Here is a 216,227-nt window from a genome sequence, read left to right on the forward strand (position 1 = left end):
CATCTTTAATCATAAAATGTTCCTTTCTTTATTACTCAACCCAATTCTTTTCAAAGAATCTCTCAGGGCTATCTGTTAATTAAATAGGCTAGTTGCTTAGCTTTCATCCCAAATCTAAATTTCTTAACCCCCAAACCAACATTGCAGTTGTTACTCATTAACCCCTTTTATCCTGGAGAAAAGTCCTTATGACACAGAGAAGTATTCCATCATTTGGCTTCTTCTGAGCCTCCTGTCTTTCTAATTCTGCTCTTTGGTGAACATCTAAAAACTTCAACTTTTAAATTCCCCACACTCCTTTCTTTTTAAAGGGCTCTTTACTAGAGGACTTTCCGTTCTGCAAATCTTCCCTCTGAGGTTCAACAGAAGCCAAGTATAATGGTAAGAATATTTGTTTTAATGGTGGGAGAAACTACAGTTGGAATGATGAATGGGTTGGGTTGGGACGCCCAAGGAAAGATAACCTCATCTGGAATTATCTTGATGGCACTGAACCGACAGGGGAGAAGTGATGATTTTATAGTATTTGAAAAATGAGGTTTTTGTGTTAGTTATCTTGCTTATTTTATTACCATTTCCAAAAGGAACCACCTCAGTGGCAGGTTCTGTAGAACACTACTTCATGGTACAGCATACCCTGCCCAGAAGCAATGGCTCCATTTATTCCTCACCTGCTTAAAACATTTCCAGCATGGTTTATCTGAAGCCTTGGGCAATCACTCAGATTCAACATGGATCAGAATTCTTTTAATACTGGGGTACCAAGATCCCTCCCCTATGTAGAATATATATAGTTTGTGTGCCCCAAGCAAAACTAGTCCTTTGCATTATGTCTTTCTAAGAATGCATCTGAAAATATGTGGCTTTTATGTAATCTTTTCTTTGGAAGTATCCCCACTAATCAGTAAGGGAAAGAACCCATAAGTAAATTATTTTAAGGGTTTTTTCTCATGGGTAACAGAAGACAAATATTTTAAAGAAATGAATAAGCTGAGGACTAGAAAACCTGGTGGGAAGTAAAAACACAATTCACCTTCTCATAACCTGCTGCAAATAGCTACCAAGTCTCCCATGGAAAATGTTTTCTGCCATTAGAATTCCAGTTCCCATGGCACAAAAAAGCATTGGAATTTAAATATTTGTGAACTATGTTTGCTATGGATACAACAGCTCAGGGGTTAGGAATGTGTCCTGATTTTTTTTGTCCAAGGATTTCATGAATATAAGGATTCTCTTCAATCAAGTTTGACTTCTTCCGGGTACATGACATTTGCTCATGTCATTTTCTTGGCAGTAATACAGAAATGATTTGTCATTGCTTTCTTCCAATACAATTTCTTTAACTTCCTAATCTGGACTATAGGTCTAGATTTCCTGGTGGTCTCCTGTTTAAGTACAGTATTAAGCCTACATACATAGAGCAAACAGTTGTTGATCATGAGAGATTACAATTGGAACCTCCAACTTCCAAGACAAATGCTGAAATATCAATGGATTTTCATTTCACCAGAGGAACGCAGTATCCTTTAAAGGGGCAGTTCAGATACTTGACCAAGAGTCATTAGTGTGCAGAAAGGTTCTGCTCCTAAACTCTTCAGACTCAGACAAAACACTATCCAATTTTTTTGTCATCTAAATGGATTGTTAGAGGATTTTTCACCCCTGATGTTCTGGCTCTGGTTTTTCAAATCCTTTTTTAAAGCTGGGAATGAACATTAGAGTAGCTATCAAGGGCCCGTCCTCCAGAAAGTAGGCTGGACCAAGACAGCAATTACACATATTAATTTGGCATTCACTTTTGTAAAAAGTCAGTAGGCAGTCGGACATTCCAATCTGCTGAGGATAGTCAAACAGTCCTGCAGATTCAACCCTGCCAAAATAGTCTGGGAACAGGTTATTTGTTCATCATGGAGATGCTGCAAGAATTTGAATTTAACCAAGCTTTAAGATCAGCATCAGAGGCTAATTTGGTCTTTCTTTAAGGTCAGCTAGATCAATGTTTCTCAACCTCAGAAGCTTTAAGATGAGTGGACTTTAACTCTCAGAAATCCCCAGCTAGCATTCTTTCATAATGCAGGGCCTACAGTCAACTGTTTCAAAAGTCATGTTTTTTTTTTTAAGTAGACTGTCTCAATACTTAATGTATTAGTTGGAAGAATTATATTTTAGAATCTGTGAATTATCTTACTGCACTTCATTTTGTGCATGTAGTTTACCATTTTGAGTGGAGCTGATCCAGTAAGGTAATCTACAAGCAAAGCAATCATCCATGTTTTTAAAAATATCCTCCCAGAAGGGTACAGATAAAACTGGCAGTTTTCATGAAACCTTTCTACAATGAATTCTCAAATGGATGAGCTTCCACTATGTGTTTTTGGGCACTAGGCACATGGTGAAGGTGGAGTCAGATTCCAGAACTGGGCTAGAACATATGGTTCCTCTCCAGAAATGTATTTCCAGCCAACGACAGCTGATGAGATCAGAGAGGTAAGCAAGCAACATCCAGCCAGGTGTTCTGTTGTTTTGATGTTCTCTATGACTGATTATTCTCTACCTGTTCTCTACCTTTTTTACTTGTTCTCTACTATTCCCTATATCCCATTGTTCTCTATATATAACAATATACTCTCTATTGTGCCAGCTACACCTTATGGAAATTCTTAAACAGCCTAGAGAAAGTATTGGATTACATAAGAGTCATGGTGGCACAGTGGTTAGAACGCCGTATTGCATGCTAACTCTGCATTCCACTGCCAGGAGTTCAATCCTGACCAACTCAAAGTTGACTCAGCCTTCCATTCTTCTGAGGTTGGTAAAATGAGGACCCAGAGTTCTGGGGGCAATATGCTGACTCTGCAAACCGGTTGGAGAGGGCTGCAAAGCTCTATGAAGCAGTATAAAAGTCTAAGTGCTGTTGCTATTGCTACTCTAAATGTGCAAACGTGTGATTAACATCTTTGCAGATCTTGGCTCAGGCCAGGCAGAAAAGCAAGAAAGTGAAAGTGGTTGGTGGTGGACACTCCCCATCGGACATTGCCTGCACAGAGGATTTCATGATCCAGATGGGAAGGATGAATAAGATCCTTGAGGTAAAAGGGCTATGGCACTGGGTCAGGTTCATGATTCATCTCACTTGGCTTCAGAATCCCATAGGCTTCCTTTCTTTTATGAAAGAGGCTGCCAAACCAATAAGACTAAAGACTGCTAGGAATCGTGTAAAGAGCTCCTAAACCAGGAGTGTCAAACTCGTGTTGTCATGGTGTCGTCACATGATGTATCGTGACTTTTTTCCTCTTTGCTAAAGTGGGCGTAGGTGTGGCCAGTGCATGATGCAACCAGCCCACGGGTTGTGAGTTTGACAGCCCCGTCCTAGATGTTGGTAAAGGAGTGGAAAGTAGTTCTGGCTAGGTTCACATATGATGAATGAATGAATGAATGAATGAATGAATGAATGAATGAATGAATGAATGAATGAATGGATGGATGGATGGATGAATGAATGAATGAATGAATGCTTCATTGGCCAAGTGTGATTAGACACACAAGGAATTTGTCTTTGGTGCATATGCTCTCAGTGTACATAAAAAGAAAAGATACATTTGTCAAGAATCATAAGGTACAACACTTAATAATAGTCATAGGGTACAAATAAGCAATCAAATCATACTAGGAAACAGTCAATATATCTTGCCAAACCATACTTTGCTTTCATTAAGGCTGATCATCAAAGATCCAATAAGTTAAAATTGTCATATCACGTTAATCTATAAATCACATTTAAAGTTCACAGTGCTAAATCTGTATGGTTATTCAATGAGTTTTTGTGTTTCGACTTTGGCTCTGTATTTAAAACTCATGCTCATTTTGAAAATAATTATAAAGAAACAAGCACAGCAGCCCTTTATAACTTATTACAGGATGAATATTAAAAAAAAAAAACTTCTATGCAGGCTTGAAAAAGATGCTGCTGCTTTAGAATCAAATATTTAGTGCAATACTTGTGGGACGTCTGATGCATTTCTTCCAAATTATGCTTGGCCTGTGCACATACATGATAAGTCCTGATCGAATATTTCCCCCAGGACCGCTTCTTTGATTAACACGACAATATATTATCTCTTGCAGGTGGACAAAGAGAAGAAGCAAGTGACAGTAGAGGCAGGGATTTTGCTTTCTCATCTGAACGTAGAGCTGAACAAACATGGCTTAGCTCTACCGATGTAAGTAAACCTTCACTGAGACGGTAGGCATATTGCTCGCTGAAAAAAACAAAATGTTAAAAAGTTATGATATTTATGTAGTTACTTACTAAGCACATCTACATTATATCAAAGGAATCAAAATATCTTTACAATCCCCAAGGCATGTCACAACTTTTGAGTACCCATAATGTTTGGAAATTGAAAGTTGAAAAAATTGACACGCCCTATAAAACCCCCAGATAGTTGTGATGCATCTAAGGACAAATATTATCACTAGTCTATAAAATGTGGCCAGATGTGTGATGAAATTCTGAATGGCAAATTGAATCAAACCATTTTGGGAAGGGGAGAGGACCTTTTTTTAGAATGCTGTATCTAGTGAAGGTTTCTATGGCCAGGTTTCAACTCACCTAAATTAGTCAAATACATTACAAATTTGCTTCTATGGCGGCGCAGAATGATTTTAGCACAGGAGCTCAGGTGCAGTTAACTCCAAAGACCTTATAATTGCATACAGAGGGAATCCTTCACCCCATTGCCCTTTTTCGGAGTGGCAAATGAATTCTTTTAAAGTGAAGTGGAAAACTAAATAAGCTTATAGGAGCATATGCAAATTCACTTGTGTGCAGTGACACATAGATGGAAAAAACTATCAGCATAGAAGGAGACTGACTTGTTTTTCCCCACAGCCAAGGTTATCCAAGAGTAATAACCAGTGCATGGACCTCCAGAACTGTTTCCCCCCCCCCCTCAAATGGGAAGTTCCTGGATTTTAGAGGAATCACAGAAGGATTCCTGGGGTGGAGGTAGTTCCCCTGCCAGTTGAGCTCACACAAGAATAAATTTTCAGTTTCACAAGGGTCAGAAATCCATGCACCCCTGATTACGTATATTCTTGCCAGGATATACCGAATCCAAGGAATCACTCCAGGATCAAAATTACAAATCTGCATCCAACATCCCTTCATAGTCAGTGTTCCATTTCTATGGCTTGACAGGCTGTGTCGTATGTTCAAAACTCATTGGGGCATGTTTTGAAGTCAGAGCAGGTGCAGTTAACTAGGTTTTTTGTATCAGTGTCACATTGGTTAATATCATCGTCTCAACAGTTACCTTTGGAATGGATCACGGCTAAATCTCTCCCTTTTCTGTGTTTCGGGATGCAGTTTAGGAGCTGTGTCGGATGTGGCAGCTGCTGGAGTCATTGGAACTGGCACTCACAACACTGGCTTCAGCCATGGCATCTTGGCCACTCAGGTAAGACCTTAGTGGGTTGTAACTAGCAGGGTGTAAACATTTCCTAGCCATTGTGTCATACGAGCAAGTTATTAGAATGCTAATTATGTCAGTTTTTATTCCCCAGTGGGAGAAAATAAATGAGAATAATGTAGAATTACATTGAAGTCCCTTTGTATGCAAGGCACCACAGCAGAGTAGTTATTCAAAAGGCAATTCCTGCCTAAAGTTCAGAAGCAAAGTACTTCTATATTACTGCCCCAAGTGCTGCAGACCATGAGGTCACTGATTTGAGTTGGAAGAGAGTTTTCCTTGCTCATTAGGTATCCGGCAAATAGTAACGTACTGATCACACAGTGTTCTTGCTCCCTCCACTCTCCTCACCTCTCACTCTAGATTACCTTGGAAGGAATTATTTATGCCCAGAACTTTTCCTTCATGTCCCAAAGCTGTGACAGACTTTCCTTAGACTTTGCTAACATACTTGGCAGTGATGGGATTCAAATTTTTTTACTACCGGTTCTGTGGGCATGGCTTGGTGGGCATGGCAGGGGAAGGATACTGTAAAATCTCCAGTCAGAAGTGGTATTTGCTGGTTCTCAAAATGTCCACTACAGGTTCTCCAGAACTGGTCAGAACCTGCTGAATACCACCTCTAATGCTTGGTCTCTGATCAGACTATATTTGACTTCCAACTCAGAAATAGTGCAAGAATCTTCCCAAGCTGGCAACTCGTAAAGAGTAATTCATTTATTTTATTTTGTATTTATTTATTTGATTTGTCAATCGCTTGCAAGATAATAGGTATAAGTATAAACATGAGTAAGAATATAGTATGGATAAATGGGGACAATAGGACAGGGATGGTAGGCACGATTGTGCACTTATGCACATCCTTTACAGACCTTGTAGACTCACATGGAGATCTGATCCAAAAGTTGCGATGGTAGGGCGGAGGCAATTCTTTTAATGAATTTCTCCATCTTCATGCTTCCAAAAATAGAATGTATTTATTTATTATGGCCAACATAGCCAACAAATTTGTCCCAAGAGACATTGTTTTTACATTATTTCTTTTTTAAAATAATAGAAGAGGGGAAAGTCCCTATAAAGTTGGTAATATGACAAGAGGAAAGAAAATAAACCAGATGGTAGTTTGACAGATAGTAAGATTTTAAAAAGCTTTTTCTCGATTGAGGTGGTAGAAAATGCATTAAAACAATAAGGCCTTTTAAAAGCCATTTGTCCTGCTTCTAAATGCTTGCAGTGAATGTTTGCATATCTAAATTGGCACAGAGCTGACATATTGTATGGCGTTTTGCAGATCTTCCCCCACATTAATCAAAATGAACCAATAACATACGGAAGAAGGCAGGCTCAACCAAGGACATTCATTTATTTATCTATCTATCTATCTATCTATCTATCTATCTACTCTATCTATCTATCTATTTATTTATTTATTTATTTGATTTGTCAATTGTTTACAAGATAATAAGTATAAGTGTATACATAGTTATGAATACATGAAATGGGTACATATAAGAAAAATAAAAGAAAAATAAAAGAAACAATAGGACAGGGACGGTAGGCACGTTGGTGCGCTTATGCACGCCCCTAGAGACCTCTTAGGAAAGGGTGAGGTCAATAGTAGACAGTCTAAGGTTAAAGTTTTTGGGGTTTGGGAAGAAACTACAGAGTCGGGTAGAGTATTCCAGACATTGACCACTCTGTTGCTGAAGTCGTATTTCCTGCAATCAAGTTTGGTGCGGTTAACCTTGAGTTTGTATCTATTGTGTGCTCTTGTGTTGTTATGGTTGAAGCTGAAGTATTCATTGACAGGTTGACATTGCAATGTATGATTTTATATACTGCTTAAATCAGACATCTCAGTATTGTTTCTGTTGAAAAATAATAAAACGAGTGAGGAGCAAAGGGGCTGCCTCTTGAACTCCAGGAGTCCATTGTCTGTGAGGTTTGAGAGCTCAGTTTAGTTATTTTTTCCCCTGGTTCAGCTGCCATTTATTTGCAGCTGAAGCAGAGATGGAATTTTCCTCAAACATGTTGTCCTGATGCCTGTTTTCTCCATGGCTCATCCCATCCCCTCTACTCAAATAGACCTTGCAACCCTGTGCTGTCCAGACAGTTTGGAGTTAATGGGATTTGGGATAGTTAGTTACGAATTGTGAGCCATTCCTTTAAGGGAACAGCTCACAATTCCTAACTAACTATCCCAAATCCCATTAACTCTAAACTGTCTGGACAGCACAAACCCTACATTTCAGCAATCTGTTCCTGAACTTATCTGCCCCTCTTCTCTACTTCAATCAAAGTAGCATCCTACAAACAGTGGTTATGGTAACTGAGAAAAATGCCTGGCATTGTGAGAGGGCCAGCATAATCACCAAAGCAGTTCACGGAGGCCATAAAGTGCAGCAAAGGAAAGAGAACTTAGGGGCTTCAAAGCAATTCCCGTTAGCCATTTATTCTGATTTTATAGGAGGCAAATGCTTATCACATGCTGCATTGACCATCTCATTGCTTAATGTCTTTTTTGAGTGGAATGTAGGCAATTTTTGTAACTCCAGGATCTCTAGTGGATCAGGGGAAGTGGTATGATCAAAATGCTGCTGCTGCTGGTGGTCTTTGTTTTTGCACTCTCGTACTGATCAGCTTTGGCCTGCTTTGGAGGGATTGGAGACAGATTGAAACAGTGGAAATTGCACCGACAAAATCACACTTGGCCAATAAAGAATTCTATTCTATTCTATTCTATTCTATTCTATTCTATTCTATTCTATTCTATTCTATTCTATTCTATTCTATTCTATTCTATATAAAAGTACCCTAAATGGGGGGGAGGCTTTATTCGCAAAGACAAAGGTGCTGTCCTAGGGGGTTGACTGACATTTTTATTTCCCATAAGTCTTTTGAGAATGGCACTACGAGAGGCCAAGCTTTGCCCTGTTCCCAGAGTTATGCCCTTTGAGGCGAGCAGACTCAGGAAACAAGAATGAGTTGGATGAGAAGCAACCTAGAGCTAAGGAAAAAAATTCTTGACAGTGAGGACAATCGGCCAATGGAAAAGCTTGCCTTCAAAAGTTATGGGTGCTCCATCACTGGAGGCTTTTAAGAAGAGATTGGACAGACATTTTTCTGAAATGGGGTAAGGTCTCCTGCTTGAGCAGTGGGATTAGACTAGAAAACCTCCTAGAAGTCCTTCCAACTCTCTGATATTCTATGTTCTGTGAAGATCTTTATTGCAAGTGGAATGTAGCAAGATAAATCTTGAAAGCCTGCTAATCCAACTCAATTTATACCTAGCATGACTAGGGCACTCTTGAGTTTCTTTCTCAAATGTCCTCTCCTGGACTTGGGAAGCTTAACAAGGGTCCTGCTTCCTCCTGTGACAGATGCGCTCTCTTTACATTCCCAGGGTCTGTTAGCCATTTCATCATACCAAGGGATGTTTTAGAAATAAATAACCAGCCACAAAAGTAACGGAGCAATCAGAGTACCGGGGCCATTTCAGCAACCTTTTTTTCTCTCTTTCTCTCTGTATCTCTCACACAGACCAAATTTGAAGGCAAAAGCACACGGTTTGGGGCTAGGGAATCACATGCCGTCTATGGGCAGTGATCTGCCTATTCTTTGCAAGGTAGCAAGTAAAATGCTTTATTAAATCAGTGCAAATGTTTGATGACATCAGTATGGCTGGCACTGATGGGCATCAATTTCCCAAAGTGTTCCAAATAAGTCTTGTCCCCTACATGACCCTGTTTTAGCTTGAGGTAGCTGGGATTGAGGCGGGGATGTTCTTCCATGCTATTTCATTGAAAATTGTCAAGGCCTTACCCTGCAATGGGGTGGTAGGAAAGAGAAAGAGAAAGTCTACTTTTGGGGGGGGGGGGGAGCAGAGATCCAGGTGGCACAGAGCAGATTAAATTCCACCATGAAGCAGCTACGCTATGGGTCCTGCTTGGGGACATTTAAGGAGATGCATCCCCAGCATCTCAGTATCTGTTGTCCAGACCTTGCGAAATTGATTTGAATCAATCAGAAATCAAGTTGGGCTGGAAACGTTATTTTCAAAGTCAAGAGGCAGGTTTGCTGAGCTATGGTCTACTTGAGTCCCTGTCCTAAGTAGGTTGTGCCTGTGCTGTTAAATTAGGGCAGCTGATGTAGATAAAAACATCATTCTCTGTCATAAAAATTCCCAATATCCTCCATCATGGTCAGTGAAAACTATTTTGCACCCTCATTGCCCCATGGGAGATTACTTGAGAGGCTAGTGCTAGGGAGGGAAGGACTTAATATCTACTCCCTATTTCTATAATGCTCATCCACTCTGCTAAAAAAAAAAAATCCACTCTAAAGCCCATGCAGTAAAGGAGAAAACGTGTCTCTAGATAGATGTGAGATGCATTGTGGAATCCTTTCCTGAAAAGGCAACCTCTGTTCACTTTGGCCTGCAGTTGTGGCAAGGGAGGAGGAAATATCAACCAAGATTATAAATATTTTACTGGATTATGAAGAATGTCATAATCCAGTAAAAGCAAATGAACCTATTATGGATTAGCAATAGCACTTAGAGTTATATACCACTTTACAGTGCTTTACTGTCCTCTGTAATGGTTTACAGAGTCAGCATATTGCCCCCAACAGTTTGAGTCCTCATTTTATGCACCTCAGAAGGATGGAAGGATGAGTCAATCTTGAGCCTGGTGAGATTTGAACTGCCAAATTTCAGGCAGCCTGCAGTCAACAGAAGTAGCCTGCACTGCACTCTAACCACTGCACCACCGTGGCTGTATTAAGGAATAGCTTTAATAGAGCCTCAGGTCTCAGGAAATGGCCTTCGTTTGGTCTCTTGTGCAGTGCCTGCCAAGCAAATGTATGTCCCCTGTTATTCCTTTGTATCTGGCCTGTCTTCTTGTCTAAGCAGATTTTATTATGGTTCTTATTATTATTGATTCTTTTCATTTAAAAAAACTGGGAAGGTAGCAGGCTGCAAAGCAAAATGTATCTTGTTTTTCCAGTACCAAGAGGATAGTCTTAGAGTCCAGAACTATTCTTCTAAAGTAAAGTGGGTAATGGCAATGTGTTTTGTTTAGGTTTGTGTTCATCTGTCTCCCCCCCCAAAAAAAAAAAAGTACAAAGGCTAAATGAAGAGCTTGAGGTCATCCTGGAGTGGGAGATACAAGGGTGTGGTAGGAGTTACTTTTAATTTGTTTTAAGGGGTGTTTTGTGATTGTTCATTCTCATCACGTAGCCATTTTCTAACAAGATGTCAAAATTCCAAATATGCCTACCAACCCAAAAGTTTAGGAACCTCTAATAATTAAGCACAGTTGCTAGGATATATACAAATACATTTCAAGTACAGGTAATCCTCAACCAAAATATCATTTAATTAGCAACCACTCAAAGTTACAATGGCACTGAAAAAAAAAGTGACATGACCAGTTCAAGGCCATGTGGCCGGGAGATAAACAGTTGTCTGCCACATCTATCCATCTCTGCCCCCTGCCTTTTATCCCCAGTGCGAGGGTGGGGCTTCACCAGCAGTGGTGGCTCTTCCTTCCCAAGGATCGGCCCATGGATTTCCACTGCTCTCCTCTCCTCTGCCTTCTGCGCAGTCAGGCCTTGGACCCAGCTGTTCCACTTCTTCTTCATCAGCCACCTCCGGACATGTTGAGTCTCCATCTGAGGGAGGACGGATGGCCCAGGCTCCACCTCTGTTTCTCTCTCTGCCATCTCCATTCCCTCTTCTCCCTCGGAACTCCCAGGTTACCCTGATGCTGACCTTGACTCCCATGCCTCCTCCTACTCTGATTCGGCTGTTGAAGTGGCTGGCGGCTGACAGGCCACACCACATAGCATTCCATGATCACATGATCAGAATTGTTACCCTTGGCAACCGTAATGTATTTGTGACAGCTGTAGCATCCCAGGGTCATCATATGAGAGCTATTTATGACCTTCCCAACTGGCTTCCCTCAAGCAACATCAACAGGGGGAAGCTGGATTCACTTAACAACCACATGAGTCATAAAAGCCTGTAGTGATTTGCTTAACAACGGTAGTCATAAAGAAGAAGTTCGTAAAATTGGCTGCAACTCACTTAACGATTGCCCTGCTTACCAGCAGAAATTCTGGTCCTAATTGTGGTCACAAGCCAAGGACTTGCAAATGTGCATACAAACCTAGATAATATAAAGGCTCGTTTGCACTAATTCATGAATATTGTCATAACATTGCTGAATAGGACGTTCTTTGCTGCCTATCTTACATACTGTGTAAGTGTGAGGATTTGTAGCTGTGAAATGGGGTGGGGTGGAGCTAAGATAAACCCCAGAGCGTTGATTCCTTTCTCCAATTATCTGTAGTTCATTAATAGCAATTTGTGGCAACTCGTAAAACAAATTGTTCTCCCTGGTTCACACATGGTGGCTAGCAAGATTACCTACCTTTGAATGTGGCTAATAATTTTTCTCCCACAAAAATCTGTGAATTGTGAGACACAACAAGGGAAGGATGTAGAAAAGAAAGAGAGGGAAGGCTAATAAGAGAGGGCGGGTAATCAATTGGGAGACAAGAGAGATGACAAAATGGCCTTTTGAGAACCAAGAAGACCAGCTGACAGAAACAGTTCTGAGGGGGAAACAAAGGGGGAAATCTTAGGAAGTGGGGAGACGGTGAAACAAAGACCAATACATTATATGCCTAAAAGACAGCCTGTACTATGAGAGGTTGAGGAAGGAAGACATGCTTGAGAAATCTTGGCTCCATTTCTCTTTCTGCCTCTGAACATCATTTTCCTGCCTGAAAACTTCTGAAGGAGGTTTTACAGTGACCAAGTTTTTCTTCTGATGCAAGTGCTTATAAATAAGTGCATGTTGACATACAGAAAACTTATCATAACCAACTGGGAGTGTGAACGAAAATAAATGTGTAATAGGAATATTTAGGTAACCAGGCACAAAAGAGCACAGGGTTTTTACAACTTTAACAGTGGTTCAGGCACAGAATCAGGAATTTCTGCAGCTGCAATGAAAAGAAACAAAGTAAACTCCAAAATAGAGTCTCAAAACACAGAACGCAGAATCCAAACTTCAGTTGGAAGAAAGCAATGTTAGCACAAGCAATATAATAATGCACACCAACTCAAAGTAACCTAACTTTCAAATACCCATGAATGAATCCTGATCTTGGTAAGCATGGCACGACAGATGCAAAAAAAGGCATGGTTTGGAGAAAGTAGATGAACAAAGCAATAGCAATAGCACTTGGACTTATATACCACTTCACAGTGCTTTACATCCTCCTCTAAGCAGTTTACAGAGTCAGGATATTTCCCCCAACAATCTGGGTCCTCATTTTACTGACCTTGGAAGGATGGAAGGCTGAGTCAACCTTGAGCTGGTCAGCATCAAACTCCTCACTATGGGCAAAATTAGCCTGCAATACTGCACCACCACAGATCAATATCACGACATGATATTGGAAGATGAGTGGTAGGAGATGCAGGGTAGAAAATTGGAAATTCCCATTATAAATTAGATTATACCATCCACTGCCAGAGGATATAGCATTGGTCAGAGTTTGTGCTCAGTCGTTGCTTGTTTAAGCACAGTTATTTAAACTAGCTTTGTTTGCCTGGTTCACATGGCACACTAAGTCTAAATGCTAGCTTATAACAAGAATGGCAGGGTTCAAATGGCAAACTATGTCAAAACTAAGCAATAGTTTAGCATGAGGTCTATTCTGTCTGTATGCATACATGTATACATGAGTGCAAGGGAGGAAGACAGGAAATGTGAAGCAGTCCTCAAGTTCACAGTAGGATGTAGCCCAGACCCACTAGATTAGTGAATGATGTAGAACTGTGCAGAGAGCAGATTTTGAAAGCAATGATATTGGCCCATATCGTGGCCTCTCTTGCTTGCTAGAATGGAAGTCCATCTTCGCTATTGTATATAGTCAAAGCCGTAAATGGCTACCTAGGATAGCAGCAGAGTCTCAGCTGCAAAGTTTTCAGAATGATAGACAGGTTTGTTTCAATTGATTTTAGTGTGATTTCCCTAGAGCTTGTTTCTTCCTCTGAACCACTTTGACCTCAGAAGATTGCCTAGAGATTGAAAAAAAGAAAAAGACCTAGCATAACAGCACCATGCAAAAGGCCTCAGACTCTTAATTTTGTCTACTTCCCGTCCCTTGTTTTTTTCTTTCCCCTGGGAAGTCATTTTTAGCAAGTGAGATTGTAGGGAAGGCAAACCAGAGGATTGATGAAATTTACTTTGTAGAGCCACTGGAGACCCAGAGGGTAGCCTGAATTTCAGCCCACTGGTGCCCTCTGCTGGAGAAAGTTTCATGAGAGGGGGAAAAACTGGGCTAGGTTGGGAAAAATGGATGGCTGGGATGCTTTCATCACGCACCGTGTGAAGAATTGGGGTCTCAAAAACATTGTCCATCAGTTTCTTACATCATCATCATCTAGCATCTTCCAGCTATGGGACTCATCCAGCTCTAGAAGCATGCTAATTATGAATAATCTTAGGGGATGGTACCTTAAGATCTTGACTTTCTGGCAACTGTAAACTCAATGAAACAATAAAACCAATGATACAACAGTGCAACAGACCAAGGACATTCCCCACATCTTGGCAGTAGATCAAAGGTCATGTCTCAGAACTGCAGGTGCTCATATTGTTGAAACAGATGTTCCTGAAACTGAACAAAACCTGAAATCAGGAGCATCCATGCTGGAGCCAAAATAAGCCAAGTGGATGGTTATGACCATGCAATTAAAGCTCTGGCCTCTTTTACATATTTTTGCACATACACTGTGCATAAAAATCAGTAGGTTTTTGATCTTACAGTCAATGCCACCACCTTGACTTAATTTTTTTTTACTGTCTCCTAAAGATGACTCTGTCTGAATCAATACTTGAAAAATCCCATTGGAAACAAAACATCAAATGAATATTAAAACTGAATTATCAGTTCAAAGTAAATCTTCCTGGTGCTTGTTAGATACTTTCAATTTAGAGTTTAAATTAGTCAGTTATGAGTGATGGAATTTTCCTTTCTCTTTTCTCAAAGATACAACGCTATGAATCTTCAACATTGTTTGTGTTTCAAATTCTGTTGAGCACCATTCTTTCTCTCTTTTTTGCTTCTTTTTATTTCTTAGATCAATCATATGAGTGATTTGACCCAGTCAGGGATCTTATGATAAATGAAGCTGATGTTATCTTTTTACAACTAATCAGATTTTACTGAACCAAAATAAGTTAAGAAAGTAGATATTTTTACAAACAGATTTACAAAGTAATTCTATTTTATAACACGAGAAATCACAAACAACTGACAACAACTTTGGCTAACTTTTGGCTCCCTTCTTATGGAGTTAATTTATGGTTCAGTGTATCATGAGACTCCAGTAAATGGGTTTGTTCAATTAAAATTGTTCAGATAACCATGGGTAAGCTTAGCAAGCAAGCAAGCACAGCCATTGCTAAAAATATGAGCAGTTTGGACTTCGATGTAATAAAATAATTTTATGGTAAAATTAGCCTGGAGTTGAACTGTAATGACTCTAATGTGGCATCCTGTTTAAAATATCTCAAAAGTACCCTCATGATAATCAGAATGGAGGCTGGTGACATACAAATAAGCAAGATTTTTTAAAACTGAATCAAATAGTTGAACATCAAGTAAAGATGCGTATGAATTCCAGCAATTTAAAGTCTCCCTCATTTATCTGTGAGAAATAATTACACCAAAAGCTCACAGATGAATGCCTGTGCACTGAATCTGTGCACTGAATCAGGATGGATTTATGAATCTAGAGCCTGCTTTGTTTGTTCCTTTTCTTGCTCCTGTATCCTAAATGCAGATTGCTCTAAAAAGGCTATCCTGGCCACCCCTCTTCCCAAAGTGATTCTGGGTATCCAACAAATGTTAAGAAAAAAACAGTATAAGTGTTAAAAACCCACAACTCATAACCTAAACAGAAAAAGAAGCTAGTACTGGAGCTGAAGACAACTATTTTACGAGAAATCCCATCATGCAATATGATGATAGCAACACCAAGATAAGGTTCAAGGGCAGTAAAATAGCCTTTCCTCAAAATCTCTTGGATTCCCAAAGATTTATGGGAATTGATGTCCAACGAACCTGAAAGTCATCAAGCTGGAGAAAGCTGTAGTAGAAGTTATGTTGCTTCAGATTGACTCAAGGCAATGCTTTCCAATGGGATGAGTGTATATACTACATTCAGTTGTTTGTCTACAGTTAGCCTTGCATAAGTGCAATGGCACCAACAGCATATAAGGATGGCATTAGCAACTAGGCGGCTAGGTTTGTTTAGTGCACCAAATCTTAAATCAGGCCAAGAAAACATAGCATCTATGCTTGTATCACACGTTGTACTGAAAACAACCAACCGTATTATGCTTTCACTTGATCGAAGAGTTTATCATGTTGATTAATCTTGTTGAATGATTTATCCTGTTGGTCTACCAGTTGGCCAGGTTGACATATATTACTTCTTTCATGGTGGATGCATGCAAGTAACTTAAAGTAAAAGAGAAGTCTTCAAATGTACTGTGATAGGTGAGTTGATAACCCAGATTCAACCAGATCCTTTGCTTTCCTCCTGGCAGGTGGTAGCCATGACACTGTTGACAGCTTCAGGGGAAATCCTGGAGTGCTCTGAAACTGTGAATCCTGAAGTCTTCCAAGCGGCCTGTGTACATCTGGGTTGTTTGGGCATCATTCTCACAATCACTTTCCAATGTGTCTCAGAATTCTACCTGCAAGAAACCACCTTCCCTTCTACACTCAAGGAGGTAAGCTCAGATGCTGCATTTGGGAAGTGCAATTTAAGACCATTTTGAGAGGTGCATGAAGTGTCTCTGTGGCCAAATTGCCATTTGATATTTTAATGTCTCAGAAGAATCAAAGCTGCTAGAAAAATTCTACCAGCATGCAGCAGTACTTAGTTAACAAAGTATTCTTTTTCAATTCGCAGCAGTCTCAATTAATCTAATTTGTTAGGAAATCTTCTAAACTGAGGATCCTACGTAGGAAGATTAAGTTTCTTTTCAGAGAGTATCTGGTCTTTGAAATTTGCTTCTTAGTAACTAAAATTTGTGTGCATTCCCCAGGTGTATCAAAATTTTTATCTCTTCTTTTCCCACTGATAAGAAAGAACAATATATATTCAACATATTTATACTTGGAAAATGCCACACGTCCATGTTATCTTCCATAAAACAAATTTCTGACAGACTTTGGTTACAATACAAATGTACCCTTCTAAGAATGCTTTATTTTATATCAAGATTCTTGTCTTGTTTGCTTCTAAGATAAATGGGAGCTGTTCACTTTCCATTTATTTATTCAACCTATATGCTGAATATATATTAAGAGAAGATGGATTGGAAGAACATGAGCATGGATTTAATATTGGAGGAAGAAACATCAATAACTTGCAATACGCTGATGACGCTAAACATGTAGCTCAAAATGCAAGCTCTAGTAATAAAAGTTAAGGAGCAAAGTGAAAAATGGGACTAAAATTAAATATATAGAAAACCAAACTAATGACAACAGGTAGAACAACTTATTGATAACACCTAGCACTTATATACTGCTCCATAGTTTTTTACAGCTCTCTCTAAGCAGTTTACAGAGTCAAAATATTGCCCCCAACAAGCTGGCTCCCCATTTTACCAACCTCAGGAGGATGGAAGGTGGAGTCAACCTTGAGCCAGTCAAGATTGACACCTGACAGTAGGCAGAGTCAGCATGCAATTCATTACTTAGAATTGACAATCAAGATATCAGAGTGTTGGATAGCTTCTGCCTTTCAGGATTAACCATCAAGCAGTCAAGAAATAAGCCATAGATTATGACTTGGCAGGGCAGCCATGAAAGCCATGATAAAGATATTTAAATGCCATAATGTATCTATAACTACAATGATCAAAATCATATTAGGCATGGTATTCCTGTGATAATCTATGGAAGCAAACATTGGAATTTGAAGAAGCAAGATAGGAAGAATATTGACATTTTTGAATTATGGCATTGGAGGAGACTCCTGAGAATATTGTGGACAGCCAAGAAAACCAACAAATGAATCATCAGACAAATCAGTCCAGAGTTCTCCACACTATAAAAAAGATGTTGAGACTCTATAAAAAGTGCAGAGAAGAGCAACCAAGATGATTAAAGGATAGGAGGCTAAAACATACAATGAATGGTTGCAAGTACTCGGCATGGCTAATCTAGTGAAGGGAAGAACCAGGGGAGACATGATAGTAGTGTTCCAATATTTGAGGGGCTGTCATAGAGAAGAAGGTCAAGCTATTTTCCAAGGCACCCAAAAGCCAAACAAGGAATAATGGATGGAAACTGATCAAGGAGAGAATCAACCTGGAAATAAGGAGAAATTTTCTGACAGTGAGAGCAATCAACCAATGAAACAGCTTGCCTGGGGAAGTTGTGGGAGCTTCATCACTGGAGGCTTTCAAGAAGAGATTGGACTGCCATCTGTCAGAAATGGTGTAAGGTCTTCTGTTTGGTGGGGGGTTGGACGAGAAGACCTACAAGCTCCCTTCCAACTCGGTTAATCTGTTAAATGACCAGGCTCAAATTATCTTATTTTGGTCTCTATCTCTGTGACCTACAAATAACTTACAGCAGCCTTTTGTAGGCAGATGGGCTGCTTTCCAAATTCCCAGCCCACATTGTCAAAAGGGACTGTGCTGTCCCTACCCATCTGGAGGGGGACAGCAGGGAAAGGTGCAGATGAGAACAATATTGCCTCATAACTTTGCTCAATTCATGCCATAATTTTCCTCGGAGGAGAAATGACAACTTTTGAATGTCTTTCATTTAAAAGTTGAGTATGGTATGCAAAATTATTCAAGGAGTAGAGAAAATAAATAGAAACATATTCTTCTCTGTTTAAAGTGAGATAGTCCAATTTATCTGACTTGTGGAAAGTTGTTTTAGATGCAGCACACAGCTAGCTTTCCTACGCTAGCTTTTAAGGGCTTTTGTTCCAAGCATGATGCTATTACAGTTGCAGACGGCCTAGTGTTCATGCACTTTTCATTACTTAAATTTTATTGGCAGCGTGACTATCATGTTTTAATCCATATTTGACCCAGATAACTTGTATTTAGTGACAATTGATACATGATGGCAATAAAGATAATGAAAATATGTAGAAATAGCTAAGAAGAGCTGGAAGGTGGTGAAGACACTCACCTCCCATTTGGAAGGTTGAAAATTCAATCCTAGACAGTGACACGTGTATCTCTATCAGGGCTCATATCTGCTCTGAATTCCACTTAGGTGTAAGGAAGGGCATCTGGCCAGTAAACACTCAGCTCCATTCAGATGCCCCAACTCCATCCTGATAAAGGGGATTACAGGGTCATAAAAAGAAGAAAAAACTAGGATGAGTCCTCTGAATACCAAGCACAGATGACCAACTGCAAGAAAAGTCTACTACATTCATATCCACTTTTAAGGATGACTTAATGGGTCTTTGGTGTGACCATCAAGATTTTCTCATATACTTTTTTTCAAGAAATATAGAGACCATGAGTTGACAGTTTTACTGAAACTGGTAGCATACAAGAAATAGGGGTTGATGGACCAATTTTTCAAACAATTCATTTTTTCCCTCTTCCCCTCATTGGCTTTTTTGTTGTTGTAGTTTTGAAATACTTAATGCCTTACAAACATCTATATCTATCTCTCTGTCTCTATACCTACAGCTACAGTTATCAGCTATCTATCTATCTATCTATCTATCTATCTATCTATCTATCTATCTATCTATCTATCTATCATCTAACTATCTGTCATCTATCTATCATCTATCTATCTAATTTAGATACCACCCATCTCACTCTCAAAAGAACTATAATTCCCATAATTCACAACCAGCCCAGCAATCAACCATGTTAGATGTTTAGGAACCACAGTATTATCTAATAAATCTGGCAAACGCCAAGTCTTTGAAAGGTGGTCATGTTAGTACTTCAATAAATGAATGTATGATGGTTCAGTTGCAATTAACTACAGTCATAGAATTAAACCTTCTGAACAACTGAATCACTGAATACCTGATACTGACAAAGGCAGGACCATTAATAAGGGGAACTTGTTAGCTTCCTATTTTGATTATAGGCTTCCAGAGGCACTAGGCTGGACACTGGAAATGGGATGCTAAGAAGACTTTCTAATTCACCAAGGACAAGTTGGATAAAAAGCAGCCCTTCTTATTTTAAAACAGGGGTGCAGATGTCCAGATTTAGAAGACCTAAATCTGAGCCCATAATTTTATGAGTGACCTGGATTAGGCATTACGTCACTGAGAAATACTGACCTTTGATGCAGAAGAAAGTGGTTTCACGTCTTCATGTAATACCAGAATCAGAGTGGCCTCTTTCTCTTCTCTTCTTTGACTGGTTTTCAGCAGTTCCATAAATATGCTTCAATGTTACATTGTTTATCCTCAAAGCATTTCCTTTTCCCTGAAGCAGCTGGAGAGAGTAAAATTAAGAGAAAGATTCCCCCTCCCCAACTTTTTTCCTTTTCTTTGTGCCATGATTTTCTTGTGCCATGATATATATCTCATTTTTCTATTTTACACATGGGCTTCCAGATTAGGTTGTACAAACAGATGCTCTTTTTACATGAATTATTGAGCTTCTGTGGCTACTCACCTTCTTTGTTTCTCTCCATTCTTGTCCAATATATTTTACTCCTTCTTCAGTTCCTGCATGTTAATTTGTTTCTTAGTTCCCAAGGCCTCGTAGGCATGGGTTTCAATGAGAGGGAATACAAAATCAGTGGTTACTTTATTCTTTCATTTTGAGTATTTTCTTTCCTGGATTTCAACAGAAATCTATAGTGAGCTACCATTCATTTTCAAATGGAAGGCAACCTTTCCATTTTAAGAAGACTAAGAGCTGGTGAAAACATAATGGTAAACGAAATTCCTTGGGTACAGAAAGGAACTGAGAAAACTCAACCTATTCTTTAGCAATGATTGGCAGTTAGAGAAGATGGCAGGGTTTCCTGATCTTGAAAATTATTTCAAAGGCTCCTCCAGGGTTGAGAAAGGTGTCAGCGTTCCAACTAACAAACTCCAACCCAATAAACTCAGAGACAAGCAACTTCTCCAAGTTACATTTTATTAGAGTTGTCATATTGGCATATCTAATTGGAGAGTTCTGGGTTTTCCCTTGGTGATTGAACTTTCAAAACTCCATCTCCCTGCACCCATCAGTCCATCACATGGCCCAATCACCATCCATCCCAACTGAAGACTTTCCTCAAACCACTCCTCCTCCAGGTGCAGGATGACTTGTCCTTGACTGAGAATAAGAATGTTGTTTTGACTAACTACCTCCACTCTATGAAATCCCCCCTCCCAATTTCCCATGCACTGGAATGTGGCAGCATGGAAGCTTCTGAGGCTAATATGGCTTCCAAAGTTGACAGGCTTCTTCCCCTCAGGAAAGAATCAGGTCCTAGAAAAGAGAACGACAAGGTGGGGGGGGAAGCCTCAGAGGGTTAATCTATTTTGCAACAATCAAATTAATCACCTCTCTCCCCCCGCCCACCCCAAGAGGACCCTTTGGCTTTTCTGGGATGTAATGCAGTCCTCAGTTGTGTCAGTTTTGCTGCTAGTTTGTTTATTTATTAGATTTTTTTATCCAGTCTTTATTATTTTATAAATAAAATACATAATAGAATTAGAATTAGAATTCTTTTATTGGCCAAGTGTGGTTGGAGACACAAGGAATTTGTCTTGGTGCAAATGCTCTCTGTATACATAAAAGAAAAGATACATTCATCAAGAATCACAAGGTACAACACTTAATAATAGTCATAGGGTACAATAAGCAATCGAATCATACTAAGAAACAGTCAATATAGATCGTAAGGATACAAGCGACAAAGTTACAGTTATACAGTCACAAGTGGGAGGGGATGGGTGATAAGGAGTGATGAGAAGATTAATAGTAATAGTAATGCAGACTTTGTAAATAGTTGGACAGGGTTGAGGGAATTATTTGTTAAGCAGAGTGATGGCTTTCGGGGAAAAACTGTTCTTGTGTCTAGTTGTTCTGCTGTGCAGTGCTCTATAGCGTCATTTTGAGGGAAGGAGTTGAAAGAGTTTATGTCCGGGATGTGAGGGGTCTGTAAATATTTTCACAGCCCTCTTTTTGACTCGTGCAGTGTACAGGTCCTCAATTGAAGGCAGGTGGGTAGTAATTGTTTTTTCTGCAGTCCTAATTATCCTCTGAAGTCTGTGTCTGTCCTGTTACGCCTTCCTCCTTCTATTTTCCCCAACAACTTACTGTTGTGAGTAAAAATTGAGAGGGTATTTATGCATCCCTCCTTGAGGTTCAAGAGGAAAGGTGAGAAATAATTAATTCATAATTTTACTCTTGAGCATGAATTATTTAGCATGTCACCCAGGTGGCACACCAAACTAGACACTTGAGCAATATCACCCAATTTAAAGATGTGTCCATTCAGCTCTCAATTTGGACATCTTGTAGGTTCTTGACAACCTAGAAAATCACCTGAAGAAATCTGAGTATTTCCGCTTCCTTTGGTTCCCTCACAGTGAAAATGTGAGCATCATCTACCAAGATCATACCAACAAGGTGGGTATATTCTACCATGATGAAGTAATTTGCCATTAAGTTTATTTGAGAATAAACTAGTTGAAGTAATTTGCCATTAAGTTTATTTGAGAAAGAAAACTAGGAAGGCAGGAATTAAGAACATTCCACTTGCTATGGGGTGACTTGAGTCTTGCTCATTTCAACAGGACTTCCAACAGAGGGTACCCATTATCTTTTTTTGTTTCATTCAACCTTCCTGTTAGGTAAATCATAATAATTGTCATCACTTTATAGACCAAAAAGTTACATCTAATCTCAATACAAATAAGCCTTTACAAGGCTAATCCCCATCAATGCTCCCAGACTATCTCACAAGTGCCAGCTGAGAGAGGCTGGTCTGTCCTACTAAAATTAAATGATTAAAGCACTGGACTTGGACCAGAGAGACCCAACCATGAAATTCACTGTGTGAGTTTGGATCAGACACTTGGTCTCTCAGACCAAAGGACCTTACAAGGTGGTGGGTGTTGGCATAAATTGAAGGCAGGACCCCATATAAGACCCTGTATGAGCTCTGAAAAATAAAAGATGCAATCAGTCAGTGCAATCAATCAATTCCATGTTGTTCCATGCTCATGTTTATGATGAACTTAGCATTAATTGGTTCTCACAATAACATGGGCTTAAAAGCCAGATCCCCAGCCTTCTGACAATTTCATAAAAATCCAGTACTCTTGTTTTGCAGCCTCCCTCTTCCTCAGCAAATTGGTTTTGGGATTATGCCATTGGATATTATTTGTTGGAGTTCCTTCTTTGGATCAGGTTAGTTTCTACATCTCTTTAAAAAAAAATCACCTGGTGGATGGAAGGACTACATTTGTCTTGTTTGTATCTCATCACTTTTGGCTTCCAGTGAGGTTTTCTATACAGGTCAGCTTGGGGTGGGTCACTTCACAAATTTATCCACCCCTTTTCTAAGCCTTCAAAAATGAATTGAAATATATCAACTTTTTTATTCCTGGAAGTCAAGGGATTTCATCCACACTATGAATCAAGCAAGATTACTCATAGACAGACATATGCAGAATCTCCTACTACAGTTGTAAATCTCACACTTTATTCTAGTAGTGTGATAGCTGAACTTAGGCTGTCCTCTGGTGGGCAGAAGATGAAAGCACCTTTGTGAAGTTGCTGAATTGATGGAAAAAAGAAATTGCCCCACCCATAATGGATGGGCTCAAAAGTGCACCATTGGGAGACTTGAAAGAACAGATGAGGGATGGATTGCAATGGAGTTGAAAACAACTTGATGGTACATAATCCATCCATCCATCCATAAATAGTTGAAAAGTACATTCTCATTTGCATGGTGTTCACAAGTTGAGATAGTATTCTTGGCAACTGAACTGTACTTTAATTTTCAGTTTAGACCACAGCCCAAACGTTTCCTCATGGTTTCTCGTCAAATCAAACCAGATCTGGCCTTGCATAGGTTTTACAAAATCAGCCAAGATTGACTAGAGATTACTCTGTAATTGTGCTATTCTATTGAAATCAGTGGCCCAATAAATATGAGGAGTGATAGCAAGGTTTCTTTGCCTGCTAGAATGTAGCCCTGGAAATAATGAATAACAAAGTTGATTATAAGCCCAGTACTTTATTTGTAGAATGCTATTTAGTTTTCAATGTTTCTAGCCTTGTACTTAAATAAGAGGGAGACCATAGAAGAAATGCTAACAGCTCTAGACATATGTTGCCACTCCCACATGGCTTCCTTTTCATCCTTTGTGTAAGCTACAAAAGGACTCCGTGCTATGCTAGTGAATAATTTCTGTGACATGAACAGCTTGCTTAGATGCAACAATAGGGAAGACTTTTATTGCCCATGCAGCCAAAGTCTTGCGCTACAAAGCTCTCTTTCATGACTTCCACATTGACTCCCCACCACCACAACCACCGTCCTGGTTGCTTCTGCAAAGTAGAAATGAGGGAAGTGGGATTTCAGAAGCTTAAGATATTTTTCAGTCTAGCCCTAGCATGTTTGACTAGGAGCATTCAACTTGGCCACGGCAGCAGAGAATTATGGGCAAAGCAATCCCACCACATCTGGATGATATCAGATTGGGGAAGGGTGGTCACAGAGTTGTAATCAAAGATTTGGAAGGTGGCATACTGGGAAAGATTTTCTTTCCTGACAGCCAGGAGAGAAATCCCAACTCCCCATGCTGTCGGGGGAATTCTGGGAGTTGAAGTCCACGCATCTTGCCAAATTTGAGATTCACTGCTGTGGCTATACCATCTGAAGGCTTTGACATGCAGAGCAGGTGTTCCGGCACTAAGCTAGTCTTTCTCAGCTTCTTGTTTCTCCTTCTCCTTCAGTACATTCCTGCCCTTCTTGGTATCTTGGATCAACCACTTCTTCTTTTGGCTCCTCTTCACTGGCAAAGTGGAAAATGTGAACTTGAGCTACAAAATCTTCAACTATGAATGCCGATTCAAGCAGCATGTGCAAGATTGGGCCATTCCCATGTAAGTCAAATGGGACTCTCTCTCCCTCCCTCTCTTTCTCTGGTAGAAACAATGGATTCCACAATATCTGGAGGATATTTGACATTTAACATGCAGACGTCTACCATTAAAAGTTAAATCTATTTTACTGTGTGTTGGTGATCCTATACTCACAGAATTGTTTGAGATCGAGAGTCAGATTGGTGTAGTGGTGAAGAGGCTGACTTAGAAAAGAGACTATGAGTTCTAGGCTTATACATATAGGATAATATAGGCATACTACACAGACACACAGACACACCACACACACACACACACACACACAAACATCTAGGATAATATATGTAGTAATAACTTCACAGTTCAATGAACTTAAAGGTTGAAGAAGAAAACGAAACAGGTCTCTGAGATCAGAGAGGCACTGTCAATCATAAATATTGCTTATAGTTCCATAAAAGGAAAACGTCACCATAAAATCATTGTCTTAAGTGAACTGAACGGAACTTAACTTAACTGAAGTTCCAATGCAGCAAGTTGAAGAACTGAAACCAGACCAAAGTAGGCTGGATGATGTCCAAAGCATTTGAGGAATTAGAAACAGAAAACAAGTGAAATAAGATTTGTCATGCCCCTGGCTGAAGACTTACCCTTAGCTGAGAAAAAGGCCATTAGAGGACCCATCCTTAGCACCTCTGATGAGATGACATCAGGATCCACTGTTTCTCACCCTTGTCATTCAGATCTGGACCCAGACACTCAATCCGTTCCATGTATAACATCAGAATTCAGGCTGTTTGCTGAAACAAGACCTTGCTGTGAAGCTTGTCTGGCATGATGATCACTGAATTCCCTTTGAATTCAGACTGTATTTATTACTACACCTTTGCCCATTGGATGTATAACCTTGCAATTGCTAATTGATTCCATTCTGGTATCATTTTCAAACACAGAAGATTGTCACTTAAAGGCAGACACTGAATTTAAAGCCCACCTCCAGGCAGTTTTTATAATTGTATTTTGTCTTTCCTTCAAGGATTTAGGCTGAAATAATAAGGTGATTCCTTGCTCCCTTTACATTTACTGATAGCTTAGCTAAATTGAATTACTAATTTCAGGTCTCTGTACACAGAGTTACAGATGAATAGATCTTGTTCTTCTGTGGTCTATTTTGCCTTTGATGTAATTAAAAATAATGGTTTGTGTTTGAAGAAAAGATGCTTGAAGAGTGCTACCATCTCCTCCATGGCCTTATTCTCTGAAAATTAAAAGTCCCAATTTCCTTCAATCTCTCTTCATATGTTTTTTTCTTTCTTTCAGGTCCCTTGATCACATTTGTTCTTCCCTGAATCTAACAAGTTTTGATCATAAAAGATTGTTGCCCAGAATGGGACATAGTTCCCAAGATCTGGACAGAATAAAATGGAACTCTTTTTTGCCCTTGATTTGAAAACTTTAGTTTTATGGCCTATGCTTCTATGACCTAAAACTATATTTCTCTTTCTGGCCATAACTGACTCATATTCAATCTGCAATCAACTACTATCAAGTACTATTCTTTTCATCTTTGTTATTAGCAAGCCCAGTAATCATGTATCTGTATTTGATTATTTTTTTCTTCCTAAAGAGAATAGCATTTGTCTTTATTAAAGTTAATTCAATTAGTTTCAATTTCCCAACTTTTTAAAAAAGGTTTCAAAATGAGGGATTTTGAGAATGCCTTTCTTTATTTAGCTTTCATTTATTTACTGCACACTTCCAGGTATGAGGTTGGTCCACAACAACAGCAAATGGTTTCTCTCTTATATCAGCCCTATGAAGTAAGACCAGATCAAGTAACTGACTCTACAAAATGACTTGAACTCTGTTTTATTGAGATTGAATATAGCAACAGAATTTTGCAAGTGTGTCTCTGTTTTCCTTTCCTTCCTATTTATATATGAGGAGTTTGAGTCTCTTCCTCATTCTCTCCCCCCCTTCCTGTGTTTAATGCATCCTTCAGCAGTACTTGTTAGCCTAACAACTTCTGGATTCTTTCTCCAAGGTCACCTCCATGACTCCATACAAGTCATGTGAAGGCATGGATAATGATGGAAAGATAATACTGTCCATTATGAAATACGGTCTGATTTAACTAGTGAGTCTTTTTTTTTTTTTAGTGAGAAAACAAAAGATGCTCTTCTGGAGTTAAAAGGGATATTGGAGTCGAATCCCAAAATGGTAGCCCACTACCCAGTAGAAGTGCGCTTCACCCAAGGGGATGACTTCCTCCTGAGCCCCTGTTTCCAGAGGAATAGCTGTTACATCAACATTATTATGTACAGGTGAGAAGGGGGGAGGCATAACTGGAGAAGGCAAGCTAAGTGACTGGAGGCCTGTGTTTCTTTCAGTACCAATGAAAACTAAAGTGAAACTTAATTCACCCTAAGCCAAAAAAACATGTAAGATTTGTGGTTCAAACGGGATGAATGAATGACACCTCTACACCTTCCATTCAAGTTTAATGGCAGTCTCTAGCAGAACACCTGTTTTCTTTCCCAGAATCTCCCATCTATGATGTTAGTCTGACACAGAGAGAGCTTCTGAGGGAACAAAGGTAGCTCCCTTCCCAACCAATAGCCATTATTTCCAGAAGTTCCCTCCCTGGGATGCTCAAGATGCTCCATTGGGTGTCCCTGGGGGCATGGCAACATCAGAAAAGCACCCTGAAGAACCAGCACTCCTGCTGTGAGTTACTGTTTGCCAGCTTAAATCAGAGTTTATAATATATAAACTCTGCTACCTCCCTATATATATATTTTGAAACTGAGTCTCAGCTGCAAAGAAGTAGTGATACATTCTGACCCAACACTTAACCTATTATGTTCAGAAGATTGACATTCAATATGGTCACTTTCAGTACCACATATCAGTTGTCTGGAACAATGCTTTTTAGATGGCTTTCTGAAGTAGTGGTGTTTGTTGGTGAGATTAATTATTACTGGTCAATTTATGCAGTACCCTCCTGTAGAAGTGCTGGAATGATCCTGGAGAGAGAAAGAAGAACATATTTCTATTCCTCAACACCCCACTTCCAACAAAGACTTATTTTAGAATAGCCAATGGTGCCTTTCAGATTTACTGAAAATGCAACTACAAGAATTTCCAGCCAACCAGGGATTTTGTAGACCTAAAGTTGAAAACATATCTGGAGGGGCCCAGGCTAAAGATCATTGTACTAGCTTACTGCACATATGACAATTCAGAAAGTTAGACTGAATAACCAGAAACATCTGGTGACTGGGAAGATCGGAAGCTCTTCAAGAAGTCCTACCCCCACAATGATCTTATCATGCCTCTACTAGTACTAAAGATGTCTTCTGTATTTGCAATCATGCTGGCAGCAATCCAGCACCATGTTACAAAATGTGCATGACCTCTCTCCTCACCACTACTTTTGAACCAGCGTTTTACATCCCCCTTCCCTGTTTCACAGATAGCTGAAAGCAAAATCACCCAGTGTTTGTTGCATGTGCACTTTCTGTGACTTACTGCCTACTTGCCTGAGCTAACAACCTTCCCCCTCATGCTTGGCTTTGTGTGACAAAAGAAAGAAAAATTGTTTAACCATGCGAGCTTGCAGAATCTTGACTTGTTGGAAAGGAGCCAGATTAAAACAAAAGCCATTCCCTCCTTTAGTGCTGAAATAGCACTAAGCTCTTGGGTATGTAAATCAAACAAATGAGCTGAAGTTGCTCCTTGTGAGCTAAACACCAGTCTAAATGTATCTGAAATCCCCATGATGAGGGCAGTATGAAGAATCCACATTTAAGATGCCTTCAGGATGACTTTAAATGGGGGTGATGTGAATAGTCACGATGTGGCAAAGCAGAAGATTCCCTCTGTCATGAGCCACACAAATATGTTCTTTAAGGGAGAGTCATTCAATCCTTGTTCTCACTTTCTGCTGCTGCTTCTTTCTCAAGGCCCTACGGGAAAGATGTTCCACGCCTTAACTACTGGCTTGCCTATGAAGGAGTCATGAAGAAGTTTGGAGGGAGACCACACTGGGCAAAGGTAATAGGTTAAATCCTTTTCTTTTAGTAAACACAGACACTTTCCTCCTTCCAGAGTCAGATCATTTTTGCACATAAAAAAATACAAAATGAAAATAATGCAGTCTTTTATCCATTAGGGAGACAACCTTGACCTGATACAACTATTTTCTATGTGCTATCCCATAGTTGGGTACCATACTAAGATTGACTGCTTGCTCCATCATTGTTCATAAGAGTTGGCATTGAACCCAACAGTATCACAGGGCTTTGTTAGACTTCCCACCAGAAATCTCTGTTGTGATTTCACAACAGAGCTTTCATATGCTCAGCTCTAAGGGTCTCCATGGATGGAGATCTGCAAAATGGCAGGTGTGTTGTGATTGAAGCCCCACCTCTTTTGTATAATACATGAAAAACAAGTGGGGCTTTGATCATAGCATCATACTCACCATCCTACAGATTTTAAAACAGGCCCCCAACTTAGAATAATTGCTTTATTGCAGAAGAAGTCATATACGTGAAGAAGACACAGAATTCAGAAGTTCCAAGGTTTAAATTCAAAATCTTTTCTTCTACCTTTTTAAGGCAATAGAGTTGTGACAATTTTTTTCTCAGCCTTGAAATAGGAAGGCTAAGATACTTGCTCAGGGCTATGTAACAATTTTACCTGTCTATATAGCATTGTCAGTCCCTACCACAACTGCTTCCACTCTTATAGATTTGGAGATTTTAAAAGTAAAATGAATATGTAAATTAGTTGATCTAAAAAAAAAAAAGAGCAAACTGCTTTGAAATTTCAAGGCCATACAATTTCAAGATTCTCTTGCCCAAGCTAGGCTAAAATGCTATTGATCTTTAAATAAAAATGTGCACAGAAAGACTACAATATCGCTATGATTTTCCAGCCCTTGTATTGTATGTACCAATACTGTAAGTGACACAGTCAGTCTAAAGTGAGACTTGAAATAAATAAAAATGCTGATCAAAGCTCCACCCATGTTTTCCATGTTGTATTGCATGCTATCACCTAGACTTTTTCACTATCTCTCATATGAATGTATCTGATATCACTGAGAACTTCTGCCTCTTGGCTTATCTTAGAAGGATATAGATTTAGGCTTCAAATCAAGAAAAAATTTCTAATGATAACAGCTGTTCAGCATTAGAACATACTGTCTAAAGAGGTGGTGGACTTTCCCACCTGTTTGAAGGATCCTGCACCATGGAGTAGGTTACCTTCCATTTCTTAAAATATATATTTGTTATTATTTCTCATGTGCATGTATTCAGTGTGTCCAATTGAAAACTATACAAACTCACAATTGTTATCTAATATCTTGCTTTAAAATACTCAAAGATATAAACTTTGAAAGCAGGCACTGAGCTGAAGATACCAATCTTTTTATTTCTCAAGAATGCCTCTGGGATTTATTTCCAACAATACATTGGAAATATAAATTATGTTTCAGATCATGAGAGTTTCTTAGGCTTTAAAAGAGTTTAAAAAATGAAATCAGGTAGGGCAGAAGTATGGCAGATGTCAGTGAGGTATTGGTAGATCCTCTAAGTGTCCCTAGGAGTTAATTTAGAAACTCAGAGATTACAACCAATTCATGCTAAATGCTTTAAACAGACTGCAGGAAGACCGATTGATAGATGTATACATAGACAGAGTGATGTATTTTACAATATCATCCATCTGTAATTACTATCAGGAATTATTGAAGGATGCCTACGCAAAATTTTGGGTTGCAACTTGCAGCACCCATAGCCAATATAACCACATTCTGAGGATAAACAGGTGAATTATTTCTGTGTAGGTGTTGTGATCCTATGCTTGTTGACACCATTTTCAAGACCGGTATCATAAAATGTATTTTCTGTCCCCAGGCTCATACATGCACCCGGAAGGATTTTGAGAAGATGTACCCAGGGTTTCAGAAGTTCTGCTGCATTCGGGAGAAACTAGACCCCAGGGGAATGTTTCTGAATACTTACCTGGAGAGAGTCTTCTATTGAAGGATAAAGTAGAGGAGGTACTCGTCACATGGACAAGCCTCTTACGAAGGAGTTCTCCATTGGTTATTCTTGTTGGATGGATAAATACTTATTTGCTGGGATCTGATGCCAAACCAAGCTGCTAAGCGCACATTGCTTTTATATTGCCTATAGGTGTGTTAAATGTGTTGAGTAAATAGAGAAAAAAGTAACAGAGGGGGGAACATTTTTGCATCAATGAAAATACAGTCCACGGTTCCATCCTTTTCTTAAGAGAGATACAATAAAGAGTAGGACAATGATTGCCTTTTCCCAATTCTTTATTCAAAATGATTTTGTGACCCTCTGGGCAATTCCATACTGCTGCTGCTGCTTCCATTCCATTCCCCAATCCTTACAAAGAAAGAATTACATGATTTGCAGCTGTCTTCAAACTAGCCAGTTTTGGTAATGCTATTATCATCACCCTTCTCCTTTCAGATGCCAACCATGTTATACCTATCAAACTAGCCAATTATATGGCTGCAATGAAAATGAGGTAACAACTGAGACAAAAACCAATTGTTTGGGGTTTAGAAGGTATTCCATATTGGTAGATGTTGGGGTTTAGAGCTTTGATCTTATAAAGGAGTGTTGCTATTATTTCATAAGTGAAGGAAGTTTACCCCTTATGTACATGCATAATTTATTAGAACAGGGATCTTCTGTCTTTCTGTATATATTAGATTTCTATTCTAAAATAAAATCCAGATGGGTCCACAGTCAAAATCAAAAGTTTCCCACCTGTTTCTTAGATGGCATTAGATTGTTTAATTATTCCCCTTTCTGTCTTTCTAGGGTTTAGATTATCTCTTTTTTCTTCTTTGTTCTTACGTTTGCCAGTTTTGGAGCTCTGACTCCTCCCCTCCAGTCTGTCCCTAATTTTAAGCATTTTGGTGATAATATGGGAATGGGTTTTCAGGAGTGATGTACATTTCCTTAATGATAATTTAAATGTGCACTGTAAATGGAATAGGGTTGGTGGTAGAGTGCTAGATAAAGGATGGATAATTTTTGAATGTAAAAGGACGGTGGACTGAGAACTGTATGCCAGTGAATATGACTAGAATTGGTAGAGGAGCTCAGAATTTGTACAGTCTCCTCATCCAATCTATAATGTACCCATTATCACCACTCTGTATGCACAAATCTTCACCCACAGTCAGGCTCCACAGTATGAACCTGGAGGTCACTTCAGAAAGTTGCTTGCACTTTCAACACAAAAGTGCAAACCCTTTTTATATGCAACCTGGTTTAAATCCAGCATTTGTTTTTCCGTCTGTTTCATGGTTTAGCGAACACCTTGCTTTGCTTTTCTCCAGCTGGGCTCTACGTAGCTGATGGCTATTGGCATAATCAACATTTCTATCCAGGGATACCACATACAGCACGGAAAGAAGAAAGTTAATCCATCTGGCAAAATCCCCTGTAGACAGAGGTGAAGAGCTGACTCATGAGTAACAGCAAACAAATGTTGGACTCCAAGGATGTAGAAAACCTCCTGCAGACAGGATCAATGGCTGAAAACAAAAAGGCCTCTTTTAGCATGTAAGAGAAAAATCCTCAAACATAAAATATTCAAATTAAAAGAGAAAAATGGGATAGGCAGCAGTAGTTAAGAGGCTTGATATCCTCCTTCACAGCAGCAGACTCACTGGGCCTCCTGGCTAGCAAACAGGCAACTGACAATTCCCCACTTGTGAAGATTCTGGCAACTTCCTTTCTTCCCCTAAGGAATTCCAACAGGAACCAGCTCTACTTAGGCCTGACAAATTAGCAGGTCCCAACAAGGCAGCTTAGACAGGCGAAAAATTCATTTTTATAATCCTTGTAAATAATAAGGGAATTTTCAGCACTTCCTCTGCAGGATTTATTCTCTTTGTCATTGTTCTGATATCTGTCTTAATCTTCTTTTCCAAACCTGACATCTGCCCTTTAGGCCAGGGGTGTCCAACCTTGGCAACTTTAAGACTTGTGGACTTCAACTCCCAGAATTCCTCAGCCAGCAAAGCTGGCTGAGGAATTCTGGGAGTTGAAGTCCACAAGTCTTAAAGTTGCCAAGGTTGGACACCCCTGCTTTAGGCAGAGCAGACTGTGAGCTTAGCCAGTCCTGAGCTTGCAGGCACTTACAATCGAGATCCGTGACTTATTTACAAGGAATCCGACGTTTTAACTTTCAACTGAAGTCCTGCTGAGGATGTCACCTAGCCTGGGGACAAGACGTTCAGAAGCTAAACCGCAAGCTTGGAGAACAAACCGCCACCACTATCTACCACCAGTGGTGGTATGCTACTGGTTCGGCCAAACCGGTAGTAAAAAAAAAAAGCCTCCCATGACCAGCTGAGAGGAGGGGGGAAAAAAGCCCCAATCAGCTGAGAGGAGAAAGAAGAGAAAAGCACAGGATTGGCCCTCCCATCCACCCTTGCGCTTTTCTCTCCTTTATCCTCTCAGCCGATTGGTGCTGCAGGCCTCAGCTGGTGTGGGGAATGTTAGGGGTGCACGCAGGCACATGCCATCACCAAAACGGTAGTGGAACAGGTAGGATCCCACCGCTGTCTATTACCCAAGCTACAAATACTTCCTGTCATTTCTAATCTGCTTTTTCCCTTCACCACAATTCACTTTCCCACCTTCTGTGGTCTCCATGTCAATAGTACTCCCTCCAGCTCACCAAATAGCTGGCAGGCTATGGATGTCATGGTTTTTATCATGCGCGAAATCAGACAACCCACCAAGCATGCTTTCTAAACCTTCTCATCGGTACTAGTAGAATTTGCTGGAGCATCTGAGGCAAGTGTGTAATAATGTAATTTGCAGAAGAACTGGAAGGTGGTGGCAACATTCATTGAACGTCTACATTGGTCCTACCATATGTATCCACATTATGCACATTACCTGCAACGTTTCCATACTGTTTACTAAGGGAAACCTTTTTTTAAAAAAATCTAAAGTTCTCAAAGTTCCATCAGAGGTTACAGAAACAAAGTAAGGCCATATCATCTTTCCAAAATATAAATAAAATGCAATGTTTGATTCTGTCTTGCACTAAACTGAATTGTCATTTTTTGATTTCTTTTGAGCCAACTCAGATGCCTGAAAACTTTTCTTGAACTGCCTATAACCTAGTAAAGGGTGGTTCATAAGAAATGTTTTATCAATATTTGCTTTCTATTCTGTTATCACTTTGTCAATATTTGATTCATTTGAATGAGCAAACTTCTTAATCCTCAAAATGTGCACTATTTTATTTACCTTACCCCAAGGAATGTAAACAGATGATTTTTGAAGGTGTTTAGTTACATGGGGACAAGCATTTTCCAGTAGTTCCCCATCAGTTCCAAAATTATATGTAGTAGTCTTCAAGAACTTCCCATAGAACCTTGAAGGCTGGATTTTGCGACAGTAATATTTAGGAGAAAGCACCCTTCAAACTAAATTTCTCCTGCTATGTTTGGCCTTTCTGAAAATAGAAATATTTATTACATATATCTTGTCTTTAAGGTGGTGAACATATCCAATACACCTGTCTCTTCCTATTTTCCTAACAACAACCCTGTGAGGTAGGTTGGGATGAGAGAGAGTGACTGGCCCAAAGTTACCCAATCAGCTTTCATGCAAGAACTCATGGTCTCCTGCTTTCTAGCCTGGTCCCTTAACCATTAGACCAAACTGGCGCTATTGGTCTTCTTCTGATGGCTACATTAGTTCCCCTTTCTATGATCCCTCTTCCTCTTCTGTGGAAGAGCAGGCTGATTATAAAAATTGCAGGCACCCATATGGCCTTCCTCGCATATGAGTTTTTCCACCAGCATCAGAATAGAAGAGTTGCCAATAAAGCCACAATGTTGAAACAGTATTTAACATAGTAATATAATAATAATAATAGCAATAGAATAGAATATAGGATAGAGTAAAAATGAAAGCACTCAGTGTCAGGCCTGTCCCAGTTTGGACACTTAGGAAAGAAAGACCCTTGACTCCATTTGTTGAGAAAGGTATACTTTTACTAAAGCCAAATGGTTATAGTATAGGAAAAGCCAGATCTGAAGATTCCCATGCAAAGCCACTATTTTTCCCTTCTCCCGAGCCTTACCCCTTGGTCATCTTGCTATTATCCAATAAAGTTCCAATTAATTGTTCTGGTAACAGTTCTACATTTGGTACCTCTTTGGTGGGCATTTGCTTTCCATTACCATGCCAGTGTCCTTGGATCATTCAACCATTGTTGGCATTCTGGTTCCTGTCACACGCAGGCTGCCATCAAAGCAAAGTAGGGCTGAGGCTGTATGATAGCAAATCTGACACTGACATATAGATGTGTAAATTTTACTTTTCACTTTTCACAAAACGTATCTTGTTTTTTCCACCAAAATAAAACATCTCCCAACCCTTCTAGGGAAATCTAAAAAAATTACTTGTCCACGGCTTTTGTGGCTCTTTTGAATCTGGGTCGGTCTATTTGGGTATAGTTTTTTTTTAAGTGACAAGCTAATGCCTTTTCCCATTCCATATTGTAGATTTAAAAAAAAATCAAATCATTGCTATAGTTTAGTTATTGAACAGGTGCTGCTAGGTACTGCACACTGGATTACATTAAACAGTCAGCATCATAACCATTATTGATGAATTGGTACATTATATTCCTGGTCTATTTGACCTTCCCCATTTTATATCCAAGTTAATTAGCATATTCCAGTGCACTGTGAACATTGTCACATTACAGAATGTTTTTTCAAACAGTACCAGAAACGCAAGATTGGTCTCCTTCCAAGAAATTTTCAAACCCCATGCTAATAATGGCAGACTTGAAGAGGTGACAATTATTTATTTAATATACACTCTGCCTTTCTGCTTATATACATTAAATACTTACTCATCTTATACAAACATTTGTACATGATAGACAGAAAGAAAAGAGTATGCTTACATTTGGCACATGTCATGATAGTTATTTAGCTATTATTATTTAGTATGATTCAACCATATATACCAATTTTAAATATTCCCCCATGTTTCAAATTTTTTTTTTAATTCTGCATTAAGATGCATTATTTTAGTTTCTAAATACCTTCAGCTGCAAATTGTTTACTCAGTTATCTGTAAATTTCACTGAGTACAAAGATATCCGCTAATTGATTCACTGTGGAAATGGAGTCATGATAAATCTGTCAACTATCTACTTGATTCTTAATCCTTGTCCAAACACCAACTTTGAGAAAGAGGCATTTTACTTAACAATAATTGAACAAGCACTTTTTCATTTGGGAGAATAAATCAGTAGTGATGCTGAGGTTCTCTTTTCTTCAGCTTCTTGCTCTGCATCAGATACATAGCTGGATGATGGAACTTCCCAGGGTTGACTTTCAAACAGTGGTGATGCTGGAAGGTGTTGGGAGATTAAATAATTAAGCTTAGCATTAAGAAAATTCCTACCTTTATCTTATACATTGCATTTAAGAACATACTATCAGACCAGAGACTTATCTAGTCGAGCCTCCTGTTTCTTGCAAGGATCAATCATTTTAGGAATGCAAATCTAAGCAAATTCTCTTCTGTCATCTACAGCAGCTGTCTCCAATCTTTCTGGCTTTGTGGATCATCAGGGGGGCAGGGGATGGCACCGCACGAGCGGCATGCAGGAGCAGGCAGCTCCATTTGCACAAGTGGTGGGCACACATGCACACTGCTCACACAAATGGAGCCATGTGTGCTTGCTCACCTGCCGACTGCGTGCATAAGTGGAGCTGTGCATGTGCACACCCTCACCCACTGCCTCCACAGCCCGCTTCTGAATGGGCCACGGGACGGTGGTGGGCCATGGCACGAGAGTTGGGGACCGCTGGTCTACAGCATTCATATTAAAGAGATCTCCAAATGGGCTCTCCCTAAAGTTCAAATCAAGGCACAAACATTAAAGGAGGCAACACCTCTATTTCTTCAACCATCCACCCCATATTTATTTTAAACGAACAACACTGACTTGGTGAACTTCTGTGAGTTCGGGTAAAGGCTTTCTTTCCTTTCTCACTCAGTTTTGGGACGGGCCCTCGAGCAGGTGCAGGACGTATTTCAGCATTCCACTGAGCACTCTGAGCAAACAGTTTAGCTGTTGATTTAGTCAGAGGGTAGCTGTTTGGCTGATGCAGAGCCCAGTTTGGGCGAACTGTCACTTCTGCCTGTGAGTCAAGTTCTGCTGAGAGAGACATCTAGGAAACAAAGTGGATAAATATGAAATTTGGAACAGAGCAAGTGATGACCTTTCTGGTAACATAACGTGAAAATGAAGCTTTGACTTCCATGGTTTTAGTGATAAAATTGAAAAAGATAGATGAACTCCAAGAGGTACCTTGCACTGAGCCTAGATTTGGCTGTTGATTGTCAAGTATTTTCTGCTAAGGGATGTGGATTAGTGTATAGCATGGTAAATAATGCTAATTGCTAAAATGCTCTTGAGGGTAGTAAACTCTGGAGCATGAAGAGCCATAATTATGCCAAAATGTTCTCCAAAAAATTAATACGGAATTCTGAAAATCTCAGCTTTTATGATCCTGGGCCTCATTAGTCATCCATTCCTAAACGTAGTGATAGCAAAATCATGAATTGCATGTTGTAATGTCACAATGCAAGCTCTATCTTTTTGTTCTTGTAAGTTACATGCAATGTGCGGAACTTGGGTTGTGATGTGCATTTCATCATTTGCTTCCCTTTGACCCTATAGATATCCTTGATGAACTAGTGGACCCTAAAGGCGTGTTTAGTTTTAAGGGAGTTAAAAATGAGAAAGTAAAGCTAGCAGTAGAAAGGTATAGTTTCAGCCGCATTATCCAGAATCTTCCTATGTCCAAGCTGCTGGATCTCCATAATTCCTCAAGCCCTCTTACAGTACCCACCTTTCCCCAGCTAATACGCTATAATCAATTAATCCATGGATTTTCCCCACGCTTAACAGGAAGGAGGGAGGATAGACAAAAAGGCAAGAGAAAGAAACAATGAGAGGAAACAATTATCTCAGTGGCCGTTTATATACAGTATATATCCTAGATGTTTGTAGATACCTGTATTTTTTTAATGTTTTTACTCTTTATTGTTTTTAATCGTATCAATTGTTTTGTAATTTTAGAATTGTAAGCTGCCCAGAATCACGTGGTTGAGTTGGGCGGCTATAGAAATGGAATGAATGAATGAATTTCTTATTGTGAGATATAATGAAGCTATAAAAAATCTTTAAATGAATAATCTTACAAATACATTACAAATATCTGGGGAAAATGGGTGGGGATTTCCCCCCATATGATAAAAACAGTTTGATCACAACATGATAGGTAGTATGAAGAATCTTGAAATGGTGTTTTACAGAAGTTTGGATAAACTCTAGATTCATGTAAGAGAGACTTTTTTTTTTTTTTACTTTTGTCTTTGCTGATATAAATCCAGTTTGTTCTAATCAGTTCAAAATCAGGATTTTAGTTCAACCCTAACCCTAACCCTACATTTCCAGTTTAATTGGAAATTAATAGTTTTTGCATTTTCAGAATAGGCCTCCATAATTCTTTATATCTACGGGTCTCTGGCTATTACTGTATTTTGGCCTTGGGTTCAGGTTTCCCCTAATTGTTCATTTATTATTTATTTCTTACTTCTATAATAGTAATGTTGATGAACAAGTGTTACAAATAATAACATCTTCATAAATGTAGCTATCTCCTTTCTTTGAACCAAAAACAATTTGGAACAAAAAAAATCCTCGAACTATTAAAGTACACTTCTGACTCTACAACATTAACTTTTACATATTAAAGCAAATTAAAGTTTTGGAAGTCTCTAACTTATCCTAAATATCCTGGTGTACCTGTGGATTCTTTTCAAACCCTTGCACTTCACTACCAGGAGCAGACAAACAGATCACTGAAGCTCTGTTTTAATTTATTGTGCTGTCTGAATTGGGATCCTTGGCTTGTTTCCTCTCCATATTAAGAAACAAAACTCAAACTATGGCTCACAGCACCAGGGCCTTAATTCAGATATCATAAAAAGATCATGAAATAAATGTCCATGTTCTGTTCATCTGTCCCTTTTTGGCCAGAAAAGCATGTGATCCAAATGTCCACTCATCTGTCTCATTCATGCTACCACAGAATTGTTTCACAAATGGTTGGTTTGGGCTCCTGCAGTGCTATTGGCTCCAACAAGCAGGGGGGTTAGACTGAAAACGCCATTAAGTCCAAACTTTGGATAGGTTATAAAATGCTGCATTTATCTATGCAGCCTGCATGTTACCCATCGTGATGAAAATGTGACAGTCACTGATTCTTTGCGAGAATCCTACCTTGAGACATCCGCAGGAAGCCATTCATCTTTATATGGCAGGGCATTCTAATATGGCCTGTGATTTCAGACCTGAAATTTGAAGTGATACTTTGCAATACTATTTATTAACCCCAATGATAGCTAGTGCTTAGTAATGCAAAACAAAAAAGCACATTAATCAACAAGACTTACGATTTCCAGTCAGAAGGAGACATACTTTAGGATTGCAGTCTTAATTTATTTATCTAATATCTTCTCTAGCACTTATTATAAAGAGATTGTGGCAGATAAAGCTTGCCTGGCAACAGTTTTTAAGTCTGGAAAGGCTAATGGCAGCATTTCCCATTTCCGCAGCATTTGGTTGAAAAAGCTAGACTTAGAGACAATTTGTGAATGACAGAGATTAATTTGCAATATGACTGGCAGGTAGCAATTGAAAGAGCAGCAGATGGGCATGCTGGAGCTTAAAATGTCAAAGATTCTGATGCTGCATGACAGGATAGGATGGTTGGCAGAATGGGAACCTGCTCCTGCCTCTCTGCCCCCAGAAACAGAGATAGCGCAGAATGAACAATGGAAAGCAAATGCTCCAATGGGCTTCATATACCTGATTCCCACAATCTGGTGTTCTTGATAATTCACTGTTAGGATGCTAAAGGAGGAGGAAGTAGAAGTAGAACACATTAATTCACAAAGCCTTGGTAAGGCTCCTCAGAGCAAGGAAAATAGTAAGACAGTAGAAGGTGTTTTTTGGAACTTAGTATTTTGTATTATTTGATAAGGTTAATGTTGGACTTGAGCAAGCACATATTGGGGATTTCATTCCAGCATTAAATCAAAAATCATCACTGAATTGCTAAATGAATACAGAATAACTACAGAACTCACTCTTCAAATATGTACAAATGACAACATTGTTATGATAGATGGCTCAACAAAAACAGGAACCAAAATTTTAAATATATCTACACTGGAATTTATTTCATGGTGGACAACTTGGAACCATGCAGGTATCCATGTTTTCAGCTTTAAGTTATAAGAAGCTACACTAATAATCATAACAATAGTAGTAGAAGTAATGATGAAAAGCCAGGAAAGGTGAAGATCCATCTTGGAAATACTTTTCCAAGAAATTCAAGATTAAATCTTTAATAGAATAATTTTAGGTCTCATCTTAGATCAATTAGAAATATCTCATTGGTTCCAATATCTTCAAATATATAATTCAAAACAATTACCTAAATCAAGATGTAACATTCAGAAACCTAATCAAAAACTAACAACACAAAATTCAGAAGCCCTATTGGACTTATTTAGAAGGTATTACTGGAATATGACACTGAACAAGTGCAGTATCTAACAGAAAGGGTGAAAGTGTAATGCCCAGAGGTACCCCACCGACCAAGAGGCTTGGACTCAAGTTCTCCTCTCTTGTCAACACTGACTGAACCCAAAAACAGAGAAAGCAGGACACTACTTCAGCACTATTCTGCAGGCAGACCAGAGTAATACTGTACTATGGCTGATAACACTGAAAGAGATCACTAAGAATCTTGGTCCCAGTTCCTTTAGAAGTCATTAACAAACACAACTATTGCTATCCCTCTACTATGCCTGGGTCTGAAATATGACTGAAAGGTGTTCAGATAATCAGGACCCTCTGTAGTCACAATCCACCACTTTTCTCAACAAACTTCTCTAAAATGGAAAAAGTTAGAGCCTGAATAAAAATTCTTTGAAGACCTCTTGAGGAAGTGGTGCATCACTGCCCTCTTCAAGACAGCAGTGACAAGACCTCCTCAGTGAATCCATGACTACAGCATGGATCCAATCATCCATCACCTCCCACAGTGTACACCAACTAAGAGGGGCAGAGATCTAAAAAAAAAAAAAAAAAGAGGTAGCTAAGTTAGCACCTGAGGATACTGTTCACCTCCTCAGGACCTATACGTTCAAAGCTGTCTTCGTTAAACACACCAGACATTGCTTCTGTCATCTCAAAAGGTCAGAATCTAGCTCCGAGTCATCCTTCTATTCCCCACCAGTCAGCTAGAACTGAAGAAGCTTCTTGGGTAAGAAGCAAAACACTTTCAAGGAAAAAAACTAAGAAACTCCAGTTGTCTTTTGAAAACCATCTTTGAGACAACGTGACCTGGATTATTGAAAATCTCCATAGATATTCATCTTTTAGGAATTTAGTGCAATGAATGTGAACATAGGTTGGAATCAGATTCTCTTGAATACTACCCTATTATGCATAAAATAAAAAAGGTAATCTATCTATTAGGATATTAGTTTTCTATTGGCAGTGCACTGCTGTTCCCATATTGGTAAAGTATCATTAATGAAACGGGGGGATCACAACTTAATTACACTGTCCAGCAGAACATATAACTTACATGGCTTTACTCTGCACAGTGATATCTGCCTATGTCTTTAAAAGCTGATCCTGAGGATACCTCCTGTGAGCCCTACTCTGCAAAAAATAGGGCCTGTCTTGCCAGCAGTGATAACAATTTATATGCAAAGATTAAATAGCAGCTTTGAGGTCTGATTGTTAAATTATGGGCTGCTATACTCAAACAGCAATGAAATGCAGTGGGGCACAAATAAAGGGGCATTGGGAAAGCTGCCAATAGCCGAGGGTTGGACTCTTCACTGAGTCTGTTTCTTGGCGTACACAGTCAACCAATCACAATACTTGCCAGAGACTTTGCTTTTCTGAGTTTGTACGTTCCATTGCCTGGTTTCCTCTTTTTCTGAAAGGCTGACTGACTGAGGTCTGGGGTGAGACCTCCTCCTTTTCTTCTACTGCAAGAGTGGAGAAAATGGATATATTAAAAAATGCTATAATGGTTTCTTAAGACAGACAAGAGTTGTATTTGTGGATCAAATGATACCCGGACCTGCAATGAGACTAGTTAGGACAAAAGCACTTGCTCTGAAAGACAAAAGCCTCATCTCAGTGAAATTGAGAAAGCATGCACACAGCTTGCACAATGCACGAGGGCTTAAAAGCAGATATGCAGATGGTTCAGGATTCTAGAATTTTAAAGATCAGTTGTAATCCATAACCTGGAGTTGGCTTGTTTTGAAAGTGCTACTATCTGTTGGCTGCAAAATGATTTCTTATTTTGCTCATTCTGAAAATATCAAACAATTAAATATCAGAAAATCTTGGTGAGACTTGGGGTATTCAAGGCCTTGCTGCATCATAAGATTCTTAGCAATGCTCAGTGTCAGAGACATGAAGATAGATCTAGCACAACGGGATTATATACTCAATGCTTGGAGTTGCTCTATGTATATCTGAAGATGACAACACAACTCTTCTATGACTTTCTCAGAATTCTGGTAGAGCCCAGGCTTAGCCAAAACATCTGACCACCACAAGAACTCCTGCTCATATTTTACTGACTGAAATTAGAGTTCTACTGGGGTGTGCCATTAATCTTGAAAGGAGATACATGAGGTAGTAGCGAATGAAAGGTTTGGCTTTTGAGGATAAATAGAATCTTTTGACCAGGTCCTGCTGGTGCAGATGGCAATGTAACATAAAACATAACATTGGTTTTGTTGCCAGAGAAAGACAGACATAGATGAAAATTACTGTAGGAGAAAGGTGTCTTACGCCTGCCTTGCCTGCTCAATGGGATCAAAGTTATCCAAATAGTTGAAACGAATTATATCTGTTGGATGCTTATCTGATGAACGCCAAGGCGGGAGATCTCTCTTTCCTTTGTTTATCTTTCTTCTTAACAGAGATGCTGATTCGAGGACTGACAACAAAGTCTGCTTTATTTCTGGGACTTCTTTTGTTATTGGCTGAACATCAGCCACCACAAAGTCATTTTTTAGTGGGGTCTAAAGAAAGGAAAATGTAAGCAAAGTAAACCCAAAGCTGTTATAGATAGTCCATACTATGCTGAGTCTCTCCTCTAATGTCCCCCATAGTATTTCTATTTATTGCTTGAAAAGAGTAGTGCACTGGTAGTAATGCACTGATTCATCATAACTCACAGTCTCTCCGAGTCTGTTACAGAGACTGAAGGCACAAAAGAACTGGAAAAAATGGCTGTTTATTAAACAATGAACAATCCAAGATTATCCCTCCTTAACTAAAGATGAAAACAAAATCTTTTCCCCTATATTTTCTTGTCAGGTACCAAAATTTTGATGCACATTAATTCTGATCGCGTAAATTTTCTTTAGAGATCATGACCAGCCATGACAAATATATTTATGTGAAATTGTTTTTAGGTTTTAAAGCCAAACAAGTCGATGACCATCATTATATCTTGCAGGAATAAATTCCATCCATTCTTTAAGAAATGAGTATGCCCAGAATCTCTGGCTATTGAACTTAATTGGATAATTTCAAATTATGCACTAGAAATATAACTGAGTTGTATTAAACCTGCTCCAGCTTTTTCAACATCATCTGAGAACGGTTTTTTCCAACACTATATAAATTTGTTGGGGAATACAGATGGAGCCATCTCTACACAAACAATGTGCTCTATCATCAAAACACAGGCCTTCCTTTAACATTAACATTACTATGCCTTTATATATGTAAACACTGAGCACCAGCTCAGATAGCCACACATGAATTTTCAGGAGATTATACATTTTGTGAGACAGTTCAGAATTTCAGAACAGCATCTAGTAGAATCTTATAAAACTGTTTTGCTTCAATATGGAATTATAAGCCTGAATGTTTCCCATGTTTACTAAAACACCCTTGCATATGGAAATTTTAAACATCCAATATATAATAAAAACATTCAGATTTATTACCCAAAATACTGAATTTCCAAAGGCTCCGCAAATACCTTAGGTTTGGTGACTTGAAATTTTTCTACTGTCTTAATATAGTGTTTCTTCCAGATTCCTTGCTCAAATGGAATTGAAGAGAAATCGATGTACCATTCAAAACGCAGACATTTTGGCATCCAGAGTTGGTCAAGCTGGGTTAAGTAGTTCCAGTGCCAATTTACCTGAAAGTGCCAAAAACATCTTCACTGTGTTTCAAAGGACTATGTCATAGCAAAAACCCATGAGATATGGAGCATATCCTCCAAGTACAAAACACATTTTGACAATTTGAAAACATAATGCTATTTTAACTCAAACTGATAATTCCAAGGAAGTGTTCATTTGAATATATATTCTTTGATACAACCTAGGCTCTGAACTTTTGAAGTATATGTCAGTGCTACATTTCATAAATGTTTATCTTCTAATTTGCAGTATGTGGTTAGATGTATTTCCTGCAATTATTTTGGCCAATGCTGCTGTAAGAAGAAACTTATAGAATAACTGCATCAATAAGAAAAAAGAATTATTATGTTATTAAATTGCTTTGATTTACATACTGCAAAGCAGTACAAAGCACTGCATAAGTCATTGGTCTGGCTGAACAAATACTGCATGTTTTCGCAAGCAATGATCTCCAGAGTTTTCCCCAGCCTTAATCACTCAATCTCTTTTAAGAGACCCTGGAAGTTTCTGTACATAAAGCAGGTGTTTTATAAAAGAGTTAAGAGTCCTCCCAGTCACCAATAAAGGCTATTTTATAATCCAATCTGATTTGCTTTACATATATTAAACTAAAATTGGCATGACCCTAAGCTAGCAATTAGCAGTATTCTGGCCAGTCATTACTAGAATTATATCAATCCCAAAGACTTTAGGATAGGGAAGACCATAATTCTAGCCCATTGTTATTTATTCTGACATAAAATGGGTCTCCAAGGTCACAACTGAAACATATATTTTGAGAATCCTTTAACCGGGCTTGCCAGAAACTAGATTCACAAAGTTTAGAACCTAAATTAGGTATGGTGATGAGCCTAAACAATGAGTTGGAAATTCATCAATGCCAATGTGACTCTAAACTGATCTTGCAGTTATGTTCACGTGTTGTAAAAATTGCTAGCTGGAAAAGACTCAGATAATTAATCTACTTCCCATGTACCCATCAAGGCATATAGGAGTTGATCAGTCTTAGTGTGAAAACTACACAAATGAAATTAATTAGCATTTCCTTACTCAGCTCATTCTGTTGTCAGAGATTTACCAGTAGGAAATATTTCCTAAACTATAATTAATACCTATTAAGTAGGAGATTTCTTTGTGCCTTTTACGAAGCAGCATAGGTAACTATTTGTTTTGCCTCAGCTCCTTTGAAAATGTGAAATCTGTTAACATAATCCCCTTAGCTTTCCCTTCTCTAGGCTAAACCTACCCAGTGAGTTCAGCTTTGTATCTCTCCGCTGCATCCTTTCCAACATGCTGAGTTTTACCTGGGCACATCGGGAGAGACTTCGAGGATCCAGGAAAGAAAAGATGTACAAAGTTAACACTCGGGGAAGCTGGGTGGTGAAATCCAGTGCTTCAATTGGCACTCGATCCTGCAGCAGTTTGAAACAGAATTTCAGCTGTGAAAGGGAACAGTGCTCCAAGAAGTCTGTCAGGACTCTTCGCCTTTGACTGTCTGTCCACTTGTCAAACTGTGGGGAAAGAACAGAGTTGTGATTTTCATGACCTCTGGGGGAGCCATTTACAAGTGACTTTCCCTCATTATAGTTTACAAGCGGTAAACTGCAAAGCCAATTATGAACTTAAGCTAATTTCAAAAGTGAAGGAGATCTCTGCACCTTTCCTTGTTGCAAAGCACACGAATGTCTGCCAAGAATTCATTCAGACCACATTTTGCCTTTAGAAGGATTATATAGGTACTTGTGGACAGTTCATAAGCATAATTTAAAAAAGAATGCATTTTGCTTTGTCCTCAACACGGGACACCATTAAAAAGTAGACTGCACTTTTTATTAAAATCAGCAACACAGAATCATAAGAGTTGAAAGGAATTATCAAGCCCCTGCTAGAACACATTCAACTAAAGAAAGCCCAGCATTTCCCTCCATAATTGATTCCACATTCAAACTGCTCTTACTATTAAAATATTCTTAACATTCAATCAGAATATGCCTTCCTATAACAAGAGCATTATTCTGCATTCTGTCTTTTGATGGAGAACAGGCAATCTTTTTTAAGACACTCCTTCAGGTACTGATATGATGATGATAACTTTCCTCAATTGCTTTGATTGTAACATATTTTATGTACATTATTGTAAGTTGCTAAAGTAATGTATGGGTAGCTATATAAAAGGAGGGTGTCAACTCCGAATCGAATCTGGCTGAAGCCGTCTTGTGCTGCTTCACAGTTGCCATGCACTATGGGAGGAGGATGCGGGAGAAATAGCTAGAACGTCTCGTAGACGAAGAGCTCTCCCATGGGAACCAAGGTCATCCCAATAGGTGACAGTGGGAGGAGGAGCAGAAGTGATTGAGGGAGCCCACCACCTGCTTTGATTGGAGAATGTGACATGTGACACCTGGGGAGGGAAACTTTTACTCTTTTAATTACATGGCAACCAGAGTTGTTTTTCAACTGTGCCAACATGATGTGTCCAATAAACATGTTCTCTGAGGAATGTTCCTGCCTTGGAGTTCTGATTTCTTTGGATGTATTACTTGGAATGCTGACAGGAGGGAGGGAGGGAGGGAGGGAGGGAGGGAGGGAGGGAGGGAGGGAGGGAGGGAAGGAAGGAAGGAAGGAAGGAAGGAAGGAAGGAAGGAAGGAAGGAAGGAAGGAAGGAAGGAAGGAAGGGACACCGAGAGATACTAAAGTTTTCTACTGGATCACTGGCCACCTAGTTCAAACTCTGTTCCTAAAAGAAGAAAGTCTGAGAATTTCATAAAAGTGGCATGATATAATAAACTTTTATATATTGAATACACACTGGAAAACATATATTTTTGAAGACCTAGAATACATTGTTTATGTATAGTATAAGGAATAAATAACCTCTAAATCAGCCTTCCCAAATGAATGTCTTTCAGACAATTCCTGTAATTGAAGAATTATAGAACTATGGAAGTAAAAATCTTTTACACTATGAGTGTACCATTTCGGAAATACTCTTAGATAAATGTTATGCTCTTTTTAAAACAATTCATACATTATGTTCTATGGTAAAAAAAATGCTGATTGTAAGGGTTTCGGAGTACTCTTACATTTCCCAGCAACGTCTAGGTATTGTACAATAAATATTGAAGCCTGTGAGATTGACAGAACAATTGAAATAAAAGATGATTACCCATTTCCCCAACAAGTTTCTTCTTTCTTCAAATACCTGTAAAAAAATAAAACTAATTTTAAAATTACCTTTTCTAAGATTCGGTAAGAAATGACTCATTATATTATTAGAAACAATTAAGTAAATGAAGCTGTCAGAGGAACATGATAAAAGAGGCAATTCTAATTTAAGAAATGATCAGAATCCTATCTGCATCAGAAGACCTTGGGCAATACAATTTTCAGTTCAATACAATGATTGAAAAACATCACATTATTTAGTGATGGGAATCCGGGACCTCCTGATTGCTTTTGTAACCCCAAGACACACAGGAAGACACAAGAGTCCCAGGTAAGGAGTGCTGGCATGCCACAGAGGGCCGGAGAGCTTGGGGAGAACCAGTGCTAGCCAAAAGTAAATTGAGGGAGGGCTGACATAGGCTGTGCATGGGTGGGAGGTTGTTGTGGTGGGAAAATGAGTAATTCAGGTTATGGTTATCCCAAAGATACTTTTTCAAAAAGCAACTGGACTTTCTTGCTTTTATTTGAAGACATTTCACTTCTCATCCAAAAAGTTGAAACGTCTTCAAAGAAGTCCAGTTGCCTCTTGAAAAAGAACATTTGGGGAAAAAACGAGGGAGTGTCTTGTAACTTTCCCTGCTGGTTTCCTCACTGCGTTTGCCTGTGGGAAGCCAGCAGTAAGGTTTGCAAATGGTGATCATGTGACCACGGCTCTCTGCAATGTTGTGAGGTTGCCGGGCAATGACAATTTATAGTCTCAATGTATGTGAAGGATATCAACTTTGGAAAGTGTGAAGTATTGCTATAACGTGAACTATCTGGGTTCTATCTAATGCAATTCTCCAGGCAGAATAAGGGTTTATTAGAATCACACAAGAATGATCTTAATACTGTTGAGCAACCAGGTTGATTAGGGGACTGGAGACTAAAACATACAAAGAACAGTTACAGGAACTGGGCTTGGCTAGTCTAGTGAAGAGAAGGACCAGGGGACACATGATAGCAGTCTTCCAATATCCACAGAGAGGAAGGGGTTAAGCTATTTTCTAACACACCTGTAGGCCAGACAAGGAATAATGGATGGAAACTGAACAAGGAGAGATTTAATAAGGAGAAACTTTCTAACAGTGAGAACAATCAACCAATGGAACACCTTGCCCTCAGAAGTTGTGGGAGCATCATCACTTGAGACTTTCAAGAAGAGATTGGACTGCCATTTGTCACAAATGGTGTAGGGTCTCCTGCATAGGCAGAGGGTTGGACTAGATGACCTACAAGGTCCCTTCCAACTCTGATTATCTGTTATACTTGTTAAGAAAGCGGACAAGGACACAAATGATTCATAATTTCCTAAAGTTCCTAAAACTTACCTTATCATTCATGAGCTGATGATTCAGTGGGGTCCAGGTACTCATCTTTGTTTGCATCTTGGGACCATTCAGGTTTTTGGGAGGTCCAAATGCCATGTCCTTTTACATAGAAAAGGAGCCAAAATAATTAAAAATGCCAATAATGATATTTGGAAGTATTTAGCAAATGTAGATTTCAGTTCACATTTCATAATGATAAAAGCTGTTTAAAGTGGGAGATGATAGACCCTTATTAGTTGGAGGTGTTTAGTCACAGGCTGATGCTGTAGAATTCCTGCACTGGATAGGGAACTTAGATGATCTCCAAGTTGCTTTCTAGCTCAATTATTATAAATGAACATCCCTCAATCTGTACTCCTTAGATGTTGGAATTATACTTGCCAGAATTCTAAGTTAGCATGTTGGTTGGGAATTCTGTAAGTTGCAGTCAGAAGTGCAACACAACTAAAAAGTGATAAGTTGGGCAAGGCTGAGCCAAATGGATGTGCAACAGTGATCTTGTGTCTTAATTATATCACAATTCTACTGGTGCAATGAACTTAATGTAGGTCTAATCTGATATAATGTTACGTTAGTTTCAAATACATTATGCTATTAACGTTAATGGCTCATGGTGAAAAACCTTCACAGATTACCAGTCGTTTTCTTTGGCAATTTCAGTAACTGGTATGTTATATGTATACAATTTAGCTAAATCCAATCCAAAATAACAGCCTCTGTAGTTCCTGCAATGGGCTTTGGCCTATGAACCACTAGTGAAATTAAGGATATTTTAAGTATACTAATTATATGTGACATAAATATTTGTTTAAATGACCCAAATTACCCAAAGAAAACTAAAGCTCATATTTGGCATATAACATAAGCTACTGGATAGGACTCTTGGCTCATCTAGTCCAGCAGTCTGTCCTCACAGTAAGCAACCAACTACACAAAGAAGCCGGCTAGAACCCAGCTAGATTTGGGGGGGTGTCCTTGTCTTCTCTTAGCTATTCCAACATTTCCAAATATTCCTCCTAAGATTTTTGTTACATGACCTTATCATTCTGCTTGTTGTCTTCAGGTCATTCTCACTTACAAATATTTCTACTACACTACTCTAAAGCACATTTTTTTGGAAATGCAAGAAATCAATGATATTTATTACAAAATCAAAAACATAAGATTGTTGGACCGTAATTCCTAGAAACATAAAAATATCCATGTTACAAATTGCAATCAAATTAGTTATAATTGAGCTGGAATGCTACAGTTTTTGTAAGATAGCCTTGATATATGCTTGTGTTCTGCTCACGAGTAGTAGGGTTGTGCAAAATCTTAGAAAGATGTGAATTGCAGCACATATTTTTTTCAAATTATGAAAGCAGCCACAATTTTTCTCCTGGCTAATATAGCTGCTTCATAAGTAGTTTGCAGATGCCTCTATGTAAGGCTGTTTTAACAATTCAAAATTGTACTTCTATGTATTGTGATGTATCTGTTTTGAAGGATTAGCATTTAAAGAATGGAACAACAAGATATATCTACAGTATTTTTAAGTTGTGTCACTTTACAGTACCAAAAAGACTGGAATCTGAAGTCCCAATAAACCTCACAGAAAGGCAAGGAGCCAAAGTAAGCTGTTCACAGACATAATTTAATTATATTTAAGAAAGATTAATTACTGTAATGCTTGTATCATATTAACTAAAGTCATTAGACTGATTTTTTTGTATTGTGCTAATCCTGGTTTAACTCAGCAGAAATGCTAAACTGGGGCTTTCAAGATACACAGGGTTTACAAGTAAGAGTCTGTATTTTAAATGGTTGAATAAATCAGTGTATTTAATTTAAGGCGGTAAAATTCATCAATTAATATGTAATCATGGGATTGATTCCATCTTTGTTTTCATACATATTTTTATTAGTCTATGATTTCAAAATATGATGAAGCCATAAACTTTAAAGTCAATTTTTTTTGTTTTCTCTATAAAATCCATTAGGAAAAGAAAAAACAGAAACGAAGTATGAGCTTTCTAGTTGGGAGAACCAGAGTTTACTATAAGCTATATTTTAACTTAACTGGAGAGCATACATTTTTTACAGCAGGTGAAATCAAGAATGTAAGAAAAATATTGAAACTTATATAAAACAAAAGAAACAGAAATGTTGCATCAAAGATTTATAACTAATTCTGAATTAGGAAAGTAGAGAAAGCAACCTATTGTAGCATCTTCTTGCAAACATTCTGCCCAAAACAACAATTTTGTGATTTGATTTATAGTTCATACCCTGTTATTTTAGCCTCAGTGTTTGCATTTCACTTCTAATTGATAGAGCAGTTTGATCTTAAAATGAGTACAATCCACTTGCAATTATTTCTTTGTACACAGGAAAAGGTTTTGATATACTTGGAATTACTCAATTTTTTCAGAAGTACTTTGAGGTTTTGAAACTCGGATAAGTATATGCTTCTCTTAATTATTATTTAGCACTCATAGTGAATGATGTTATTTTTTTTACTATGGCTTTCTGAATAAACCACAGAGACTGAGCTCATGCACCATTCTAAGCTGCCTCAAACTATATTAAGTATTGACATGATAAATAAACAAGTCATTCTCAATTCCTATTAAAATTATGTTATTTAGGGCTCCCTTATGTTATTAGGAATATCTGTATATGTTCAAGACATTCATTTAGACAAGGCTGATTTTATGGTCAGATGTTATTTTATGTATTATTGATACTTTTGAAATTTAAATCTCTATGTTCTTTAATATATAAATTTAGGGTTTTTATAAAAGAAACCGTTTAGATTAGATGTCACTGGGTTCTAACAACACTAATGAAGTAATAAAGACTTGAAAGGATTGGTAGTATCTACAATATTTGTTTACCTTACATAAGAGTCCCTAAAGACTTTTCAAATATAGTTAATTCAAATGTATCCCACCTTGTGTATACTGTACATAAAGCATGATTTAAACAGACTTTCCTTCTAAATTTGGTCCATGATATATTTTTTTTCCTCATGTTCAGTTGTGTTCAATTCTCAGAGACTACCTTCCTTCCAGTTTTCTTGGCAAGGTTTTTCAGAATTGGTTAGGGTTCCTCCTTTCTAAGGTTGAAAGTCAGACACTGGCTCAAAGATACCCAGTAGGCTTTTTGCCTAAGGAGTAACTAGAACTCCCAGTCTCCCAGTTTCTAGCCTGGTATCTTAACCGTTACACCAAAAGTCTCTCGCATAATAAATACAACTGGTAATTTTATATTTTACAGGATTATTCTACTCTTTCGATCTTTATGTCATTTCATGAAACCTTCTACATTATTCAATGATTTTTTTCCTGATCCAGAAATTAAGAATTACAAAAAATTGTTATGATTTACAGTATAAGGAAATGTGGGTTTAATCTTTCATATTTCCAGTGGAAGAAAGGAACTTTGCTTATTTATAAAATCAGTGACTTTATAGAAAGTTAAAGGAAGTTTTCTTTCTGGAAAGAAATAACTTAAATTCAATTCACTTCTGGACTTAACTTCAGAATTAAGTTAATTACGCTAATATAAGGAACTTGTTTTAAAACAGCATTTAATATTATTGTATATATTGCAGAATATATATGGAAAGAAAGGTACTGATTCCTTCATTAATGGAAAATATATATTGAGGGAGAATCTTGAAACACTTGATCAACATGTTTTCTGAGCATTCATTAATATAACTATTACTGCTGTTTTTGTACTGCTGATTTTTCTTTAGTGAGAATATTTGACGTTATAACCTTATGGGAAACCAGATTGTTGGGGGCAATATGCTGACTCTGTAAACCACTTAGAGAGGGTTGTAAAGCACTGTGAAGAGGTATATAAGTCTAAGTGCTATTATGTTATTTAAGCTTTCAGAACCTAATGTGGGAAAGCTAAAGATGGCTGTATCTCATATTAACATGACTAAATGAAGCAGTCCCTTCAAATCTGCTCCAACAGGTTCCTCAACCCAGAGAAGCAGTTTGAAGCATGTCTGAGAGAAATCCATTCCACTAGTAGATGTCACAGACAAATATGCTCTTTCTTATGGAGTATCCAAGTATTACTTTGTTGCTTGTATCCTTAAGATTTATATTGACTGTTTCCTAGTATGCTTTGATTGCTTATTGTATCCTATGACTATCATAAAGTGTTGTACCTTATGATTCTTGACGAATGTATCATTTCTTTTATGTACACTAACAGTATTTGCACCAAGACAAATTCCTTGTGTGTCCAACCACACTTGGCCAATAAAGAATTCTATTCTATTCTAAGCTCTTAATCTAAACAAAAGTTCTTTCTTTTGAGAGGTTATAACTTTGGCTTTGAAACTGAAGATTGGGCTCATGCCCAATTCATCAGCACCATGTGAGGCCTACCTGTTGCCAGTTTTCTTTTGACAATAAAAGTGGCCTTGAAAGTTGACAGCAGGGATGTTCTGGTCCTGGTTTCTGACCTCCTATGTCAGGTCTCTGAAAACAAGTAAAAACAAGTTTTAAAAGATCTATTAATTTAGATATATTGTCATTATTTGTTGAAGTTGGTTTTTGTATTTATCCCTCCATAGGGATTCCAACAAAGAAAAAAGAAAAATTACATCTCATTGCAATCATATACTTGATGTCAACAATGATATGCTAGCATAATTAACAATAGTAAAAATAGCATTGTTATACAAGATACTACTTGTATAACAATTGTTATACACTACTATAGATTAGAAACATAATTTCTCAAATAAAAGTGGAAAACATTTTCTAGATGACATCTAATACATTTAGATTATTTCCAAATAAAATGTACTTTTTGCTCTAAAAATATTATTTGTGTTCTTTACCAATTGGAAGATATAATAACACAAAATAATTAAAACTCTGTGCTTACAATCTTTTGTTACTTAATGCGTATTGTACTGAATTTAAATTTGAGGAAGAGTTAGATAATTCTAGTATATGAGTTTGTATATATAAAATTCCTACCCAATTTTGTTTTACACTAAAAAAAAATGGAGGATATACTGCAGTGTACAGACTCTTTTTTCAATATTAGTGATATATGGTTAAGGCTACTATTTAAAATAACCTGATATTGCTAATACTAATAATGAAGATTTCTTTTAAATAGTGACTACCCGAACACCGATCTATATCAATATTTATAAATGTGTTTCAGACATAATTATCCTACTCTCCATTTTCTACTCCATCTTTTTTTAGGAACTTGGAGCATTATATTTCAATCCACCTGCCCACTGACACTGTCAAATAGATAAAGATGTAAGACAGAGGCCTTCCAAGATCACAACTTTTGAATCCAAGCTCCTAATCTAATTACTTCTTTCTATTCAATATTTCACATTTCTTTGCAGCATGTCCAAAGCAGCTTACAAAGAAAAAGTAATAATATAATTTCTTATACATATTTTCACAGCATAAAAACAAGCATTGTAACAATCACCTTTTAATCAAAGGGTATAATTTCAAGTAAAGTAGGAAAAAAGTGTAGCAGCATTGAATTAAAAATTGTTATCATATATGTCAAGATGTGTAGAGGGAACTGTGCTTCTGTGGGGTCCTTGGTGCTCTGGTAAGTTTGTTTTCTTGCAGACATTTCATTACCAAACTAAGCAACATGACTTATCCCATAAGGACCCAAGGCTCAACTCTTTGAGTCAGAAATATTCTCTTCTAACAGCACCACAATTTGGATGGTTGGCTTGCCACCACCCAAGCTCTCACCTGTTCTGTTTGAATCTTTAACGCTTCAGCAACGCCATTAACGATGGCGAGGGCGAGAAGGCCATTAAGGACGTGGTTGTCTTCTTCCACAACTCCCCCACCATTCACACTCCACACAACGGCCTAGTCTCTTGTTCAGCACTCCTTCCTCCACCGCCGCCGCCGCCGCAGCCTGCGAGTTGATTCTCTTCGCCATAGAAACCGTTGCCTAGTTGCAGAGGCCCATCCGAAGCGCAGTGTCCTCCCCCCCCTTCTTTTGTTCTACCTAGTAACCAAGCAAGAGTGGTGGCAGGGATCGGGATTTAATTGGCTACCCTCCCCGCATTCAAGACTCGTGAGGGGGCGGGGCAGAGTGTGAGGAGAAAAGGCGCGGCGGCGGCGGCGGCCGTTGAGGAAGTTGTTCGCCGGCATATTGTACTCTACTCGGTGGACTTGGAGTGGCGGAGGCACCTGAAGGAGGAGGAAAAGGTGCTGGAGGCAGGTACAGTAAACGGTGGCGGAGAAAAGGGACGGGGGTCTTTCATCCTCTTCCTCGTTCCTCAGCCGGTAGAAAAGGAGGAATCCTTAATGTTCTCCCAAAAAGAGGCGTGAACGTTCCGCTTTCTTCTTCTTTTGTGTGGAGACCGATTTCTCTCGCCCCCTAGTAGCTGCCCCTCCCTCCCAAGCCGTTTCTGTTGGTCTACGGTGCCGAACATCCTCCGTCTCGGCAACCAAGGGCGGGTTGCCTTCTCTTGCTCGCTCCTTAGGACAATAAAAACGCGATCTCAGCCTCTCCTTGCGCGGCCGAGGAGGTTGGAGTTAAAAGAGCTGCAGGTATCTCCCTCTTTCTCTGCCCCTTCTCTGTCTCTGTCTCTCCCATATTCTCTCATATCTTCAGGTCAAAGTGGGCTTGGCACTGAAAGACGAGACAAATGGAGTACATGCCTGATTATGCTCTATCTTTGCAGACGGGAGGATTATTGGAGACTTTCAGTCTTTGTTTTCCCCAGTCATTTTTGCCCCCCCCCCCCATATGAGGGAGCAGTTACATACATCATGAAATAATCGTTATTGCTTATGTGACCAATAATTTTCTTAAAGCTTTTTACATCTGACTGAACCTAGGCCACCAAAGTAGCTGTCCAAAAAAAAACAAAAAAAAAAACAAAACACCAAATGTGTGAAATAAGATTTTTAAAGTGATATTTAATTAAAGGTCAAATATTTTAACTGAGCTTGCCTGTACAGAGAACCTCATTCTGGGTGTGTGTGAGGGGGAAGCAATTAAAGAAAACACAATTCTTTTTGATTTACTATCTTGCCTCGCATATATAAGGAAGAATGTGCAGAATTATTTTCACCAAGGATGTGTTTTGCAGCAGCTAGAAGTAATCCTGGGTCAGAGTTGATTTAGAATAACCTTTTCAGGTGGAAAATAACTTTCCATTGAGAAATTGATATTCCAAATTATCAGTAGTGCACAAAGAAAAACAATGAGTTGCACGAACAAATGCAAAAATCCCTTTGCTTTTACTCTTTCGCTAGAAGAAAGACAGGTGGGGAATACCTGAAGAAACCTTTTCTGTGGATTGCCTTTCAGTCTTACTGGTGCTGGAAAAGAAATTGTAGAGAGGATCCTCTGATCCCACAAAACAATTTTCCTATTCTTATGATATCTTAACACTGCAGAGATGCTTCCTTCATTGTCCCCATCATAATTCTAGCAGCAAATATATTTTACATAATCACTTTTGTACTGCTTTAATTTCTCCCCAGTAATGATAGAAGCAAGTGTGTGCTTCATAGGAAAACTAAAATATTAAATATGCAAAGAAAATGAGATAGATTAGTGTTTTCATGCAGAAGGAGAAAATTACGAGTTAAATTTTACCGACTGCCCTACAAGGCATTGATTGAGTACTAAGGAACATGTATGGGAAAGTTTTCCATTTCAGTACATAATAGCAGAGAGTGAATTCCTTTTTTTAGTTTATGAAATAATCCTTTGGAAGATATTGTAGGAGAACTCTCTAAGCAAAGATTATTTAATGTGAATTATTATTTTTATTCCAATGATGCAATAAAAGGTTCCCAAATCACTACTTTGTAAACTTTTGGCAGTTGTGGACACTTAAATAAATATTTGGAAATAGATTCCTAATTAAACAAACACCTTCTCTATTTTCATCTGCAAAATGAAGACCAATATTTTGATTAATAATATATATGATTATAGTTACATTTGTGTATGCTTCCCTGTCCTCCCTGTTTAAAAGCTATTTTAAGCTAAATTTTCAACCAAAAAAAATCCCCAAATTAAGTTTGCCTTTTCACTTTTAGATTATTTTGTATATAATATTAGCCATAATATTAATTTTTAGCACAAACATAATGGAATGATCTTCTGTAGAAATCTCTTGAGTACTAAGATGGTAGGGATAAGTTGATCTTTACTCTATGTCCTTTATTAAGATAATCATCTATGTATTTCTATTCATATTTTTTTATTATGTGAGATCACAGTTGCAGTCAGCATCCACTTACAGACTCACAGTCAGTAACTCGAGATCTATTTGCTGTTGTCAGTTTTGTGAATTCTGCTGTTTGTATTGCTACTTTTATCACCTGTAAGCTTCAGTAAACCTTTTTTCAGCCACTGATTCATTTTCATGAACATGCTGAACTTGCAAAGAATCTAGGAGGTAGGTACTGAGATGGTTAGCAGACATTGGTTTAGGCTCTTGACTAGCACTGAGGATGGTGGAAAGCTGTAGTTAACAATCTGGTAGACTTCTGCAAACCACTGATTATTTGACAGGACCACGATATGGGAACCATTTAACTATTTTTTTAGTGCTTTAAGAGATTATGCTTTATTTTGTGCTTCTGCTTTCTTTTAGAAACAAGATAGTAGCCATAAGAATAGAACAAACCTGAATAAACAGAGTTGGAAGGGTCTTCTAGTTCAATCCCCTGGTCAAGCAAGGAATCCTATACTGTTTCAGACAAACGGCTACCCAATCTCTTCTTAAAAACCTCCAATGATGGAGCACTCACAACTTCTGGAGGCAAACTGTTCCCCTGATTAACTCTTTTCAACCTGGGAAAATTTCTCCTTAGTTCTAAATTTCTCCTTGATAAGTTTTCATCCATTGTTGTCCTGCCTTCAGGTGCTTTGGAGAATAGGTTGACACTCTTTTTTGTAACTCTTACATATTGAAAGACTGTTATCATGTCAGCCCTAGTTCTTCTTTTAACTAGACTAGACATGCCCAGTTCCTGCAACTGTTCTTCATGTGTATTATCTCCAGTCCCTGAATCATCTTTGTTGCTCTTCTCTGCACTCTTTTTAGAGTTTGAATATCTTTTTGGTAATATGGTGATCAAAATTGGACTCAATATTCCATGTATGGTCTTACCAAAGCTTTTTAAAGCAGTACTAACACTTCATATGATCCTGATTCTATCCCTCTTGTTGATACAGCCTAGGATAGATTAGTTTGACAATTAAGGAATATGATTTCTCTTTCCTGCTTGTCACTGAATTGTTTTTTCACACTTAAATTGCCACTAAAATAATTTTTAAAGTGGCCATACATAACAAAAGCAGCTTTGTTACAGAAAAATGAATATAAATAATAGCAAATTACAGAAATTTAATTCTAACATTTGTGGCCTAAATACCTTATATTAAATATGTTTAGAAAATAAAGAAGTTTTAACAGCAGATTAAAATTTGCATCTGCCTCTTTTATTTACTGAGATTAAGACTCAGCATACTGTTATACGGTTGATATAGATTTGTTTGAGTGTGCCAACTGCCATCTTTTTAAGCTAGATCTGTTTTCTAGGCAGAAACTATTTCCTTTGGAGTAAAGAACCTTCATAAGTAAAACTGAGTTTTTAATGGAATGGTAAAAGTAAATGCAACTAGAAAGTGAAGACTAAAGTTACCTTCCTCTTTTGTTAACTATGATTTCTTGGATGTTTCTGTGATTGGTAGAAGGCAGATTGGTACATTATCTTGAATACATTCACAAAAAATAATGCAACAGTTTTTACCTATATATAAAACTTTATATTATGCTTGTTATTAATGGCTAGTGGCCATAATGGTAAATATTACCTGCTATTCCAGATTCATTTTGCTCTTAAATACCACTTTCTGTGAAGAAATGTTGGAAGTAAGAACATTCTTGGCTTCTCTGAGTCATAAAATAGTAGATTAAATAATCCCTTTTTGCATCATATGTGAATTATTATATTACCATATCAGGCTGACTATAGGAAATGAGGTTCTAATCATAGATTCCATTCCTTATCTGCAGTCTGAAAAATGCTAAAACCATTATGAGAGGATATTTGTCATTCTTAAATTTTTATAACTGTATTAGTAAAAACGTGTTGTTCTTTACAGATAATTCCTTTATGTAACAGAGTCTCTGTTTAAAGAGAAGTCCAATACAAGTCAGCTTAGATATAAGGATTCCTAAAAAAAAGGAAAGACTATCTAACCTTGCCAATAAGTATTTAATAACAGAACAACATTCTAAACTGGCGTAATAATCCTTCACCATACATACCTTTACTAATACTAATTTTCTGTTTAAACAATACTAAGTATGTTTGAACATGAATCTCACCTGAACTTAATCATTGGTTTTTATTGCTATAGTTAAAGCATTATAGTTTTTTAAATATTCATTTTTATCTGATTAGGTATGAAAGTTATAAAATAAGAAAATTAGAAATTAATATAGAGGTTCTATGTCCTGAACCTTCTACTAATAAATTATTTTTTGGATGATCATTAATTTTAATTATCTGCAAGGCCCAATGTATTTCTCTGAAAAAAAGATGTCTTAGTTTACTACCAAAATATATTAAAGAGAGAAGATTCTCTTATTTCAGTGAATCTGAAATAAACTTCTTGCTTTAATGATAAATTATTACCAGTAGTGGAAAACATCCATCTATCTATCTATCTATCTATCTATCTATCTATCTATCTATCTATCTATCTATCTATCTATCAGATTGAGGTACTGCACATCCTACTCTCAAATCCTAGTTTTTCTGCCAGGTATAGTAAATAACTATATTTTTGCCATATCATTTTATAAACTCTTATTTGCTTTATCTTAAACGGAAAAAAAAACTATTAACTATGATAAACAAAATTACCATAGCACATCATCCTATATCCAAAGTTATGTAAGAAAAATGCAGATATAAGAACTAACGTTTAATCTGGCATCTGGTTTCTTGTAAGTGACTTACTAAATAGTTTTTGAAAATGCAGTGAGGCTCAAAAAGAAAAGTATCCTTTGCTTCTTAAGCAGTTTTTCATTTAAAATCTCACATATCCAATAGTGCAGAATTTGCAGAAAGTATTCTCTCTGTGTGTATTAGGATTCCTATAATAAAGCTGAATTATGAGGAATTCAGGACAGGTAAGTATTGTATCACATATTAAATTATGGTATTTAATGCCATATGATAAAGATAGTTTCATAAAAACAAATAATACATTCTTATCATTTAATTATGTTTCATGTTTCTCCTGTCTTCAAAATTCTATGTTTAGTACTTTCATTGTGTTTCTTCCACTTTTAGATTTGCTTTCGAAGGAGGAAATTGTTACTATGTGTGGATAATCCACAGATTAATCTACAGACAAGGAAACATGAAACATAACTAAATCAGGGTGAGATGCTACAGGTTCTGCGTGGTTCTAAAGAACCGATAGTTCTGAAAAGCAGCAGACACCGAACCAGTTCTGTGTTTGCTGCTGTTTGGCCCACCCACCCGCCCAGGTTCTTACCTGTCCTTTATTTCCTGCTTTTTCAACCTCAGCTGCTTTGTGCGGCACTGCTGAGGTTGAAAAAGCAGGAAAAAAGAGGCTTTTCAAATGCTGCGCACCCACGCACAGCGCTTTTTAGCTGTCCGGGAGGCACAGCTTAAAGTTTTTTTACACACGCAAAACATAGTCACCGAACCGGTAGTAACACCGGTTGAATCCCACCCCTGGACTAAATGATGAGAATATGGTGTTTGATTATATAAAGGTATCTTGGTCGTGTTTTGTAGAATTCATGCTGATTTGTTCTAACCTACAAATTTTGCTGGGATTGAATTATTCAATTGGCATATTGTTTGATCTTCTCTGCAGTAGGCTCTGTTTCAGTTATTCTATAGCCTCTGCAATTTCTTTACTCTCCAGGTTGTATTTCATACAAACAGTAGTTTTGCTTTTCTTATTACAGATAGTCCTTGAGTTATGACCATAATGGAGTCTGCCCACCACTGTCATAACTTCTGATGGTCATAAAGTGGGTCAGTCATATGACCAATCCAATTTTATGACCTTTTTTCTGTGGTCCTTAAGCAAATCATTGCATTTGTTAAGCAATGTTGTAGTTGTTAGGTGAATGCTGCTGTAGTTAAGCAAACCAATGGTTTGTTATGGATGCGGTTTGCCAAAAGCAGAAGTAAATGTTGGTTTTTTGGCTAACTCATAATAAAACTTGGTTACATGACCATGGAATGCTGCAAAGGGCTGTAAATGGTGTTCAGTTGAGGAGCACCCTAAGTTACAGTCATGTGACTATGGAGGGGAACGACCAGTGTTGGGATTCACAGTTTTTTACTACCGGTTCTGAGGGCATGGCTTGGTGGGCATGACAGGGAAAGGATACTGTAAAATCTCCAGTCAGAGATGGTATTTGCCGGGTAAGTGATAATTATAAGTCAAGGACTAGCTGTTTTCTACTTTCCTTGTCTTAAATTTTTCAAATTGCTCAAAGCTATGCACATTTTCTTTATCCAGATTTAAGTGCATTTTCCATTTAGCTTTTCTTTTCTTAATTATTGCTTCATATTTAAGTCTCCATTCTTCTCTGTTTACATTAGATATACTAGCATATATCAGCTGGTTCATTTGGGTCACAATTTAAACAGCTTCATTAATATTTTTATTGTTTCAGCCAAAGTCTTCAAAGTTAAATTGATTCAATTTTGCCAAAAATATTCTTTTGGCTTCTTTCATTTGGTCTTTGAATTCTCAACTATGTCTTGATTAGCTGATAGTATTTGCACTTCTTTAGCACTTTAGCAGTTTTTTCTCCTTGTTCTTCATTGAAATCAATAATCTCTTTACTTTCTACTGTATGTCGCTCACTCTGCAAATTGGTATTATTCATAGTTCTGAATAAATTGAATTCATTTTTCAATTGCTTCCAGTTCAGTATTGATAAAGAATTTGTGTTTCAGAATTACACATTTTTGGTCCATAAACTATTATTAATTACTAAATGAAAATGTATTTTTTTTCCAAAACTGGTACATTCACTTTTGAATTCTACATTTTAATTGTTCCAATTGGTAGAAACATTCCATAATTGACTAGTTTTATTCCTTTGACCAAATTCTTTGTTTTTGATTGCCTTTCAGTAGTCTGTTAGCTTCACATTTAGTTGCCTAGCATGGGGAATTGAACCTTATATCTCACTTGTCAATGAATACCTAGGAGCCACAGCATCCAATGTGACTTTTGCTAATCTGGACAACAGTTGATCCAGCATGAAATTCATATTATGTATTCTCACAGCATTGAATGGGGAATTTTGGGACAGATTTAGTCTGGTTCTTCAGCTGATATGGTTGCACCTGTTCAGCATAGTCCTTGACATCACTAAAGCACCAAGCCCTTCCACTGTAATGAAGTACTATTCCTTTGGAGGGGATTTTATTTATTATTGGTCTCATAGTCAACCCAATGTTTAGACTGGATTTGGTATTTTTATTGAGTGCTTCCCAAAGACCTTGAATAGACAAATGTTTGATAGTGTTAGAGATATTGTACTGTTGCAAGTAATGCATCTTTCATATATTTGGCATACATCTAATAAGCAATGAAGTATTTTATTTATTACATTTCTATCTCCTATTTATTTAGAAGTTTATGGTAGCATACACAGGAACCTCTATTTATTTATTTGTATCCTACCTTCATTATTTTTACAAATAACTCAATGTGGCAAACATATTGATCACATCCTATTTTCCCCACAAAAACAACACTGAGGTGGGTTGGGTTGAAAGAGAGAGACAAATCCAAGGTCATTCATCTGGCTTTCATGGCTAAGGCAGAAGTTGAAATCTCTTACTTCTAACCTAGTACCTTAACCAGTTAGACATGCAACTAGCTCTTCTCCACGCTGCTACGAGAGTCCAGGAATGGGTAAGACTCCTCCCTCTGACATCATTGAGCTGAGTCTGCCAAAGTATAAAAGCCAGCCCCTGCTGCTGGGCCCCCAGCTTTTTGACTCAGCTCCTTGAGCGTCAAGAGCAGTCACATGGTCCAATCAAGGTGACATCTGGTTGCCAGGTAACATCTCTCCTCTCTCTCTGGGCAGATGTGAGAATGTCCTTGGTTCTCAAGACAAAGTATTTTGTTTTGGCTACAAAACCCCAGCTATCTCTATTCCCCTCTCGCTATCCATCAGCTCCAATGTGGCAACACTGAAGTGGCAAAATGGCTTCAGTCAGGTCAGCTTCAGGGTTGACATAGATTAAGCTACAAAAGAATGCGCCAAAGCCATTCTGTGTGCTCCATGGTCAGAACTTGAGCCTATGTCTTTTTAATCTATGTACAGTATTACTTTGAATTTTAATAAGGTATTTATGTTCTTATTCTTAGATTATTTGATAGAAGAAAAAAGGCTGTCAACATGGAGTCTGTTTGGGAATGCGGTTAGTCAATAAGTTATGATGATACAGTACAACTTGTATGGTGGTATAGAAGAAGAAAAACAAGACAAAGTATTTTATTAGTGTTTTGGAAATAAAAGTATTCTACTGGACTATGCTAAAATCTATTAGTGTGAAGAGTTATTCAGTCTCTGAAGAACTTTAAGATAAAAAGTTGAAATATCCAGCAATGCCTGATAAATAATTTGGAGACCCTCATGACTGTTGCAGAAGAATGGCTGTAATTTGGATGATCCATTATCTTTGGCTTTTGGCAGTTCTAGCAAGATGCAGTGGTGGCCACAGCCTATTCTCTTGTGAACCCATAATCCTGAGGATGTGCCAAGATCTTCCGTACAATACCACATTTATGCCTAACCTTTTGAATCATTATGATCAACAAACAGCAGCTCTAGCAATGGAAGTAAGTATTTACATTCAAAATATAAATCAAGATCTTCACAGTTGTTCAGAATTATTAACATAGAACAATTAAATGTATTTACTACTTTTTTGCTATTTGGGGGTATTTGCAAAGAATGAAACCTTCATGAAGGATCATCACATAAGATTATAGGTTCTCTGGATCCAGAGGTTTTTATTATTATATTAAATTGCTTTTTATATTATGAATTATGATAATTCTTTAAAATGAAAATATATAATGAGGGTAAAAGTGGCTGTCATGGATTAGTGCAATAACCGTGGATCTTGAACCAACTTTATTTACTTTCGGTAAACTGCTCATTCAACATTCTGAAAGAATATATTATCATCTACTCTTCTAAGATATGGATTTTTTTTTGAGCTTTGCAGTATAGAAACTTTGGGGGAAATGTGCCTGAAGAATATGTATTCTCCTTCCATGCTTAGTCTCTTATTTGTAAAACAAAATTTTTAATCCATCTTAAAAACGAAGTGCCATTATGAAATTGAGATTTTACAAGAGGAAAGTACTAGGATTTGGCACAATAGCATTGTCATTTCATATCAACCAGTCAGTATTGCCTGATGTTAAAATGGTACGGTACTATCCACACTCCCTTTAAAGAACTTTGTCAACCCCATATCAGTATCCCTTTAATTCTTTTGCATTTTCTCCTGGGCTTGTGTTTTCTGCAGGCTCAGAAAAAAGATGCAGCCCTGCTAAGGAGGTACTGATAGGTATGGAATGTATACCCTCATTTATTCTGAAGCAGCTTTTTTACTTTTTATTGAAGTATTGATCAAATGTATATTTTGAATCCAAAGCAATCTACATATATTATTCCAGTACAGATTGAAATTTGATTGCTTGTTATGTCTTGCAATTTAGATAGATTTTCCCCCCAAAGGTTCAGATTTATTTGAAACTTTTTAAATCAAATTCCTTAAGCTTTGACTGATAAACATTTACATATGTTGAAAGGGTTGCAGTTTATTTTCCATCTTGTCCATTTTTATAGCTTTGTGAACTTTAACTTTTAATGATTGTTTGAGGCTGTAAAAGGCATCTCATTGCTTTTTGAAAGATAAGATGCTTTGTGATTCCTTTATATAAAACATTAGGGCTGCATTTGTATTAATCCATTTGAGCTATCCAGTTTGTATAAACAGGCTAGGAGCTGTCCATTGGCAGTTAGTACTGTGAACTGTTAATTTACCCCCTCTCCAAAAAGTTACATCTAAACCAGGGTGGGCAATTAATTTTCTCAAGGGGCCACATGGAAAACTGAGACTGTGTGGAGGGCCACTGCTACCACACTGCCCCTCCGCCTGCCGCTGGCCTACTTCCTCCTGCCGCTGGGCCAGACAAGGATAGCTGGATGTGGCCTATGGACCATAAAATGCCCAACTCTGATTTAAGCATATTGCCTTTATTAGGAATGTGTGTTAATCTGTTATATAGTTGCTTTGCTTCTGTTGCTGCTTGAGTTTTGTGGTATTTTTATTGTTTCTGGAACAGTTGGTTCCCTCCTCAATCATTTCTCATGGTTTTTTATTGTCTTATGCTATTATCAGCTTCCTGAACTCGATGCCCTTGAGATACTTTGTTATTCCACCTTCCAGTTCCCTCAGCAGGCTGAATGGAAGATAGTAAATAAAATATGAAGATTTTATTTCAATAATATATATTTTGAAACAATTTTATATTTAAATGTTGGCTTTGTTTAGACTCAATGAGTTAAATGTCTTAGTATTAGAATGAATTCAAAATGTAAAAAAAAAAAGTCCCTGTGGATTGTATTTTGCTAGTTGTTGCCAATTCTAGAAGATGGTGTGTGTCAAGGCCATTGAGCCAGTGCAGTCTGAAGATATTTTCATGGTCAAGTGGCCAGCATGATGTCATGGAACACTGTTACCTTCCCACCAAAGTGGTACCTATTCATCTACTCGCATTTGCATGCTTTCAGACTGCTAGATTGGCAGGAGCTGAAGTGAGGAGGGAAGCTGACATCATCATGTGCTGCTCGGAGCTTGAACCTGGGCTGCCGGCTTTCCAGACGCCCAATTCAAAATGTAGGAGAACTGGATAAGAATATAATTCTTTTATTGAAAATCATGAGAAATGTGCGCTGCTATTTTAAGTAATCCACCAGAGTCCTCCACAAATACCCGCCAAAAGTACTATATTTTTTCAGTTCAAGCTCACTGCAAAAAATCATTTTGTGATTCTCAGAAATAATGCTGCTGAATTTCAACAGCAAACAATTAAGAAATGGAGAAATACTTTTCTATTGCTTTTCTTTTAAGTTTTACATATGCATCCAGAATGTCCCTAAATCCCAAAACTTTCCCTGTTACAATGGAAATGTGAAAATGTGGGAGTTTTAGTGGAGCGCTGTTAAATTATCTGGAACCACAGTGAAAATCTTTAATATTATGATAAAAGTCTCATTTACATTTTTCCTTATTTATTAATCTCTTTAAAGCCCCAACATATGAGTTATTGGAATGGCAGAAAAAAGTAGTTATCCAGACCTAAGTGTTAAATGTTGCCATAGATTTCAGGTGCAGCTTTGCTATTTCATAGCATGCAGACCTGTTCAATGAAGATGTAGGATTTTCAAATTATTATTCCAGCATAAGTCCCTGATAAATCAGAGTAAAATGATTTGTGTGTGTATTTGCCACAATTGCCTATTTCATGGTGCCTCTCCTGTATAACTCTGGGTATATTAGCAAGACCCTTTTTCTTTGATAACTGTTCCTATGGTTACCAGCCTTTTGTGGTGTGACAAAGGTTAGTGTTCTGATTCTCATGAGCCAAATTATACCCTTTGACTCTACCCTTTTCATACTTCAGACTAAGCTTGCCCTGTGGTAGGCTTGAAATCCTATGAATGTAGTGTTCCCATGGTAATATGTATGGAACACTGAAAGGAGGGGGCAGATTGTGAATAGAACATGCAAACCTTATTAATTTGAATGTAAATAAAGGAGGAAGATTTTATGGTTTTAAGGTTCAGTAATTGGTTAGTAGAAAAGAACTTTTTCCAGTTATAAACTTGTTTATGTTTTCTGTTTCTTGATTTGGATGAAATTAAATTGTTCATGTCATGATCAATAGTAAAATAAGTGTTAAACTGAGTTTATGTTTAGTTCCTCATTTTACAAAGAAGCTTCCAACTGAAGTTCAGAATATTCAAGTGCAGTTAAAAGGAGGGAGGAGAGAAATTTTGCTAGTCTAAACATAAGCGCTTACCATACATTCAAGAGGAATTATCTATAAGAAAATTGAATTTATATTTTGTACATTATATAATTGATTATGAGCTAAAGAAATGTGGGAGGTTGTATTTTCTGGACTCGATATTTTGACAATTACTCTCTTAGAGGAAGGGTAAAGGAAGTAGACTATCATGCTACTGGAATTCAGAATATGAATGTTCCCTCTAATCTTTTTAAAATAAATATAAACATAGGCAAGAATTCTATTAAAATGCAATTCATTTTTATTAAAAAAGCAGAAAAGGTACATAAACTCTATCTTGACACTGATTATAATGGAGCATACTAATTAAAAATTTAAAGAGGAAAAACTATTTGAATAAAGCTCCCTTTGCCCTCTTTTGCTGCTAGATGCCTTTATATATACACTTTCTTCACATGATTTTTAATTTCAAGCTAAAAAAATGTATTATTAAAACATTCCTTCTTTTTCTCTCCCTTATCTTCTAATATTTCATATTGTTGATCCTCTCCCAGCATTAAACTGCAAGCTTTTGTCGGCCTATATTGCTTCTGTAAGGATTCTGTACTGTAATAATTTCTGAAATTTTAGTTCATAATATATTGCTTTTGGCTTCAAGTTAAAATCTGGTCATTTAATTTAATCTTTTTTCTAAATCCTGCATTTAAAGTATTGAAGGAATAAGAGACTGATAAAATGACTTTCTGCATATAGGTAATTGCTTATTCAGAATTTGCATTACTCTAATAATATACGTTCACTGGGAATATTGGCTGTCATTGGGAGTGCTGACAACTTGTCTTCCAGTGCTTCTTATGTCTAGACATTGTATAATAATATTGGAATATGAAATTGAGATGCTGCCTCGTATCTAATTTGCACCTTTCCTCCAAATAATTCCAAATACCATACATGTTATTACATCCTCAAAAATTCTGAATCGACCAAACTAAGAGGGAATTATTTGTTCAAGCACCACCAAGTAGATTTTTTTTGCTAGTCATTTCAGTCAATATTCTACCCCATTATCAGTACAATATTTTTTGTCTATGTCTGCAGCCAATTATATATGTTTTTCAAGCAATATTCAACTATTATTGCCTTAATTTCCTTTTACTTTTCCCTATCTCTTTTCTCTGTTCTCTACGTAAAAATATGATAATGGGCTGAATACGCTATCTAAACATTTAATATATGACTGTTTTCTTAACCTGAACATGCATTCCGGTTTAATGCATATATTACATTGCCAAAGAAGGGTAGACTCCTTTGTATATTAAAATTATTTTATACCTAGAGTCCAATATTTAAATGTTCAATATTTTAGGTATAACATTTGAGGTAATTTTGACTGAATATACAGCACTGAATAGTTTGGGAGTATAAATCCAGTAGTGCCCAAAATGTAAGAAGTACACACACACACACACACACCAACAAGAAGAGGTTTATGTCTGAGTGTGTAGCATTTTCTTGTCTGGTTAGTATGCTTTATCAATATATCTCATGAAAGCCTATTATATTACTTATGTATTATGAAGCAGATCAACAGTAGGCATTATGGAATTGATTAAGTTATAAATAACTATTGTATAATTTATTGTATAATCGTTTGGGAGAGGGTGTTTCATGCTCTTGGCAGATGGGCATCGTTCAGTTTTATATCACAAGTTACATAGAGTTATATTAGTCAGAAATAGCACAGTAAAAAACAGCTAATGTTCTCAAACTTTTTTTAGAACTTTCCTGCTTTTTTTTGTCTGATATATATATATTATTTTACCTGTTTTCCCAAAACTGTAAGGATTCTGAAAAAACATAGTACACAATATAGAATTTGGCTGTTGAAATATTGGCCCAGAGCCACTTACTTTTACTTCTTTTTTATAGCCATTTCATCCTATGGTAAACCTTGATTGTTCCCGAGACTTTCGACCATTCCTATGTGCTCTCTATGCTCCCGTTTGCATGGAGTATGGTAGAGTTACCCTTCCATGTCGCAGAATTTGTCAACGAGCATACAGTGAATGTTCAAAGCTCATGGAGATGTTTGGTGTGTCTTGGCCAGAAGACATGGAATGCAACAGGTGAGTGAATTCTCAGGATTTGTATTTATTAAAATTAGTTAAAATTACTATTACATTAAAATCACCTGTATAATGTTTTTTCAAGCTGTATTTTCAGACAACATGTCATACACCTCTTGGGGATGAGACCAGTCCTGAGCTCCCTGCTCTTTTGTATAATCTATATTTTCATACTTGAAAAGTTTTACATTAGTTTTTAATCAATCATGGAGTTAGAAAAATGGCTTTGCCATGTTTTACAGCCCATCCTAAGCACAGTTTCTTTTAAAAACTTATCACAAGCTCTGGTGAATGCTTTTGGAGGACACTGCCAGCTTGCCTTTGTTAAAACTGAAAGCAGCTTCTACATAGGGGTACCACTTGCATAGAAGGTGTTTCTGGCTTTGTAAGTGACAGATAGAAGTCAACTTGAAACCAATTACACTGGCCTTTATTTCAATGAAAAGAAACAAGTAACTTCCACAGTACAAATCTCTGAGGGAAATCATACCTACAGGCTATTGCAGTCCAGTTGGTAGATTCCAGAATTAAAGTCTGAAAAAATATGGGGTAGAATATTTAGTAGAGTTGAAAGATGTTGAATAAGTACTAAGATAAAACTGAAAAAGGATGCAATAAATTCTGAATGAAAAATGGAGCAGAAGAATAGGAATACATCTGTGTTATTTATATGCTTAATCAGGAAAAGTATATCTTAGTTAGATATAAGTGGATAAGCAGTGATATATTAATATTTCAGATATTTTATATATTATGCTGACTTTTAATAACAATGTGTTGGCTAAAGGACCTTGTGATGCAGATTGTATAAGGCAAGGACTCCAGATTTGTTTTTGAAACGTTTGTGCTCTAAAATTGATTGAAGACAGTAAAAACTGCAATAGTCATGGCAAATTCCAAAGCCATACCTGGCCACAAAAATATACACACAAAGCAGTAGCCTTTTTCTTTTATTCATTAAATATTTTAAGATGGTTGGTTGGTTGTTTTTCTTGATTAGCTACAAAAATCTTTTAGATTATTTACCGAATAAAAGCAGTTGATTAAATATCATATTTAACATGAAATCAGGCAAATCTTCAGCAATGAGCCTCTGAAAAGCAGCTGGTACTCATAGTTGGATATATGAAATTTATTAAACTAAAATTTATATAAGAATTTGATTTCTATCCATAGAATCCTATAATTTAATTTAATTTTCTCTTAGACTATTCCTTCAAATCAATTCTTTTTTAAAGAACCAGAACAGGCAGAAATGCTTGCTTATATTTAAAATTATTACAAGTCCTTTGGTCTTGCTGTTCTAGGTTCCCAGACTGTGATGAGCCTTACCCTCGTCCCATTGACCTCAATGTAGTTGGGGAACCAACAGAAAAAGCAGCAGTGGAAGTGCAAAGAGACTATGGTTTTTGGTGCCCTCGAGAACTGAAAATAGACCCCGATCTGGGCTACACATTCCTGCGGGTACGGGACTGTTCCCCTCCTTGTCCAAATATGTACTTTAGACAAGAAGAACTTTCTTTCGCACGATACTTCATTGGTGTGATCTCCATTGTCTGCCTTTCTGCTACCTTGTTCACTTTCTTGACTTTCCTGATTGATGTTACAAGATTTCGCTATCCAGAAAGACCCATAATCTTCTATGCTGTTTGTTACATGATGGTGTCCCTCATTTTCTTCATTGGCTTTTTGCTAGAGGACCGGGTTGCCTGCAATGCCTCCGGCCCTGCCACTTACAAGGCTTCCACAGTGACACAGGGCTCTCACAATAAAGCATGCACCATGCTTTTCATGGTACTGTATTTCTTCACCATGGCTGGGAGCGTTTGGTGGGTGATTCTTACCATCACTTGGTTTTTGGCAGCTGTCCCAAAATGGGGTAGTGAAGCCATTGAAAAGAAAGCCCTCCTTTTCCATGCTAGTGCATGGGGCATCCCTGGAACCCTTACCATCATTCTCCTAGCTATGAATAAAATAGAAGGTGATAACATCAGTGGCGTATGTTTTGTTGGCCTTTATGATGTAGATGCCTTGAGATACTTTGTTCTTGCTCCTCTCTGCCTGTATGTGATGGTTGGAGTTTCTTTGCTACTTGCTGGCATCATTTCTTTAAATCGGGTTCGTATTGAAATTCCCTTAGAGAAGGAAAACCAGGACAAGTTGGTGAAATTTATGATTCGGATTGGCGTCTTCAGTGTACTGTATCTTGTGCCACTCTTGGTTGTCATTGGCTGCTATTTTTATGAGCAAGCTTACCGAAGTGTGTGGGAGACAACATGGATTCAAGAAAGGTGCAAGGAATATCACATACCTTGCCCTTATCAGGTAAGTGAGCCTATCTCTTAAATCATTACCTGATGGTCAATTCCTTTTATGTCAAGGCAGAAAGCATACTGTGTTTTCTATAACTTTGGTACCAATCTCCTGCAATATATTCATCAAGTAAAAACATACTACCTGGCATAATTAGATGGCTAGAAATATGACTCAGAAGAAAAACTGAAAACTGAAATTGAGAATGTGAACATGAATGTGAATTTTTAGGTGTGATCTTCAGAGAAGATAGAATCATTTGGTATTTTTAAAAAAATATTCTATTACTTTAAATTCCCTGAAATAAAAAGAACTTCAGTTAAGAAATGGGGACATTAAAACAATTTAAATACACTAGACACTAAGCATATCCATATAGAATTGCATACAGTATTTTTTGTAGGTTTACAATGTAAAGATACACATCTAAGCACTTGCCAAACATGAAAAATGATCAGAAGAATACACTGAACATGCCAAATGACTATTAGGTGGATGAGGGAATTACACACCAGTATGAAATGGAGAGGATGGTTTACTGAACAGAAGCAGCTTGTCTTTATTATAGTATCTTGAATAGAGCTCATTCAGAAGGAATGAATTACAACTACTTTGCTATTAAATGCCTTTTTCTTGTAAGCTGATAAACTGCTGTTATGAGATGGCGAATAAGATTCTGGAATAATAGTGCTTTCTTTTGTACGTATCTCACTAGGTCATATTTGAAAAAAAGGTCATGTGTGATAGATTTCCAATTTTGGCATTCCAGTCTCCAACCGTAAACAGAATATTTTACTTGCACGTTCTATCAATTTTACATTAATCTTGAGCATAAAACATGTCAACCTCCTCTTCTAGTTGGTATTCCAGTGTAATAAATTGAATATCATGATGCTGTAGTCTTTTGTAGTTGGAATTTGAGGAAAAAATGTGTCAAAAATAGTTTTGATACTATCCAAAGAAATTACATTCAAGCAATAGTAATCTATCTTTGAGGTTGCTACTAGTAGCAGTTGGAAACAACTGATTACAGATTAACAGAGTTGGAAGGGACCTTGTAGGTCATCTAGTAGGAGACCATACACCATTTCTGACAAATGACAGTCCAATCTCTTCTTGAAAGCCTCCAATGATGAAGCTCCCACAGCTTCTGAAAGCAAGCTGTTCCATTAGTTGATTGTTCTCACTGTCAAAAAAATTCTCCTTATTTCTAGGTTGAATCTCTTTGATCAATTCCATCTATTATTCCTTGTCTGGCCTTCAGGTGCCTTGGAAATACCTTGACCCTTTCCTCTCTGTGGCAGTCCCTCAAATATTGGGCTTAATACTTAAACTTAATGACACATTGTTTTGTTTGTTTGCTTGTTTGTCTATTTATTTAATATTCCTCCTTTATTTTTATAAGTAACTCAAGGCAGCTCCTATCACTAGATCTGTGGTGGTTCTTAGGCATATTCCTTTTAACTATGTGGAACAGCACATAGATAAATGACGACCCTGAGGTTTTTTTAAATTTATGACATTTATATAATCATCCATCTCACAATGAAGTGACAATAGACAGCTTTCAATAAAAACAATAACAATCAAAATGTTAAAAACTGCCATTAAAAGATGCCAATAATATTATTAACAATAAGATAATGGGGTGGGTCTCACCTTATGGGTGGGTGATGTTTTATAGAGTGGGTGCCATGGCAAAAAAAAGGCATGTCTCTTGGGTCCTGCCAGACGAAACTCTTTCACAGATGGGTTTCCATAGCATATCTGTTCTGTGGACCAGATGAAATGGGCAGATATAACGGAGAAAGTGGTCCCTCAAATAACTCAGCCCCATGCCATGATAGTCTTTAAAGGTCAAAAACAGCACCTTGAATTGAACCCAGAAGTAAACTGGCAACCAATGCCACTCAAAGAGCAAGGATGTAACACGCTGTTCTAAGGGGCAGACATAACTGCCTGTGCCGCTGCATTCTGCATCAGCTGAATCTTCTGAATGCATCCAACAGCAGCCCCATGTAGAGGAGATTTTAATAGTCCACTTGAGGGGTGACCAGGGCAGAGTGACTGTAAGCGGAGCCTACTGGTCTAGCAATAGGCACAATTGGCACACAACATGAAGTTTGCAAAAGCCCTTCTCATCCCAAATTGCATATTAGGCCTGTTTGGGACAGTGCTGGGAAGAAAGGTATCTACAGGACGGATAGGTGCTATATGGACTACAATGAAATAGTCTGCTTTCTGAGGAAGGAGGTAGCACATTCCAAGGAAAGAGATGAGACAATAGGCATACAAGCACAGAGCTTGGTAGGAGACAGAGGAAGAGAATTAGGGTAGCCACTCTCTAGAATCTGCCAGGGTATGTCAGTTGGGGTAAGAGTAGTGAAGGTTTAATATGGTGAGATTCTGTCTGTTGGGTATAAAGAAATAAAGAACTGAAATTTGATCGGATTGTTCTATGTCATTCTTGGACTGAGTGCAATCCTATAGAGTCCAAAGGTGGCATAATCCCTGAGCTGAAGAGTCCAAATACCCAGAGTCACTCAGTCTTGCCAGGGTTCAGCTGAAATCTGTTGTTCCTCAACCCCACAACCTCCAGGCATTGGGACAGAACATCAACAGCGCCTTTTAAGTCACCAGGGGCAGAAAGGGATATTGCATCCATGGTGATGGATGATCTCATCCATGGCTTCGTGTAAATTTTTGTCCTGCACTTTACTTTTTATATTGAGAATTAAGCTTCCTAGGCTACCCTGTTTCTCCAACAATACGGCCTCCCCCAATAGGAAGTCCCAGCATGTTTTATAGGCATGAAATGAAATTAAGCCCCTCCCCCAAATTAAGGCCTATATTAAAACATGTGAAATGGGAATGGTGGGGGGGGGGCTTGCCGTTAGGAAGTACTCTTGTTGCACACCCGGATATATATGGTGCTGCCTGTGTTGACCCCGATACAAAGTGCCCCACCAATGCCGAGATCAACATCCAAGCCGTCGCCGCCCACCCGCCCGAAGATGCAAAGGGGGGGGGGGATTAAGTCACCCCCAAAAAGACAACCTAGCCATTTTTTGGGGGCTCAAAAAAAAATAAGACCCGGCCTTATTATATGAGAAACACGGTAGCAGATTATTTTTCTCTTGATATGGAGCATCATAGTCTAAATTATGGTCTATTTGACTCCAAAGATATTTTTTTATATAGAGTTATTCTTCAGGCATAAATATTTAAAGAGTCTCAGATTATAGTTGTTCACTTTCTCTCACCATCTGGTCTGTTCTATTATGTCATTTAAATTATTGATGGGCTAAAGGAAGAATTGCAATTTGAAATTTGATAAATCAAAAATCCAACAAACAGCCCTAGCTTTTAATGGCTACACAGAATGTTTGTCTCTTACACACTATGCAATTGCAGAAATAAAGGTCAAACTATAGCACAGCATTTTTATATGAGTTTCTATCCCATCATGTCAATAAGGGTCAACAGTTACTTCACTGACTAACCATTTTTTTATACCCTTCTCTAATATCTTCAATACCACATTGTCATGGAACCATAAGTGATTCAGGCAACGTTGACAAAATTGAAAGTTTGAAAAAGTCTCCAGATCTCTACGTGCAGGCAGTCCAGTTCCCTTTATTTCAAGAAGAGGAATGATACCAAATATTGCTCAAGCACAAAAATAATTCATATAAATGAGAAGCTTGCAAATAAGGTATCCATGGAGACCTTTTTGTAGAACTATATAAACAACTCTCTTTCCCCACTAATTTAATGCCATTCTCAATCCAGCAATGATTGCTAAATTAATTGTACAAATTAAAAATGAAGGTTGGGAACACTATTTCAAGAAAGCAACCCTTTTTCTTATGTCTTTCATGCAGGGGTTCTAAGGATGATGATGTACATGGTGCTATTGTCAAGGATTTTCTTTGGGTAGTAACACATGAACCTATTACCCAATCACAACAGGGACATTTAAATTGATTTATCTATATTTGGATAAAAAGGACTTTCCAATAAGCAGTTTTGGATAATAATTTTTTTTTTGAGTACACTTGGGTCTGTAGTAATTATTTTTAAACAATTTAATACCTGGAATTGTATCTGCAGCCCTTTGCCTACTTGTTACACTTGCCTTTTTTTTACAGGTTACCCAGATGAGTCGACCGGACTTGATCCTCTTCCTTATGAAATATCTGATGGCCCTCATAGTAGGAATCCCATCAGTCTTTTGGGTTGGAAGTAAAAAGACTTGCTTTGAATGGGCCAGCTTTTTTCATGGGCGCAGGAAAAAAGAGTGAGTTGAAGTCTATATACTTGGAAGGTGGGGAAGGTTGAAATATATGAGAAGCCAAATCTGTTTTTCTAGTTGATATGTTAAACCAAAGTCCATAAAGGTCATACCTGCCTACTTCCACTACTTGTGCTTTCAGAATTAACAATGGATCCAGAAACACCTTCTAACTATAAACTTGATTTTAGGAGATATGCAACTCTACCCCATTAGTTGGATCCTTCTGTCCAGGAAATACATTTTCCATTGATTTTATTTCCTGAGTTTTCAGCTTGTTTCCCCTCCTCAGTTCCAAAATTATCCATTTTGGATTTGTAGGTAAAAAGAACAGGTCAGATTGCCATATATTGATGACATTGCATTCCAAAATTAAAAGTGACTTTCCTTGGCAATTTTATGAACTATAAATGTTAATAGCATGTGCAATAAAACTACGGTGGCACAGTATTGCAGTACTGAATGCAATATTGCAGGCTAACTCTGCCCACAATCTGGAATTTGATCCTAATGGGCTTGAAGTTGACTTAGTCTCCCATCCTTCCAAGGTTGGCAAAATGAGGAGCCAAATTGTTGGGGGCAATATGCTGGCTCTGTAATAATGTTATAAAGCAAACTAGTGTTTGCATTACTTTCCAGGACCAATTTGTCAAGTAGAATTAAAGGCCCCATAATACCATTCCTCCCCAAAGCTTATTATATTAGTTTAGATGGCAGCTAATCTACAGCAGCCACATGAAATGACCAAATTGTGCCCAAGCTTATGTATGTTTGATGGTTGCAATATTCTGGGAATGATACAATGCAACTGTTGTAATTGTAGTGGTAATTTTTAACCATATTTAACATGTCTGCCATGCATTGCCTTAATATTGAATGATACAGATATAACAGAAATATGTACTTCTGAATTCATGCAGTATAATCAGAGCTCATTGTTGCTTAGCCTTTTCTATATACTGCTGCTTCCATTTGTCTCTTGGTGTTAAACTGATTGATATTTACCAGGGTTGTTAATGAGAGCCGACAAGTACTTCAGGAACCTGACTTTGCTCAGTCTCTTTTGAGAGATCCAAATACACCCATAATTCGCAAATCCAGAGGGACTTCCACCCAAGGGACTTCTACTCATGCCTCCTCTACACAATTGGCTATGATGGATGACCAACGAAGCAAAGCAGGCAGTGTGCATAGCAAAGTTAGTAGCTACCATGGCAGCTTGCACAGGTCACGAGATGGCAGGTGAGAAATTAAAATATTATCCTTATATTATACATAAGCAGAGTATAAATTCTTAGCAAATCCAAGGCAGTATGAATTCAAAGGAAATGAGTCAATGTTCCTAATGTCAATGTTCCTAACAGTGATATGCAATTGTTCTTCATTCTATCTACTGTAAGCTAATTAGAAATAAAATTTAGCAAGTTGTTTTCTAGGGCTTATGCTGTCTTTCCCTAACCTAGTATATTCCTAATGTAATGTAAGTTTGTTGTGTATGTCTGAAACATATTTAGAGCACACCATTTGAGGAAGTCAGTATTTGGTTGAGCTTCTGTTACAAGAACTCCACATTTAGAGAAATTCAGTGCAAATTAGGAAGTCAAATGCTCTAATTCTTAGCAATTCCATTCATATTCAGTGATATATAACTACCGTAATTAATGAGAGAATCATGTCTAGAGCATTTTATAACCATTCCAGAGTTCAAGATAGAGATAGATAGATAGATAGATAGATAGATAGATAGATAGATAGATAGATAGATAGATAGATAGATAGATATCTCCTACCCAGTTAGTTATTAAATATGAACTAATTCCAGATTTAATAATACAGCAGTAGAATGTCTTCCAGCATACTTCATGCATAAAATTCTGGGATTTCAGATTGAAATCTACAGTTCTGAAAGGCAACCAGGTAGAGAAAAGGTGGAATGGACTGTTAATGAAATGGTTGTCAGTAATGCATTTTGAAAAAGCAATTTCTCAACCCAATCATATTGTGAACTATCATCCTGTCTTTAACCTCTTCCTTGGGCTGCAAAGGGCCTAGAGGAAATGGATATTTAGATCCTTTTTAGTTAGGCTCAGACCCAGGCAAATAATAGAGAACATTGATTACTCTCTGTTGGAACCTTAAAGGAGGCCCTCTTAGTTCTATTAGACTGATCATGGTATCTTATTGGACTGTCTTAAGGACTGAGGGTTGAAGATTAATTCTATTACAGTAGGTAGTTCCAGTCAGTATTTCAGGGGGAGGGTTGTTGACCTGATATGTGCTATAGCATGGTTTACTATTTGGCCCTTCTCTCCCTACTCTTCTTTTTAACATCTATAAGAAGTTGCTAGAAGAGGTCACCTGTTAGTTTCTCAATATACGGGTGATTCTCAACTTTACACTGTACCCCAGAATGGAGACAGAATAATAATTTTAACCCTATCTTCGGAAAGATAGAAACAAAGATAGAGTTGGTATTTGTCCAGAAATGTTTGCATGATGGTTCCATCTCCAAATATAGGCGGTATAGCCCTTCTAAAAGAGCTGGTTATCATAGGTGGAATGCATGACCAGAAAGATATTCACTCAGATGAAATTGGTGCACCAAGCTGCCTGACAACAGTGAGTCATGTGCTAGTCACCACAGAATTAGATTATTATAACATGTTTTATATGAGACAGTCTTTGAAAATGATTCAAAAGCTTTAATTGATACAAAATGCAGTGACCAGTCTGCTAGCAGATAAGTGCTACTATGTTGGTTTTATGCTTCTGGTCTAGTTCAAAGTGCTGGTTTGGCTGTTAAAGCTCCATATGACTTGGCTCCAGAGTACTTTAGGGACTATCTCCTCCAAGTAGCATTTTCCTTGTTCATGCATGCATGCATGCAGGGGAAAGATGTCAGTTATGTCCCCGTGAGAATCCAGACCCTTATTTCCCATTATGATACTCGTTCTATGAAACATTGTGCCCATGAGGTTTCCCTGACACCCATTCTCCCAGTTTTCTGGATGAGAAAAGAATTATTTGAGCAGGCATTCAGATTTATTTGAATAATCACTATACATGGAAGCTATTGTTATTGTCAAAATTATAGAAAAATTACTAGAAAATAATTCATGGAAAATATAGTTATCATTGATCATCAGTTCTCTATCTGTGCTATATATTCAGAGTAAGATTAGCATTCCTTTGTTAGAAAGCTGAAGTTAGGAAAAACTGCTGCCCTTATATTCTTATTACGGGCTTATATGACACATCTAATAGATGATTATAAAATACAGAACAGTGACCTAAACAGGGGTGGGATTCAGGTGGTATGGATTGGTTTGGGCAAACTGGTAGTTCCAGCGATCATTTGGCCCTGCTCACCCCCACCCCCACCCGTGCTATCCTGTCCTATATTTCCTTTGTTTGAAGCCCAGCTGATTGGCGCAGCAGAACCTGTTGAATTTAGGTCCACCACTGGACCTAAATATTTGGCCCCATCCAGTAAGTTTCTTATAGTCAGATTATCCATGGTTAACTTGTCCCTCTGTGAATATAAAATAAGTATGCTTAAAAGTGGAACCAATATTACATACAAGTAATAAACTATGATAAAGTATTTTTTGAAAACTGATAGTCCTGCAAATGAAAATGTTTGGATTAAACTGCAGTACAATTGAGTTTTGCTTATCTAATTTATATACTTGGGAGATAATGGGAATATTTTCAATGCATATGTATTACTAAAACAGATAAGTCTTTATGAATTAGATATACCCCCTGCAGTTACCGTGGAATTGAAGAACGACTACCTCATGGCAGTATGTCCCGATTGACTGATCACTCCAGGCATAGCAGTTCTCATCGGCTCAATGATCAGTCACGTCACAGTAGCACCAGAGACCTCAGTGGAAATCCAGTAACTCACATAACTCATGGCACCAGCATGAACCGAGTTATTGAAGAGGATGGGACCAGCGCTTGATCTGCACTTCTTTTCCCATCTTACAGATATTTTTAAATGAACAGCATCCATTTCTTATCAGAATAATATATCATCTTTTATTCCTCTTATCAGCCAGAATGGCACCCAGTTCGGTCAGTACCTTTTCCTGTAGCTCAAGATTTCTTAGGAAGACTGCCTCTAAGCAAGTTATTGTTGATCAAGTCTACAAGTTAACCATGGATGCATTTAAGATTGGCTATTATATTTATTTATTTGTTGATGTTTCCCCAATCCCTTCTAAAAATCCCTATGCATCTATAAGGGTCATAATACGAAGGCTCTATGAAAAGTTTCCCAAAGTAGAAGACTGGGTTTGCTTTTTTTGTGGAGGGAGAGGGAGATAACTGTTTTGCATTTTTCCATTCTAATTAAATAATAAACTAGTTAGTTATTCTCCCATGGTACAGAATGTAGGCTGCATATTAAAACTGTATAGAAGGCATCAGAGATTATTAGTGAATGCACTGGAAATACAGTAAAAGGAAAAAAATAGCAAAAAGTTAAATTATGGTCTTGATGGAGAGGGAGGGAGTTTATCAACATTTAGTGTCAAGTTTCTTGTTTGTGTTTTGGTAGAAAATATTCCAATTTACTTCTAGTTTTCAAAGAGAAAGAAGCAAAGTAGAGTTGGTTCTTAATTATCAAACTGAATTCAACACCTTCAAAATTCTCATTGAATATGAGAAATTGTTTTGTTAATATAGCTGCTAATGTAGCCTTTAGGAATATTAAGAAAATTCCCCCATGCTTCAGTTCTTTCAGCATCAGTGCCTTGAATGTTTCCTCCTATATCTATTCTAGGACATTTTGGGAGGAAAGGGTTAATGGCCTCTTTCAAAGAATCTGAAGGTGTTGTTTTTGTTTTGTTTTTTGAGAAATGAAGGGCAAGAAGATCCATAAAGTAAAAGTACTTTGAATAATCTGTTATCCTATTTATGAAGAATATTTGCTGGGCCCTGCAGATAGCCATTAAAGAGAAAATGTTGAATTTGATCATTTTCATCTCCAAACTCAAGACATGCATATGGAAACCAGAGGAACAAGTGCAGCCAAACCCTTCATTGTACATATTGTAAGAAGCTTTTTTAATTCGTCTGCCCAATTATGAAGCACTAGTTTTCAGCTTATTATTTCAAAGTTCTTTGATATTTAGGGACCAATTCAAAATGAACAGCAGTCAGACTATAATTCCAGAATAGGGATTTTTCTCATTTAAAGATGCAACTCAAGATATATTGAATAAGACAAAAAGACCAGTTAAATAAAATGGGTTTTACCTCTAAGTTAAAATACAAAGGATGAGTTCTTAACTGCAGTGTAAACCAGCTATAGTTTTGTATTCATTCACACTTATGAATGATATGCATACGAGCAATTTAAATATGCAAACCTACAGTTCTTAATTAAAACATTGCCCATGCTAGTCTTGGACAGTGAACTTGATTTTTCTGAGGCAGCTATTGGCATGAGTTAAGGAAGCACTTGTGTGTGTTTAAATCTACCTCATCTATTGCTCTAATACTACTGCTGGAAAATGATTATTCTGCTTCTTTTTCTTAATATGCATTCTCCCTTATATCAACTTTTAATATATACAAATACGTTAGGTACCTGAATTTAATGATAAACCATTTCATTCTTGGTTCATCAAGAAAAGTAACAGCTGCTGAAATACTTTGCAGCTACAAAAATTAGGCGCAGTACTATTTTAAATTCTAATTTATAAATTGTGAAGTGCCAGATCAGCCGCTTTGTAACTTGATTAGGTACTTTAAATCAATTGGGATCAAGCTAATGTTAATTATGAGAATATAATTATGAGGAAGCCTGAACAGCATCCAAACCATGGTAAGCAAGGATTTTTTTCTGTTCTTTTTCTAGCAAAATTTGCAGTATTTGCATTTCAAGAGAAATATTAATATCAAGGGAGTTTTCCATAAAATGTAAATATAATGTAGGTAGCCCTTGTTATTTGTGGTAGTTCTATTCCAGTCTAACAGCCATTGAAAACAGAATTGTGCTTAACAAGACTTTGAAGAAGTGTACTTTATTCATGAACAAAGCCCATCAGTATTTTGTGCATTTACATACATCCCTCCATTAAAAAAAATACTCTAGAAATCTTCCAAATAGAATAATGTATCAAAGATTAAAGCTATCCAATCCTTTTGCAAATAATAAAATCTGATCTGTATTTACAAACCATAAACAATGGATTGCAGATAACAAAGGTCACCTATACCAACTTTAGAGAAGTGGGACTGGGGAAAAACAAGTTAAACCTCCAGTCTACTGTGTGCTTGGGTTTTTCACATAATTCAAAATAGGCAAAAATAAAAATCTCTTGGTAGGAGAAAATATCCATAGAATTTTGGGAAATTTTAAAAGATCTAGTAAAATAATTTTTTTCTTAATGTCTTTACAATTTGAGTCAGCATGGATTTCCATAGATTTAACTCACTCAGGAAAAAAAATTGTCCTGCGTAGAAAATAGCAACATAGTTTGCTTCTACATTCCAGTCAAAGCTTATACGCCAGCTGCCTTTTTTCTATTAATATAAGGCAGAATGGAGCCAAGAGTTCCCATAGCTATATATCAAAGCCTCTTGAAAGAAAGAAGCAGACAAAAAAACCTGCCACATTCTTTTTTATTATTTAATTTCCTGTTAAAGATACTTACCTTTCAAAATCTGAGATTTATATACTAGCCAGTGCTGCTTCTTAAAAACCTATACTGGGGAATCTCCACTTCTCAGCTGTTGAAATTGGGGCAAGTGCCTGTATTTCCACCTTCATTGCTCAAAGAGGCAGGTAGTTTTCAAAATAATTCTCTTTGCATCATACTTTGCATCATACCTCCTCGGGCAGCTTGCCTGATCCTCTCTAGCCCACAAGAATTATTTTCCTGCCGTTAACCATATTTAAGTAGTGCTGGATAAAACATTTACATGGCATTTTATAAAATTCTATACTTGGTCAGTGTGCAGAAAATCATAAATTGTGATCATGCAGTTGATCTGTACAACTTCTCAAAACTAGAATGTGTTTTTCATTTTTCACATTTTTCACATTCACATTTCATGTGGCCAAAATAGAAAATTCTGGGCTTAATATAGTCTATGTTTATATCAACTAGTACAAACTAATTTGCAATCTTGAGTACTTTTTAAAGAATATTAATAAAACAATCATAGAAATTCCAAGGCATTGGGCTCCATCTTGCCTAAAACTGCTAGACCCAAAGCATCTGTCCCCCCCGCCCTGTGGAAATAGATTGTTTCGACCAGTTCTTCAGTTTAATTTCTCATGTACAAAAAATATGTCCTGTGTTAGCAATACTGTCACCATAACACAGTTTGAGGGTTTATCAGCAGGAGGTTTTTAATTTTATTCTAGGTAATCACAGTAGTTAATCTTTGGTTTTACAAAGGATTTGTTTTTCTCTTTTGCAAAATGACACCACACACACACACACACACAAAGGCTATATTTAGCATTAATTTGTTACTTGGCGTTTTTCTTTTAACTGACTGGGATAAGCATCCTTGGAATGGTGGTTATTTAAAATCTATGTCCAATTTTGAATACAAGTTATGCAGATCACTCTTGTGGTTCTTATATAAAGAAAACTGACTTAAAATGCTACATAAACTAGTTTTAGTAGAATGGTATCTGGGTTGCCATTTGTTCCCCTTGCTGAGAAGCATCATTTGTCCATTCCCCAATTGATTTGATTATGTCACTGTTGCAGGTAATGTTGCAACTATAGCAAATATGGAATATTGAACAATTTAGTAATTAAGTCAGTTTCTGTCAGACTGGCATAGTTAGGCAGAGAAGATAAGTCTTCATTCTAGAAAAAAATAGTTCAGCCTTAGCACAAATCACCTGTATTTAAAGTTGTAATTTGTATAAAATGACTTGATGGGTATAAGCTACTTTTTGCCAGTGCAGAAAAACCAAAATGAAGTAGCAAATTAAAATATTGTTTACTTTCTCTGTTTTCAAACAGAGGGTTTTTTTCTTATATAATTTCTTTTAGGAAAATTCTTCCAAAATTCTAATACTTCTAATCAATGCTGTTATTTCGTGGAGGGTGTGTGTGTGTGTTAAATGTTTCTTTAAACAATCAGGTTTATTACCTTTATCTGAAATTGTGATTTGAGTATAAAATAGATTTGAATACACCAGCATGGTACCTGATTTCCAATTCTAACAATTCAACTTGCACTAAACTCCTTGTAGATTTGATTCCTCATATACAATAAGCCAGCGTCCTACTCAGTTTTATTTTGTTTTTAGCACCTTAACTGTGCATGTACAAACAGTTACCATAGCATTGATTAAGCATTTTGTTTTTGTTTTTTAAAGACTATTTAGAATTTTTTAATAAAAAGACTAAAATGAAAGCTTTGAAGTGTTTGTTGCTCCTTTAACATCTAGGGAGAAGAGTAAACTACAAATGTATACATAGAATGTGCAGGCTTTTAGGGTGAGTGCAGAATTCTGCCATATCCCAGGAGACACATCAAGACTTGCTTTATTTCATGGCAGATTCCATTCCAAAACTGAAAATACAGGCTTCCCCTGGCTTATAAATCTGTTTCCCATAATATCATTAGTTGCTTGACATAATTCCATGACCCAATAAAGCTTTAAAGTAGTGCACCAGAAGCCAAATCCCTTTTTATTCCAAATAAGAATTGCAGTATCAAACTTATCCATGAAATTTGAGGGATTTTTTGGTTGTTTATTTAAATCTATGATTTTTAATATCTGCTGAATATTGGCAATAAAAACCACCATACCAGGTTTTTCACTGCAAGCTGATTATTCACACACTATGCTAAACAGTTAGTGCATTCAGGCATTGTTTTTTTTTTAAATAATCCTAAGTTATTCAAACCTACCAAACAAACTTAACACAGAAGCAGGCAATCTTTTTGAGATTGCAGATGACATTATCATTTTCTTTTTTCCCAAAATTTATTTCCTGAAGGACAGAAGGAGAGTGTCTGGAGAGACAATTGAAAATGTTCAGCTTTTGGGAGAAGGGAAAAATAGGTCTGCTGCACCTCAATTTAACACACACTTTTTATCTTTGGAAACAAAAAGAAATATTGAATATTGTTTGCTGCAAAATTTCAGTGCTGCAATCTTTACACGGTCTGGGGCAACATGCAACACGTGGATAGCCTAGTAGTGTTTGTACCAGGTTATATCTCTTTAGAATAGTCCTGGTATTGAACTAATAATCACATTTGTAGTCTATACATCTGCAAGTCCCTGCAGTAAAATAGATGGTTTCAGGTAAGCTTTAGAAATGCTTTGATTGCTTTTGGTTACTACAGCCATAACAAGCTCCCTCAATAGAAATTAATCCCTATTGCAGTTTCAGTTCTCAAAATTGTGGTCTGCACAATTTGGTTTACGGCATTAAAAGTATACATGTTTTGAACATTTGCTGCAATTTTCATAAAATGTGTAATAGAGATCTAAGAATACTTTTGTCAGCTGTTTGAAATTATACAGAATAAATTGACCGTATTCCTCCACTACATTTGTATGACTTCTTGTAGGCATGCCTTTTCTCTCCTTTGGCTTTGCTCATGAGTTTCTACCAAATACCTTGAAGCATTAAATTGCAGGATAATCCTGCTACAAATTCTACCTGAAAACTGCCAAAACTAACAAGTCTGAACAATATATGAATTCCACTGATAACTACCCTTTCGGAGTGCTTTAACTGGTGAATTATTTATGTGACAAAAGTTGCAAAACTACTTAGACTTGTCATACTAGTACTTTTCTTTAAAAACAGGTAAAAATCCAGTGTGTTACTATCAGTGTTCAGACACAGCTAATTCCTAGCCCAAAATAGTGAATGGGAGCAAGCTTTGGACAGCTGTTATCCCAACAACAAATGAAAAGTCCTTTGTATAAGTCAATTTTATGCAAATATTGCTCAGCTCTACATCATGCAGGCTTAACAAATTGGATCTAAAGCAAAAATCTGACATTACAAGAGTTTCCAGAAGGTTTATAAAAGCTTGTACTGTAATAAAAATGTGGTTCTTTAGGTGAGATCTGTAATTTTTTGTTGTTTATCTTTACTTTGTAAAGGTCTACCCACGCCTGATGTGTTATATCCAAGTGTTTGATCAATTCCCATTATCTAGTGCTTTCTCAACTTAGACAACTAGTTGGAGAATATGGGAGCTCAATGCAGAGCAGAGAAATAATTATGCAGCTTCTATAGAACCATTATTTTCACTTCTGGGCTCTAAGTATTTCTCTACCTGAATACATTTATATATAGTACAAAAGTGTAATATTTATAGTATAACAGTATAGTATTTTTATCCACTATTATTTCTAGTTATAACAAGCAGCTTCAGAGATGTAAAATATATTTACTGTGCAATATCTGAAGTGCTTTTCATTGGTCTGTGGAAAAAGCAGATATAGTAAACAGTACCATGACATCTTTGGAAAAAAATGTCTCATTTTACTTTTATCTGTTCTGGGATCCGAGTTCTGCTTGCAGGATCACTCAGCTCAGTTTAAACTTTATAATAAAAACTATCCAACCTGGGAGCCTTGTTACATGGATAGGCTGATTGTGGCTTAGTCATTGTGCTGTTTTGCTGTCTTCTTTGAACAATTGCTTATTCAGTCCTATTAAATTCTATTAGTAAATAAGCAAAAATTAGAGGGAGCGGTGGTTCTTTTAAATATATGCAAGTAGACAAATACTTAAGAGCCCAGAAGTGCAAATAATGGTTCTCTCTGCCCTATCTCCTGATTTATTGTGCAGAGATATTTAGTAATAGCTATTCTATAAATCCAAAATAAAGGAAAAATAAAGGACTATTGATTTTCTGAATAACAGATTTATCTTGATTTGTGGCCATATTTAATCCCCATCCGTTTTCACTCTGTAACTCTGAGTATTATAATTTGTGCTTGGCCTCACATTCCCTTTCATTTTAATGTTTCCTTCATCACTGCAAGAATTTTCATACATTTTAATATCCAATACTCTCTGAAGTATTCTGAAAATTCTGAAGTTTTCCAGCAGAGCATACAAATAAATGATCCATATTGTGCACACAATATGGGGTGGAAAGGGAGAGGAAGGAGAAGAAGATTGGTAGAGGAAGGGAGAAAGGGAAGGGGGTGGAGAAATGAAGATGGAAGGAAAGGAAAAAAGAGGAAGAGGCAAGGGCCCTAAAGATGAAAACGATCAGAAATGGGAAGAGGAGGGGGGAGATCAGAAAGGAAAGAGGAAGAAAAATGGAAGCGGGGAGAATGAATTCTGGCAAGATGACAGAAAATGAACAGAAGGCAGGAAGGGATGCAACAGGGAAAAAGTCAAAGGGTGAAAGAAAGGAAAAGATTCTGAAGAGCAGATAAAATTATGTTCTATGGCTGTAACTCTGCCCACTTAATTGGGAATAAAACTTGCTCATTTGCATTTTTGTTCCATGCTTGCCATAAGTCCACAATGAAGTTCACCAATAAAGAAAGCAATTTAAAATTAGTAGCAGGTGGCTTTCAAATCATCCATTATCCCCAGCAGGCAGTAAAAGCAATCAGCTAACAGACAAAATCCCTGGGTATACACTCCAAATGAAGGTTATTGCATAGAGCAGGGCTGTCAAACTCCTGGCCCACAGGCCAAATGTATCACGTGTTGCCCACACCCAGTTTAGCAAAGGGGGAAAAAGTCACAATACACCACATGATGATGCAAATTTGACATCCCTGACATAGAGGCTTAGATGGGCAATCTTAAGCAGCAACTTCCAGAATCGGAGCAACCATTAAAAAGGCCTTTTTTGGTGACCTTATCAAATTTAACTGTAATAAATTATGAACACTGTGGAACAGGATTTTGAAGATCTTGCAGACTTACAGAAGAAGAATCCTGTTTGACCAACAAATAATCTATTCAGCATTCTCAGTCACTGAGTGGTAGATCATGCAACTGAAGTTTTTCACCTACAGCTGTCTCTGGCTACAACCAGATTGTATTCAGGCGTTTGAAAACCAGCATGTATTTATAATGGTTGTAACATTGTGGGATAGTGTGATTGACATTTACAACCTTTCCAAGCTGGCTTCCAACCAGGTCAATAAAGGCTATCAGATTTGCTTAGTGACTGATTCATTTAACTGCAGTAATTCACTTAACAGTGGCAAAAAAGTCATATAATTGGATGCAACTTACTTAACTGTCTTGTTTACCAACAGAAATTCTGTCTCCCAATTGTGGTTGTAAGTTGAGTACCGAAATTCCCAGCTAGTTCTACTTTCCATATCCTCAGACTGGATGTATTTATATTTATTCTGTCTACACACTGCAGAAGATCCGGGTGACTTATAATATCTATACAATTAACAGTTAAAAACACAAAACTGCTGGGCTTTTTTGCATCTTTGTGACTTCATAGCAATTTCTGAAAATTAAAGGTATACACTCAAAATCGTATCATAGACATTGGATCTGCATTAGCTGGACTTGGAGCTTGCACATCAGTGAGTGGTTCGTGATCTATTCCATAATCAGCAGTTAACCACATCCTTGTTATTCCACCTCTCTGTACCAATAATATAGTTGATTTGTCTATGACATCTATGTATATAGATTATGTGCATGTCTATAGATGTTGCTTTGATTGCTGGAAGACTAGGTTAGCAATGAAGAAATCAACAGATTGACAGAAACTGATAGGATGATATCCTGATTCATTTCATTTCTGTTTCGTACGCCATTCAGCCTAGCTCCAACTTTGGCATTAGTCTCCAACCATAAGAATCACATCTTGCTTGCATGTTTTACATCTAATTTCATATTGAACTTAGACACAAAACCTATCAACCTTATCTTTTGCATCAGTGGTTGAAGCATAAACTTAGACTGTCTTATTAAAGGATTGTCTGCAAAGCTAATTGATATCATTCAGCGATTGACTTCATTGGACCCAAGTGCCATCCTTGCTATATGTTTTCTGATTACTGAAAGAAAACATTTTGGGGGTGGTGGTCCTAAGTGGTAAACAGTATGGATGGCTGACTGAAAGTATTCAATTTCAGTTTATGTCAATTTGGTAATGCCTAAAATGTCAATGTATAGTTCATGCATTCCATGTCTCACTATGTTAAGCTTTCCTTTGTTCATGCTTCTTTGTTCCATGTTCCCACTGTAATTCAGTCTTTGTAGCTTCGGATTGTTTTTTTTTTTTTTCCTGCATGACCACATCAGCAACTAGAGATCCAGACTTAATCTAGTCATGGTATACCATTAGTACTTTAAAGCAGGGGTCTCCAACCTTGGCAACTTTAAGCCTGGAGGACTTCAACTCCCAGAATTCCCCAGCCAGCAAAGCTGGCTGGGGAATTCTGGGAGTTGAAGTCCTCCAGGCTTAAAGTTGACAAGGTTGGAGACCCCTGCTTTAAAAGATAATCTGAGTAGAAATGATGTATTTGAGGGCCTATCATCCAGCACTATCATCAAATCACTTCATATTTTTATACGTATTTTTCTGCCATTGCCTTCTCCTGTGCAGTATGAAATGAACTTTCTCACTGTCATTAAAATGATCATCTGCCTTCAACATTTTTCTGCATCACTGCTGTTCAATATACAGTAGGCACCTTACTTGTTTTAGTCAGGCAGCAGAGATGACTTTCATGACTTTGGGGATTATAGATATACTCTTGGCATACATTCCCAGCTTTCTTTATTCAGCCCTGCAAGAACCACCATCATCATCATGTCTATGGAGATTCTCAGTCATCCAGGTCATGATTGTCCCCAAAAGTGCTTTTTCAAGGGGCAACTGGATTTTTGTTTTTCCTTGAAAATGGTTCGCTTCTCATCCAAGCAGCTTCTCATCCAAACATACTAACTAGAGCATACAAAACATTTGCTTGACCAATACTTGAATACAGCTCATCAGTCTGGAACCTGCATTACGTATCTGATATTAATACAGTTGAAAAAGTCCAGAAATATTTCACAAGAAGAGTTCTCCACTCCTCTACTCATTGCAGAATACCTTATGCCACCAGACTTGAAATTCTAGACCTAGAAAATCTAGAACTATGCCACCTTTGGTCCGATCTTAGTACATAAAATTATACATTGCAATGTCCTACCTGTCAATCAATACTTCAGCTTCAACCATAACAACACTAGAGCACACAATAGATACAAACTCAAGGTTAATCGCACCAAACTTGATTGCAGGAAATACGACTTCAGCAACAAGAGTGGTCAATGTCTGGAATACTCTACCTGACTCTGTGGTTTTTTCCCCAAAACCCAAAAACTTTAACCTTAGACTGTCTACTATTGACCTCACCCCCTTCCTATTTCTTTTTTGTTTCTTTTTTTCTTATATGTATCCATTTCATGTATTCATAACCATGTTTATACTTATACCTGTTATCTTATAATCGCTTGACTAAATAAATAAATAAATAAATAAATAAATAAATGTCCGGCTGCCTCTTGAAAAAGCATCATTGGGACACCACTAGGCAATGTAGCAGGACTCATTACATGTTTGTCAGTCATACATTATTATGAGAATTCCAAACATGGTCGGTTTTTACTAAAGAATAGTTAAATAAAACATGCAAACTTGTTGTGACAGCAAACCGTGTCTACTAAAAAAAGCGAATCGATGGCCTTGCTGGAAAGAAAGCAACCGCAAGTTAATCTCTTTGAAGGCAAGAGGGCTGAGTTAGGTTCACTTTAAAACGGCGGTTCTCTACGTGCTTATTCGACCTGAAGAGATACCAGATCCGGGCTGCAAAAACCTTTAAAATTCCTAGGTGGCAGCAAAATTACAATTTTGTGCTTCCTCCTGCCATCCGGCCTCCGGATTTTGCAGTACGTAGCCATACATAAATTCCACAGGGCCATAAGGCAGAGATGGGGAACAATGACTTTTTATGACTTGTGGACTTCAACTCCCAGAATTCTTGAGCCAGGCAGAATTCTGGGAGTTGAAGTCCACAAATCATAAAAGGGCCATCGTTCCCTACTCCTGCCATAAGGCATCAATACGCGTCTTGGCTCCGGCGGAATATCGTCAGTTCGAAGAGGCGGGACGTTTCGCGCTCCACCAATCCCTTCTCCTAGTGCGCGCTCGACTCTGACAATCTCGCTCAGAAAAAAAAAAAAACTGCCTACTCGATTCCCCGGATTTCTTTCTTTCTTTTGCGGCACTGTCGTGAAGAATAAAGAGATTTGCCTAGAGCGGAATAACAGAAGCTCCTGCTTGACGGCCGGAGAAAAGAAACGGGGAGGGGGAGGTCTTGAGAAATCGTTTCGTTGTCGCCAGGGGGACTTTCGCCATGAGGCAAAAAAAGAAAGGTTAGAAAGGGGACGGGACAGAAGGGATATTGGTATGAAGCCTTCTAAAACAGATGCCCTCAAGAGGCATGGGATCGGGTGTGGGGCCCGCGCTATCTGGGTATTCTGGGAAATGTAGTCCCACTACAACTGGAACGCCTCAGTCTCGTGTACCCCGATAGGAAGTTGCGACCGAGATGGCTTTTAAATATGATCGGCATCATTAGCACAAAAAGGAATAATTTCATCATGAAAATGCTTGTTGGGTGTTCAGAGACTTGAAGCGTCCAGAGACTGTTCAGCGTCCAGGTTAAAGCATCCCAAGGAGAGAACAGTCTGTTTTCCACCCAAACACATCCACTTGGAGGGGAAACCACCACACTCGATCACAATCTGCCCTCCCGTAATTTAAATCTATGATCCCAGATCCTGCCCTCTGGGGCAGTAGAGAATCTGCTGGACCCCTTTCAGGGATTTAACAATGCTGATATATCCTGTTAAGCTCCAGGTTTCTTTACTCAAGACTTATTCCCAGTTCCTTCCATGTCTCTTCATAATTTGTGTGTGTGTGTGTGTGTGTGAGAGAGAGAGAGAGAGAGAGACCCTTTCAAGTCAGTGTTGACTTCTGATCTGGACAAGTCCCTGCAGTTTTCTGGGTCAGGATTTTCAAAAGTGATTTGCCATTGCCTGCTTCTTAGGTCTGGGAGAGAGTGACTGGCTCAATGTCATTCAGCTGACTTGGTGCCTAAGGTAGGATTAGAACTCGTGGTCTCCTGATTTCTGCCTACTGCCTTAACCATTACACTAAACTGACTCTCTTCTTACTTGATTTCTGATCGTCTGATCATTCTTGCTGCTTTTCTCTAATTTGTTCCACTTTGCCTTAATCCATACTATGTAGTGTCCCAAGCATAGTATTGATGGTAGGATCTGACTAAAGCAAAACAGAGTGGCTATTTCTGCCATTTGGAAATTACATTTCTGTTATGTTAATGCTGCCTAAAATTGCATTTATATTCTTCTGCAGCCCAATTACATTGTTGGTTTAGTTTATAATCTGTTCCTTGGCCTGGTAGGACAAATATCACCTTTGCTATCTGTGCATTTGATATTTTTTCCACTTATCTTGCCTCTGTTAAACTGAATTTTGTAACTTTTGGTCCACTTCTCTAAAAAAAAAAAAAGGCTTTTTTTCAGTTTCCTTTTGGTCTTCTAGGTATTATCCCATCTCAGATTTCATATGCATTTCCTGCATCATCTCCTCCAAGCCATTATTGAAAGTATTGAAAAGTATAAGGCCAAAGTTTGAACCCCATAGTACCCAATGTCAGTTCAGTTTGATAAAACTTGGTAAATGCTTAATGAGTATGATTTTCCAATAAGCTAGGCATTTTCTTAATTGCCATATCCTCCAGTCCATGACTATTCTGTGTGAATAGTTCCTTAGAAAAGAATAAACGTTTATGGAAAAATATAGTTCCTCCAAGAACTCTTTCTCTATTACCTTCCTTCTTGGAGCCTTCAAACATCCTTGAGGAAAGTTAACTAAGGGAGACCTAAAGTTTTCACTTCATCCTCTGCAGTATGTACTAGTTATCTTGCCTATTACCTGAAGATAGCATTTCCTCAACTCACACATCATCTACTGCAGGGCAGGGCAGATGCCACATTGATTAGTACTAAAGACACTTGTGTTCTGTGACTCTGGTGAATAGGCTTTGAGAGAAGAGAAAGGCTATTCTGTCAGAGAGAGCACAAGTCAGTTTACAGTTGTATGTGAGAAATCACTTTTGCACAGGCACTATCATAACCTTTTACTTCTATTTTAGGAGATTTCAGCCGAGCAGAACTTATGATGATGACTATAGCTGATGTCATCAAACAACTCATTGATGCCCATGATGAGGGCAAAGATGTGAACTTAAACAAGTGAGTTATCTTCTATTTCTTCTTTGCTCTTCAACATTTTACAGTATCTGTCTTCCTCACTTTTTATGGGAAAGGCAATGCGCTGTAAAAGATTTGTATCAGAGGTTGTAGAGAGCAAACAACACTAGGTTGGAGTGAATACTAGTGTATCAGATTTTAGTAAATAGCAAAAGATAATTGGAGATAGGCTGTTCTACAGACCTCTATGCCATGAGTAGCTCTTTAATTGACCACCAACACCTTCAGTTTCACCCAAAAATCCACTGACAACCAAATCAGCTTGTGGTGTACCAGTTGTTTAGGCATATAGTAAGGTATGCACATCAGTACTTGTGCCACTGCATTCTAGACTACAGTTTATGAGTTAACATCACAGACAGCCCTCACGTACAGAGCAATGCCACCCCATCCAGAATGAAAAATAGACTTTCAGGTCTAGGCAATCCCCAAATCCTTAGCCACTCAGTCTTGCTAGATTGAGCTTAAGTGTATTCCTGTCTATCCAGAATCTAAGATGCTGAGATGGAAGCTTAAGAGTATCATTTGGCTAGCCCAAAGATTAAATAAGTGCAAATAACTGATATCTAACTCCTTGCCAATAGCCTCACCCAGTGGCTTTATGTAGATATTGAATAAGATCGGAGAGAGAATAAAATCATAAGACATCATCCAAAGGCAAGAATATAGGGCTGGAGCTCTTCCCTCCTATTAGTACCACCTTTTTTGTACCTGTTGCAGTAACTCCAATATAATTGTAATGAAGAAAGACATATATAATAGAAGCAAACTGAATCTTTCTGATTATTGACCATAACATTAATAATTTCTTGCCAAGGCAAGTTTAAATATTGATGTGAACTGACATGAATTGAAATCCAAATCATCTGGAGAGCATCAGGTTGCCTCTCTCTATTATATAGCCTCTAAGTTGCATGGCTTTCAATTTTAGGATTAAAACAAGGACGGCTGCCAAGTATGGCCTTTCAGCACAGCCACGCCTGGTTGACATTATTGCTGCTGTTCCCCCTCAGTACCGCAAAGTGCTGGTTCCTAAGTTGAAAGCAAAACCCATTCGAACTGCTAGTGGGGTAAGTGTTTATTTGTTTGTTTTTCATGTACAAGGTCCCAGAGTCAATGATATGGATTTCCACTTGAAAAAGATCAGTACTGTACCTGAGATCCTGGAATCTATTGCCAACCTGAATAGACCAAAGGAAAAGAAATTTTAACATTGCAAAATTTGTTTGTGCTTTCTTAAAATCTGATATCCACCCAGTTGTGCACAAACATAAAAATAAAATACATACTTAGAATTAAAGTATACAATGACTTTGAACAGTTGCTGAGCACATGAAATTGCTAAGAATGAAAACCAAATTTATTTTGTGTTGCTCTAAACAACTTTAAGAGGAAGTAATTTCATTGTTGCAATGAAGAACATTTGTTACTGTGTGACAAAAAACCTCCCAGGAAATTCTGAGTTTGCCATCCCTAAAGTATTGAAGCAGATGGACTCTGTCCTGTACTAAGGCAATTTCTACTTTCTTCTGTAGTAATATTATGTTTCCCTAGATTTATATTTTTCCTAGGTAAATTGTTGATATTTTCTAATTAGTTTAACAGTTACTGTCAAATCATCAGACATGCATAGGGCTATGCCTGTTTTTTTTTTTAATTCAAATCCTTTTGAATTCAAAGCACCTATCTCAAAACGCCCCTCCTTAAATCATCAATTGCAAAAGTTGATTACAAAAAAATCAGATATTTAATAACTTCTCTGCAACACTCCTTTCTTTCAGATTGCTGTTGTGGCAGTAATGTGCAAACCACACAGATGTCCACATATTAATTTCACAGGAAATATATGTGTGTGAGTACCTAATAAGATGTCAGAATATCTTAAATACTTAGCCAAAATATAGATTTTCTTGTTTGCTTGTTTTTTTTAACTTTTTTTTGTTTAGAATCTTTTGCACTGGAATAAAAAATAAATATGAAGGAATGCATTAAAGTATTCCGCTTCATTGAAAAATAAATTCCTAATAATTGTAAGCATCCTTTTTAAAAATAACAGAGAGGCTGTGTTCTTTCTTTAGACTCATCTAAAATGAGGCTTGTGTGCGTATGTTATTTTTCTATAATTATACCTGTTCTTGAAGACATAGGTGCACCACTTTTTTCAGGCAAATGGCTGAACTTGGCATTTGATAGTGTAACGAGTATTCCAAAATCAAAGATGTAGCCTAAATGTAACATTTTCATGTCAATTTACAAACTTGAAAGGACTCCAGCCATTTTTTAGGAAATAAAAATACTGGGTAACTGCAATTCAGTGCTTTTTTTTTTTTTTTTTGTAAATGTGCTCCGGTAATGGATTTTTTGCAAGAAGTTTTTTTTTAAGTAATGTGGGCCTCAGACTTCAACCATGATTTGTGGAGTAGGGAACAATTTACACACAGGTTTGGTTTGCAAATTATATTTAACAATGGCTTTTCTAATAACAAACTAAGGTTTATAACTACAATGGCTGTTGCAAATAACACACTGAACCAGTACCAAAGAAACTACATTATGCTGTAGCATATTACAGCCATGGATTTTTCTAGCAACACTCATTATCAACTTTGCCTTTCAGAAAATAATGTTGGGACTGTTTTTTCTAGTATATCTGAGGTTCCAAACCACTCTTTGAACTGGAAGGTCTCTGATTCACTTCTTTCTTCTGTCTTGGAATTGGTCAGTAACCTACTATAAATTGAACTCCTTTCCTGGCACTGCATCATAGGGGCTGGATCTATTTAAGCCAATAGCCTGCTTCCTACAAGGGTCATTTGAAAGTTCATTGAAACAGTTCTTTTGCCTTCAAACATCTGTTATTCATTTAAATGTACACAGTTTAAGGGTTGCCAACCCAAGCTTTTAATTATAAGCTTAACCTCTAGCTATGATTTCATTTTCTTCTTGAAAATACAGATACTGTCCTGGAGGGCCTGATTCAGACTTTGAATATTCAACACAATCTTACACTGGATATGAGGTACTGCTCTCATGGACCTGTTGGTCCTATTTCAGGAAAAAACAACTTTACTATAAACCAGAATATCAAAAATATTGCGGGGGGAGGGGGCAGTTTATTTTACATTCATCAAATAGTGATGGCTTTGGATTTTCTTTCTTTCAATATTTCACAACTGGACTTGTATCTGGTAATTATTTGTCTCAAGTGTGAGATGGTAATTCTTGAGATAATATTTTAGAAATTAAGTTAGAAATGAAGAGATGGTTAGGGGTACAGGTAAGTATACCTTCTACATTGTTGTACTGATACTGTTAGATTCATGTAACAGCTTCCTCAACCCAGTGTTCTACTGGAGTATGTTGGATTTCAGCTCCCTTAATTCTCATCTAGAATGGACAATGCATATGGAGGACCTAAGTTCAAGAAAATACTTGAAGAATTACATTTGTGAAGTAATATATTAATATATTAAGACTTTTCCAAATTATGCTTCCAAAAGTATTCCATTACATCTCCCATTGTCTTCAGTTAACATAGCCACTAAGAGTGGTCTCTGTTTTCAAAAAGACACTTAGCTTTTTATTAAATTGATAGCTGACTGAATCTGGCTATTTGCTAAAGTCTGAATATGAACTGGAAGCAACTTTTAAAAAATTATATTATATTGAGTTAGATACCTTTTTCCCTAACTCCTTAATCTATTGATCTCGTATATCCATACCACATACTTAGGATTGCTTTGAAAATGGAGATTGTACAAAATTATTTTATAATCACTCCATTACACAGATGGAGACTTACTTATGAAATCCCATTTGGACAGCATATGTGAAATTGATTTGCACATATCATATTAAAATTAATTCAGCTCTTAGAGCTAAACCCAAATCAGATACATACAACACATAGTACCTTCCAAAGTCAAGGATGAGGTTTCTAGAACTTTTCTGGACATTGCTACTTAAGTATGTGATAGAATTCATTATTAAATAAAAGAATGGTCATCTTGTTTGCAGCATGTAATTTACATTTACATTACATAACTTTTAGTTTATATACTGAACCTGTTCACTTTTTTAATATGCTGAACACCATTTTTGACCAAGATTGAGTAATCCTCAGACCACTAAAAGCTATATCCTGATCTAGCAAAAATAAAATTTGACAGTATAGTACAGTTAGGAATTTGGATTTGATGTATTATTTTTCATCAAATCAGTATCAACTCTTAACAAACACATAGATTTTCTCAATCTGTCCATAATGTAAGAGTTCAAGTCTTCACGGAATACCATTCACCATTGTGACTGAGTCCATCCAACTTGCTAATGGTGGTTCTCTTTTTTTCCCCTTCCACCTGTCCCATCATTAGAATCTTCTACATACCACTAAGTTTTTACATAATTGATGTGAAGTATTATAAGATAATTTGATCTCTATCATTTGTCCCTGGTGCGAGAGGAGTTTGAATTATAGACGCTTTAAAACAATCTTGCTAGTTGTTTCCTAAGGAATATTGTTTTGTTTTCTTGCAGCCAACATCTATGAGAGCCATACGTGCCAGATATGATCCTTATCTCCAGACCAGACACCGAGTTGAACAAGTAAGGATTCGTTATGGTGGAAGAATGTGATGATGGGATAAAAATTAAGCAATTTAGTTCTTTGTAGCTAAATGCAAAGCTTAGTCTTCAACTATGTCCATGATCTTAGGTAGTAAAACCAACTTAGCATTCATGGAGATTAACCGATTCACAAAAGATTCTTTCACGTAGGAAAAGCATCAGTAAAAATGAAAACTGAATCAAAAGGAAAATATGCTGAATGCCAAAGGGTTACAGTATGGCAGAGCTGGATCTGAAGCCCTGCACCCAAAGCATCTAGTAAACTTTTCCTTTCTCCCCACCTTTCCCTTAGTTATCTTTAACTGTCAAATTACATTCAAACAAATTGTTTTGCAACAGACCCTGGCTTGGCAGGCTGGATGATAACACATTCCATTGCATGAACTTGGAACTGCCAGCGGCTCTCACGTGGCACAAACAGTAGTTTCAATTCCCCTTTATCCCAGCCTCCTTTCTACCTCCCCTCAGCTTCCTCCCCCCCATTGCCTATGGCATACTGGCATTGGTAAAGCATGGCTGTAGCAGGATGGCAGTCCTGAACAATTACTCTTAGCCACTGCAGCAAATCTAAAGTTTATCTAAAGATCAGGACTAGATTAAAAACTTCCACTAAACTCTGAACCTTTTTCATTGAAAAAATTACAATCTCTTCAAGAGGGAAAGGATCCCACTAATATGACCTATACTGCTTGGACTTCATAAATTAACATCAACTTCTTGAATGGTGACCTGCAGAGCTCTTATGCCAGAAGTTAAGCATTCTCCACCATGTTATTTCATTCAAAAAGTTGTCTTACACTGAGTTAGACCACTTTTTTTTTTTTTAGCCAAAGGTTATTTATCAAGCCAGCGAAAGACGACTTTTTGCCGAAAAACAGCCTCCAATTGGGGGGTCGCCGGGGGGTTATACGGGGCACCAGAAGGGAAGCACGCGGCGTGGGCACTTTTAACGTGGAACGGATCCCGTGAAGACCGAAGGAGCAGCCAGCCTTCTCCCAGCTCCCAAGGAAACGAGGCTCGCACCGCCCGAGCTCCGCTGAGGTATCCGGCTGGGGCTGTCAGGAGTTGTTACCGCTGGCGCGGCTCGCGCGCCCAGTCCCGCATTGCCTCGGGAAGGGAAAGGCAAAACCAGGAGCCGCTGCTGCCATTGCAAAGCGCCGCGCGGCTCTTCCTTTTTGCCTTTCCCTTCCCGAGGCAACGCGGGACTGGAGTCCGCCGGAGCTGCGCCAGCGGTAACAACTCCTGACAGCCCCAGCCGGATACCTCAGCGGAGCTCGGGCGGTGCGAGCCTCGCTTCCTTGGGAGCTGGGAGAAGGCTGGCTGCCCTTTCGGCTTCACGGGATTCGTTTTCCACGGTGCACAAAAGTGCCTCAAAAAAAAAAAAGTGCAAAAGTGGAAGGCGTGCGGAAGAGGGGCGAGTATATAACAAACTATATTTTGAGTGGAAATGTTGGGGGTCGCCTTATACGCCGGGTCGCCTTATACGCCGGCATATACGGTATATAACCTCCCAACAAATCTCTTACAGGGTGAAAAAAGTAGTCTTCCTCTACAAGTTTGCAAATACTATTCAAAATAAATAAATGAATAAATATAATTTTTTATTAAAATGTTGGTGTGGAGAAAGCAAGAGTACTCTAAATATTCTACCCTATCTGTCCATACTCCTAGAATATCCTAGAACAGTAATGGCCAAAGGTTAAAGAGAGGCATAACATAATATGTGGTAGATGTTGGCATGGTTCAAAAGACTTGATCTTATTTTTACAGCTGAAGCAGCTGGGCCACAGCATAGACAAAGTGGAATTCATTGTGATGGGTGGAACATTCATGGCTCTTCCAGAAGAATACAGAGATTACTTTATCCGTAATTTGCATGATGCCTTATCAGGCCATACGTCTAACAATGTAGCAGAAGCAGTCAAGTAAGTATCTTATGCAGCAGAAACTTTGGTGCATTGGTTAGTTTTCTATGTTAGTTTGCTTATTGTACCTGAGAGTTATATCATATGGATGTTCACAGTGAAAATTACCCTGATGTCTTTAAATTTTTCTGGTGAGGTTTAAGATATTTTGAAAAAATATTGTAAAAATCATTAAGACCAACAGTGATAACAATGACTGACTATGGAAGCTGCTGTACTATTAACTAAAAAGGGATCAAAAGCTTGTACAGAAGTTTGTTCCTGCTGACTAATTCCATTTTGTTGTCTGTACCATTGCTTATTCAAGAGAAAGAACGAGAACCAAGGCAAAAGTTAAGGGAAATGAGATATTTATCAGCAGATAAAAATTGATGAATAATTAGATAAGGATAGCCTCTATCCAAGAAATGTTAGATATATGTCCTTTATGATAATATAACAAAACTATGGAACTTGCTACCAGCATTGACCTCAACAGTTAAAAAGTAACCGATGTATTACTCGTTTTAAATAAGACCAAAGGAAAATTAAATTAATTAAAGGCCATCATGAATGATTTTTATCTTGGGTAAATTGGTAGAAAGCAGCATTAGCTTTAGTAACTATTATAACATTTGTTGAATATGGATCAATATGTTATATAGAGGTAAAGCAAACCAGCTGTCTAGAATTGCTTTTGATTACATCCTTCATCAAGTACTGCTGAATAAATGTAACCACCTTAGAATATATCGGTAGGTAACTTCATGGAATAATAATAATAAGCAGCAAAGTGTAGACTAAACAGATAAATTTTATTAATTTCTGTAGAGGAACATTTTAAAAGAACAGTTGGATTTTGAAATAGTTGGGTAAGTGATTTGGAGTTGATGGTGAATAGTGGTGCAGTCCAGTTTCTTAATGATACCTAATTAAAATATAAAACATTAGGAAATTCTGAAAAATCCCTGGAAAGTCTAAGCATTCTAATCTTTCATATAATTTCATATAATGGGGACAGACATAAGACATCTCTCCTCTTATCCTTGAACAGATAATAAGAGGTTCATGGATGTTAGTAAGATTCACAAGATAAGAGAAATTTAGGTCTCTGCCTTTGAAGTCAAAAATTAACATTGTCATATCCTAAAATTCATAAAGTTTTGTGAAACATGACTATAAAACCATGTACGGTAGATACAATGTTCATTCTAGAATCTTAAAAATTTATTTCCTCTGGAGGGCAGCAGATACTTAAAAGTTTATTAGGAAAAAAATATTCACTTGATTTCCCAGAGTTGCTCTTCAGGTGTGACTTGATAGTCATAAGTTAAATAGAAAAAATATTATACGGTAGGTGGGATCCGACTGGTTTAACTACCGGTTCGGTGATTTTATGTTTTGCTGCATGCGCGTGTATATCGTCAGCTAGCTGCCTGGACAGCTGAGCAGCGCTGCGCGTGAGTGCACAGCAATTGAACAAGCTCTTTTTTCCTGCTTTTTCAACCGCAGCTGTGTCGCACAAAGCAGCTGTGGTTGAAAGAGCAGGAAATAAAGGTCAGGTAGGAGCCCGGGCGGGCAGGTGGGCCAAAACAGCAGCAGACATAGAACCGGTTCTATGTATGTTCTCTGTCTGCTGCTCTTCAGAGCAGAGTTCTACAGAGGTGGACAGAACCGGTAGAATCCCACCCCTGAATCTATAACTTTAGCTCTTTCTCAGACTATTGAGCTGGCATATTGCCAACAGGGGTTCATTAATCTTTCTTGAAGGCACTTGCTTGAAACACTCAAATTGACAGTTTGCTTGTGCATGTATTCAGACAGCTATATAGAGAAGATCTATAGATGTGTGGTGCACCTATTGAATGTAGTATGTTTCCACAATCAACTCTGGCATGTCCAAGTAGGAGTACAAAGGTCAACAAAGTCACTGCTTATTAACATATAGGTTTCTCCAATCTAGTGCATCTGGATTTGTTGGATCACATCTTCCATAATCCCTACACAATCTAGGTTGGCATAACCATATATGATAACAATACCTCAATCAAGGAACTACTAACTCAGACAAACAAGTTAACAGTAAACAGCAGCCCCATCGAGAAACCACTAAGACCACTCCCACCAACACTGACAGGGCAAGCCACTGAGTATATAAAATGAGAGCAAACCCCACTCCCTTTTAGCACTGATGATAGTTCCTAGTTTGGTAATGAAATGTGTGTGTGTAAGAAAACAACCAAGCTCAGAGGGCACCAAGGACCACACAATTCAACCCTGAGCTACAAATATTCTCTTCTATTGATAATAACAAGCTAGCTGGAATAGTCTGTTTTCTACACAGTATTCCTGCATTTCAATAATCAAATGATTGTTTTATGTTATTTTACATTGTTTTGTGGTTGATTTTCTTATATTTTAAAATCCTCTTTTGTAGAGGTGTGTGTGCATATGTATACATAAAAAACCATTAGTCAGAAATATCGTTGTCAGTTTATAGCTGAAACCCCAATGGAGGAAAGTCAGTAGGTCGTGATGAAAATAGATGAATGTTTTAATCATGATGTCCTCTTATAATGCAAGATATTAAGATGTATTGGCAAGCTATAATCTGGGAGGGGTGTTGTTCTGGTTTATTATAGAATGTGAATGTACCTAATTACATATTATTCAATATACCATGGTTAAACAAAGTTAGTCCAAAGTTCTAAAGCAATCATTATTACTTGAATTGGATAAGTCCTATATAGCTTGATCCCTTAGGGACATGGTAGTACATTTTCAGACTAAGGTTTCTCATTTCGTTGAAGCATAAGATTTGTGAGCTCACTTCATCAGATGCAATGGAATGGCTAGATTGATGTCAGATTTAAATTGGAATGAGTCAGAGAGGAATTGCTGATCAATTGGGTGAAAAATTGCTTGTGTATTATCACCCTTTCATTATATTGCATCCAATGAAGAGAGTCATAGCTTTCAAAAGCTTATACCTCTTAATAAAATTCGTTAATCTGAAAGATGCTACTAGCCTTCTTCTGATATTGGGCTACCATAGACTAACACAGCTCTCTTCCTACAATATCTGATCCCTTCATTGATCAAAATATCCTAGCAGTACAAAGAGATTGTGAAGTTGATAACTTCCAAAAGGAAGTCCCACAGCTTTTCTCAACGTGGCTCCAAAAATGTACTATTTTACTTTAAATATCATGTACTGTATACAGTATTGATTGCCAATATAGTATAGTTGTTAAGGCATTGGAAATAGTACAGAGGTCAGTGATGACTTTAGGCTAGTCATGTTCTCTCAGACCCAACCTATCACACTGAATTGTTGCAAAGATTAAATTTGGAAAGACTTTCCCATATATACCTGTGCTGTGTTTTCATGTTCAAAGAACTATTCTGTAGGACAGAGTTGAGGAAACATTTTGTTTAAATGTCTTTAATCATTAATTTACTTTATAGGGCTAACTGATTGAAAAGTAATTTAAAATGCTTTCAGAATGCTTTAAAAATGCCACTTGGGCCCAATACAACAATAAGGAAGATACATATATTTTCTGGAGAAACTTCAAGCCTACTTTAGATGAAGGGATAGTGAGTTTTTTCTGGAGCAGGCAGTGTCTGTTTAGACCAGAGGTCTCATTCTCGTGGCCCGCAGGCCAATTGCGGCCCGCAGGACGATATCCTGTGGCCCCCACCGTGATATGAAAGTATAGTATTAGTGTATAATATAAATATAAAGTATAATATAAAGTATAATATTATGCGGCCCAGCCTCACCCAGCCTCTGCCTCCAGCGGCCCCCAGGTAAATTGTGTTTGAGACCCCTGGTTTAGACAAACCTATGACATGTGTCAAAGACGATGTGCTACAATATTTTGGGTGACACCAACATTCACCAACACCCAACAACTAATTCTTGAAAGAATGCCCTCTTCTCGTATGATGTTTGGAGGCTGCAAGGGAATGGGATATGCTTTCACATGGACACTGGAGCCTCAAAAATTGTACAAGAATTGTTCATGTGAGAATGGGATGTGTTCTGGGGCAGCCTCTGAAAATTGCAGAACAGGGTGTACTCTTGCGTGGTTTTTGGAGGCTGTGGAGGCCATTAAAAAAAAAAAGTCTTTGAAGTCACTTCAAGGACAAAGTCCTTGCGCAACCCAGAGCAGTTTTAGGTAGGCCAAAGGGACCTGTCAACAGAAAAATAACACCACCCGGACTTCCGGTTTGAGCTTCTTCGGCGACACACCGAAACCGCAACTCTGCGCGGTTTTGATCCGTGCTCACCGCTGGAGCGCCCCAAGCCAGCTGGTTTCAGGGCTAAGCCACCCCATAGAGGTGGTGAAGAGGGGGGAGACTGCCTGCAGGGTTGAAGATAGCTGCATCTCTCCTCCTCAGCTGGCCATTACTCCCTTTCCCGAAGGCGGTTGCAGCAGTGGTCAGAAATAGCCACCGCAAAGAAGAACTTGACCGGAAAAGAATGTGCAGGAGGAAGGTAAGAAGAGAAAGTTTTGGTTGACCGGGTCAAACAGCAAAAAGCAATAAATAAGGTACCCAGGAATTTAAACAAAAAAAAAATAACACTGTTCCCAAAGAAGATTTTCAAGCAGCAAAGGAGAGAGAAAAGGGAAAGAATTTGGGTTTTTTTTCTCTCCTCTTCCTTTCCCTATACTGACAGCTAAGAGACTTAAGCAAGAAATTGAAAAAAAAATCCACTTTGACATCAATAGGCATTTAAGCTGAAAATAAAATGTCAAAGGGATAATAAAGATTTCTGGATATTTAAAAGCTTTTGAAAGCAGGAAAGGAGAGAAAAAGAATAAAAGGGCAGGATCTGGAAGGGAGGAGACTACCTGGAATTAAAAAGAACTTACAGTAAAATCTCAACAAGACTTCTAAAAGATACATTTTAACTGAAACATGGCAACAAAATAGTAAAACCTCAGGAAGAGAAAGTGAAAAAAGAAGTAAGAAGAAACAGCTCGGGAATATTTGGATTACTTGGTGACTTCTGGGTTTTTGGTTACTGCCTTTGAATGACTAAAATCAATTGGGTGGTTGTTTAAAATTGTTTAAAATGGCACCACTTTTAGAAGAACTGAAAACGGAACTTAAAAAGTACAAAGAAGATGCACAAGAAGGGAGAGGTTCTTTTGGCTTCGTATTTCAATTCTTAGAAATGGAGATTTGGAACTATGAAAAACAACAAGAAACGCCTGCAGAACAAGAAGACTGGGACAAAGAAGAAGCCATCTTTAATGAACAAGTAATTTTATGTGGGGGGGGGGAGGAAAGGGGGGAAAGAGAATGAAAAGTTTAAGATTTGGAAAAACAACCCAAAAAAAGAATAGTTTGAAAAATAAGTATAAAATTAGAAAGCAACAGAAGATGGAAATGAAGAAGAGAGAATTAGAAGTAGAGAGACAAAGGGGTAAAAGGGGGAGGGAGAAGAAGAGAGGGACGAAAGAAAGGAAAAGAAGTTATAAAGAACAGAAACAAGATATAGAGAAACAGCGCCTATTTAGAGATAATGGGTGAAAATCTAATTGAAAAAGGGATTCTGCAAAGGTACATAAGATAGTATTGTTATATTAGAAATAGAAATAATTTCAGAAAATATGAAACAATGTATGATCAAAATGATGGATAAAATAGTTATCGTAATTTAGTGGAATGTTTGTTAATAAATGTAATAAAATGAATATTTAATGATTTATAAAACATAAGCGAAGAGAAATAGGGAAAAAATTAATTATGGAAAGATTATACGTGTCCCCAAGGATGTATGATATTTAATTGAAAAGAAATGTTAAAGATGTTAAGACTTTAATGAATATTAATGATAGAACTGAATTGGAATGGAAAGGGGTTTTTAATTACATATATTTATAATCTTTTTTTTAAAGAATATAGTGTGTATTTTAAGAATGTACCAAGCAGAATTCGATTGGAAGTTATGTATTATGTATTATATTGAATGTTATAACCTTATGGTATACATTGAAGTTTAAATAAGAGTTGAATGGATAAAATTAAAAGATATAAAGGTGTCATACTCCAATTAGTAACTACAGGAGAAAATTTGTTTAATGAGAAAAGATAATATGAAATTGAAACAGGACAGACAAAAATACAAACAATGATTTGAATTGAGATGAGATAATCAAAATAAAGTTGAGAAAATTAAAAGAGGGGAACAACTATATAGAAAATGCAAAATAGTAATAAGATATGGAATAGAACACAAAAATGAGCATGAAATTGAGTTTGTGTCTGTATAAAGAAGTGTAACCCGGGACCATGCTATTTTACTTGTATTTTGTGTGTGTGAAAACCCAAATAAAACTTTATAAAAAGAAAAAGAACACCACCCGAATGTAAACGGCATACAATAGATCTATGAGGGCAATTGTACCAATCCCAAAGGATCATGCATATTTTGAATGGCATCAGTGATGCTAGGACTGAAGTTGAGGCCCCTTCTCTTTTATTTGTGTGTGTGTGTGTGAGAGAGAGAGAGAGGAGAGGGGAGGGGGGAAACATATCAGCAATGTTAAGTTAGACATTTAACAATTTTTTGGCATGCTGAGCCCAAAGGTTCACCAACACTGGTCTAGCTGATATGCCTCATTTATTTCTCCTGAAGAATCCATAGAATGTGTAGAGGTAGTCCTTGGCTCATAATCATAATTGGGACAGGAACTTCTATCACTAAGTGATGCAATCATGAAGTAAGTCATTGAGTGACCCCACTGGATTTTTATTTTTGCCACAGTAATTAAGCAAATCATGGGGTGTTAAGCAAATCCATCTTCTTCCATTGATTTTGCTTGTTAGAAGTCAGCTGGGAAGGTTGTAAATCATGATCACAGGACCTGGAACACTGCAACCATCATAAAAAGCACCTGAATTGCAATTATGCAACCAGAGGGGCACTGCGACAGTCTTACGTCATTTCTTTCAGTGCTCTCATAACTTCAAACATTTGTTAAATGAATGGTTATAACTTGAGGACTACCTGTAAAACAATGAAGTGCACTAATGTGCTTTTTTATAACATATTATATAAGGGCAGCAAACTTCTATTTCATTATCTTAACTAATTGATAAAGCATAAATGTCATCCCGATTGCTTAGAAATACTTTTCTGAAATACTTAGAGAGTATAAAAGTTTGCAACTGGAATTAACAAAAGTGGCCTTAAGCAAGGAAATTGCTTAATCAGTATATAATTATGCATGCCTGTTAAAAATAATGTATCAGACAATGTAAACACTTCGCTCTTTCTCTAACACAGTTTTCATGATAATTTTTTAAAACTTGCACAGAAGCTTAAGTAATTTAAGCAAACATCCTTCAATAATATTTTGGCAGATTGGATCTCAGGTGGAACTATAAGGGTACAGTAGGATTTTTAGAATGGCATCAATGGAGAAGAGCAGCTTTTGCCCACCTCTGCATCTTCACCTGCACTTAACTAATATTTCTTTCACCTTCCCTTTAGTACAGCTAGGGATGATGGGGGTTAGTTGGATAGAAGCTCTGAGGAGAAGATTATTTTAGATAGCATTGAAGCAGCCTCTGTCCTTTGGAAGCCCCATACACACCTAGTGTCCAAGCTTTTAAATGTGCATTGTCTCCAATGAATAGCCAATCAATTGTCTACTATACTGAATGGAGCTGGAAATTCTCCTTATAATCCAACTCCTTACAGAATCAAATTATGTGCCCACAATAAAAATCTTTTTAGTCCATGGGGTTCCTAGGTGAAGACAAAGGTTTCCCTCGCACATACGTGCTAGTCATTTCTGGCTCTAGGGGACGGTGCTCATCTCCGTTACAAAGCCGAAGAGCTAGCGCTGTCCGAAGTGTTCATGTGGCCGGCATGACGAAACGCCGAAGGCGCATGGAATGCTGTTACCTTCCCACCAAAATGGTCCCTATTTTTCTACTTTCATTTTTACATGCTTTCGAACTGCTAGGTTGGTAGAAGCTGGGACAAGTAATGGGACCTCACTCCGTTATGCGGTGCTAGGGATTTGAACTGCTGAACTGCCGACCTTTCTGATCGACAAGCTCAGCATCTTAGCCACTGCGTCCCCATGGGGTTCCAACATGGCCGCATATTGCTGGCCTTTGCAGAAACATTCCAGCAGAAGCAAGCATGTTTCCCAGGAGGCATTGCATGAAGGAGCCTCAGTGTTTGGGAGAACAGAACCAGCCACTGATCCAATCACTAGGGCTTTTCTCTTTCTAAAGAATGCTTGGTAAGGCTGATGAGAAGGTTGGTTTTTTTATTTATTTTATCTCTTGAGAACATGAGGCCACTAAGGGGATTTCAATAGGCTTTCCAGATCCCTATCAAACAAGGCCCAGCCGGGGATTTAATGATTACATGGATAAGGCAGAGGGCGTCACATCTGTGGGAGGACAGCTGTCTGCATGGCAATCATCACTCTGCTGTGACTTGACTTTGTTCTTTAGAGAAAGGGTTTCACTTCTAGGTGTTGAAACACAAATTTCTGGGGGGAAACGGGTAGGAGGGGAAGTGAAAGTGATTTGAACAGGAGCACATAGATGAACTTAACTTTTTAGATGGAGGTGAACTGGATTTACTTTGTGTTTTTCTTCTGACTCATTTAGTGGATGGAGGAAATGTTGGCCAAAGCCAATCCAGTTCTGACTCATGATTTAAAAACTTGAGTGAAGTCCAAGAAAGTTTAACTTGTCCATGAAGTTGTTAGTAACTTTTGCCAGAGAAAAGAGAAAGATAAGACCTTTAATTATGTGTCTTTTGAACAGGCTTAAAGAATTTTAAACAAATTGGAGCAGAAGCAAGCTGGCAGAAGATAGATGGGGAGGCGAGGGCTTTTTATCTTTATCCCACCAATGGGAAGAGCTCTGGGTTCTCATTTTACCTGCCAGAGATTTAATTTTGCATTGTGCAACTTTATGCACATAATGCAGCCAGTTATTTTTATTTGGAAAATAAAATTCATACTGTGACTTGTAGTTTGGCTGAATTTGAAGACTTGCATTGATTTATTCTAAAGGCAGTCACAATGCCAGTGGCTCTAAAATATTTCAGTCTGTTACTTACTCCCCATTTCATCTTTTATGGTTATTAAATGGAAATCAGATAATAAGGTATTATAACAAAATCTAGCATCTGCCAAGCAGTTTTTTAAACAAGGAGGTATGCTGCGTTTTGGTATTTTATATACTAAAACAGACCATTTTATTTTCCCTGAATTCAAATTGGAGAAGTATTTTAAGTATTGCAGACATTGTATTTTATCTATATTGCTATTCAGATCCCAAAATGATGTTTTAGGATGATCTACATTATATTATTTCTGTGCAGAGGGATATACTCATAATCTTAAGGACGCAATAGAGGATCAGTTAAGGCAAAATAAGAGATGAAATCCTGGGAAAGGAGAAACTGAGAAAAAGAAACTGAAAATAACTCTGCCTTGACTCTTTTTGGTATAAGAGAGGGCAGGAGAAATCATCAACAGACTTTCAGGTTTTTATTCCAACAATAAAGTAACCTTACTGTATAATTCTTGTCTGTTTCCTGATCTGGCCTACCTCATAATTCCAACTCTCCATTAGTGATCATCCTGGTTTTTGCAAATTCTTGCACTGCTCTGTGGACCAGTGTTGGGGAGGGGAGAAGGGATGGTTTTGCAAGCATACGCTGCTTGCACAAATGCAGCTTTGTGTGCTTGCCTGCTGCTTGCACGGCCCAAATAGGCCACAGCCCAGTACCAAGCCACGTCTGAGGGGTTGGGGCCCCCTGCTTCAGATCACTCAGATTCTCTTTGGACATGGGAGAACAGATATATACTGTACTTCTCCAAATAAAGCTACTCGTCATTTTATGAATGGCAGAGCCAGCCGTGTCCTTCTAAATAAATACGATACACTGTAATAGACTAATTTCTCATAAGATTTTCTAAAAAAATATTTAAAAGAATTTAATTTCCTCAGGGGCATCTTATGTCTTTCGTTAATGTGAACCATATTAGGTGACAAGAAGAGGTTGTTAAATTTTCTGTAAGCATAAATTAACAGAACTTTCTTGGTGGTGTAGTTGTGCCCAGTATTACTTCCTCAACTATGAAATTGGAGAAGAGTTGAGTGTCATATCTGGCTACTCCCACTAGAATTCAGTGGATGTTTCATTTTATTTCTATGTTACTGCTTTGAGATAAACACATCTCACTGTAAATATGTCTGATAAACCATTATTGATGTACAGTTAGATACAGATTTTAATGCAACATACGGTGATTCAGTGCTAAAATGAAAGTTGGAATTTTCATCTCAGTTTTTCCTTGAATTTTTGAAAGAATTGAAACATTCTCTTTGACTTCAAAATCATTGGGATTTACTTAAAAATCATGAATTGTATCTTAGATGAAACACTCATCTGAGAACCACAATTGACCAATGAATATATAGAAATGAACAAGTAGGAAGAGAGATATCCTTTAGTAGTTCTTCTGTACCAACGTAGAAATCAACATAGGTATCCTAAAAGAGTACATAGGTATCCAAATATCTCAATATTTTGGTGCTTTCTAGCTCTTTATTAAACTTTTTTCAGGTGAGATAAGGTTTCTTTAAGCAGTGTGCATGCTTAGTAATGGATTTGAAATAAAAATAAATGCAAAATGCATATTATCCTTCATGTGAATAAGTATGTAAGTACTGACCAATGAACCAGACTCAGGTCAATATCCTTCTAATCCTTATGAGACAGTAAAATGTCTACAGAGATTCTCAGTCATCTAAGTCATGGTTGTCCCACAGGTGCTTTTTTTTTTCAAGAGGCAACTTTACTTTCTGTTTTTTCTTTGAAGATATTTCGCCTCTCATCCAAGAAGCTTCTTCAGCTCTGACTGGATGGTGGAAACTGGAAGGATTTATACTCCTTGCAGACAGCTGGTCATTTGCATTCTTTTATAGAGTCATTGAGGCCACCTGGAGGTTTATCTGTGTCATCAGGGTCACCTGATTAGTGCAAGTGGGTGTGGGGCCTTCTTGGAACTGTTGAAAGGACAGTGTTGTAGACTAGAGATAGATGATGTTGTATCCCTCCCCCTCTGTTGAGAGACGGCTGTTCAATTTTGATATAGATGGCCTCTTTGACACCTCTTTCAAACCAGCGGTCTTCTCTGTACAAAATGTGGACTTTGCTGTCTTCAAAAGAGTGGCTTTTGTCTATTAAATGCAGATGGACTGCTGAATCTAGTCCTGATGTGTTTGTTCTCCTACTATATGTTGAGCCATGCATTTTTTAAGTGGTTGTTTTGTTTCCCCAATGTACTGATCTGCATATGGCTTATTGCATTGTACTGCATATATACCACATTGTTCAGTTGTGTTTGGATGTTTATCCTCGGGGTGGACAAGATTCTGCCTTAATGTATTCTTGGGTTTAAAGTATGCCTGTATGTTGTGTTGGCTGAAGATCCTCTTGAGCTTATTCCTGCAACATATGGAATGCCAACATTGCTTCATTTATTGTTCTCTTTGTTATCTGTTAATAGAGGAACTCTTGTAGAGTCTTTTTTGAGATTTGATGAAGGCCCACCAGGGATAGCCATACGTTCTGAGGGCAACTGTGACACAGTAGTTGTGACCTTTGCATGTTGATCTTTACTATGGCATCTGATATGCAGTGAGAAAGCATATCTCAAGGATGAAGTGTTTGTCCTGTGTGCAGATTGTCTTGGATTCAGTTTCTGGCATCTGCAGTTGCTAAAGGATATTGGTCTGCTGGGACCTTGTAGAAACCTTGCCTTAGACTTGGAATGCCTCTGAGTCAAGGAAGATAATCCAAAGCAGCCAGTATATTCAGTATAAGGTGATTTCCTTTTCTCTTGTCTGATGATAATATTATCTGTTTTTAAGGCTTTTTAAAGAGGCTTGTTTGTTGAAAATTCTTTCATCCAAGATACCACCAGTTAACTCAACTACTTCTACATTTTGATGCTTCATGCTATGTTCTCTTTGTCTTTATATTTCCCCAGAGGTTTTATCCAGAGATGGCTATGTCCATCTCAATTCTACAAGGTTTCTATTATACCCATCTCTGTTTTCAGTTTAAAACAAAGGAATCCTAGAAAAACTAGAAATCCCATTGACACTGAGAAAAATCAGAAAGCATAGTCCACAGGAGTTGGGTGCCAATAAATATAAATAAATAGTAAAATATTTTAGGACCAGCTCAATTTAACACATATTGTAAATGTCTGGGAGTTTTGGGCAGATTTGATGATGGAAGGATGGATAGATGGATGTTTTCAAGAAGGTTTCATCATGTAAGGTAGTTAAAAGTCTGTGGAAGAGGAGCATGAATATAACTTGTATTCAGATCATGTATACACTTGTTTATAGTTTAAGATAGGTTGTGGGAGAAGTTTCTCAAAATATAATGGATTGGTCTTAGTTTGCCCCATGAATTCTCCCAAAGTTCTGGAGAATAAATAAGTAAACGAATTTCCCCATTTTTGGGAAATACCAAACTCAGATACAAGCTGAGATCTGTTTTTCTCCCTAAGTAAAACAAATAGCCCTCTTGTTAAATGAAACTCAGTAGAGAGATGAACATTTATTTGAATGAATGCAAGATTAATATTAAATAATGTTCTAAATGTTTCCTGAGTGTGAATCTTAGATTTTTCATTGTCTTGTGAGATAGTTTTCAATTTTCCCATATGAATTAATGCATGAACTATCTTGGCAAAAAATGGGAATGAAAAATGGGAGTGAAAGAAACAAGAGAAAAAGTATGATGACTGTGGAAAGAGAAAGTACTGTATATATCCTGTATGAAGAAGCATTGGAAGAGCAATTTCCCAATATAATGAGTAAAAAGTGGATGCCAGGAAACAGGCAAAAAAAAAAAAATCAATATGTGTTATACACTACTCAATGGAGTAACCATCAGGACTGGAGCTTTTCTTCTTTTTATGATTTTAATGGAATCTATTATTTCCCGAAGAAATAAAGGTACAGCTAGAGAGGAAGTTTGATCATATGTGATCTTTGTATAGAGATATGTTACCTAAGAATTGATTGGTTTCTTCCTCAGTTACATTGGAGTCAGTTTTGTATAGTAACAGATAAAAGTTTTTAAAAGTTGATTTATGAAGTTGTAGCCATTGTATTCTTTATCCTGACTATCCTCAAGTAAGAAAAACAATAACATTTTGTTATAACTGTTTCAATCAAGAGGCCAGTGGTTTATTTTTTCTTTTCTTTCATTCCCAATGCTTGCTTTACATCCTTCAATCACAATATATGCTTAACAGAAAACAAGATTCTCCCAAAGTCATCTTTAATCAGATGTATTAAAAGGTTAGAGAAAAGGCTTTTTGATAAGTGGATAGTTAGCAAAATATTTTATTTTACTAATACACTAGGGTGTGATGATTTCTTAATTCTCTTGCTAACAAGACAGGACAACTGTGCAGATGTTCAAGGCTAACAATGTTTTATAACTGTGCCAGGCTTCAGGAAGCTCCTAACATTCATGTATCCATTTCTTCATGAAAGTCACTGTGGCTTGCTCTTAAGTTATAAGGAATGCTTAAAAATTATACATAATTTCTACAAAAGTTAGAGTGACCATATATTTTATCATCTAGACCAGGGGTGTCAAACTCACATCATCACAGTGGCGTCATGTGACGTATCGGGACTTTTTCCCCCTTCATTAAATTGAGCATGGGCGTGGCCAGCATGTGATACATCCGGCCCGCCAGCTGGGAGTTTGACAGCCCTGATCTAGACCAAAAAAATTTGGGAGTGAAAGGAGGCGCTAAAAATAATTAACATTCCTCCTGATCCAGCTAACACGCAGTCTGGCTGTTTTTTGCATCTCATATGCCACAGCATAGAGCATGACCCACATCATGAGGTCATTTCCCCGTTTGGAAATGTACGATTTGTGCATCTGTATATACTAGGATCCATAAAAGCTAAAGCAAGTAGAATAACAGTGGGAGGAAATATCCTCAGAAAATAATAGCCCTGCCTTAGCATAAAATCCTTTCCTTAACATAGCAATTCCATTTCATATATTTTATATCTCTGAAATAATCACAGTTGCCATGAGACAAATACATAAAGACAATATCTTTATCATTTTTTAAAAATCCAACTTGTGATTAACATTTTATTTTGTAAAGTTTGCATGCAACCATGTAAGTCTGAGTTTGAAATTTCCTTCCTACATGCCAAATATGCTTTTGTGGCTTCTCTTTTTAATTCTCTTCTATCCAAAAATAAAATTTTCAAGTCATTTAATGTTTGGCTTGCTTAGACCAGAATAGAATAGGTTCTACTTCATCCAGCTTTGGCTTGAAATGCTGACTGTGGTTCATGATCTATCCCTTTAAACTACATGTTCTATGCAGTGAATATTATTTATTTGAAAAGTATTTCTAAACTGCTTATTAAAATAACCCTATTTCAGTGTAAAAATATTAAAATATAATGAAACATTGTAATGAATCTGAATTCAGAAAAGCATTCCTATAATAAATAAAAGCAATAAAATGTGCCCTGAAAGGGAAGGGATTATTTGTCAGTAAGTAATTCAGTAGCAAGAATTGTTCTGCTAACAGATGGTAGCCGCAGAGCTGTTTGCTGAGAGCAGCCAAATGATAGCCCAGTCTCTACAATAAGATTCCTAATCTGCTATAATTTATTTAAAAATCCTATTAATGTGTGTGTGTGTGTGCGGGGGGGAATCCTTGAAGAATTGACTACAGTTCAGAGTTGGCTATTCTTATGAAAGAATTCAGGCTACACTGCAGAAAATATGAGAAAGATACCCGATGATATGCAGTCATACACCTCAATCCCAGGTCAACAAAAGTGATGCTGTCAAGGTCCTAGTCTAATACCAGAAAACTCTGTAGGTCTGATGGGAAGGAATAGACTCAGGTTCAATCCTGACAAGATGGAGTGGCTTAGGTATTTCGGAGGCCTGGCTCTGGGATCTTTGGTCTTGGATTGGATCACGGTTCCTTATTCAAAGACCGATGTGCAGTTTGGAGAATCCTTATGGATTCATTGCACCTCATTACATCTACAGTATGGGTTGATTGCACCTAAAGAGCAGGTAGCAGCTGTGATCAGGAGTGCCTTTGCACCAGTTACATTTCTTTTCTGGAACCAAGAAGCACCTCAGTCATTCATCTTAGTCAGCTCACAAATTGATTGCTGTAATGGGCTCCCTTTGAAAGACTACCCAGAATCTATAGGTACTCCAGAATACAGTGGTACAATGATGGCTATTTTTTTGTTATGGCCATGAGATACCAATATGTGTATGTGTGCGCACGCACATGCCGCAGCACAATACCTGACTTATCTCCTACATGCCTCAATAATACATTGCTGAACTCACAAGGATGGCATTGATTGGAGTACAGCAAGATTAAAAGAGCAAAATGTTGTGGGAGTAGACATGATGGTCTGAATACCCATTTTTTATCTCTTGGACCAGGCAAATGACATCTGATGGTAAAACTGCCAACTGTCAGAAGTGTAAGTTTCCATTCTATCTCTCTCCCATCTCTCTCTTTCTCCAATATCTAAACATAAAAAACCTGGCATGTTAACAGTTTACATGTAATGCCATCTTCAGTGCATGGCCCCAGAAAGACCTAATATGCTATTTGTGGGTCCTCCTGGACTCACAACTCCTAGAAGAGCAGGTGGCAGTCATGACTAGGAGGACCTTAGCACGGTTTCATTTGTGCACCAGTTACACAGGTTCCTGAACCTGGCGGCTCTGCTGACAGTTATTCCTTCTCTAGTCACCTTCTGTCTGGAGTATTGTAACGTGCTGTGTGTGGGACTGCCATGGAAGACTCTCTGGAAGTTTTCACTGGTGCAAAATATAGCAGCACAGGCAGGTACATGTGCTTCTAAAACAGAACATGTTATTTCTCCATTCTGTCAGATGCATTGGTTGCCTGTCTCCTCCTAAGCCATTCAAGGCCATTCAGGTTGCTTGTGTCCACCTTTAAAGCCCTTCATGGCATGGGGCTGGTTTATCTGAGGGATCATCTGCTTGCCCCATCAGATCTGTCATGATAGCCCTGCTGCATGTCCTGTCTCTCAGGAAACTACACTTGGCAGGCTTAAGGAGGTGGACCTTCTCTACGGTGGCACCAGTCTTACTAGAACATTCTCCACCCTGAAGTGAGGTCAACTCCATACACCCTTATTTTTCAGAAGTCCCTCAAGACCAGGATTTGACACCGTACTTGGAGATTTCAGGGAACCAGTAAGATCTTTTGTGTGTCCTTCTTTTTCTAACTTGTTTAATATGACTAGGTTTGGCACATTTATTGTTTTATGATTTGTTTCACTGTATGCCAGCCAGATTCCCTTCTTGTGAGATGGACAGACTTATAAATATAATAAATAAAATAAAAATAACAGACCGTATTTAAAACATCCGCACAACAAATCCAGAAAGGGACAAGAATATTCCTCTTCCCTCTAATAATATCATATCACTGAATGTCCTTTTTGTAAGTTATTGTTGTTATTCAGTTACCTGTTTTGGTGAAGAGATATTCAGTATTGACTGGATACACCTTAATTGCCACGTATTTAGAATAGGTTCATTGAGTACTAGGCAGCTTGATAAAGGTACGGGTGGATTGGCAACTTTCAGCATCAAATTCCCTATACAGTTCCAGAAGGAACATTGGTCATTCTTGGACTTGGTCATTCTTAGGTTCAAAGAACCTAAATGGCTTGATTTATTCCCTGATGATGTCCTATACAGTGCCTGATTCCTAAACCATGTCACTTGCTTTTTTATGTCCTGGTTGTTGGTAGGAACATGAATTGACTTTATTGGCTGTCTTACCTTGCTTGCCGTCCTGGTCTATGAATACACTTTGTAGAATGGGTAAATTGTGGATTATGCAACTCTGTTTTGTCTATATTTTTCTAAGTTCCATTCTGGTGACCTGCCTCCATTGTGAATCCTCCAATGAGCTCAGCCATTTTCCTCAAAGTAGCTATTACTTTTCTGGACTTAATAGGATATAGTGGTTATTAATCTATACTTTTCTATATATGTTTCATTCGTTCCAGATCAATATGATGCCAAGTTATATTACAATAATCTAATCTAGACTTCAAGAAATACATTTCTACAAGTTAACTTCTAGATTAACTTGCTGCATAGTATGGCTATGACAAATAACAGTAGCTGCTGCAATGCAGAATTGTAGCAGTGAGCAGATGATATCCTGACTGTAAGTCGGAAATGGAGTTAATAACATATTTTCTATCTCTTTTTATATTTAATTGTGTTCTTCCTCTTTAAAATGCTTTTTCTACAACTTCAAAGTAGAATGGTTACTTTAGAATCAAGATATATTACCTTTAATTTTATTTGCCAGGTTGTGTTTTGCAACAATACACTATATATTAGTCATCAGCGGAAAATTTGTGTTCCACCATTCATTCATTGAAAATAGGCATCTGAAAACTACGTTTTCCCCTGAAGCGTGGGATGTGGCTGAAAGTAAAAGCTTTACAGTAGTTATAGGAAGTTGGCAGACCAGAGGCAAGAAGGTGTTTTTTTTTTTTAGGGTTCTCTAGAGACTATAATTATAGTCTCTCCAACTGGAGCTAGATTTTGCGTCCAATGGATTCCAAAATTCAGCAAGGGACTCCTTTTGAGACTGTGAAGCAGCATCTAGTTCGCTCACTTGGGAAAGACTAATGAACAGTACCCCATCTTTCTTCCCAGGGCAGATTCAAATTGATTAAGGGATTAAAATCCAGTGAAAGTAATAAATAATATTTATCCACTGGAATTGATTGATCACGTACCATTATACCTTTCTCGGTTCTTAGATAGACCTTCTTCAGGAGCATCTATCGCCAATCTAGTTCTTTAGGTTCCCCCAGCTAAGTTCCTATCACCACTGTAAGTCAAGTCTATCCACCTTGGTCTTGCTGCTGGTCACCTTCTTCTATTTCCTTCCATCTTTTTCAGCATTATGGACTTCTTAAGAGAACTGGTTCTTCTCATATTGTGCCAAAATATAATAGGGCCAGATGATCATTTGCATCTCAAGTGACAACACTGATTTATTGTTTTGTGATCCATTTGTTTGTTTTCTTTGCTGTTGTATTCTCCAACAACAAAGTTCAGAAGCGTCAGTGCTCTACTTCTATTCTTTTCCTTCAAACTCCAACTTTCACACTTTCGTCACAGGGAAGAGCACTGCCTTCACAGCTGTGATCTTTGTAGGTATAGACATAGCATCTGAATATCTTTTCCAAGCCTTTTGTTGCTACCTCCCCACATAGTAGTCTGTGGCACAATTCTCAAACCAACTGAAATAGTAGCAACCCCCTCCTCCTCCCATATGCTTAATAAAGCAATACAGTACTGCTCCCGAAAGCTAGTGTAAAATAGTGATAATTTTAACTGAAATAAAAGGATGTCGACAAATACAAACTAATTTTGATTGATTTTTCTTATTGAAGTATTTCAGATAAGCACTTCCCCAAAATGCAGTGTAAAAACATTTAACTGCCGAGACTCACAGGTTTTCATTTGGGGATAGGCGGTTCTTGTGCTAGCCTTGAATGAGGTGGCTCATCTGCAAATCAGTCCCATTAAATAGTAAGACACTATGCACAGGCATGCACTCAAGTCAAGGCTGCAGTTCTTTGAAGCATAGTGGACATGCACCAGTCTTTGGTGAGCTTCAAAAACATTTTCAAGACAATTCGCATGTTGATTTGTCTATCATAAAATTGTGATAAAATCTTGTATTTGTGAATCCCAGAAACCCACTGACGTTGTTCTCTGGTTCTTTTCATAGAGCAGGGGTGTCAACCTGGTGGCCTGCCGATCAAATGTGTCACGTGCAGGCCACGCCCACCCCAGCTCCACAAAGGGAAAAACGTCACAAAACATCATGTGACGCCAGCGTGACGCTGCGAGTTTGACACCCGTGTCATAGAGGTGGAAAAGGCTGCTTTGTTTCCTAATGCTGGAAGTAGAATTAACACTTCTTTAAAACTAGTTCACGTTGAAATGTGTCTAAAGGAAATAGTGTCCTGAAAAGAGAAAACATTCAAGCAAATGCAAAATAGCAAAATAGCAAAAGCTATTATTACATGAGGCAGCATAGTTTTTCAGTGCAGTGGATAATCACAAGTGAGATCAGCTCCAGACTATCTTTTAGCAAAAGATCCTAGTTTACAGAATATTTCAGTGGCAGACTGCAGAGATTTAGGGACAGTTCTGAATGCACCATTGTCGTAGCTGTCATAAATGATTTGCTAAAATATTATGTGAAGCCAGTGATTGTAATGAGCTGTGCCAGCTTAGATAGATGTAACCTGTGGACCATAACATGAATGATCTTAAACTTAACACATCTCATTTGCAGTTCTTTTTCACTTCACTTTCCGTATTACTTCCTTCTACAGATACTCTGAGCGAAGCCTTACAAAGTGCATTGGGATTACTATAGAGACCAGGCCAGATTATTGCCTAAAACGGCATTTGAGTGATATGTTGTCCTATGGATGCACAAGGCTGGAAATTGGAGTACAAAGCATTTATGAAGATGTGGCCAGAGATACTAACAGGTAAGACCTGGGAAACAAAGGTAAAACAACAAAAAACAGAGTTGTAAGGGACCTTGGAGGTCTTCTAGTCCAATCCCCTGATCAGGCAGGAAATCCTATATCATTTCAGACAAAAAGTTAGAAGTTTTTAGAGGGAGAGTACACAAATTGAGAAATGAGACTCTGCCAGAATCTTCCATGGAAAGATGGCTATATTTTCAGTGTTTCCTGCTTCCAAGATTCCTGGCTGGATTTGTGCTTTATGTAGGCAATGTGGGCACATTGCTTAGCATGCCTACCAGTGGTGGTATTCAAATTTTTTTACTACTGGTTCTGTGGGTGTGGCTTGGTGGGCAGAGGAAGGATACTGTAAAATCTCCCTTCCCTCCCCACCCTACTAACCTGCTTTCCAGCTCCATTCTCCTGTGCAGGGTAACAAAAGAAGACACAGCTAATCAGTTGGGATTTGGGAGGCAGCAAATAGATGGGGGCAGGGCCAGTCAGAGGTGGTATTTGCCGGTTCTCCGAACTATTCAAAATTTCTGCTGCCGGTTCTCCAGAACAGGTCAGAACTGGCTGAATACCACCTCTGATGCCTACCATATTCTTTTGACCACCAGATTGTTTTGATTTTTGTTATCCTTTTTAAAATTAAAAATAAATGGGAAGTCAGTGTACTGCACCACAAAATACACCTTTACCTTACCTTTACTTCTAAGAAAGTATTTGAGACTCATGTATCTGACAGTGTCTGGTTGGAGCTCAGTGTTGTGTATGGAATGTGTCTACTCCATAAATTGAGATGGTAGGTATTATCTTGGGATACTAAAGAGTAATGGGGAAGCAGGTGGTAAACAAGTGTTTTGTAAGAAGCCAAGTCACTCACAGTCATTCTATCAAGTCATAAAAATGTAGTCTGTGAAATATACAGGTAGTCCTCGACTTATGACCACAATTGAGCCCAAAATTTCTGTTGTTAAGTGAGACGTTTGTTTAGCAAGTTTTGCCCCACTTTACGACTTTTCTTGCCACAGTTGATAAGTTACTAACCCGGTTATTAAGTGAATCTGGCTCCTCCATTGATTTTGCTCTTCAGAAGATTGCGAAAGGTAATCACATGACCCTGGGACACTGCAGTGGTCATAAATATGAGCCAGTCATCAAACATCTGAATTTTGAACACATGATCTTGCGGATGCTGCAAGGTCGTGAGTGTGAAAAAAAAATCATAAGTCACTTTTTTCCATGCTGTTGGAACTTTTGAACAGTCGCTGAACGAACTCTTATAAGTTGAGGACTACCTGAAATTCATCTCACAGATTGCGGTAACTGAACTGTTTCTCATTAATTATTTCTTGAGGGCTGAGGTAACTTTAAAAACCATCTTGCACAGTTGGTTTTTAATATATAAGAGGCAGCCAAAATAGTCAGATTATTGCAACATCTTCACAGCAACTTTAGAGCTTCTTAGTTTGGTGTCTATGCTATGCTTTGGCATATATGAATATCATTGAGATTTATTATGGTTTGAAATAAATGGGCAAGGAGAAAAAAAAAACCTTCTCTAATCCCTTATAAATAATGGTAATTTTTTTGGCCGGAGAACAAATCTTAACTGGCAGTAGGTTTATGGTAGACCAAAAAAAAAAAGAATATCCCCAAGTAGTTTACAAGTCATTTGTGCCATTTGGCAGCACTAGGCCAGAGATTATGTCCTCTGGCGTAGCAATTATTTTCTTTCCATGTGAACTCAATGCTGGTACTTCAAATGTCCATGAGGTTTTCTTGGCAGTGGTACAGGTCTAATTGACACCCCTGGTATTCCTGGAGGTCTCCCATCTAAACTCTAACCAAGCTCAGCCCTGCTTACCCTTCTGACTCCAGAGACGTTCACTTAAATGCTTAAATATGCTCCAGCTTGCTAGATGTTAACAGAATTAGGCATTCTGAAAGCAGAATGCAAGTCTACATCAGTCCATAGCCTTAATCCAGCAGTATATTTAATCCCTGACCCCTTTTGGTATTTGTGGAAATTGTCTCAGATGTACAACAAAAGTAAAACCAAATACAACTGGTCCACTGGAATTGGGTGGCCAATAAATTTAAGTAAATAATAGTGGTAAACAAAGTATTTGTGATTTTTGTAATCCAAGTTAATGCAAAAGAATCAGGCTGATTTGATAATTTGGAGGTGAACCAATTTTAAGGGGTTTATATGTACAATTGACTATATTAAAAAAGGAAAGTACATCAAAGTTTACCTTTGAGGTGAGTCACTTTCCCGGACCCGATAGATTTACGAATATTAGGCCTGGGATTCAAAGTTGAAAAAAGTTTGGGTTTATACCCCACTATGACTGCAGAAGGTCTTAGTCATCGAATGTAATTCTAAATTAAATTTATTCTGTTGCATATTCGTCCAAAACTAAAATTTCTAGAACTAAAGCAGATTATTTTAGTAAACCACAAAAGTTTGGCTTTCCATGTGTCAGATGTTCTCTTTGGATGCAGGAAAGATTTGAAAATTGCACGAAGAAATCAACAGCAATTTCTTTACACTCTGTATCCAAGGCAGTGTGCTTGATCAAATGTTTGCCGTGCTTTTTGGAATTCCCTTGGGGCAGAAATTTATTCACTTTAGTCCTTTGACTTTAGAAAAAAGTGAAATACCTACATATTCCATCTTACCTGGGAGGAGGGTGTGTTGTAATGGGAAGATAGGGTTATGGATGTATGGTATTTGTATTTTGGGGGTTTTATCTTTCTTGATCATTTTATTTTTATATATACTGAGGGCTTTCTGGGACTATTATTTTATATGCTGACATTGTTAGACTCCTAGAGCCTTTGGAAGCAGGCAGTGTGCAAGCAAAATATAAAAATGCACCACCTTGCATACATTTACACATAAGATAGCAGGAGTATGAGGGTTTTATTGTAGAAATGTGACCTTTATTGTAGATACTTTCAAGAAATCTGAGTAACTGTTTATAGCTATGTTTTTAAATTTTTATTTATATGTATACTAATATATAATGCCAAATAGCTGCCAGTTTGACACCCCTGCAAAAGGGATAACAGGAGAAAGTAAAGCCTTGGGAAAGGAGGGAGCATGAAAAAGAAAATCAAAATAACTCCATCTTAATAATCTAAAGAGGAGTAAGAGGAAGACTGCCCAAAGCCCCTTTCTGAATGAGATGGGTGGCTAAGAAACATGAAATATAACTGACTGACTGACTGACTGAGGCAGGCTTTTAAAATTCTGTTATACCCAACAGGAATAAAATACAGTTTCAGAGGTTTCTGTAGTATATTAGTTCCTGACCCAAGCTGACTTGACTTACCTAGAAGAACTGTGGAATCTCCAGAAGATCTATCAGAATTGGGAATAAAAGTGATGCAATTATTTGCAAAAAAATGAACTGAAAAAAATGCTCAAAGGAATATATTTTAGAGATCCCTACGGAAGTGATAGCAATATATCAGAGTGCAGCTGAAATGAATACCAAGAAACATTAATTTTGCCTCCAAAAAGTAATGAAAGAGAAGCATTAACAATGTTGGAATATTGAAATGTTTCAATCTTGTAAGAATACCATTGTTGTTCCTATGTTTAAAAAAAAGGCAGGAAAGAGGTAACAATTGAATGCAGAAATATCCTGGAAAGGCGGGGTGGGGGGGCGTCCATTGTCAAGCATGTCTGGAAAAGTGTGGCAGAAAACTGACTGAAATAATATAGGAAATTACAATCCCACCTTAGGCATGAAAGCGAGCTGAGTAACTTTGGGCCAATCTCTCTCTCTCTCTCTCTCTCTCTCTCTCTCTCTCTCTCTCTCTCTCTCTCTCTCTCTCTCTCTCCCCCTCCCTCCCTCTCTCTCTCTCTCTTTTCCCTCAGCCCAACTCACCTCACAGGTGATTGTTGTGGAGAAAATAGGAGGAGGAAAGAGTATTAGGTATGTTTGCTGACAGGAGTTTTCTGTAAAAAAATATATAAAATAAACAAAGTAGCAACGATTTTGAGAAATATTTTTGCGCATTTGCTATTTTAGTGAAAGAGAATGGCCTAGATTTGATTAGCACAAATACTGAGTCCAGTATTGGTTGCTGAATGCCATAAAAGCAGTGCGTCATCAAATAAAATGCATGAGAACCAGTGGAATGTTTAGTAAAGGATTTAACGGAGGGAACTGGACCTGTACATTGACTAGAGTAATTGTTTTAATAAAAATGGAGTGAAAGATTGCAAGTTATACTAAATGGTGACAAAGAGATATATGAGTGGTAGAATATTTACTAAAGGTAGAAAAATAGAGAAATTTTACATGTCCAGTAGAACTATAAGACACATCTACCAATGTTTGTCAAAAGATGCAGTAATGACTGTGTAAAAGGGCATAGCAGATCCCACCTCCCTCCATTCTGCTCTCTCTGTTCCCATCTTATAGTTATAACCTGTATTTTTATTGTGATTCTATTATGATTAAAGGTAGTCCTCGACCTTCAATCCCAACTGAGCCCAAAATTCATGTTGCTAAGCAAGACAATTGCTAAGCAAGTTTTGTCTCATTTTTACGACCTTTCTTGCCACAGCGTTAAGCAAATCACTTCAGTTATTAAATTAGTAACTCGGTTGTTAATTGAATAGGGCTTTCCCATTGACTTTGCTCATCGGAAGGGTGCAAAATGTGATCACATGACTCCAGGCAACCAGCATAAATACATTGTCCAGGGTCTAAATTTTGATCACGTGATCATGGGGATCTTGGGGGTGAAAAACAGTCATAAGTCACTTTCTTATGTGCCGTTGTAACTACTCTTGCATTGCCTGGTGGAGTTTTCACACTGAACAAGAGTAGACTTCATGAAAGAATACTAAGGAAGAAATCACTTCTCTCTAGTAGACACATTGCAACCAATTTCAATTATTTCAAAGACTACGTAGATGATCTAGTGGACTATTAAAACTATGTTCTATAGACAAATGAAGCCCCCTCAAATTGTATTATTTATATTAATCAAAAATGTTATACTTGAAGAAAATAAAACACAGTTTCTGTTTAGTGTGTTGAATAAAGTTATAACACCATACATTATTTTGTTAAACATTTATACTTACTGTTTAACTAGAATCTCTTTGTGTATTAATAGGGTTTAGATCAGTGGTTCTCAACCTTCCTAATGCCGTGACCCTTTAATACAGTTCCTCATGTTGTGGTGACCCCCAACCATAAAATTATGGTTTGTTCCTAAGACCATCGAAAATATGTGTTTTCCGATGGTCTTAGGGCGTCCCCTGTGAAAGGGTTGTTCGACCCCCAAAGGAGTCATGACCCACAGGTTGAGAACCACTGGCTTAGACGAAGCTCAGTTCACAATGTAACTCTAAATAACAGTCTTAATGGCTCAATGCCCTTTTCTTAGAATGGATGATGGAACACCCACCATTTCTGAAGGAAAGCTGTTCCACTGGTTGATTGTCCACACTGTTAGGAGGTTTCCCCTTAATTCCAGGTTGCTTCTCTCTGTGATTAGTTGCCAACCATTGTTTCTTGTGCTGCCCTCCGGTGCTTTGGAGAATAATTTGACCCTCTCTCCTTTGTGGCAGATCCTCAAGTACTGGAATACTGCTGTCATGTCACCCCTAATTCTTCTTTTCTTTAGGCTAGCCAAATCCAAATCCTGCAGCTGTTCTTCATATGTTTTAATCCCCAGGCCTTTGATCATCTTAGTTGCTCTTCTCTGAACTTTTTCCAAAGTATCAACATCCTTTTTGTAGTACGGTGACCAAAATTGGTTGCAGTATTCCAGGTGTGGTCTTACTACTACTTATCACTCTAGGCATCTAAAATAAAATTTATACATACATTTATTTGTTAAGTTTATTTGCTGCCCATCTCACCGTGGGGCTGTTCTGGGTGTCTTACAATAGAAAGGGGGAAAAAACAATAAAAAATGTAAACATAACAATAGCCAAGCAGTGAAAAAATAAAAACAAATAAGGAAAGTACAATAATATTAATTCAAAGAAGGGCAGAGGGGGAGCAGAAAGGGCAGAGGGGAGATGGGGGTCAGCTAACTAGCCCAGTAGCCACCTTCAGTGTGGTACTTCCATATTGGGGCCCCAGGCCAAACAGCAGAGTCAGGTCCTCAGGCCTTTGCAGAAGGATAGGAGGGTGAGAGCAAAACTCAGTCCGCGGGGAGGAACAGGATGTTCCGGGAAGGCTGGCACCACAACAGAGAAGGCTCTTCCGGATCCTGCCAGTCGGAATCAGGATCTGCAACAGACCTTCTCTGATGACACGAGTAACGAGGGCTAGCCTTAGCCAGACAGGTTGGTTCTTTGCTTATGATAGAAATAGAGATACAGATATACTTTTTGGAATTTAATTGTGTGGCAATATTATAAACAATATCTAGAATTTGTAAAGGAAGATCCTACAAAGTAAAGGGGATTAGTAATACATTTGGGAAGGAACAGAATGAAAGATTCTTAGCCTTCATTTAAAACTCTAGAAATTGGTATTGCAATAAATCATTCAACATAGTGCTTTACGAGTTTCTCCCTATGCAATAGGAGGGGGGGGGGGGGGGGGGGGGGGGGGGGGGGGGGGGGGGGGGGGGGGGGGGGGGGGGGGGGGGGGGGGGGGGGGGGGGTTTCCTTCATTCTTTTTCTCCATCACGAACAACCTGGATGCATTTTAGAAGATTCTATAATCTTAGTAGGCCAAAGGGAAAATAAATTCTGTTGGCAGAACTGATATGCAATTCCATATTATCATGATTAATTGGATTAAGCGCAATGCTTTAATCAACAGAACTGCATATCAGTTCTGCCAACAGAATGCTTCATTTTCCTGTCCAATATTTACCTCCTAGTATTGTGGATTTGTTTGTGTGTATTTCGAATTCTTGCCCCAATAATCCCAGGTCTTGTATGCATTTATTAATCTTCCCGCAAAGACTTCTTTCTCCTGTAAAGAAGAGAGAATCTGGAAGGTGAAGATATTTTCATGCCTATATCAGGTAGCTGCATACTTTTAAGGATCCTCTTGTCTTTCACAAACAAATAAATAATTGAATATAGAGAATATTACAATATGGAAGGTAAACCTTCCATGTTTGAGTAAATATACTATCCTTTCTAATTTTTCCTACATTAACTCAATTGATGTTAGAAAAATTAACAGATATAGTAACATGGAATAGAATATGGGTAGAAAATGAGGTTTGTAGAAAGAATGTCATTAAATGTGTACTCCATCCATTTTCCAATTGAACATGTTTCTGTCTTTAGCGTTTGTGGAAGTGACAGGCTTGTTTATATGAGTGTCAATCAGTTACTATATATTAATTATATATATTTTCTTCTTGATTGTAGCTTCAGAACTTGAAATCTGTTGGTATCAAAAATTATGGGTATAGGATTTGTCTAAAAAATTGTGTGACACTAGAAGGGGGAAAACTACCAGATTTATAGCATTTTTTATATGTTTATTAACATTTGAATTACTCCTTTTTTGACAATGGAACATAAAAAAGATTTTAACCAATATGATCAACATGTTTAGAGTTATTTTGTCTAGAACAAAGTTTCCAGGCCTTTTTTTGTTCCATGCTTATTAATGTTGTGATTATATTGATCGTTTAATGTTGTTATTTATAGATTTTTAGTTTTCATAATATTTAAAAGGTGAAGAGTTTTGAATATAGATACTCTAAAATGTTTACTCAAAGAAGTTTTCATCACGGGGAACATAATTTTTGAATATGTATATGTAAGTTTCTCAACAATTTCCTTAATCCAGGGGCCATACAGTAAAGGCTGTGTGTGAATCATTCCACTTAGCCAAAGATGCTGGATTCAAGGTGGTAGCGCATATGATGCCAGATCTTCCCAACATGGGACTTGAGAGAGACATCAACCAGTTTGTGGTAAGAATTTACTCTTTTATTTCTCTCTGATTATTGCTCCCTTGGACTCATGTGACAATCAGGTTCACTTGCCTGGAGAAGGAGAAGAAATAAAGCAAGCAATGAAAACTTGATCTTTCCTTTGAGTATCCTTTTATCACCAAGCCTTTTCATCACGCTTGACTATTTGACACAAAAAATTATTCTGATTGTAAGTCAAATGTTAGCAAAGCAGTGATGATTACGTGGACAAAGAGTCATTACAAAGCTGTGAACTGGTTGAGTAAGCTATGCAGAAATCCATGTTTAGCAAGATCATAACTGAATCAGAGTTCCCTTTAGCAAAAGGGGGAGAGAAAGATAGCATAGGTTGGAGACAAAGTAGCATATGTATATCAAGGGTATTTTTCATAATATTATACTATTTCTCATTATACTAATACAACTGCTCAGGGCCATAGGTACTAGAGAAGCTAAAGGGATATTTCACCAAACATATTGCAGCTGGATAAATTAATAAATTCTTTACAACTAACACTTTTGCAGCACTGGTTTCTATGTCCAGTGGTAATTTTAAAAGTTTGATACTACTGTATAAAGGTATGATTTAATTCACATATTTGATAAGCCATTGGTTGTTTATCCAGTCTTTATGGTTTAAGCTTAATGGTTTAAGTTTAATTGGCAAGGTTCAAACAATATACTGTACCATTAACCATCAAACAAGAATTGCCTTGAACCGCAAGATGAGTGACAAATAAATTTGATGATGATGATAAAAACAAGAAGAAGAACAAATAGCACATTATGCCAGCAACTATCATTTAGAGACACTCTGTCTTGGTTTGCAAAACATGTCAAATCAAGCAAACCATATGAAGGCTCATGTAGTATGTGAACCCAGCTAAATTTCATAAATATAATTATAATAATTTAACTGGATATTCAATGCTGAAAGGTAGCACTACATTACTAGGTATTAAAAGTCAAGCAGTCAAATGGATCAAGCAGTCAAATGAACTCACTGCCACTAAGTCACTGCAGGACAACTCAACCCCACAATTTGCTGCAGGGACAGCTCACTGCGGCGCCTGGAGGAAGAGCCAGCCTGGTGAGTAAGTGAGCGGGCAAAACAGTGGCAGCAGTTGGAAGCTTCCCATTTTCATATCCCTTGCTGCCGTGGACCATTCAGCAGTAGCAGTGTTTTGGTGGTGGAAGTGTGCGGGGTTGGGGGGCGAAGAGGCAGCAGCGATTGTGCATCTCCCATTTTCACACATATCCACCACCCCTACCGCCGAGCTCCGGGATACAATTACAACATTCATTAGAGAATTTGAATTGGCGGTTGTATTTTAATAGGTCACATGGTTCCATACCTGAAGTGTATTTTATTTTATTTCAGCAAAACCTCATTTTAATAGTCTGATTGAGCATAGTGCAGGAAGAACCAGAGTAGGTTATCTCTGGAGTTACATCATTTGTGTGATGACATTTTTACATAAATAAATATACATTCATTTCTGACATTTGCATAATGTGGATATCACATCAGTGAAGATGCAAATGACAGGTAATTCTTTATGCAAGTAATATAAATCTTAATGGAGATTTGCTTTGCTTTGCTTCATGTGAAGTCTTTTCCATTAAGATCTGATCAAATGAGATTTCATTATATTAAAATGAAGACGAGTCTAAGAAAAGGGATAGTTTGTAGTTAAAAGACTACAAAGCAGCAGAAGGAGGAATCCCAAGTGTGCATTTTCCACTTGCAGTACTTATTTCAATGCTGTTTTGACAGCATGGGTGATTCATGGACACACACCCCCTTTCTATTTTCCCCCCAGGTCACCTCATTTTTCTTGCATTGTGACAACACATGTGTGCCTTCTATTGCCTAATGTAGTCTTGAAATGCTGGCTGTGTTAAAAACCTCATTAATTTTGGTGAGCAGTTGATTTATGCCAGCTATTAATTTGATCATGTTATAAACTCCCCTGCTGAATCTGAAGCACTTGAAGGGATATGTGTTCTGTTTCTCTAGTTTTCTCTAATTTCAGCCCTATTGATGCTAATTGTTTACAGTAGGAGTTCTGGAACAGTGTTGTGAATTATGTGGTGCTTGTGTGCACAGTTTGTTATTATACTGTAAATGAAAAGTTGCTTTTGAAATTCTCTCTTTAGAATTTAGAAATCTCAATAGATTGCAGCAATCCATGGTGCTTGCTAGTAATACAAAGTCCTGCATTAAATCCTCATGAAATTTAGATATTTTTATCTAGCTTTATCAAATACCATAACCTAAGAAGAACCATCATGAATCAGTCTAAGGACCTTTCTAGTCCAGCATTCTCTTTTTGTAGTAGTTACTATGGAAGTCTCTAAAAAGAACATGAGTACAATATTCATATTCCCAAAACTGGTATTAAGAGATAAGCTGACCTTGATATGGGGACAGGACAGTGAAGATATTTTTTTTTAAAAAGGAACCATTAGTAAGTAACCTTATCCTTCATGATTTTATTTAATTTAAACATTTAAAGTAATCTCCATTGCTAGATTTTTTGAAAGCAGATTCCATAGTTAACTGTGAAGTTGTGAAAGTTTTTTCTTTCTTTTGTTTAGTATCCTAACCATCAATGAATCTTAACCATTACATGACCTAGATTTTCATACCACTTGGATAACAAATGGAGTGTAATGGTTCAAGAGATAAGGAAAATCCAGGTTTAGATTTCTAATTAGCCATGAAGTTCGCTCAATTATTTGATCCTAGTGTTATCTTGGAGACTAATGAACGTCACAGGGTTGTTATGAGTATAAACTTGGAGAAGATAATCTACAATATATTGAGCTCCTGTAAGAAAAGCAGGATAAACAAATAGTAAATGTGCTGTTAAAAATTTATAGTATTATGCAAGAGAAAGAAGGAATTTCATTTCATCCTGTTTTTCCACACCATAAGTAGTGATGGTTACCTCTGTCATTTCCACTCCATCTCCTAACTCATGGAGGCATAACTATTTTTTCAGTAAGTCTAGAACAACAAGATATATCTTCATATTTCATACTATAATAATACTTCATAGGCTTTAAGCTACAGACCTCCAAAAGTGTTTAAATAATCACATAAAAGGGATGAGCCATGGTGGTGCAATGGTTAGAATGCAATACTGCAGGCTACTTCTGCTGACTGCCGGCTGCCTGCAATTTGGCAGTTCAAATCTCACCAGACTCAAGGTTGACTCATCCTTTCATCCAGGGATGGACTGCTGGGGGTTCGCAGGGTTTTGAGAGAGTCCCTAGCTAAGATTCTGCGCAGTTCGGAGAACCCCCAAATCCCACTCCTGGCTGGCCCCTCCCACCCCGCCCCTCCCAGGAGTCCCCACGCGGCCCATTTTGGATGCAGGTAAGTGCAGGGCGCGCGTGGAGGCTTGGGGAGGGTGAAAAGCAGGCCTCGGAAGTTCAGAAAGGCCAGAAATGGGCCTGTTTCCAGCTTCCAGAGAGCCTCCGGAGCCCAGGAAAGCCATTTTCACCCTCCCCGGAGGTTTGAGGAAAGCCTCCAGAGTCTGGGGAGGGGGGAGAAACGTCTCCCGCACTGTGGTGCAGGAGGCCGACTAGGCCACGCCCATCCAGCAACCAGGCAGAAAACTCTTTGCTAAAATTTTTGAAGCCCACCTCTGCTTCCATCCTTCTGAGGTGGATAAAATGAGGAGCCAAATTGTTGGGGGCAATATGCTGACTCTGTAAACTGCTTAGAGAGGCCTGTAAAAGAACTGTAAATCAGTATATAAGTCTAAGTGCTATTGCTTAGGCTACAGACCTCCAAAAATGTTTAAATAATCAAATACAAGGGGTGAGCAGAGGAAAGATACTTTCCCCATTATTGTATATGCAGGGAAAATCTCTTAAAAGATTTATGAAATTGACAAACATCCCCTTGAAAACCTGCCATTTTTGCAGAAGGAAAAAACTCAACAAAAAGATTTTTTTTTTTACCTTTTCCACTCTTAGATTAGCAGAGGAAAGATACAAGGTGTTTGGCAGCAGTGACTTGAAAACATATTTCCAAGAGCTTTATTCCATAAATGCCTGAAATAATAACTTTAATTACAACCAAATTGCAGTCTTCTTTTTTATTGTTTCCAGCCCAATGGAATGTTGGAAAGAAATAATGCAAAGGGACTCAGCCCTGTGTCTGTCCATCTGTCTGTCCATCTGTCCGTCCACCCATCAGCAGAATGACTCAAACAAACAAACAAAAATTGGTTTAACAGGAAAAGCAAAACATAACAAAAAGGAGTAGTTTGGAAGTGGGCTATTGTGGGCGGGCGAGGGGAGGGAAATCCCACTGTACAACCTGATGAGCGTAGTCTCTAGAGCGTGGCTCAGAATGTCTCTTTCAGTCTTCTAAGCCTTGTTCTTTCTTTCCTTGGATAAATAAGCATTTGGGCAGCAAACCCCTGAATGTTTTTAGACCCCATGTTTTCCCTTGATCGTAGAGATTGTACATTCTTTTAAAATAGAAATATATAACTAAAATAATGTCTAAGATATAAGCCACCATTCACCTGAAAGTCTTAATAGATTTTCTTTGCTTTTGGTTTAGCATATCAGGTGAAAGATGGCTTACAGCTTAGAACGAGAGAGACCAACAGTTGTGGTTTATGCCAATGGTCCCCAACCTTTGCGGCTTAGCAGCCTGGCAGGGGCAAGCCACGGGGTGGTGCACACATGTGCACGCCGTTCAACTTACGCAAGCGGTGGGCCGGCATACATATTCATGCACGCGCAGCTTGACTTGCGCAAGTTGAGTGGCATGTGCCTGTGTGCCAGTCCACCACTCATGCAAGTTGAGCTACACACAGTGCATGGCAGCCTGCCACTCGTGTGGCCTGCTTGCAAATAGGCCATGGCCTGGTAATTTGCTACAGATTCCTGGTTTATACGATAAAGCATTATTAAAAAGAAAATGTCTTAGCACATAGTACAGCCCCAACTTTTCCATGCACTATTGCACTTAAAGGGCTATACAGAAAGTAAAGTTTTGCTGGTTGCTTTCTTGTTTTCAAAAAAGCTTCAGACTTAGATTTAAACGACCCAGAATTGTTGATTGGGAATGCCGTTTAAATTAAATAAATATTTTCCATATAGCATGGTAAACGTATTAATGTTTTTATCAACAGCTAATAATGTTCTGTCCTATTCCACGTGCTGAGATCTCGTATCTTTGGCATGCAGTGTAATAGCACAAGGGAAACACACTGTGAACATGTGCAGGGTACATCTGCCTCTGTCATGAACTACGTGGGGCACCCCCCTATGTTTAAAAAAAAAAAAAACCTCTATGAACGACTATGAGCAGTTTGCAATTTTTCTCTTGCACCTTCATTTCTTTTAACAGCTGATGAATGGTAAAAACTGTTCCCCCGCCTTCGGCTGCTTTATGACTCATCAACTGAAATTGCGCAGGGCAATTTTGAGAGTCAAATGATAAACCTTTGCTATCCTCCCCTCTGCTCTGCCTTTGGATTAATTGTTGCTGTAACATCACTGACATTTAAAATCTCTGAAATAACTGTAGGGGAAAAAGTCAGCTGTGTCAGATTCTCTGGTTCAGGAAATCTTTTGTCCTTGCAAGGAATTACCCAACTTGTTGAAAGACTATTTTTTTTTGTGAGCAGAGTTAATGTGTAGTAATAGTATACTGTTACTTTAGTAATAGTAAACAGTGTAGTCTACATCAGTGGTTGCCAACCAGTGGGCCGGGGACCACTGGTGGTCTGTGAGAAAATTTTGGTGGTCTGCAGAGAAATGTCAACCCCAAAGCAATTAATCCCGGCTGCACGGGAACACAAGGCTGCACTGCCCACATGGTCCGTGGGAACACAAGGCTTGCGTCGCAATGCGAACAACACGAGGTAGTGAGGGGAGAGGGGAAAGGGCGGAAGGGGGGAACTTGCCCCACTCACCCTATGCACCTTGCCTGGCCACTGGACTGCTTCTTTCCGCTTCTTTCTTCTGCTTTTGGCTGCACACAAGGAAAGCAGCAAAAGTCTTTCTTTCTCTCCCCCAAACTCCGCCAGAAATGAGTCTTTGGGACCTTGCAAGGCATCCTGCTTCAAGAAGCTGCACCAGTGCGACAAGTCTCACAAAGACTCATTTCTGGTGGTGTTTGGGGGAGAGAAAAAAAGACTTCTGCTGCTTCTGCTGCTTTCCTTGCACGAAGCCAAAAGTCTCTCTTTCCCCCACCCCCGCCCCCACCCCCACCCCCACCCCCGAGAACAGAGCTAGAGACGATATCCTGCAATCTCAAATAAAGAATGATTGAGCAGTCGAAAAATGGGATGGGGAATTTTCCTGCAGACTTTTTGGGGGATTTTCCCAGGGTCTCTGGTCCGTGGGATTTAAAATTATGAGTTTAGTGGACCCTGAGGTCCAAAAGGTTGGCGATCTCTGGTCTAAATGATAGTGAAGAATTCTCAAATGACTATAACCAGATTTAAGACTGTCAATCATGTTCCCCTCCCCAGCAGTCCTCTTTCCCAGGTCGTAGAATCTCTACTATCTCCACATTCCTTTACATAAATGTAGGTAAAACACTAACTTCAACCTGTCCTGACAATTTCAAATCTCAAAATAATGCTAATTCTAGCTTTAAACTCGGGTTTGTTTGTTTGTTTTATTTCAAGAATGTATGTGGATAAGAAATTCTGGTGAGATCTATTCACTTTGCATCCACTTTTAGATACACATCCTAATACCCAATATTTTGATACTGTTTGTTGATGTTTGGAAAGGTAGTCCACACACTTTATGCTGAAAGAGCCTGTTGTTATTTGATGATAGTTCCTGACCTAGGTGGTTTTGAAAAGCAATTTAAAAACACAGGAAAAAAAAGTCTGTTGAGTTAATCTCAATGTAAAGTGCCTCACTAATAAAAATCTGGAATGTTAATGCATATCAAGGAGCAAGAATGAGGGAACATCTAGAGACAGTATGTATTTCAAAGGTGTTTAATTCATCAATTGGAAATACATTTTCACTATATCTTCACTCTGATTAAAACTCTTCTGTTTTATGTGTTGTTGAAGTGCTATACTCTCCACAGTTTAATTCCTGGAGATTTTGGAACACTACACAAAACGAGAACCTGTAGAGATGACGATCTGCATACAAATTTGAAATTACCATAATTTTATGGCACAAGGATGCAAAGAGATGGGAACTTTATCACATAGATTGGTGGGATTTTTCTTCTTCAGGCTTGGTTGGAGTATTCTGAAAACTGTGTGCATGTGCATGCATGTATGTTTTAACGATATTAAATCTATTGGGGGAGTTGCATTACAGTTTTACAGTCTCTCAAAAATGGCATGGAACGATTTTCAGCAATTGCAAAACTTATCTTTTCCAGCAGTGATATTCGGAGGGATTTCAGAAGGTGCAGGTTGCTATTTGGCCAAAAAGGCGGAGCTATCTTGGAATCCCTGGAGTGAAATGGGCTTTTCTAAAGCAGGAGGCTCAGTTAGCCTGTTTTTGAGTTTTAGGACTGGTCGAGAAAGATTAGGGCTCGCAGATCTGGGCTGCAAATATGCAGATGACCTTGAAATGGCAGCAAAGAGTCGAGACAACGCTACATTTAGATTTTTCACCTTTTCAATTTTGACTTTGTTGTAATTGTGTAATTGTTGTGTTCTGATTATATTCCTTTCTATGTGTGCCTTTTGTTTTGGGTTTTTTTTTTTTGCATCAAAACATCCTCCTAATTTCTGAAGATACTGGTGTGCTGTTCTTGATATCAGACCTGTTCTATCTAAAATGTACAACAAGCATTTTGAGATGTTTGTTGTATATCTGTGATATATGCAAGCTTTGAAAATGCCTTTTTGGCCTCCCCATTCCAACATGTTTCCTGTCTTTCATAGTATTTCTTACAGTAACAAAGTTTTTTATGTATGTGCTCAGAGGTTTACAGGTAGTTCTTAACTTACAACCCCAATTGGGACTGGAACTTTTGTCGGTAAGTGATGAGGTTGTTGGGTGAGTCGTGCTTTAATACAATTTTTGACATGGTTGTTAGGCAAAACATGCTGCGCTGAAGCGAATCTGGCTTTCCCGCATAGACTTTGCTTATCCGAAGCCCCTGAGAAGATTGCAAATGGCAAACAGGTGACCTTGAGATTGCAAATACAGGCCGGTTTCCAAAGTGCTGGAATCACAATCCCACAACCATGAGGACATTGCAATGGTCATAAGTGTATCGACTGGTCATAAGTCACTTATTAAATGCTGTTGTAACTTTGAGTGGTTGTTAAACAGATGGTTGTAAGTCAAGGACTACCTGTATAATGCAAAGGGAATGAAACAAATTGATCTCATAGCTTCGTTTGATTTGGAGGGGGCAGACACCAGTTAGGGAAGAAAAGAATTTTAACTTTTAGCAGAATTAGTATAATGTCTCACGAGAAAGTAAACAGTGTGTTTACATTCCCTCTGTACATGCTAATGTGTCAAGCGACTGTTTTTATGTCCTGGTAGCTTGGAGTCATTCAACGAAAATCAAACTTGGTTGTTTGATGTATTATTCCAAGGTCCAGAGTTCAATATGTTGTCAGGATTTCAGGCATAGATAAGGATGGCTGCATGGTAAGAGTTTGAAATCACTGATTCTTTCATCTTCCTTAATGAGGAGCGTAACATTAAGCTGCTGTTATATCTAACCTGTATAACCACCATGCAGGAATACTTCGCTAGGTTGACGCTAGACTGATTAGAGTTGAACCAAAAAAATCCAGAGCATCAATTTTATTGTTTGTTATTCCTTTCTGGAAGACTTTCTTTAAAATTTAAAAAGCACCCTTTCAGTGTCCTATATTTCTGTCTCTCAACTGATATGACCCATATCAGAATATATTCTCAGTAACACTGACTTCTAGTCAGTTATGATTAAGTAGGTATTGCAGTGAATTTAACCCTTTCATTACATAGTCTTTGATCAGCTAGGATCACCCACATTTTGAGTGGCAATTGGAGGGAACCATGGAGAGAGACAGTAGCAACAAAAAATAATTTTAATGTGATAGATCAATGTTTCTCAACCTTGGCCACTTTAAGATGGGAACCCACTCCCAAGAATCCACTCATCTTAAAGTGGCCAAGATTGAGGAAATTCTGTGACAGATTTTCATATACAGCAGACTACACATTTTCAAGCTTTTATGCACAATTTGAAATTTTGCATTGTGTCCTTGCCACAAAAATTGTCATAGCAATGGGTGTAACCTACCACAAAGTATTGAGAACGCTCTCCTTTTGTTTGTAAGAAGGATTATTTTGTATTGAGTGGATATTTTCTCTTCATAGTGCCCTTCTCTGCTTCCAGGCATCCTTCTCCCTCCCCCTCCCTCCCTCTGTCTCTCTGTCTCTCTGTAACAGATAATAGATAATCAGAGTTGGAAGGGACCTTGTAGGTCATCTAGTCTAACCCCCCGCCCCAGGCAAGAGACCCTATACCATTTCTGACAAATGGCAGTCCAATCTCTTCTTGAAATCCTCAAGTGATGACGCTCCCACAACTTCCAAGGGCAAGCTGTTCCATTGGTAACGTGATGACCCATAGTCTCTCAAAATAACCCAAAGCCCAAAACATATATTAAATTCCGGTAAAGCCTTCAACTTAACTTCACTGTTTTATTAGGCACAGTTTAGAGTCACAAAAGTAAATAAGGAGGCAAACAGAAAACCAAAACAAACCGTCCATGAGAAAAGTCCATGGGAAGAATGCCAGCAAAGATAAGCCTCTTTCAAGGTGAACACTAATTGACTTCAGCAATTCTAACTGTGCAGTTGGAAACTTATATACATAGCTCCCACCTGCAAGCCACGAGGAGGATCATGGTAATCTCCTCTTGAGTAGACCTTGCTTTTCCCTGATCCTCTCCTCCCTGCGTGACCTAGGATGGATAGGGGATGGGCCTGGATCCTCCTCTGACTGCTCAGCCGGCCTCTGCCCTTCCCCAGCCTCCTCCACCACCTCTGGAGCCAGAGTCCCACTCCCTGTTGGCTGTTCCTCCTCTTCCTCAGAGTCAGACTCCACCAGGGGCATGACAGGTTGATTGTTTTCACTGTCAGAAAGTTTCTCCTTATTTCCAGGTTAAATCTCTCCTTATTCAGTTTCCATCCATTATTCCTTGTCTGGCCTACAGGCGCTTTAGAAAATAGCTTGACCCCTTCCTCTCTGTGGCAGCCCCTCAAATATTGGAAGACTGCTATCATGTCTCCCCTGGTCCTTCTATTTACTAGACTAGCCAAGCCCAGTTCCTGTAACCGTTCTTCATATGTTTTAGTCTCCAGTCCCCTAATCATCCTGGTTGCTCTTCTCTGTACTTTTTCTAGAGTCTCAACATCTTTTTTATAATGTGGTGACCAAAACTGGATGCAGTACTCTAGGTGTGGTCTTACTGAGGCTTTATAGAGTGGTATTAGTACCTCCATTGATCTCTGTTAATGCAATTTAGGATTGCATTAGCTTTTTTGGCTGTTGCTGCACACTGCTGGCTCATACTATTTAGCTGGTTGTCCACTAAGACTGCAAGATCCCTCTCATAGTTACTGCTATTGAGCCTGGTTTCACCCAGTCTGTATATGTACTGTCTCTCTCTGTACCTGTGTCTCTGCTCTCTGTGTCTCTCTGTTTCTTTCTCTGTCTCTGTCTCTGTCTCTGTCTCTGTCTCTCTCTCTCTCTCTCTCTCTCTCACACACACACACACACACACACACACAGAGAGAGAGCTTCCTCTCCTTCTCAGACTTCTCCACTGCACTATCATTCCCAAACTTGCCAGGTATATCTGAATCTTTCTTACCATTACTAGCTTCAAAGTTTTCAGCTGGATACAGGACACAGTGAAATTCTGACCTGTAGCCACCTACCATAGTTTTTTCTTAAAATGTTGCTAGTCACGTATTTCAGGAAAAAATGAACTTGGTGCTGGTGTCCAAAGATTAGAATTCGACTTTGGAGTACTGTAACTCTAACAGCTGGATAAAAAAATCAAGTGGAAGTGTCTATACTGAACCTCTTCACATCATGTACCTGATCTCCACCTCTGACCCATGCTTAATCCATCAATATATGGGAGAAAACATTAAAAGAAGTAGTATAACTAGCAATACTAAAGAGCAACAAATTTAAAAACTTAAAAACCCATCAAAATAAACAGTAGTTGTTTAGCGCTTAAAAGTCTGTTGAAGTAAAAAGGATTGGGAGAAGCCCATTGTGGTCTTATGCAATTTTAATTCCTAACTTTCCTGAAAGTTTCTGCTTTTTCTACCTGCCTGCCTAATCTTCACACAACAACAACAGGACAGAAATCCATCCATTTTCTGGGATATTGTCATTTTCTCATCCATTTCAGTTTGACTGTTTTTGTTAAGTTACTCGGAGTGAGCAGTAAACCAATTCCATAGATATTTATCCTCCCAAAGCGAGATAATCACCCGTTTGTCTGCCCCTGGAAGAAAAGCTGCAGTTGCACAGCTGAGTAGCCATCCTCTCACAATAATGGGAAAACAGCAGTTTTTTGGCATCCACATACTAATGTGTACAATTTGCATCCTGCTTATTTATGCTAGCAGGTTTACAAGGTTGTGAATGAATGAGGTCTGTTGATGTCAGTGGTAATAATAGTGAAAGGGGAGGGGGTTTGGAAAAGATTAAAATAAATTGATTTATGCTGACAAAATCAGGGATGAACCTTACAGAATATCTGGCATGTGTCCTAAAAACCTGTGTTTAAAAAACCTGATTTTTTATTTTTATTTTTGATAAAGTGAGCCCTTTGGAACATAATAGTACTGCTTGCTTTGGACCAAAACATTTTAAATAAAACATTTTGGAAATCAAAATATACAATTCCATCTCAAAAAAACTTTTGTTTATAAAAAGACTTTGTATGCGTTGGACTTTAAGCTCATTGACCTAAGCAGATGTTATATCCACATGTAGTTTCTCCCAGGTATGATCAGTAGCTTTTACAAGGCTGTTCTGTTCTACTACAATGTGAAAATTGTTATTGACTAAAGATCTTTCCATCATCTTGGTTCCCATGATTCCAGACTAATGACTGTTACGTCTACTTGAGGGCTTCCTGAAAACATATATTCATTCTCCTGCGGTTCTTCCATAGCAATTGTTAACTTACAGACTTAGGTACCTGAACATGGAGGCTTTAGTTAATCATTCTGAAGAACTGTCAGACCTGTTGCTCACTGGATTTTTTAAATCACAATTTAAAGGCACTTTTAGATAGTAGCTATCTCAGTAACTTGTACATCACATTCTATCCATCAACATTCTGGTCTGTTTGGTATGGAGGAAAAACATAAGACTCCAAACTTGACAGGTTGTGATTGGGGTTACCATCTTCACCTGTCAAGCAACCCTGATAACATTAAACCCATGTTTAAAATCAGCTCACCTAATGCATAGTGCACTGAGGGAAAACTACCTGTCAGCTGTTAAGGCAGCTATTTTTAAACACAGGTTTAAAAAGATGCAGTCCTCTTCTGGAATAGCATTAAATCCATGGTTTAAAAATAGCCTTAGGACATCTCATGGATGGTGTGGTACAGCCGGAGTTTCAGCTGGTAAGCACATGGAGGAGGGTTTTTTTTAGTGTGATGACAGAAAGGCCTCTAATATATTATCTCAATGAATGCCTCCCTCTCCCACCGAATCACAGAGCCCTCCAATGCCTATCTACTGGCATGGTGAGGTGTTGCAACAAAATCTTCCTGCTACTGGACCATGCAGACTCCCCACTCCCATCTCCATGTACCTGTCAGAATGATGACTTATTGAACTGTCCAGCTGTTGTGAGCCATTGCACTAATCTCTCTTACATATTGCTTCTTCTGCAGGAGTTTTTTGAGAATCCTGCCTTTCGGCCAGATGGCATGAAGCTATATCCAACTCTTGTGATCCGTGGCACTGGCCTCTATGAACTCTGGAAAACTGGGAGGTACAAAAGTTATCCTCCAAGCACCCTTGTGGATTTGGTGGCAAGGATTCTTGCCCTCGTGCCTCCCTGGACTCGAGTGTACCGAGTACAAAGGTAACATTTGACTTTCCCATGCTAAGTTTTAATAAAATATGGTAGCGCAACAGTGAGATAACAAACAGCATTTTCTCATGCAGCATCTATTTCTGACCCTATTATGCTCTCAGAATAAATGTTTCTGGAAATCTAAATCCTTCCACCATCCTTCACTTCCTTGAAAGTAACTGGCAATGTTGTACTTCTCCTGCTCCGTCATTTAGGTTCTCATCACAAATATCAAGCCATTACATGTGATTCAGGATGAATCGACACACCAGGCTAATGTTATGATAATTGTAGCTTGTGCTTGATAGCTCATCTGTGCATAACTACTAGGGTTCATCTCTGGTGAGTCACCATAGATTGTGGACACTTGCATCTTAGACAGATACTTTCAAATGAGCTTTGCAAATAGAAACCAAGCTGGGAAGGGGTAAGCAGTGATGATCTGTAGCTATTCAGTAAATGCGGATTGGCCCCTAGGCAATAAGGGATGAAGGGCACACACAACTGAAGAGCACATTCGGCAACAGAGAACAATGTTAGTATTAAACTACTATGTGGTGAAAGAATGGCATTTTCCTGGAGTAGCCAGGAAAAGGAGATGTTTGGTTTCTAGAGAAGGGCTGTCAAACTTGTGGCCTGTGGGCTGGATGTGTCATGCGCTGGCCATGCCTGGTTTAGCGAAGGGGGAAAAAAGTCACGATATGTCACATGACACCGCCATGACGCCATGAGTTTGACACCCCTGTTCTAGAGGAAGGATATTGCCAAATTGCAATTCACTGCAGCCCAACCAGTATGATCACTAATATAAGAGTAGAGGAATAGCAGCTTCAGAATATTCGGAGGGCCACACATGGTCAATTCTTACTCTACTATACATTCGAATGATTGCTATGCATATGGCAGCCAGTGACCCAGAAATGGCTGAACTATTTGCATAACTTGTTTTAGCCAGAAGAAGGAATGCATTGCTTTTCTTTTGTAAAAGAGATTGGCTGATAAACATTTCAGAATATTAATCCCATGTTTATCACCACTGATTTTTACTTAGTGAGGAAAGGTACCCCATTTGTAATTGTCAGCACAGAACGTTTCTGATAACAGTTGGTCTGCTTAAGGGTGGGAATTAATAAAAAGCAATGTAATTATCAAGTAATTTGTCTTTGCCTCTCAGTTGGTCGAAACCATTTTGGCCGCTTCAGTGTTGCCAGTTAGGGGACTACCAGGAATGTTTTCCCACCATTAAAGGACTCTAGACAATCAGAAGAATGCCCCATTGATGGTATTATGGAACATATTTCCTCAATCTGGTGCTTTCCGGTTGTGGTAGATTATACCTCCTAAGATGGCATTCGTAGTGATAGCTTGAAATTCATGGACAGGGAAGCCTCAGGTTGGCATTTTTCATAACAGCTGCCCTGCACCAGCTAAAATACCCAGCTTAATGTAGCGGTAGAAGGAGGGCTCTGCTCTTAATTGTTCATTTGTAATATTGCCATGCCCAGTAAGCCTTACCTATCAGCAAGTCTGACTTGATGTCTTGCCTTGTTAAAAAAAAATATTAGAAGAATCTTTGGGCAGGTAAACTTCAACAAATGAACCTGTGACATCCCAAGTTGTCTTCGCTGCTGGAAAATCTAGCGAGGACACCTTAAACCTCTGACATCAATGGATAGAGAGAATGGAGGTTTGTCTTTATACTCATAAAATTTGGCATATTTGCATATGTGTGTGTGTGCTGATCTTGAGTCATCTCCCTTCCTTACACAGAAGCAAAAATATGTTTCACAGCAGATGGCCACCCAGGGCCTTTGGGCACGCCAGTACACTGTGTCACTGTTCCAAAGATGATAGACTTGCTCAGTGGATACTGCTTATGTAGGCTACGTGCTAGGGTGCAAGAGTGGTTTTATTGTCATCCCTGTGGTGAATCGTGCAACAGCCTGGCTTTACGCAGTATTTTGGTAATTGGAAAGAAGCACGGCTCTCTGGCGGCTGCCTCTGTTCCAACGTGCCTAGATGGAAATTGCATTCTCCTCCAGTGTATCCTTTAGCTGGAGCAAGGAAGAGCTTATTAACTCTTAACTGTTACTGCCTGAAGACTGTTAATGTCTGTTGACTAGATGAGGTTGTATTTACTCCCAGGGCCCAGCTGAATAAATTAATGAGTGAGCTAATTATTACTGTGTTCTGGGGGAGAGGCTAGGCTAGGTGTTTGATGAAGAAGGGGGGGAGGATTTGAGGGAATTAAGCCCCAGTGTGCCAGCGGGTGGAGAATCTACTGTGATACTCTGCCTTATCCTATCACCATCAAACTTCTTTTGCTCCTTACATTCCTAACTTTTGTAGTCTCCAGAACTTTTTTCTTCATTTTCCTTGCAACAAGATAGCAGTTTTCAGCCAGACATATTGGAACTTTAACAGAAAGTTTCAGAAATGCTGCCTTTTGGGCTTTGCTTTCTCTTATACCTTACTCTCTTACATGTATGTCAGGTCTTCCCCCCCAAAAAAAAAACAAACTTCTAAAACCCCTCTCTGTCTCAAGTCAATATCCTGGGCACCATAGTTCTCACCTCCAACCCAAAAAAGCCATGTAGATATAGCTTATGCCCAAGAGAATGTTTATGTCTCTAGTCCATGCTAATTTTCCTGGAAGGGTGGTTTAGATGAAGGAAGGGGTTTCTTATCTCCCACTCTTATATTTATTTATATTTTATATTTCTTAACCATCCATCCCCTCCCCCAATAGAATTATAATTATATTGCAGAAGTGTAATTCCCTTTACTCCCCCCCCCCCCCATTAGAATAGCAATGAATTGGAACATATGACCCACAGTTAGATTTCACTGGGTGGCCTCTTCGTAATGGTTGTAGCATATTCATGTCTTCCTTTTCAGATTTCTCTTTCTGCTATGCCACTCATCGTCTACTTGATCAAAGCTTATATTTAGATTTCATCTCAACTTTTTATATTATTTATTATATCTTGCCTTTTCTCCAAAATCTTAAAAAATATTTTTCCGTCAGTTGATCCTTGTGAATTAAGTTGGCTTGAGAACAAATGATCTCTTTTGTAGGGCTGAGGAGTTGAACCTGGGGCTTGGTCCAAGTATAATACCTGAATTATTACACAGCGGTATTATCTGGATCTTTAGCACCTGACCAGTTGTTGTGACATTTTTTTGCCTCAAAATATGAAATAATCTTCAACTTTACTTATATGGGAGTTAAGCAAACTCTTGAACCTCAAGCTTGTAAATGATTGCTAATAAGTATGGGAGTGTGATATTTCTATGTCCGGAGGCAGTGCCTTTCTGAAATCTATCTCAGTGTTTCAACCTTGGTAACTGTAAGATGTGTGGATTTCAATTCCCAGGATTCTCTGGCCAAGTTTGCCAAAGTTGTGAAACACTAGTCTAGCTACAGAGACAAACAATGGGGTAGGATATTTCTAAGTTTTCTGGAAGCATTTATTTGGACATTTTGGGAACCAAACTTTGATTTAGTGAAGCTGTGTTCTAAATCAACCGCGCTATTCTTAACGTTCATAGTTCAATTATTGTTGCCAGAGTAAGTCAAAGCACAATGTATGTGGACAGGAAATAGATGGCAGCATAAGAAACAACAGTATCATTCTAGATATTAATGCTTCTCCAAAAGAACAAATGTGTCATATTTGGAATTCTCTCACATTTATCTGAATTATTTTAGCAACCTTTTTTGCTATGCTTGTCATTGTGGTCATTAAGCAAATCCAGCTCTGCTCATTGACTTTGCTTATGGGAGTCATGTGATCCTGGGATTCTGCAACCATTGTAAATACCTGCTAATTGTCTATCATCTGAATTCTGATCATGTGACCATAGGGAGACTGACAATCCTTAGTGTGAGGACCTGTCAAAAGTCACTTTTTTCAGGGCTATTGTAACTTTGAATAGTTATTACATGAATGGTCATAAGTCAAAGCAATGGCAAAGACAGAAAACTTTCAATCAGGTATCAAGAACAGCACCAGAACAATACAGGGATGAAGTCCTGCTAGGCCTGATTCAACCAAGTAGTAGTAAGCAAAGAACTGTTGTATTTTATATTTAAAGCATTGATGGCTATTTTTTTAAACTTATGTTTTTGTTTAATTGAGGGTCTGTTTCTTGCAGGGATATCCCAATGCCCTTAGTCACTTCTGGAGTGGAACATGGTAACTTGAGAGAACTGGCTTTGGCTAGGATGAAGGATTTAGGAACAGAGGTAAAACACATATTTTTATTTTTAAGTCTACCAGACTTGTATCTATTCTTACCTGTACCAAGTATGATTGCTTTGGTTTGCAAGATGTGCTCAAAGTCACCTGGTAGAGAGATGGGCAGCATACAAATCTATTAAATAAACATTTTCCTTTGAGTGCAGCCATAGAGATCCTTGAAGAAGGAATAGTTACAAATAGTGAAATCTTGTTTTTTCTGGAATAGTGAAATCTTGTTTTTTCTAGGCAGCCTGAAGCCCTTTGAAACATTTGCCTCATCACAGATTAGTTGCATTAAGATTGTAATTCTCATCATTATGATGATGGTTAAATACACTCCATCCTGTTGTGTTTTTTCCCCCAAATTTATGGAGGAGAGCTAGGCTTCTGATTTTGAGTTTTTCTACTTAAATGAATAATCCTTATTCGGATAAGGGTGTGTGTGAAGGGGACAGTATCAGGATTTCTCATGAGCACCCATAAAGAATAGTTCATCTTACATATGAAAAGGTCTGTTTAGAATCAGCCAAACACAGGACTGACCTAAATGTGGCAATTTCAACTGAGGGTAGCCACAACATTTTCAGCTTTGCGGATCGGGGGCGGGGGGAGAGAGAGGAAATAGTGTTGTGTGGGCACATACGCTTGAATGCACAACTCCGTTTGCACAAGCGGTGGGCACTCTCATGCCCGTGTGAAGCTCCATTTGTGAGCTCACACAAATGGAAGTTCACATGCACACAAGAGTGCTTGTCACTCGTACAAATGGAGCTGTGTGTACAAGCATGCATGCCTGCTGTTTGCATGGCCCAGTTCTAAACAGGCTACAGCCCAGTACCAAGCTGGGGCCCTGGAGTTGGGGACCCTTCATATAATTGATTTATAAAAAGCTATTCTGTGTTTGCAGGTATATTAAAACAAAACCAGTCCCATTTAAGGTTCTCCTAGTTACAATAGATGGCTTTTCTTTACAGCTTGAGTTATACAAAGATAATTATAATCTCTTAGGACTTGATTTGAGTGATTTGAGCCATCAATTATATTTATTCATGGAAAAAGGCTTTTAAAACTTTTTTTTCTATTAAGCAAAGCTCATTGTTTGCTTGTTCTCCCTTGGTCTATTTAATGTATTTATATAGGATAGAAATAAATAATCATTTGGACCAAAAGTACATTTGGAACATTGAGAGCATATGGTGGATGTATCCTCCAAGGATGACTATAATAGGAGAGTGCTACAGTGGACAAGGCCAGTCACATACAGACAAGTTGTCTGACATACAAGTGAGACATTTATGAAGCCCAAAGGCATTGTTTCAAATCAATTACGGTTACTGAAGCTGGTGCCTTGCCGCATGACAGGATCCTACTTATTTGTTTTTCTTTTTAAAATGTTGGGTACTGTAGGAAGCCTAGAGGACAAGAAGTTTGGAAGTGTCTTGGTGCCCAGGGACACTTTCTTCCTTTCCCTAATGTAGGGAAAGCGGCTTGCAGTAGCAGAACCAAAATGTTAACAGTTATTAGTCTAAATTAGCCAGGTTTAAGAGGAATATCCTGGGTTAATCAAGATTTGCATGGCACCTAAAGTTATTCAGGATTCACAGCAATCTTAGAAAAATGAAGAGCTGTTACTTCCACTGAAAATCCCTTGCAGAATATAGTCATCGCTGAAGAGGTTCATTTGAGAATGGCTGGATTTAGGAGTTCTAAATGGCTTTAGGGTTTTAAACAATGCTTGATTTCTGCTTAAAAGAGATAATATGTGTTTAAGAAGCAGTCTGCTGTGCTCAGATTTTTGGTTCTTTCAGTATTTTTCTCAAGCATTGCATCAAACTTCTAGACTGTTCTCAAGGCAGTCAGTGGTGTATTAACATTAAGCAGGCTAAGCACGTGCTTAGGACACCAGGCCCAAAGTTGAGAATATGGCTTCATTTGTACAGTATGTACAAAGGAGAGGGGCACCAAGATTTGTCAGTGCTTAGAGCACCAGTGAGCCTTAATCCGCCACTGAAGGCAGTCAAGATATGAGGTAGTGCGCTAACTTTATCTTGCTCCTTGGTAATCACCATTTTACAAATATCTAGAAGTCACATTCTTTCCCTCTCCCTCCTTCCCCATAAAGAAAGATCACAACTGTTATACTGTTATATAAGTAGGAGCTGATCATACTTTGGATACTTTGTGCCACGGATATCACTTGTACATCCAAAATCGGGGCCCACACTATTTGAAACTCTTGAGTTAAGAACTAAATGATTTATAGATCAGCTCGCATGCTCTCTTCTAGAAATTTTGGATGACAGTTCTCTTAAACTGTCGTCCGAGTCATTCTGCTGTGCTTGACAGGAATTAAACATATGCTGCTTGTCCTGTTTTAATGCAAACTCACCCAGAATAAACAAGATACTTTTCATCACATTTGAAAGATTCTTGCCCCTAAGTCCTTCTTAGAGAAGCACAGCAAGTTTCAGCCCCTAATCCTTCGTGGAAAGCATGCTCTACATTTGTGACAAATATTGCAGGAATTTTTCTAGCTGCACAGCTTTAAATTAGCATGATCACCATCTCTGCTTCAATCCTTATTTATCCAGTGCAAAACACAGTTAACATTGGTGTCTCGTATTTGATGAGAAATTGCTGGCTGTTTTTTTTTAAATATCGATACACTTCTTCATGAGATGCAGATCGCTCAAGGAAACCGGCAATGGATGTATTTTTATTTTAAATACCAGGATTTCCCTTCCTTATCCAAAATTGATAAGTAAGCATTTTTATTTTGAAATTTCCCCTTCTTGTCTATTTTAACTTAATTTTAAACACTGAGGAAGTGATGGTGATGACGAGGACACTATTCCTTAGCCTAAATATGTTTCCTGTTGCAATTCTTGTCTTCTTATCTGAAGCTTTGTCACTAATTCTTCCTATCTAGTGCCGTGATGTAAGAACAAGAGAGGTTGGAATACAAGAGATACATCACAAAGTCAGACCCTACCAGGTGAGCTTTGGTTTTTGTGTTGTTTTTTTTTGGTGTGTGAGTGTTTTAAAAAAAAACTTGACACACTTTTATAGAGGTTGAGATAGCAGAAATGCTTGTCTTTGTTCCCAAAGTAACAAAAGGAATCTGCCTTTTATCAAACCAGATTGGTAGTCTAAATAACAGTGAATATGTCTCAGAGGTGGTATTCAGCAGGTTCTAACCAGTTCTGGAGAACCGGTAGTGGAAATTTGGAGTAGTTCAGAGAACTGGCAAATAACACCTCTGATTGGAGATTTTACAGTATCCTTCCCCTGCCATGCCCACCAAGCCACGCCCATAGAACCGGTGGTAAAAAAAAATTGAATCCTACCACTGATATGTCTTGAATAAAACATCTCAGGTAATGATTCTCAATTGGTGATATGTGTACCGTCAATAGAAAGTGAAACTGAACCAAATTAGGTGGGATGCAGAGTATGTTTAAATGTCCATCTGAGGAGAAAAGGCACAACTGCATCGCCTGATTCACTCTGCTGGCCGTGGTTCACCCAGCTTTTTTCCTAATGCGGAATCCACTTCTACTCTTGCCCATCCGTGTCAGTTTTACAATTCAGGAAGAAGAAAAATCATGCTTACCTTGCATCTGCCAGAACTTGAAATGATGCTGCTGTGAATTTGCAGTGATCCTAGAGTCTATTGCTAGCCTAGGGAGTTCAACAATTGCCACTTGGCACCTTAGCAGCAACAGAAGCCAACAGAAGTAAAAGGCAATGTGTCACTCCTCTCTGCAAGCCAACTGGGTTGTCCCACATCTATCCCATAATTCTCCTACTTTCTTTTATAACTTCTGTTAGGCACTGATCTTGGCATTGGCCCATGCATGCCCATTGACAGGAATCCAAATGGTCTCCTTTCCCACAGGGCAGCCTTGACTGTTGCAAAGATTTATTGGGCATTGATCCTTTCATTTTAACAGCTTCCTTCTAGGTAGAAACTTCCCTCTTAGCAGCCAATAGTAGGAGAAGTAGTACTGGCTGAACTTCTGTCTCATCCATCATCGTTATCCTGAAGCCATTTTTTTTTTTTAGTATCTGAAAATCCAACAAGAAAACGTTAACCTGGGAGCCCTTTATCCAATCCTTTTTTTTTCCCCATACCTTTTTATTTCTGTTGAGATCTAGGTTCTTTGGCAGATGCAGTTGGAGATATAGAAGGTTGAGAACCATTGATCTTGCACACTTTTTAGAGAGAAAAAATCATTCATTTTTTTAAAAAATGTTTATTAGAGGGAAAAAACCACTTTAGCAAATAAAATTAGCATAAGTCAAATAAACATGTTACCAAACATCTCAGCCAATTTAGGCTCAGAAAATTATTTTCCAATTCAAAAAGCATGTTTATCCATAATTGGGTCTGTGGTAGAAAACATTCTATTAACATTTTGTTAACATTCCAGAAAGCTGTGAAAACACTGCTTTTACAGAGAGCCCTCGGGGCAAACAAGGCTATTTAATTGGAGGAAAGTGCTGGGGGTGGGGGTGGGGAGTTTCTGATTTATTGTGGCTACATGATGTTGCTTTGTGGTATGTTTTTATGAGATGAAAGCTGCCTAGAATCTTTCAATGAGACAGCACACAAATACATGTTGACATTGTAAGATATGTCACAGTATAATCAGCTGTGGATGATAATTACAATATGTTTTGTTTTTAGTGACTTAGTCCATGAATATAACAATCCACCGTGGAACTTTAGTCCCTGGTGTTAGTTTAGAAGTGGACAGAATAAAACAAAGTGAAGATGAATCCAGGTTAGATGCTATGGCTATGGAAGATGATCTTTCTGAATGGAGATATTCATTATGTTCTGACCGAGGAGGTCAGAATCCTGGAATGAATCTTAATAGCTCGGCTAATAAACTGGTTGCAGGGGAGGAGAGCCAATTTGCACTAGTGGCAGGTTAAAATTTCAAGATGCTTTGTGATGAAACTGCCTTTGAAGAAGACTTGCAGAACTGAATATCACCAATTGAATATTGGTGGTATAAACCGTTAGGTTGATGACAGATGAACAGAATCAGCTGAACTAGTTGCCAGTGTATTGGTTGCTACTTGAAACTGCAAGTTTTTATTTATTTTATTTATTGAAATTTCGACCTTGGAAGAAGGTTAAAGTCAAGGGTAAACAACTCAAATTGCATCTTGCCTCCAGAACTGTCTGTCCTGCTGCTGCAATTTGGTTACAAATCTCCAAAAAGATGCAGCTGGTACAAAATGTTAGTGGGAAAGCTTCATTGGCATACAATATATCTATTAAATCAGTTGGTTACAAATAGGTGTCTGGAATCTTTGCAAAGTGCTAGTGGTTATCATTAAATTCCTACATAGCATAATACCAGGATTCATCACACAACTCCTTTTTGGAATTAAATCTGCCTCTCCAGTCTAGTAATATATAGAAGGTCCTTGAGAGTTCCTCTTCCATGCGAGAAATACAGGATATAAATGAATCTTCTCTGTGATAGCCTTGCTTTTTCAATCTTGCCCTGGAAGTATGCATGGTCCCAACTCTACTTGCGTTGTGAAAGCAAATTAAAACAATTCTATTGCACTCTTAGCTCAAGTTGATAGGGAGATTCTATCATAGGATAATATAGCAAATGGGTTACGATAATTAAAAGCAGCAGGGTTATTTTCCATTAGATGTTGATGGGAAATAAAATTAAAATCTTTAAGCCCTAGATTATGCTTAAAACATTAAACTTGAGAAAGCCATAGCATATGAGAGCTGTGGTGGCACAGTTGTTAGACTGCAGTATGGCAGGCTAACACTATTGACTACTGCCAGCAGTTCAATCCTGAGCAGCTCAAGGTTACCTCAACTTTCTAAGGTAGCTAAAATGAGGACCCAGATTGTTGGGGGCAATATGATCTGTAAACCGCTTAGAGAAGGAGGGCTGAAAGCACCATGAAGCAGTATATAAGTCTAAGTGCTATTGCTATTCCCAACATTCTAGAAAATCCTCAGTTTATATGAAATAATCCCAAGTACATCACATCATCTTCTGTATTTATGCATACAGCATGGCCATATATATAATCGGATTATTAGAAGCAACAAGAAGATTTTATAATAGACTCTATCATCCTAAACAGAATCAAGATTGAGTCTAGAATCCAAAGTCCAGTATCAATAGATGTTCAGGAATTTGAGCAACAAAGCAGGAACAAGGTGAAGAAATTTGGGGATCCTCTCAAGCAGAGGCTTGTATAATGGAAGCTCCTGTCCTCTTCCCAGATAATCCAGTGATCAGATCTGGATCAGAAAGAGAGATCCTTGAGAGGTCTCTAATGAGAGGTCAAGAGGATCTTTGGAAGATGGGGCAAGGCAGGAGTTCTTACTAATACAGAGGTGTCAAACTTAATTTCATTGAGGGCTGCATCATGGTTGTGTTTGACCTCAGAGGGCTGGGGGCTGTGACCAGGGGGCGTGGCCAGCTCAACATCACTCGTATCGGGGGAACTTGTGGTGGCCAAATGCTAAGGCAGGACTTCTCTGAGACCCTACCTCACCTTCCTTCCTTCCTTCCTTTTTCTTCTTTTTCTTTCCCTCCATTATCCTTTCTTTTTCCTTCTCCTCTTTCCTTATTTTTCCTTCCTTGCTTTCTTCCTACCTTTCCTTCTTTTTCTTTCCCTTTCCCTTCTGTCCGTTCTTGCATGCTCAAATGTAAAAGGGGAAACATTTCTCCTTTTGTTTTGTTTTTAGTTTGTTTTGCTAGCCCTCTGCCAATGAAAAAAATGGAGCCCGGGGGGCCCACACGGGGCCCACATGCCCCGTTTTCAGCCGTGATGGCCTCCTGCAGTGAAATGGAGCTCAGCCCCCCCCCCCCCCAAACCCCATTTTTGGCTGTGGCAGCCTCCTGCAGCCCTCTGCCCGGCAAAAGCGAAGCTCGGGGAGGGGACACCCTCCCTCCCCGAACTCCATTTTCTTTGGCAGAGGCACCGATCCTTTGCTGTTTCCAGGCTGGCCACGGGGGCCAGACCTAAGCACCTTGAGTTTCACACCCCTCTACTAATGCAAAACAAAACTCCAAAGAAGATACTGTAGGGCTGTCTTCAAGTGTTTCCTCTAGAGCAGTAACTGAACTAATCTAACAGTAACCAATCAGCAACTGACAAGTTCATCTTGTGAAAACCTCCAGAAATTCCATAAACTTACTCCAGGAGTCAGAATCATGGCTTCAATCCCAGATTTGGGCTGGCCTGCATGTAGAGGGGCTCACAGTCTTCATATTCTAGTGGCTAGACTACCTATATTGCATGCAATGCCAGAAGTTGTTTAAAACCTACCTTTTTTTTAACTTCCGGAATGCCAAGAGCCTAAGAAGAGATTTTGATTAGACAAGCATCCTATCTTTTGTAACATTTTGTTCCCTCAATGGCCAACTATAAGCAAAAAATGCATACGTTGTGGCTAAGCATGACGCTTCTTCATATATTCTCAGCAAAAGGTGTTGAGAGGTCGCAAATGCTGAGGACTCTTCTAAGAAGTGTTCGTGTTATTTACCACAAAAGATGTTTTCCTTTTAACATTTTAACTTGTGTGGAAAGACAGTCATCACACTTTTTGACTCTTATCTAGGCTGTTAAAAATCCATCTATTGGGACCTGCACATTGTGAAACTACCGGTATTTCATGCTATTTTTCTCCTGCACAAAGAATTACCTGCATCCACCATGAAATTGGCTTTGGTCCCTTTTGAGTGCTGCACAATTTTTATAGGGACTACTATCTAATATCGTTTATCAACCTTTTGGCTTTTCTTTCTCTTTTGACCAGGTTGAACTGGTCCGGAGAGACTATGTGGCCAACGGCGGTTGGGAGACCTTTCTTTCTTATGAAGATCCTGAGCAGGACATCCTGATTGGACTTCTGCGTTTGCGGAAATGTTCGGAGGACACATTCAGACCTGAGCTGAAGGGTGGGGTCTCCATTGTCCGGGAACTCCATGTCTATGGGAGTGTGGTTCCTGTCAGTAGCCGAGATCCCTCTAAATTCCAGCATCAGGTAATTGTAAGCTTATTAAAATGAATGGTGGCAGCAACATATAGATTTTTGAGCTTTTGAATAGGGTATCGTTTATATCAATAAATATAATAAATATAAGTAAAGTCTCCTTTGAGTCAAGCTAAACTCTAGATCAGGGGTGTCCAACCTTGGCAACTTTAAGACTTGTGGACTTCAACTCCCAGAATTCCTCAGCCAGCTTTGCTGGCTGAGGAATTCTGGGAGTTGAAGTCCACAAGTCTTAAAGTTGCCAAGGTTGGACACCCCTGCTCTAGATGATCTTGACTTGTTTAGGTAATTCTCTTGGCAATAAGATGGATGTAGCCAGTAACTGCACTCATCTAGGGATACTTTTTCAAATTCCTAATCTAGCTAATTGGTATTTCCTGGCAGTTTTATATCAAAATAGAAATTAAGAGTACTTCTGTTTAGCGTTTTGAAATCAGCCAAGATTAGCTACATGCTAGCACCTGATTAGGTATTTTTAGCAATAGCATTATTTGTATCCTAATCAATGACATGCATGTTCTTTCAATAATGTTTGCATTCCTGCAGCCTGTATCTTTTCAGTGCTACTTTCTGTGTCTACTCTCATGCTAATCTCCACGGCTACAGCTTCTTTTGAATGACTGTATATACTTCCTTGTACAGTGCATACAGATGAAATGCTAGAGGTTAGTAGCAAAGTGTAGACAGTGGTTCCTTGAGGAATATTTTTTAAAAAGTATGAAGAAAACATTTTCCTTTTTTAATTTTGTCAAGTGTTATGGTGAAAATATCAGAAATTAGATATTAAAATGTTTCATAACTCTATAAAATATATATATGTATTAAGACTTTTTCCCCCTTGGTTTGAGAAAAACGCCTTTCATATCAAGTTGTAAACAGGCTATACAATGTAAATAAGTTTCCTCGTTGTTTGAACCATGATTCCTGTATATTCTGTTCAGTGTTTCCAGTGCTACCAATACTAATTTAATATCCATATTTGGGGCTTAATTGAGTCAGTTTATAGGGGAGATGGATGGCATAAATGGATGACATAAATAAATGCATGTCATACCCTTGTAAAATAACTTCAGAATAAAGGTACATGGGCATCTGTAGCAGTAATACTTGCTCTGTCTAATATTGGTAAAGTAGCAGTTTTGCTTCTACAGAAGTTTTTTTTACAGTAAATCCTAATGAACTTTATTTATTAAATTTTTATGCCTCATGTGACTCAAAAAAAAGTTATCTGAGTTATCTTTGATGCCAGTGGCCAACCAACTCCTTGTTGGAGACTTTGGGTAAAATTACTACTAATTATTAATACCAATAGAATTAATTGTTGGAACACTTGATTTATATGGGGCATTGTTTCTTATGGATCTATTCCATTGTTTTCTAATTTGATATTTTCCATATGTCTTCAACTACAACTGCCACAATTTTCTTCCATGGGACAAGACTAGATTATATACATATTCGTTTGTGGGCATGTGTGTGCGCGTATCTTTAAGTCAGTATTTGCTCCTAATGACCAGCCCCTGCAGTTTTCTTGGCAATATTTTGGAAGTGGTTTGCTGTTCCTTTTGTCCTAGGGCTGAGAGAGAGTGGCTAGCTCAAGATCATCTACTGGCTTTGTGCCTAAGACAGAACTAGAACTCACAGTCTTCCATTTTCCAGGATGGTGCCTTAACCACTACGCCAAACAATAAAGAATTCTAATAAAGAATTCTATTCTATTCTATTCTATTCTATTCTATTCTATTCTATTCTAAACTGGCTCTCTTTTTCTATCATTTGTCTTCACTAAGGTGAGTCCTTACACTATCTATTTCTGGATTGATATCAGGTCCAACCCAAGAATAACACAGAACAATACAGCTAAGGCTCAGTTCTTTACTTGCTTATACCATATAGGCAGAATCTTACCATACTAAACCTATGCTACTCTAATCCTAATGGACATACCCTGGGAGATTGTAAGGAGTGGCTATCCTTAATCTCTTTCTGTGATCCAACTCTGGGCTATGATATGTCTTGTCTCATCCCTCCTGCTTGGAATGTACCCCCTCCTTCACGAGAAACTTCCTTTTCAATGTAATCCATCACACACACACCTTTAGCAGACACATTCCATTCCATCTATAGATAGACTTTGTAGAGATGATTTTCTCTACTTACATTTTGTTATGGCACTAAAACTAGTGTATTGGCAAGGGTATTTCTAGCTTAAATTTCTCAGTGACTCTCTGGCTTTCTGAGCAATGGAAAGTTCTTTTTGCATACTGTTTTATTCAACCCTAGGGGAGTCTCCACTTACAGCCTGGCTATGTTGGTAAGACCCAGTTTGCCTCATGTCAAACCCAGATATGATAACATCCATGAAATAAGTTCTTGTCTTATGAGCCATGGAGGTACAGTGGTTAGAACGCAGGCTAATTACAGGCTAATTCTGCTCACTGCCAGCAGTTCAATTCTCACCGGCTCAAGGTTGACTCAGCCTTCCATCCTTCCGAGGTTGGTAAAATGAGGAACCAGATTGTTGGGGGCAATATATTAACTCTGTAAACCGCTTAGAGAGGGCTGTAAAGCACTATGAAGCGGTATATAAGCCTAAGTGCTATTGCTATTGCCTTACCATAATACTTGTGTGTTTCACAATGTTTTTATAGTGCATTTCCTTTCCTTTACCTCAATTCTCTACCGTGTGGGCTGTGCAGCTGCTTCCCATCACTGCTTTTCTCTCTCTCAATAAATGGAATACAATTAAGTAAATATTAAATTAAGTGTCTCTTGGATGTGATCATTAGTTCGCCACCTTTGAGCTTTTAGCTAGAATAGAGAAATTATCAGCATGCACTTTATTTATATACCTAATGTTTTTGGTTCAAATCATTGTGATTTAAAAGGAGGTGTTTTGAAGCATTCTTTTTTTTGGCCGTATGTGCATTAGAATGTGACTTCTGTTTGATGGTAATAACCCTGGGCAATGAGGCAGCAGCAATAGAGAAGTAGGGGAAAGGAGCAGAAAATGAATTCTTACTTCCCGAAAGTGAAATTTCAAAAGCCAGGAGTGGAAAAAGTGTTTGACGCACGTGGAAGACAAAAGGGAGAAAAATCAATTGAATAAAGCTAGCACTAATAAAAGGAAATAGATTGGAAGCGAGGTCCTGAGTGCATGACGCACAAAGATGGACTGGAGGAATGTAGCTGCGGTACCCCAGAAATGGCACTACAGTATTTTGCTTCGTCTTTCCCTCCCACGCTTGACAGGCCTAGAGCACAATAGAATACTTCACAGCACATAGGTCATGTAAAGCTGAATTCATTTATGGATAGATCTTCTTGGAAAAAATGGACTGGATTCTTTCCTCTAACCCCTTTCTCTACCTTGGCCCATTCCTGCTGGTACAACTAAGCAACACAAAAATATATTGGGCAGAATTGTTTCAACTGCACTGCTCTTCCTGGGCTGCCATGACCAGCTGTTTTGACTGCTGCTCTACTGCCAAGTCAACACCCATTTATAAAGTGGATATAACTCTCTGCTATCTCAGTTTACTTTAATGAAAATCTTAATGTCAAATCAACAAATTATACCAGTATCAAAATGATCGGACTCTGCCCTCCTCTCACCCATAGACTGTCTGTCTGTCTGTAAGCTCTGTTTTTCAGCCAGCTGAGCCATCATGTGCTCCACAGTTGTTGAGAAAGTCCATTCCTACACGATTAGGCATTTTTGGATATGTGTCAGTCCATTAGTAAAGCTGATTCAATTTAAATAAAATAAGTAACCCCTTTGTGAGCCAAACAGTGTTTTGCTTTCTTCTTTAAATTTAGTCAATAACGCAGGTAATATCCTGATATGTCCTGATTTAGGCATGTGGGAAATCTAGCTGTCTTACCAGGAGCATTTCTTAAAATGGAAGTGTCAACCCTGAAGATGACGTGACCGAGGGCATTTTGAGGTTTCGGTAATGCCACACTGGAGATGGGGGATAGGGAGGGGGGAATTAAAGATAGCTTATTTGAGGAATCTACCTGCCTCGGAGTTCTGTTTGCTATGGAACCCTGACAGGAGGACAATATCAGAAGATGTAATTCTCTCATTCTAGCTGCCCCATGTTCCAACAGATGCTACTTTAAGGACTTGGAGATGTAGCATCCTCAGTCCTCTGATAGCTTAATACCCCAATAGGAAGAATGGAAAACATACATTTCCCACCAAAGATTCTAGCTCAGTATACTTGCCTTTTCTCTTTGTTGATAAAGGAGAAATAACAATGATTAGGGAGGTTTAGGTTTAAATCCACTCCACCCATGAAAGCTTATTGGTGACTTGGGCCAGTCCAATCTGTTGCACAAGGCTTTAAACCAGGGGTCCACAACCCTCGATCCATGGACCAGCACCAGCATGCCAGAAACTGATCCGTGCAAACAAGGGAAGCCCCTCCAGTCTGTGGAAAAGCCTCTCTCCACGGAACCGGTCCCTGGTGTCCAAAAGGTTGGAGGGGGACACTGCCTTTGACCAAAAGGGGAAAAAAAAGAAGGATGGAATAGTACTGCATATGAGTAGTCCATGACTTACCACCACAGTTGGGACCAGAATTTCTGTTGCTAAGCAAGGTGGTTGTTAAGTGAGTCATGTCCAGCTTTACAATCTTTTGACTATTGTTCTTAAGCAAATCACATGGTTGTTAAGTGAAGCCTGCAGATAGTGATTATATGACCCTGGGATGCTGCAACCATCACAAATACATGCCATTTGTCAAGCGCCCAAATTTTGAATATGTGAACATGAGGATGCTACGTCAATGGTCGTAAGTAAGAAGACTAGTTGTAAGTCATTTTTTTTCAGAGCTGTTGTAACTTTGAACGGGCATTAAACAGACGGTTGTAAGTTGAGTGCTACCTGTACATCTTCTTGAGTTGTAGAAAGAAAGATGGACACAAACATAACTAATTTTATTGTCCCTCATTCTTTTCATCTTAAAGCATGTTAACCGATGCAATAGAGCCTGAAAAAGAGCCTTTCATGACCATAGATGTTCCCCTGTCATGATTTCTTATTTAGTTGACATGGTTGTCATGGTGAACTTGGTAAAAATAGCTTTATTTTTGGAGGCAGAGCCACATTATATGTTCATCAACATGGCATGATGATTGTAACTATATTGCCTTTTAAAAGACTTCCTTATCTGATAAGCCAGTTGCAGAAAATAATTGGCCCTATTTATAAGAGGTACATTTAATAGCTAAAATGTTCTTCTATAATGCTTTTTAGATGCAATTCCTTTTGTTTTTAAGTTGGACTGCTCATCTTAAACTTCAAGAAAAAAAATCACAAAAAATCATTTTCTTAGACCATTTCAAATCCATCTTGAGTTGAGGCTATTTGTAGTTGGCAGATAGCACGGAATAACACAACAACAGTGTAGGAAAATGAAATGGTGATTGTGTTAATATTGCTAATTGAAAAGTGCCAGTTTTGCGTGCATCAATTGTTTTGAGTGGAGCTTGGTTTGTTTGTCCTATACAAAGTGAATTGTGTGACTGACAGTTGAATCACAGGTGAATGAATAGTTATGAATGAAACAAATGAAGCCCCAGTTGTGTAGATTGACATTACTGGACCCTGTAACAATGGTATCAGCCTACACAGAGGATGCCATTAGTTGAAAATTGCTTTTCTTACAGTTTGTTTCTTCTGCATCTTTCTGAGATGGTCTGTATTACTAAGTGTGTTGTCATTTGGGATTGGACAATTGTTCTGTAAGAAAGTACAGGCCATTCATTAAGCTCTATGAGTGGAAAGGCTTTAGTTCCAAGCTGAGTTGGATCTCATATGTTTGAATTGGTTTTAGTTGAGAGCTAGATAGGACAAGTGATGTTCTGTCTTTTTGTTTTCTAAATCTCTCCTGTAGTGGATTTTCTAGTGTACCAGCCTGGACTTGCTGATCAGGATTTTTTTTTTTCCAGTTCACTGACTGGATATGACAGTTTGAGAAATATCTAATGTAAATTGCTATGAATCTCTTCTTCATGGGTGGGCAGATAACAGCCCACAATACATGCACAGAAAATCATACTTCCAAAATTAAGTGGTAAAATATCCAAAGATGGAATTGGTTTGCTTCTCAGAAGTTTCCTGTTCTTATTTAAAATAAAAAACCTGAAACAACTGCCTAAAGGCCACAAAAAACTCAGCCCCCTGATCCTTCAAGTGATGTTACAACATCCCCAGAGGACTTGTAAAAGGTTAGAACATAGCAATTGGACCAAAGTTTATTAAATTGAGATGTTTCATTACTCAACCAAATAGCTACTTCAGTCAAATGAAAAATTTAGTTAGGCATAGAGTCTACATTTACATATCCCCAGAGGACCTCTCCTGCTCCTTCAGTGGACAAAGGTTGTGGTTCCCAGCCTGGGGAAACTGTTTATTCTGCTCCTTCTAATAATAGTTAAATAGTTACTGCTCTATCCTAGGAATCTGGTGGTACATGTTGTAGTATTGTGGGAAAAACTATCTAGTATGTATAATAGATAATAGGATTTCAGTGGTGTACTGTATATAGCATGTTTGCACATTAGGCAGTTTCACAGTTCTGTCCTGAAATTTTATTAATTACAAGCTTGTAGCCTAATCCAGGCAAAACTAACTCTGTACATATATACTATTCAGTTTTGGGGTAAGCAACTCTATCCACAATGCATCAACTTTCTCCCACTCATACTTTCTCAATTACTAAAGTGCAAAAATCTGGTCACTTCATACTCCACACAGCATAAAGCCACACTGTATTTCCCACGTTTTGTTCATTGTCACTTTTCAGATAGATTTTTTTCAAACATTTTCCCAGAAAGCATAGCAAGTCATGTCTCTATAGTTTTGCATTCAATGATATCTTTAGAGTCAAGGTATTCTTCCAGTTGCCATATATAGTTGTAATCTTCACAATCATATAACTATAGCACTTCGACTTACATACCACTTCATAGTATTTTATAGCACTCTCTGAGCTGTTTACAAATGTCACCATATTGCCCCCACCAACCTTGGAAGGATAGAAGGCTGAGTCAATGTTGAGCCAGTCAGAATCGAACTCCTGGCATTCCGCAGAATTAGCCTGCAATACTACATTCAGCAGAATTAGCCTGCAATATACTTTCTAACCAATGTGCCTGCTTATATTAAATAAGTTGCACAATCTTTCCATGGCCAAACCACATCCATATTTTAATATTTTTCTAATTGTCCCATCTACACTTGCAGGCTTACTGTTCTTCAGCATTGCCTTTATCTTCATAAATGACTTAGATGAGGGAATAGAAGGGGAACTCATAAAATTTGCAGATGACACTAAGCTGGCAGGAATAGCCAACATCCCAGAAGACAAGCTCAGGATCCAAAAAGATCTTGACAGACTTGAACAATGGTCCTACCCAACAACATGAAATTTAATGTGGAGAAAAGCAAAGTTTTACAACTGGGCAGGAAAAACCAACGGTACAAGTACAGATTGGGTGAAACCTGGCTCAAAAACAGTAACTGTGAGAGAGACCTTGGACTCCTAGTGGATGATCACTTGAATATGAACCAGCACTGTGTGTCAACAGCCAAAAAAGCTAGTACAATCTTTGGTTGTTACAAACAAAAGCATAGAATAAAATCACATGAAGTGTTAGTACCACTTTAGAAAGCCTTAGTAAGGCCACACCTGGAATACTGCATCCAGTTTTGGTCACCACATTACAAAAAAAGTTGTTGAGACAACTTTGGAAAAAGTGCAAAGAAGAGCAACTAAGATGATTGAAGCCTGGAGACTAAAACATATGATGAACAGTTGCTGGATTTGGGGTTGGCTAGTCTAGAGAAAAGAAGGGCTAGGGGAGACATGATAGCAGTATTCCATGAAGAGGAGGGGGTCAAGTTAGTTTCCAAAGCACCAGAAAGGGTAGGACAAGAAACAATGGATGGAAACTAATCAAGGAGAGAAACAATATGGAATTAAGGAGAAACTTCCTAACAGAGAGGACAATTAACCAGTGGGACACCTTGCCTTCAGAAGTTGTGGGTGCTTCATCACCGGAGGTTTTTAAGAAGAGACTGGACAGTCACTTGTCTGAAAAGGCCCTCCTGCTTGATCAGGGGGCTGGACTAGAAGACCTCCAAGGTCTCTTCCAGCTCTATTCTGATTGAAAATTTATTCTTCACCTCTATTTCTTGGACACTAACACAATATTCACTTCAGTGCTATATTTCATCATATTTATTTTATTTCCATATAGATCCCTAAAATATTCCATAATCATTCTCTTACTTCATCTTTCTTCCACATCATTTGATTTCTATTATTTTTAATTCCTTTCACTATGCTGGAGGCTCATTGTTTATCCCCCTTCACCTAAATTATTATTTCCATTAAAACCACTCTGCCTTTTCTCTGCTTCTTAATCTTGTTTCTTGTTCTTTCACTATATTCCTTGAAACTATATTTTATCCTCTGTTGACATGCAATATCTTTCATCCTCATTTTTTGCATTAATATTCCCTTACAGTAATTACATTTCCAGAACCTTTTTTATTTCTGCACACTAACAAAGATCTTTGTTCATATTTCTCCAGATACCTGTGTCACATTCCATAAAATAATTCCTTTTACTCTGTTCCAAGCAGCTACCACACCCTCTCTACATTTTATCAGGAAATTTAAAAAATATATAATCTAATACTTTTTATATGATTAATATTTTCTTTTTCTGCATGCATTCTACTTTCACTCATATTTTTCACATCTTCCTTTTCCTTCCACGTCTGTTTTCCTGGAGATATTTCTGACTTTACCAAAAAAGGACTGTCCCATATCCAGAATATCTCATTACCAATGTAGCTTTCATTACCAGATGTTTTGTCTTTCATTCTAAGCAAACATATCAATAATCTTTTCTATTTATTTATTTTCCATTTGCAGAAATGAGTAGAGTTATGTGTAAATGACATATTTGAAATAATATCTTTCTCTTAGCAATCACCAAACCATCACCTTTCTCATCCATTCTTGTATCTCCAGATGGCTCAATTTATTCTTAGATTGTTTCCACCCATCCAGTCAGTTCATCTAACAGAATAAGGATTGCATTCATTTACAGTGTTGTCTAGTTTTTTCTCATCCCTGGTTCCTCCATTATCCTATTATTCACCAAAATACATTTTCATCGAACTATGAAGTCCTACTTTGATACACAGCCACCAAGTCATGGATAAAACCAATTCACATTTTTTTGTTCTCACATTCATTTCCTTATGCATATATTGGACTTCACAAGATTGGGCCACTTTCAGTCAAGTCTATTATATCTTTCCCCTTTCTCTTAATTCCACAAACACATAACATATTCACAGTCAACCTTCAATTTACGATCTTTGGTTCAGCTGATTTTGAATCTAACAGGCAAAATCTAAGGTTACACTTTACCCAAAACAACAGACAAAATTTATTGTTTGCAAATCAATCTGGACAAAGTACATATATTATCTAAGTTTTATGTACACAGTGTATAGTTTACAGACTCCATGTACATTTTACTCATGCATAAAATCCCACTGATTGGCTTTAGGCTTTAACAGATTTCCAATTAGTCTGTTAAATCAAGAATTTAGTCTATTTTTATTTCTTCATTTCATTCACTAAGTCACATTCTTCACTATTTACTGTTCTTAAATTTCAAGTTATATTGTTCCATATGTCATGAACTTCGCTAGAGTAGCCTTAACATTGCTAGTGAGTGTCTGTGCCTGTCAAAGGTTGGGAAAAAGGAAATAAACTTTCTAGTCAGTCACACGCCTACAGAAATACACATGTACTATTCTTCTCTAAACTAATGTTTGTTACTAAAAACTCATGTGGCCTGCTGGATCATCACTGGTATGGCAATCCATGCCACATCCCTATGTAAGCTCTCCAGCCTATGCAGTACCTCTTGTACACCTCCACATGCACTCTCCAATATGCACAGGACTGCACATTCCTGACCCATGCGGTATCTCTTGCTCACCTCTACAGCACAGATCAGGAAGGGTGGAAGGAGATGCACAAGGTTGTATGAGTTATGCTGGATGGGTTAGGAAGGGTGCACCATAGGCAGGGGTGGGATTCTACTGGTTCGGACTGGTTTGGGCAAACCCCTTGCTCCGAAGATCAGCTGCCTCTGAATCGGTTCACTGCGACGAGCATGTGGGCTTGTCCGTCTGTCCCTGCTCTTTCCTGTCCTTTATTTCCTTTGTTTAGAGCACACCTGATTTGCACAGCAGAGCAGTTTGCTGTGCCTCAGCTGTTTTCTTCACAGGGATTGTTGTAGAAGGTAAGTATTATAGCTGTTTGAATTGCGGAGCACACACTCAGAGCATGCATTTGGCAGGAACACACGCAAAGCGCATGATCTCTGAACCGGTTGTTATACCAGTGGAATCCCACCCCTGGCCAAAGGGGTTGGATAAGAAATGTGCAGGTGTAGCACAAGTTGCGAATGGTATGTGCGAGGTGCTGCACTATAGTCAGGAAGATGGATGGGACTGCAGTACAGGTGCAGTACAGGTGGGGAACAGGTGGTGGAGTTGTGCAGGAGAAATGGCATGGGTAGAGAAGGGCACACAGAGATGCAGTGCAAGTCAAGCAGAGTGCATAGGGGTGCAGTAGAGGTGTTGTGGGGGTCACAGAGGACAGTTAGGGGTGTGGTACAGGTCAGAAAGGGGATGCAAGTGCCCAGCATTTTCACCAGCCGATCCCTACAACTGATCCTGCTTATACCTTTTGGGTTGTCAGTTGCAGATTCTTCTTCCAAATCTGCCTGAACCATCTTCTTCTTCTTCTTCTTCTTCTTCTTCTTCTTCTTCTTCTTCTTCTTCTTCTTCTTCTTCTTCTTCTTCTTCTTCTTCTTCTTCTTCTTCTTCCTCTTCCTCTTCTTCCTCCTCCTCCTCCTCCTCCTCCTCCTCCTCCCTCCTCCTCCTCCTCCTCTTCCTCCCTCTTCCTCCTCCTATTATTCACATACCACCTCCAATTCAGACAGTTCAAACACAATGCCAGCAAAGTCCCAAAACAACCTCCATATCAAGATCTGCCTGGTCTCAGGCATTTAATTAAGTTGCTTCTAGGGTTAATGTGGCCCTTTGCCGAGTTTAGCATGTATGGGAAAAGCTTTAACTTTCAAATTACTTGACATTTCTGCCCCAATCAGGGCATCTCACTCCGCCATACTGTCCATAAATCCTGACCTTCTGACATTCATCATGGGTTTGTTCAAATGAGGCTTTCAGACCATAATTTTAGAAAGATAAGAGGAAAATATAGACTAGATTATGAGCCTGAATCATAACCGTGCTGTAGGCAGCATTATTTGCTAATGCTAAATATTGTATCATCTATTTCAGTTGGTTGTGTTCTATAGGTACCAATGTTATCCAGTCATGCTCCCATTATTCTTTCTATGCATGGTAGGATCTCTAGAGGCAAATTTGCAAGTCAATATAGTGGGCATCCATGTACCAGTACAGAGGCACATGTGTTATACTAATAAAGGATGTCTCAACGTTCTCCTTTGGGTTTTTTGTTTTGGGTTTTTTTTTTCCTGTAACAGATCAACGCAGCTGTCCCATAGGAGCTGGTGTAGTTGTTAAAAACAAGGAAATGTTTGAGTTATTTTTAATCATTTGTCCCTTTTCCTCAATCCTATCTGCCTCTCCATAGTTCACCATACTACCTTCTAAGTGTTCTGCCAGCTAATTTCTAAATTAGAAGCTCCTTGTATTCTGGAAAATTACATTTCCCTGCCTTTGTACTATTTCTTTTTCTAGGGATTTGGGATGCTGCTCATGGAAGAGGCAGAGAGAATTGCCAAGGAAGAGCATGGCTCATGGAAGATAGCTGTCATTTCAGGTAATAAACCTGAAACTGTGTAAGCATGTTACCCTTCTTGGTTAGCAGGTGAATGGAAGAGAAACTGTTGGATAGCTGAGTATCTGAAAATTGCTAAAGAAATGGAGAAAAAGCTTCAGAACTCTTTGTCTGTGACAGAGGGAGCATTTTGCTATTAAAAAACCCCCAGTAATGTATGTTTACACAGAGTATCTATGGTTTGATGAGATTTCTTATTGTTTCTTCATGTGCTCATCCTTCCAGGAGAAAAAGGACTTATTTCATGAAATATAGGTCAGATAACTCGAATCAACAGATTCTTTAATTTATACTTTCCATGCAAATGACTTATGTAGAAATTTTGACCACACCACAACATCCCTTGGAATTTGAACGGTGAATAGTCTGTCCTTTAAATCTGCAGGATATATATAGGGCAAATTGTGAGATTGCCTTTTCTGTCTCTAGGATGAACTCAACTGATATTCCAGCTGTGATCAGGAAATAATGTATATTTCCAGCTACTGATAAACACACACACACTCACAAATATTGCTCTTCGAACTAGATAAATTGGGGATAGGCAGCTATACTAGCTTCGTTTCTGGACAGCATAACCAGTAGGGAAGGATTATGGGAATTTCTCTTTAGTAATATCTTGTCTGCATAATTCTGATGTGCATACTTATTTTGTAAACAGAGAGGTATTATAGTTCAAATCTATATAAGGACCGTGTCCTGTATCATCCTAATTCTGAGGAATTCCTGTATTTGCACAGAAATAAAATTGATATTCATTCCTAGTTCTTCACTGCACTGAAAGTTGCTGATACAATCATAAATTTACACAAAGTAGTCACACTCTGCTGGAGATGGTGGTGAACTCTTCAAAGTCAAATTGAAAAGAGGGTTGCAGAAGGAAGGAGAGTAGAGTCCCCATTATGTGTGTACTGTAGTGTTCACCTATTCATAAATTCAACCCAGGGGTTAATACTCTTGGGGAAAAGTCAAAAATAAATTTAAATCTATCAAAGAATAAGATAGCCAGGAGAAGGCCTTAAAAAAAGTATAAACAATAGTACTTTTCTCTATTATCCAGTTTCTGGATTTTTGAGGAGTTTTAACTGTGGGAAGGGTGATATTTTTAAAAGAGCCAGTTTGGTCTAGTGGCTAAGGCACCAGGCTAGAAACCAGGGGACAGTGAGTTGTAGTCCTGCCTTAGTCATGAAAGCTGGTTAAGTAACTTGGGGCCAGTCGCTATCTCAGCCCAACCCACCTCACAAGGTTGTTGTGGGGAAAATAGGAGGAGGAAGGAGTATTAGGTATGTTTGTCACCTGGAGTTTATTTATAAAACTAATAAAGACAAGATAAAATGTTTAAAAATCTGATTGCCAATCTTGTCCAAACAACAATCTTGTCCAAGCCTTTGTTACATTGCAGTAAGTGAGAAAACTAGGGCTTCTCTGATGGGCAAATAAAGAGATTAATTAAGGAAGAAGAATGAGGCATTTAATCCTTATTCATGGCAGTTCATATGGTACAGGGCATGTCTTGTACACTTAAAAAACAAAAGGCAAATAAGAGCAGGGTGCTTCCCCTCCTTGGCAACTTCTCTCACTTTCTCTTGGCCACAATTTGGCTCACCCTCAAACTGTTTCAGATATACCAAAGAAGTGCTATTTTTGTTGTTGTTGATGATTATTTTCATTAGAAGAAGCAAAGGAGAAGAAGCTCTTAAAGAGAATTTAAGAGCATATTTTAAAGCAGCATGAAATGCATAAGATGATATTGTGAAGAAGCCTCCAAGCAGTCTTTATAGAAAGCTTGATGTACTTTAGAGGATACAGACTCTCACTTTTACCTCAGTTGGGAATCATTCTTGCTGCAGACTTGATTACAATCTCTCTCTCTCTCTCTCTCTCTCTCTCTCTCTCTCTCACACACACACACACACACACACACACACATGTAAAAGTAAAAAGAGATAGTAAAAAGAAAGGAAAGAAAAAAGTAAAAAGAAAATATACAGTTATGCTTTCTATCCTTTTTTTCTATTGATGATATCAATTTTTCCCCATCCTCTTCATCCGATTTTATAATCTCTGAATTATGAATTCAGTCTTTTGTTCTTTCCACAAAAAGTCCATGTAGGATTTCCAGTCTTTCAAACAGATTTTTATCATTTTTGCCAAATTAATTAATCTTCTGAAGAAGGTGGGATATATTTCTGGATGTGGGCGCTTCCCCCAATTTAAAACCATATCTTTAAGAAATTTATTAGGACACCACCTCATGGTCTCTAGCATTGCATGGAGACCTAAAGCAAATGCAACCGACAATAGACTGTCCTTTTCACAAAAGTCGACCTTGATAGAGGTATGAAGGGAAGAAAAAAACACCAAAAGCCAAATTGTACTTTTTATAATTGAAGAATGAAATACCAAACAGAAACTCTGTAGATAAAAGCCATTTAAAATGACATGGAAAAGTGATCAAATCCACAGGAGCCACTTACTACTTTCTGAATCCTCAGTGAGTCTACCTAGAATAATCCAGAAACTTCATTTATGGTGGTTTTTTGATATTATTCAAGTCCACCAGGATGATCAGGTGAATGTAGGATATAACCTATTAGGTCAAATGGTGTAATTTGTAGAAAAAATGGCCAAGTCCTAAGGATACCTTTTATAGATTCCGCTTGGTCTTCACATTTCAGCAGCAATTGCCAGCATCCCTGGCAATACAGACAATCCTTGATTTACGATCAGAGTTGTGCCCAAAATTTCTGTTGCTAAGTGAGACAGTTGTTAAGTGAGTTTTGCCATTTTACAACCTATTTTGACACAGTTGTTGAGTGAATCACTGCAGTTGTTAAGTTAGTAACACGGCTGTGAAGTGAATCTGGCTTCCCCATTAACTTTGCTTGTCAGAAGGTCACAAAAGGTGACTTCAGGATGCTGAACCATCATAAATATGAGTCAAAGGCCAAGTGCCTGAATTTTAGTCACTGTGACCATGGAAATGCTGCAAATGGTTGTAAGTGTGAAAAATGGTTGTAAGTCACTTTTTTCAGTGCTCTTGTAACTTCGAAAGGTCAGCAAACAAACTGTTGTAAATTGAAGATTACCTGTATTATATAAAATTTCTTGGTGCTTTAAGTCATTATTTTTTAAATCTAGGCTGTATTTATTCAAGTATATTTCCATGCCTCTCTTTCACTTTGTAGGAAACATTTATAGCCTATGCCCAATTCATCGTCATTATCCTCATCATTTTTTTTCTTGTCCTAGATAAACTTATAAAGCTCCTCTAAGCTTTTTCATGTACATTTTGACTAATGCTACAGCGCTTATGTGTTTCTTTTTTCTTTTTTGAAATTCTTTCCAAATGTAACAGAAATCAAAAGGCACTTTAAAGAGTCGTCTTCTGATGCTTCTCCCCCTCTCAACAGGACCGGAAGCTTTTCTGTCAGCCCACTGCATATCTATATTTTGTACACATAGAAAAGCCAAATTAAAATTGACAAGCTAGCTGAAAAAAATGCATTAACTGCTTAAAACTTCATTCTGTACTAATTTACTTCCTTGGCAATAAGTTGCCAACTCAGGTATAGGTATAGGTATATAATTCTGTTGTGTATCTTTCAGGGAAATCTTCCCCACTCACCCACCCATCCCCAAACAAGGCAACCAGAGGAGACAGAATATTCTGGGCTAGTAAATGACTTCCTTCTCCTCCTTTGCCTCTCTCTTGCCTAAGCAATTCTTCTAATCCCAATCCAACATCAAGCTCATCTCCCCATAGTTTTCTCCAAATGAACCATAAGCCCATTTGAAAATAACGCAAGATAAGGCCCTTAACCATGTCCATCTTAAACACCCTTCCTACTCCAGAGCAGGCCCACCCAAACCCTTAGACCACTGATGGCAAGAATCCTCTCTGAAATTTCCTCAGTCCTCTCAGGCAAGATCATCAGGGATGGTGAAGGAGAGAGAGAAACACGAGTAGACAAGATCTTAAGGAATCCTACCATGAAGAAGGAACTGAGTACATTATAACCCTGTCACTACACTAACAGAGCTTGAAATGAATCAAATCAGAAGATAGTTAAGAACAGGCGCTCCAGTGGACGCTTCTGGCAGTCACTGATGAAATCTCGCTGCCGCCTGTGCCACCTGCCACGCAGCTGCAGTTTGGGTTCTTAGCAGTCTGTGATAAGAAAAATGCGTGCTTAGAATAAATTGAACATGTCACCATGCTTTGATTCCCATCCATTTTTATACCTTTTGGCTGGCTGTGGACCTAAAGTGCAACTTTCTCTGCTCGCCGTTGACCAGTCTTTTATACAAATGGTGGCACAGAAGGATGTTGTCTTTGGGTTGGTATTCCCCACATCTAGCTGCTGTCATTTAAGAAGGCTACTTTCCTTTTTTATTTACCCTAAATTAATTGGCCACAGGCAATGATAACCTGCAATGGTTTCACGCCTGCATGTCAGCTTCACAAAGGCTGAATTTATTTGCCAGCAGCTAAAGCTATTGTTTTCTTAGAGCAGCTTTTGTTTAATGAGTCCACAGATGCTACTTCTAAAGATTGGTATTTAGAAGATACTGCGTGCTTGATGGGGACAGGAGAGTATTTAGGCTGTACTGTTTCATTTGGAAAAGAAAATCTAACCAGTTTTATGAGGTTAGAACATTACATTCAAAGAATCTCAAAATTCTTGATACAAACTTACATTTAATGGAATGTTAAAAATAACAAGCAGCAGGTAATAAAATAATACACAGTTGCGACTATGCAACCAACACCTTAACCGCTACATCACCCTGATTCTGCCATCATGTGGAATCTGACGGCATATGAACTGGGCTTTTCACAGATACAGCCAAAACTTCCTGAGAGTGGTTCCATCTTCATGCAGTTTCATAGCGGCTATCTTTAAAGCTGGAGATACACCCATAAAAGCTAAAGTGATATTCCAGCATTTTCAACATTTATTTATTAAAAGCATTTATAGTATATATCTAGGGGTGGGATGCTACTGGTTCTGCCTGGCTCTGTAGAACCGGTAGCTCTGAAGAGCAGCAGACACTGAACCAGTTCTGTGTTTGCTGCTGTTTGGCCCACCCGCCTGTCTGGGCTGTTACCTGTTCTTTATTTCCTGCTTTTTCAACCTCGGCTGCTTTGCGCGGCACAGCTGAGGTTGAAAAAGCAGGAAAGAAGAGGATTTTCAAATGCTGTGCACCCGTGCACAGTGCTTTTCAACTGTCCAGGTGGCATAGCTTAAGGTTTTTTATATGCGCACACAGCAAAACGTAGTCACCCAACAGGTAGTAACACTGGTTGAATGCCACCCCTGTATATAGATATATATTCCTTCTCATCATCACCAATTCTAAACCAGTTAGCAGTAATCATTAAAAAGGCAGCTGATTAAAAATATTAGGGGAGTTAATAGGTAATGGAAGCTGAATAAAAGAAGATGAGAATTATAAGACGTCTGAAATATGGAGCTTTATAATGGCTGGAGAAAAGGCTTTTTCATCCTATCATACAGTAATATAATAGCAGTAGCAACAGCATTTAAACATATATATTGCTCCTCGTGCTTTACGACACTCTCTGTGTAGTTTTCAAATGTCAGCCTATTGCTCCCAACAATCTGGGTCCTCATTTTACCGACCTTGGAAGGATGGAAAGCTAAGTCAACCTTGAGCCAGTCCAGGATCTAACTTCTGGCAGTGGGCAGGGTTAGCCTGCAATACTTCATTCTAACCATTGCGTCACCATGCTCCTATATAAGATACGGTTATAGAACTTTGGGTCCATCCATTGAAGTGATTGGCAGAATATTCAGGACAGAATCCTTTCTTTGCACAGCTAGTAATTATAACTTTCTGCTAATAGATGCAAAAGATATTATTAACTTGGATGTCTTTGAAAAGAAAATAGTCAAGTTCAGAGAAGAAAACCTTAATTCATTACCTTTGTATCCTGTCTTTTTCTGAGATGTGAAGGTGGTGTATTGGCTTTAACCTCACAAGAACAGCTCTGTGAGAAAGGTAGAAGTGAGGGAGACTTAAGGCCCCAAGGCCCTCTCTCTGTGATGATGAGGTGTAACCTTCATATTCTGAGAAAACAAAGGACAGCTTCTTGGGAACATCAACAGGAGAAGCATTTTGGGAGTTCCTTTGTAGGCTTTTCAAGACTTCTAGTTGCTCCCTCTGAGAAACATGATGCTAGACTACATCTCAGGGGCACTGGGAAAGAGATAGCTTCAATTGTGTCAATTCATGGTTTTGCTTATAGACAAGCCTTTCTTAATCTGGATACTGTCCAATTATGGTATGAGCATAGTTCACAGATTTTTCAGCCAGATTGGCTACTATGTTTGACTGGAAAGCCTTAAAATTGTGATGCCAGCCTATCTGGAGAGCATCTGGTTGGCAAAAACTGCTACTGCTGTCCTTCCAGAGCGTACAAACAACTTTCTCCCAAATATATTGCATATACACATACACAAGCTAGGTCTTGGATCACTAATCAGCATCCTGAACAGTGGCCGAACTATTTGTAGACTGTGATGGTGGTAGGAACAGGAGAAAGGTGTTGAGGCAATAGGCTGCTTACTGAGCAGCCCTGACTCAATTTTCTAAAGATTTTTTTTTAAGTTTTTACATTCTAGATGCTTGTTCAACCTTTCGTGTTTGGCCAATCAGTCCTCTATTGTTCTCACTTGAAAAGGTGGGCTGTATGTACTTAGCAACTAAAAACCCGTCCCTCCCCATTCTATCCCCTTTTCCTTCTCCTTCTGCAGCAATTGTGTCCAAGAGCCAAACATAAATGGAACAACTTACTTATTGTGAAAGTGTTGCTTGATCTTCCAAGATGGAGTAATGTACCAGCATGGTAGGAGGACTTGCTTTGGTTTTGATCTTTGCAGGTAGCCCCATTGGAGCTCCTCATTGCTTTGACCCACAATCTTAATTTCTGTTTCCAAGTTTTTATGTGTCTAAAATGGCAGTTTCTGACTTTTTGTAAGAAATCAAGATGTAAAGTGCCATTTATATAATAATTTAAAAATCCTTTGTTTTAGCTGTACGGAATGCTTCAGAAATGTTGTATACACTGATAGGAAAAAACAAGTTTGGGATGATTAGACATGCTTTTATTTTGGGAGAGCTGTTTTCTATAGAGTTTAGAGTCTATTTCTAGAATCTTAAAATGTTTTTATTGACTTTTTTATCTGGAAACAGACTCCCTTCAGCAGGTGAACTGGAGGAGTTTTGTTGGAGCAATCTCATTTTTTTCTTGTCTCCGTGCTCACCTAATTTATCTCCCAATTCCACTTTCACCAAACCTCTGTCTTCTTGAAAAGATTAAAGATAACATTCTTCATGGTATTTATCCAGCCTTCAGAGCACGAATATATAGAATCACATAGTAAAAAATGGCCAACCCAGATTCCCTGTTATCAGGCAGTGTTCTATCTGCCACCCCTTCACTATTGAAAAGAAATTGAGGTGTTCTTCCTCTTGTGGGGGCTCTTGAGATTTTCATCCAGTTCGTAAATTCCTTCATGCCCTTGTAAGGAACTCAAGGCCAGCACCTTTTGAAAGAATTGCGTTTTTATTGTGTGTGTAAATTTGGAGATAGGCAAGAATTCCCAAAATTTACATCTCTTACGTTATGATGACATCTTATCTCTGCTGCAGGGTGGTATAGGGGGAGGGGAGGGCAGTGACACCTTGTAGAAGTGCCTGTCTTTGCTGTGAATTAATTACCTTGTAGTGAGTTGATCAGCTTTCCTCCAGACCAGATTTCGATTTGTGTGCCATCAAGTAGAAAATTAACATGGACACAGGCCAGAAATGTTGCATGCCTGAGCGCACACGGCTGCTGAAGTGCCTGTAGAGGAGAGGAGGGGCATTTCTGGGAACTGAGGACATCCAAGCCCTTCATAGTAGCCTTTAAAAAGCAAAAGGCAAATGTGGCCTTTGGCAGGACAGAGGGCTGAGTTCCCTTCCTCACTCATGAGTTTGGAAAATCCTTTAAAAGCAGTAATAATAAAGCATGGGGACATTCATTCATACCAGTCTCTGAAAGAAAGAGGCACAGCTTCATTTCAATCAGGAAAATGTTTTCCTCCATTTTTTATTCCATAGGTATAAATTGGGATTATTTGGTAGCCTGAATGAATGGATAATAAAGCTACATGGGGAAATCAGCAGTCTCTCCATATTAAATTCTCCCGTGAAATCTGTTCTTGAATTCCCATTACACCTTCCTATAGGTTCTGTGTAGGAAGCTGCCTGTTGTTTCTCCATGTAGCACAAAATGGATGGCTTAGATTGCAATCGCTTTTCATCATCTCAGCAGTAAGAAAAAGACTTTTCTTGCTCAATTTTGGAGGCGTTAAAAGTAAGGAAGGACGGGAGAATCAGGACGGATAAAATTAAGCAATTTGCATAGCACATAATTGTCCCAAAGGTGCTTTTTTTTTCCTGAGGCAACTGGACTTTCTTGTTTTTTCTTTTAAATCTTTTGAATTCAATAAAGTCTAGTTGCCACCTGGGGGAAAAAAAGCACCTTTGGGACAACCATGACCTGGATGACTGAGAATCTCTATAGACTTATAGCACATAGTTAAATTAAGGAAGTCATTAAGAAAATGCTACGACTTTGAACGATGAGGAAATTTTATGAATAGTAAGTCTTTCACAGATACTAGCCATACTGGGCATATGTATACTTTTTATAATCACTTCTTGTTTGCATATTGGTCATGAGTAATTATGGGTGGGAGATGCTGCTTTGCTTTATTGGATTTCCCAACAGTACCAATTGGCCAGTTGAGTAAGAAAATACTGCATTAGGTGAACCTTTAGTTTGACTCAGCAGGACTCTTCATATTCATCTGATCCTTTTTAAATTGATGAGGTCAAGACTGTTTAAGACTTTCTGTAGGCAAACCTGGTGATTGATTACTGAGTTATGGCCTCCATTAATTCTCCATTCACCAGGGAGTTTATTGCGTACAGTGCTGGCCCTGTTCAGGCAGCCCACAGCTCTGCATTTCCAAAATCTTGTTGAAAAACCATTCCTTGAGATTTGTGCAGTATTCCATATTCAAGTTTTGCTTTCCGTATAAAAGGAATGAAAGCTGATTTAGAGTTTATATATCAGATGCCAGAGGTGAAGTTTGTAAAACCAGAGAAGATACTGAGATTTACTACAATCTTGAGAAAGGGGTTGTTTTTTTTGAGGCCAAAAGATTCATATGAGCTCAATATGACACCAGGAGGAGCTAATGGCAAAAGTGTCATGGTATAGATTTTGAAATAATAAACTGTCCTTGAATGTTCTACTTTATTATGACAGAACCTAATGATTAATGTTCTGACAATAATATTTGGTGGTTGATAAATCTGTCAATTCCATCCTTGTGAATGCAGATTCTAGCTCCTTTGGACTGTAGGTTTTTCTTTATGCGATTAAAACCAGACTCAGAACTATCTCAGACCTTCCAGATGGAGTGATTATATCTCATTGAGCTCCTGCAGAGATGGCAATATTTCATTAATGGCACTTCAGCTCAGCCTCATCCCCAGCTGTATTCCCCCTCCCCAAAAAACCCCACCATGGGAGTCAATGCTTACAAAAGAAACAAAAACCATTTTAAAAATTGGCACAAAATTATATGTTTATCTATAACTTACGGCTGCAATTGTTTTTATTTTAAAAAACAAAAAGATAAAAGAATCTCTATGGATTTTAGTCCGCTCGTTATTGCTGATTATTTCAAGGCCATTGAGCCAGTGCTGTCCGAAAACATTTCCATGGTCATGTGACCAGCATGACGCCACAGGAGCACTGTTACCTTCCCATCAAAGTGGTACCTATTTATCTACTCACACTTGCATGCTTTCGAGCTGCTAGGTTAGCAGGAGCTGGGGCAAGGATACATGGGCAAAAGATTTTTACATAGCTTTCCCTGATCATACTTTACTTATGACCAGTGCTAATCAGCAGGATAGGGCAACTCACTTTTAAGCAGCATCTGGGCTTTCCCTGTTTTGGGGTTAGGAATTGAACCATATCATTTATTGATTACATATGTACCTTTGCTAGTTCTAAAAGTGATAGAAAATTTTCCTATCCTTAATGAGAACTAATCCTCAAAATCAAAAAACCGGAATCAATCCTCCACATGGTTCTGGTTAGAAACAGAAAGAAGTACAATAAAGGAGAAAGACATTTAAGTCCCATATAAATAAATAAGCTCATTATTAAATCCATATGCAAAAAATAGAATAGAATAGAAGATAATTCTCATTTGGCTACAGGGAGGTTGTGCTTCAAAAATTAAAAACTTGGATATAAATGGCTCATTCATCACATTATTTAGTAGGTGACTTGGAGTTACCCACTGTCTTCTCTGCCTAATTTTAACATAATAGCATGGGCTGAAATAGGCTACAATTCTGCCCCAGACTTGCGTTTCTTTTATCTGACCATTTTCAGCTCTTCCTACTGTTCCTCAGGGTAATTTGTTCTATTCATTACAAGGAAACATATTAACTGTATTTAATTTAAATAAAGTGTAATTGCATTCAAGGGCTCTGCAATGATGGTAAACAAAATTAAGATGGCTGCTGTGATCAGAACCACACCTTCCTTTATGTAAATCATGAATGAAAAACACATAAAGAGGCAAAGCTTTTGTCATGTAGTCACAGTTGCCTTCTTGACAATTTCAATCCCCTGCATTTGATTTTTTTTAAAAAATAGTTTTCTCCTGATCATATACTGCCTCCATTTGGAATATAGCTCTTAAAGATCTTGCCATGTTGGCTGAGGTTTATAGGAACTATGGTCTAAAATATTTAGAAAGCATCAAGTTGCTAATTCTGACTTAAGAATTTACTTCAGCTTTGTTTCAAACAATGCTCATTCAACAAGCTGAAACGGGAAGGGGGAGATAGCTGAGAATAATTGATTTCAGGACCAGCCTTGAAGAGAAAATGATAGTGTTTTGTTTATTGCCACTTGCAAGTCCCATTTAAAATCATTTCAAAGTATAACAAGTGATGGACAGCCCATCCTAAATTGTATCATTTGCCTCTCCAGAGCCTGTGGGTGGGAACCCTGTATTTAGTTATGAGTGCCAACTACCACCCGAAGCAGCCGCTCGCCAGAAGCAACCACAAAGTTGTAACAGACAAAACAAGAGCCAGGAAACAGAAATTGCAAAAGAGCTAAATAGCAACTCCATCTTTCCTCCAAGAAGAGTTTGTGGCAGTGCTATTATGGGACAATATAAGGTCACCAAAAACATAGAGAGTTTGCTCACTTCCCCACCCTCCATACACACACACACACACACACATACACACCTTTCTGCATTCCATATAGGACTGGCATATTCCATGTTTAAATGTTTGCTGATAATTGGTAATTGTTTTGTGAATGACCAGATACTCTTCAATATCTTCATCAATGATTTAGACAAGGGGATAAGAAGGGGAACTCATCATATTTGCAGATGACACCAAGCTGGCAGGAATAGCCAATACTCCAGAAGATAGGCTCAAGATACAGAAGGATCTTGACAGATTGGAACACTGGGCTCTATCTAACAACATGAAATTCAGTGGCAAAAAACGTAATTTAGGCAAGAAAAACCCAATGCATAGGTATAGAATAGGTAGTACCTGGCTCAATAATAGTAACTGTGAGAGGAATTTTTGAGTCCTAGTGTACAATCACTTAAAAATGAGCCAGCAGTGTGCTGCAGTTGCCAAAAAAGCCAATTTGGCCCTAGGCTTCGTTAACAGAGGGATAGATTCAAGATCATGTGAAGTGTTAGTACCACTTTATAATGCCTTGGTAAGATCACACTTGGAATATTGCTACTAGTTGTGGTTGCCACAATATAAAAAAATGTTGAGACTCTACAAAGCCTGCAGAAAAGAGCATCAAAGATATTTAGGGAACTGGAGGCTAAAACATACGAAGAACGGTTGCAGGAATTGAGTATGTCTCATTTAATGATGGATGAGGAATGAGGAATGATACGATAGCAATGATCCAATATCTAAGGGACTGCCACAAAGAAGAGAAGGTCACCTATTTTCCAAAGCATCTGAAGGCAGGACAAGAAGCAACGGATGGAGACTAATCAAGGAGAGAACCAACCTAGGAGAAATTTCCTGACAGAACAATTAATCAATGGAATGACTTGCCTCCAGAAATTGTAGGTGCTCCAACACTTGAGATTTTTAAGAAGAGATTGGCAACTCTTTGCCTAAAATGGTATAGGATTTCCTGCTTGAGTTGGGGGTTGGACGAGAAGACCTCCAAAGTCCTTTCCAACTCTGTCATTCTGTTATTCAATATTAATAAGCTTATCTGTATTGCCTGTGTTTTATTTCATATTCCCCAGTATAATATTTCAAGTATCTGATACAATAGTTCATGGTCTACCAAAAGTATCTTTTTTCCCCCTTTGCAACTAGGCAAATAAGAAATTATATACATTGTTCCAGTTTATGTAGGTTTGTAGTTATCCTGCATATCAGTCAAAAGTAAAAATGATGTAATTCAATGTTCTCCTTTCTTATTTTAAAAAGTATGTCTTTCAGAACTTATAAATCTTATCTCTTATATAGATTTGATTTATAATTTTCATACTTAATCTTCTGGATTGGCAAAACCCCGATGTAAAAAAGGATATGATTTCCATAAAGCCCACACATTATTCAAAATAATGGAACATGTAGGCCAGCCATCTTTCAGAAAAATCTATAGCTTGCATACATCTATTTCCTTGTTTTCATTCAGTGCCTTCAACCCCTCACTGAATCATGGACTAAGAACTTTATTTTCCAGCAGCAAAATAGGAGATATGCTAATGGGCTCTCTTTGTCTCCACAAGATCCATTTGAGCAAACCATATGCTCTGGGTTATAGTTCTGCATCTGGGGGGGTGGGGAGCCTTAGTTCAGTTTAATCATCATAAACACAAACAAAAAGATCACTTGACTGTCAACAATATTATTATGTAGCAAATGTCACAGAATAGTCATGAACATTTTAGTTAATCGTGTGGAAAGGGTGGTCACGGAATAAGTAAAAAGCTCTGAAATGAAGGATTGGTCTAAGTCACAGATTTGCAGCCCATCGAGAACCACGTTCCCTTGAATAACGTGATAGAAGTGCCTTGGGGAGGGAGCATTATTTCTGGCGCCCCCTTTTTCTTCTTCATAACATCTCAGCAGATAAAGGACACAGGGTCACTCTTATCAGTAATTTGAGCTTGCCTAAGATTTCTGAAAATTAACCCTCAAGCTGAATGAAATTAGCCGAAGGGCTGCAAGGTTTCCCATCTGTGGTATCCATGGAAGAACATGCAGCTCTAAAAACAAGAGGGTCTCCTGTAACGTGGGAACTGGGGACGAATCATCCGAGGACCAAAGCATGAGGCAAGATGAAGCAAACTTATTTGGTGTCATGTAGCGAAGAAGACATACAGATGCTACATTATTTTAAAGTAAACATACTTTGCTGCTGATAATGGATGTAATAGGGGTAATTTGAAATATGTGTTTCAGTGCATCTCCCAGTGAGACTGGCTATTTGCATATTCTTCTTCGTAAGTTGCTTCTCCACCGACGTCTTTTTGTTTTTTCCTTGCAGGTGTGGGTACCAGAGATTACTACCGGAAGATTGGCTATGGACTAGAAGGGCCCTATATGGTGAAAAGGCTGGACTGACATTTAGTGAAGAACACCTGAGGCTTTGGATTTGCACAATAAAGCCAGAGCAGAATGGAGATGCCATGGCCCTACTGCAAACACTGTCTGAACTAGCCAAACAAGGTCCATTTAAATCACTTGATATCAAAGAGGATTCTCTTGAGTATCACATTCAAATCCATCCAATGAATTTTTTGGCTCTTCCACAACAGGCAGAAAAAAGAGTTGACCATTATTTCATTGCTCCGATTATCATTTACAAATGGGTAACATCCTGGAAACCTTCAGGGTTTGAGATCTATGATGTCATAAGGCAGGTGTGTCAAACTCGTGGCTGGCGGGCAGGATGCATCACGCGCTGGCAACACTCACCCCCGTTTTAGCAAAAGGGGGAAAAGTGATACGTCATGTGACAACGTGATACCGCGAGTTTGACACCCCTATCACAAGGTGTCTGCAACGTAGACCTTTTTATATCAGCTGCAGCTATTTTTAACAGATAGCATTGGGCTTTCTTTTGGTTTAGTCTAATGTTAAGTGACAATTGCCTCGTGTGCAAGATTAAACTTGCCACTTTTAGTATCTGCAGTGTTAGCCTGAGCTTCAGTTGTTTACTTGATAGTCTCAGAGTATATCTGGCATTACAGATAAAGTTTATAGTTGCAGATACACAAGAGAAAAGGCATCATTCCTTTTACAAAGTAAAATTGTTCCTGCCAATTAAATAGATGTTTTGCATTCACTGCTTATTTATATTGACATCTGTATCCCTCCACTCTAATATCTATGTACCAGTGTGGTTCACAAAAGCTTAAGACCACCGTGCTGCATTAAACCACAGTCATTAAAATGTATTTAAAATCCAATGGAGGGGATCATAGGTAGTCTATTAGCCTCTAAGCAGGATAAGCGGCATACAAATTATATTAAAAATCTTTTCAGAATCAAGGTGGATTTATCTTAATGAAGATGACTGTAAACTATTCAAAATTTGACTTTGAATCAATAATCTAAAACCATACAATGTCAGATTTTCACTGCTTTGGCTAGGATGCAATTTGTGATGCAATTAGTGGAACAAGAAGTGTGTACCAGGCTACAAATGAAGCAAAATGACCGCATCCCTCCCATTTCATGGCAGGTTTCCCTGCACAATACTTTAATAAGAATCCCCCTCAAAATATTTGCAGGCAGGGTTTGATTTTGGTCCTTGGCAGCATCTCCAATCTGAAGGATCTCAGGTCAATAGACTGGGAAAGGTCTCTCTGATAAAACCTTGGAGGTCACCACTGATATTGCAAGTGACATTACTATCACCCTGTGGTCCTCCAGTTATGATGCAACCATATCTCCCAGAATTACTCTGGAGTATCAGGTTGGGAAGGTCAGTGGACCAAAGATCTAATTCTCTCTCGGACGCCAACAGATGTGTCCACAGCCTGCTATATCTGGGTACCTGGCACTGGAGCAAGCCTTTTTCAGGGACTCAAGTATCTCCATTGGGATCCTTCCAATAACTCCAGTAAATTGAGTTTATTGTACATTTAGTCAATAAATTGAGTAAAAATACCAGGGTCATTATAAGAACTCCAGTGGAGATGGTGAAAGAAATTGAAAGCACCACTGTGCTACTTCTTGCTTCTCCAAAGCTAGCACTTTCATGATTTATTTCTAATTTCTTGACAAAGAAAAAGGCTTTATCTGAAGCATAATTGATACAGGACCTTGACTTGTTTGTCATTGAGGAGGCAGCAGAATGGAAGGCGTCCTTCTTCTTTCCCACAAAATGTCAAGGTTTCCATTTGGTTCAAGGCAGTAGAGTGAGGCCATGCATTTTAGAGCAAGTGAGCAAAGACGAGGCATTTCCTCACAGTCTCGCTCAGCAGTTCCTTAAAAGGTTTGAGCATATGGCCAAAAATAAAATTTGAAAGGCTCTAATTTTCAGCCCTGTCACCACAAATGATTTTTTTTCTTCCTGGGATTGGGGAAAGAAAAGGAAAGGAAACAATTCAAATCTCAGCTGTAGTGTCAAGAAGAGCACAACGAACCTGGCCATGAAGTCACCAGGATCAAGTTGAATCAAGTTGAATTCAAAGGAAGTTTGAAGGTGAAGGAAGCATCTCGGTCAAAGCCAGGAGCAACACTTTGGCAGGGAGCTTGTATGCTGAATGATGCCTGTTTATCCTCTCTGTCAGGGGTCCCCCAACTTGGCAACTTTAAGACTTGTGGACTTCAACTCCCAGAATTCCTCAGCCAAGTCCACAAGCCTTAAAGTTGCCAAGTTTGGAGACCTCTGCTCTCTGTGCTTATATGAAACAAGACAGAATCCCTTAAGAGGAAGACGAGAGTTTTGCAACTATGCTGGCTGGGGAATTCTGGGAATTGAAGTCCACAGATCTTAAAGTCCCCAAGGCTGAGCAGCACTGCCTTAAGATGAAACACCTAAAGAAGAACACAAATCCTGATTCCTTGCCTAAGCAAAGTGAAAATCCCCAAGTTTCCTTATTTAAGTTCAACTGATGTAGCTTTCAGTTGTAGCCATTCTGCAAATGTGGATGTGGTGGGCAGGCAGTTAAATTTCTTAAAAACCAAATAAAAGAATCAAATATATTTGAAACTTTGAGCAAAATTGCTGGGTAAACCTTGCGGTTGTGAGAAGGAAGATTTTTGCATTTGATCAAATTGCATTTGATAAGATAACCAGTATCGATATAGATTTTTCTCTTAGGAGTAGCCAAAATCTCACTGAATTATGAAAATTGAACAATCATGCAAATGCTTTAAAATTCCACGAATTGTACTGGATGGAGTTTGGGCTTTCTTAAAACCAGCCCAAAATGTATTGGGCTAATTCCTGAGCTTGAAAGCATAACACGAATACTATAAGCCTTTGCTAAAAGGTTGTAGTTGCCTGCAGAATGATTTTAGTTAATAAGGATTTAAAGAATTGCCGTGACTACATGCAAATCCTGAAATTCTTATAAGGCCACTTTCAAACCGCTCATTGCAGTGGCAAAAGCAAACAATGAATGCCTTTCTCTTCCCAGCTATCCATAAAACAACCCCAGTAGGAAGCAGAGACTTCAGTAGGACCAACGAAGATTGGAGAAAATTAAAGCATGCCTGAACCAGCCAAATAGCTCTCAACTTTTTAAAATCCCAGCAATGGCTGGTCTTTTTCTGTCAGCCTTGGAGCAAAGCGTGGGGCTCCTGCTTGTGTAATTTAAAGCGCCACCTGCCAGGTTTCATAAAAAGCTGCAACAAGAAGTGTTTTCTAGCTGTGTATGATTTGCCTCACAGGGCTGAGAATGAAACAACTCCTGATTTACCACTTGTTACAATTTCTGCTTTTTTTTTTTTTTTGTCTGTGCTAAGCAGGGTAGTCTATAACATAGTGTCAAAATAATGGCTTTTCAACCTGGACCTTAATTTTAAAAAGAAATACAGATGAGAGGTTCGGAACCTCTGAGTGAGCAGTATAGAGCAGGGGTGACAAACTCACATTGTCACGGCCGTGTTACTAACATATCAGAACTTTTCCCCTTTGCTAAACCAGGCTGGGGCGGGGCCAGCATGTGATGCATCCGGCCCATGGGCTGTGAGTTTGACACCCCTGGTGTAGAGCAAGAAATGTTTAGCTTTGGCCTGTGAAAAGGGGGTAGACAGACCCAAGGTTATGAAAATTCAGATCCCCTAAGTAGCTGTGCTGCCTGCCAGACCAAAAAGTCTTGGGATGCTGCTGTTTTTTAATTAAATAGTGTTTTTTTGTACATTGCCTGCTCTATATCGTTATGAATTTAAGTGCTATTCTGTTTCCAGGTATCCTTTCCTGAAGAAAGTTAGTTCTGCCAGGGTTATACTTCTCTAAGGGCTCGGGGTGGGGTCTAGAGCAGTGGTCCCCAACCTTTTTTGTACCAGGGACCAGTTTCAAGCACAAACACTTTTTCAAGGGGGAGAATCCGAGTTTGGTGGTTTGCTTGCAGACGTTTCATTACCTGACTAGGTAACATCTGATGTTGTTACCTAGTCGGGAATAAAACGTCTGCCAGCAAACCACCAAGTTCAGGAGCGCCTCGGCCCTGCCTCCCTCAGCCCCATCCCTCAGGTGTCTCCCTCCCTCCCTCAGGTGTCTGCCTCGTTCCTCTCTCAGTCGCTCTCTCGCTGCTCCACCAGCCCAGGAAGAAACTGCTTCAAAGAAGCCGGGGTGGGGTGGGGTGGCTTTTCCTGTCACCGCAGCTCCTCCGAAGCGCCCGTTTACCCCCACCCCCGCCCGCCCGCCCGCAGTTCAACCCAGTGCTCCGTTCTGCCTGCCTGCCTGCCTGCTTCGTTTGAGCAGCTTCGGCTGATAAAAGAGGCGAATAGTTATTATTCTCAGCCAAGCTGCTCCGAAACCACCAGAAACGAAGGCAGGCAGAACGGAGCACTGAATTGAAGCGCGCACAGGCAGGCGGGGTGGGGTAAATGGGCGCTTGGAGGAGCTGCGGTGACAGGAAAAGCCACCACCCCGGCTCCTTTGAAGCAGTTTCTTCCTGGGCTGGTGGAGCAGCGAGAGAGCAACTGAGAGAGGAACGAGGCGGGAGGAAACCGAAGCTGCTGAGCCAGAGAGCAGGACAGGCTTGGTTGCTTCCTCCCTCCCCTTCTTTCATTTGTGTCCTTGATCCCCGATCCCAGCAGCATTCACCGAAGGCGAAGAAAGCCGCCATTTTTTTTATTTTATTTTTCTTTGCGGCCCGGTACAGAGTGCTCCACGGACCGGTACCGGTCCGCGGCCCGGTGGTTGAGGACCCCTGGTCTAGAGGGATAGAGCAGATACGTAAGGTCTATTCTCTCACAGATCATAAATAAGAAAAAGAAGAGATTTAGAATTTCATCAGGGCTGAAGTTGCAATTCCACTGCTTCCTATTGCTGTTACTCTTCCTCCTCCCTACATTTTAAGGCATTAGATGCACACTTCCAGGACTGTCCTGTAGTTGTATGTAGTGGACTGATAAGGTCTTGGCTTTAGTTGATGATGTCCTTCTGAAATTTGAAAGGGGCAACTAGTTCCAGTTACCTCTTTCTGAACTTTTGGAACTACTGATAGTTTAGATTTATAGGATTCACTGGAGTTCTTTCATATTGGCTCCCTCGCTTTTCTGCAATATGTTAATAAGTTCTGTTGTGCCTGGTCTGTTCTCTTTAACTCAGCTTTGATGGGAGAAGCTATATGGGCATATTTTGTGGCCAGATCTTGCACGATCAATATTTTGATTGTTTCGATGCATCTGGGGAATTTGTCAAGGGGAAAGGTAGACAAGCAACTGCACAAAATGAACAAGTTGTGTCATCTCATGTGTAGTAGGGGGAAAAGTTCTTCATTTTCAAAAATGCATTGATTATATTGAGGGCTTACATGATGGTTTCAGTTCCTATCCCAAAGTGGGGAATCTCACAATTTCTCCATAGCAATAAGAAAGGGTTCTGAAGACTCAGAAAAGAAAAGAAGGGATCCTGGGGTCACAGGGTATACACACCCTACATTAGAGAGCCCACAGCTTAGTGAGGAACTTCATAGGTTCAGACAATTGGAATTTGCCTAATTTCAAGGTCTCAAACAATCCAACCAGCGATTGTTTTCCCACTCAAAATGAAAAAAAAAAAAAAAAAGTGCCATCGAGGTCATTAACACTCAAGAAGAGAGAGGGTTGTTCCAGCATGTTCCAGTCCATGCTGGCTGAGGGATTATTGGACTTGAAGTCCACACATCTTAAAGTTGCCAAATCCTTTAAGTAGGCTGGTAAAAACCGATCCTCCACCTACGTCTACGGAGATTCTCAGTCATCCAGGTCATAGTTGTCCTAAAGGTGCTTTTTCAAGAGGCAACTGGACTTTCTGGTTTTTCTCTGAAGACGTTTCGCTTCTCATCCAAGAATCCTCTTCATCTCTGACTGGATAGAGGGAAACATACAAATAAATTATAAATCTTCCATTCCCCTCCATCCAGTCAGAGCTGAAGAAGCTTCTTGGATGAGAAGCAAAATGTCTTCAAAGAAAAAGCGTCTTTGGGACTCAGACAACGATATAGCCATAGAATCGAAGGCACTATCAAAAGATGATCATCCTGATTATGAACTCTCAGGCAACAGAGAGTTACATTATTCAATTAAATTCATCATCAGGCTGAGAAAGCAAAAAGTTAATACTCCTTTGAATACTCTTCAAGACCTTGTTGAGTTGTGGACTCTGGAAACATGACAGAGGCAATATTTATAGTCAGAGATACTTGAAGTCTATACCAAGTCTCAATTATTCCCTTGTTTTTTATTTGGCAGTAAACTTTCTGGCTGTTTTCCACTATCACCACCACTATTTTTATCTTTTGCTATCAAAAAGGAGTACATTTTAACTGTATCCTTGAGGATCACAATGTTGTTGCATCATAATGAAAACAAATGACTGGTATTTCCAGAACCAGTTGTTTTTCCCATCTCCTGTCTTCTTTTTATAACATCATCAGATCTGGAGCAATGTATTCTTTTCTGCATTTTACCGTTGTATATACTTTCTGATCTCTTCCTATTACGCATCTTAACTACGTTGTGATTTTTGTTGTGACATTGGATTAAACTCATTTTCTATTTTACTGCAAAGAGAAAAAAAATGTCAGGGAGAAATCCAGTCCCGTTTGTTTCAGTGGATCTTCAGCATATCTCAAAGAAGGTTAAAAAACTGCCCTGAAAAACTACTCTTTTCACAGCACATCACTTGGTACATTGAGAACTCACTTTGTATATGCAATGCTAGTATATACAAGAATCTGAGTAGGTTGCTGTCAAAACTCAAATCTCAGTTGAGAAGCAGGACAGAAATGCAATAGTGCCCCAATTAAGATTCCCTAGTAATCTATCTAGGTATCTATTGGCCTATCAGAGGTAGCCCAGCCATGAAGCCAAGCCAAAGCCATGAATACTAATCTACCTTTATTATAAAATTATAGTAACAGAATCTTGCAAGTCTGAAAGCATTCTCCCGTTCCCTGTCTTTACTTTCCAGAGAACCAGGAAGGATCCCTTCTGAGATGCTTTGTCCACCTGCATTCCTATTTTCCTACTTTAGACTTGGATCTCTCTTTTCGGATCTTTGTCTAGGCTGTGGCTCTTCCTCCTGTCTCCCAAGGCTGTTATTACAGCCCATTATAGTACCATAGTGGCATCCTGAATAGTAATCATTAGCTAATAGTCCTTCCGCTATGAAAGAGAATACAGTAATCAGTCATTGTTAGAAACAAAATCAGATCCTGTACAACAATTCTTCAAGAATGTCAGAATGAAAGGAACCGCAAGGATCAGCTAGTCCAAAGTGCTGCATTGTGTAGGAAAACCAGTTAAACCACTCACAGGAACCAAATTCAAGCAGGAATGGCTCTCCTATATTCAGCACTTTACACAGGGAGGCAGATTTCAAACATTTGTGATATATGGCATCCAGCATTTAGTTAGAAACCAGTAACAATTTTTAATGCTTAAGGTAAAACGCAGATAGCTTAACTGCACTTAGCAATTGAAGACACAAACAGAAAGGGGAGATGTGTTGGTAAAATGTCTTGACACAATGCTTTCAATTAAAAATTAAATTTTATTTATCTAATTTGCCTGTGTTTTACTATTTTAATAATAACATAGCAAGTTAAAAATATGATAGATGGCTGCCAGGCTTGTTTTAAAAACTTCAAGATTTGTTTATGTAGCTTATTTATACCATGAGTAAAGTAAATTATTCCACTGTTCCACTGATCTTGCTATGTCTTCTTGATGAATATAAGCCTGACATGTTTAGACAAGAAGCTGATTGGATTACACAGCTCTGTCCTTGGGAATTTCTTGCTTAACTTGGCTTATGTGATCAACCAAAGAAGAGTAAACGTTCTTTTGCCTCCTCTTCTTTTCTCTAAATGCACCTGAAAATGGTAGAATCATTATTTGTACAGTTGTTTTAAATTCAAGCATTAATGGACAGAACAAAGATATTAGATCCCATGTAACCCATTTTAATATCTCTGCAGGCTACATCCTCCTTATAGTGTAAAAAGGGAGAGAAATGTAAATTTGCTTCCGTTAAACACTTTGCACAAACACTCAGAAGAATAATTGGGGAAGTTTGCTTTGCCAATTGCTTGACCCAGAGAGCAGTGTTTTTTGGCAGATGAAGTGACTGATCTGTCTGCGGAAATGGTTACGGATGCACAGGAACTCTTATCTCAAAGCAGCAGGTGCTGAATGAATTATCCTTTTTTAATAACACTGCAGAGTGCTAGATGCTGCTTGTGGGTCCCTGTAAATGACTGTGCACACATGTGTGCATTGTTCTCCACCTTTGTCTTTCATATCTTGTACAGTTGCTGGCCAAACTTTTAAAAATAACACCGCTTCCAGATTTTTCCATTACTCCTTGGAAACGTAGGTACCTGCTCTTCTTTACGTAACTGGAAAACAACATTTACATGCTTTAGGCTATGACTCCAACATCAGCCATGCTGGATGGAGACAGCGGATGCTGAAAGCTATATTAATAATCCTTTGCGCTGTTTCATTTTTCTCAAAAATCTGTACACAAACTGCATGCATCATATGAAAAAGATCTCTGTCCATTCAGAAGTGAGCCTTATTAAAAAAAATAATGGGACTTAGTTTCAGATAGGTTTATGTAAGCAAGTTCTGCTTGCTCCAATTAATGTCTGATCTGTTTTTATTAGTGACCATTAGGAGACAATGCTTTGCCAGCTATCCCTACAGAACAAGGAGCAGAGTAACTGGGACCCAAGGTTCAAACCCCATTTAATTTCAGTCACTCTTTTGTTACCCAATCCAGTTTATTAGATGTTTTTATCACAAAATGTCAGTCGATATAATTAAAGTGAACCACGATTCTATTGCTTGAGAAAACTGAAATGCCCTTTCTTCTTAAATTAGCCTGCTTCAATCACCTTTGTCCAAAGAACAAATTACACAGGCTACTAGTCAAATAATCTCTCAAACTCCAGAACAAACCCAGAAATGATTTTCTGATCTGGAAATGGAATTAATGAGGCTATGCACACCAATACACTTGATTTTTTTTCAATGGAACTGGAAAAATTCAATCTTTCCTGCCCAAAGGTTTGGAGAGGATGGAAAACTAGCCCCCAAAAGGAAAACAGGAAGCTGGGCAAATTCTAGAAGGCAATATTTTCTAGGAGGAATTTGACCCATTTTCAGAATAAGTTTGAAATCATCAAGCAAGCAATCCTTGACAGCTAGAAAGCTTTTCAATAAATCAAAGTGTCTGAAAGAAAAACGAGAGAGCCCATCCTTTAATTATTCCCCTCTGCAAAAATGGGCTGTGTGCCCAGAAAGTCACTAGGAGTGTATGTTCTTAACCACATAGAAAATACGCACAGTTGGTCAGGGAGCAGGATTATAATAGGTCTGGAGAAAAGTTGCCATGGTTTCTTGATATGGAGAAATTTGGACAGATTTATGACCTAGCTTTGGTTAGGGCCAAATTGTCCCTTAGGCAATACTGTATAATACCAAGCCACAAAAAGTGGCTTGCAACTTCATTTTGTGCCTTGGAAGTTAGTGTTGATCTTGTAGTACAGGTGGTCCTCCTTTACTGACTTTCTCATTTAGTGACCAGTCACAGTTATGACAGTGATGAAAAACCAATTTTACATTCAATCCTCATGTCATCAATATTTGAACTCTATCAACAACAATTGATGTTTTGAAAATGAAGATGGCCAAATGATTATTAAACAAGTTAGAGAACCAATACTTATGATTTATTATACCAATATATGCTGATATGTGTATCTGTCAGCAAATCTTTTAGATAAATAGTACAAGGAAGAGAACTTTCAAGCAATGAAGTCACTATTTTTGAGAGTTTGTTTAGTTATCTGATTCATATCCTGTCTTTTTGCACAGGAGCTTAAGGCAATGTATGGAGTTTTTCCCCTATATATTAAACAACCTGTAGTTTTGCTCTTTTTATTCATTCTAAGTTGTTGAATTGTTTTATTTGTTAAATGTCCAGACCATTCTGTACATCCAGGCACACATACCCATGTATATCCCCTTGTATATCAAGATTTAGAAAGATTATCATATTACTTATGTCCTGCTACGTACCTACACCATAATTGTGTTAAAACATCTATAGTCATTTAAGTGTTAGCTGTTTATTTATTTATATAGTAGCCCAATCAATAGATCAAAACAGCACATCATCATCAAAGTTGTTACAGTACAATGAAGTACTGTATGTCAGAGTGAGTGTGGTCCAAGCAAACATAATCAAAAAGCAATCAAAGTAGGCACAAAGCCTTCTAACCCAATGCTTGGGAGCAAAGCCAGGTCTATTTGAAATGTCCGGGAAGTAAGGATGCTTTGGTCCTTGGCTCAAAAGTCTGGCATTGGAGTAACAACCAAACTCCTGTCACACAAATTGCCACTGTAAAAGGCCTTTACACCTATTTCAACCAAAGATACTTTCCTTTGAAAAGATTCCCAGTGAGTAAGAACCATTTAACGAGGACCCAAATAATTTAGTATTATAAATATGCACCAGAGTGGTATTCAGACAGTTCTGACAGGTTCTGGAGAACCGGTAGTAGAAATTTTGAGTAGTTCAGAGAACCGGCAAACACCACCTCTGACTGGCCCCACCCCCATCTATTCTCTGCCTCCCAAGTCCCAGCTGATCGGTTGGGTATTCTTTTGTTGCCCTGCACAGGAGAACAGAGCTGGAAAGCAGGTTTGGGGTGCGGAGACTGTGGATTTTACAGTATCCCTCCTCTGGAGTGGGATGGAAATGGGGATTTTACAGTATCCTTCCCCTGCCATGCCCACCAAGCCACACCACACCCACAGAACCGGTAGTAAAAAAAAATTGAATCCCACCACCGGTATGCAGCAGCCGCTTGAACTGGGCTCAGAAGTGAATTAAGAATCTACTGAACTCTTTTGGAACTGATAAAAGCCCACCTGCTACAACAATAAAACATCTATCATTAATGCATTATTGTTGCTGCTCTTGTTATATAAGCCCTTTTTAACTAATTAAACCAGTGTGCTACAAAGTAAAAAAAACAGTCTCTGGCATCATCATTCTGACTGCGCGTGTAGTACAGGTAATCTTCAGGCTACAATGGCAATTGGGATTCTGTCGCTAAGTGATGTGGTGATAAAGTCAGCATGTGACCATGCCGCTTGGCAACAGCAGTTCCAGCAGTCCAGTTGCCATTGTTAAGCAAGGACTGTATGGGTTATTAAACATGGATGGACCTCATATGATCATAAGTTTTTGACTTCCTGCCAGCTTCCCCATTGACTTTGCTTGTGTACAATGGGGAGCAACAGAAATTATGATCATGTGACCAAAGGTCACTGTAATATCATAATTATGAGCCGGGTACCAAGCACCCTGATCACAATCACATAATCATGGGGATGCAGCAATGGCCGGAATGCCATTGGTCGTAAGGACCATGTATTCAGTGTTGTCATAACTTTGAATGGTCACTGAACAAATGGTTGTAACCCAAAGACTAAAAATGGTGGGTGGTTAGTGTTTAATATGGGTATGTGCCCAATTCTTTAGGAAAAGTAACAGTGAAAAACAGTCAGGGTTCCAAGTAATAGACCCATAGCAAGCAAAACTCCAAGGCAGGTCGATTCCTCGAAGAATAGCTTTATTGGATATATCATATTGGCACAGATCTGGTGAAAACCGACTCTTAAGGTTCCATGGTTTTCACCTAATTAAAAGTAAAAGTTTTTTCCTTTCCAGGGATGGGATTCTACCAGTTCGCACCTATTTGTTTGAACCGGTTGTTAACATTCTAAGCAGTTAGGAGACTCAGTTGTTAAAAGACATTACTGGCCTAATCCTGTAAGGAAGGCAGGAAGGAAACATTCTAGTGTTGCTTACAGAAACTGCCTCTCTGTTAACCCTTGTTACATTCTTGGCAGGACTAGACTTCCTGTCTCAGGAACTTCTCTGGTGTTTTTTTTTTTCCCCCTCCTTTGCTGGTACTTTGCTTGTGTGGAGTGACCATTCAAAGTTACAATGGCACTGAAAAAAGTGACTTATGACCATTTTTCACAGTTACAACTGTTGCAGCATCCCCACAGTCATGAGAGGCCAGGCGAGGAGATGCATGCCTCGATGTGAGTGAGATTGAGTTGGCCACGCCCAGCCAACTAACATGACCACCAAGCCACACCCACCAACTAAGCCACACCCACAGAACCAGTTGTTAAAAAAACTGAATCCCACCCGTTCCTTTCCCCAAACAATCATTCACATGGTCCAATCAAGGTGGCATCTGGTTGCCGGGTAACATCTCTTCTCCTCCCTCTGACCACGTGTGAGAAAGTCCTTGATTCCCAAGAGAAAGTATTTTGTTTTGGCTACAAAACCCCAGCTATCTCTATTTCCCCCCTCCTCCATATCTCTCAGCTCTAGTATAGCAACACTGAAGTGGCAAAATGGCTTCTGTCAGGTCAGCTTCAGAATTAACAAAAACTTGAGATAGGAAAGAGACCATTCTAGGAAGAGGACAGGAATATCCTCTACAGCAGGGGTCTCCAATCTTTCCAGACTGGTAGGGGGACAGGGGATAGTTCAACGTGAGCAGCAGGCACGCAAATCTGCTGCTTGCACAAAAGGAGCTGTGCACACTCACCTGTTACATGCATGAGTAGAGTTGCACACGTGTGTGTCCACCCACCTGCTGCTTCCATGGCCCAGATCTGAATGGGCTGCAGACCAGTAGTGGGCTGCGGCCCTGGGGTTGAGAACCTCTGCTCTACAGTTTACCTTCTAGTAGCTTTTATATTTTTATGACTGACCAGACTTACCACTGCAACCATTCACTTGATGGTCTGGAGGCGCTTCTTAATATCTCTTTATTGGTCGCTCCTGTACAGAGTTACTCTGACTGAGGTCACTGCAGCGCTTAAGAGCATGACATCTAGCGCTCCAGGATTGGATGGCATTCCTGCCGCTGATCTCTTGACCTGGCACCAACCATCTCTAACGGCTTATTACAACTTGCTGCTAGCTGCCGGGGGCCCACCAGAACATCTAGCCTGTTCGAGGGGGACCTTCCTACCCAAGACGGATGACCCATCAGCTCCGGGAGATTACTGCCCTGTTTCGATTGCCTCTACCATCCTCCATGCCTTTCATAAGATCCTGGCATGGCGTCTCCACAATATCCTTCAGTTCTCTCCCTTTCAAAATGGGTTTCTCCAGCAGGATGGCTGCCTTGAGGCGACAACCCTTCTCCACACCATTCTTCGAAGGGTCCATACGAAGTGTGAGCCTTGTACGATGCTGTTTCTGGATATTGCCAAGGTGTTCGACACCGTATCACACCGCATGCTGTTTCGTGTCGCCGTAGCTGCTGGTCTCCCTTAGTGTCATACCTTCGGTACCTTTATGAGCAGTCCATGGTCCAAATTGCAGGAACCACTACTACTTGTGGTCGGGGCGTCTGACAAGGCGATCCTCTGTCTCTGCTTCTCTTCATCATGGTCATCAAGGATATTGTGACAGCTTCTCTGCCCAACATTGGGTATGACCTCAATGGCCATCGGATCAGCAGTATCGCTTATGCTGATGACCTGGTTCAGTTTGCAGAGAAGTCTCCTCGGCTTCAGGAAAAACTACATCTTTTATCCAAAGCCCTTACTCAAGCCGGAACGTCGTTGAATGCCAAGAAGTCCTTGGGCCTCACCATTGCCAAGGATGGAAAAAGAAAGTGCGTAGCCCTGTTACCAACCACCTACGAGTGTGAGGGAGGCAGCATCAACCTTCTTGGGCCAGGGGATTCAGTTCGCTATCTCGGTCTTCAGTTTAACTGGAAGGGCCACGTTATCCCCAAGCACACTGGCAAATTGGACTCTTTGCTTCAGGAGCTCTCATGGGCACCGCTAAAACCACAACAGCAGATGTTATTGCTACGAACATTCTTGGTGCTGAAATTCATCCACGAGCTTGTTCTGAGTCATGCGCACAGGAACACTCTGCGAAAACTGGACTGTCTAATCCGTGCGGTGGTGAGGCGCTGGCTGCGATTGCCCAAAGATACCCCCTTAGGCTATTTCCATGCACACATCAAAGATGGAGGCCTGGGGGTGCTTTGTTTCTCTACTTCTATCCCATTGCTCCAGGCATCGCGACTCGAGAAGATAGCATCCCATCCCACCACGCTGTTTCAGGTTGTACAGCGCCAGGATGCATTTGGTCTTCTGCAATGCCGGATGAACCAGCCATGCAGAGTTAATGCTGCTGCTGTAACAATGAAGGCTGAGGCACAGAAGGAGTGGAAGACTGCGCTCCTGACATCCTTCGACGGTCGGGAGCTGGGGGTCCCCAGGATCGATGCAGCCAGCCATGATTGGCTATTGCGCCCCTCCCAAGTGTTCCCCCGCTTGTATCTCAGCGGATCCAGTTGAGGGGTGGCATGCTCCCTACAAGATCAAGGAGTGCATGGGGTGCCGATCGCCAGACCTCCGACAAGACTTGTAGAGGAGCCTGCCGGGCCCCAGAGATGATCAACCACATGTTGCAAGTTTGTGAGGTGACACATGATGCCCAATGTGCACGGCACAACCATGTCATGCAGTGCCTGGATCAACTCCTGCACCGGCAAGGCCTCCATCCGAATGTCAAGCCCATCATAACATCCGGCACTTCGCTCATTAGACCGGATTTACTTGTGGAGGCGATGAACTGGCTCTGGGTCATGGACATCTCCATAGTGTCCAGTTACCGAATGCGGGAGACCTGGGACATCAAGGTCTCCAAAAGTATGGACAGCCTGACCGCGTTGCCGATATTCACCGTTGGGCCGCTGTTCCGCCTTCCATCTCGGTGCACCACCTCCCTGTCATCGTTTCTAACTGAGGACTGCTTTACAAACCATCCGGTGCTGGACTACGGACTTTGGGCTTGAGCCGCAGGGACTGTACGGACATTGGTCTCACCATCGCAGGCTCGCTCAAATGTTACGATGTTTACATGTGTGGAACTGGGAAAGGTTGATTCCGGACCCTGGGTGACATGTGATTAATGACACTGCCAAAAGCGGCTACTCCACTAGTGTGACCATCTCTTAGCGAATTTTCGCTCTCAGAGAGGTTTGCCCCTCTGATAATTCATGATACCATAGCTTGTATATTTTTGTGACTGGCCAGACTCATCACTGCAACCGTTCACCAGAGGAGCTATTTTGCAAGAACATCCATAACAGACTCACCAAACATGTCCTTCTCCAAAATATATTATTTAAATTTATATGCTACCTGACTCTTAGCAACTCTGGGCAGTTTCCAAATGACTGAGGAAAAAAAACAAACCCCACAAAACAAAAAAGGGTAAAGCTGGCAGAATAACAATGCATGTGGAAATAAAAAAACAGAAACAAATACAAGCTAGCTTAAAAGGAGACTTCAGTCATTGCCTACCCTTCTGAGCTCAATCTTCAAGACCTGCAGTGATGGATTCACCGTTACCTCCTGGGGTAGTCAGTTGCATTTTCAGATTAATGGGATGCTTATTGCTGCTTCTAATTAGAAAACAGCAGCCTTGATCCTCCCCATCCGTCAGCCCTGGCAACTATTCAATGTACGGCTAATTTGAGCATGCCACTGCACTTTTCTGCTTTGAAAGTCCACATTCAACAGGACCAACCGCAATTAAGTGATGCGTAAATGAAGGATGTTATGTTGTATAATTCTTGGAGGCACATTTGAAAGCAAGGTAAATTTGGACACTCAGAATAAAGTAGTGAAGTTCAATGGAACATGAAATGGAGTTCTGCCTCTACAACATTAGAAGACATTAGAAGGTACTGTACAATATGTGGGAATTTACCACCTAACTCCAGTAGGGAGCCAGCTTCTCTTAAGGACTAGCTCAACGTGGTGTGTCTCATCTCTAGTGTATAACAGAAGCCAACTGAGGCATGGGACTGAGATGGGACTCTGTTGCCCCTGTTTTCTTTATTAGGCATTTGAAATGCAGGCTGAGTTTGAAATTCCATTCCACATTGGCAAAACCCCTCATCTGCAGACGCTACAGAGACTTTCGAGAGTCATAGAGTCACCCTCAGAGTCATATGTACATCCTCTTTTCCAGAATCATTTCCATAATTCTGTGCTCAGGGTGAGCAATGATGCCCTTGTTCAGCTAAATGGGAGACCTTCTCACAGAGAAATTCCCCCTTGTGACTTCCTGCTTTCCTTCCCCAAATCAAAGATGGAGCTGTTTCTCATCTAGCTCTGGGACAATGGAAGCCAGAAAGTCATGGTGCCTCAGAAGCTGCACAGATCCAGCTGAAGAGTGAAAGATTGGGGCCAGCAGCAAGGGAACAGCACATGCTTAGAGGCTGTGTTTCCAAAACTATATATTTTAAAAGAAAAACAAGTTCCTGCAATTGAATTAATAATTGATGTTGACGATCCTGGCCAACCAGGTCATAAGCATCAAGAAACTATCAAGGAAATATTCCTATTTTTATGAAATAACATTAATATATATCCTGCACTTTGCTTGCACATGAAAGCAAGAATTGCCTAGGGCCTCCCAAGTCAGAATGGAAATGGCTAAAATTACATCCGTTTCCATCCCACCCTGGGGGATTTTTGTAGCTGGCATGCATGGCATGAAACTGTCCTGCAGATCATTGTCTGATCAGGTTGACAATTCTAGTATTCTTCACCAATCCTCAAAAGTAGTAAAAGTGATTTTTTAAAAAATATATATCCATGGGAGCCTCTTTTTGGAGAAGCAGCAGGAACTTTCTAATGCTGCTGACAATTTGTCTTTGGGCTACCCTTCCTAAAGTCAACTAAAAGCCAAACCTTAGACTTTGATTAAATATTTCTACACATAGGCAAAATGTGTTTTTTCAGAAGGAGGGGGAAGAAGAGTATTCTGCATCAACACTGGTGCATTTTTAAAGCTTCTGTATTTCTATCACACACCCTTGAGAGTCGTTCACAATTTGAATGGTCACAAATAGAGAAACCCACTAAGGTATGAATATCTGATTCTTGCTCTGCAAAATAAAAATTAAAAAATCAGTTCAGAGATATGCACGATCCTCGTAGAAAGAGAATTGGTGAAGGCAGTTTGTACAGAGCAGAAAAATATGACCACGGGACTCTGCCATGGTTGTAAATTTGAGCCAGTCTTCAAGTATTTGAATTTTGATCATGTGCCCCCTGAGACTGTATGACAATGGTTGTATGTATGAAGAGCAGTTATAAGTTTATTTTTTTTAGTGCTGACTTAACTTGGAACAGCCATTGAGCAGATGGATGTAACCTGGGGACTACTTGTACTCCATACAGGTAATCCTTGACTTAAGAACACAGTTGAGGCCAAAATTTCTGTTGCTAAACAAAACAGCTAGGTGAGTTGTGTGCCTCATTGTATGACCTTTCTTACTATGGTTGAATCGCTGCAATTGCTAAGTTAGAAACACAGTCATTAAAAGATTGCGACTTTGCTTGTCAGAAGTTCAAAAAAGGTGATCACATGGCCTGTGACATTGCAACTGTTATAAATACATGCCAGTTGCCAAGCATCCAAATTTTGATCATATGTCCATGGGGATGCTGCAAGAGTTGTAAGTGTAAAAAAATTGCTGTTTCCAGTGTCGTCATAGCTTCCAACAGACACTAAATGAATGGTTGTAAGTCAAGAACCACCTGTCTAGGTTTAAGACTTGAACCTATGATTGGTATGCATTTACCAATCAAGTGAAGTCAGATGAAAGACAATAAGTGGAAATTCTTATTTACTATTTCTTGTAAGTATGTGCAAGTTCAGTAGAATAATTGATGCAAAGAGGCAGCTGGTTCTCCAAGTTATTTTCTATCCATTTGCCTGTTCTGATAATAAACACTTCTAAATGAACTATAGTAAACAATACAACCAATTCAACCTTGCGGTTAATTCTTTAGCTGTTTTTTAAATTAAATAACCTACAATCAATACTGTCTGATTCAAAAACCAGTAACAAGCTGATTGTGGAATAAATCCTGCATTTGTTTTCACTAACACATACACTTTTGTGTGAACTTTCCCATATGATGAAGACTTTTTCATAAATACTGCAAATTCACTAAAAAAATCAGGAAAAGCGTGAATATTAAATACAATGATTTTTTGAGTTTGTTTATTAGTTTAGGAAGTGCAAAATTAGCTAAGTTTGTATTAAAATGCAACTGAAATAAATTTCTATTCCATCCCTACGGACAGGTTGTGAAATATTGTATCTGATGCCTGCTAAAATAAGAAGTCTGAAATCTGGAAACATTCCAATATTGATTTCAGTTTTAACTTCAATTGCAGATTAAGATTTCATAATGTGAAATCAATACTTGGAGAAATTGTTGTTTAAAAAGATTAGTTAGTAGAAACATCAAGATCAAATAACCAAGGACATCAATTGCATGAAGAGAAGTAAATGATCTCTCCACCCGAATACAAGACTCTTTCCCAGTCTGATAGCCTCCATTATGTGCTGAAATACAAGTCATGGAATTTAATACTGATTGATAATTCAGTATTAGGACTAACAAAATCAAGCATGCAGAAATCTAGTATTGGAAGGAAAGATTTCTCTAGATCACACAATTCATATAACAATTCTTTCCAGTCTCCAAATATTGCTGCCCATAACTGAGATGAGATATTCTTTAAACCAATTGTCGCCAACCAGCGGGCCGTGGACCACTGGTGGTCCATGAGAAAATTTTGATGGTCTGCAGAGAAATATCCCCCCCCCAAAGCAGCCCCCCAAAGCAATTAATCCAGGCTGCGCGGGAACACAAGGCTGCGCCACCCACATGGCCCGCCCACCCACTAGCCCCCACCCTTCAGCTGAGCACAAACCTTATCTGAGTAGAGCCACGTGAGCTGGAACTAGAAGGTAAGACCAACGTTGGAGGAGGGAAATCCGCCCCGGGGTGGTTTGCTGACATTGGTGGGAAAGTCAGTCCCATATTCCAGAGCTGCAGTAGTCACAAGACTGGCCCTTTGGTCATCCCAGAGCAGCTCCTCCAGTCCATGGCAGGCGGGCGCACCCGGGTGGAGGAGCAGCTGCTCCAGGATGACCAAAGGGCCAGTCCTGTGACTACTGCAGCTCTGGAATATGGGACTGACTTTCCCACCAATGTCAGCAAGCTACTGTCAGTCAAAATTCATATTAGTGGTCCACGGGATTTAAAATTATGGGTTTGGTGGTCCTTGAGGTCCAAAAAGTTGGTGACCCCTGATTTAAACAGCAGTTAAGACTAGTGACAGAATAACAGAGTTGGAAGAGAACTTGGAGGTCTTTTAGTCCAAACCCTGCTGAAGCAGGAGACCCTATACCATTTCAGATAAATGGTTATCCAATCTCTTCTTAAAAACCTTTTGTCAGGATTCCAGCAATCACTCTAATTAAATCATGATTCTCGAACCAAACTTCAAAAAACTTCAAAGGATTCATTAGAGGTAACGTACTGGCACTACCCTGTATGTCGCCTCTAATGAATCCTTTGATGTTTTTTGAAGTTTGGCTCGAGAATCATGATTTAATTAGAGCGATTGCTGGAATCCTGCCAGCAAGCCAACTCTGGCATACGTAATTTACCTGTGACCCTGTTTCCCCCCTCCCCCCTGGGTGTCTCATAAACCAGATTCTCCAATTGAGCACGTTCACAGGCTGAATGTCATCATTCATGTTCTTCAATTTCATGGGCAAAAGCTCTGTTATTTTAGTTACAATCTTTTAAAGATAAGAGTTGGAATGTATTTTCGCTTTTAAACTGCTGCACTGTCCTTCCAGATTTCCTTCCTCCCCACCTTTTTTTATGGCAACCACTAAAATGGAGCACCCCCACATTCTAAAGGCAAGCCATTCCAAAATGAATCTTAAAACCAGATCCAGTGTTGATGAGGATTCAAAAGCAGCCACAAATTTTGTAGGAGCCCCTTAATTCCTGGTTCTGAAGGTGACTCTTTAGTTTTTAGAGTCTATATTCTGCCAAATCCAGAGATGAAAGACAATGCCAAGTGTAATTTACTACTCAAAAATGCAATATCCAAGGGAATATGTATATCTACCGTGTTTCTCCAACAATACGGCCTCCACCAATAGGAAGACCCAGCATGTTTTCTAGGCATAAAATCAAATTAAGCCCCTCCCCCCAAATTTAGGCCTAGTTTAAAACATGCAAAATAGGGGGAAGGGTGGGGGGACTTGCCATTTGGAGTGCCGTTGGAGCTGCCACCGCCGTTTGGAGTGCCATTGGAGCTGCTGCCGGTGTTTGGAGCCGCCGCCGCCGTTTGGAGTGCCATTGGAGCTGCTGCCGCCGTTTGGAGCTGCCTCTGCCGTTTGGAGCTGCCTCTGCTGTTTGGAGCCGCCGCCACCGTTTGAAGCTGCTGCTTCCGCGTTTGGAGCACTGCCGCTGTTTGGAGCACCACCGCCACTCCAAACACGGCGGCAGCTCCAAACGCGGAAGCGGCAGCTCCAAACGTGACGGTGGCACTCCAAACGGCAGCGGCAGCTCCAAGCGGCGGCGGCGGCTCCGCTTCCGTGTTTGGAGCTGCCTCTGCCATTTGGAGCCGCCACCACCATTTGGAGTGCCGCCGTCACGTTTGGAGCTGCCGCTTCCGTGTTTGGAGCTGCCGCCGTGTTTGGAGTGGCGGTGGTGCTCTAAACAGCGGCAGTGCTCCAAACGCGGAAGCGGCAGCTCCAAACGTGACGGCAGCACTCCAACGGCGGCGGCAGCTCCAAACGGCGGCGGCGGCTCCGCTTCCATGTTTGGAGCTGCCTCTGCCGTTTGGAGCCGCCGCCACCATTTGGAGTGCCGCCGTCACGTTTGGAGCTGCCGCTTCCGTGTTTGGAGCTGCCGCCGTGTTTGGAGTGGCGGTGGTGCTCTAAACAGCGGCAGTGCTCCAAACGCGAAGCGGCAGCTCCAAACGTGACGGCAGCACTCCAAACGGCGGCGGCAGCTCCAAACGGCGGCGGCAGCTCCAAACGTAGCAGCGGCAGCTCCGCTTCCGTGTTTGGAGCTGCCTCTGCCGTTTGGAGCCGCTGCCACCATTTGGAGTGCCGCCGTCACGTTTGGAGCTGCCGCTTCCGTGTTTGGAGCTGCCGCCGTGTTTGGAGTGGCGGTGGTGCTCCAAACAGCGGCAGTGCTCCAAACGCGGAAGCGGCATCTTCAAACGGCGGCGGTGGCTCCAAACGGCAGAGGCAGCTCCAAACGGCAGAGGCAGCTCCAACGGCACTCCAAACGGCGGTGGCTCCAAATGGCAGAGGCAGCTCCAAACGGTGGCAGCAGCTCCAACGGCACTCCAAACGGCAGCGGAATGGGCAGAAGGGAAAGCAACAGCAGCAGGTGCCAAAGGTCTTGGGTCTGCAGCAAAGGTGTTTGGTGGGAGTAGGGAGCTCTCTGCACTTTGCCATGATTGCCCATTAGGAGCGGCTGGTGGCGAGGCTGCCCACGGGGCGCTCTAGATGAGGATGAAAGGGGGGAAATTAAGTTACCCCCGAAAAGACGGCCTAGCCGTTTTTTCAGGGCTCAAAAAAAAATAAGGCCCGGCCTTATTATGTGAGAAACACAGTACCGTATAGCATTTCAAAAACCGTTCCATTCTCATGACATCATGGTCAAACTAATGAGAAACCATACAGTGACAGGTAAATAAGCACAATCTGGTCTTTCAATTAAACTCCAATTTGCAAAAAGATAGAAGAAATACTTGGCAGCCCCATGTGACATCATCCTCCAGCTTGCACCAAGAGGCATTCCAGATTATGCATTCCAGTGGCTCTTGTATATTGGTGCCAAGCGAGAGGGAGGCTGAAGACAGCGCCATCTGGGAAAAGAGGCCATTTTAGAAGACGTCATTTCTCCTATTCAGATGGGAAAGGTTTGACAGCCTTCTCAAAGGTGGAAACAACAAACATGAAGCCCTTCCTATTCTGTCTGTAAATATTCAGAAGCTAACTGGCTTGGTCCTGTTGGAAACAGCAAAGCTAAACGAAGGCCCCTTGCTTGAGAGAAAGTGAAAGGAAAACAGGTTTTTGCTAAAAAAATAAATAAATCTCACTTTGTCATCAATTCATTTCAGCAGATATAAATTGAAGAGTGTTTTGTGGTGCTTACAACTTCAATTTGATTGCAGTTCTGTATTTGACAAGATAATGTTTTCTTGTTTTGCAATAATCAAGAATACCAGTTCACTAAAAACCACCATACAAAACCTAACATAATTGCATTTTTTTATATCAATCTGTATACTTCCCACATCAGAGGAATACCAAGATTGTATATTTGCTTGCATAAGTGGCCTTTGGGCAGTGAATCTTTATCAGAAAATACAGCTTTGGGGAAGAAGAGCCTGCGGCCACACATTATTTTTTATTTGCACCAGTTGCAATGTGAATGGGTCAAATATCTCTGTGCTGACTTTGTAGAAGCAATGCCTGGTTTGCCCCCATTTAATTTCGAGTGTGCCTTTGGGCCCACAGCTTGAGCCCAAAGCTTGAGCCACAAGCAAAAATAGGCCACATTTTATGTATGTATGTATTTATTTGTTTTATTTGTCAAACATGTACAAGATAACAAATATAGGTATGAACATAAACATGAACAAAGGAAGTAAATACAGGTAAATGGGGACAGTAAGACAGGCACGGAAGGCACGCTGGTGCGCTTATGCACGCCCCTTTTAAGGACTTCTTAAGAATGGGGTGAGGTCCGTGGTAGACAGTTTGAGATTGAAGCTGTGAGCGTTTGAGGCTGTAACAACAGAGTCAGGTAGTGTTGGGTACATTCCATGAGTGTAGGGATTTTCAGTCATCTGTGGTTCAGATGGGTGGAAAGCAAACCTGCATTAAGGAGGGACTAACCTCCAAAGGTTTTAGGCATATTGCTCTACCTTACAAGATTTAGCACTGGGTGTTCGTCACACCCTGATTCTGCTCAGGTTTTTCCAGTGTAAGTCATGCCCAGAAGCAACCACATTTTTAGGAGAAGCCATGCTGCTGAAGGATTCTGGGAACTAAAGTTCACAAATCTTAGGGTCGTCAAAGTTCAGACACACTGTGATAAGAGTGTGGCTTTCCAGCTCTGAATCAGTCCCTCCCCAAACCTTCTAATTTGTAGCCACCTCCACCTTTGGGAACAAATAGGATTTGAAACTTCCAGTTTCATTATGATCCAGATTCCAAGACATGGTCTCACCCCCCGCCCCATAACAAAAGTGGCTATATTATAAAATGGGCAGCTTGTTTAGAAGCTCTTACAGCTTGTTTAGAAGCTCTTACAAGCTCCCACAAAACAGTGCTATTGAATATGTTGAACCTCAGCCCGCAACATGTCCAATGTCTCCAGGAGATACTCTTTTATGACCCTAAGTAGATGCTAACACACTATATCTTTGCAAAGGGAGAGGATAAGTGGCTTTTTATTCACTTGCTTTAACTATATGATGCCAAAAGGACTCCTTTCCTATGTTACGAAAGGATTTTCTCTCACACTTGAGCTAGCCACCTCCCAAATAGGAAAACAATTGGACTGGGTGGCTTGGATCTCTGCTGAAGGCTGACAGCATGGTTTGTGCAAATTAGAGTTTGCCTACAGAATTTTTTTTTAAAGGTTACAAATGCTAATTGTATAAACCTGAAATAGCAATCTCATTGGCCCATTACAGTACAATAAATTTCCTCAACATTTGTTAAGGTCAGACATAACCAGGGGTGGGATTCAACCGGTTCTGTGGGTGTGGCTTAGTTGGTGAGCGTGGCTTGGTGGTCATGTGACTGGGTGGACATGGCTTGGTGATCATGTTATTGTCTGGGTGTGGCCAACTCAATATCACTCACATCGAGGCATGCATCTCCTCGCCTGGCCTCTCATGACTGTGGGGATGCTGCAACAGTTGTAAGTGTGAAAAATGGTCATAAGTCACTTTTTTCAGTGCCATTGTAACTTTGAATGGTCACTCCACACAAGCAAAGTACCAGCAAAGGAGGGGGAAAAAAACACCAGAGAAGTTCCTGAGACAGGAAGTCTAGTCCTGCCAAGAACGTAATAAGGGTTAACGGAGAGGCAGTTTCTGTAAGCAACACCAGAATGTTTCTTTCCTTCCTTCCTTACAGGGTTAGGCCAGTAATTTCTTCTAACAACTGGTTCTCCGAACTGCTTAGAATGTTAACAACCGGTTCAAACAAATAGGTGCGAACTGGTAGAATCCCACCCCTGGACATAACACAAGTAGTAAGATATTGGCATTCAAATGTTTGGCATAGCTTGTTGTTTGAATGTAGCACCTGAGTTTACTAAAATTTATTCATTTATTCATTCCATTTTTAGTGACTGCCTGTTTTGCAGCAATTTCATTAGTAGATTGATTTCAACACAGACAAGATTTGAAGAATAAATAATAGATCCTAACTTTTAGTGTGTCATTGTGTAATGGGGACTGTTATTCCTGCACTCTTGCTGTCATTTGCAAGAGTGCACGAATAACAGCCCACATCACACTAGCTTGAGGGTTTTTATTTTGAAGGAGGTATTCATACAATCTGGAAGATTCTTGGGGCTGAGCAGCCTGGGGTTTCATCTGGAATTTTTAAAATTGCTGCAGAAACAACATTCCACCTAAAATTCTGCCTAATTATTTGTCCTATAAAACAGTGGCCCCCAACCTTTTTAAAATTATTTTTTTACCAGGGACCTGTTTTTGGAAAAACAATTTTTCCACAGACTGACAGCACTGACAATACCCACTACCTAACAGGCTGTGGAACAATACTGGTTCGCAGCTCGGGAGGTGCAAACCCCTGCTACAAAGGTATGCAAACTTGGTGGTTTATTTTTTTATTTATTTTATTTGTTTGTCAAACATGTACAATATAACAAGTATAGGTATGAACATAAACATTAACAAAGGAAGTAAATACAGATAAATGGGGACAGTAAGACAGGGACAGTCGGAACACTGGTGCACTTATGCACGCACCTTTAAGGACCTCTTAAAAATGGGGTGAGATCCACGGTAGACAGTTTGAGGCTGAAGCTGTGAGAGATTGAGGCTGTAACAACGGTAGAGCATTCCAGGTGTTGGCAACTCTGTTGCAGAAGTCATATTTTCTGCAATCAGGTTTGAAGCAGTTTACCTTGAGTTTGTATCAATTGTTTGCCCATGTATCATTGTGGTTGAAGCTGAAGAAGTCATTGACAGGCAAGATGTTGTGGCAGACAATTTTGTGTACTATGCTTAGATCAGACCGCAGGCAGCACAGTTAATCTTCTTTAGAGCTTCATCTGAGGCAGAGCATTCCATTCACCTAAAGATCTCCGTTATATCCTGACTAAGTGGACTTGGACTTTTGTTGCAATGCCAGAACTCCATTACAACAAAATTAAATCATGGCTTGTGATGTGAGAAAAAAAAAACAATCAAGATTATGGGTCCTGTGTAATCACAAGCACCTCATAACATGAACTAAAATTCTAATACTACCTTTAAAAAAAATTCTCATGTGTTTTCTACCAGTTCTTATTCAATTAGAAGAAAAAGAATGTGCTTCAGAAGTTGATTTTAAATAACATTGATGAAATTCTCATGATATTTTTGTGTCTAAGTGTTTGTCTAAGTGTCTAGTGATCTGCAGATTCTTCAACTTCCTACGTCTCAATAAAATCTCAGGAGGGACTTAATCATGAACGAAGTCCTCTCATACCATAGGACATTTTCAATAACACCATTATTTCCGCTAAAGCAAATCTTCTTGAAAAATTGTTGGAAAAATGTCTGCTTCCCCTTGGAGAAATGCAGAAAAATGTATCCATTTTCTCTGCCCACAAATTGGTAGTGAAATTCCAATGTGTTCAGTTCAATTTCAGAACCACGAGTGCAAGGTGGAATTGAGTTGGGATAAATGTCTTATGAATTATGGCAGAAGAAATGTGTTTTTGACGCTGCTTCTAAATATGAAAAATAATTTCTGGAACTGTACTGCTGTAGGTCTATAGAGAGTCTCAGTCACCCAAGTGATGGTTGTTCAAAGATGCTTTTTCAGGAGGCAACTGGACTTTCTTGTTTTCCTTCGAAGACATTTCGCTTCTCATCCAAGAAAACAAGAAAGTCCAGTTGCCTCCTGAAAAAGCACCTTTGGTGTACTGCTGTAAGCTACTATATAATTTCGATTAGATTTTAGATTTTATGTATTTGTATCCTACCTTTATTATTTTTACAAATAATTCAAGGAAATGAACATATCAGGGGTGGGATTCAGTGATGGGATTCAAATTTTTTTTACTACCAGTTCTGTTGGCGTGGTTTGGTGGGTGTGGCTGGGGAAGGATACTGTAAAATCTCCAGTCAGAGGTGGTATTTGCCGGTTCTCCGAACTACTCAAAATTTCGGCTACCGGTTCTCCAGAACTGGTCAGATCCTGCTGAATACCACCTCTGGTGGGAGTCTACTGGTTCGGCCCAGTTCGGGCAAACCGGTAGCTCCAAGGATTAGCTGTTGGGCCTACCTGCCTGCCCCGGCTCTAGTCTGTGCTTTATATCCTGATTTTCAAGCTCAGCTGATTCGCGCAGCACAGTGGATTGCCACACGTCAGTTGTTTAACACAGAGAGATTGCTGGAGAAGGTCAGGAGCAAACACTGCACGCGCGCAAAGCACGCACTCACTGAACCGGTTGTTACATTGATTGACTTGCACCCCTGAAACATATCCAGTATATTTTTCTCTCCTGAGTGTTGGGTTGAGTGACTAGCCCCATATCACCCAGCTGGCTTTCATTGCTAAGGTGGGCTTCAGCTCATGGTCTCCTGCTTTCCAGCCTGATGCCTTGATCACTGGCCCGTTCAAAAGAAGCTCATGTCCACAAAATCTGCAAAAAGCATCAAAGTCACCTTGACCACCAAACTGAAGGATATTCAGATCATTTGTGCTCTGCTGAAGCATTTAGTCTCTGGATTTTACAGGGTCTCCTTGGCTGTCTGTGACTTAACATGGCTGTAAAATAACCATACCATATGACTGTAAGATTCTGCTCTTTTCCACTTATTTGCTATAGCATCAGCTGAACTTCAGAAGAGTAAATAGGGCTTTGATTGTCACCTAATCTGTTGCTAAAATATTAACAGAAAAGAAGACGGGGAGGTGGGAAGAATATTTGCCCTCTAATAAGGTTGATTTATTTTTCTTAGTGGGTTATTCTAATCATTGGCTCCCATTAACTGTAGACCCTGATATTTATCAGAATGTATATGACTCATCAGCTATTGGGAAATGGGAATGAAAAGTAATGGGAAATGAATGAGAAGTAGGGAGTGGAGTGGAACGAGGTGAAGCTGTTCAAATCATTGTTTTCTCAGAGCCGTTACTGATTACTTTATTTTTATTATATTTTTTGAAAATAGGCAACAGACATGGAAACCATTCACATCCAGGGAGGGGTGAGAAATGAATCTGTGTGCACAACTCTGCCTTGTCTACTTGGTCCAGTTAAAAGGCACCAGGTAGCAAAGCTGAAAAAGGCCTGAGTGGTGGGATTCAATTTTTTTTTACTACCGGTTCTGTGGGCATGGCCTGGTGGGCGTGGCAGGGGAAGGATACTGTAAAATCTCCAGTCAGAGGTGGTATTTGCTGGTTCTCCAAACTACTCAAAATTTCTGCTACTGGTTCTTCAGAACTGAACAGAACCTGCTGAACACCACCACTGGAGAGTTGCTACTGCTGAGCTAATGAGATTGATCAACTCTCAATGAAGTAATATTCAAATTTGTGATCATGGTAAAGCAGGGGTCTCCAACCTTGGCAACTTTAAGCCTGGAGGACTTCAACTCCCAGAATTCCCCAGCCAGAATTGCTGGCTGGGGAATTCTGGGAGTTGAAGTCCTCCAGGCTTAAAGTTGCCAAGGTTGAGACCCCATGGTAAAGGACTTCAGACTTTGGCAGGTTTAGCAGAAGGCACTCTACAGTTCAGTAGTAGAGCATTTGCTTTGCGTATTTATTTATTTGTTTGTTTATTCATTCATTCAGTCAGTCAGTCAGTTAGTCAATCATAAAATGAATGAGTCAATCATAAAATGAATGAATACAGTTAAAACATAAAAAGTTAAAATCAAACATTAAAACCAAAGACACATAGGGAGGGCAGGAGCGGTGTGGGAGCAAGGGGGGAATCCATTATTATTCAATCAACCCCCTCCAGTGCACTGTTCCCCCATTGGGCCCCAAGTTGACTAGTAAAGCCACATCTTTAGGCCCTTACGTAAAGATAGGAGGGTTGGGGCCAACCTCACATCAGGGGACAAGATGTTCCAGAGGGCAGGAGCAACAGCAGAGAAGGCCTTCCTCCCGAACCCTCCAGTTGGAATAATCATGCTGAGGGGATTTGCAGCATGCTTCCTCTGCCACCCCAAGTGGGATAGGCCCATCCCAGTAGGACGAGACAGTCCCTCAAGTAGCCTGCCTATAGAAGATACTGCATTCAAATCCCAGCAACGTCACCTTACTCATTGGTCATCACCTTTAAAGTCCTGTATGGCACAGGACCAGGCTATTTGCAGGATCGCCTTTCCTTAAGGACATCTACCAGTCCTTCCGGCTCAGTTAAGCTGGACACGCTCCTGATTCCTTCCCCCAAATATCGTCAGATAATGGGAGCGAGGAAACATACTTTTTCCAAGGCAGCCCCTGCCCTAAGGAACATCTTGTCTTCTGGCCTCCATTCTTTTAGCCTTCCGTAAGGCTTTAAAGGCCTGGCATTTTTCTCCAGGTGTTGGGAGAAGATTAGATAATGGCAGGTTAGCATTGATTAGCATCAGGTTTTTGTTGTTTTTAAGGTTTTAGATTGTATTTTATAGTTCTTAAAATTACTTTATACATCTTTTAATCTTTAATGAGAGCCACCCAGAGTTAGCTGAATGAGGGATGGCTATATATATGTTTTAAATAAATAAAATAAATAATTGCCACAAGCTATAGCCAAGGAAAGATATCTCTTTGCCTCATCTTGGTGAATCTCTGCCAGTCAGAAGCAGCAATGTGTTAGATCAGGTCACTCATGTAGGTTTCATAAAGCTTATGAGCAGCCACCTCCAGCTGAGACTGGTTCTCAGGCCGTAAGTGGAAATGGATAATGCCTGAAGGCCAGGAGTAAAGAGGAGAGCAGAAAGATTAAATTTCTAATTAGCCTTTCAAAGCACCCACAACGTTTAAAATGCCATTATTTCTATTTCAACCTCAGAAAGCATTGCATTAAAAACACAGCAGCTTAAAAAAAAATGCCTCAGGTATAATATAATTTAAAAGCAGCTGGAAGAAGAGCATCTTCAGAGTTTCCTTTTAAAATACACAGTAATGAGGTTATACATATTTCTCTCCCCTGATCATGTGAGCACTAGGCATAGGTGTCCACAGCTAGTCACAATAATGAAAATACGACGATTTGCACAAATGGAGATCATGACACAACCACGAGGAGGTCATTGTATCCTTGCATCCCAACATCTGATGTAAGTTGTAGGGTTTCAACTATAGCATCATGGTGCATGTTTAATCACTTAAAACCTCCACTTCTACTCCCCACAGTTCTCTCTCCATGATTCGCCAGCAGTGCTTCCTTCTGATAAATTTCCATCTTTCTTCTGTGTCAAGAATGGTGAACACCCCAATGACCAGCAAAGTAATGGCTGAGGAGAACATTGGCAGATTGATGGCTGCTGGTCCTTTCCTGGCAGGTGCAAAAATAAGAAGGAAATTCACCATTATGGCTTTTCAAGTGAACTTACAAGACTATTTGTAGCTCCCCACAATTCTATTATTTCTCTCTGCCAAAACAGAAGTTCATAAACTCCATCTTCTTGGAAAAGACTTAATGACCAAAAATCAATCGAGGCATGATCACTTATACAGCAGCAAAAACAAAATAACATCTCAAAGGCTTGCAAAACTTTATACACCTACACTTTCTCTGGGTATTGTTCCAAGAAATTATAGAGATAAAAATCTCTCTTCTACCAGCAGTTTTATTGTGCAATTTCACTTGTTGAAGCAAGGAAGGTACTTTTGCTGTCACGGGCCCTTTGAAACAAGTGAAAGTTTTCAGATTGATTGTCGTTATTTTTGAAATAAGCAGTGCAAAGTTTTTAACAGGCAGTTAATTTGTAGCAGACTTTTGTGGACACCTCATTGTGGCTGGTGACAATGAAAAATGGACTCACACATTTCTTCCTTATTTCTAAAGAGAGACCTTTACAAGATAAGAAAATAAAGATTTCAGTCTGTTAGCTGTTAAAGAAAGTTACTCGGAAAAAAAATAGATAAGCATTTCTCAGTTTGGACTCTTTCAGTTTGGGGAATACAATTTATAGAACTCTCAATAAATAAATATGGCCCAGATAGCTGAGAATTTTAGAGGTTTTAAACCTAATCAGGGTTATCCACAGGTCAAAGTCAAGATGATGTCTGCAACTGTGTGATCAAAGCTAGCATTTTGCTTTTAAAAAAACATACGCTGTGGACATCTCTGATTATAACACACCTAGAGGGCACCAAGTTGCAGAAAGTCACATTAGTTGACCAATTGAATATTCTAACACCAAGAGGATTCTACTAAGGTTTTGCAGCAGCCTGAAAATGATTTAAAGAGAGACATAAAATAACTTTTATGGATTTGATTTTTAAGCATGGTTATTCTGTGTTTCCTGAGACCACATATTATGTGGGACACTTCTAACAACAGAGCTGGAAAACCTGGAAAAATTATCAGGAGAGACATATAATTGATATGCCTGTGGTTCTCCAACTTTTTCATAGTCTTGAGGATACTACAGGACAAATCCATCAGTGATCCAGAGTCATCTGCCCAGTGTTGCAAATCCACAAAAATAGTTGCATGGAGACAGCAAATGTTTTATGGAGAATGACCCATGGGTTTGCATGTTGTATTGAACCAACTATTAGGTTAAGGAGCAGTGCAATGTGAGTACATATCGTTTTATACAGGAATACAGTAATTGTGTCTTAACCTGGGCTTAGCCAATGCAACCTCTTTAGAAACTCAGAAATTTAAAAGTTAATAAAATGTTTGAAAATTATCAAGGATTATGAACATTATAAAGCAGACTACATGATGATTTCACTTAAAAGTGACATGCAATTATCTAAATTGGGAACCATGTGAATAAATGACAGTGATAAAGTATGTAATGAAAATGGAAAACATCCTAAAAAAGGCTAATCCAAAGGAAAGAATGTGCAGAAGTCAGTGAAATGTGAATGAAAGAGGAAATTCAGAGAGTTGAAACTGGAGAACAACTGGCTAGAAGAGATGAATCAGAACCAGGCTCTTACTGGCAGCATCCAGAACAGGAAAGGGGTTTTTTTCCCCCTCCTGAAATGAATAAACAGTATTGCATGAACTGAAAGGTAGCATTCCTGTCCTAATTTTAGTAACAATAATGCATCTATGGACAACTCCATGACATCTTAATTTTTAAGAATCTTTCTGGAAGGAAAAGAGCAAAAGGAATGCCAGACCAAAAAATGTCAACCTCCAACATCTTTCTCCACATTCCTGGGGACTTCCATAATCCCCCACTTGTATTCTTAGCAAATAAAAATAACAAGTGACTACTGCCAAGGAAAGGAAAGGGAAGGGAAAGGAAGGGAAGGGAAAGGAAGGGAAGGGGAAAGGGAAAGGGAAAGGGAAAAGGAAGGGAAGAGGAAAGATGGATGGATGGATGGATGGAAGGAAGGAAGGAAGGAAGGAAGGAAGGAAGGAAGGAAGGAAGGAAGGAAGGAAGGAAGGAAGGAGGGAGGGAGGGAGGGAGAGGGAGAGGGAGAGAGAGAGAGAGAGAGAGAAGAACTTATAGAATATGTTGAAGAACAACACCAATTTTTCTCCCACCACTTGACAGGCCCTGATGAACAAACAAGGTCCCACAATGGCCACCATTTTGTGAGAACACCTAGAAGGTACAGATTTTGTGAGAACACCTTCAGAAGGTACAGATTTCTTTTGTCATTTAGACAGGGTTTCAAACCAGAAGGAGTGAGACACAGTACATTGTTTTCAAAAGTTTAGAAGTGTTAAGTCCTGAGCATGGGCGCAAGGAACGGAGACGAGGCATTGAACTGTGACTTCAACTCTTTATTAGTGACTTCAGAACAGAGCAAAATACTTGGGCAGCAGCAGCTCTTTTATAGAGCTGGCTGCTGTCAAAACAACCAATGATTTGAGTTTACCACTCTAAGAAGCGTCCAATCAGAGGCGACCCGCTGTCAGCCAATCAGATCAGCCAGAAACAACCAATCACGACTCGCTATTCGCTGGCCAATCAGAAGTGCAGGATTACGAGCCTGCTGTTGAAGTAAAACTATTAGGGTTGTTAATGAACGCGTTAGCTTAGTTCGTAACACCCCTCCCCCCTAGGTTCCGTCTTAGGGGTGGGGTGACGTATTCTCGCAAGTAGGCAGGTCGCTTCACCTGTCTGCTTGACCTGCGCTGTTCCACCGGTTTCTCTGGTTCCGGTGGGCTGCTTGCTGAGCTGGATGGCGAAGACGGTCCCGCTGCTCCGTTGTGTGACTCGGGGCTGTCCTCACCACTCTCGCCAATGCTGTCATCGGGGTTCCTTGGATTCGCTTGCATCGCGGTGCTGCTACATGGTGAGGCAATCACCCGGTTCGGTTCTCCTTCTGGAGGTGAGTATCCCATGGTTGTTTGTGTAGGCTGCTGAGTTCCAATTGTTAGGTCGTCTGCTATTTCTTTTTCGGCCTCCTCGATGTCCCTCCCCACCCCCCGGTTTGAGATTCAGGGGACGAGATGGGCGTAGGTGCCAGTCTGGAGCGAAGCTGGTCTATGTGGCGCTTCCATAATTTTCCATCATCAGTTTGCAAATGGTAGGATCTGGGCCCGGTGAGTTGAGTTATGGTAGCAGGGACCCACAGTGGGTCACCTGAGAAGTTTTTTGCAAAGACTAGGTCGCCTACCTTGAACGCACGACACTTGCTGCTGGACCCCAAGGGCTTTTCTGGCGTGTAGGTAGGTTGTAGGCGATCAAGGTGTGAGCGAAGTTTCCGGCCCATCAGGAGTTCGGCCGGAGTTCTGTTTGTGGCGCTGTGTGGGGTGATGTGCTGGAGGAGAAGCATTCTGGTTATCTTGTCGTCAATGTCCCCATGTTCCATTTTGTGTAAGGTCTTCTTCACGAATTGGACCATTCGCTCAGCCCTGCCATTGGCCGCAGGGTGAGCGGCGATGTTAAAGCATGGCGGATGCCCCTGTCTGCTAGATACTGTTCAAATGCCAGGGCAGTGAACTGGGGCCCGTTATCTGAGACTAAAACGTCCGGCAATCCATGCGTAGCAAATAATTTATTCAATTTTTTTATGATTGCTTCTGTGGTGGTGCTCTTCATTTTGTGGACCTCGAGCCAGTTGGAATAGGCATCCACTGTTATAAGAAAAGTGTGCCCTTTTATGGGTCCCGCAAAATCGATGTGGATGCGGGACCAGGGACTGCGAGGTGCTTCCCACTCAGTTGGAGTTGCTTTTGGTGGGGCAGCGTGAATTTCCTGGCACTTGCTACATGTGGCCACCCAGGCTTCTATCTGTTTATCTATACTTGGCCACCATGCGTAGCTTCTTGCCAGTGCCTTCATTCGCACGATGCCTGGATGACCATCTTTATGTTGTAGCTTCTCTGGGATGACGACTCTGTCTCCCCACAAAATGCAGCTCTTTTGAGAGAATAGTTCTGTCTGCCGATGTTTGAAAGGCGCAAAGGTGTCGTTGAATTCATTGTCAGGCCAACCTCGTTCCACCCAGCTGAGGACTCGTGCCAAAACAGGATCCCGTTTTGTTTCTGTGGCGATGTCTCGTGCAGTCAGTGGTGGTGAGGGAAGAGTTTCAATTTGGAGTGCAGTTAGGGTTGGAGCTGGATCGTCGATGGCTTCAGGTAGCGGGGAACAACTCAAGGCATCAGCGTGGGGAATGGCTTTCCCTGGGCGGTGTCGCAGTTGATAATCGTATGCGGCTAGAAACTCTGACCAATGTGTCATTCTTGGCGATAAAATGTGGGGAGTTGGTTTGTCTCCCGCTAAAATGCCAAGCAATGGTTTGTGATCGGTGATTATGGCAAATGGTCTTCCATATACATACTCATGGAAACGCTTAATGGCAGACACAATAGCGAGAGCCTCTTTATCGAGTTGGCTATAGTTTCTTTCAGTCTTTGATAAGGTCCTTGAGAAAAAAGCAATAGGTGCCTCATTGCCGTTTGGCAGGACATGGCTCAAGATGGCTCCCACTCCAAACGGTGAGGCGTCGCAGGTGACAGTTAAAGGCAAAATCTCGTTATACAGCATTAATACAGCATCTGAGGTTAAGAGGTCTTTTACTTGTTGGAATGCTCGTTCTTCCCGATGTCCCCAGACCCAGGAAGCCTTCTTGTCGAGTAGCCTGTGTAGGGGCTCAGCTACAGTCGCCTTCTGGGGCAAGAAGATGTTATAAAAGTTAATGAGTCCCAGGAAGGCTTGGAGGTCTGTCTTATTTCTAGGTCTTGGGGTGTTTTTGATTGCCGTTAGTTTTTTTTCGGTGGGGTGGATTCCCTGTCTGTCAAGAAGGTATCCAAGGAACTCCACCCTCTCCATACAAAGTTGACACTTGTCTTTTTTTACCTTCAGGCCAGCGTCTTTAAATTTTTGGAGAACCATTCTGAGTCGTTTTTCTAATACTTCTCTAGTAGGGGCAGCTATTAAGATGTCATCAAAATAAGGCACGACCCCTTTTATGCCTTGTAATAGTCTCTCTATCAGACTTTGGAAAATGCCCAGTGCCACGCTTACTCCGAATTGGAGTCTATTGCACTTAAAGGCACCCCTGTGGGTGACTATAGTCTGGGCTTCTGCAGTCTTTGCATCTACGGGTAGCTGTTGGTACGCCTGAGCTAAGTCCAATTTCGCAAATATTTTTCCGCCACCCAGGGAGTGAAGAAGGTGTTGGACCACAGGTACCAGGTAAGCGCTCTGCTGAAGCGCGTGATTTAGGGTGGCCCGGTAATCCCCACAAATTCTTAACGATCCATCTGGCTTTATGGGTATTACTATTGGGGTCTCCCATCGGGCGTGGTCAATCGGTTCCAACACACCCTGGGCTATTAATTTGTCCAGTTGCTCGTCAATCTTTGGCTTGAGTGCAAAAGGCACCCGACGAGGCTTAAGGCGAATAGGAGCTACATCGGGACTGAGATTAAATGATATAGGGGTCCCCTTGTACTTGCCTAGCTTCTCTGTGAAAACGTCCTGGAATTCCTGGACGAGGGCCTCTTCCCAGTCATTGCTTCCGGTTTGGTGGATGCCAGCTAGTTCAATTCCAAGTGGGGCGAACCACTGTAAACCTAGCAAACTGGGCCGGTTACGATCGACGGTCAGAGGTAGCGATGCGGTGCGGTCTTTGAAGGATACTTGGACGTGGCTGGAGCCGACAACCGGAATTCTGTTTCCTTGGTAGTCCTTTAGTATGATTTTTTGAGTGCTGAGGTCCTGGCGACGGATGGCAGGGATCAGCTGTTTGAGGGTTTTCCAGGAGACCATCGATAGGGACGACCCCGAGTCGACTTCCATCACGCAAGGTCGATTCTCAATAGTGACCTTTACTCAGATCTTCCTTGCATCCAGGGACGAAGCGTGGCCGATAGTGATGGTTTGGTGTGCCTCTTCTCGTCTAGTTGAAGTGGCAGGTGCTCGATTTCTGTAGTAGTGGTTGTTCCATTGGTGGTTCAGGCGGTCCCGATTTACAGGTGGGTTGCCTGTAGCCTGGTGGAGATTATTCTCCCTCCAGATTGGACTGGACCCTCGCTTGCTTTTGCAGACCTTTGCGATGTGGCCTGTCTTTCCATAGGAGCGGTAGAGTGCGTCGAGGAATTTGCAGTCTGATCGCAGGTGGTTTGCCCCACAACCAGCGCATTGGCGCAGGAGTCTTTGGTTCCGTTGGTCTCGTTGGTCGCGTTCGGACCGGAGTCGGTTGACCTCCTCTTCCTCGCTGTCTGATGAGGATTTGAGGTCTTCATGATGGGCGGTAGTAGTGTGCCTCTCAGAGGAAGGCGTACTGTCCCTAGCGAGTTGGCGGTGTGGTGCGTTCGCTCGGCGCATTCGAGTGGCTGACTTCCTGGTTGCTTCTGCTGCAGTAGCGTCGGCGATGACATCTGTGAGGCTGATGTCTCCCTTCGCCATAATCTTGCTCTGTATCGTGTGGTCATCTAATCCCCGAACTATTCAGTCTCTCATGGCTTCCTCGAGGTTTGCAAAACCACAAAGTCCACCCAGGTTCCGGAGGTCAGCGATGAAGTCTCTAACACTCTCGTTTTTCCATTGGTCCCTCTGGTAAAACTCGTGTCTTCGGATGAGTGTTGGCACCGCGGGTGCATAATGGGCCCGGAGGATCGGCGTGAGGTTATCCCAATCCATTGTCTTTACCTCCGCGGGTTTTGCAGGTGCCATAGCCATTTTAAAAATGGCGGGCCCGCAATGGGTCAGGAATACCGCTCATTTCTTGCCAGGTGTAGCATCTTTCAGATTGTTGGTCTCCAGGAACATCTGGAACCGGTCCATATATGAGTCCCAGTCTTCGTTTGCCGGGTCAAATGGAGCGGGTGGTATGGCGCCACTGGTCATCCTGCCATTTGTTGCTTGCACTCTCAGCCACGTGCTCTGTATTGTTCGATGAGTGCTCAGTCAGCTCTATCGTCTCCGCATCCCACCCTCGTTGCCAGTGTTAAGTCCTGAGCATGGGCACAAGGAATGGAGACGAGGCATTGAACTGTGACTTCAACTCTTTATTAGTGACTTCAGAACAGAGCAAAATACTTGGGCAGCAGCAGCTCTTTTATAGAGCTGGCTGCTGTCAAAACAACCAATGATTTGAGTTTACCGCTCTAAGAAGCGTCCAATCAGAGACAACCCGCTGTCAGCCAATCAGATCAGCCAGAAACAACCAATCACGACTTGCTATTTGCTGGCCAATCAGAAGTGCAGGATTACGAGCCTGCTGTTGAATTAAAACTATTAGGGTTGTTAATGAACGCGTTAGCTTAGTTCGTAACAAGAAGATTCCAGAAATTTTTTCTTTTCATAAGATTAGTGCCTGCACACAATAAGAAGGAACATGCAAATTCCAAAACAAGAATATTCCCTAAATTCTTAGCAGGATAAGAGTTTTATCAGGACCATCCAAAATGGTGTAAGTATTTGGCTTCTCTGGAATACTTAATCCTATATCTTTGGAGAAAGGAGCCAAACAGAGCTTTCTCCCTGCACTTTTCTTATTAATATAATGTTGCAATGGCCCTGAAGTTACAACGCTTCTTCTCCTCCTCATTGAGCAGATTTAAATTTTCAGTTTTAATGTATGCCTGGGGCACGGCTTTCGTTTACTCTCCTAAGGCTGGCTTTAGAGATTTATTGGTCAGATTAGCTGATAGCTGATTATTGTAAAAGGAAAAACTGGAGACAAATTATGAAAAAGAGTACAGTAGTGGCTTTTGCTAGAAACGATATCATACTCAAGTGGGCTGAAGGCTAAAATGGTTGTAGGAATTGGATATATCTACCGTGTTTCTCATGTAATAAGGCCGGGTCTTATTTTTTTTTGAGCCCCGAAAAAATGGCTAGGCCGTCTTTTCGGGGGTGACTTAATTCCCCCCCCCTTGCATCTTCAGGCGGGCGGGCGGGCGGCGACGGCTTGGATGTTGACCTCAGTGTTGGTGGGGCACTTCGTATCGGGGTCAATGCAGGCAGCACCATATCCGGGTGTGCAACAAAAGTACTTCCTAATGGCAAGCCCCCCCCCCCACCATTCCCCATCATTTTGCATGTTTTAATATAGGCCTTAATTTAGGGGGAGGGGCTTAATTTCGTTTCATGCCTATAAAACATGCTGGGACTTTCTATTGGGGGAGGCCGTATTGTTGGAGAAACAGGGTAGTCTAGAGAAAAGAAGGATGAGGGGTGACATGATAACAGTATTCCAATATTTGAGGCTGCCACAAAGAAAAGTGGGTCAACTTATTTCCCAAAGCACCTGAAGGCAGGACAAGAAACAATGGATAGAAACTAACAAAGGAGAGAAGCAACCTAGAATTAAGGAGAAATTCCCTGACAGTGGGAACAATCAACCAATGGAATGGCTTGCCCTCAGCAGCTGTGGGTGCTCCATCACTGGAGGCTTGTAAGAAGAGACTCCACATCAATTTGTCTGAAATGGTATAGGGTCTCCTGCTTGAGCAGATAGTTGGACTAGACGTTCTTAATCATAGTCCTGTA

General features: G+C 39.1%; 4 protein-coding genes across 8 annotated transcripts; 3 read left to right on the top strand and 1 right to left on the bottom strand.

Annotated features, from left to right (window-relative positions):
• The first annotated feature begins 202 nt into the window (after positions 1-202).
• On the top strand, positions 203-30,953 carry LOC113414517 (L-gulonolactone oxidase-like). Of its 3 annotated transcripts, XM_087959963.1 has the most exons (12): positions 203-381; positions 2,386-2,487; positions 2,964-3,089; positions 4,126-4,220; positions 5,369-5,459; positions 16,109-16,294; positions 22,043-22,150; positions 22,857-22,933; positions 24,491-24,640; positions 26,776-26,940; positions 28,582-28,672; positions 30,544-30,953. In XM_087959963.1, the coding sequence occupies exons 1-12, from the start codon at positions 379-381 to the stop codon at positions 30,670-30,672; spliced, it is 1,323 nt and encodes a 440-aa protein (XP_087816089.1). In that variant the 5' UTR covers positions 203-378; the 3' UTR covers positions 30,673-30,953. The 3 variants fall into 3 exon arrangements, with proteins under 3 accessions (XP_087816089.1, XP_087816095.1, XP_087816099.1); XM_087959969.1 differs by lacking the exon at positions 2,386-2,487; XM_087959973.1 differs by lacking the exons at positions 2,964-3,089; positions 4,126-4,220.
• Positions 30,954-35,495: 4,542 nt separating this feature from the next.
• FBXO16 (F-box protein 16) lies at positions 35,496-54,409 on the bottom strand (the record flags this gene model as incomplete). Its single annotated transcript, XM_087967685.1, has 10 exons — positions 35,496-36,069; positions 36,671-36,896; positions 39,605-39,649; positions 41,703-41,808; positions 42,629-42,861; positions 43,833-43,997; positions 45,306-45,512; positions 47,168-47,203; positions 52,931-53,023; positions 54,290-54,409. Coding segments are annotated over 10 exons (1,353 nt in total), but the record flags the coding sequence as incomplete, so codon positions are not given.
• Positions 54,410-54,486: 77 nt separating this feature from the next.
• Positions 54,487-83,786, top strand: FZD3 (frizzled class receptor 3). 2 transcript variants are annotated; one of them, XR_015748545.1, is made up of 8 exons: positions 54,488-54,770; positions 62,970-63,443; positions 68,583-68,779; positions 70,087-71,104; positions 75,244-75,392; positions 76,395-76,628; positions 79,143-80,984; positions 81,144-83,786. XR_015748545.1 is itself a non-coding variant. In XM_026671477.2 (7 exons), exons 2-7 carry the CDS (start codon positions 63,255-63,257, stop codon positions 79,354-79,356), a joined length of 2,001 nt encoding a protein of 666 aa, XP_026527262.1. In that variant the 5' UTR covers positions 54,487-54,770; positions 62,970-63,254; the 3' UTR covers positions 79,357-83,786. The 2 variants fall into 2 exon arrangements, 1 of the variants encoding a protein (XP_026527262.1); XM_026671477.2 differs by having other exon boundaries at positions 54,487-54,770; positions 79,143-83,786.
• A 6,887-nt stretch (positions 83,787-90,673) lies between these two features.
• ELP3 (elongator acetyltransferase complex subunit 3) lies at positions 90,674-178,795 on the top strand. Of its 2 annotated transcripts, XM_087959985.1 has the most exons (16): positions 90,674-90,766; positions 91,444-91,495; positions 92,575-92,674; positions 93,624-93,762; positions 94,474-94,544; positions 95,648-95,711; positions 97,229-97,297; positions 99,089-99,243; positions 118,738-118,899; positions 126,684-126,810; positions 139,711-139,904; positions 144,054-144,144; positions 147,069-147,134; positions 151,956-152,183; positions 164,026-164,107; positions 177,789-178,795. In XM_087959985.1, exons 3-16 carry the CDS (start codon positions 92,598-92,600, stop codon positions 177,863-177,865), a joined length of 1,602 nt encoding a protein of 533 aa, XP_087816111.1. In that variant the 5' UTR covers positions 90,674-90,766; positions 91,444-91,495; positions 92,575-92,597; the 3' UTR covers positions 177,866-178,795. The 2 variants fall into 2 exon arrangements, with proteins under 2 accessions (XP_087816111.1, XP_087816106.1); XM_087959980.1 differs by lacking the exon at positions 91,444-91,495.
• Positions 178,796-216,227: the final 37,432 nt, after the last annotated feature.

Source organism: Notechis scutatus, chromosome 1 (assembly GCF_049901735.1).
Source record: "Notechis scutatus isolate UNSWTSFEM ecotype Mainland chromosome 1, rNotScu1.2, whole genome shotgun sequence".
NCBI classification, from domain to species: domain Eukaryota; kingdom Metazoa; phylum Chordata; class Lepidosauria; order Squamata; family Elapidae; genus Notechis; species Notechis scutatus.

What these genes read in the sequence shown, in the direction of transcription:
- LOC113414517 (XM_087959963.1), top strand. An exon ending in ATGGCATCTTGGCCACTCAG is followed by an intron (nt 5,460 to 16,108) that starts GTAAGACCTTAG and finishes TCCTCCTGGCAG; the next exon opens with GTGGTAGCCATGACACTGTT. An exon ending in CAAGATTGGGCCATTCCCAT is followed by an intron (nt 24,641 to 26,775) that starts GTAAGTCAAATG and finishes TTTTTTTTTTAG; the next exon opens with TGAGAAAACAAAAGATGCTC.
- FZD3 (XM_026671477.2), top strand. Translation starts at nt 63,255, where the DNA reads ATGGCTGTAATTTGGATGATCCATTATCTTTGGCTTTTGGCAGTTCTA. An exon ending in ACATACCTTGCCCTTATCAG is followed by an intron (nt 71,105 to 75,243) that starts GTAAGTGAGCCT and finishes TTTTTTTTACAG; the next exon opens with GTTACCCAGATGAGTCGACC. An exon ending in CACAGGTCACGAGATGGCAG is followed by an intron (nt 76,629 to 79,142) that starts GTGAGAAATTAA and finishes TTTATGAATTAG; the next exon opens with ATATACCCCCTGCAGTTACC.
- ELP3 (XM_087959980.1), top strand. An exon ending in TTCACAGGAAATATATGTGT is followed by an intron (nt 94,545 to 95,647) that starts GTGAGTACCTAA and finishes TTGAAAATACAG; the next exon opens with ATACTGTCCTGGAGGGCCTG. An exon ending in GAAGATAGCTGTCATTTCAG is followed by an intron (nt 164,108 to 177,788) that starts GTAATAAACCTG and finishes TTTTCCTTGCAG; the next exon opens with GTGTGGGTACCAGAGATTAC.